The 273,066-nt window shown below is 43.5% G+C and overlaps 3 protein-coding genes, 1 long non-coding RNA gene and 1 other non-coding gene across 6 annotated transcripts; 1 reads left to right on the forward strand and 4 right to left on the reverse strand.

Moving 5' to 3' along the window:
- The first annotated feature begins 7,591 nt into the window (after positions 1 to 7,591).
- Positions 7,592 to 20,362, forward strand: LOC138742683 (transmembrane 4 L6 family member 4-like). Its single transcript, XM_069897417.1, has 5 exons — positions 7,592 to 7,893; positions 11,226 to 11,315; positions 13,065 to 13,204; positions 17,179 to 17,372; positions 19,430 to 20,362. The coding sequence occupies exons 1-5, from the start codon at positions 7,717 to 7,719 to the stop codon at positions 19,432 to 19,434; spliced, it is 606 nt and encodes a 201-aa protein (XP_069753518.1). The 5' UTR covers positions 7,592 to 7,716; the 3' UTR covers positions 19,435 to 20,362.
- Positions 20,363 to 31,716: 11,354 nt separating this feature from the next.
- wwtr1 (WW domain containing transcription regulator 1) lies at positions 31,717 to 209,594 on the reverse strand. 2 transcript variants are annotated; one of them, XM_069897419.1, is made up of 6 exons: positions 208,540 to 209,594; positions 80,558 to 80,682; positions 45,578 to 45,774; positions 40,636 to 40,781; positions 40,377 to 40,474; positions 31,717 to 31,976 (listed from the first exon to the last, which is right to left on the reverse strand). In XM_069897419.1, exons 1-6 carry the CDS (start codon positions 208,947 to 208,949, stop codon positions 31,960 to 31,962), a joined length of 993 nt encoding a protein of 330 aa, XP_069753520.1. In that variant the 5' UTR covers positions 208,950 to 209,594; the 3' UTR covers positions 31,717 to 31,959. The 2 variants fall into 2 exon arrangements, with proteins under 2 accessions (XP_069753520.1, XP_069753519.1); XM_069897418.1 differs by lacking the exon at positions 31,717 to 31,976 and adding an exon at positions 32,894 to 37,003 and having other exon boundaries at positions 208,540 to 209,588.
- trnak-uuu (transfer RNA lysine (anticodon UUU)) lies at positions 123,126 to 123,198 on the reverse strand. Its single transcript has one exon. It is a non-coding gene; the product is annotated as a tRNA-Lys (tRNA).
- Positions 209,595 to 220,608: 11,014 nt separating the features above from the next.
- Positions 220,609 to 238,285, reverse strand: LOC138742686 (uncharacterized). Its single transcript, XR_011344360.1, has 3 exons — positions 238,167 to 238,285; positions 235,463 to 235,522; positions 220,609 to 221,563 (listed from the first exon to the last, which is right to left on the reverse strand). It is a non-coding gene; the product is annotated as an uncharacterized lncRNA (long non-coding RNA).
- An 8,145-nt stretch (positions 238,286 to 246,430) lies between these two features.
- On the reverse strand, positions 246,431 to 260,969 carry commd2 (COMM domain containing 2). The gene is made up of 5 exons (XM_069897420.1): positions 260,834 to 260,969; positions 256,694 to 256,771; positions 255,864 to 255,946; positions 253,995 to 254,168; positions 246,431 to 247,837 (listed from the first exon to the last, which is right to left on the reverse strand). The coding sequence occupies exons 1-5, from the start codon at positions 260,898 to 260,900 to the stop codon at positions 247,640 to 247,642; spliced, it is 600 nt and encodes a 199-aa protein (XP_069753521.1). The 5' UTR covers positions 260,901 to 260,969; the 3' UTR covers positions 246,431 to 247,639.
- Positions 260,970 to 273,066: the final 12,097 nt, after the last annotated feature.

The following is a 273,066-nucleotide window of genomic DNA, read 5'->3' on the forward strand; positions in this document are numbered from 1 at the left end:
TCATTAGTCAGTACCTACAAGAATTGTGGATGTCGGATATATACATTTTCTGATCGACTCTTACAATCTCTCACTGATACACGGTTTTTATTTTAAAAAAAACAGCATAAAATATTCATTCAGTTCCTCTCCTTGTCTCTCATTACAATTTCTCCAGCATCATTTTCTTTGAGTCCTCGGCCTACCTTTATCTCTCTTTTACTTTTTATATATTTAAAAGGCTTATCCTCTTTAATATTATTTGCTAACCTTTCATAATTCATCTTATCCTTCCTAATCACCTTCCCAGTCCTCTACCTTCCCGCTAATTTCTGCTTCCTTGTGTGCCTTCTCTTTTGCTTTCACTTCCCTCCTCAGCCGCAATTGTCTCATTTTTTCCATTCGCAAATTTCTTTTTTATACATACCTTTCCTCATTTCTCACGGAAACTCCAGCCTAGGCTGTTAATCGTGGACTAATCGCAGACCACGAAAGGGCTGTTTGCTCAATTTCAAAGTCACTTTTTTATTGCACTAGGATAATTGTGAAGAGTTATTAGTCCCTTCAGCCCACGGTTAGTGGAACGCTATTACAGTGCCAGTGACCTGGGTCCAAATCTGGCACAGTCTGTAAGGAACTTGTATGCTCTCCTTGTGACTGTGTTGTTTTCCTCTGTGTGCTCAGTTTTCCTTCCTTCCAAAACGTACAGCGTTGGTGTACTGTATTTAGGAGGCTCATGGGCTGGAAGGACCTATTATCAGGCTCTGCCTCTAAGATATTTTTTTAATTAACGTTTTTCAAACATTATCAGTGATTCGCACGTTCAAATTAGAACCTTGCCCTTTTAATTGAACTAGATGATGCTGTTTGACTGACACCAACCCAAAACCAAATTTTATCTTTTACTTCATTGACACCCAGACGTGAAATGTTGATCAAAAGGAAGGACAATTCTCCATTTACACACAATGGTTACATGAAATTACAGTTAATCTCCAATTATCCAAAATGGTGGGGACCAGACCCATTTTGGATAAGCGGTTCTTTTAAGAGGGCCAGTCATTTTTTAATGTACTTTATGTCTTGTTTAAGTTTAGAAAAAAAATAGATATGCCATTAAAGAGTCAAATATTAACTTCCAAAAGACGTGGAGCCCATTTATGGACCATTATCATAACCTAAAGAATTTGGGTTGTTCTGAAGCTTTCATGCTGTGCTGTCCATCTCCAGATTATTGCTTAACGATAGGGGTTCTGAATGACAAGGTTTTTTTTTTCTTTTCCTCTTAAATTTTACAATTCACTATCTATCTTTACTGTTAAACTGTGCATAATATAAACATCAATAAAAATACTTTAAAAAGATACTAAGATAGGTGGAATAGTGGATAATGAAGAAGGTTTTCTAGGATTGCAGAGGGATTTGGGCTGCTTAGAAAAGTGGGCTGAAAAATGGCAGATGGAATTTAATGCTGATAAGTGTGAGGTGCTTCATTTTGGTAAGAAGAATCAGAACAGGACATACGTGGTAAATGGGAGAGCATTGAGGAATACAGAAGAGCAGAAAGATTTAGGAGTAACGGTACATCGTTCCCTGAAGGTAGAAACTCACGTGAATAGGGTGGTGAAGAAGGCTTTTAGTATGCTGGCCTTTATCAATGTTACATGGGTTTAAGCATCTAGAGTATGGGGAGAGATTGGACAGATTAGGTCTTTATTCTTTGGAGTGTAGAAGGTTGAGAGGGGATTTGATAGAAGTATTTAAGATTATGAAAGGGATAGACAGAGTGGATGTGGATAGACTATTTCCGTTAAGAGGAGGAAAGATTAAAACAAGAGGACACGAGTTAAGAATTAAGGGGCAGAGGTTTAGAGGTAACATGAGGGGGAACTTCTTGACTCAGAGAGTGGTAGCCGTGTGGAATGAGCTTCCGGGAGAAATAGTGGCGGCGGAGTCAATTGTATTATTTAAGAAAAGGTTGGACAGGTATATAGATGAGAAGAAGATGGAGGGTTATGGGCATTGTGCAGGGAGGTGGGACTAGAAAGGGGTGTTTGGTTCGGTGCGGACTAGAAGGGCCTAATGGCCTGTTTCCGTGCTGTAATTGTTATGTTATGTTATGTTATAAAAGAAAATTAAAGTTGTGCCAACCAATGGAAACCTACAACATTCTGATCCTTCCCTCCTTCTATTTTCTTCGCATTCATGTGCCTATCTGAGAATCTTTTCAATGTCTCAATTGTACCAGCCTCCACCAACACATTGGGCAATGCATCCCAGGCACCCGCCACTCTCTGCGGAATCTAAATTTTGCAATTCCAATTCTGTTTACTATTGTGGTTTTGGTTTACCCATTCAGAGGATTTTTGGTGCGTAGAAAAATGTACAATGTGTATGACAATGAGTTGGTTGTAAACATCATTATATTAAACTGTTGTCATGGTTTAGCAGTGTTAACACAGAGAGAAGATCTCCCCTACTATTTATAGGTAAACCATAAACACCTTTGATAACAAGTTTATGACAGCAAATATCAAAAATCTTGCCCTAATGTATACAAAACAACTACTTCCATCTATAAAAGGTAAAGATTAGGTAAACATTGATAAGATTAACATGCTCACAGTTTCCACAAAGTCCAAAAGTGGAAGGATGAAAGAGAAGTTTGATGTGACTTTTTTGCATCATGGACAATGAATGACTGAAAGAGACTTTCAGTGAAAGAAGAAGCCGACCATATCAGCCAACGAACCTGCCCGTGGATCATGTCTCCAGCAAGTGCAAGCAATGTGGACACAAGCTCGGGCACACATGAACAAGCAGAGCTCGTTATACAATACGCGTTGAGTTTGCGGCTTCGTTGTATAATCGCTTTGAGAACCACTTTGGGTAGCACGGTCAGTGTGGTGGTTAGAGCAACGTTGTTACAGCACCAGTATCTGAATAAATGCTGGGGAGAGAAAAGGGGAAAATGGGATGGTTGGGGGAGAGTCCAGACCAGCAGACAAAATGTGTTAATTGGATGTGGTAAATGAATTGATTTTGGCTCTGTGAAAGGAGACAGAGAGAAAAGGGAAGAAAGAGAGAGGGAGAGAAGCAGAACTAGAGGAAAGTAGACGAGAAAGAAGGTGCTCCAGAGAAGTCGATGTTGTAGGACCTTTCGGCCTGTGCCGCCAAATTACACCCAATTAACCTGCACCCCAGATACTTTTCAAACAGTGGGAAGAAGCCGGAGCTCCCAGGGAAAACCTATGCAAACACAGGGAAAACATACAAACTCCTTATAGACAGTGTGGGATTCAAACCCCAGTCACTGGCGCTGTACCGACAATGCACCAAACATTAAGCTAACTGTGCCACCTGTAACCTGCCCTTAATTCCATAGGAGTTTCTTCCTGTTATTGATCTATTGTTTTTAAAATAGTACTGAAGCAAGGATATTTTGCTAAATCTTTACAAACTACTGATCAGATCTAGCCCAATTCTGGATGTGACAATTTAGGAAGGGTATTGTTTATTTATCTATTTATTTATTTATTGTTATGTGGAACAAGGTACAGTGAAAAACTTTGTTTTACTTCTATCCAAGCAAAGTCAACTCCGGAGGTGCCACACTTGGGTCCACACCTCCTCCCTCACCACAGTAGTTCACGGCCTTTCAAGTGAATCAGTACTTCATTTGTGTATCTGCAGGAGTGATTTACTGCACCCTTTGTGGCCTTCTCTACATCGGAGAGACTGGGCACAGACCAGGACATCGCTTCACTGAGCACCTTTGCTCCGTCCGCACCAGTGACAGGGATCTCCCAATGGCCAACCATTTCACTTATGTCTCCCACTCCCATCCTCACAGGTCTATCCATGGCTTCATGTACTATTCCTCTAAGACCACCAGTAAATTGGAGGAACAACACCAGATTTTCCATCTAGGCGCTTTCCAGCTGGATGGCCTTAATGTCGATTTCTCCAGTTTCTGCTAACCTGCTGTCCCTTCCCCCCCCATTCCCCTCCCTTCCTCCTGCCTTCATCTCCCTTTCCTCTCTATTCACCTTGCCATCCCTCCTCCCCTGCTTGCTGCTGTGCCCTCCCTCCCTTCTTCACCTATTACCTCCTGCCTTTGCTGCCATGTTCCACTTCTCCCTTTACCTCTTTATTCAGACCCCGGCTGACATTTTTCCATACCTTGATGAAGTGCTCAAGTCCGAAACACTGGCTATGTATTTTTTTATCTTTGCTACATAAAGGACACTGTTTTGACCTGCTGAGTTTCTCCAGCCTTGGGTTTTTACTCATTGATAAGTACAACAGGTAGGGCAAGAATAAACCAGCTCCAGGCCAAAAATCCTATGATTTGGAGACTCAAGTAAAGGTCCTGATCTGAGCCATTGACTGCCCATTTCTCTCCACGGAAGCTGCCTGACACACTGAGCCCCTCCAGCCTCTCGTTGTTTGCTGACTTTTAAGTCATCTGCTTCCTTTATCTTCCCTCTTCTTCCTAATGGGTACAATTTATACATTGGGAGTTCTCATCCAATTATACAAAATAAAGACAAAGCAGAATGGAAAGCAGTTCAAGTCTGTATAACTATATTGTTCGTTCTTCTGTGAAAAGGAAAATCCTGCCCACCACCTGCTTCAGTTTCCTTCCAAACCCCAAGGGCAATTGGCATCTGCTAATCACCCCCCTCCATCCGCCATGTGTAGGAAAATCAGCCTGGGTATTCGTGGACATGTAAGAGAAATACATGAGATTACAGAGGTGGGGAGGGTGGGTGGAATTGATAGGATAGGTCTAAGAGGTACCATGGCCTTAATCGGCTGAATGGCTTTTATATGTCACAAGACAAGACCATTATGCACGAGATGATCAGCAGACCTGCTCCATTGCTAAACCCTGGCTCTGGCCTCACATCTCTCGCTGTTACCGAACCCCGATTCTGCTCATTCCTTTCAAAGGGAGCACAGGAGGAGCTTGGAGGGGACAAGCCATGTCACCTATCCGTTTCCAGAGAATATTTCAACTCTTCAGGATTTGGGGCAAATCCAAAGGATAAGAGATCAGCTGAATGAAGACAACTTCCTGTCAACCCTGGAGCTTTAACTTTTCTTTAAAATTTCATTTAATTGTTTGCATCGTTACAGGGGAAAAAAATGAATAAAACATTAATCAAAGATCCATATCCAATGATACAAAAAAAGGTACCTTTATATTTTTTCTCCCCATCCCCCCTCCCACCCAAAAGTAAGAAAAGGAAAGAAAAGAAAGAAACACCTCCCATTTAATATCCAATAATATTAGCAGAGACAATCATTAATTGTTATTAAAAATGACTAATTAAGAGGAGTGGATGAGATAGAAGAGGTGGATGGAAAATTATCCATAAAATCCATATATGGTTACCAAATACTATAAAAATTTTCAACTCGATTCCTTAAACTATACGTAATTTTTTCCAAAGGTCTACAATTTTGCATCTCATTCTACCATCTACTTAATAACACTTCTCTATTATCTTTCCATGATATCACTGTACATTTCTTTGCTATTGCAATACTTTTAAAACATTTCTTGGTATTTGTCCAATTTCAATTTTACATCCTTTTCATAAATATCTCCAAGTAAAAATATTCTTGGATCCTTTGGGATATTTATCTTCATAATTTGCCCTAATAATAAATTCAATTCGTTCCAAAACCTTCCCACTTTTTCATAAGACCACATTAATGCAAAAAAGTCCCTATTTCTTTCACACATCGAACACACTTATTTGAATAATTAGGATTCAGTCCATTTAACTTATAATGCAAATGATAAATAAAATTATAGAGAACCATTTGATATCCAACATTTACTATATTCATAACACTTTCATAACATAATTTTGACCAAATCTCCTCCTGAATTTGTATTTTTAAATCTTTCTCCCATCAGATTTTTGATTTATACTGTATAAACCTTTTTTCTTTATAGTCTCTTGTAATTTTATAGGCAGGTTAGTGATAAATTTCTTAACAACAAATGTATCTGTTATTATATCTTCAAATTGTCTTTTTTTAGGGAGTTTCAAATCTGCTCCCAGCCTCTTTTTCACGGAGCTTTAACTTAATCCTCATTGAGGGGTCAGCAGTGGAGATGGTTAAGAACTGCAGATTCCTGGGTGTCAACATCTCTGAAGATCTATCCTGGTGCCTCCACGCTGATGCAATCATGAAGAAGGCTCGCCAGCTGTTTTACTTTGTGAGGAGTTTGAGGAGATTCGGTACGTCACCAAAGACACTTGCTAATTTCCATAGCTGGACTGTGGAGAGCATTCTGTCCGGTTGCATGGAGGGGCCAATGCACAGGTCAGGAAAAGACTGGAGAGAGATGTGAACTCAGCCAGAGCCATCACGGGCATCAGTCTTCACTCCATCAAGGACATCGAGAAAAGGCAGGATCTCAAGAAAGCAGCCTCTGTCCTCAAGGAACCTCACCACCCAGGCCAAGCCCTCTTCTGTGACCATCGGGAAGGAAGTCAAGACAAGTCAAATTATTGTCATCTGATAGCACAAGGGCAACACAACAAAATAGCGTTCTTTGGTCCTCTGAGCAAAACACATAGACACATAGCCAGTCCTAACACACACAAGCAAACAATACATACACAGGACGAGTATTCATAAATACAAATAAATAAATAATGCTGTTTTGTGAATATGAGAGTCTCGGATGGTTAGTGTGAGCAGTTCCTTTAATCATTCAGCATTCTCACTGCCTGTGGGGAGAAGCTGTTCCTCAGCCTGGTGGTTCTGGCTCTGATCCTCCTGTATCTCTTTCCTGACCAGAGCAGGTGAAAGATGCCGTGTGCAGGGTGGAAGGGGTCCTCGATGATTTTGTGTGCCCTCTTCAAACAAAAACCCCAATAGATCACATCATTGGAGGTGGGAGGGGGGGTAGTGGTGGGGAGAGATTCCAATGAACCAAGAAGTACAGGAGCCTGAAGACAAGCACCCAATGGTACAAAAACAGCTTCTTGCCCGCCACCATCATATTTTTGAATGGACAGTGAACCATTGACCCAACTCACTTTTCTCCTCTTTGCACTAGTTTTTTTTAAAAATGTAACTTATAGCAACTTTGCCCCTGTAACCCTGCCACAAAACATTGAATTTTGTGACATGTACGTGACAATAAATTCTGATTCTAATGAAGGTATCGATTCGTGGCTCTGAAGGATGGAATTCAAGCATCTCAAACTTAAGTGCCTTCCCCACCTTTTCAGAAAGCAATGTGAGGCAACGAGGTTCAGGGACTCAAAAATAATTAATAATTGTATTTCTTTCAGAAAGTGACTCATTCATTGACATGACTGGACTAGGTGGAGGTGCTGATTGGGTCTCTTCTAGTTCCACTTTACATGTTTAGCACAGACACAGCCATCGTGAACTCTGGATGCACCAGTGGTCATTGGTAAATCATTAACCAATGCAGATAGTTACCATGGTGAGTGAAGACCTTTTGGTTTTCCCCCAGCAACCTGCATCCTCTCTATGTAATGAGGGCAATGTCTGATCTAACGTAATCACATCACTATCTTATCTGGCATGGCCTATATAAACTCAACCGAGCATCAGCGACAGCTTTAATCATTTTGCAAGCAGGAACTAACACATCTTTCCCCAGCTTTGCAACCCAAGTTGGAGCGCATCCCGAGGACAAATCTACCAACAGCCAGCCACCTCTTTGCAGTAGACAACATGTGCGTCGGAAAATGCGCCAAATGCCTTGGCATCACTCTCATTCCCCTAGCTCTCCTTTGCATTATTGCAAACACGCTGCTTTTCTTCCCGAATGGAAAAACAGGGTATAACACCCCAGAGAAACTGGCAGACAGTGTCTGGTGTTTCAGCGGGATTTTGGGCTCTGGAGTGCTGGTAAGTGACATGTTGGAGAACTGATCAGTTTCGCAGAATAGAGTGGTATTTATACGATGTTGCCCCGAATTCAGGAACTGAGTTTTCAGCGAAAGGTTAAACAGATTAGGGCATTTTTCTCTGGAGTGTAGAAGTATGAGGGGAGATTTGATAGAGATCTTTAAAATTATGAGGGGTATAGACAGAGTAAATGTAGGTAGGCTTTTTCCACTGAGGGTAGGTAACACACAAACCAGAGGACATGGGTTAAGAGTGGAAGGGGAAAAGTTTCGGGGCAACTTCTTCACACAGAGAGTGGTGGGAGTATGGAACAAGCTGCCAGCTGAAATGATGAATGCGGGCTCAATTTTAACATGTAAGATGAATTTGGACAGGTACATGGATGGGAGAGCTATGGATTGGGTGCAGGTCAGTGAGACGAGGCAGAAAAATAGTTTGGCATAGACTAGAAGGGCTGAAGGATCTGTTTCTGTGATGTAATGTTCCATGATTCTCTGGAATAATTCAACATTGTTCAAATTAAATTTGAATTACACCCAATAAATAATTATTGCAATTGAAAAATAAAATTTGCTTTGAAATTTGATCCATGTGATATTGCGTATAAAAGCACAAATAATGGCACTTGCTTACTGCTGGCAGGCCTGCAGTAATGTAATGTTTGAGTTATTAAACGAAGAGTCAAAGTTCTTGACCATAGCATCGGCCACTGAGTGAGATAGCAACTTAAAGTAACCAAAAAAAATTTTTGGAAGGCTAATTTGCCAATGGTAAATCCAAAACTACTGGACTGTTTTTAAAAAAAATCACCCCTGGCTTCAGAATGAACGTCTATCGTCCTTATCCAGACTTGAAAGTGTCACTGGATCTAAAAATATGGTCGACTCTTAAACTGTCTCCTCAGTGCAGGGACAAGTAGGAATGTGCTGACATTTCCAGTGAGACAGTCATAGAGCATAGAAACAGGCCCTTCAGCCCAACTGGTCCATGCCGAGTAAACAAGTCCCATTCCCCTACATTCAGGCCATATTCCTCTGAACCTTCCCGAGCCATACACCTTGCCAAATAGCTTTCAACAGCTGTAATTGTACCCGCTTCTATCACTTCCTCTAGCATCATACTGACTACCCTCTGGGGGAGAAAAAAAGTCTCCTTAGGTCCCTTTTAAATCTTCCCCCTCTAACCTGAAATCCATGCCCTCTAGTTTTAATCTTCCCTACCCTGGGAATAAGACTGCAACCATTCACCTTATCTCTGCCCCCTAATGATTTAATATACCTGGAACGTGATCACATTCTGTGAACAAATAATTGCAAAAATCAGCAGTGCCCCGTGAAATTTAGCCACAGAACTTTCAAAGGATTCTGCTGAACTTTGTGTTCCTCAGGCGCTTTTTCCTTTGTTGCTATAATGGATATTTTGAACCTGGTTTACTGTTTAGTATTAAGGGAATTTTATGAAATTAATGGCATTATTTCACCTTGCAAAAACACTTCTAATTGCATCAATTCAATTTCAAACGTTGCTTTTATTGCCCAATCTCCAGAAGTGAAGGAAAAATGCGGAAATGCTGGAGAAACTCAACAGGTCTCTTTACCTCTAATGGACGCTGCAAGGCCTGTTGAGTTCCTCCAGTAATTCTGTTTTTCCAGAAGTTGAGCAAATGATTTCAGCAAATTATTGCCTTTTCAAATAATTTCTATGCTGGCTTTGATCGAGAGAACAAAGAGGTTACCTTCAAAATGGATTTTCCACCTTATGAACTGCCTCTCTCATTTTCCATCTCTGATGTTTGGGCCACCCTGAGTAGAGTGAATGTACAGAAGGTAGCTGGTCTGGATGGTATACCTGGTCGTGTGCTTAGAGTCTGTGCAGAACAGTTGGCTGGGATTTTTATGGACATTTTCAATCTGTCCCAGGCCCACCCAGTTGTTTCCATGAGCTTCAAGATTGCCACCATCGTGCCAGTGCCGAAGCGCCCCACTGCCACGAGTCTGAATGACTTCTGCCGAGTTGCACTCACTCCCATCATTGCAAAGTGCTTTGAGAGACTAGTTCCATCACATTTGAAATCCTGTTTGCCCATCACCTTGGACTCTCATCAATTTGCTTATCGTACCAACAGGTTGACAAGGATGCCATTTCCACATCACTTCTCTCTGCCTTGACCCACTTGGACAGCTCAAACTCTTAGTCAGAATGGTGTTCATTGACTTTAGTTCAGCATTTAATACTGTGATTCCCTCCAAAATGATTGCCAAACTCTGCCAGCTGGGTATCAAGCTCATCCCTCTGCAACTGGACCTTGGACTTTCTGACTAATAGACCCCAATCTGTCATGTTAGACAAGCTCTTCTCTTCCATTCTCACCTTGAGCACCAGCCTGCCCCAGGGCTGTGTGCTCAGCCCTCTCCTGTATTCCTTATTCACCTATGACTGTGTTCCTATAAATGGTTCTAATTCCATAATCAAGTTCGCAGATGACACCAAGGTGGTTGGCCTGATCAGAAGGGATGATGAGACGTCCTATAGGGACGAGGTCCAGCTCCTGGCCACGTGGAGTGCTGACAACAACTTGGCCCTTAACACTTAGAAGACCAAGGAGATCATTGTGGACTCCAAGCATGCTGGAAGCCATGCACTTTCTCCTATTTACATCAATGGAGTTGTGGTGGAACGTGTATCAAGCTTCAAATTACTTGGTGTCCACATTTCTGATGATCTCACCTGGTCCCTGAACTCCTCCATTCTGACCAAAAAGGCACAACAGAGCCTTTGTTTCCTGCAGAGCATGAAGAAAGTTCACCTTTGTCCCAGGATAATGATGGATTTTTAATGCTGTACCACTGAGAGCAGACTTCCCTATGGCATCTCAGTGTGGTAAGGGAAGTGTATCAGACCGTAAAGCACTTCAGCGGGTGGTGAAAACTGCCCAGCGGATTGTTGGCTTCCAATTGCCCACCATTGAGGAGCACTGTCTGGGCAGGGCAAAGAGGATCATCAAGGATGCATCTCACCCAAACTATGGACTTTTTACTCTTCTTCCACCCAGTAGACACTATAGGAGCCTTTACTCTCGAACCAGCAAGCTCAAGAAGAGTTTTTTCCCGAGGCTGTGACCCTGCTGAACCTTAAATCCCAGCGCTGAGTGGTCCTGCACTCACATTGTACTGTCAGTACTTTTAGAATTGTTTGCTTGCTGAATTGCATGTAGTTATTTGTATAAAGCACTTTCTTTTAACTTCTGTTTAGATGCTAATTGTATTCCATTGGCTTTGATTTTTACTTGGCACAAAGACAATAAAGTTGAATCTAACCTAATCTAATCGCAGATGGTGTTCCCAATTCTGGTGTTCATGGGAATGGAAAACAACGATTGCTGCGGGTGCTGTGGAAACGAAAGCTGCGGTAAACGATTTGCGGTGAGAATTGCGAAGATCATTGGGATTTTTCAAGGGAAAACCCTTATCCCCACTCCCCACTGTCTGATTACTGTCCGACTTGCCACCAAACTCTGCAAATATTTGATGCTGTTAATGTAAGGATTCTGGAGAATGCAAAATATGAAGCCTGAAGTGAGGCTGCAGGGGAAATAAATGATTATTTTTAGCTATGTAACATAGAGGAAGTGGGCAGGGCAAAGAGGATCATCAAGGATGCATCTCACCCAAACTATGGACTTTTTACTCTTCTTCCACCCAATAGACACTATAGGAGCCTTTACTCTCGAAATGATACTTGGTCTCCAAAGATGAGGGTATTAGTAGGTTATTTGGTCACATGGGTGTAATTGGGCATTGCTTGGGAGCCCAGGGGAAATCGAAACAGTGACAGGGAGAGCGTGCAAACGCCACACAAGTAGCCCTGAGGACAGAATGGAACCTGCGTCTTAAATCGAACCTGGGTATCTGGAGATGTGAGATAGCGGCTCTGTACCCTGTCACACCCTCCCCTGTTATCAGAATCATTCCAGAGTTAAGGGGTTTTAGCCACATGGTGAGAGTGGAGAAACAGGAGTGAAGAGGGCTGAAAAGAAATCTAATCATGGGGTTCTCATCGACAAGTGCAGAGAAGCTGTCGCTGTATGTAAAGATCAAGGTCACAGATTGAAGCTATGAATTAAACCTATCTAAGGCCTGGAAGAATAGTAGATGCAGATTCAGTGGTGGAATTGAAATGAAAGCAGATAAATATTTGAAGAGGGACTGATCAGGTTTGGTTTTGAGCATGGAAGAAAAAAGGGTAATCTTTTGGAAACGTAAAATTCTAAGTGGGAGTGACAGCGTCTTTGTCAAATGCCTCCAGAGGTGCAGCTTTGACCATCACAAAAACTTCCCTCCCTGCCATCGACTCCACCTCCACTTAATTACAGCAGGTAGTGAAAAAAAAATTAAATCATAGTATAGCGATTACAGATAAACATTTAGTTAAAAACAGTGCAAAAACTGATGAGCTCGGCTTTGTGAGGTCAAAAGATCATTTAAGTTAAATATAACCCAGTAACAGGCCCTTCTGGCCCACAAGCTCTTGCCCCCCAAATGCATCAATGAACCTACAACCCCTGAACATTTCGAAGAGTGGGAGGAAACCGGATTCGAACCCAGGTCGCCGGTGCTGTAATAACGTTGGGCTAGCCGCTATGATATCCTCGCCACCGATTTATATCATCTTAAATCTTTGAGCTATAAATTCTCACATTTTTGCACAGAACGCACATGAGGAATTCAAATGAATCTCTTCTGCTAATACTTAGGGATTGTAAAACATCGGCAAAAACAAACTGCTGAAGGAACTCGGAGAATATTTCCCCAGCACCCACAGAGGGAAATGAACAGTCGATGTTTCAGGTCCACACTCCACCTCAGAATGTGGAGAAAGGAGGGAAGGCAGGCAATATTAAAGAGGAGATGGGAAGGGGGTCAGGAGGTGGCAGTTGGAGCAAGTAGGGCATATGGATGGAGGCAGGTGAGGGAGGGGTGGAGTTAGAAAAGAGACAAAGAGAGTAAATTATGTTAGCAAACAGGCTGTAGTTCCAGAGCTAGAAAGCTTAAAAAGACCTGTTCCAACAGGAACGAGCCTTTTCGAATTTGCTGAAAGACAATGCCAATTTGTTCAACCTTAATATTTATTAATGTCATCTTTTAATTAATTTCCTTTTCATCTTTATCCAGAATTTATCCTCGATGATCTTCGCTGGGATAGGAGTGGCAGGAGCTGCCTATTGCTTCATCGTTTCCGCAGTGGGTCTCAATCATGGTCCAAAATGTATCACAGACTACAATAGCACTTATATCTACCCCTTTAAAAATGGGTAAGAGACATATCCCCTTGGTGCCCTCTTTGTAACAGTCTGGGGAAATAGGAACCTCCCCCAGACATATTCAGCATGGAGTCACACAGCACAGAAAGAACCCCTTTCACCCATCTCATCTGCGTTCCTTCCTAGGCTAGTCCCATTTGCCTGCACTTGGTCCCTATCTCTCAGAACCTTTCCTGTCCAAGAATGCATCCAATTGCCTTTTAAATGGTGTGATTGTACCATCTCTCCAACTGTCTCTAGCTGCTCATTACATATACCCACCCCCTCTGTGTGAAAAACAGGTCCCTTCTCCTCCAGTTTTAGCCTTCCTGAGGTAAAAATAAACAATCCACCTTATCTATGCCCCTCAAGATTTTACAAATCATTATCCAGTCATGCCTCAATATCCTTTGCTTCAGGGAATACAGACTAGCTCAGTGGTTCTCAACCTTTTTCTTTCCACTCACATCCCACTTTAAGTCATCCCTATGCCATTGGTGCTCTGTGATTAGTAGGCGATTTGCTTAAGGTGGGAGAACCTCAATACAGCCCCCTGTTTACCTGAAAGGAATCCACATCCCCAAATCACTTTTCAGTCTATGCCTTACAACAATTTAAAACTTTTATTCTTACTTTACCGTCACCCTTTTCTGTAACAAGACTAAACCTCAATTATGATCACACAGACAAACATGTTCTCCCCTGATGTTCTTTATCTAGGGCTTTCAAAATGGAGTTAGATAGGCATTTGAAAAGATTTCATTCACAGGACCATGAGGAAAATACAGGGGAATGATGCCTTCCAGGAGCTGAAGGGCCAAATGGCCTCCTTCAGTGATGGAAATCTTCAATCTCCCATAATTGATAGAGCATGAAAACAGACCATTCAGCCCATCAAGTCTGATCTGGCTAACAGCTACCTATTAACACTAATCTTGCATCAACTTCATGGGCGGCATGATCAGTGTAGCGTTTAGCACAACGCTATTACAGTGCCAGTGACCTGGGTTTGAATACAGTGCTGTCTGTAAGGAGTTTGTACATTCTTCCCATGTTTCCCTGGGTTTTCCCCAGGTGCTTGGTTTCCTCCCACCCTTTAAAGGGTACGGGGGTTATAGGTTAATTTGGGTGTAATTGGATGGCACGGGTTCAACCAGCTTCTACCACGCTGTAAATAAAAAAAATTCTCCCCACATTTGCATTCATTCTTGCCAGATTCTATCACTCCTGTACAGTGGGCAATCAACCTAGCCAACCTGTGTATCTTTGGGATGAGGGAGGAACCTGGAATACCCAGAGGAAACCCATAAGGTCAGAGAGAGAATGCACAAACGCCACACAGGCAGCACCCACGGTCGAGATTGCACCCAGGACTCTGGTGCAGCAGGGAAACAGATCTGGCTCCACGTCTCCAGCCCTAAGGCCTTGAGGTCTCCCATAACTCCTGCTGCTGCCCACGTCCTAACGCACAGAAAGAAGAAGCCACCAGCTGTTGTGGAGGGAATTGAACTCGCATCCCTGGGCCAATTGTCCAGTTCTCCAGCAACATAGCTACCATATTACCATATCCTCATTGAAGCCTCGCTGCTGTACTGCATTGAATCTCCCATTCAGTTCCCTCACAGTGCTGACTTTGGGGGTTTGTATTTTCCCTTTATTTGATGTGCACCATTCCAATAAAGGAAAGATATGTGACTGGATCAGGATACAAACTTTGACAGAACTCTTTACATAAACACAAGCATACCTGCTGCATTTGAATCTAGGTACAATTAATTACAGAGACTAAAACAAAATAACCAGCAGTGTTGGCTCTACATCAGATAAGAGCTGCAGTAAAGATAACTGACTGCTTTCCATCTGTTCCAATCAATTAGCCATGACATCAGGGAATAATTACTCAGGTACACTTTGCCCTGAGAGACGTCATAAACCAGAAACATGCTCATCCTGTTCAGGCTTGTCGATGCAATCAGCTGAATTTGGTGGGGGGGGGGGGGGGGGCACGGTTAGGTTAGTTGTTATTGGAGCACCAGTGACGCAGGTTCGAATCTGGCACTGTCTTTAATGTTCTCCCCATGTCTGCATGGGGTTCCTCTGGGTCCTCTGGTTTCCTCCCACCCTTAAAAACATACGTGGCCTGTAAGTTAATTGGGGGCATTTGGGTGGCATGGGCTCATGGTATGCTGTATGTCTAATTTTTTTAATTAATCATTTAAATTGTATGAGACTTTGAAGTAAGGAGAGAATTGCACAAAGTCACAGCCTATCCTCTTTAAGCCTTCCCCCTCCAGAGTGGTGATTCTCTAGCTTTCCGTACCCTATAGGGTCATGAAGGCTAAATCCCTGGGGATAGATACATTTTTGAAAGATCTGGGAGTGGAAACGATGGGCACAGAGTAGGAGTTGAGACCTCAGGCACATCACCCATTATTATCTTGGATTGTTCGTTAAGCTTGAAGTCTGAATGGCCTACTCCTTCAGCTATCTCCTTGTGTCGGTACGATACCATATTCTTGGATGGGTGAGAGGGAAACTTCTGCTCACCAGGTATATTTTCTGCAGAAGGTTAAAGAAAATCCCAAGGAGCTGGGGAAAATGCCACGGATTTTCTCGCAACTCCAAACTGCAAAATCAATTTTTTTTAAATTGCATGTTTCAATCCCTTCACACCAAGTGTAGAGAATAAGATGGTCATTGCCAAGAAATAGTAACACACAAAGGGATAAGGAGATTTGTGAGGCAGGATTTCCCATGCTTAATGTCATGCTGAATCTTCCATTCAATCCCTGTCCTCCCAAGTGATCATCATTCATATCCTGAAGAATTTTTTAATGGATCCTCATGCACTGATGCAAGCAAGCCTCACCAGCCTATATTCCTTCTGCCCTTCATGAACATGGGAAGATCATTAGCTTTGTTCCAATCTTCTAGTACCTCACCCAGGGGTAAAGATGATACAAAAATCTCTGTCAGAGCCCCAGCAATCATTGCCCATGCTTCCCTGGAATAGATTCCATCAGGCCCTGGGGATTTGTCCTCCTTAAAATGCTCCAATATGGCTAACATTTCCTCATTCCTGAGACACACATGGTCCATCCAGACTATTGGCGTACTCCTTCTCTACCTCAACCTGATGTGTAACCTTTTGTGGACTGACAATCAGGGTTGACCTCCAGTTATGTGAAAGGTCAGAGTCACTGAGCTGACCCTGAAAGGATGAAGATGTACAAAATTAGAACAGGCATTGTAGGTGGGGGAAGACAGTAACCTTTTCCTTCAAGACAGGAGCTTCCTGGTTTTTCAGCGTTTTTGTTTCAGCCCAACTTTGAGATTTTATCTGCAGAACCGGAGGGGATTGTTTTTAATACAGAGGGTGTAAGGAACGGGCTGCCGGAGGAGGTGGCTAAGAAACATTTGGATGGATCCATGGATAGGGTGGGTCCAGAGGGAAATGAGCCAGGTGGGACAAGTGTGAGAGGGATATTTTAGATGATCTGGGCAAGTTGAGCATGTTTCCGTGCCGCCCGATTCTATGATGTTCCCTTCATGGCCAAAATGAGCAGCAGGCTCTGAGGGGAAGGTTCCCTGATGCAGGCTGTGGCCCTCACTGCCCCATGGTCCAGTGGAAACGTAATCAATCACACATATCAATGGAGAAATGGATGGATGCTGAAGGGAAAGGGATAGGCAGTGCTCGGCAGAAAGAGCAGGGAATGGGATGGGTCGGGACAATGGCTTCCGATGATAGACAATGAGTTTCATGATTTGGAACGTAGGGTTGAAATGAGAAGAGGAAGAAGAATCGGACACGGTTCTTTAAAAAAAACACAATTACACGTCTGTAGGAGAGACAATTATGTGGGAATGTTGGACAGGTGAAGTAATGCTGGATGTAAGATAGGGTAATTTGATGGACTGAATGGCCTCCAGTTGTGGTGTAATAGGGCCTGATGACTATGTTTTGCCTTTTTTTGTCTTGTTAGTGATTACCTGGGAAATCACTCAATATGGGACATATGTGTGGAACCTCCCAAGATCGTCCCCTGGCACGTCACCTTGTTCTCGCTCCTGCTGGTGATGAGTGGAACGCAGCTCGTGCTCTGTGCAATTCAAGTGGTCAATGGGCTGCTTGGATTTATCTGCGGTGACTGCAGCTGTTGTTCCTGCTGCGATTCTGGTAACTGACTTAATCCCTATAAAAGATTACACCAAATGTTTCATTCCAAACCAATTAAGATTCTCGAAATAAGATTTAGGTAGTTCCAGTGCATTCATTTATTATGTTAAGAAAAAGAAATGGCGGCCCTGCTTTGACAGAGGGAGGGCCTGGGAGAGAAGAGAGTGATGACACATCGCTAATCCAAAAGGTTCAACCGGCTAATGCTAATGGCTCATTACAGGTTTTAAAGTGCCTGTTAAAGGATCCGATGGTGTTTTATTTTAAAATCCAGCAGGCGTCAAGGTTTGTGCCCTAGATGGTGCCTGTGCTCAGCAGTGGCCATGAGGTGCAGTGGAGAAATGGGGAGAACGCCCCCTGAATTGAGAAGAAGAAACAGAAGACGTGTTCCTGCAGGATGATGACCATAGCAGCAGATCACCGAGGGGTTCAGCATCTGAGGGACCCACGCAGGCTGTTGGCCACTTGCGGTTGGGGAACCACACGGGCTACAACCTGCTGGAGACTGACTCATGGGAACCAGGTATAGGAACCGGGAATTCAAGAGGGAGCTGAGTGCAAGAAGGGCTCCCCAAGGGCTTTGGGTGCTGAAGGCTTCCTGATCGTGTCGGAGGTTTGGATCTGGAGCTCGGGCTACCGATGGATCAAACAAGGATCTGTGCTGCTTCAGAGAGCTGGAGGTGAATCCACAGACACGCAGTTGCTCTGAAGGGATTCTCTTTTGCTTCTCTTTCTCTCTTACTGTAATGGGTGTTGAGTGACAGTAATGGTGACTCTTTGTCTACCTTACAGCAGGCAGAAGACAATTTCGTGTAATATTACGTTTGATACTATGACGTGACCCTAGAGGAATCTTGAATATTATATGTGTTCCCAGAACAAAATTGCACTGCCCTTCTTAATGTTTGAGGCAAAGACACTTTTTTCCTTTATTTACCCCTATGCTCCACAATTTTAAATTTGTAATCAAACAATTCACATGTAATTAAAGTGCACATTCCAGTTTTATTCAATGTTATTTATATACATTTTGGTTTGACCATGTAGAAATTACAGAACTTTTTATGCATAGTCCCCTCATTTCAGGGCACCATAATGTTTGGGACATTTAGATTCACCAGTTTGTGAGTACTCAGGTATGTTCACTTGCTTCATTGGTGCAGGGATAAGAGAGCTCGACTTGCTTCTAAGCTTTTGATCACCTTTGGAGTCTGTAGTTGCCATTTTTCAACATCAGGACCAGTGTGGAGCGAATGAAAGTCAAGGAAGCCATTGTGAGGCTGAGAAACAAGAATAAAACAGGAAGAGACGTCTCCCAAACCTTAGGATGACCAAAATCCGCAGTTTGGAACATCATTCAGAAAAAAGAGTGTACTGGTGAGCAAAGGGACTGGTCTTCCAAGGAAGACCTTCACAGCTGATGACAGAAGAATTCTCATCATAATGAAGAAAAATACCTAAATGTATGTCCGACAGATCAGATGGGTTAACGTTCATTAACATATTCCAATATTCACTGTTGCAAAACAGGAAAGACCCTATTTTAATAAATAATTCTTTGTTTTAGAAAATCATATATATGCTTGTGTGTGCAGGTAGATAGAGAAATAAATAAATAAATCGATAGATTAATGAATAAATAGATGGTACATTTTAAAAACAGGATTGCTCTTTAAAGGGGCTCGCAAAATATGTAAGAACCCCTACCACTCCACACACAGCTTCCAGCTGCTCGCGTTGGGGAAGAGATACTGGAGGATGAGAGCCAGAACCACCAGGCTGAGGAATAGCTTCTTTCCCCGGGCAATGAGAACGCTGAATGACTGCTAAAACAACTCTCCACAATAAGACTATTTATTAATAATATTTATTTTTAACATATATATACATGAGACATGTAAATAGGTTCTGGGTACATATATAGTTTGTCATGTGTGTTTGCATTGCACTGTTTTTCTCACCACGGACTGGAGTACGTTGTTTCGTCGGCTTGTATGGTGCAATCGGATGATAAATGAACTTAAAGGCCTTTTGTCTTTCTCTCCATATTTTTTTAGCCTAGGAGCTAAGCGTTGAGAAGGATGGGTCAAAATCCAGGCGAGTCGACCAATAATCAAGCCTCCGCAGCTGCAGGAGATTTTACCAAACGGACTTGAAGTACTTCCAAAAGAAACACCTTTAGCTTTCCTGAAGCCTGATGCAGACACCATTGAAACTGGCTCCCATTCCCCACTAGCCTGTTTTCAGTTCTATTTCAATATCCAAAATCAGGAGGAAATCATTTTTTTTTAATATGGTGATCAGTGATACCTCGCTCGAAAGAGATAATGTCAATTTCACTTGGGAAAATTCTGGTTTAAAAATCACATCTTTGTAAAAATATGCAAAATTCATTTTCCATTTAAATTGATTCATTGATAAAGATCCCTGGAATTAGCATTTCTGCTGAATGTTTGAGGCATTCCATTAGCTCTGATTATGTTATAGAAATTGCCTGAATTTCATTTCTATTGATTGCAAAAACAAGAACCAAAGCCAAGGCTCATGACTTGCGACCAACCCACAAATCCCATCTTTCTATCAAGATGCTATTGGAAAGCTTGTGGTCACTATGGGCTAAATTAATTTATTTGTGCTCCGTTGTGATGGTTTACAATTCTGCTTGAATATTTGGGCATTTGAGATATATTAAAAAAAATACTTTCAAGTTGTTTTGTTCAGGAAAATTTCTGTCTCCCCCCTTCAAGGCTGGTGTTTCTTCTTCTCATCAACTTGTCCTACCTGACTTCATCTCAGCCCTTGGAATAAAGTGACCGCGTCTTATTCTGAAACACAAGCAGACCAGTCTCCGGAGAGCTCTCTGTCCCCGAGCTCTGCTTCATTTACTTGATCCAAGACTTTTAGTCCATTTCCCCAGCCTCTTGTTTGGAAGATCCACGTCTTATGAAGAATGAGAGTTGGTTGTAATAAACAAATGGGCATAAATTACATTTTGTATGATATTTATTGTGAGTTTATTAAACACTTGCTGGGAGTCTTTGCTTCTCTATGGCATAATTGTTCTCTTTCTCTGTCTTGAAGTTCTGCGATATCTTCTCAGAAGCCACTCATTCTCAACATGATAAAGCTCTGGAATTTGTTGCCACTGGCAGTTGTGGAGGCCAAGTCAATGGATGCATTTAAAGCAGAGATTGTCAGGTTCTTGATTAGCCAGGGCATGCAAGGTTATGGGGAGAAGGCCAGACAGTGGGGCTGAGTGGGAAAATGGATCAGCTCAAGATTAAATGGCAGGGCAGGCTCAATGGGCTAAATAGTTCATTCCTGCACCCAGACCATAGCCCTCCATAACCCTCCGATTCATGTACCTGTCAAAATCAAGCCCACATTCACTTCTTCAGTTGGCAGCTGGTTCCACTCCCTCACTGCTCACTGTGTGGAGAAATTTCCCCGAATGTTTCCTTTAAACATTTACCCTTAAGCTATGTCCTCTAGTTCTTGCCTCAAAGAAACTGAAACTAAAAACAGAAAATAGTTAAAAAAAAAACACTCAGCTGGTCAGGCAGCATCTGTGGAAAAAGAAACAAGAGATAAAGTTCAAGATCAACTACCTTCCATCCAGAGTTTTTATTTCGCTTTATTCTTTCATTGGCTCTGGGTGTTGCCAACAATGCAAACAATTGTTTTGTTTTGTTTTAAGGGCATTGTTATTCATTAATACTTCACAAGTATGCTTGAATTACATAGTACTGTATGTGGTCCAAGAAATCGGAGTCAGTGTTTACGTACATTGCACATTTCTTCTTTCCTTCAGCATCACCCTCTGGGCAAGTTGTTGCCCCAGTTACCAGCACCCTCAGTCTCTTGTGTCTTCTCTGTCCCCTTCTCGCTGGAATGCCTGTCCAGAATCCCCTCAAAGGTATCCATTCTATTTGTTGCCCCCTGCCCACAGTCTCCCCACTTCAAATTATCCAGAGTGGGTAACAAGATGTACAAGGGAGAAGGGAACAGAGGGCTGGTTAAACTGATGAATAATGGCCTCCGGTTATACTTTTCTCCCCCAATGAAAGGAGACACAGCCTGAAATCTTTTCCTGAACTGTACATCCACAGATTTCTGGGATTATCCTGGCATTTCCTCTCTGCAGCCTCCCCCCTGTGCTTCTACAGTATGGCAGCAGAATTGAAAACCAGATGGGTCAGAAGGAGATGCCTCTGCATTTGCACCAACTGCAATGGTGAATATTTATTGATCTATCCTTGAACATTTATTATCTCTTTTTCTGTCTTGGCATATAATGGCAATTTTGTTTATACTACAGCATGTTTCGGATTATCCAAACGCCACTTTACCAAAATTGTCAGTTATCTGCAAAAAACTTTTGGCGGCGACAAGTTGAAAAAAAGTTGATTTTTTAAAAAACCTTCCTTGCTCCAGTGGGACTCTGACACTTTGTTAGTGCCATTTTGAATCCAACAGAGCTGTTGTGTACTCAAGTGCACCCAGGGTAAGAATTAAACTTTGTCTCATGCTTGAAAAATCTCTCCTTGTTCTCTGTTGTTATTTTACACTGATGCTACTGAGTTGGGATTGGAGAGGGGACCTCGGACTCCCAGGCAGTTTCCGTGACAGCAGTGGGGGAGGTGTCTAGGATCTGAGCGGGGGACCTCGGGTGCCTGGACAATTCCCGTGATGGTGCTGGGGAGGTGTCTGCGATCCGAGTGGGGACCTTGGCCACTTGGAGCGACAGCAGTGGAGGAGTGTTGGGATCAGCGACAGCCGAGTCTTAAAGACATTTCTCAGCTACCCGGAAAATGCAGTTAACCGGTACTCGTCCGATCCCGAGCGTTTTAGATAATTGGAAACATACTGTATTGCAGCTGGTGCACCTTATGTACCTGTGTGGCTGCAGCAAGTAAGAATTTTAGTGAACCGATACTTATGCATATGACAAACACTCTCATACACATAGTCACACAAAGGAAGGACCCGTGGGATTTTCAGCAAATTGGCAAATTAGATCTGAAGTTAATACACAAATGGAGAAACTCAACAGGTCACACAACATACAGAGTAACCAATGTTTCCGAAAGCACACACAGAAATGCTGGAGGAACTCAGCTGGTCTTTCAATGTCCATAGGAGGTAAAGATATATTACCATCGTTTCGGGCCTGAGCCCTTCTTCGAGGGTTAAGCAAAGAAACAGAATAAAGAGGCTGAAGAGTGCAGACCAACAAAAGTTGTTAAGTGGAGAGGTAAGAATTGATTTTGGCTCTGTGAAAGGAGACAAGGGGAAAGGGAGACAGAGCTAGGGAAAAGGCAAGAGAGGGAAGAAAAAGGGTGTGTGGGGGATTAGATTTAACCAGAGAAGTCGATGTTAATACCATCCAATTGGAGGGTGCCCAGGCAGAAAGTGAGGTGTTGTTCCTCCAGTTTGCGGGTGGTCTCAGTCTGGCAGTGCACAAGACCATGGATGGACATGTCAGTAAGGGAATGGGACGGAGAATTGAAATGGGTGGCCACTGGAAGATCCATGCTATTGCGGCGGACAGAGCTGCGGTGCTCAACCAATGTTTCAGGCCTGAGTTCTTCATCAGGTATAAGAAAAAGACAGACAGTGGGGGTGGGTGGAGAAAGAGAGGAGAGGAGGATGGAAGGAGAAGGGGAAAGAGTACAGGTTAATAGATCAGAGGTCATTGGTGGATACACATGGGCGGTAGAAGAGAAAAAAAGCTCCGGTGTGATAGGCGGAGAGGACTATGGGTAGTTCCCTGAGAGGAGAAGGAAGGGAAAGGGGTGGGGTCCTGGAGGAGACAGGCAAAGATGAAGGAGGAGGGTGGCCTTTATGATCAATGGTGTAGCTCAGGGACCCTGACTGCTTGTTATGTGCAATAATCGTTTGGGGATGAGTGCAAGTGGTATGATTGGCAAAGATACAGATGAGATAAAAACTGGTAATGGTGTTGATCTGTGGAGGTTAATCAGAAGCTATAAATTTACATTGACCAGTTGGGAAGCTGGGAAGAGCAATGGCAGGTGAAAATGAATCCTGAAAAATGTGAGGTGATGCACTTTGGGAAGAGTGATAAAGAAAGGGGGTGCATACGCAACGAATGGCAGACACCAGGGAGGAAGCATGAACTTGGCTGTCTTATTCCAGGATCCCTGAAGGTGGCAGCACAGGATGAGAAAGGCAAAATCTGCAGCAGGTGAAAACTCAAGCAAAGAATTTCTGGAGGAACTCAGCAGGTCAGATACATCCACGGGTGAAATGGTCAGTTGGCATTTCATCTCTGAGCCCCTTATCAAAACTAAGCTTTGTCTTGATAAAGGGCTCCAATCCCAAATGCCGACTGGACCATTTCTGCCTGTCTAGCTGAGATCCTCCAGCAATTCCTTGTCTGCTCGAGGCAGATATGAGACTTGCAATCGTTGGAGAATAAAATATAAGTGCCGGTTACAACTATGTAGAACATTGAGGGCTGAATGGTTAGCGTAGCGGTCAATGCAATGCTGTTATAGAATCAACGACCAGGGATCGAACCCAGCGCTTTGTGCAAAGAGATTGTACGTTCTTCCTGTGTCTCCATGGGTTTCCTCTGGGTGCTCCAGTTTCCCTTCACCATTCAAAATATACCAGGGGTTGTAGTCAATTGGGTGCAATTGGGTGGCATGGGCTTGTTGACTGGAAAGGTCTGATACCTTGCTGGATGTCTAAAAAAAAATTCTAATTTAAATTGAATGGGAATACTGTGTACAATCTGGTTCAGTTGGTGAGAATACAGAGGAGGTTCATCAGAGCGTTGCTTGGAATGGAACAGTTCACTTAAGAGGGGAGACTGGAAAGTCTGGGCTTCTTTTTCTTGGAGCTGATGAGGCTGAAGTTAGACCTGATATTAGGTGAAATTAGGAAGGACACAGACAGGGTAGATTGTAGGAAAATTTCCACCAAAGCAGAAGTATCTGAAATGAGAGAACATAGATTAGAATACTGGTAAGAGGTTCCTAGGGGAACGTTTTCACCCAGAGGATAGTTGGTATCTGGTACGCACTGTCTGAGTGAATGGTAGTGAGAGAAATTCTCAGACCATTGAAGAAGTATCTAGACAAAGGCTGTAGACCATGTGGTGGCAAATGGGATTCATGTACGTAAGCACTTGGTCGACAGGATTGATGTGGTGATCTGAAGGGTTTATTCTATTTTGTTCTCTATGACATGCTCCATGAGATTATCACCAAGGAAACACCAATCCATCCATGATGAAAGAACAATGGAGCCTCACCTTTGCCTCGGGACAGTACAGACTTTACCTGTACTTCACCAGTGTAGATACTGCTACAGGCTTCACTGTGAATGTCAGTGGCCAACCCAGTCCCAAATTTCATCCTGTTTGTCAAATTTCTCCTGATCTGCTGGGAAACAATAGATACCAGGTCATCTTTATGGGATTTTATGACCCACTGCATTAACAATAAGGGAGTTTCATACTAAAGTTAGACTCAGGTCAACCAGCAATGGAATCAAGAAGAACTTTCTCCCAAACTTTGGTGGACATTTGCCACTCTTCCAGCCTATTTTCAATCTCAAATCATGAAAATTCCAGAAGACTGGCAAATGTCCAGCAAAGTTGGGGTGAAAGTTCTTCTCGATTCCACTGCTGATGGGCCTGGTTTTAACTTTAGCATTACAATCTGTCCTTGTGAGATTGGTTGAGAACATCAGAGAAAATCTCCCAACACCCCTGCTCATCTTTGAGATCATGTTACAAGATTCTGAGCGGGTGGATGGGAGTTTGGTTTATGATCTCACCCAACAGATGTTGCCTCCCAGCTGTGTGGCAGTCCATCTGGCTGATACTGAGGTGTCAGACATGGTCAGTGGCTGGCCGTGACACAAAATTCTATCGGGGCCTATTTGGCAGGCTTGAAAGCTTGCAAAGAGCAGAAAATTGCAGTAGAATTATCCATTAGCAGATAAATTATCCAAAACCAATCCCCAGCTAAAAGCCCATTGTCGACCCCGAGGACATTTCGTCTTCTCTGAGGGAGAGGCAGGTGGATGTTGGAGCTTTGGGTAAGAAAGAGGCAGTTTTATGTAGACTGACGACGTTGGGATCCAGCAGCTGGACTACATTTGGCCATCAGCAGTTAGTTAAAAATAGTAAAGCACGCATTCCCACACGATAATCCTTGCCATCTCCAAAAGACACATATGGTAGCCGTTAAAAGTATTTTTTAAGTTATTACACTGGTACTAAAAACTTTAAACAACACTTATGACCCTGAGGTGCTGGCCATTGTTAAAAAGAATTTAAGTTTCTCTGGCCCTGACTCAAAACATTATTTTAAACAGAAAGACCATGTCAATTTTTAACAGATGGCTTAAAATATTTAGCAGGAACTTATAGAATCATTTTACCAGATCAGTAACAAAACACCACTATTTACATTTATATTTACTCAATGGGATAAAACATTTTGAAGTAAATTACTTTGACGAAAGCAGATAAAATTTGACACCAGGGCACAATAGGAGATATTTGGGTTTGTGACTTAGCATGCATTATGTGTGGCCTCCAATGGACGTGGTTGACCATGGGAATAGCTGGAGTGGTCTCTCCAGAGCGCAATCAAGGGCAGAGCCGATATGGAGAACCATCTCTTGCCCGTGCAGGGGGACTCCTGTCTCCATACTAATAGCAGGTCCAAAGGAACGACAAAGGTCGATACAGTTTGGTGCCAGCAGCGTCGCAGGAGTGGCCGTGCTGGTACTGGGCACACTGAGTCCGACTCTGGATTTTTCCTCGGTGTTTACTCACAAAGCTTTTCCCGTGAGCGGGTATAGCCACAAGGCAGCGGAGGTTTGAAATCGGAGTTTTCCCTCTCCTGGATGAGTTACCATCCGTGATTAACAAGCCCCATCTGCCCGGAGCCACTGGTTTCAAGGTGCAAGTGGCCCCCTCCTCCAGTCAGTGAGAACCATTCTGCCGGGCAGAAGAATGATGCCACACATGAAGGCCAGGAGTTGGGCTTGGTTGTCAGAGGCTGTTTGAGACGCACGCCGTTAAGAGCATTTGTGTAGCAGTGGGAGCTCGTTCCCACTGCCACCCTTCGGTTATGACAAGCTTTAGACAACCATGCATTTAAAGAGCCAGATAAACAATGCCTTGCACAAAATGAAGATTCATTGATCAACCTATGAATGGAATACCAATCCTCACCTGAAAAAATTATATTAAAATCAGGTTCCCATCATTTTTAATCTTAGCCATTGGGGCTAATCTTAAATCCAATAGATCAATATAAATACATGATATCAATCCACTGTGAACAAATTGTAAATCAAAAAGTAAATGAAGACTATTTGAATCTGCAGGTCGAGGAAAAGTGTCCAACGTAGACCAAACAAGATTCCTAACTTGCAAATATCTAAAAAAAAATCTATTAGAAAGCTTGAATTTAACAGACAATTGTTCAAAAGAAGCAAAGTTATTTTGAATAAATAAATCTTTGAAATTTTAATTCCAAGTCAATACCATTCCTTAAAGCCTTCTGCTAATAATGAAGGTGGGGAAAAAATGGTTATCTAGAATAGAACTAGCCAGATATGGTAAGAGGAAAGTTGTGAATTGACTTTGGCTCTGTGACAGGAGAGAGAAGAAGAAGGGAAGAGAGATAAAGAGAAAGAGAGACAGAACTAGAGGAAAGGAGACAGGAGAAGAAGATGGGGCAGGGGGTTTAAACAGAAACCAGAGAAGTGGATGGCAATGCCATCCAGTTGAAAGGTGCCCAGATGGAAGATGAGGAGACTTTTCTGTTTTACTCAAATCTGGGAAAAGGCATCTTTGACTTGATTCCTTTGCTTCCCATTGCCTCTCTCTTCAACCTGATTGCAAATAATGATCAAATTAATGGGCGTATTTCCATTTTGTTCAGAACTTTCCAATGGTGCTGATGTGCTGTCGATCCACAATCTCCAAATACAAGGTATGTTTCTCTAATCAGAAGCATTAAATCACAACCAACCCCCCTCCCCACCCCACCCCACCAGTGCCTGCTCCCATTACCTGCCACCGATTCCACAATCCTGTTTGACACCTGAACCTGAGAATCAGTGAGGTCCTTGCAAAATCGTGCACTAATCTCATCGTGAGTCTGAAAGATGACAAGAAGGTCTTATCTGTTCATCTTTTAGTGTCAGCTATTTTATGAATGACTGTTCTGCACCATTTATTCATAACAAAAAGATTATAATGGCTGACAACACCAGCAAGCTCTTTCATGGTTAATCAGTGCTATGATCAGAAAGCGTATGGCCTGGTCCACTGTGTGTCTTTTAGAGATGTGGCACTAAATAATCACCAAAAATACTTTTCCAAAATCACACACAAGAAAAGCTTGTTTTCACTAGTATGTTGCATGTCTGCCCAAATACACCCAATTAACTACAACCTCCCACAACCCCCCCCCCCCCCCCCCCACCACTCCCGCCATACATTTTTAAAGTATGGGAGAAAACTGGACTACCTGGAGGAAACCCATGCATACACGGGAGAACGTAAAAACTCCTTACAGTCAGTGCTGGATTCAAACCCAGGTCGGTGGCACTGTAATGGCATTACGCTAACCGCTACCCTAACCGTGCAGCCCCAAATTTCATCTGATTCTCTGGTCCGCTGAACCTTCTCTGCAATTAGAAAGAATACAAAGATACCTATCAAGGCCTCATCCATCGCCTCTTTCAATAACCTGGGATAAATCCCATTAGTTTCACCTTAACATTTTTCAAGAAACTCAACACCTATTCCATCTCAATATATCTTTGGCCAAAATATTAGCATATCCCACAATGATCTAACTGTCCTCTGTGTCCTTCTCCTTGGTGTACAGCAATGTAAAGTATTCATTTGATGCCTTGTCCACTTCTTGTGGCTCCAGGCATAAACCCCCACCTTTATCATTGAGTGGTCCTCCCCTATCCTAAATTGCCCTGCTGTTTGTAATGAATGAAGAGAATGGCTTGGTATTTTTTCTAAACTCTAACCCCGACCCTAATCCTAATCCTACTGCCTTCCTGATTTTAATTTTGCTCATTGGCGCAATGCTGTCACGGTGCCAGCAACCGGGATTCAAATGCAGCACTGTCTGGATGGAGTTTGTACGTTCTCCCTGTGCCTTTCCTCATCTCTGTCTTAAATCTGCTCCCCTGAATCTTGAGGCTGTGTCCCCTATTTCTGAGATTTAAGACGGAGATGAGGAAAAACTGTTTTCTCAGAGAGTAGTGAATCTGTGGAAATCTCTGCCCAGGGAAGCAGTTGAGGCGACTTCATTAAACATATTTAAGGTTCAGTGAGAGAAATTTTTACATTAAAAAGGAATTAAGGGATATGGTGAAAAAGCAGGTAGGCGGAGTTGAGTCGATGATCAGATCAGGCATGATCTTATTGAACTGAGGAGCAGGTTCGATAGGCTGGATGGCCTATTTCTTATGTACTTATAACATTATTTCCAATTTTAAAATGTTCATTGTGTATGGAATTAAATATTAATGTGGACAGGAGATTGACCAACCAATAATAAATAGGAACTTTTTCTGATTGGCTAGATGTGACCAAAGATGATCCATTGGGGATTGGTGCTGGAGCATCGATGACCAAGATGGAGGGAGCCAAGGTCTGGCTGCTAAATTAGCCCATAACACAAAGATCAGATAGTATTTATCTTCTTATAATAAAACAAAAATGTCGTATTGCATGAACTTGCCTTCATTCTTCAATAGGGAGAAAAAGATTCACCATTAGCATTGCTCGGCACCCCTTACAGTCAGAGAAAGAGAAGCAAAAGTGACACCCCCAGTGAGTCCTCCTTGCCATCTCGAATCCCGGTTCCGTTATCTGGTCCTCACTGAGCCAGTCTCCAGCAGCCCGCAGCCTGGTGTGGGTGCCTCACCCGCAAGTAGCCAACACCTCGTCGCCTGTGTGTGCCCTTCAGCCACTGAGGCCCTCGTTGGTCTGCTACCATGGTCACTGTCATCTCCTCTGCTTCTCCTTCTCAACTGTGGCACCCCCTCTTGGCCGCTGCAGAGCAGAGGTGCCACATCTTAGGCACAGACCTCGTGTTCACAGGACTTTAAAATAAACATCATCAGCTCCTTTAACAGGCCGCTTAAAGCCTCTTCGGAGCCATCGGGTAGGACCCTTCGGGGGAGAGCTGTCCCCGAGTACACACCAGCAGCAGTACTGCCGTTACAGCAGCTCTGGCAGGACCACCACTTTTTGGAGAGGAAAGCAAGTGGTGAAGAAGACCTAAAAGGGCCACAAAGGGATACTCTCGAACCAGATAGCATTGACTTTTACGGTATCTGTTAGCCCCCTCTCCTGTCTCCCTCTCTTTCCCTATCCCTCTGTCTCCTTTCCTTCATTCAGAGAGCTACCCCTCCCCCTTTCACTTCCCAGCTTTTTTCCTCTTCTGCCCTCCCACCCGCAGTTAGCGTAGCGGTTAGCACAACACTGTTACAGCGCCGGAGACCGGGGCGCGAATCCCGCGCCGCCTGCAGAGTCTGTACCTTCTCCTTGCGTCTGCGTGGGTCTCTTCTGGGTGCTCCGGTTTCCTCCCACCAATCAAAAATGCACCGGGGAGAGGGGGCTGTAAGTCAATTGGGCGACTCAGGGTCATGGACCCAAAGGCCCTGTTAACGCGCTGCATATCTAAATTAAATTTAAATATCCACCTATGGCCTGTTGCCTGTGCTCTTCCCACTGCCCCACCTATTGATTCAGACACCTGCCTGCTCTTTGAAGAGGGCCGGACCCAAAATGTGTCTTGGCTACATTGTGTGACGTGCAGAGTTGCTCCAGCACTTTTACACGCTGAATTGCAATCACAGCATCTGCAGACTTTCTTGTTCAACTACAAAGGGATACATATGGTGAACAAAGATCTGGCAAATAGAGAGAAAGCAGAAAAATCTTAAATGGTCCTTTTTGGCAGGAAGAACAAAAGAGAAGTAAATCACAAAAATCTACAGACACCGTGGTTGAAGATAAACACAAACTGCTGGAGAAGTCCAGCAGGTCAAATAGAGTCCTTTGGTAAGAAAGAAGGGAAGGGACAGCATTATTGAGGGGTCGGAGGGATGGCTGGGTGGGTAGAGAGGGGAGGGGGAGGGGAAAGAAAAGGTGAGCAAGTTTAGCACAAAGCAGAGTCAGAGTTAATGTCACTTGGCTGGAGAGTGTCCAGACAGAAAATAAGGCATTGTTCCTCCAATCTACAGGTGGTCTTGATGGGAGAGTACTGACAGACGTCTGAGGCTGGGAGTGTGACTCAGAATTAAAATGGTTGGCTACTAGGAGGTCGCTGTTGTTGTGGAGGTGCTGAGCGAAGCGATCTCCCGGTCTGCAACTGGTCTCCCTTATGTAGAGAACGCCACAAAGGGAGCACCGGATGCAGTAGATAAGTCCTGTGGATGTACAAGTGAAGTGTTGCTTCACTTGAAAAGCCTGTTTGGGGCTCCAGGCTGTGGTGAGGGAGGAGGCGTGGGCGCAAGTGTTGCACCTCCTGTGGGCCCAGGGGAAGGTGCCGGGGGTGCGATGAATGGGGAGGGATGGAGTGCATGAGGGAATCATGGAGGGAGTGGACCCCGTGGAAGGCCGAGAGGGGAGGAGAAGGAAAAATGTGGCTGGGGTGGGATCCTGTAGTAAGTGCCAGAAATTCCGATGGATGATGTGTTGGATGCAGAGGCTGGTATGAGGATGAGGGGGATTCCATATTGTTGCATCTGGGGGCGGAGGGGGCCAGGGCAGTGGAGTGGGAAATGGAGGAGATGCAAGTGAGGGCTGAGTTAATAGTGGTGGAGGGGAAGCCTCACTTGTGAAAGAAGACGGACATTTCAGATGATCAGAATTAAAAAAAGCAAATTTGTATCTTAGTTAAATGAGAAGAGCTGCAGGGTAATTTGGGATTTATTGCCACATTTTGTATTGTGTGCTATCCAGATAAGACATCCCATACTTAAGTAGAGCACGAGATGGACAACAATAAAACTGCAAGGAGTGGTGCCACAGTATATCAATACGTCCAGGGTAGAGGGATACTAGGACGGGATGTTAAGTACAGGGGAATCCGTTCCTTTCAAGGATCCAACAGCAGGAAAGAAATTGTCCTCAAGTCTAGACAATCATGTTTTCAAGCTTGTGTACCTTCTGCTTAACAAAGAAGAAAATGTTCATGTGACAACAATTTTTTTCCAAAAGGTTTGCTTCCTGAAAAAAAAATGAATATGATAAACAACTTCAAGCTGAACACAAAGATATTTTAGATTTGCAGTGTCACAGAGGAAGTTGGGGAAGCATTAAATGAACTTTTATTGGATCTAGAATGTTTAATCGCATAATGATTCTGACACACTGCGTTAGTTCAACAGACCTAAAAATGCTTTGCCACACTGATTTTCGTTTGTACTTAGCATCTGATGTCTCTCATAATAGTTGGCCGGCGTTGATGGATTCCAGTTGCCCTGATACCGCTTTTCCATGGTCGCAATGTCCTGGTAAAACCTTTCACCATTTTCGTCACTGACCGCACCGAGATCAGCGGGGAAGAAGCCCTAGTGCAAATGCAGAAAATGAATTTACAACGACATTGGTGGTTTCGTATGACAGGAAATTATAAAATATGTTTTATCTAAAAAAAGTATGTGATAGTGAAATTTTAAGATAATTTTCACGATCAGCAGCCCAAAATTCATAAAATACAGCCAAAAGTGTTCAGGAAGCAAAATCTTCATTGTCCAGTGTAATAGAAAAGCTGACATTTATTGCAAGGGAATTGCTGAAGCCTCTATGATTCTGATGAGTCTCGACAGGGTGACAGTGGTAAGGTTGCTTCCTCGGGAACTAGGTGTCATGGCTGGAAGACAAGCCCTCTCCCATTTAATTTTAGACATACAGCACGGTAACATGCCCTTCGGTACATTTAAAACTGAGAAGAGAAGCAATTTTATCTTGCAGAGAGTCACAAGTCTTCAAAAATTTGTTAATGGCCGATGTTAGCAGAGACTCTGCATCTTTAAGGCAGACGGAAATCTATCATGGATAAGCAGGAGGCTGAAAGAACACTGGAGACAACTGTAAAAGCTGAACGTGGAAGAGAAATGAACAGCGGAGAGAGGGGCTGAAGAACTTCCTCGCCTCTCTTAATACACAGAAGTTTGGAACAAGAGTCGATAGAAGTTATAAGACAGTTATCCAAAGCCCTGGCTGGATCACATCTGAAGGGCTCAGGCCCACATCGTCGATAATATACATTTACCTCCTATGGGCGCTATGAGACCGGATGAGTTCCTCTAGCATTTCTGTGTTTTTTGACTACGTCAGGGGCAATTCCAAGCACCACACCTCTGAAGCAGATTTATTAATGCCTTCTATCGTAGAATATGAAGGTGAAAAGTAAATCCATGATGGGATTATAGAAACGATGGTTTTAATCTTCTGATTGCTCAAATCAAAACAAATACTCAGAAGATAAAATCCAATTTATATTTATTTTTAAAGCTTGTGGTACAGGACTGCAAGGATTTAAAGCAGAACTGAACCGTGTTTACATACAACTTGCATGTCTACCCTGCTACAGGCAATGTTCACACATCTCAGTACAAAAAAAAACCCAAGTTCAAAAAATAAGGACATAAACATGATACATTTCTATAATGTATGAATAGATTGAGCAACAAAAATGTAATTTTCTATTGTAGTGTAATAGAAGTAATATATTTTAAACCAATAATCCCAATTACTGAAGCAGTTCTCAGAAGCTCTCACAGGTGCGCCCGCAAGCAGTCCTTGTTCAACTGGCATTTGAGCCCCAATACTCCTTTTCCAGGTTATCCAAACATATACTTAAAATATTGTTGGTATTCTAACTCTCTCACCTGTTCCTCTCTTGGTTTCTATTTTACATATTCCATGTTGAATCCTCTGAACAGTTCCTCATTGCTGGCCAGAGGAGAAATCTGGCCTTAGATTCCAGTGCTGGATGTTACCATTCATTGCCAGTTGTCCTCAGGTTATCCATTCAACTGGAGGCAACAGGAAGTATGGCAGCAGGTACAACCAGCAGCCCACACCACTACGTCTTTGGCACTCTCTTTCAAAGACCAATTTCTGTGCCCCAGTGATTTTTGCCCCCATCCCAATAAACATCATGCCCTGTTCATTGTAGGAGGGATGACTTAACTGGTCACTACGTGCAGGAGTAAAACATGAAACTCTACAGACGCTGTGCTGTGACTGAAGTAAAAGTGCAATCCTGGAGAAACTCAGCAGGTCACACAGTGGACTTTATACAACAAAGATAAAGATATATAACCCAAGTTTTAAACTTGAGTCCACCATCAAAGTATGAGCCAAATATAAATGGGCCCCTGCCTACATTTAGCTCATACCTTGATGAAGGGTTCAAGCTTGAAACGTTGAAACAGTGCATAAAGTGCACTGTTTGGCCTGCTGAGTTTCTCCAACGTGGCGTTTTTACTTTGGTCACTGTGTGGACTTCTTCTGGATAACTTCTCAATCCTTTGAAGGTGAGAACTGCCTCAGGAGATATCACTGCCTTGGGAGCTTACATTCCGAATGTTTCATTCAAAGATTCTGCTTGCTGCCCACATTCGAGTATACATTAATAATGCACAAGCATGAGTAGAATTTGGTAAAAGATACTAAAAGATCAGTTGATTAACAAAAATTTACAATAATAAGAGAAACTAGTTAACTACAAGATCTAAAAGTGCAATTCACTCAACTCACATTAAGATTCCAAGCTTTTTAAAAACAAAACAAAATCAGACACAGTGCTAATTCTGTAAGGAAAGAGCCTCCCATGTTAAAAAGTTAATGAATTCAGATTATATTAGAGAGGTAAGGGTAGTTCCCTTATATGTTTCTGGACACTCACTATTGTCTCTGTCCTGGGTGGGAGGTAGTCCAAGAATAAGCTAGCGTTTCCCCCTCCCCCCGGCCATTCCCCTATACTCATCAATATAATTCCCATCACTTGGTCAAAGTGAAGATGAAGTGATTTCTTCCCTTGGTTGTACCACAGGTTTCACCCAGTCGTTCACAATCCCACCCACTCAAACGGCCACACACCTTCAAGAACACATGCAATAAAGGCAAGGGGATAGGAGGAACAAGTAATGGTCAGGGTGTTGGGATATTGGCCCAGATGACCAATGTGCCTTCAAATCCTACTTTAGTCTCAATAAAGGGTCCTGACCTATGACGCTGACTGGCCATCCCTACCCATGGACACCGCAGGACCTGCTGAATTCCTCCAGCAGCTCATTGCTCAACTATCAAGATCTGACTTGTGTTTCAATCTCTCGCACGCACTGCCCTGTTCCAGGGATAGTTCACTTACGGAAGGTCTCGCGTACGAACCGCAGGGGTGCCTGAGCAAAACACATTAGACAAGCTCATCGACTTTCTCTGTCCAATTCTGCATTCTTATCTGTTCTGCTATATTCCGGACAGTGACCTTCCAGTCACTGCTCACAATAAACAGGGAGGTGGGGAGAAGGATAGAATGTCTAAAGTAGTTCCTGTAAATCCCAGCCTGATGCTTCATACTGGATCTGGCTGTTGGGTATTTACATGAGCACGGAAACAGAGCCACCATAATATTGGTGATGCAGTTTTTATACAGTCCCATAAATAGGCAACAGCCCCAACCTCAGTTTTTATAGTTAAAATGATTAACACTGACCACAAATTAATTTTAGATCAATCCCTCTCTTTCTCTCTCCCCTCTCCAGTTTCTTGACCCAGTTCCCCGTGGAAGGGAATCAGTCGTTGGTCAAGTAGGATTGGGCAAGTTCCTTCAGACTGTTCAGAACAGCTTATCAAGCTTCATCTTGTAATGACAGGACTTTGGCCCACGGCCCATCATGTCAAAAATGAAAATCCATCGTGAGCTACACAATAGATGCAGATGTTGGAATCTTATGTGAACAAAGAGAAGCTGGAGGGTCTCAGCAGGTGAGGCAGCCATCTGTGGGGAGAGATGGCCAGTAATTTTTCTCCATGCACGGTGCTTGACCATTGGTTTCTTCCAACTCCTCATTGTTTTCTGCTGCAAATCCATCATTCACACTCAACTTGCAATGTACATTCTGGTCCCCCTGTGAACTTTCCCAATCCATAACACCTTTAATCTCTTTATCATTCCAGATTTCTTAAGAGCCCATGAAAATTAATCTCAACTTTTTTTTAAAAAGTATAACAATTCGAGTTCTCAATGTGATAAAAATCCAAAGTCCAAGTTTCCTTACAAATAATAATTAAAAAAAAAATGTTTTCTTAAAAAAATGATTTAACCTGTCACTTGATAAAAATGTGGTAGGTTTATCTTTTGCGACGTCTATCTTTACAGCACATAGCATTATAACAACAAACTAGGAGGGTATATTATTAAATTTGGCTGTATCATTATCTCAAAAGCTTTGAACATTGAGATGCTGAGAAGCGAATGGTGAAATGAAGGGATTCAGCATGCTTACACCATGCTCCCCTGAATACTCTTTCTGGAGGCATTAAAGACTGATTTAAATGGTTTTAAACACCTCCACTAAATATAACAGGCTGCGTAGGATGTGAAATTGTGATCGACCAATCTGCGTCTTGAGAAATAAGCAAAAGCAGATGACAGAATAATATATACAGTAGCTACAACAGGAAGCAAGAGAATTAAAGAGGTGCCTCATGTGCTACTATTGTGTGGTGACCAAATTGACTAAAAACTTGCCCACCTTTTGTACATTATTTTATATAATTGAACAACACAAACAATTTTAAAGCTCTGTTCATGTTAAATAGATGAAAAATGCCTGGTGTCATTTCAAGCAGATAAAAAGGTCGCCAAAACTACTTGTATATGAATGCCCCTTCTCCACCCCCCTTGCCCACCACCCACTCCAACCCTCCCCCACCCCACCTTGCAGTCAATGTTGAACCAAACTGACTTCTACTCCCCAAAACAAATGGTCAATCTCTGAAGATTCAATAGTTGCATTCTCCTTTAGTTGCTTATATAATAATATTAAAATAATGAAAAAGAATCATTCATTTGGCCATGCAAGACAGGACACGCAGTGGAATCTTTGATCTTCTGCTAGAGGTTAATCTCATGATTATGTGGAAGGTCAAAGATATTGAGAGAGTTCTAGAGTATAGTTCATATAAAGTACTGCTAGCCGCCTTTAGTTAAATGACAAGCATATATCACTTTGGGGTGTAAGGACGAACATAAAAGTTGTCAGGCAAACAAAAAGCACTACTTGAGGCATGTCGCCTCCGATCCAAGCAGAAAAGGTAACTCCATCTCAATTCCCATTTTAGTTTTCTCCTTTCCTTCCTCTGGCTTCCCGCCATGATTACAACCACGTGAGGAAAGTCTCCTTCGGATTGAGGCTGGACTCCACGTCAGGCAAGATGTCCGATCCAAAGGGCTCCTGCAGGCTTGGCATGAGGTCCTCCCCCTCCAGGGTGCCGAGGTCCACGTTTGTTCCAGGCAGGGAGTCCAGGAAGTCGGGGAAGCGGTTGGGCTGGCTTGTGGTCATGGCGGACTGCCCCATTTCTCCTGCGGGTAAAGAATATCTAGCTTACTTGGAGCAAGTACCTCCACAAGCCCAAAAGCTCACAAAGCACAACCACTCACTCCAAAAATTTGGCAGCACGGTTAGCGTAGCGACTCCAAAAACAACATGGCAAAAATTTGACAGCACAGTTAGCGTAGCGGTTAGCCCAGCACTGTTTTAGCACCAGCAAACCAGGATCGAATCTGGCACTGCCTGTAAGGAGTTTGTACATTCTCCCTGTGTCTGCGTGGGTTTCCTCCAGGTCCTCTACCACCCTCCAAAAATGTACGGGGTTGGTAGGTTAATTGGTGAATTTAGGTGGCATGGGCTCATGGACCGGAAGGGATTGTTATCACACATCATCTCTAAAAATAAATAATCAAACGTTTAATTATGCTGCAACTTTGGGGGTGCTGCATGTTTAGAATTTTTAAAAAATTCTTCAATATAAAAGCAGTTCATTTAACATATTGCGCTGATGTGGTGACTCACCTAGTTTATATCTGAACGCGATACATTAAAAAGCCTGGCATCTCTAGCCATTTTCTAAAATACTAGCAACCATTTTAACCTACCAGAAATAAGTTAAAACAACAGAAAATGTCCACAGATGTTACAGCACCAGGTTAACCAATCTAATACCCGAATAATTCCACAATGTAGGAGGACCATATGGCAGAGTAAAGGAAAATTTTGTGTCCTATTATATTTCCTGTTTTATTACATGACAATAAAAGAAGCTTGAATCTTGGAATCTCCTCTAACGAACATTGAAAAACTTCAGGTGTAGAAATAAAAACAGAAGTTGCGGGGACATTAAGCAGGTTAAGAGCATATAGAAAGAGAGAGAGAGATTCAAGTCAATGGCCCTTCATTGGAAATTCTGATGACATTAAATCTTTTATCTTTCTCCACAGATGCTGGCTGACCTGTTGAATATCTAAGCATATTTGTTTTAACTTCAGAAATCTGGTCCAATAGTAGAAAAATTTTGGGATGATCTCAATCAGATATTAAATAAAATAACAGAAAACAATATACCAAAGAATCCAGAGATCTTTCTCCTAAGTAACATAAAAAATAAAGAATTTGGAATTGACTTGGAAGATGCACAAAAAAGATTTGTCAAGATAGCCCTAGCCGTAGCAAAAAAATGTATTATGTCAACCTGGAAATTGGAAGAGAATTTGAAAATACAACAATGGTATATAGAAATGAATAAATGTATTCCATTAGAAAAAATAACATATAGTTTAAGAAATAATATTGAAATATTCGAACAAGTATGGGAGCCTTACATTAAATACAATAGCGAAAACCTACCGGGGACAAACATTACCTAAGTTGATGGAAGGAGAAGGAAAGAAAAGAATGGACTCTGTAGAATTTCTGGTGTATTTTTGTTGAATGACAACATTGTCTGACTGAATTAATGCAACCTAGATTGTATACCTAAAATGGATGAGGGGGGGGGGGGGTGGCTTGGGAGGAGGGAGGGGGGGGGGGAGAAAAAGTCACTGTAAATGTGTGAAAAAGAAAAAGTGTATAACATGGCTATTGTGATTTATGGTGTGAAAAATAAAAAATTTAATTAAAAAAAAAGAAATCTGGTCCAATCTATTTAGCATTCGCTTCCACAGGTAAGATTCCATTTTACCAAATCACTTTGCATCTGATACAATAACTGAACGTATTAAAATAATATAACAAATAGGCAAAGAGAGAAAGGTGCATGGTTAGTGTAGCCATTAATGCAATGCTGTTATTGCATCAGCGATCAGGGTTCGAATCTAACACTTTTGGAGTTTGTATGTTCTCCCATGTCTGCGTGGGTTTCCTCAGGGTGCTCCGGTTTCCTCCCACCATTCAAAATGTATGGGGGTTTTAATTGGACGGCACGGGCTCGTGGACTGGAAAGGCCTGTTACCATGCTGTATGTCTAAATTTCAGATTTTGGGAATATCTGAAATGTTAGTGTTTTTCTTTGTAGATATGAGGAAATCCTTCACAAAGAACTCTGTAGCAGTTCAACAATGTGGCTCACCACAGATTCTTGAGGCCAGCTCGGCATTGTCAATGAAAACTAGCCTTGCTCGTGAGGTCTAGACCCTGAATTGAATAGGAAAAGGAAGTCTTGTTTATCTCATCTCGATTGAACCTCTTTTGACAATTGAATCACTTCATCCTTCCCTTCTTGGAAGCTGCCTTATTTGCTCAGTGTAACTTTAATTTCAGATTCCCAATGAAATGGTATGGAAATCCAACACTGACATGGAATTCCAAATCATTTCCCATTTATTTCATGTAACTACAGCTAACCCTTGAATTTTCAGAGTTGGAAGGGATTTGGGGTTGTTTCAGGACAGAAAACTTGGAAAGATGGAGCAATATGTTGATGAACAAAGTCCTCCCATTACTGGGTCAATCTCCAATTCACGAGAGTCAGAGAACTTTACACACACTCAGGACCCAAACACACTGCCTAGACTTCCATTGGGCCTAGACTGGTTGCCATTATTCCAATGGACCAAACCATTTCCCCTTCACTCTCTTCAATAGAATTATTTACATTGAATATAATTAATACATCACATGGGACTGCAACTCATTGTATCAACCATTCTCACTTGCTCACATAATATATCCAATGCGACAGCATCATTTGTTCCCACTGAACTAAATTTATTCAGGAATCTGATCAAATCAATTCACTTCCACGGGCAAGATTTCAATATACTTATCATTGCAGGTATAATGTGTGCCTCTCAAATCGATTTATCCAAGAACTATCGGAAGATTTTCCTCCATACTTTAAACGATCTTTCTTTTAACTTTTTTAGATTTCAAATTTTAATGATATAGCATGGTGGAAGGCCCTTCAGGCACTTGAAACTCCTGCTGCCCAATCACACACAATTAAAGTACCAACCCTGTCTTGTTTTTGGAGGGTGGGAGGAAATCAGAGCACCTATAGAAAACCCACGCAGGTCAGGGGCTGAACGCATATGCTCCTTGTGGACAGCGTCAGATTCGAATCCAGGCACTGATGCTGTAATAGCTTTGCAATATATGTTGAAGTAGATCTTGTTCCTTTCATTTAGAAATTTCTTTTAAAAGTTATTGCTTATACCGAAAAATCATTCATAAAATAGCTACGTTTTGAGTTTGGAGTTTTGAATCCGGCTTTTTGCTCATAACTTGAAGAAGGGTTCAGGGATAACATTGGTTATATATCGTTACCTCCTATGGAAGCTGCAAGACCTGCTGAGATCCTCCAGCATTTTTGTGTTTTTACTACATTTTGAGATCAATATTTTTAACCTAGCACCCATCTTAAATCCAGACAGAAACAAGGCTCTTTTGCTCTCAACTTACCTGTATCCATTTCCTCCACGTGTCCCAGGAAGTCTTCAGGTGTTCTTCCCAATCCTAAGCCACTGTCTGCACTTGCTTGGCGAGAGTGGTACGGTCCACTGTAAATGAACACCAGTGGGGAATAACAATAGTGGAGATGGAGGAGAGAGGAAATTGGATTAATTAATAGTGCCCTCCGAAAATAATGCCTCTACCTAGATAAAACGTTATCTCCAGCTAAATATGGAATTCATCTATTGTCTATTACAATGCAACTTGCCTGCTGAGAAAGGGATCAGAGCCATTGTTTGTGATGACATGCATCTCCTGTGTCATAGCTGGTGTAGAGACAGCGCTCTGGGCTGCCGGGATGTTTTCGGATTCAATGGGCATCTGAGTTGGAATCTGGTTATACAAGGCCTTCTCCTGAAAGAAATAAAGATGCTGTAACCGGGGAGGGGGGGGGGGGGGGGGTCAACTCTGAAGAGTGAAAGTTCCTCTAACCAATTAGCTCTTCAAGCTTGAAAAGTTCTGATTGAAATATAAAATAAACCTCAACAACCAGAAGTAAAAATACACAAACACTGATTAACAAAAAAATCTATAGTAAAATTCCTGTTACCCAGAATTCAAGCAACCTGCAGCCTCAAGTAACTGGCAAAACAAAATGAGGAAAATAAATGGGTAAAAAATTGATTTTTTAAAAGTTTTAAATTGGCACATGTTGCCGACAGTTCTCCATTCATGCAATATGCAGTTTCAAACAACCGGGAAATTCACTTATCCGGCAACTACCAATCCCTGTAGGTGCCGGATACAGGGATTTTACTGTATGTATACGCGGAACTTCACATACAGACACTTAGTGGGGCATCGTCAGTGTATCATTGAACATAAAACAGGGATGTGGAGGGACTTCTTTAGCCAGAGGGTGGAAAATCTGTGGAATTTAGGAGAATGAGGGGATATCTCTTTGAATCATTTCAAATATTGAAAGGGACAGAGAGAATAGATGCAGTAAGTTGCTTTTCATAGTGGGAGAGCCTAGGGTAAGAGGGCACAACTTCAGGATTGAAGGGCGTCCTTTAGAAAAGAGATGCATAGGAATTTCTTCAGCCAGAGGGTGGTGTATCTGTGGAATTGGTTGCTACAGGTGGGTGTGGAGGCGAGAACGATGAGTCAGCTTACAGAGAGGAGGTGCAAACGCTAACGGACTGGTGCGGAGGAAACAGCCTACAACTGAACATCAACAAAACAAAGGAGATGGTGGTTGACTTCAGGAGAGGGGGAGGATCACTCTCCATTGACCATTGACAGCTCCACCGTCGAGGGAGTCAAGAGCACCAAATTCCTTGCATGCAGCTGGCGGAGAATCTATCCTGGTCCCCCAACACCAGATCCATTGTCAAGATGGTCCAATAACGCCTTCACTTCCTGTGGAGATTGAGGGAAGTCCATCTCCCACCCTCCACCCTCTCTACATTCTACAGGAAATGCATTGAGAGCATCCTATGTAACTGCATCACAGCCTTGTTCGGGAAATGCACCATCCCAGAACATAAGTTCCTGCAGTGGATAGTAAAGACTGCAGGAGGGATTATTGGGGTCCCTCTCCCTGCCAAGACGGATATTTATAACGGCCATTGTTTGCAGAAAGCTATAAACATCATGAAGGACTCAACGCACCCCTCCTGCAATCTATTCTCCATCCTGCCGTCCAGGAAGAGGTACTGAAGCATTCAGGCCCTTACGACCAGATTGCGAAACAGTTTCCCCAAGCAGTGAGGCTTCTGAACCCCAGGGACACAGGGCTTTTATATATAACATGATATTTATACGTGATATGTTATTTATACAAAGTTTTTGTTGTAATTTAGCCACGAAAGTAACTTGCTCCATGGTCCGGAGAAACGCTATCTCGTTTTCACTCTACACTGCAATGGTTATGGTATGAACGACAAATAAATGTGACTTGACTTGATTTGAGGTCATTGAGGATAGAATGATAGGTTCTTGATTAGCCAGGGTGTGAAAGGTTAGGGGGAGAATGTTGGGCAGTGGGGCCGAGTGCGAAAATGGATCAGCTCATGATTAAATGGTGGGGCAGACTCGATGGGCTGAATAGCTTATTTCAGCTCCTATGTCTTATGGTCTTCATTTCCAAGAAAAAAATGTTCTCCTGTTTAGAATATTGAACCTATTTTGGTCAAGAATGGATATTTCAAATCCATAAATGGTTATATGGTTATATCAAGGAAAGAACATGTGAACTCCAATGAGAGTAATGGAATTGCTACTCTGTTCAGAGAGATTCCCAGCAGCGGAAGTAGGCAGGAATGGGCAGTCTGGGCAGCTGCTGGTGCAGTGCAGACCCGCAGACAGTTCAACCAAGAAATCTGATTTGAACACAAAGCTTCATACGGGCCTGAATCCATAGACTGTTTCCTGCCATCTCCTGCTTACCCACTGCCTACAACCTGGGTGCAAAAACATGGGTTGGAAATGCAATGCACAGAAGCGCTGGAGAAAATCAACAGGTCACGCGGCATCCACGGAAAGTAAAGGGTAGCCAAGTTCTGGGCCTGGCCCCCTCATCAAGGCATAAGCAAGAAAAAAGCAGGTGCCTGAATAAAAATATGGGTGGGGGGGAGGAGAGGAGGAGGGAGGAAGAGGCAGGGAGAGGAGCACAGGCCAACAGGTAAAAGGTCATAGGTGAATGCAGGTGGGATGGTAGCTGAGAAGTGATGGGAAGGGGAAGGAAAAGGAAGGGAAGGGGGTGGGAAGCCCCCCAGCACCTCAGCTCTTCTCCCCTGGGACCTTAGGTAACCTTTGTTTATTGCCAAGTGCAGTGAAAAGGTTAATTTTGTGTGTTTATCAGCAAGTGTATCTCACACAAGTACAGCAAAGCAAAACATAGTACAGTGCAGAGTTACAGAGAGAGATCAGCCAGCATGGGTAATCGACTAATGTGGTCAGGAGTCTGATCACAGCGGGAAAGAAACTGTCCTTAAACCTGGAGGTACTTGATTTCACACTCATGAACCTTCTTCCTAATGAGAGGAGGGAACAAGGTGGGAATTCATCTCAGCTGCTATTCTAAGGCAGCAGGGAGTGTAGAGTGTACAGTCTAGGTGATGGGTCTGAGCCGTGTTCATCACTCTCTGCAGATTCTTGTGCTTGCTAGTTCCCACACCATGTTCCTGCGATATGGAGGGGGACTTGCAGATGAGAACCATTCCCAGTTTACACTGGTCAATATTTACAGAACGTTCTCCGCACACCTCTCTGAGGCAAGGATCAAAAAGGGAGCCAGTGCAAGAGAGGGAAAGGTTGACAGAGGACTGTGTTGCACGGAACATGAGACGAACAAGGACAGAGAGGGAGAAAGAGAAGGGAGGGGAAAGGGGCAGAACTCTGGGTTTAATCACAGATAATTTATTGCCAAATGATCAGGGAATAACACATGTTCGGCAACTCTGCTCTGTGGCAAGAATTCTCCATTATTCAATACCTGCAGCATGACAGAAGTAAAAACCGCCCCTGAGGAAACATTCGTATTCCTGTCAGGATTTGGTTTGGAGATAATAGGCTGAGATCAATCACAGGAAGTGCGTGATTTGTTGACACTGTGATTGCCTCTGTTGTTCTGCCTCTCTTCCCCTCTGATTCCTGTTGGCAAGGAAGTGACAGTTTGCCTGGATGTTGGCAGAGGAAGGGACATAACTCCATTCATGCCAAAGCCTTAACATTGGATCGGGTTGTAAAGGGAGCTCTATGCATATTGGCCTACATAAATTAAAGTATTGAGTACAGGAGCTGGGATGTTATGTTAAAGTTGTACAAGACATTGGTGAGGCCAAATTTGGAGTATCGTGCTCAGTTTTGGTCACCCAAGTACAGGAAAAATATCAATAAGTTAGAAAGAGTGCAGAGAAGATTTTCTAGGACATTGCTCAAACTTCAGGTAACTATTCCATGGAGCGTACAAGAATAAAGAGTGATTTGATAGAGGTATTTAAAATTATGAGGGAGACGGGCAGAGTAAATGTAGATAGGTTTTTTTCCCCACTGAGGGTAGGTGAGATTCAAACCAGAGGACATGGGTTAAGAGTGAAAGGGGGAACTTCTTCACAGAGCAAGTGGTATGAGTGTGGAACGAGATTCCAGCTGAAGTGGTAAATGCGGGCTCAATTTTAACATTTAAGAGGAATTTGGATGGGTACATGGATGGGGAAGGTACGGAGGGCTATGGACTGGGTGCAGGTCAGTGGGACTAGGCAAAAAAACATGGTTTGGCACAGACTAGAAGGGCTGAATAGGCCTGTTTCTGTGCGGTAAAGTTCTATGGTTCTATGGTTCCAGAAAGCATCGGAAGGTCAGGCAGCTCAGCAAGTGCCGATGGGTCACAACTCCCATGTCCCGGGTTCGATTCTAGCTCAGGAGGAACTTGCACGGTTTTCTGGTGACCATGTCAGTTTCTTCCAGGTGCTCTGTGTTTCCTCCTACATCCTAAAGATGCATTGATTGGACTGCAGACTGCTCCCACTGACGGTGATGCGGAAAGGATTGGGGAGGAGGGTGGCGGAGGGTCACAGATAGTGTGTGCTGGCTGGGAAGGATCCCCAGTGATTCTTTGAGTCCCATTTGAACAATCACTAAGTTGCAACAAAATGGTTCCCCCCAACATGCACTGATTGAGCTGACACGACAAGTGGGAAATTCACTACCCAGTAAACCTTGGAGAAACCTAGTTTTCATCATCGCTCATAGGCACTGAAAATTTTTAAAAATTGGGAAGTAATTCAAAGAAGATTAAATTTTGACATGTATTAAGCACGATAACAGCCCATGCCACCCAATTACACTCTTGGTATGTTTTTAAAGGTGGAAGGAAACCGGAGAACCCAGTGGAAAACTCATACAGACATGGGAGAACGAGCAAATTCCTTACAGAGAGCACTGAATATGAACCCCAGTCAATGGCGCTGTAACATTCAGAAGCAGAATAAACCAGAGAGGTTCACTAATGAATCGATTACCAGTTAATCTCTGCCATTCATCAATTGGAATCCGTGTGCATTCAGATCTCCCACGGTCTACACTCCAGCTGCAAGGATTGAAAGCTGAGGCAGTAGAGAGCAGCAAGACATGAAACCACAGAACCGTTAACGGGACCAGAGGCAGTCCCTGGAGAAGAGGTACCAATGGGAGGAAATTGCTACCTGTCTCATCAGCTCCTGCTGCAGGTGCTTGATCCTCTCCTTCTCCATCTGGATCTGCTGGAGACGCATCTTCTGCTGGTGTTTCTGTTGTACTGTCATGGCGCTCGAGAGGCTCATCATGGCCATCCGGGGATTCTGGGAGGGCATGCCAGCAGGGGTCACAGTGGTGTTTGGGGTCATCTGCTGTTGGTTCATCACTGGGGAGAAAGGAAAGTGGTTTAAGTTCGACAGGAATAATCGGCAGCCGTATAATTATTGATTAACATTCCCAGTGGGTCTGGGAAAACTTCAAGAATAAATCTATTGTCTGAACTGAGATCTCCTGGTAAAAGTGGTAGTTGAATTTTTTTAAAACAGTTACAGGCCCTTCCATCCCACGAATCCATGCTGCCTAATGACACAAATTAACCGACAAACCCCACACATGTTTGAAGGTTGGGAGGAAACCAGTGCACCTGGAGGAAATCCACAGACTCTGGGAGAACCTACAAACTCCTTACAGACAGTGCCAGATTCAAACTTGAATTGCTAGTGTTATAATACCGTTGTGCCAACTGTTACGCTAGCCACGTCGCCCTTTTATGAGCCATCTACTCACGTCACTCAGAAACACCTCAGGGAAACACAAGGCACAGCATTTAACAGGCCTCTCGGCCCATCTTGTCAAGACTGCCTTCTGCCTCCCACCTGCGATGGCCGATTCCAGTTTCCGCACGTTTATCAAGTTCCTTATAGTGCATTAAAAACACAATGCTGGAGAAACGCAGTAGGTCAAGCAGTGACCTTTATATAGCAAAGGTAAAAATAACCGACATTTCGGGCTTGAGCCCTTCATCAAAGTATGTATTTGCTCAAGGACACTGTTTGGCCTGCTAAATTTCTACAGCGTTGTGTTTTTACTTCAATCACAGTGTCTGCAGATTTTCATGTTTTACTCCTTATAATGCATCTATTGTTTGAGTTAATCCAGTTCCTCATCCTCTGGGTAAAGGAGTTTCCTCTGAATTCCCCATGAGTTTATTTGTGGCAACCTTATGAGAATGCTCCTTCATTTGGTCTGACAATAGAGTGACAGAAAGATACAGCACAGAGACGGGGCCTTCAGCACATCACATCTGTGCCAACTATCAATCACCCATTTATCCTAGTCCAACATTCTATTCCCCCCCCCAAAAAAAAATGATTTTATTCCTAAACTACACACTCAGCATAATTTACAGTGACCGATTAAACTTCCAAATTATCAGCCTTTGCAATGTGGGAGGAAACCAGAGCCGCCGGAGGAAAACCACACAGTCACTGGGAGAACATGCAAACATTGCACAAACAGTGGGAGGTCAGGGTTCAACACAGGCCTCTAGCACTGATGTAGAGGCTCCAGCAATGTGTGCCGCCATGACCAGTGACAGCTTCTTCTCTGCGTCCACTTTATGGGTTTTCTTTGTTATCTCGTCATTGTCAGCTTCATGTATCAGTCTTCTGTTGAGGATGGAGCGGAGACAACACTGGTAGAAGCGTTCTAGGAGGCATAGGTGATGCCGCTTTCATCCCTAACGTCGAAGTACTCGAGATGGCAGAGGACGACAGCATCGAGTCCACGCTGCTGAAGATCCAGCTGCGCTGGGTGGGTCACGTCTCCAGAATGGAGGACCATCGCCTTCCCAAGATCGTGTTACATGGCGAGCTCTCCACTGGCCACCGTGACAGAGGTGCACCAAAGAAAAGGTACAAGGACTGCCTAAAGGAATCTCTTGGTGCCTGCCACATTGACCACCGCCAGTGGGCTGATATTGCCTCAAACCGTGCATCTTGGCGCCTCACAGTTCGGCGGGCAGCAACCTCCTTTGAAGAAGACCGCAGAGCCCACCTCACTGACAAAAGGCAAAGGAGGAAAAACCCAACACCCAACCCCAACCAACCAATTTTCCCCTGCAACCGCTGCAACCGTGTCTGCCTGTCCCGCATCGGACTTGTCAGCCACAAACGAGCCTGCAGCTGACGTGGACATTTACCCCCTCCATAAATCTTTGTCCCTTGTAATGCAGGTAAGCAAAGAATTTTTGGCGTCACAGGGTAAGTGACAGAACAGAGCAGTTCATCTGCCACTATATCAATGGTGTGCTAAACACGCACACACAGGCACCCCCTAACTCTGACCCCTGGCTGGAGGAATAGTGGTCGAAGCAACTTAGATAAAGGAAGTGGGCTCAGTAGAAAAATGGGCCTATGGGCCTGTTTCCGTACTATATTTCTCTACGGGAGAAACACTTGCAGTATAAAAGAGGACAGTAATGACTGGGCTGCAGAGAGGATGATTTGCTTTGTACTTGGGACTGTGATTTTACACAGCCTCCACTATTTCCCTATCAGTAGTCTCTTAGAGATGAAAAGTTTTGGCATGAAACATTGACCATTCTTTTTCTCCCACTGATGCTACTCAACCTTTCTAGATCTCCAACAAACTATTTGATACTCCTAAAAGAAATTAATGCTTTTTTTATCCTCTTTTTATTTACAAGTGCACTCTGGCAGGTAAGGGGAAAGTATAAAGAGCAGGAAAGCATTGATGTGTAGAGATGTGCAGCTATATAAAACTTTAGTTAGGCCACGCTTGTGTAATTCTGGTCACCCCCTCATTACAGGAAGGATGTGGAGACTTTGGAAAGGCAACAGACATGATTTACCAGGATGTTGTCTGGATACAAAGTATGCGCTAAAAGGAGAGACTGAACAAACTTGGTTTGTTTTCTCTGGAGCATCAGAGGCTATGGGGAGACTTGATCAAATTTACAAAATCACGAGACACATAGAGAGGGTAGTCTAGTGGTTCTCAACCACTGGTGGGCCACACTGTGGGTCTTTGAAAATGTCAATTAAAATGTGCTCCTTACAGAGCTGCCTTTGGCATTAAAATATTGCTTGGTCATTGCCATGGCGCGTTAGGCCTGAAGCCAGCTGGACCTTAGACAGAACAAGGGTTGAGAACCATTGGGATAGGCAGTCAGATATTTTCTCCTCCAAGCTAAAAAATGTCAAATACTGGAGGATACACATTTAAGATGGGGAGTAGGAGAATGGAGAAGGAGATGTGCAGGATTTTTTTTACATAGAGTGTGGTAGGGGCCTGGAATGAGTTACCAGGGATTGTGGTGGAAGTAGGTAACATAGTTAGATTTAAGAAGCTTCTAGATAAAATGGGAAAAAGATATGTATTTCCCAGGATGATTGGATGAATTTATGTAAGGAAAGTACGACTAAAATTGTAAATGTAAGGTATCAATTGGTTCATTATCATTTTATTCATCAATTATATTTAACTCCGGAGAAATTAAGGAAATATAAGTTTATTTCTTCGGATTTATGTTTTATATGTCATAAGGAAGTAAGTTATTTTTTACATCCTACTTGGTTATGTGAGACAGTGAAACCCTTTTGGAATAGATTTAATGAACTTTTAGAAGTTATTTTCAAAGAGAAACTTTCATTAGATCCTTTAGTATTTTTGTTGGGTAATATTAAGAGGTTGAGATTAGAATTAAAATTAAATAAATTTCAAATTGCTTTTTTTTTGAGATTGGCTTTAGCTGTGGCTAGAAAATGTTTGGCAATTACTTGGAAATATGAGACTAATTTGAGTATCTGAAGATGGCATTTGGAGATGAGATCTTGTATTCCATTGGAAAAGATAACATATCATTTACATAATAATTACAGTAAAACTTGAAGCCCGTATTTGGATTGTATAGGGTTGAATTATTAAATCCCCTTTCCGCACGCTAGTGGTGTTGCTCCGAACCAGGGTAACTGATGAATTTTATGTGATCTCCTCTTTCTTTCTTTCTTCTTTATTTTTGGGGGTAGATTAGAGAGAGGTGGGAAGGGGTGGCTGGGTGAAGGAAGAGGGGTGGAGGATTTTGTTTTCTATATATATAAAAAATATCACCTATGTATTTTGTCTTTTTTAAGTTGTGTCCATTATTGTATGTTTAACATATCTATTATTGATTTAATAAATAACATTTTCCAAAAAAGAGGCTTCTAGATACACACATGAATATGCAGGAAATACGGTAGAGGGAAATATATCATGTGCAAACAGCAGAGTTTTAGTTTAATTTGAGCACCATGGTTAGCACAGACTTTGTGCACTGAAGGGCCTGTTCCTGTGTGGTGCTGTTCTACATTCTAATTTTTCATAAGATGTTCAAGATGGGGATCAAAATTATTGGACTGGGTATGGAGTGGGTAATGGTGTAAGCTTGTGATTCAAAATCCAAGACGACATCCTCATAGATAAGCAACTGAGAGCTGGCAACATGATATCAGGGACACAGAATGTCTGCAGACACTCAGGTCAGAAATGTCAGTAATATATCTTTACCCTCCTATGGATGCTGTGAGTTCCTCCAGCATCCCTGTGTTTTTAATACAAGTACAGGCAATGATCATCTCCAACAAGAGGAAATAAGGAGGAAAATGCCGGGGGTACACAGCAGATCAGAGAGAGAAACAGAGGAAGTTTCCAATGGGAGATGTCAGCTCTGTGCGTCCCTCTCTACAGATGCTGGTCGGACAGCTCAGTGTCCCCAGCACATTCTGTTTTTATTTCAGACTTCCAACATCTGCGGTATTAAGTCCTTATCACATCTTCTGGGGATTCAACTTGGAATTTGGGTTCCCTACTACCAGTGGCTCACCTAAATCCTTAACACTTAAATCTTTAATACTCACAAGGCGCAGTCGGGAGTGTGAGTCACTTTGAATGGGCACTATTCCAAAAACACTCAAGAATTTAACATCATCAAAGAAAAATCAGGTCAAAGAGTCCAAGAGTACAGAAACTAGCCTTTGACATGCTGGCTCTACACCCTCTTTTACTCAACCACATTCCCCTCGCACCCCCAGATTATGCTACATGCCCAGGTAAAGTGGCAATATGCAGTGGCCAATTTACCTGCCAACCCCACATCTTTTGGATGTGGGAGAATGCTGGAACAGACTGGAAATGCTCAGGGAAAACATGCAAACTCCACACAAAGAGCAGCCACACTCAGGAATGAACTGGGTCTCTGGAGCTGTGACTCAATGGTTCTATGTCATCGTTGATTGCACCCCTCGCCACCACCAGCTGCAGTGGGAGCCATCTCTAACATACACTGCAGTTTCTTGCCCTGGACTTCCTTAGCGGCAACTTGGGAACCTGCAGCCTCCACTACCAAGAACAAGGGCTCCAGATGCCGGACCACCATTCCTGACCAGTTCTACATTGTTGCTGGATCGAAATGCAAGAGCTCCCTGGCCCACTGCTCAGTGAGGAGGGCTGTCACCAGTATGGTTTAGGTGACTTAAGGATGAGGTTGCTATCTGCACGCTATGCGATTAGGGATGGGCATTAAACCTTGTTTACTAGCAATGAAAATGTTCCACGGAATGCAAAATAAAAACAGATGTTACTCCACCAGCAAGAGTGATGACCCAATAAAATTATTCTCACCGGCAATTGAAAAGGTCAAGAGTGGCAGATCAGGACAATGGTCTCCTGTTGTGTTGTGAAATGGCGTGTGGGTATGTGCACACGCGTTCGTGTATGTGTGAGTTGGTGTGTGTGTGAGTCTGGGCATGTGTGTGCATTTGCATCGGTGTATCTGTGTGCGTATGTGTTTGTAGATTTGTGAGCATGCTTGTGAATGTGTGCAGTGATTTTATGTGTACATGTGTGTTGGTGGATCTGTGAGTGCATGGCCGTGTGTAAAACTGTGTGCACGAGCATATCAGTGTGTACCTGTAAGGTACATACAGGTACCTGTGCACGTGTATGATGCTTACATGTTGTGGTGATACAACCACTACACTGGCCGCACTCCCACCGGCCGACTGCAGGGGGCGACCACTCTACCTGCAGGTAGGCACCCTAGGAGGCTGGCCCCACCTGCCTGCTGTCAATCACTGGCCCGTACAAAGACTCAAGCTGACCCCTTTTGGGGCAGTCAGACACGCAGTGTACCGAGACCTGATGTGTGCAAGTTTAAGCCTGTTGTACAGTCTGTGGACTTTGCGTCAGAATCATTCGCGCAGCAGCGCTCACGCGTGTCTGTGTGCTAAGATCACACAGTGCAGTCCAGTTGCCTTTGACTTCCTTGACCAGAACCTTGCTACATCAAGACCATGTGGTACCTGGCATGTGGTGACCAAATGTTGTTAGAAGAATTTCTTTCTTTTTAAACATATTTTTACTGAGTTTAACATAATAAATGAGGATTACATAATGAATCAACTGCATACAAGCAAATACATACCAAAGGGAGAGAAAAAATGAGTAAGTTATAAAATGTGTATGTCTACATTAATAGTTACTTGTAATAATTCCATCTGGTAATAAACTTAATGAATGCAGTCATGTCCAACCCATTATTAGACTGTTATATTATAATAATAAAGATAAAGGAAAAAAGAAAAAAATCTGAAGGACTAAAACTAATCTAATCCCCTCCCTCTAATCAAGGTGACCTTTTTTTGAGAAGAAAAAGAGATCAATAATGATGTGGAATCACTGGTGACCCTCGGAGAACAGACAAAGCATTACCGGAACGTGTAATATTATTGACTCTAAGAATAGGCCCCATAACTTCATAAATTGAAACTTCCTACCTTTTAATATTGTATCTGATTTTCTCTAAACTTAAATAGAACATTATATCATATAGCCACTGTGTATGAATGAGTAGGGGATGAATCTCCTTTCCATTTCAATAAAATAGCTCGTCTGGCTATTAGTGTAGGCTTTTTCTTGAGATGCCGATAGAGGTTCAGCTGAGCCATGAGAAAAACCGAACAGAGCAATTAATGGGCAGGGTTCCAAGTTCATCTTGAAAATTATTGATAGAGTTTGAAACATCTCTTTCCAGAATCTCTCTAAATTTGGGCATTCCCAAAACATATGAATCAGAGAGGCTTCAAAAATTTCACATTTCTCACAAAAAGGATCGATGTCTGCACAAAAACGGGCTCATTTAAGTTTAGACACACGAGCTCTGGGCTCCACCTTAAATTGTAATAAGCAACATGTGATAGTCCAGATTCTATCACCAATGTGTCTATGGACAGATGGTAGTGTAGGATGACTGTGATTGGCTGAGAGTGTAGCCACACCCACTGGCAGGTCTTGAAGGTTTGGTCCTAGTCAGACCAGGTCATTCCGGACTGGTCGACCTACTTGTGATACGCACCTGTCTTTTAGTTAATAAAAGCCTTGGTTTGGATCAACAAGTCTTTGGTTCTTTCGACGCGCTCTACACAACGTCTTACATAAAATAAGGTACCATTAATCAATTTGAGAGTAGAGTACCAATCTTCATCTGAAAACATTATATTCAAGCCTCTTTCCCAATCTCTTTTGATCCCAGCCATTGGGTCTGAATTTAAGTCCAGTAAATTATTATAAATACATCCACCATGAAAATAAAATCGTATGTTTAAAAAGCAGATAAAGAGTCTTAGTATTAGAAATTTGCAGAAAATCCGAAAGCTTGGACATGTGTTAAAAGAATTCAAGCATGCACATCTCCAACGGTTCAGAACAAGGTTGGAGGCAAGTCCTCCTTGATCTGAGAGAGCACCTCTAGAAAAAAGTCTGATGAGCACCAAAGCAGCCTTGCAATGTAGGGTTTAGTTCTTGGGTCATTTCTGTTTTAGCACATTAAATAATAAACAGAGATCTGTGCTTATTTCTCAAGCTATTTTTTAATCACCGACAGGCCTCAATTTTAGCTGCATGGAAGGTATGATATAGACATTAGTCTTTTCTTTCTTTGGCTTGGCTTCGCGGACGAAGATTTATGGAGGGGGTAAAAAGTCCACGTCAGCTGCAGGCTCGTTTGTGGCTGACAAGTCCGATGCGGGACAGGCAGACACGATTGCAGCGGTTGCAGGGGAAAATTGGTTGGTTGGGGTTGGGTGTTGGGTTTTTCCTCCTTTGCCTTTTGTCAGTGAGGTAGGCTCTGCGGTCTTCTTCAAAGGAGGTTGCTGCCCGCCAAACTGTGAGGCGCCAAGATGCATGGTTTGAGGCGTTATCAGCCCACTGGCGGTGGTCAATGTGGCAGGCACCAAGAGATTTCTTTAGGCAGTCCTTGTACCTTTTCTTTGGTGCACCTCTGTCACGGTGGCCAGTGGAGAGCTCGCCATATAACACGATCTTGGGAAGGCGATGGTCCTCCATTCTGGAGACGTGACCCATCCAGCGCAGCTGGATCTTCAGCAGCGTGGACTCGATGCTGTCGACCTCTGCCATCTCGAGTACTTCGACGTTAGGGATGTAAGCGCTCCAATGGATGTTGAGGATGGAGCGGAGACAACGCTGGTGGAAGCGTTCTAGGAGCCGTAGGTGGTGCCGGTAGAGGACCCATGATTCGGAGCCGAACAGGAGTGTGGGTATGACAACGGCTCTGTATACACTTATCTTTGTGAGGTTTTTCAGTTGGTTGTTTTTCCAGACTCTTTTGTGTAGTCTTCCAAAGGCGCTATTTGCCTTGGCGAGTCTGTTGTCTATCTCATTGTCGATCCTTGCATCTGATGAAATGGTGCAGCCGAGATAGGTAAACTGGTTGACCGTTTTGAGTTTTGTGTGCCCGATGGAGATGTGGGGGGGCTGGTAATCATGGTGGGGAGCTGGCTGATGGAGGACCTCAGTTTTCTTCAGGCTGACTTCCAGGCCAAACATTTTGGCAGTTTCCGCAAAGCAGGACGTCAAGCGCTGAAGAGCTGGCTCTGAATGGGCAACTAAAGCGGCATCGTCTGCAAAGAGTAGTTCACGGACAAGTTTCTCTTGTGTCTTGGTGTGAGCTTGCAGGCGCCTCAGATTGAAGAGACTGCCATCCGTGCGGTACCGGATGTAAACAGCGTCTTCATTAGTATCGTCAATTAAAACCACACTGAGATGGCTATTGTGTTACACAGAGCAACAAACCACTCCCCTCCCACCCCCCCCCCCCCCCCCCACTGCTGTAACCTGTGAAACTGCACACAGGCCCAGCCCTCTTTCCTGTCAAATTGTCCACACGAGATAAAAGCCAAAAATAAGTGAGAGCAAAAGGATCAAGCGAGAACACACAACAGGCTCTGTCTGCTTCACTCACAAATTCTTGTCATGACAACTGCTCCCATCACTTGCAACGTCCGGTCAAAGTAGAGAATGTGGGCATTTCGCAAATAAATGTTTGTGCGTACTTTCGGAGAGAGAGGAGCGCTGCAGCCTGTATTCTTCACAGAACTTCTAATTTTTTTAAGTGATTTACCAGTAATCTCAATCAGAGTGTTGATCATTTTGAAATGAGATAATCATAGGAATTTGCTATTTGCAGGGGAGAGAGAGAGAGAGAGAGAGAGAGAGAGAGAGAGAGAGAGAGAGACTAGAACACATTTACAAGGATGTCCCTGGGAATGGCAGGCTTGAGTTAGAATGACAGGCTCTCCTTCAGAGCGTTGGACGAGGTTCGTTTTGCCATTTAATCTGAATTGAATTCTGCACTCAATGAGATGAAATGACAAAAGACGTATCTCAGCTTCCTACACTCCAAGGAGAAGAGGGGTAACTTTATGAAGGTTTATAAAATTATAACAGTATGATTAGTACAACGCGACTACAGTACCAGCAAATCCGATGTTGCCTATATTCTCCCTGCGTCTGCGTAGGTTTTATCCAGGTGCTCCAGTTTCCTCCCACCCTTAACAATGTTAATGGGGTATTTGGACGGCACAGGCTCGTGGACCAGAAGGGCCTGTTACTATTCTGTACATCTAATTATTTTTTTAAATTAAATAATGGGCAGAGCTAGAGAGGGTAAATAATCATAGCTGTTTTTTTTCCCCACCAGGGTAAAACTGGAAGGCAGAGATTTAAGGTAAGATGGAAAGATTTGAAAGGGACCTTTCCATTCAGATGGTGGTAGGTATATTGAATGAACTAAAGTGAAACACAAAAGTTTGCAGACGCTGTGGTTGGAGTCAAAATGTTCAAAATGTTGAATGAACTGCCAGAGGAAATGGAGAGATGGAGACAGTTGCAGTGTTTAAAAGGCATTCAGACAGCGACATGGAAAGTGGGAGCAAGAAACCATCTGCAGCAGGAACTCAGCGGTGGTGAAAAAACAATGCTCAATGTTTCGCGCCAGAACCCTCAAGAATGGTGGATGAACAGGAGAGGGTCAGAAACCTTAGAGAGGAGGGGGCAACTCACAGAACTCCCATCGAAGAGAAATAAAAATAAAATGCTGGAGATACCTTGACGAAGGGCTCAAGCCCGAAACGTTGGCCATTCTAGTTCTCCCTGTTTGACCCATTGAGTTCCCCCAGCAGGTTGTGTTTTTACTCCAAATTCCACCATCTGCAGTCTCTCGTGTGTCGCCATGGTTTCAAGGGACGTGGGCCAAACATAGTGAAATAGGTCTCGCCCAGGTGGGACAAATTTGATCTGCAAGGACACATTGGGCCAAAGGACCTGTTTCTCTGCCGTGAAACTCCACAACCAAAACTCTAACAGAACGTTATGTGGGGTCTGGTGCTCTCTCGCCCATCGTCGAGGCTGGTGAGGTCAACTAGTTCTTGTTTTGGCAAGAGCATTGGTATATCTGGATTCAAGGCAGGAGATGGTGGAATGAAATGATCTTGGGGCCAACACAGTGGTGCAGCTGGAACTGCTACTGCCACGCAGCTCCAATGACCTTGGCTCAATCCTGATCTCCACTACTGTCTGGGCGGCATTGGCACGTTCTCCCTGTGACCAGGTTGGGCTTTACTCCAGGTGCTCTGGTTTCCCTCCCGCATCCCAAAGGTGTGTTGGGTGAATAGGTCCACTGAGGATGCTTGAATGTTCAGTGCGTAACAATGTGCATTTGGCCCAGAAACGTGTGTCTTTTTGCCTTCCTTCCAATAGCTGAAGGAGAAATAATATAACATTTAAAAATTTTATTTGCAACGTGGTGGAAGCCGACTCCACACATTTAAGCCCGTGCCACCCCAAGTACATCCAAATTAACCTACATCCCCTTTATGTTTTGGAGGGTGGGAGGAAACTGTAGCCCCTGGGGAAAACCCATGCAGACACTGGCAGAATGTACATTCTCCTTACAGACAGCACCAGTTCAAACCCCAGTTTCTGGCACTATAATGGCATCGTACTAATCGCGAGACTAGCTGCCCAAATGACACCCAATAATTCAGTTGAAATGGAGAAATAAGGCCTTAACTTATTACCTTTCAGCAATTTGGAAAGCAAATGAAACGTTGCTCTTGCTGTAATAGGGATGGAGTATAAAAGTAGGGTACATTTACTCCAATTATACATGGCAATCGTAAGTAAGATCATACCTGGACTATTGTATACAGTCTTGGTCTCCATATTTAAGGAGGGATGCACTTACATTGGAGGGAGGGCAGAGAAGGTTCACAAGCTCTTTCCCCTGAGGGTAGGGGAGATTGGAACAAGGGGTCATCAGTTAAGGGTTAGGGGGCAAAACTTTAGGAGTAATATAAGAGGAAGCTTCTTCACTCAGAGAGTGGTGGCTGACTGGAATGATCTACCGGAAGAGGTAGTTGCGGCAGGGTCAATTCACGTAGATCGGTGCGGACTAGAAGGGCCGATACGGCATGTTTCCATACTGTAAATTGTTATATGGTTATATGGATTGATTCCTAAGTTGGAGGTATTTACTAAAGAGGAAAGATCCACACCATATTCAGAAGTGGTCTGGTGCACATAAAAGATTGGGATGGGGCTGAACGAGGCAATATCTACTGGTGATGAGAAGATTTACTCAGATGTTTCCGGCACTTCAGGAACTGAGTTACAGGGAAAGATTAGACAGGTTAGAACTTTATTCCCTGGAGCATAGAAGAATGAGCGGGGATTTGATGGAGGTATATAAAATTATGAGGGGTATAGATAATGTAAATACAACTTCATCTCTGATCTCTGTCAGCATTACTTGGCTATGCAACCAACTCACCTAAACTAGTAAGTGGGTGGAAACTCATCTGTGACGCATTCAACAGGTCATCTTCCACACTGGCACTTTTACTGATCCATTATATAGAGCCTCTAAATTAAACAGTCAGGAACTTTTATCAGCAGTTGCCTCCTTGTTTGGGATGAAGCCTTGCTACGGGAGTATTGTGCGCAGTTTTGGTCACCCAACTACAGAAAAGATATCAATAAGATTGAAAGAGTGTGGAGAAGATTTACTAGGATGTTGCCGGGAAAAGTTTTGGGGGAACTTTGAGGGGAACTTCTTCACACAGAGAGTGGTGGGAGTGTGGAAAGAGCTGGGAGCTGAAGTGGTGAATGCAGGCACAATTTTTACATTTAAGAAGAATTTGGACAGGTCTTTGAATGGGAGAGGTATGGAGGGGCTATGGACTGGGTGCAGGCCAGCAGGACAAGGCAGAATAACAGTTTGGCACTTAGTAGAAGGGCCATAGGGCCTGTTTTCTGTGCTGTAATGTTCTATAGTTGTATCTAGAAAGAGGAGGCATTGTTTGAGAATCAGGCCTTGCCCATTTAAGGGTTGACAAGGAACTTCTCCTGATGTTTATGACTCTTCAGAAGTCTCTGCCACATCAAGCTGTGACCTAACTGAATGCATTGGAGGCCAAGACAAACTTTTTGTGTTCCTTAAGGAGTCGAAGGTTATGGGAAACAAGCAAAAGGGTTGGGGTGGGAGGAAGTAGCATCATTTTCAGTGAGTTGGGATGGAATCACATGGCAGGAGTAGCAAATCAAGGGGGTCAATGGTGGTGGACTGGAGAATAGGAATTGGGGTAGGGAGATTTGGGATGATCGAAGATTCATTCAATCACCTGTCACACATTACGGTCCACCCTGTAAGTGCCTCCTTGGAAAAAAGCCTGAGCATGTCATCAAAATTCACCTCCAGGGTCCCAAAATGAGCACGGAAGACATAATGGCACCATTGCCTGCTCCCCAAGGCATTAGTTGCATCAGGACAGGCGGTTAACTTGTTCAGGAATTTCCAGAGTGATGCAAATTGATCCAGTTCCCCACCCAAAGTCAGGTACATTAAATGGTCACTCAAAAATTACCCATCTCCTGGGTGGACGGAAGGAAAATCAGGATGATAAATGGAGATGTGAATAATATGAATGCTCGAAGTGATGCCAAATGACTGAATAACCCCTTCAATGTCGTAATGAGCAATACCATCCACTCCAGAGAAAAGTCTAATTTTCAATGTATAGTACTGAAAAATGCATTTGAATTTCTCAGTAACCCACATGATGAAATTGGGTGGCATGGACTCATGGGCCGGAAGAGTCTGTTACCACCTAAAAGAAAATTCCTTCCAAATGCATATTAATTATCGCATAAAAACTGAGGGGTGGTGGGACAAATGTTTGAATTCAGTCTGGAAGATAATAACGTTTTAATGAGGAGTCCTGATCAAGCGGTGAGGTTATAATGAGAGTGGCTTGTCTGTGATCGCACGTGATGATGTTTCTCTCCAGCCAGGCAGCTCTCTGCTGAGTCCCTGCTACGTAAACTGGTGATATCTGCGGGGGTCAGGTGTTCTATCCAAGCTGCCTGATCGAAAGCATGTGCTTGGCACCAACTGCCTGTGTCTTTCTGACTTAGTCATGACATGCAGGAGTTAGTGGTCCAACTCAGCCAGCAGACAAATTCAAACAGTATTTTTGAGAGAGAGAGTGAGAGAAAGGAGAGGAGTAAGAGAGAAAGACAAAAAGAGAGTGAGTAAGGTGGGAGGAGAGATTGAGAGAGAAAAAAAGAGAAATCGAAAGAAATAGAGACCTCAAGAAGTAGAACAGAAAGAGGAAGAGACAGAAAAAGAGAGCAAAATAGGAGAGGAGGGGAAGATGGGGAGAGAGAGAGAGAGAGAGAGAGAGAGAGAGAGAGAGAGAGAGAGAGAGAACACTAACTGTTCAAAACAGCTCACCATATCTGAGAGTTTAACAGCATTAACGCTCTGTGGTGTTTAAAAGAAGCCAATTGATCTCTAAACATAGCTGAACATGAACCAGGTCCCCACCCTCTGAGGGTATTTGCCTGAGAAACCTCATGTGTACACACGCGTACTCTCACTACCACCACAAGTCACAATCTAGTGACTGTAGGCTAAATATTTGGTCTGTTTCTATAAAAAAATATTTAATCCGAAATTAAATTACTCTCAGATTGCAATTGACATCTAACTTTCAGAAATCTGGTTTTAAAGTCAATAATCATTGTCTTGTTCAGTTAAAAAAAATCAGGGTAAATTGTGCCAACATCAGATCTTTGCCAAAGAAATCCAAACCTAACTCTTGCCTGCTGTCTCTCAATGCTATCCTGCACCCTTTCATTCCAATACTTGTACAAGATTCCTTAAAAGGTGCAGAAAACTCCTTCTTAACCTTTCCTGAGGCGAAGTTGACAGTGCGCTTTCAAACCTCCATGTACTGGTGATTTTTTTTTTGTTAAACTCTTTTGTCACTCATTTATTAATAACTTCAAAGTCTGATTCCTTAGTCACAGTCTCCTTGATCAAAGGAAAGGTAGAGCAATGGAGAGGAACAGTGCAGAAACAGGGCCTTCAACCCATCAAGTACACACTGACCATCAACCACTCATTCACAATAATTTTGCATTCTTTTTATTCTCCCATTAACTCTCCCCAGATTCTATCACCAATTTACAGAAGCCACGTAGCCTACCAACGTACAGGAGGTGAGGAAACCCGCACATCCCTAGGGAGAGCATGCAAAGTCCACAAGTACAGCATCAGAGGTCAGGTTTGAACGCAGGTCACTGACGCTGTGTGGCTGCAGCTCTACTCGGTGTTCCACCGAGCCTCCTAAAATACCTATGCCTGGCAAAACCTATGTAGAGTTTTTTGAGAAACAATATTAATTCTCCTCCTGGTCTTTCTAGTTCCCCTTGGACTCGTCCTTCTGGGCTGGTCGAGGTGAGGTGGGAGGAGATAGGATGGGGTGCTACTGCAGGTACATGGAGATCCCTTGTAATGGTCTAACAAAGACGACAACATCTGAAGATGTCAAATCGTTGAACTTCATTCCTCGTGAGAGGGGACATTGTCTGTTGGGTGCTGCCCAGATGCAGAGATTGATACAGAGAAGTAACAAGAGGCAGGCAGAGTGGAAAGCAATGTTTTCTCCTGTCAATCACACATAGTGATTAAACTAACATAAGGAACTGATTTTAAATGTAGTCACATCACTGACCTATAACTGTCCTCGAAGTGAAACATGAAAGTCTGCAGATGCTGTGATTGTCATAAAAACACAGAAATGCTGGAGGAACTCAGTAGGTCTAGCAGTGAACATTGGAGATAAAGATATATTACTGGCGTTCCTGGCCTAAGCCCTTCTTCAGGTACCTGATTCCGTGGGAGCAGGGGACTAGGACAGGACACTAGAAAACGGGAGGCCCACCATTTGAGAAGAAGCAGAGGAGGTGACCCACAGGATGGTGACCATGGTGGCGAACTGTCGGGGTGGGGGCTCTGAGGCTGAAGAACATACAGGCTGTTGGTGACTCAAGAGGAGGAACCCAGACAGGCTGAGGGCTGTTGGGGACTGCACCCAAGGGACTTGCACCAGGCTGCGGACTGCTAGGGATTGGCTCAGGAGGTAACAGATCATTGGAATCGAGATGTGAGAGAGTGCTCTTGGCGCTAAGGGCTTCCTGATCGCCTCAGAGTTTTGGATATGGAGTTCGGATTGCAGATAGTTTGGACTGAAGTCTGTGTGGCTGCAGAGGCTGATGAGTACTGGAGGTGAATTCGGTGGGGGGTGGGGGGAGGGCAGGAGAGGGCTCTTTTTATGCTTCTCTTTCTCTGACTGTAAGGGGCATTGGACAATATGTGGTGATGACGAATCTGTCTGTCTTACAGTACACTAAAGGAAATAGTGTGAAATGTCACTTTTTTTAGCGCATGACAATAAAAGAATCTTGAATCTCTGTGGTAGGTTTCCTCTGGATGCTCCAATTTCCTCCAGTACCCCAAAGGGGTTAATTACCCAGTGTAAATCATCCCCAGTGTGCACTTGTGTGGTAAAATCTGGTCAGAATCGATGGGATGCAAGGAGGATGAAATGGGATTGGTGCAGCAAGAGAAAAACCTGCAAGAGGAACTTAGCAGCTGTGGGAGAAAGGGAATTGTCAAGAATGGAACCCTTCATCAAGACTGCAGAAAGAGTGCAGAGGGGAGATAGCCAGTGTAATGAGATCAGGGTAGGAGGGGGTGGGACAGGGGCGCCGGGGTGGTGGAATTGATGAAGCAGAAAGATGTGAAAGATGATGGATGCAGGCAGTTGATTGGCAGATACTAAATGTTGAAGGGTTCCAGTCCAAACCGTTGACCATTCTTTTTCTCCCACTGTTGCTGTTTGACCCGTTGAGTTCCTCCAGCCTTTTTTTTTTTGGCTCTAGATTCCAGTGTCTCCTGTCCCTCATGTCCCCTGGGATTGGTATCAATGGCTGCTGATAGAACAGCAAGAGTTTGATGGGCCAAAGGGTTCGTTTCTGTGCTCTGCAACCCCATGACATGAGGCATCCAATTTCAATTTTTCATTTATTCACCTCAATTCTTAAACATAAACACCATGAGAATTCCTGTAGGTTAGAAAAACTAATAATGGAAAACTGAATCAGGAATTTTATGGCCGAAAACTCCTGAATTTGCTCCAAGAACTTCCATTTACCTTGTATAAAATCAGCTTCTTAAAACCTACTGCTCTGAACTTTAGCTACCTTTACCGACCGGGTCATGAACCTGAATTTAAACTTCCTAAATAAGAATCTTGCTCTGTCATCTATCAATGTTGGGCTTCACCCTTCCTTGCAGGGCAGGTTAAACAAGAATCTCTTGTTCTATCAACCTGTCAGATCTATTGGCAAATTGTGCATTTTAACTCTTTACACGTAACTGCATGGGAGGAAACATTTATCAACGTGACAGTTCCTGACTGCACCATGAACTCAGAAAGATTTCTGGGAAACTAGTTTGCAACTTTTAAGCCTGGCGACTTTTGTGATCAACAAGGATGATGTATAACCTGCTAAAGTTCTGTTCACAAGCACCCAGTTGAATTATGCTGGAAAAATGCCTGCACTGTAACATTCTTCCACGCCACAGCTCTGCATATCTCCAGTCCTGTGCCTTCCAAGATCTTTCTGCTCCTATAATTCTGGCCTCAAAGAAGAAGAGTCTCGATGTATGTCTGTCCTTAGCTACCCAGACCACCCATAAATTGGAGGAACAATACTTGATTTTACATCTGGGTACTCCCCAGATGGCATTAACATCAATTTCTCTGGTTTCTGCTAACCTACTCTTCATTCTCCCTCCCTTCCCTTTCCTTTTGTCTTCTTTCTCTTAGCTCCCTCCCCTCTATTCTCAGAGCCATCCCTCCTTCCCCGCTTGATGTCGTGCCCTCCCTCCTTCATCCACCTATTACCTCCTGTCGTTGGAACTGTGCCCTTCCTCTACCCCTCCCCACCCCAAATGTTTTTGTCAGGTGCCTGCCTACATTTTGCTCAAACCTTGATGAAAGGCTCAAGCCCAAAACGTTGGTTATGTATCTTTATCTATGTTATATAAAGTGCACTGTTTGACTGGCCTTCTCCAGCATTATTGAGCTTTTCCAGCATTGCGTTTTTACTTCAAACATGGTTTCTGCAGACTTTCATGTTTTTCTTCCCAGTGAAGGGTCCTGACCCGAAACCATGTACTAAACATAATTCTCTCCTTGGGCGCTGCCTGAACCATTGAGTCCCTTCCGCTGCTCAAAGTTCCAACATCTGCAATTCTTGTGGTTCTCCAATTCTAACCTGTCGATCACCTCCAAATATAATTTCTCAGCCACTGAAGGCAGTGCCCTCAGGTAATGCAAGGAATTCCTTCCTCAAATCTCCACCTGAGTTGTGCAGCTTTAAAAGACTCTGCAATGATCTGACCCAAAAGAAACTGAGCGCTGTAACCTGGACCATCACAGCCCATAGCTGCATGTTATCTGTGGGGAGTTCTAGTTCTTAATGTGGTTCATCACTCTCCAATCAAACTAAGGGAGGTTCACAGAAGCTCTTAATCAGATGGAGCATCAAACCAGAAAAACAAAAGTCTTACAAACAATCCATACATTTCACTTGTTCTTCTCTCTCAGAAGCCTTTGCATTCAGTGATCCACAATTACATAGTCCAGTCCCTTTGAAGCTCGTTGGCCTATGTTACAGAGATCTGATGGATCTCTGAGATCATCCGAGCAGTCGAAAAGATCACAGGAGCCTCCCTTTCCACTTTCGATGACATTCACTAGGAGTTGCTTAAATATGGCTCAAAAGTGTTTTTTTTTTTAATTTTTTTATTTTTCACACTATAAACCATACTGACCAAAATACATACAGACATTTTTCTCTTGAATATATAGTGTCATTTTCTCCCCCTTTTTCCCCCCTCCCTTCCCTCCCTCCCTCACCCCCTTCCCATTTATTCAAAGTTCAATCTATAAGATACATTAAACCCATTAAACAATGTCGTCACTTAATAAAAATAAACAAGAAATTTTTATCTTTTACTTTTATATATTGAGTCAGTTCATTTCGTTGTCTTCTCCTTCTGTCATTTTAGATCGTGGAGGTCCACGGTAGGATTTCTCTATTGTATTTCATGTACGGTTCCCATATTTGTTCGAATATTGTGATGTTATTTCTTAAATTATATGTTATTTTTTCTAATGGAATACATTTATTTATTTCTATGTACCAAAGTGTTGTTGAGGACCCTTTCCAACCAGTGCATGGCATTTTTGTCCCACTACCATCAAGAAGATGATACAGGAGAATCAAAATCAGGACTGCCAGGCTGGGAAATAGCTTCTTCCCGCAGGCTGTGAGACTGATATACAGTATCTTGTAACCAAGTAAATCGTTCCAAAATATTTATATATATTTATTTTAAATGAAATCTTTATGTCTATATGTGATTATTATGTCCAGTGCATTGGGTAGGCACTGTGGTCTGGAGACATGCTGTTTCATCTGGTTGTACATGTATAGTCATAGTATAATAAACTTGAACTTGACTTGTATAGACTGGCAGTAATTTGGGATCAAGCTCTGTGATTATTTGGTTAAGGAACACAGGAGTACAAGCCAGGACAGTTTTATTGCCAGCAGCAAGAACGAGGTATCAATTTCTGCTCCTCTCCCACCACGGATAATGGAATCACGATTCTAGGGGGATATCTGGCTGTCCAACTGATCTCCCTCCATTCCCTTCTCTCTCCTTGCCAGCATAGTAAATTATCTCTAATTATAGAACACGCCGTTCTCCCTGCATCCGTATACATGTTCACAGCGTGATCTGATTGGACAGGACAGTCATGCGATATGGCTGTTTCCCAACAATCTACAGACATTTAGATTGCATCAAGGCTCAGCAAGTAAATTGTTTTTGTTCACCACCTTGTTTTAAAAGTACTCATTCTCCACACAAATACCCTACGGCTGAAAGTATTTGTGAAGCTATCTTTGACCTCCTCTTACCTTGAACAACGTTGAGAATGTCTGTAAAGGGTCCTGACCTCTAACATTGACTGATTGTTTATGCCCAGGAATACTGCCTGACCTGCTGGGTCCCTCCTGCTTCTTATTGCTTTATCCACAATAAGTTATTTGCAAAAGGAAAACCACTCAGAGTCTCCTCCAATCCTTAGTTTTGTATCTTTGTACAAATTGAGATCCCTTAATTCTTATCTATTGGAGATCATTGCTTCATTATTGAACCTAAATTCCTAGAAACCCCTCCTTGAATTCTCTCTGCCCTTTAAACCCACCTTTCAGACCAGTGATCTGGTCTCCTGTCCTCAAGATTCATCTTTGGCTCAGGTCCCAAGTTTGAATTAAACATAGCCTTCAAAGTAGCTTATGAAGACCAGGTGTGGTACCTATTGTCCCCTAAATTTCTATGTGGACCAGATATCTATCACTGGTAAAGAAAGCACCTGCAGCCATTCCTCCCTTTACATCTGAACTGAGGAGCATTTGGGTTCAGTCACTCAGAGTCTGGAGCCCCATTTAGGTCAAATGGAAAAAGGACAACAAATTTCCTTCCCGTACGTTTGTTTGGAAACCAGAAAGATTTTTACAACAGCCTGAGACTAATTTTCTGTTTTTCAATTCCAGATTTATTTAAATTCCCTAGCTGCCACGTTGTAATTCCAACCCATGCAATGATTTAAAACTCAAGGTCAAATTTATTGTTACATTCGTATAGTGATAAGGATTTGTTTCTCTGACAGTTGTTCCAGTAACTTAACCATCGCATCATTATACGAGCCTCCAGGTAGGTTTTTGGGAAAGGTCACTCAGCGTTGAGTCAGAACGCTTTATCAAGGCTCGATAGAGGTTTCCAAACACTGACTGAACATTTCCATCCAAGGGATGCAACATGACCTGCTGAGTTCCTCCAGTAATTCTTTGCTTTGCCCAAGATTCTATCACAGCAGCTTTATGTTCCACTAGAGTAACAAAGCAGTTGGTCCATTTCATGGATGACCAACTCCACTGAAATTCATTGCACACAACCTCCGAAACAACTCAGTGGAAGTCCCTATGCCCCCACGCCATGAACTGGGACACAGGTAGAGTTGCTGAGCTTCTCGATTGCCCCAGGGAATCACATAAGGTTTCACACCGGTTTGCGGTCAAAGGACCCCCATGGGTTACGGACTGCTGGAGACTGGCTCATGGGAACCAGGTATCGGAACTGAGATCCAAAGAGGGGGCTATGGGATTGAAGACTTCCGAAGGGTCTCGAGCACTGAAGGCTTCCTGATCATATCGGAGGTTTGGATCTGGATCTCGGGCTGCTGATGGTTTGAACTGGTCTCTGTGTGGCTGTGGAAGTGCTGGAGGTGAATTCACACTCCGTGACTCTAAAGGGACTCTCTTACTCCTTTTGCTAGGGGCATCGGGCAATGCTCATTGTGATTCTTGGTTTGCCTTACAGCAAACAAAAGAAGAAATATATCACGTATATGTGATAAAGGAACCTTTGAATCCCAGAAATGAAGTGCCATCTCGGAGACAGTACTTCAGTCAACCCAGAAGGAAGATCAGATGGGAATTCAAGGCAAGTGTTCACGTTTGAAATTAGTTTCTCTTAATAGTTGGAAGTTGAATCAAAGATTTGGTCAGGTGACTCACCACAGGCAGGAGTCATGATCATGTCACCAGGAAATCCATCCAGTTTTGGCACGAGAGGACCTCTTTATGAAATGCTAATAACATTTTCACCACAGGCACTCAAATTATGGGGTGGCACAGTTAGTGAAGTGGTTAGCCCAACTCTATTATAGTACTAGCAGCCTTGATGTGAATCCAGTGCCGTCTGTGTGTATGTTCTCCCTGTGTCTGCGTGGGTTTCCTCTGGGCGCTCCATTTTCCTCCCACATTCCAAATGCGTTCCAAGCGAGTAGGTTCATTGGTTAGATGGGGGTGTTCTGGAAGAAGCAGGCATGTAGGCCGGAAGGGCCTGTTACTGTGCTGGACTTCTAAATTTTAAAAATACAATTGTATGTCATAGCTACTCTGTGTTCTGCTGGTTCAATCGGTAATCTGCCCAAAAATAATAATTAAGTAAAATTAAAAGGTGCGGCCTCCTTTCTGTCTGTTATTCTGGAAACAAACTCTCAATCTATCCATGTGTTTAATTGGGTTTATTATCTATTCAACCAATTATCTTCCCACACCTACACTACACCTAATGCCAGTAAATGAGATATTGTATTGCAAATCATCTGCAGGTCCCCAAACGAACAAGAATTTTAAAAGGAACAATAAATTGTGCAATATTCCATTAATCTAAGGTGAGGGAAATGAAACAGATTTCAACTCCCTGTGACACTCCAAATTCCAATGGACCAGATCACCTGTTACAATAATGTTAGTTCAAGGACACTGGAGAGATCTCCACTGGGACAGGGTGGCCTATTGGACATGTCCCACAGACCCACTTTTAGCAACACAAAACATACTCTATTTTCTCTCTTTATTGTGCAATTTGTATACATTTCTTTATTTGCTTACATGTATCTTCTCGAGTAGTTTTTTTTTGCACAACCAATAAGTGGTTATTCTGTCTCGCTCACAGGTAAAAGAATCTCAGGGTTGTAGGTGATGTCATGTAAGTACTCTGATAATAAATCTGAACTTTGAAACAAAGAAGCATAATGTACTCCTGACTGAAATATTTAGTCTCGCCTTATCAGATATATTCCCTTCCTTTGAACCTACCCTGCAACTAAAAACTAATTTGTTTTCTCTCTTTTCCATTTCTGGATTTGAAACATTTCCTTCCTCAGATCCTGTCTGACCCACTGAATTTTTCCACAATTTTCTATTTCTATTTTGATATGTTTTATTTCTATTGTTGATCTCTAGGCACAGACAGTGGGAGAGTTCCCAAATGCTGAGGGTGATGTGCTACGGAAAAAAAAGAGTGGAGAGGTAGAGTGAGAATTTGGTGCAGGGAGAAATATGCTTCAAGCAATTGATTCTTTGGAAAATAAGCAGAATTCTTGGCAATTATAAATGAGACAAAAAAATCAAAATGTAGCAAAATAAATTACATTTTTTTAAAGTTAAATTTAAACATACAGCAGGGTAACAGGCTCTTCCAGCCCACGAGCCCGTGCCACCCAAATACACCGAAACGTTTGAAGGGTTGGAGGAAACTGGACCGCCTAGTGGAAACCCCCGCAGACATGGGGAAAACGTACACACTCCTTACAGACTCTATCTGCTACGCTAAGTGTGCCACCCTTAAAGCTGAAAGATATTATGAATTTAAGTGAATTTTGTCTCCTGAAAACATTAGCAGACATTTGATGGCAGTAGGCCTCTGTGCTAGCTCATGGTTCCCGTAGGCAGGCCCTGTTCAGTGGTGGGTATAAAAGTGTACAATGCACACTGACAAAGAGAAGGTACACATGTTGAGAACAAAAAATATTTGCACTTATGCTCCAAACCTCTAAACTCTGCAAACATTTTAAATTGTGTACTGTAAGCTTCCAGGAACAGCAGTGTGATCATGACCCGATAATTAACAGTGTTGAGTGAGAATATATTAGCCTTGACGTGGAAGAAAATGTCTCTGCCTTTCTTTGGAAATCTGCTATGGGGTGCCCAACATCCACTTACGAGGATCAACAGGGTCTTACTTGAAACCTCTCCAAGAATCTCTCTCCGCTGTACTGGAGAGTCAGTCACTCCATGTTTCACTGGCTCCAGAACAGGATACCTTCCCTGTGACTGGCACCAACTGACTGGATGGAGTCAGCCCTGATCTAGTACTTGTTTGGAACCCAAAGTGTAGGTCCCTCCAAGTTGTTCACCCTCAAAGACGGAGAAAAATTGATCAGTATGATTCTTTTTAGCCCTACATCTTAATTACTGATGATAGAAGTTCTTCCTGTGAAATATACAAAGAGAAACTGCAATAGTATCAACTCCATTGAGATTGCACCTTGTAAGACTTGTGTTTTCCAGTGCATCATACATTCATAGAATGATAAACAACAGGAGATTAAGAGGTCCATTGTATCCGCCTCACCTCTTTGATAGAATGGTCCTTTTTTATACACACACACACACACACACACACACACACACACACACACACACACACACACACACACACACACACACACACACATGTGTTTAGCTTGCAGTGTAGCCTCTATATTTGTGTTCATTGTCTTCTTGAGAGAGTGGTCATTGACATATCCATATCTTCCTCCTGAAGAGGGTTTCTGATCTGTCGGACATACGTTTGAGGATTTTTCTTCATTATGATGAGAATTCTTCAGTCATCAGCTGTGGGAGATATTCCTCGGAAGACCAGTCCCTTTGCTATTACTGAGCTCACCAGTACGCTCTTTCTTCTGAATGATATCCCAAGCTATTGATTGTGGTAATCCTAAGGTTTCTTGCTTTTCAGCCTCATATTGGGTTCTGACTTTCATTGGGCACAACTCTGGTCCTCGTATCAAAAAATGGCAACTACAGGCTCCAAAGGTGATCAAAACCTTCGGAGCAAGCCTGGCTCTTTTATACCTGCACCAATGAAGCAATTAAGCATACCTGAATACTCACAAAAACCTGTGAAGTCAAATGTCCCTAACATTATGGTGCCTTGAAATGAAGGGACTTTGTGTAAAATGTGCTATAATCCCGACATGGTCATCCAAACAAATAACCTTGAAGAAAATCTGGAATGTGCACTTGAATTGCATGTGAATTGTTTGCTCACAAATGTAAACCTGTAGAGCACAGAGGCAAGTTAATAAAAATAAGTGTCTTTGTCTCAAACATTATGGGGGGATGGTGGAGTGTGTGTCTGGACTCGAGCCTTGGGTTGCTGCCAGGAGCGGGGACCTCGGGCTGCCACTGGGAGCCACGACTTTTAATACAAAATATATACTCGTACAATAGTTTTAATAAAGATTTTTTTTTAATTCAGTCGCAAATGTGGGTGAATGTAACTTGTGTAGGTTGGAAGTCGAGGACTATCTGTGAGCTATATATATATATATTATAAACACACACACTCATATTCTGGATCACAATTATAGGAACCTGGTTTTCTTTACATACTCTATCAAACAATGTTGGTTTGGAACAGTCATAGAACTTACGAACGTTACACCACAGTACAGGGCCTTCAGCCCTGTTGTACCTATCAACAAATGAACATTTACCACTTCAAACACATAACCATTTTATTTATCTTGCATCCACGTGCCTGTCTAAGAGATTTTTTAAACATACTGGCCTCCACCACCTCTGGCCATGCATTCCAGGCATCCACTCCTCTTATCCCTGAAGTCTCCCCTAAACTTTCCTCCCCTCGCCTTGTACAGAGGTCCACTGATGGTCAGATTAAATTTTTTTATCGCACCCTTTTGTCACACCCTGTAACTAATTAGCAAGCATTGAGCCTGGGGAATGTGTATGGGTCCTACCATCACTAATACTATTGGATCACTGGGGAAGGATGGAAATGCAAACAGGATTTTTATCCTTATTTAGAAATATGGTGCCTTATGAACACAGCATTTCAGTATTTGTCTGCCTACCATTCACCAAAGTCAATTCACCCTGACATTAGATTCTACTTTGAATGAGCAGAGAACTGAGCAACTCAGTAGAAACATGATCTTCTCCTCAGAAGACTGCTATGGTTGGAGTGAATTGGATACACATAGAATCAATGATAAGAGTTGAAAGAACACAATTGCCTTCACTCCAGGAAGAACTTTGTCACTAAACGCAGCCATAAAAACTTCCAAAATGGTGTGAACTTCATAATATAAAATAAAGTGGACAGCACAGTGAGTGTAGCGGTCATTCGAATCTGGTGAAGACTGTAAGGAATTTGTCTGTTCTCTCCGTGACTGTGGGTTTCCTCCGCATACTCCGGTTTCCTCCCACCTTCCAAAATGTGCAGGAATTGAAGGTTGATTGGTCACATGGGTATATTTAGGAGGTGAGGGCTCGTGTGCCAGAATGCTCTAGATCTCCAAATTAAATGTAAAAATTTTTAAAACTGCCAATTTTATTTTTGCAAGGTTAACCTAATTTAAAGACTGGTTTAAACAAAATATGGCAAAAAGTAAAACAAGGTAGTCTGCAGACACCTTGGTTGAAGTAAAAATACAAAGCTGGAGAAACTCAGCAAGTTGAAGAGTGTCCTTTATATAGCAAAGATAAAGATTAAGTTTCAGGCTTGAGCCCTTCATTAATGTATCAAGGTATACCTTGATGACGGCCTCAAGCCTGAAACGTAGGCTCTGTATGTTTATCGTTGGCACTGTTCAACCTGCTGAGTTTATCCAATATTAGAATTTACTAAAAAATCTGGTATAGCAATTAAGGTCTATGCTATTAGCCCGGGTTGGATTAGTCTGGCCTTTCTATGAGAAGGATGCAGGAGAAAAAATGGAAAGATTTAAAGAGGTGCTCAAAGCATCCCGGAGGAGATGAATCATGCCCACTGACTCCTGAGAACCACCACTTACAGAGAAAGAGAGATTGGAATGATTTTACGAGCCTCAAGGACACGAATCAGGAGCTCACAGAAGCCCCGCATGAAGCTGAGATGTTTTTGTGATGGGAAAAGGGGCAATAGTGAATATTTGGAGATAAATGCTGAGAAGGTATGGTATCACTAAAGAGTGAGTCGATTCAGGGAATTTTAAGGTCTGGTCCTGATCCTACATTCCATGCGAGCAGTCTACGCCAGGTCACAAGGACTCCTTGTAATAAAAATAAAACTTTAGAAGGCTTTTAAAAATTTTCTTCTGAACATCTGTGTGGAACATTCATTTGCTTTGGCGTGAGGGGAGGTGGTGGGGGGGTGGTGGGGTAAAGTACTGTGTCTGAAAAACAAGGAGACTAGCAGCGCGTTTTCGATTTCATCACAGCAGGCCCGGAATTGAACCTACATTTGGAACCAATTTATCGCTGGAGGACTTTCTGCAAGAGGCAACTTTGAACACTTGCAGGACAGGCAGACCGAGAGATTGGCAGAGCAAGGGATTGAGCCCCTGGGGAGAGAGCAGTGCTCAAGTTGCAAACCTTTGTTAATATTTACTCTGGTTTCCAGCTCTCTTGGCAGACAATCATAGCACTTACGAGAACACTGGCTGGCAGATCGGACAGAGACAATTTCCCATAAAGAAAGCCTCACGTTCATATCGTGGTCTCAGGTCCAAAAGCACAAAATGTAAAACCCCTCCACCGACGTGTTCTACTGGGATAGTTGTCAGAAGAGGGTAAGCAAAATCGGTGAGGACCCCTTATCAGACTACACACGGAATCCTTTGGCTACAGTCATCAGGAAAGAGATACAGGAGTATCAGAGCTAGCACATTTAGGCTGAGAAAAAAGCTTCTTCTCACATGCAGGGAGACGGCTGAATTTATTTAATATTATTTATTCATTTGTTATAAGAAATGGCCACTGTGCTGTTTGGTGTTCTGTGATGTATCTTTGTCTGTATGTGTGTTATGTCTGCATGTCTGGACCAAGGAATGGAGAATGATGTTTTGTCCGGTTGTACTTGTGCAATCGGATGATAATAAACTTGAACTTGTAATGTAGAAAATGGAGCAACTGGTTTGCACATAGCAAGTTCCCACAAACACCAACATGAGTGTAAAGGAAGAGAATACTTGTGTGATTCACATTTCTTCCATGACATCCCAGAGGGCCACGTGACCAATTATTGTCTATGATCTTGTAAAAATCCTAGTGCCTGTTGTGCACTTGGACCTTTTATCTTCTTGAAAGTGCAGATGACATTAGCGGATTAACTACGACCCGGGCCCTAGGCTGAGCTTTAGTAAGGCCCACCCCCCCCCATCGACCCTGTCCTGCCATGGGTGAAAGGCTGGACACTGGTACTTTGGAGCTTCCTCCTCACGCACGCTGCAAGTCTTTGTGTTGCCACCGCCAGCTCCCAGAAACTACCATACGCATCACCCTAGCAACAGCACGGTGCTGACTCTGACCCACAGTCACCAGCTTCACCTGCGCAGTCGGGGTGTTGGTCCACGCGCCTTAAGTCACTTCCAAGTCGCAACTGTGCCCTCAGCTCCTTCAGCGGAGATACAGTGCACTCTCACCATGGGGGTTACTGGGCATTTCTGGCAGCCATAAAACTGGCCACTGCGCTGTTTGATATTCTGTGATGCTTGGTCAAAAGACTAAGCGCCCCAAGTTTCCTGAGTCTGGTTTGGCATTTTGGAGCCTTGATTGACAGGTGGACCCAGGTCTAATGCGAACCCATATTGACAAGTGGTTACATTGGTGTACCAGTGGTTGTGACGGGCTCCTAGGCTTCAGTCTACTCAGCTCAATGGTTAATCTGCCACTGGCAGAATATACTTCAATTGAATAACTCCTGAGAATGCCATCACCTCCAATAGTACCTCCCACACACTTTCAATATGACACTGAAGTCCCAGATTGGATTATGAGGTTTACCCTGAAAGGGTCCTGAGTCTCAAATGAGAAGGCAGTCAAACTCTGTCTTTGACCCATCCACACAATATTCAATACAACCCAGGCATCATTACAGAAGGTAGTAAAACAGTTGAGAAGCAAAACTGCCTCTAGAATCCCTGCTGAGGTTCTAAAATACGACAGAGAAACTTTTCATGCACAAATTCCTGGAATTATCCCCCTCGTCTGGGAAGAGAAAGACAAGTCTGAGGATGTTGGACATGTACATAATCCCAGCTTTCTTCAAGAAAAGAGACAGTGGATTATTATAGTGACAGAAAAAAATAAACCATTCAAGGGCACGCTCGAAGATCTTGACTAAATGTCAAATCCTCAAAACTTATGGGAATCATTGACTTGGTATCTTCATTAAATGGAGAGGATCAGAGACCACTGTGATTTTCTAAAAGAGAAGAATCCGAGGCCATGTGTAGGATCATGCAACATCCCAACCTACCCATTGGCTCGCTCTCTCACTAAATATCATCTACCCACCTCTGGTAGTGTTTGAAGATCTGACATAGGCCTTATTGACCACCTCAGAACTGGGGTGTATGACAGTGTTCTTGACCCCCTAGGGATTGCCAAGATGAACCGGCCATTTACCATCAAAGAGTTCTGCAGCATGGAAACAAACCCTTTAGGTCAACTTGTCCACATCGACCAAGCAAATCATATTTGCAGGCACTCGGCCCATATTCCTCTAAGCCAGTGATTTTCAAACATTTTCTTTCCACTCACATACCACCTTAAGTAATCCCTATGCCACAAGTGCTCTGTGATTAGTAAGGGATTGCTTAAGGTGGTAAGTAAGAGGAAAGAATATGTATAAAAAGCACTGCTTTAATCATACCTCATTGACTTGTTATGTGCACGGTTTCATAGCTCCAAAGGAAATGTGCTAATGACAATTTTTCTCAAGCAAAATATGTCAATAATAATTGGGTCTAGATCAGTGGTTCTCAGCCTTTTTTCCCCATTTGCATACCACCTTCAGTAATCCCTTACTAATCACACAGCACCTATGGCATAGGGATTACTGAAGGTGGTATGTGAGGGGAAAGAAAAAGTTTGAAACTATTGCTCTAAACCTTCCCTCTCTGTGTCCCTGTTCTCAATGTCCCTTCAACGTTACCGTAATTCCCACTTCAACCATTTCCTCTGGCAGCTTGTTCCTTATACCCACAACCCTCTACATGAAGAATAGGTCCCTTTTCAACCTGTACCCTCTCACCTTAACCTATGCCTTCTACCCCATATGCTGCCACCCTAAATCTACAAATTATTCCTTTTATTAGTTTGTCAAGAATGTGGGAACACTTTGCTCATCCTTCACTGCCTTTGACAAGATGGTGGTGAGGAAGTTTAGAATCATCGCATTGGCCCTGGACTGGAGCTACGTATCAGCCAGAACAGAGAGATATTGTAGTGCCCTGTTGAGTTTATAAATCAAGCATCCGTCACTGGGACCAGCATTCCATAGTGAATTTCTCGGGAATATTCTCTGATTGCCAGTCCATGAGTGATGGTCTTGTGTATAAGGAGAGTGAAGAAACAGGCGTTTGTACAATGCAAGTGTGTGAACTCATTAAGCTAACTGGCATCAGAATAAATACAATGTTGGTGCATGGTGACTGCAGACGTTAAGGCACAAATGCTCAGAGCTTCCTTCTTTTTGTTTGTTTTTTGGAAAGTGGCCCTTACTGGCAAGGCTAGCACTTGCTGTCTGTCCTGAAATGATCCTTGACTGGTTGATGATGGCCCACAGTCTCGAGGCTGGTGATGTCGCCTCCATAGTATTGTTTACACCCAATAACAACGAGGAGTTCTGCATCCTTGACAAAACACAGGAATCCTGTTGCAATGCTCCAATATGCTGAAGAAACTCAGCAGGACCCGCAACATCAACGGGAAGCGTTTCAAGCCTGGGCCCTTTGTCGGGTATACTGTAAGCAAAAACAGGCAGGCAACTGAATAAAGTGGGAGGAGGAGAGGAGGGAGGAAGGGGAAGAGCACAGGCAAACAAAAAAGAGGTAACAGTAACACTGGACAACGAATATCTTGCTTCCTAAACATTTTTAGGTGTATTGAATACCTTAAGTATTTCCTACCATGTACCATATTTTTGGATATAACCTATTTTGTAATTTACTGTCATATTTTGTCTATGAGTATATGGGCCATAAAGAGAGCTGTTTTGGTCAGTCCAAGCATGATTAGGGATATAGTCAGCATAGGTGCTATGCAAATGTTGTCTTAGGCCAAGGCATGCTTAGTCAGGATAGATGTAGACAGGTGAAAAAACAGCTCACATATACAGATGCTGTGCATTACATTGATATTGTTTGAATGCACGTTGATGCACATGTTATTCAGGCGATACCATAGTGACAGTACTTAACAATAGCACTTATTGTCTTCAGGAAAATTCAATACAGCAGAAATGTATCGTCTATGTCACAACAGCTGCAATACATTCTGTTACATTTGTGGCAAGTGTACACTTAATGTTTCGCCAACTTCCTACTTAATGCAGAAAATCTGAAATTACCTTTGTGTTCAGCTTGAAGTTGTCTATCATAATCCCCAATTTGTTGTCTGGAGTAATAGGTGTATAAGGTGGGAGGGTAGGAGAGAAAGAAGCTGAGAAATGGTAAGGGGGAGAGGGCTAAGAAAGGTAGCTCTTGGGTAGAAGAAGGAAGGGAAAGAGCTGGAGGAAGGAAGAGAGAGGGATAGGATAAGAGAGAGACTGGGGGAGGGGGTTAACAGAAATTGGAGGTTGATATTGATGCTATACAGTTGTGGCCATATACTGCTACCATACATTTTGATCAACAAAGAGATTGTGGGTTTAGTAAATAATGGATGTTGCAGATGGTAGGCATAGTAGCCATTGCCCACCAGTGAAGGAGAGAATGAATGGTTTGGTGGTGGATGGGTTGCCAATTAATCAGGTTGCCTTATGCTGGATGGTTTTGAATTTTATGAGAATTGTTGAAGTTGCATCTGTTTAAGCATGTGGAGAGTATTCCACCTTGACTGTTGCTTGTAGATGATGTTTTGACATGAGCCATTAATGTGAGGATATCCCATCTCTGAACTCCTCTGATAGCCGTGCTGTTTATGTGGAAGTAATGTGTCTGGTTCAGATGGGTTTATAGAGAATGGACACCACAGGATGTTGATGGCGGAGCACTCTGCACTGGATCAGGCATAGGCAAATGCGACTGGCCCAGAATGCCATTGGTCAGTATGAATGAGTTGGGCCGATGGGCCTGTTCCATGCTGAATAACTGCATCAAGGATAGATGGTTAAACTCTCTTTTAGGACTGCTGAGCTAGATTGGAATTAAACAATGTGCCATTATCAATAAACTTTCCCACTTCTGATCTTCTGATATACAGAGGGTGGTGAATATATGGAACAGGCTACCAGAGGATGTTGTTGAGGGAGGTTCAGCTGCAATGTTTCAGAAAAAAATTAGACAGATACATAGATAGGATGGGTTTAGAGCAGAGGTTCTCAACTTTTTTCTTTCCATTCGCAGACCACTTTAAGTAATTCCTATGCCATTGGGGCTCTGTAATTAGTAAGGGAGTGCTTAAGGGATTGATTAAGGAATCATTGCTCTAGACCCAATTGTTACTGAAGTATTTTGCTTGAGAAAAATTGTCATTGGCCCATTTCCTTTGGAAATGCACATAATGAGACGATTAAAACAGTGGTTTTCAAACTTTTTCTTTCCACCCACATCCCACCTTAAGCAATCCCTCACTAATCACAGAGCACCGATGGCATAGGGATAACTTAAAGTGGTATGTGAGTGGAAAGAAAAAGGTTGAGAACCACTGCTTTAGAGGGATGGGGGCCAAACACAGGCAGTGGGTGAAACATTTTGTTCGGTGTGGGTAAGTTGGGCTGAAGATCCTGTTTCCACTCTAACATTTTGCCACAGATTCAACTGAACAATGGCTTTGCTTGTTGGCTTGAGTGCCATCTTTGATAGGATGAACTGCTGGGGTTTCGTCACCAGTGCCCACTGACTCACGACCATAACTCCAAGAGGGGTTGTCCATCACACCTTACTTAATGGACAGATTTATTTCTCCCATTGCCAATAATATTTTAAAAATTAGTATTTGAATAAACTGAAATCCAAAAATTTCTCTCCCAGGTTGTTCAAAGATTCAGAAGATTAGCATTCCTTTCCCAGAAACTCCAGGTCAGACCTGGACATGTGCCAGTAGCAGTGGTTTTGTTATTAACTGCTAACCCCGGCAATAGACTTCTCAATAGATCCGTACTGGCACACAGCAAGTATCTCATGTTCCACTGCTCTTAAGTAACACGTCAAGAAATCCCAAGTACTGAAGAACCACCCATGCCTTTGTTATCTGGTACGAAGTTGGAATGGTAAAGAGAGCTCACGACACTCTTCGTTATCAAGCATTTGACAACTCATTTGGAGAAATATTTTGGAACAAACATAAAAGAGCAAACGAAGTTCCAGTGAGCTAAACTTTGCCAGGTTTTGCCTTCATTTATTCGGTCATTTATGTGTTCATTCATGGGATCTGCATTTTGTCACAAGGCCAGCAAGCATTACCCATTTCTAAGTTGCCTTAAGCTGATGGTTTTCTGTCACCTTCCTGAATCATTACAGATCAGGAGACCATATGACAAATAAGTTCCAATGAAGGGCCTGCCTGCAGGTGAGAGGAATCTTCTTGGTGAGGCAAGCACCACTTATCACTCCAATGCAACAAAAATGCTGGTAAAATAGCTAAGAATCAAACTCTCTTTTGAATAAACATAGCTCAGTCTTCATGCATCTCTGTGGTGGAGAATTCAGAATTCCCTGAGTGAATAAGTTTCCCCCGCATCTCACACCAGTCTGTTTCTCTGAGGTGTGTCCCCAGAGCTCCACTGCTTGGTCGGGAGGCACCAAATCCTCATTTAAAATTTTTAATTTGTAGATTTTTTATTTTAAATAATTTAAAATGCAGAGATACAGCATGATAACAGGCCTTTCTAGCCCATGCCACCAAATTACACTCAATTAACCTATAACTCCCATATGTTTTGAAGGAAACTGGAGCACCCTGAGGAAACCTATGTAGACATGGGGAGAACATGCCAACTCCTTACAGACAGTGCTGGATTTGAACCGAATCACTGGTGTTGCACTAACCAACTAACTTTGCTGCTAAGCCCTTCAAGGATTTCCTCATTTCAACTGGACCTTCTTGAGACAGATATGGTTTTTAGAGGTCTAGCATTCCAGTTCTGGACCAGCCTCCATCTCTTAAACATTATAATTTTATCTTACCACCACTACTCTGACAGTAAGTTCCAGAGCTCCACCCTTAAATGTAAAAACTTTAAAGATCACCTTTAAAATTGCATCTTTACACCTTAAATCCATTACTTCTTGCTTTTGATATCCTGACCATTGGCGAGATATCCACGGCCATCTATCTTATCTTTAGACCGAATCCTACCTCTATCTGTTGACCTTCACTATCTGAATATGCTCCCATCTGGTTATCCCTCAGCTACCTACACTACAGGGAAAACAAACTCAGCTGATCCAATCTCTCCCATAACTAAAGTCTCCTATTTGAGCCAATTGCATCCTTCATCTGGTGAATCTGGAACTGCAAATAATACTCCAGGTGCAATCTCACCAGTGTTTTGTAACAACTCAACATTTATATACTTTGCCCCAATCTATGAAGACAAGCCATCTTCCTTCTTTACCAGCTTTTTCTTTTTTTCTTTGGTTTGGCTTCGCGGACGAAGATTTATGGAGGGGTATGTCCACGTCTGCTGCAGGCTCGTTGGTGACTGACAAGTCCGACGCGGGACAGGCAGACACGGTTGCAGCGGTTGCAGGGGAAAATTGGTTGGTTGGGGTTGGGTGTTGGGTTTTTCCTCCTTTGTCTTTTGTCAGTGAGGTGGGCTCTGCGGTCTTCTTCAAAGGAGGTTGCTGCCCGCCAAACTGTGAGAACTGTAAGAACTCGAACTCTGAAGTTCCTCTGATTCTACTGGATTTCTCTCACCACCATTTGATTTCCCAAAATGCATCAGCTTGCACTTATCAGGACTGAATTCCATCTGCCAGGCTTCCACTCAACTTTCCAACCAATCCATATCCTGCTGTGCCTTTCTTGCTAGCCACAGCACCACTATTTTTTTGTGTTATCCATAAACTTATTAATCACACCTTATTTTTTTGCTTGATCAAGATGGTCAAAATACAAGTCCAAAGGGATAATATGTGGAGTAAAAGATTCAGCTTGAAGCTCATTGATTACAGCTAAAATCGATGGTTTGATACATTGCAGATTCAAGGAGTGGGGAGAAGCTAGGTCCGTCCGTAAGTAGGTAGAGAACACCACCTGGTTCAGGAACAGCTGCTCCCCCTCCATCATCAGACTCAACAACAAACTCAATCAAGGACTCATTTAAGGACTCTTATTTTTTGCACTTTATTGATTTTTTAAATCTCTCAGTATTGCTGCTCCCCCTCCATCATCAGACTCAACAACAAACTCAATCAAGGACTCATTTAAGGACTCTTATTTTTTGCACTTTATTGATTTTTTAAATCTCTCAGTATTGCACTATCAGTTTGTTAACATTTCTTTATCTGTTTACATTTCTCTATTTGTTTACATGTGTACGTTGGGTACAGTTTTGTTTTTTGCATTACCAATAAGTGATAATTCTGCCTTGCCCACAGGAAAAAGGATCTCAGGGTTGTATGTGATGTCATCTATGTTCTATGACAATAAATCTGAATCGCAAGTTGCATTTTCACAGTGACATCTGAGAGCTGGCTTTGACACAAATTCTGCATGGAGCTACTGCAATAGGAACTCACCAGGGTTGGGATGAGGCACTGCCATGGATCTCTGTTGCATCTGGTTTGACGTACCAGCCGTGTTCAGGTTCATCTGACTCATGGTCTTCCGAGGATCATGCCATGTTGTTATCCTGTCTACGTGGCTGCAACAGAAAAGTTGGAAGTTAGGTTCAATGTTCCATCCTGCCTCCAAGTAAATACTGGACTGCTCGCCAAACAACCTTGATTCTCGGTAGCTTGAACTAGAGGACATGCATTCATTCTACTCTCCACATTTTATCTGATTGTTTCTGTCACATTCTAATAAATTTTACTGAGCATTCAAACCTCAGACTCTTTGACACTATATGCAAATACAATTCAGATTTTGGGAACTATTTACATCATTGTACTTTCCAAGTGCAAAAGATTTAAAAATTAAAATGACTTGCCATAGGAGAGATGCAGTAAAGATTCATTTACTGGGCTGGTCCACAAACTTGGAAGCTAAACTTGACCATGACCTTCTGTGAAGACTATCTCAGATACTTCCAAGCCCCCCCCCCCACCCCACCTCACTCCCCATTTATTGCCTTCATAACCAGGCTGCCTCATTCAGCTTGGCAACGAACTGTGAAACTGGAACCGACACTTCTCATGGCCTCAGAAAATCTCACACCATTTTACTGCCAATCAGATGAAACCCCTTCAACTGACAGTCTTAAATCTTTCTTTCTTTGCAGAATTAGGCATTTCCAAGATTTAGCCTTCACGTTAAATGGCTCGTGGACATCATGGCCATGATGTACCCAATTGCATGCAGAAAATTCCAGAACCATCAGTGTGATAATGATGGTGTTCAGTCACGTTGGTTGAGGGATAAGTTCTGGTTAGGTCAGTGGAGATATCTACCCTTTCTTTAAAGTAGTGACAAAGTGTTTCACATACATCAGAGAGGAGGAATGGAGTTTGTGTAAATACCTTAGCCCTTCCATTCTCATCGTGGGCTATATGTCCCCCCGGGGGGGGGGGGGGGGGTGCTACAGCACATTTAAGGGGAGGCCATGTATCGAAATCATAATTTTTAAATATATATTTTTATGTCGTTGGTAGGAGAGAAGTATGGTAGAAATCAACTAAATTTGCCGACTTCGCAGGGAAGGGGGCCCGGAAACTTTGGGCAGAATCCTAATGGGGTCGTAGTCAAAAAAAAGGTTGCCTTAGACAGCACTATCAACAATGCACCCCTGCACTGGAATGGCAGCCTTGCTTTTAGGACCCAGCAGTTAGAGTAAAACTTCACCCTATCAGTTTCTCGAACAGACCATGATAACGCCCAGCCCGGACAACTAACATGCTTTGTCAACATGATAATGAGTTTATAAATGCTTACAACTCCACATGTTGAAACACTAGACGACCCAGTCAGCCAAGCCTTCTGTAACTTTAGAAGAAAATTTTCTGTTCCTAAATTATGAAAGCAGAGCTTTTAGGGTGTTCCCTCTCTGGCACACCCGCCCCAGTTCTCTCACTTTGATGAAGAAATCAGTCCATTGTGAGCAGCTGTGATTTCTGTGTCAAACCATCTCCACCCAGCAGAAGAACAATGCTGAGTTACAGCCACGTGCTTCATTGTGCAACCCAATTGAACTTGCCTCGACATGCTCTCTCCTTCTTCTCTGAGCTGAGACCACACACACTCGTGTTGTCAAGACAGGCCCCAACCTCCCTTGGTTACACCCAATTTCCTTCTGAGCATTCAGCCAAAATTCAGGGTGACAATTCCATTAGAAATTCATCACCACTCAAAAGCAAGTCGCTGCCAAGCACCAAGTAAATATACAGAGATATAAGAATGTAAGGAGTAAATAGAGGAGCAGACAGTAAGGGACTTTCAGCCTGGTCCACTCACTAATAAGACCATGCCTGACCTAATCTCATCCTCAGCCCCTTGTCTAGGAACTTATCTCCACCTTGAATGGACCTCATGACATGGCTTCCACTGTTCTCTGGAATAGGGAAATTCTAAAGGTTCGTAAAACTTTGATTTCAGGAAATTTTAATCCTGAGGATCAGAATCAGAATTTATTGTCATGAACGAGTCACAAAATTCATTGTTTTGCAACAGCATCACAGAGCAAACATTTATATAAACCACCTTATGAGAATAAATGAAAATAGTGAATGAAAATTCAAAGTAAGGAAGTGTCTTTGGTTCATTGATTATTCAGGAATCTGATGGCAGCGGGGAAGAAGCTGTCCTTGTGCCGTTGCGTGCTCGTCTTTAGGCTCCTGTACCTTTTCCCCAATGGTAGCAGAGTGAAGAGGGGATGGCCTGGGTGGAGGGGGTCTTTGAGGGTAGAGGCTGCTTTTTTAAGACACCGCCTCGTGTAGATGTCCTCGATGGAGTGAAGTCTGGTGCCCATGAGGTCACAGGCCGAGTTAACAACCCTCTAGAGTTTTTTCCTGTCCTGAGCGTTGGCACCTCCAAACCAAACAGTGATGCAACCAGCCAGAATGCTCTCCACGGTACACCTGTAGAAGTTTTCGATTAGATTTGGATTTTTAAAATTTTTATCCCTTTTTTTAAATTAACCAATTATATGCGGGTTTGATCATATTATCACATTAAACAGATGTTATGACCAAGGCTTGGTATAATGTAACTCAAATGGTTTCTATCCAGAATTATTTTTATGAAATAATGTTAAATCAACAAATATGGATAGATTTGAATTACATTTATATTAATTTGTGATATATATATTATATAACATGCTTTTTTGCTATATTAGTAGACTTTGTATGTGAGATTAATATGTTAAGATCAATAAAAATATTTCAAAGGGAAAGGGAGAAGTTTTCGAGAGTCATCGGTCACATATTGAATCTCCTCAAACACCTCGCAAAGTAAGGTAAAGGTTCCATTATTGCCACGTAATACTACATTTAGAATGTAAAATGCAGAAATTTAATGTTTCTCTACAGTAAGGCAGACAGAGTCGCCACTTTGTCCAGCGCCCCTCACAGAAACTTACAGCACCTGGTGTTTCTAGCCGGTCTCCCTCCAAGTACTGACCAGGCCTGAGCCTGCTTAGCTTCCAAGACCAGACAATCCCAGGCGTATTTAGGCTTCTGCTCATAGTATAACCACCGGCAAGCCCTCTTCGTGATTGCATCGACATCTCTCTCTCTCTCTTTTCCCTTTTCAGAGCCAAAGTCAATTCTCGCGTTGCCTCTTATCACATTCACCTTTTGCCTGTTGGTCTGTACTCTTTGCCCCCCCCCACCCCATTCCACCCCTTTACTTTCCCCAGCCTTTAATCCAGACACCTCTTTTATTACTCATTCTTTGAGGAAGGGCTCAGGCCTGAAGTGTCAGTAATATATCTTAACTTCCTGTGGACACTGCGAGGTCAGGTGAGTTCCTTTGACGAGGGTCACACAGTGATACAGCATGGAAACGGGCCGTTCAGCCCAGCGACTAATGCTGGCTAAATTGCACTTCTTCCCTGGAATCAATCAGGTAAGTTATTGCATGTCACCGCATGTTTAGGCCACTTTCTATTTCATGGTGCCTGCAGAGAGAGTTACACTCTGTCCTTGGCACAGAAGGAGGCCATTCTGTCTACCTGGCCTGTGATTATGACATGCTTCCTTTATAAATTCCTTAATCTGTATATTCTCGTTTCCTCAGCCTCCTCACCACACAGCCATCCCAATCTCCTTAAACAGATCCACATTATTCCCTGAACAACTTTTCCACAGTCTCATCAAATCAGTTTTCTCCAGAACTCCCTCTTGCATTTATGAGTGAAGGTTTCAAATCGGTGACTTCCAGCACTGAATTCCACTACAAGCTCAAACACCTCCTTTACCCTTATCCATTCTCCTGAGAACAGTCCAAACTATTCACATTTTAAAGCCTTCTACACCATTTCTTCAATGAGAAACTATATGTTAAGACGTTAAAGAGGACAAAGGAGAGTCACGCTGAGGTGATGGATTGGTCACTGAATGGCAAAGCAGATGAAGGGGCTCAATAGCCTCTTGCTACTTCCATTTCTTGGTAGCATGGATGAGTTGGGCCAAATGGCCTGTATTGTGTTGAATGGCTCTATCCACCGGAGGTGGAGGATATGGGCTCAACTTAATGCCTCATCCTAAGGCCAATACCTCAGAGATTTAAGCTCTCCTTCAAATCAGCTAAGATCTAGGGTGGCACCATTAGTATAGATTTGTACCGATTACAGTACCAGTAGCCTTGGTCTCTAAGGAGTTTATTCGTTTTCCCCGTGGGTTTCTTCCAGGTGCTCCGGTTTTTTCCAATGTTTCAAAGATATATTGGGTTAATAGGACACGTGTGTATTTGGGCAGTACGGGTTCGTGGGCCAGAAAGGCCTGTTATTGTGCTGTATGTCTACATTTAAAAATGATATACTCCTCTTTCTCCTCCTTGTGTGTTCCTTTGTACATTTTTTGCAACATTCGTTACTTCTGATGTCTGATTCTGATTAATCAATTAGACCTAAGGTGCTGTGAATTACTGAAACACATCTCAAAGGCAAGAAACTTAATATGCAATGTTGACGCCCACTATATACATATGTTAATGAATTTACTAGACTCCACCTGCACCTCTGGTCATCTTGGCAACCGGACCTTACTCAAGTGCAGGAAACCCAGCCATGAACTAGGGTTTGAGATTACCCAGTCCCTTATCCTCCATTGTATAAACCAACACAAGCTCAGCGGATCAAGATTAAGAACTGACATGTGTTTTCCATGACTTCAGAAATAACATTAAACCTACTAAAAGGCAGAGTGATGTCAACTTGGAAACTGCAGGCCACCACTTTCATATTTTCACTTGCATAGTATCTCACCAAGACTATTTAAGGGTTCTCACATTAGCTCAGCCACATGCCATTGCCAGGAGGCAAAATGACAGGAGAGGTGATTCCCACATTCAGGAAAAATAATGAATTCACCATCAGCAATGAACACAGGATCTTTGACCCACTACCATCAGAAAGGAGGTAGAGGAGCATCAAGATCAGAACTGATGGGCTGGGAAATAGCTTCTTCCCGCAGGCTGTGAGATTGATGAACCTTGGGTCTCAATAAATGAAAGGAGTAAATTATTTTGAATTATTCATATATATTTAGTTCATTTTTTGTATCAATATTTACATATATATATAGACAGAGAGAGAGAAAGAGAGTGTGTGTGTGTGTGTGGGTGTAGGTGTGGGGTGTGTGTGTGTGTGTGGGTGTGGTGTGTGGGTATGTTTGTGTGGGGGGTATGTGTGTGTGGGTGTGAGAATGTGTGTGGGTGTGTGTATGTGTTTGTGTGGGGGGTATGTGTGTGTGGGTGGTATGTGTGTGTGGGTGTGTGAGAGTGTGTGTGGGTGTGTGTGTGTGTTTGTGTGGGGGGTATGTGTGTGTGGGTGTGTGTGTGTTTGTGTGGGGGGTATGTGTGTGTGGGTGTATGAGAGTGTGTGTGGGTGTGTGTGTGTGTTTGTGTGGGGGGTATGTGTGTGTGGGTGTGTGAGTGTGTGTGTGTGTGGGTGTGGTGTGGGTGTGTGAGAGTGTGTGTGGGTGTGTGTGTGTTTGTGTGGGGGGTATGTGTGTGTGGGTGTGGTGTGTAGGAGTGGGTGTGTGAGGGTGTGGTGTGTGTTTGTGTGAGGGTATGTGTGTGGGTATGTGTGTGTGTGGGTGTGTGAGAGTGTGTGTGAGAGTGTGTGTGGGTGTGTGTGAATGTTTGTGTGGGGGTGTGTGTGTGGGGGTATGTGTGTGTGGGTGTGGTGTGTGGGAGTGGGTGTGGTGTATGTGTGGGTGTCTGTTTGTGTGGGGGTATGTGTGTGGGTGTGTGAGAGTGTGTGTGGGTGTGTGTGTGTGGGTGTGTGAGTGTGTGTGTGTGTTTGTGTGGGGGGTATGTGTGTGTGGGTGTGTGAGAGTGTGTGTGGGTGTGTGTGTGTGTGGGTGTGGTGTGTGTGGGTGTGTGTGGGTGTGTGTGTGTGTGTGTGGGTGTGGTGTGTGTGGGTGTGTGTGGGTGTGTGTGTGTTTGTGTGGGGGGTATGTGTGTGTGGGTGTGTGAGAGTGTGTGGGGTGTGTGTGTGGGCCTGGGTGTGTGTGTGGGTGTGTGTGTGTTTGTGTGGGGGGTATGTGTGTGTGGGTGTGTGAGAGTGTGTGGGGTGTGTGTGTGGGCCTGGGTGTGTGTGTGGGTGTGTGAGAGTGTGTGGGTGTGTGGGGTGTGTGCGCATTGTTTGTATGTGATGTTAAGTCTGGCTGAAATGCTGCCAAATTATAATGAACTTTTTAATTTGGCAAAACTCAGCAAGAAATCTTACAGGAGATTTTTTCAATGAACCATATAAGGAAATACAAAAGCAGAAGACCAAAGGTTTTGTCAAAATGGTAAATTATGGGTGGCTTCTTAAAGTAAGAAAGATAAGTACTGTACAACCCGAGTTATCCAGAATTCAAGCAGCTGGCAAAAAACCCCACGGAAAATAAATAAATAGATAATCTGGAAATTTTTAATTGGTGATTCTCAGCTGAGCCAGTACAACTGGTCTGTGGTGTGTATGTGTTCTGTTTTCACAAGGTGAAGAAGATCATTGCTGTCTTAAAAGTGTGGATGCAGCATATTCTAAAAATATCACTCAGGCTAGCTCAGCCCTGACGCATGTATGATAAGCTTCAGGGGTTCCAGGGTGGTTTGAAATCAATTTGTCTTGTTGAAAGATAGGAACTCAGAAGATTGAGCCAGAAAACCAGTACTCCAGGTGTTGTTGGCATGGTCTCCAGATGTATAACCATAGTTAGGCAGTTGGCTTCCTTGAAAATTCTTGGCATGGGATGATATATTTTGTCTGAACACTGCCCTTTGGCCTCCCACCTCCACCAACCCCCCCCCCAAGAATGGGAGACTGGATCCAACCTTGCGACTGGTGAGGTTGAAGGCATTTTCTGCCAAGGAAGAAGCCTCACTGTTGCTGTGAAGCAAACGAGGCCCTACAGAAGCTCAGCAACTTGCCATGGTAACTACACAGGTCTGGGCTCTGTTGCCAGACTGTCTCCAGCATCGCTCCCTTCGCAGGCCATAACGATTTCCAACCGCATCTGACCAGCCCCGGCTGACATTACCCTTGGTCTGGGAGGCGGCTTTCGGTCAGGATCGACAGAGGAGAGCTGAGGAGACAGGGGGCAGACGATGGAGAGTGATAGGGAAGCAAGTCCAGACATCATCTAAAATTCAGGATTACATAGAAGGCCTGAGCGTGAGGAGGGAAGAGATTTTAGAGAAGGTTGTTAGCCCAGAGATCTACATGAGATAAGAAAAGTAGCCTCTTAGCTTCAGTTACTCAGACGTTTTCTCAAGGTACAGAGTGAAAGTTCCAATAGTTTTAAAAATCCAACTAATTAACTTGTATTTATGTAATTGCCTGATATATTCTAAGTAAAAATGACAAATCTGCAATTGTGCCTATGGCCAGCTCCAAAACTGCATGAAAACAAAGTGAAATCTTGCCATCTTCTCCCCCTGCATTTGCATTGGATCTCCATCCCAGCACTAAAATCATGAGGCTCTAACAGGGTGCTTATGGAGTTGACCCCGGCAAGATGCTGAACAGGGAAGGTGATGCCTGGTCTGCCTCTTGCTGAGGTCATAGATTTCAGGGGTTATCTAGTCATGGAGATACACAATGCAGAGGGAGTCCTATGACCGTCACCCATCTAATATTCACCCAACTTACCTGTAATTAGTCCATACTTTCAATGTCCTCAATATTCCTTGTATTCCATTCATCTCGAGGGAATACCTGCCTCCAAACCCTTCAGGTGAGGTCCACTAGATTCTGTCCACTTCCCTTCTAAATCTCCTCCTCACCCTAAACCCAGTTTTGACACCTCTGTTTCAGGGAAGCGTTTTAGACGTTCTACCCTGTCTTTGTGCTTGAATCTGATTCCCCCCCCCCCCCACCCCAACCTCCTTAATTCCAAGAAACACAACCCCAGATTGTATATTCACTTCTCACAACCAAAATGCTCTGTCCCAATATCCTGGTGAATCTTCTCTTCAAACTTTTCACTGCTTTCCATCTCCTCCCTACAGTGTGGTGACCAGAACTGAGCATGGCTGTGGCCTAACCAATGCTTCCTGAAGTTGTACCATTATCTGCCTCCTCTTCAAGATGTTGGGCAGCACAGTTAGCGTAGCAGTTAGTGCAACGCTGTTACAGAGCCAGCGACTGGGACGAGGGTACGAATCCTGCACTGTCTGTAAGGAGTTTGTACGTTCTCTCGGTGTCCGCATGTGGTCTCATTTCCACCCACCGTTCAAATTGTACCACGGATTGTAGGTCACTTGGGTGTGATTGAGTGGCACAGGCTCGTGGACCAAAATGACCTGGTACTATGTTGTATGTACATTCTACACTCCTAATAATGAAGGCTACTAAACCATTCATCTTCTTCACCACCTTATCTTGGTTTCTGGACTAGTAACCAAGGTTCCTCTGTTCCCCAGTGCTCCCGAGTGCCCTGTGTGTATCCTCCCCTTATTGCCCTCCCAAAGCATATCACCTTACATTCATTAGGGTTAAATGCTACTGTTTTGTGCTTTTTACCAACTGAACAATATCTTCTTGTAACCTAGTACTATCCTCCATAATAGTGTATCCTATAAAGTAACTAATCCTACCTGCATAACCAATCATGAATGTAAATGAAACAGTGAGTGTCCCGGCACCAGCCCCTGGTTCACACCATCGGCCACATTCTTCCACTATCACTCTTGACCTCCTATTGTTTATGATCACCTGACTATACATACAACCTGATGAAGTGGCACCTCTCCAGAGCAAGGCACATGGAGAAAAACACACAATACACAGGTACATAATTATTACCTCAATAATTAAAATATATTTGGGGTGATTTTCCCAGTTACAGGATACAGCTTGAAGAAGTCATTCCCCAACCTTATTTTGATCCTTGAACCTTCTTGATCATTAGTGGGTTGAAGATACTGTGGAAAAGCTCTGATATAATACCTTGAGCCCGATTTAGTCAACGCTTCCCATAAATGTCACCTAGAGAGACCCCAGTGATCTCTAGACTGTTTTAATGATCCTCTGTATAGATTTCTGGTCTGATACTCTGCCACTACCATATCACACAATGATGCAGCCAGACATGGCACTCTCAAAGGTTGCCAAGATGCCCTTCTCAGCCTCCTCAGGTACTGAAGGTGATGTTGCACCTTCCTGAATAATGAGCAGGTGTGAGTCCAGGATACGTCATTCCAAGGAACTTTGTGTTCTCCACTTTCTCCACAGCAGAATTGTTGATGTATAGTAGAGAATCGTCGGCCTTCATCCTCCTGAACTAACTTTGGATTTAATTTGCCTCCTTGGATTTCATGGGCATTGGTGTCCCATGCAGGACTATGTCCCACATCTTCCTGGGGCTCACCAAGGCAAAAAGCCTCCCTGTTCCAGTGAAATTATTCATGAAGCATCCATAAAACAGATGGTAAACATTGCTTTAAGGCCGACACCCCATTAAGATGTGTCACGTGACCAAATTCTGAGCAGCAGTGCTGTTGCAAGGAAGTCCAAAAAGTCGGTGCGAGTTGTATATAGAGTTTAACATGGCTTCATGAACTGCCAAACCAAGCCTACTCGCAAACTGGAGGAACAACACATTATATTCAATCTGAGTAGTTTCCACCCAGGTGGCATTAATATCAACTTCTCTGGTTTCCGTTAACCCCTCCCCCTTCTTCTACCCCTGTCGCCTTTTCCCCAGCTCACGCTCTCTCCTTTCTCTTTCCTTTTCCCTCTGTCTCCTTTTACAGAGCCAAAATCAATTCTCACCTTTCCTCTCATCATATCCTTTTGTCTGGACTCCTCCCCCTCCCATTCCCCTGCCCCCTTTCTCTCTCAGCCTTTATTCAGACACCTTCCTGCTTTTTTCCTTGAAGGAGGGCTCAGGCCCCAAACATCAGTAAAATATCTTTACCTCCTATGGACGCTGCAAGACCAGCTGAACATTTCTGTGTGGTTTTACTACAATCACAGCATCTTCAGATGTTCATGTTGATAGGTTCTACCAATAACCACAGAGTCATAGCCTGCAGGAACAATAGGTTTTAATGCACACAAGACTTTGGCTGGCCCGGATCCAGGTACAGGACTGCACGCGACCTTTATGGCCAAAGGAAAAGGGGAGGAGACCTAAAAGATGAGTCATTAGTGGGAGGGCCAGCCTCATATATATAGTAACTGGTAGGGGCTATGTAATGGAGGAAAACATATCAGTACACATGTTTCACTCCAGTTTTCATTAACCCCCTTCCCTGAGTCTCCCTCTCTCTTTCCTTATCCCTCTGTCTCCACCCCCAGCTCCCACCTCTTTCTCCCCCTGCGCCTATCAGTCCCATCACTTCGTTCTCTTCTATCTTCCCACTTGCAGGTGTCCTGTGTTCCTCCCCCTTCCAACTCGATGCTTTTCCTGAACAACCTTACTGAACTAAATAAGCTGTTACTAGAGCTGACAATTTTTTCCTTAAATTTCCAGATGTTATTTAATTATTTGAATTTTACTACCCCACCTGCTGTGGTGGGACTTGAACTCAGGTTACTGGATCAAAACCTCAGGCCTCTAGATACACGAACACTGCACAAAATAGAGTCCACTTGCCTAGCTGTTGATTTTCCTCACAAACTAAAATAAAACACCATATGCTGGAAATCTGAGAGAAAAATAGAAAATTCTGGAATGACTCAGCATCTGTGGAGAGTGAAACAGAGTGAATGTTTCAGGTCAAAGAGCCTCATGGACCAAACGTGCTGTCCACAGGAAGAAGCCCTTAGCCAGGAAAAGGCCACCTGCCAAAGAGATAGGGGTCTTTATTCGTCTCTTTCCCTACTGAGGAAAAGTAATGCAAAAGCTGTCTCGAGAATGTCAAATGGAAATTACCTCGTGAGAACCAGGTGTCGGGGCTCCAGAAAGACCTTACACGCTGACAGCTTTCTAATCACATCAGGGGTTGGGAACCAGCAGTCAAGGAGGGTGACTCAATGTTTGGAGCTCAGGTTCACCGCTGGACCAGACAGGAGATCGTGCCCATGAAGCACACTTAGACCCAATTAACCTACCAGCTCCCTACATGTTGGGAGGGTGGGGGAACTGGAGCACCCGGAAGAAATCTACGCAGGTCACGGGGAGAACCTACCAACTCCCTACAGACAGTGGCACATTCGAACCCTGGTCACTGGCGCTGTAATAGCCTTGCGCTAACCGTGCTGCCCTTCAGATGTCACCGAAGAGACTTCCTTTTGCTCCTTTCTCTTGTTGGGAGGGGCACTGGGCAATCAAAAGTAAACAAATTTTGTACATGCCGATAAAGGAACCTTGAACCTTAAAAGCAGGGGGACAGTCAGATTTTATTGATGAATGAGCCTGTTTAAAATCCAGCTCTTGAACAGTTTACATCACTCAGGAGGGAGTTTGCCCATTTCTCCATGTAGAGATGAAGAACATTTACAAATAGACCAAATGAATCACCCTCTAACTGCCAAACCAGACAAACCTGTCCACCCTCTTGTTTCATCAGAGACGACAGATGAGAGGGTCTTCCCTACAATTTGTCAAGCCCCAGTGGCGACACGTGAAATTGGATCCCTCAAAGCCATTAAGTCAACACCTGGGTAGAATTAGGCCATCCAAAATAGAATAATCTTTCACACAGGCATTCTGTTGCCTTTTGGGGTAGATTTTTCTGCCAAGGGAAAGGCTTGGAGACTATTCTGAAACTTTTCCTGCCCCTTCCCCACCCCCCCCCCCCACCACCCTTGCCTCCCCTCACAGTCGTGCCCATAAGGTACACACAAATCAAGGAGACCCAGGGTTGGAGAGCGGGAAGTAAAGGTAAAGGTTCCATTATTGTCACATATTACATTTAGAATGTAACATACATGAAATTCTTTAACTTTGTCGACCGCAAAACAAGCAGAGAGTCACCACTTTATCCAGCGGCCCTCACAGAAACCTACAGCACCTGGTGTTCCTAGGTGGTCTCCCCTCCAAGTATTGAGCAGTCCTGAGCCTGCTTAGCTTCCGAGATCAGACAATCTCAAGCGTATTCAGGCTATTAGGTGCTGTATAATGAGTCACTTGCCGTTAATTACTGCACACATTCGCTGTCAGAAGAATGTAAACCAGTCAGATCCCAAAACAGAAACAAACCAGCTCCCAAATGCACAGTGGCCCCAATGTCAAACTCTGGACAATACATCTGAACTTCCAACTGAGTCTCGGCTGCCTGTCAATCAGACCTGCTCCTACGTTCAATACAAGCAGGGAGAGAGCACACTCCCTACCAAAATCTTCCTTCAAGCATCGAGATCACCAGAACACAGGAGCAGGGCCCCTTGGCAACTCAGACTTCTTCCCCCCTCTCCCCCCCCCCCATTCAATTGTTTACTGACACAGGTACAGTGAAAACCTTTGTCTTGCGTGCTGCCCAGACAGTCATCCCATACAGAGAGCAATAGGTCTTGCAAGATTAAAGGCGCAGAGGAAAGTGATGCAAACAAACAAACATGCAGGGTAATAGTGTTAAAGATAAAAATGCTGTTAAACAGTGCAAGGCATCACATAATGAGACATCTGTTCAAGAGAAAGAAACTGTCCTTAAAATCATCCTGGCTTCAACTCCTTTTCTGTGCTTGTTCCCGTTCACCTCCATTTTCCGCACATGAAGCCCCTTTCACACTTGCCAGTGATCCCAGGAATCGAACGGCAAACGGCCCTTAAAGTGGCAAGTGTGAAAGCAAAATCTGCTCAATGTCGGCATCAGATGACATCATCTCATGCCGGGGATTGACCCCTAGTACAATCCCCAGTGTCTCCAGACGCCGGGATTGAGATCAGGCAGCAAGTGAAATGGGCAGCAAGATTGTAGGCACTTCCGATTAAATGTAGAACAGACCAAACACCAGGGATAAACCCTTGTGAGTATGAAAGCATTCAATGTCCTGGTTAGGAGTGGTCTAGTGTGAAAGGCCAAACCCCCATTCCTATCCCAGGACACTGAACAGCCGATTTAGTGTGAAAGGGGCTCTACCCACAGCAAGCTCCACTGTTATCAGCAAGTAATCTTCAGTAACACCCCTGCCTGTATGATGTAACCCAGATTCATCAAATGGTTCTAGACTACGGTGCACCTCGGTGGGGTAGTTGTGTGAATTTTAGAACAGCACAGAAGCGGTCCCTTCTACCCTTCTAGTCTGTGCTGAACTATTATTTTGCCTAGTCCCACTGACCTGCACCCAGTCCATGGTTCTCCATACCCCTCCCATCCATGTACCTGTCCAATATTTTCTTAAATGTTAAAATTGAGGCTGTATTTACCACTTCAGCTGGCAACTCAGTCCACACTCCCACCACTCTCCGTGTGAAGAATTTCCCCCTCAACTTTTTCCCTTTCACCCTCAACCCCTGACCCCTAACCTCATTGGAAAATGCCTACTCACAATTCCTTTGACTATAACCTTCATAATTTTCTATCAAATCTACCCTCTTTTTTTCTATACTCTGGGGAATAAAGTCCAAGCCTGTTTAACCTTTCCCTGTAACTCAGTTCCTGAAGTCCCAGCAAAATCCGAGTAAATTTGCTCTGCACTCTTTCAATTTTATTGATATTTTTTCTGAATATGGGTGACCAAAACTGCACACAATATTCCTGTAACCAGACTTTATCCCAAACAAGGAGGAAACTGCTGATATAAAAATTTCCAGGCAGTTTAATGGATCAGTGGAAGATGACCATTGACCGGTTGAATATGTCACAGGTGTGCTCTCCATCCACTTTCTAGTGTAGGTGAGTAGGTTGCAAATGCGTAGCCCAGTAACGCTGAGAGAGGAGATCAATTTCAAGTTTGTTGCCACATGTGGCAGGGTAGAGGTTGTTCTGCAAACAGACCAGTTAGTAATCTCGTACATAGTACCTCAAGTAAGGTGCAGTACAGAAGTGCGGAGAGATCAGTTAGTGCATAGCAGCATAGTATATTTTGTGTAGGATCACCAAATCGGAAAGAAAATTGAAGAGAATGCAGGAGGCAGCCTTAGAGTAGAGGGAATAGAAGAGCTTTTGTGGAGTGTGAAAGGAGAAAGGCCTGCTTGGAGCAGTTTGCAAAGACTTGTCATGCTTTCAGTGTTGGTTTGTCCAGAGTGGCAGCAATCGGAAGAGAATAGGAAAAATTAAATTCACCTGTGAAGAGGGAGAGAGGTTTATAACACATTGAGGGGCCTGAATAGAGACGATGAGTAGGGGGAGTGGGTTGTTAAAACTAGGGGACACGGATTTCAAGTAATTAGTCAAAAGATGAGAGAGGAAATGAGGGGAAAAATTGTTTTACACGTAGAGGCCTGGAACTCAATACCTGGAGGGACGTAAGAATCAGGAACAGGAGAGAGCCATCGGGTCCATCGAGCCTGTCCACGTTCAATGAGGTCACGGCTGATCTAGCAGTGAACTCAGCACCACTTACCCACCTGTTCCCATGACCTTGAATTCCACTCTTCTTCAAGAGTCTGTCTGTATCTTACATACACTTAATGAGGCTGTCTCTATTGCTTCCTTGCGTAGTGAATTTCACTGGAAGAAGCAGTTCCTCCTCATCTCTGTCTTAAATCTACTCACCCTGAAATGGTAAGGGCAAGTCCTCTAGTTCTAGCAAGTGGAAACCACCTCCCTGCTTCTATCTTATCCATTTCTTCCATAATTTTATGTCTCCATTACACCCCCCTTCATCCATATAAACTGCAATCAATAGAGTCTGAGATTACTCGTTCACTCCTATAAGAAAGCTTCTTCCAGACAGGAGAGGGAGAATCCTGTTACACACTTGGAATTAAACTACAGTACCCACTGTAACTGGAAGGCAGGATTAGTCTGGTAATCTTTTTTCCTGATTGACCCAATGACCTCTCCTTATGTCAAAAATGTTCAATGGTTATGGGTGAGCCGCGAGGTAATGCAACAGTTCTGTAAACCTCTGGTTAGACCACACTTTGGAGTATTGTATGCAGTTCTGGTCTCCTCATTACAGGAATGATAGATAAGCTTTGGAGAGGGTGCAGAGATTTACCAGGATGTTGTCTGGATCGGACACCATGTCTAATGAATCAAGGTTGACAGTATTCAGCTTTTCTCTTTGGAGCAACAAAGGATGAGAGGAGACTCAATAGACGTACAGTAAAAACCTCAGTATCTGGCACCCATGGGGATTTGTAGATGGCAGAGAACTGAATTTGCCAGTCGTTTGAGATTGCATGTTACATGACTGTGAGGGATAACCAATTTTAAACTTTTCTATATTTTACCCATTTATTTTCCGCAATGTTTTTGCTTGTTCCCTGAGGCTGCAGGTTGCTTGAATTCAGGATAATGGGGATTTTACTGGATGTAAGATTATGAGGTGCACATACAGAGTGGACAACCAGTACTTTTTTTTCCTCGTGAAACAATAGCATATATCAAAAGACATTTGTTTGAGGTGAGTAGTTTAGTGCCAATGTTAGAGGTACTTTTTTTTTTACAGGTTTGTAAGGTCCAAAATGCTTTGCCAGGCAGGGGTGATGGTGGAGGTTGGTACAATAGGGACATGTAAAGGATTATTAGATAGGCCCATGGATGTAAGAAAAATAGAGAGGTTATGGGTGTGAGGTAGAGAAGGATTAGATGGTTGTGGAGTGGGTTTACATAGGCCGGCACAACATCATGGGCTGAAGGGACTGTAATTGTGCTGTAATGTTCCATGTTTCTATGTTCATTCAGGCCTCTAACCTGTTCCGCCATTCCCTTTGATCAGGTGTGACTTCACCACAAGTTCCTTGCTAAAAGAATACATTGAGCTCAGTCATGGGCAAAAGGGTCTGTACTGCGCTGTAATGTTTTGTGTTCTCTATTTATTAGAGGTGGTCCACGATGAGTAAAGGAACAATTAAGGTGACCTGCAGATAATTAAAAAAGAGACTGGGAACCACTGCTCTTGCAGCAATTGGGACTGGACTGGGGTTCGAATCCCACGCTTTCTGTAAGGAGTTGGTACATTCTCCCCGTGTCTGCGTGGGTTTTCCCCGGGGGGGGGGTCCAGTTTCCTCCCACCATTCGAAACATATGGGGGGAGGGGGAGGAAGTTGAAGGTTAATTGGGTGTAAATTGGGTGGCATGGACCCATGGGCCAAAATGTCTACATTTTAACATCAGATTTAAAAATCAGATTGAATGTCAGAATGGGCTAGAAGAGCAGAATGAAACTAAATAAGAACATCTGCTGATAGCCTCTCACCTGTATCCACCAATTGCCTCTTACCTGTTAGCCTGTGCTCCTCCCCCTTCCCGTTCTTCTTACCCACTCCCCCCCCCACATTTTTATTTGACACTACTGACAAAGGGCTCAGGCCCAAAACGTCGACTCCTGTGGCGCTGCGTGATCTGCTGAGTTTCTCCAGCTGCTGTAGGAACGCCGAGAGACTGCTCCTACTCCCATTTCTTTGTGCTTCACTTCTATTCACAGATACTGATAACTGTAACTGTTCCCACAGGTTAAGGAGTCCAGGCAAGTTCACACAAACTGAAACATGAAGCCAATCTGTTTCAAAATTGACTGAATCTTCAGAAATCACTGATTCTGGCCAAAATCAAGGTAAGTGTGATATGCCTGCAGCCATGTGACCTAATCCCAGCAGGATTATGGAGAACAAGCTGTATAGTGGGGTTCAAACATAGATAATGAACACAATTCAGTGCAGCACTCTACACCTATGATTGTGTGGCCAGGCACAATTCCAATGCTATCTACAGACTTGCCAATGACACCATGGGTGTCAGCAGATGATTGTGGACCTCTGGAGGAAGCCAGGAGAACACGAACCAGTCCTCATCAAGGGTTCAGTCATGAAGAGGGTCAAGAATTTCAAATTCCTGGGTGTCAACATCTCTGAGGATCTGTCCTGGAGTCTCCATGTCGACACAATCACAAAGAAGGCTCGCCAGCGGCTATACTTTGTGAGATGTTTGAGGAGATTCAGCATGTCACCAAAGACTCTCAGAAACTTCTACAGGTGTACCAAGGGAAGCATTCTGGCTGGTTGCATCACTGCCTGGTATAACTTAGCCTGTGACATCACAGACACGAGTCATATCTCCATCGAGGACATCTACAAGAGGCAGTATATTAAGAAAGCAGCCTCTATCCTCAAGGACCCCCACCACCCAGGCCATGCCCTCTTCACTCTGCTACTATCAGGAAAAAGGTGCAAAAGCCTGAACACAAGCACTCAGCGGCTTTTTCCCGGCTGCCACCAGATTCCTGAATAATCAATGAACCAAAAACACGGCACTATTTTTATTTATTTTTGTATGGTGGTTTTATAAAATAATTTGCTCTATGACGCTGCCACAAAACAACAAATTTCATGACTTGTTCATGACAATAAATTTGATTCTAATTCTAATAGGATGTTTGTCTCTTTGCACCAAATTAAACTTCTGACGTTTGCACATCCCACACCATCTCTTTATCCCCTGCATATTCATGTCTATCTACTAGCCTGTTATTGTATCTGCTTCCCCCCACTACCAGCAGACCACCTTAGCTGAGGCCATTCAGCTGTGATAGGTATTGGAAGTGGGATTCAAGTGGGCACTGAGATCAAGAAGGGCTCCCAAACTGCCTTGGGCACTGTCGCGTCAGAGGTTTGGATGCGGTGCTCAGATTGCCGATGGTTTGATCTGGAGTCTATGTGGCTGCAGAGGCTGTGGGAGTGCTGGAGGTGAATCCACAGACACTCGGTGTCTCTGAAGGGATTCTCTTTTGCTTCTCTTTCTCCTATTGTTAGGGACGCTGGGCAATGCTCATGGTGACTCTTTGTTTGCCTCAAGGCAAAGGTTGAAGTACATCATGCATATTACGTTTTTATTGTATTATTAGATGACAATAAAATGACCTTTGAACCTTTGTGATCTAACTGAATGGTGAAGCAGGCTCAATGGCCTGGAAGGCCTACCTCCAGTTTCTCACATTCCTATATCCTTTCAGCCAGCACATTTCAGCTCACAAAACATGTTGCAGAACATTTCTCCTCAAATTCTTCCAGTATAAAAGGAAGGAAGTCATGTTGCTGCTGTCTTAAGATTTAGCATCCACCGGAAGTGAAATGCAAACAAGGCCACAATTGAAGTATTGTGTGCAATTCTGGTCAGCCCCAGTACTGGAAGGACGTAGAGGCTTTGGAACATACATGGAAGGGATTTACCAGGATGTTGCCTGGTTTAGAGTATAGGCACCTTGAGGAGAAGCTTGACAAACTTGGGTTGTTTTCTCTGGAGTGTCAGAGGCCAAAGGGACACATGATAGAAGTTTATAAAATTAAGAGATGTATCGATCGGGTAGACACTCAGAATCCTTCCCCCAAGGTAAAAATATCACATACTTAATTTTAAATTTTGATTTTTAAATTATATATTCAGCACAGTAGAAGCCGATTCCATCCTTTTAAACCCAAGCTGTCCAAATACTCCCAAATTAACACAAACCTTGTACGTTTTGGATGGTGGAAGGAACCAGAGCACCCAGAGGAAACCCACACAGACATGGGGAGAACGTACCAACTCCTTACAGACAGCGCCAAATTCAAGTTTGAGTTGATAGCACTGTCATAGCGTTGCGCTAACCATACCGCCTAGAGGACGTGTTTAAGCCGAGGGAAGGAGATGTGTGGGACAAGGTTATTTACACAGAGAGTGGTAGTGCCTGGAACAGGAGTAGCTGTGGAAGCAGAATAGATGATGGCATTTTCAAGGCCTCTAGATAGACACATGAATATGCAAGGAATAGCCAGGCACACATCATGTGCATCCACAAAGTTTTAGTATAAATTGGGCATCATGTTCCGCGCAGTGAACTAAAGGAACTGTTCCTGTTCCGCATGCCAACTCTATAATTACAGGTGCTCCCCTACTTGTGATGGTCCGACTTATGTGTTTTGGGAGTTTTGATGGTACAATAACATGATTGTCTCATTATTTACTTTCATGTAATACATTATTGATTTTTCCAATAAATGTTGATAATTCCTCTCAGGTGAATTCTTTGTAGCCTCCTTGGCCAATCACTTCTTTTACTTCAGTTGTTAAGGTTGCAGGGACTGATTCAGCACTGTTGGGAGAGCGGGGCAGTGGGATCAGTGTTGGGAATGATAAAGGGCTATGGGGAGAGAGTAGTTCAGTGGGATCAGTGTTGGGACTGATACAGTGCTATCGGGGAGATCGGGGCAGTGGGATCAGTGTTGGGAATGATAAAGGGCTATGGGGAGAGAGTAGGTCAGTGGGATCAGTGTGGGGACTGATACAGTGCTATCGGTGTTACACAAGGCATATCTGTATTCTCTTTTGACTTACGATTTTTTGCGGCTTACAATGGGTTAGCCGGATGCAACCCCATCGTAAGATAAGGAGCACCTGGACCTGGCTCACAATCTCCTACCAGCGGCCATTGTTTCTCTTTTATTCTATCTAAAGCTTTCACATCAATGATCAAATAATTGGAGGGGCTGAAATATGTTCAAAATATAACTTCTGTAAAGTGGCATCTGCTCACATTGACCTGAACAGCAGGAAGGAAGGAAAACTATTGGTACAGAAGTAGAACAGGATTGCATTGCACAAAGTATATGGGGCAACTTAAAGGAATATTTTAACATAGACTCTGTGGTATGTAAGCAAAAATCTGACACCTGTTCAGGCGCCTATTTTAATAATGTGACTCAAATGGATGAAACAAATTTTTCCGCAGAGTGCACAATAGCTTCTAGCATTTGTTTGCCATGTTACTGAATCAGTATCTCCAAACCATTGTGCTAAAATCCATGGCCAGATTCATCTCATTTCACATTTCAAACCATTGCTAACAAATGAGTATTATCACCATTAGATGGGCAAAAAAAACCAGACTGGTAATAGCTCGATCACCACGGCAACTATATCCACAGCTCCAATGAGTGCCCCCATCCCCCTTCCCCCACCTCCAGATCGCTGGAGCATCAGCAAGTCTCAGCCCGTTCCCCTTCAACAGGTGTTCCACAGCTGCCTGACTGTAACCCGGGGCATGGCAAGAATGTGGAGGAAATCGAGTCGCCAGCATGTTCCCCCGCCCTGGGGCATTGGTGGGGAGGGGGGGAGGAGGGAGGTTAGACCACTGGCCCCCACCTAACCTGAGGCTTACTCATTAGCAAGGAGCTGGAGATTCTGGGAGCAGAAGGACCTCAGACCTAAGGTTACACAAACCGGAAGGCTGGAGTAACGAAAGACAAATTTAGGTGTTTTTTTTCTGGTGCGTCGGAGGCTGAGGGGAGTCCTGGTGGAAGTTCATAAAATCATGGGAGGTGGAGATAGGCCGGGACAGTCAGAATCTTTGCCCCAGGGTAAAAGAGTCACATGCTGGAGGGGAGGGGAGGAATTTAAGGGAGATGTGCAGAGTGATTTTCTTTTAAACACAGAAAGACTGGGATGAGCTGCCAGGGGTAACAGATTCAATAGCAACATTTGACAGCTTCTAGATAGACATGTGAATATGAGAGGAATGGAGGGATGTCCATCAAGTTTTAACTTGATTTGGATATCAGCACAGACATGCGGGGCGAAGGGCCTGTTCCTGTGCTGTACTGTTTTATATATCCAAGAAGCAATTTCAAGTACACAATAGGATCAAATCCAGGTCAAGTACCCTTTATCCAAAATGCATGGGACCAGAAGTGCCTCAGATTTTGGATTTTTTTGGATTTTGGAACAATGTGTTGGTGTTGATATGTTTCCTCTATAAATCTTCGTCCGCGAAGCCAAGCCAAAGAAGATATAGTTATCATTGACGATTGTATATATGGAGCTGGCCTGCCAAAGATGACTCATACCCTATGACTCCTCCCCCATGGTCCTGGGCCATAAAGGTCGAGCCATCTTTCCCTTGTCGCCATTCCTATCCTGGGATCCGGGCCAGCAAGGTTCTTCTGTGTATTAAAGCCTATAATTTCCTCAGCTCGTCTCTGTGGTTACTGGTAGTGCCCTGCATCAGCAGTTAAACCACAACAATGGCAGCCTTTCAGTCTCCACCTACGATGAAAAGAAGGTTTTGAACTTACCTTGATTCAGAACTATTTTGGTTAATTCACAATCGGTTATTTTCAACAATATCTTTCTACCGCAGAGCAGAGAATAAGCAAAAAAAAAACACACTGAGTAGGTCTGGCGGTGACAAGGTTGGGAACAAACTGGCGCCAACAGAGCATCAGAGCCCCACATGGGTAAGTGAGGTCAGGTGCAGAATCTTCCACTTGTGGCATCATGTCGCCACTCAAAAAGATTTAAATTTTGGTTCATTTCGGATATTAGGACAATCTGTATTTGAATATAAGGCCTCGTCAAAAGGGTGAGGGGGATCAAGGTCCCTTATGGGCAGGGAGCAGGTAGGTAGGACTAGAAGAGATCACTTAAATCGGTGTGGACTAGAGGGGCCAAGATGGCCTGCTTCCATACTGTAATTGTTATATGGAACCACTGACATGGTCTTTGCCCTCAGACAGCTCCAAGAAAAGTGTAGAGAACAAAACAAAGGACTCTACATCACCTTTGTTGACCTCACCAAAGCCTTCGACACCGTGAGCAGGAAAGGGCTTTGGCAAATACTAGAGCGCATCGGATGTCCCCCAAAGTTCCTCAACATGATTATCCAACTGCACGAAAACCAACAAGGTCGGGTCAGATACAGCAATGAGCTCTCTGAACCCTTCTCCATTAACAATGGCGTGAAGCAAGGCTGTGTTCTCGCACCAACCCTCTTTTCAATCTTCTTCAGCATGATGCTGAACCAAGCCATGAAAGACCCCAACAATGAAGACGCTGTTTACATCCGGTACCGCACGGATGGCAGTCTCTTCAATCTGAGGCGCCTGCAAGCTCACACCAAGACACAAGAGAAACTTGTCCGTGAACTACTCTTTGCAGATGATGCCGCTTTAGTTGCCCATTCAGAGCCAGCTCTTCAGCGCTTGACGTCCTGCTTTGCGGAAACTGCCAAAATGTTTGGCCTGGAAGTCAGCCTGAAGAAAACTGAGGTCCTCCATCAGCCAGCTCCCCACCATGACTACCAGCCCCCCCACATCTCCATCGGGCACACAAAACTCAAAACGGTCAACCAGTTTACCTATCTCGGCTGCACCATTTCATCAGATGCAAGGATCGACAATGAGATAGACAACAGACTCGCCAAGGCAAATAGCGCCTTTGGAAGACTACACAAAAGAGTCTGGAAAAACAACCAACTGAAAAACCTCACAAAGATAAGCGTATACAGAGCCGTTGTCATACCCACACTCCTGTTCGGCTCCGAATCATGGGTCCTCTACCGGCACCACCTACGGCTCCTAGAACGCTTCCACCAGCGTTGTCTCCGCTCCATCCTCAACATCCATTGGAGCGCTCACACCCCTAACGTCGAGGTACTCGAGATGGCAGAGGTCGACAGCATCGAGTCCACGCTGCTGAAGATCCAGCTGCGCTGGATGGGTCACGTCTCCAGAATGGAGGACCATCGCCTTCCCAAGATCGTATTATATGGCGAGCTCTCCACTGGCCACCGTGACAGAGGTGCACCAAAGAAAAGGTACAAGGACTGCCTAAAGAAATCTCTTGGTGCCTGCCACATTGACCACCGCCAGTGGGCTGATAACGCCTCAAACCGTGCATCTTGGCGCCTCATAGTTTGGCGGGCAGCAGCCTCCTTTGAAGAAGACCGCAGAGCCCACCTCACTGACAAAAGGCAAAGGAGGAAAAACCCAACACCCAACCCCAACCAACCAATTTTCCCTTGCAACCGCTGCAATCGTGTCTGCCTGTCCCGCATCGGACTGGTCAGCCACAAACGAGCCTGCAGCTGACGTGGACTTTTTACCCCCTCCATAAATCTTCGTCCGCGAAGCCAAGCCAAAGAAGAAGAAAGAAAGAAGATATGGTTCTAATTTGAACGTGAGAATCACCGATAATGTTTGAAAGATATCTTTTCAAAATTTTCCTAACCTAGAGCAAGTCCAGATGATGTTGTTTATAGAGTGCTTGCGAGCTCCATTGTACACAGTACAAGTCACCCAATGGCCTCAGCTTCCTTCAGTGAGTGAATTTATCGGGAGTGAGGAAGGGTTGGGGAATCTGTAATGCATTGCAGCAATCCCTGTTGGAGCTCTCCCAGATGACTCTTTTCCATGGGAATTGCCAAACCAATCCTTTGAGCTTGCATTACCTTTCACTTGGCTTGTGATCAATCTGGACCCTCATTCTCCATTTCCCCATGTTAGCTAAAGATCCATTGATCAACTAAGACCTAAAACCACATTTTAAATTAGCACCAGGATCCGCTTGAAGGGGAGCGTGTTAGACTTCCATGCTGATTTCAGTGAGTGGCTGCTTCCTGAGTCAGTTTTTGTCTGACCTGGCTCCAGACTTGAGGTAGAATTAGAGGGACATCACGGTGCAAACTGCACGACGGACGAGTGAACAACGGCAGGGGTGATGGGGCAGCAATTATGCTGATTTATCACATGGTAGAATCTTTACGTGAGAGACAGAATAGAAGGTGTCAGGAAGGAGAAACAATCAGATCACCACGGTCTCTACATTACACCAAGCAGGGGGTATAATTCAACCAGCATGCATGTAAAGCAAGAGAGCAAGAAGGAATTTTATTTGCTATCTGCTATATGACATATCAATATTTAATTTGATTAAAGTCAATGAAACTGACTGGGTATGGTGAGTATAAGAGGAAACAGATGCTGTACTGACAGTTTGGGGTTCCAGTTCACGTTCATTTTTTGTCAGTAGGTATCCAATAAACGTATTGGATGTAACATTAATATGACTTAGCCTCCTCTGGCACACAACAGGAGGGAACCCACTCACAATGATAAGTCAAAGTAACACCGTCTCCTGAAGCCATACGTGTTCATGGAGGCTGGAAATCAAATCATCTGGCATGGAACAAGCCCTTTGGCCCAGCTCATCTATGCTGACCAAGTTGCCATTGTGTGTTAGTCCCACTTGGTCTGCTTGGTCCACATCTGAGCCAATTGGGGCCAACTTTAGATAACTTTAAAATATTGAGCTCAATGTGTTCATCTGACAAAGAATTCCTAGTTAATATCACACATGATCTAAGGTTCGAGCACTGAATGAACATAGAAACTTGGAACATTGGTGCACAGTACAGCCCCTTCAGTCCCTGATGTTATGTCGACCTATGTAAACCTAATCTAATCCTTCCCTACCTGATATCCATAAACCCTCTACATTTCTAACATCCATGTGCCTCTCTAAGAGTCTTTTGAATGTCCCTACTGTACCAGTCTTCACCACCACCCCCAGCAATGCATTCTTGGCACCTTCCACACTCCGTGTAAAAAAAACTGACCTCTGACATCTTCCCAAAACTTTCCTACACTCACCTTAAACACATGTCCTCTGGTATTTACTATTGTCACCCCAGGGGGAAAAAAAAAAGTGCTGGCTGTTCATCCTATCGAACCCCCTCGTAATCTTATACACCTCTATTAAGTTACCTCTCATCCTTTGTCACTCCAAAGAGAAAAGCCCGATTTCTGTCAACCTTGCTTCATACATGTCCTCCAATCGAGGTAACATCCTCCTCTGCACCTTCTCCATAGCTTCCACATCCTTTTTTTGATGGGGTGACCAGAATGGGTCACAATACTCCAAGTGTAGTCGAAGCAGAATTTTATAGAGCTGCAATATTACCACAAGACTCTTGAATTCAATCCCCTGACCAATGAAGGCCAACACACTATATGTCTCCTTTAACCACCCGATCACCTTGCGGATGGCTCACTTTCTATGCCACGATAATGTGTGGCTGCAGTTGGGAGAATTCTGCCCAAGGTTCATTTCTTTTTAAAATATTTTTATTGATGTTTACATTATGCACAATTGAACATTATATTCATATATTGTACTGTAAAATTCCAAAGAAAAAAACCCTCATAATTCAGAACTCCTACCATTAAACAAGGTTAATAGCTGACACGTAGGAATCAGGTGACAACAACCAGGAGATGGACGGCACAGAACCAAAGCTTCAGAACAACCCGAATTCTTTAGGTTATGATAATAGTCCAGAAGTTAATATTTGAATCTTTAAAAGCATGTCTAACTCTTTCTAAACTTTTTTATCATTTAACCATTGAGTATTTGTAGGTTGAGAGTTATCTTTCCATTTAATAAAAATTGCACGTCTGGGCCATCAAGGAAGTAAAAGATAAAGGTTGGTTTTGAGTTGAAGTCAGTAAAATGTCATCGTCTTGAAATGATCCAAATGAGCAATTAAAGGGCAAGGTAGGGTGCAGAGAAGATTTACTAAAATATTGCCTGGGTTGCAGTATCTAGAATGCAAAAATAGATTGAGTAGACTGGGTCTTTATTCATTGGAGCGTAGAAGGTTGAGAGGGACTCTGAAAGAGGTATATAAAATTATGAGGGGAATAGATAGAGTAGATGTGAATACCCCTTGAGGGTCGGTGAGACTGGAACAAGGGGTCATAAGTTAAGGGTTAGGGGGCATGTTTAGAAGTAATATAAGAGGATGCTTCGTCACTCAGAGAGTGGTGGCTGAGTCGAATGACCCTCCAGAAAAGGTGGTCACAGCAGTCATTTTTGTCATTTGTATCCAGCCTTTGGAAGACGACACAAAAGAGTCTGGAAAAACAACCAACTGAAAAACCTCACAAAGATAAGCGTATACAGAGCCGTTGTCATACCCACACTCCTGTTCGGCTCCGAATCATGGGTCCGCTACCGGCATCACCTACGGCTCCTAGAATGCTTCCACCAGCGTTGTCTCCGCTCCATCCTCAACATCCATTGGAGCGCTTTCATCCCTAACGTCGAAGTACTCGAGATGGCAGAGGTCGACAGCATCGAGTCCACGCTGCTGAAGATCCAGCTGCGCTGGATGGGTCACGTCTCCAGAATGGAGGACCATCGCCTTCCCAAGATCGTGTTATATGCCGAGCTCTCCACTGGCCACCGTGACAGAGGTGCACCAAAGAAAAGGTACAAGGACTGCCTAAAGAAATCTCTTGGTGCCTGCCACATTGACCACCGCCAGTGGGCTGATAACGCCTCAAACCGTGCATCTTGGCGCCTCACAGTTTGACGGGCAGCAACCTCCTTTGAAGAAGACCGCAGAGCCCACCTCACTGACAAAAGGCAAAGGAGGAAAAACCCAACACCCAACCCCAACCAACCAATTTTCCCCTGCAACCGCTGCAACCGTGTCTGCCTGTCCCACATCGGACTTGTCAGCCACAAACGAGCCTGCAGCTGACGTGGACTTTTTACCCCCTCCATAAATCTTCGTCCGCGAAGCCAAGCCAAAGAAAGAAAGAAAATATTGTACTGCAAAATTCAAAAGAAAAAAACCCTCATAATTCAGAACTCCTACCGCTAAACAAGGTTAATAGCTGACACGTAGGAATCGGGTGTCATATATAAGGCTGGATAAGTACATGGATGTGAGGGGTTTGGAGGGTTATGAGCAGGGAACAGGTAGGTGGGACTAGAAGAGATCACTTAAATCGGTGTGGACTAGAGGGGGCCAAGATGGCCTGTTTCCATACTGTAATTTTTATATGGTTATATGGTTCTAATTTGAACGTGAGAATCACCGATAATGTTTGAAAGATATCTTTTCAAAATTTTCCTAACCTAGAGCAAGTCCAGAGCATGTGAACCAAAGAAGCTTCACCGATTTTACATTTGTCACAGAGAGGATTTATATCAGAATAAAAATGAGACAATTTAACTTTAGACTTATGTACCCTAAGGACCACTTTAATTTGCAATTGGAACAGTGTCATGCACAAAATTAATCAGATTACAAATAGAGTCCCAAACCTCATCCAAGAATAAAAGATTCAAATCCTCTTCCCAATTGTTCTTGATTTTAACTAACGAGGCTATTCTTAAATCAAGAAAATTATTATAAATAAATGATTTTAAATCTTAATGAGAAAGTGGTAAATCAAAAAATGTATCAAGGATTTTTACCTCGGAGATTCGCAGAAAGTCAGGGATCTGAGATTGAATAAAATGAGTGTTTATAAGTTAAATTTTACCACCAATTGTTCAAAGGAAGCAAAATTGTTCATTTTACTGTCACGCAATAAATACGTTAAAAATCTAACTTCTGCCTACCGTAAGGTGAACAATTGTAAATCAAGTTTATTGTCATCTGATTGCACAAGTACAACCCGATCAAATGGGGTTCTCCGATCCTTAGTGCAAAACACACAGACACACAACCAGCATAACACATACACAGACAATACATACGAAGGCCAAGTATTCATATATATCAGTAAATAACTATTGTATCATGAATATGAGAGTCGCCGATGGTCAGTGTGAGCAGGTCCTTTGGTCGTTCAGTATTCTCACTGCCCGTGGGAAGAAGCTGTTCCTCAGACTAGTGGTGCTAGCTCTGTTCCTCCTGTATCTCTTCCCTGATGGGATCGGCTGAAAGATGCTGAGTGTGTCCTCCATGATTTTGCACGCTCTCTTCAGACAACGATTCCAGTAGATCATGGTGTGTGGGGGTGGGGAGAATACTGGGGGGGGGGGGGGGTGGGGCTGGGGAAAAGAAGACAAGTGGTCCTCTCTGCCACTCTTGTGGTCCTGTGGATTGACCTCCCATCCATTTCTCTGCAGCAACCATACCAGACTGTGATGCAGCTGGCCAGGAGGCTCTATATAGGGCTCCTGCAGAAGGTTGGCATAAAGGTAGCCGGTAGCCTCACTCTTCTCAAGAAGTGCAGTCACTGTTGTGCCTTCCTGACATTTGAAGAGATTGTGCAGAGCCCCTTAGAGTAAGAGTGTAAGAGAAGCAAAAGAGAGTCCCTTCGGAGGCATTGAGTGCTCATGGCCACACAGTGCCAACACTGCCTCAAAATGAATTGGTGAGCAAAGAAAGCAGACGCTTCACCTGGTAACAAATGCGTCAGTCTTTCTTGGGACAGACATGAACTTTGAGCAGAGCCACATTAACAGACTTCAGAGGGAATGTCCAAAGACCCCTGTAAAATGGATACTGCGCTCATGAGAAGAAATGGAGGCTCAGTGTCGCATGCAGCTGTCAGGAGCTGGTGGGACAACTATTTTTCCCTGCTGTGCTGACTGTCACCCTGCCTACTTTGGAGCAAGACTGAGGCTGTGAGAGGGTGTGGGGGGGGGGGGGTGCAGCACGGTACCACCCAGCACGTGGCCAGTTCTCATCACTCTATAGCTTCAGAAGAGTCACCCTACACCGAGCACCTGTTGGTACACCAGGAGCTGAGAGCTGCCATCGCTTTCCCTCGACCACATTTCACAAAATCCCAAAGAAACCTCATCCCCTGCTGTTGTTCCTGACATACTTCAAAGAATTTGCATTTCGCTTGAGATGTGGCTAAGATATTTCAAGAGTCGGAAACAGAATTTTGTGGATGCGACGCGAACCTTTCTATCCCCCAACATTTCTTTCTCGCTCGTGATTTAAAGAGGAGGAGGGTGCAGAGGGTCAACTTCATTATATTCTCCAGACTGAATGAATGCATTTCTCACAAATCACGCAGTCAGCCCATGGCCTTTATTAAGTGCTGCTGGTCTACTGATTCCAGGCCTGGTACCATTTTTATTTTTCAGATATTTTTAAATCTTTCTGTATTATTTCCAGCTGAGGTATGTTTTCCATGATGCACAACAAGCTGATACATTGTAAAATGTCATTCATTCTACAACTGCAAGTATTGTACACAATGCTATGCTCTTTGGAGACTTGTTTATATGTAGTTATTGATACTTGAGGGGCATGGGCCATTGAGAGTATCAGATATCTGACTCAATTTGTGTTCATTTAATTTATACCAGTGGTTCTCAACCTTTCTTTTACCCCCACTTACATACCAACATAACTAATCCCTTACTAACCACAGACCACCTATGGCCATAGGTGCTCTGTGGTTAGGAAGGGATTACTTAAGGTGGTTATGAGTGGGAAACATAAGATTTATACTTTTGTCCTTTAGTGCATTTTCAGTGCCTGTATAGCTGCCGCACACAAAAACGTGTATATTTAATTTAGTTTTTATTTAATTTAATTTAGACATGAGGCACAGTTAACAGGCCCTTCCAGCCCATGAACCCATGCTGCACAAATATACCAGTTAACCTACAACGTCGATACGTTTTTAAGGGGGGGGGGGGGGGAGGAAACTGGAGCACCCGGAGGAAATCTGTGCAGGCACGGGAAGAATGTACAAGCTCCTTACAGACAGCACCAGATTCAAACCCGGGTCGCTGGCGCTGTAATTGCATTACACTAACCATGCTGCCCCGATAAGGGGAATTACCAGGATGTTGGCTGGATTGGAGAGCATGTCTTATGGAGCAAGGATAACAGGGCTAGGCCTTTTCTCTTTGGAATGACGGAAAAGAGGTGACTTATTAGAGGTGTACAAGATTATGAGGGTAAACGCTCAATACCTTTTTCCCAGGCTGACAATAGCAAGTACCAGAGGATATCTATTTAAGGTGAGTAGAGGAAAGTTTAGGGAAGACGTTAAGAGATAAGGTTTTTCCACACAAAATGGTGGGTGCCTGGAATGCATTGCCGGGGCTAGTGGCACATTCAAATGACTTAAATTGGCACATGGATGCAAGAAAAATAGATGGTTATGGGTGTGAGGAATGGCAAAATTAGACTTTGTGGAGCAGGTTTACATAGGTCAGCATAACATCATGAGTTAAAGGGCCTGAACTGTGCTGTTCTTATGTTCAAGGCTCTATAATAAACTCTCATTATCAACAATTCATTGTATTTATATTTTTTTCTCCGTTTGGACATTTTTGGCAAGGTGGGTGTTTACCGTCCACCCTTGACTGCCTGGAAGGGGATTTTGAGGGGATTTAAAACTAAATCTCTGTAGAGTCTAGAGTCACTCAAGACAATGAGGGAACTGGGGCAGATTTCCATTTTCATGCAGAAATGGCATCCCAGCCATTCACCAACTCACAAACATTCTGCCCCCATTATCGACGTTGAGATACAGCAATGCTTTGCAGGGATTTATGGCACGATGCCCTGAGAACAACAGATCAGTCCCTGCAGAGGATTCCCCACCCTTCCCCTTTCCACCTATCCATGTGCAATTACCACCTTTTGCTCCTCCCCCTTTTTCTTTCCTCTTTCCCAGTCTTTTAATTCAGGCGCCTGCCTTCTCTTTACTCACATCTTAAATAAGGGTTCAGGCCCGAAACTTTGGTCACATTTCTTTACTTCCTATGGATGTCGCAAGACCTGGGGAGATCCTCCAGCATTTTTACTACAATCACAGCGTCTGTAGACTTCCGTGTTTTACTGCGCTATAAATTCTCAGGATCTCTGAGGATCTCTCCTGCGATACGATCATGAAGGTGGCTCGCCTGTGGCTATACTTGGTGAGGTGCTTGAGGAGATCCGGTACGTCACCAAAGACTTCTGAAAATTTCTACAGGCGGACCCTGGAGAGCGTTCACTCTGGTTGCATCGTAGACTGGAGTGAAGGTGCCAATGCACAGGACAGGAAAAAAATCTCACAGAGCTATGAACTCAGCCAGCGCTATCACGGGCACCAGTCTTCACTGCCTCTTGTAAATGTCCTCGATGGAGTGTCTTAAGAAAGCAACCTCTATCCTCAAGGACCCCCATGAACCCGGCCACGCCCACTTCATACTGCCCCCACCGGGAAAGAAGTACTGGAGCCCAAAGATGAACGTCCAATATTACAAGGTCAACTTCTTCCCCTCTGCCAGCAGATTTCTGAACAGACAATGAACCACTTACTCCTATTTTCTTCCACTATTTATCTATTTTTGAAATGTAATTTATAGCAAAATTCACACTGAAATGCTAACACAAAACAACAAATTTTATGTCATGTCCACAGCAATAAATTCTGATTCTCAAGGCATCCCACCAAGAAATTGGATACATTATGGAACAAGGGGTATTGGAATCTGAGGAACACCTTCTTCTGAGGCAGTCGGTCATGATTGAGGATGGCCTGGTCCCATTCTGTTTTGGACATGATTGAGGATGGCCTAGTCCCACTCTGGTTTGGGCATGATTGAGGATGGCCTGGTCCCACTCTGGTTTGGGCATGATTGAGGATGGCCTGGTCCCACTCTGGTTTGGGCATGATTGAGGATGGCCTGGTCCCACTCAGGTTTGGTCATGATTGAGGATGGCCTGGTCCCACTCTGGTTTGGACATGATTGAGGATGGCCTAGTCCCACTCTGGTTTGGGCATGATTGAGGATGGCCTGGTCCCACTCTGGTTTGGACATGATTGAGGATGGCCTAATCCCACTCTGGTTTGGGCATGATTGAGGATGGCCTGGTCCCACTCTGGTTTGGTCATGATTGAGGATGGCCTGGTCCCACTCTGGTTTGGTCATGATTGAGGATGGCCTGGTCCCACTCTGGTTTGGTCATGATTGAGGATGGCCTGGTCCCACTCTGGTTTGGTCATGATTGAGGATGGCCTGGTCCCACTCTGGTTTGGTCATGATTGAGGATGGCCTGGTCCCACTCTGGTTTGGTCATGATTGAGGATGGCCTGGTCCCACTCTGGTTTGGTCATGATTGAGGATGGCCTGGTCCCACTCTGGTTTGATGTACATTGAGGTGGCTGATCGGAGCAGTTTGGGAAGAGTGCGATGTTTGCTCATTGCTACTAATGTGAGCACACTTGGAAAAGTTTGTCCGGTATATAGGGCATTTGTGAATTGGTTCGCTGACCCATCCCTGCTCCTGGTTTGCCAGTTTGTTTTGCTTGCGTGATCTGGCTCCTGTCAAGATGCCGCAGAATAAATTGGCTGCCACCTTCCCTCCATTTCAGCTGGCCATGGCGTGTCATTGGATGGAAGGCACTTCAAAATGTTCTGCAGAAGATCAGCAGGTCACGCAGCGTTCATGGGAAGCAAATGGTAGTCGACGTTCCAAGCCTGAGCCCTCAGACGGGAATGTGGAAAAACAGGGAGACGCCTGAATAAAGTAGGGGTGTCTCTCCTCAGGTAGGGGAGAAAGAAGACATTTTGAACGTTGAATGGAGTGGATAGAGTAGGTGTAGTAAAGATGTTTTCCAAGGTGGGACAAGAGGACACAACTTCAGGATTAAAGGGCATCTACTTATAACAGAGGCACGTAGAAATTTCATGGAATTTGTTGCCACAGGCTGTTGTGGAGACCAGGGCATTGGATGTATTTAAGGCAGGTTCTTGTTTAGTCAAGGCATCAAAGGTTATAGGGAGATTGACAGGCAGTGGGGCTGAGTGGGAAAATGGATCAGCTTACGATTAAATGATGGGTCAGACTCAATGGGCTGAATAGCCTATTTTTGCTCCTATGACATGGTCTTATGGAGTCTGTCTTCTTTCCGCCAGCTCCCCACCCCCTTCCCCTCCTTCTCCTAACAGAGCACTACTCTTCTCAGCCCTATCACTTCTCTAATCTGTTAGCCTATATCCTTCCCCCTCCACCCACCCATCTACCTGCTTTTCCACATTCCTGATGAAGGGCTCAGGCCTGAAATGACAACTGCCATTTACCTCCTATGGATGCTGAATGACCTGATGAGTGTCACCATCAACTTTCTGCATTGCTCCAGGCCCCAGCATCTACAAATTTTATTAAAACCCTGCCAAGTTCTGAACTCCTTCTAATCTCCTCCCTCTGTGAGCAACCCAATTGCTTTGGGTAACTTAAAGTCTTTAATCCCTGGTATTGATGTAGTAAAGGCACAGAACAGATACCATTCACTGAGGAAGAGCTCAGGCCTGAAATCTTGATTATATAATAAAAACACACTGGGTAGGAAAAAAAAATGGGGGCACTGCCAGAGCGGCTGTAACGGAAGTGGTGCCCCTGGTGTGGACCCAAATGGCGCGGAGACAAAGCACTCTCTCTCGGGACCCAACCACCCAGTCCGTCAGTACAGGCTTTAAACGGCCTGTTAAAGGAGCCAATGGCGATTTATTTTAAAATCCTTCAACTGGGTCCAAGATGGCGGCGCCTGTGTTCGGCAGTGGTCTCGAGGGCTTGCACCCTCTGGGGAAGCAGGAGGCTGGCACAAGGCACCAGAAAGTGGGGAGTCTGCTCCCCCACCCCATTTTGATATGGAGAAGCAGATATGGGACAGTGGCCATGCCAGAAGACCTGCTGAAGAACACACAGGCGATGGGCGGGCTGCGAGTAACCCGAGGCGAGGAACTCACTCAGACTGCAGCCGACTGCAGTGAAGGGACTCCCATTAGGCTGCAGACAGCTGGAGACTGGCTGAATGGGGACCAGATATTGGAACCAAGACGCAAGAAGGTGCCGAGGGTGCGGAGGATTTCCTGATCGTGTCAGAGAATTGGATCTGGAGAGCAAGTTGCTGAAGGCTGTGTGACTGCGGAGGCTGCAGCCCCACTGGAGGTGAATCCATGGACACTCAGTGTCTCTGGGGATACCCTTCTGCCTCTCTATCTCTGACTGTAAGAAGTGCTTCAGACTATTTTTGCTCATGATGAGAATCTTTATCTGCCTTTCTGTTGACCAAAAGAAATTTCAGTCAAATTGCATTTTATGTTTTATTACAAGACAATAAAAGAATCTTTAATACATCTTTAACTGCCATGGATGCTGCGAGATCTGCTGAGTTCCTCCAGCATTTCTGTCTTTTTAGCATACAATGAGGCCATTCACCCATCCTAACTATATTGATTCTTTGGGGAAAGAAAACTATCTAGCTGTTCCGAAGAGGGGTAGAGGGCTGAATGCTGGTTGATAGGACCAGCTTGGTCTGTGTAGACAAATTGGTCGGAAGCGCTGCCGAGCCCTATGACTTATTACCTTGTTGCTTTCTTCATAAGCCCATAGGTTTTTCATTTTGCCTTTCCCAATCACTACAGCTGATGTTTGGACTTTTATTTGGATCTGCCAAAGAAATAGGGCAGGTCAAGTGGGTCGAATTTCGGAGATTGACTCAAATCCCCTTGGCTCTGTGACACCCCCACTGGCCACAGATCCAAAACCAACATGGTCCCTGTTACAGAGAACCCCTCTTCCACGATTCCCTCACAAACCCACACTTTCTACTCACTCCACCCTACCCAAAAACTGTCCTCCAAGCCTCCTATTGCACTGAGACAGCCAGATAATGTCTTGCAGAAACCAATATTGGCCAAGTTTGGCTCACTCACCCCATGAACTTTGCCAACTTTGCATGATTATCCCACAGTCTCCAAGAACTCATTATTAATCCCCAGACACCACTGCCAAAAAGCCATCAGGAAATAACAACATTTGAAATAAATAGTGTGCTGTTTTAATTTTCTTTAAACAATTCCCTTGATCAGTTATTAACCATGCAGGACACACGCCAGGCTGCGGGCTGCCGGTGACGAGGTCGCAGGACCCACGCCAGGCTGGGGGCTGCCGGTGCCGAGGTCGCAGGACACACGCCAGGCTGGGGGCTGCTGCCGACTGGTTCATGAGAACCAGGTAGCGGAACTGAGATTCTAGAGGGAGCTGAGAGCAACAAAGGCTTTTGAAAGGCCCGGATGCTGAAGACTTCTTCGTCGTGTCAAAAGTTTGGATCTGGCCTCAGGTTCGAGAACACTGGAGGTGAATCCACGGTCACTCAGTGACTCTGGGAAGACTCTCTTTTGCAGTGAAACACGAAAGTCTGCAGATGTCATGATTGTGGTTAGAAACACAGAAATCACAGCATCCATAGGAAGTAAAGATATATAACCGACATTTCGGGCCTGAGCCCTCCTTCTCCACCATTTCTGGTGGCAGACTAAAGATGACTTTGTGTAATATTACATTTCTGTTTTATTACATGGCAATAAATAGTATCTGATCTGAAGAGAAAATGGGAAAGGAGGGGTTGAATAAGCCAACAGATAACAAATAATCTGTTTGTTATCCAGAGGCCATGAAAGGGTGGTGCATCATAAATAGAGGACATGTCAAGTGACTCATGCAAGGGCGTGGAACGAGTGGAAGGAGATCATGTGCTGGAACTTCAAGCAGCATGTCCAATCAGAATTGGCAGCCATGCCACTCATGTAATCTGTGTGATAGACCACCCAAATCAATAATGTCATAAATGCAAATGTACCCTTCCACACACACCGCCTCACAAGATACACTCGGAGTGTATGTGTTTGAAATCTTGAAAACGTCGAAGGAAATTTCCTGGGAACTCCAGATCAACTCTCTGTAGAAACTAAAATTTGATATGAGCACAAGTCAAACACTAATCCGAGGTGGATACTAAACTTTTAGTGCAGTCTCCGGACTATTTAGCAAATGTGAAAGGGTTTACCACCTTCGCAGCACATTTACAAGTCTATTATTAGTGTGTTCCGAAAATACTTCCTGCCATCATGAACTCAGAGCCAGCTCTTCCCAGCGTCAGCAGCTGTTGTAAAGCACTTTGGGTGGCTCCAATCAACTCTCGCAAGTCTCTTCCTTCTCCCCCTCCCTGTGCTCTCCCCGCCAACCTTGAGCTAACCCAGTGGGGAGTATGTGCACCAGGCACCCAGCACAGCTGGTGTTTGTTAAGAGCTATCTATAGACCCTTACTTATCACCACCCCCCCCCCCCCCGCCCTCCCCAGCATAAATCAGCTGCTGCCAGCAAGAATTACATTGGGCCCTGTTTCCATGGAAGCTGCCAAGACCTTTCCCCTCCACCTTTCCCAAATCAAAACAAACCAAAAACCTGACTGTACACTTTCCATTTTGAGAAGCGTCGTACTTTTTATTCAACATTCCACTGGGTGTTCAGCTGACTTAGCAAAAAAAACTAATGGAATGGTTCAGCACAGACCTGAAGCCGTGCAGCCTTTCAAGCCATCGAGAGAGGGTCTTAAACAAGACGACATAGATTTAAGGTGAGAGGGGCAAAGTTTCAACATGGGTACGTGGAACGAGCTGTCAGATTGAGTATTGTAATTATACTCTTCAACTTAAATGAAGAGTGCCCATACTGGCAATTCCTAAATTCTGAACAGTCCACAGAAGGGAATATACATTGTTAGTGGGCATAATGCCATCTCTTTCCAAAAATCTGGACTGCTCAGGGGGATTGGATTTTCTGGATCTTCGGGCAGTACTTTTAAAATTCAAGGAGGAATAAAGAAGAACTGAACAGGTCAATGTTCATTTATTTATTCGTTAGCAATTTGGCATACTTCATTTATCAAAATGAGCAGTTGTAAACAAAAATAAAAATGCACGCACACATGCACAGAAAAGCCCGGTAAAGGTTCAAAAGTATTCAAAAAGTCTGGATTCTCGGGTGGTCTGGATTTCTGGCATCTGGATTTTTGGACTTCCTACAGGAGGCCATTTTACTCTTTGGTAATCTTGATTGTTCATCACCCGGTTCACTCATTAGTCTGGAATGCAAGACAGGGTTCCAAAGCACAATTGGGATTTGTTTCTTGGGACCAGGGTCTGGACTGCAGGCCAGATATGCAGCTGGAGGTGGGGTTGGACTCTGGAGTACCAGGGATCGGGAAAGTGGCTTGGTTTGTAGCCAGGGCTGAGCTCCAGGGTATCTGTATATTTCCCTCTCCTCGTAAACCTCACTGGGTTCATTGGAAAATTAATTATACCTTCATGTATTCAGTAAAACCGGCTGAATACAAGTGTGCTTCCAATCATCCAGAGTCCCATCAATGCCCATTACTCAAGACCTTACTCTTGTACCCAAACCCACCTTCTTGTAATGGGCAGCACAGTTAGCCTACACTATTACTGAGCCACCAACCCTTCGAATCCAACGGTTTCCTCCAACCTTCCGAAAAGCGTGCAAGTGTTGTAGATATTGGGGCAATTCAGGCTATGGGCCAGAAGGGTATGTTACCATGTTCTAACTCTAAAAAGTAATTTTAAAATCTAACAAAGGCCAACAATACCTCTTGTACTCCTTACTCCGTCAGCTTGTTGATTTTGAGTGAGAATTCACCTGAAGTTATTGTGGACCGCCCGGTTAGCAGAGTGGCTAGCGCAACGCTATTACAGTGCAAATGATCAAGATTGGGGTTCGAATCCCACACTGTCTGTAAGGGGTTCAAATCCCACTCTCCCTGTGTCTGCATGGGGGCTCTGGTTTCCTCCCACGGTTCGAGATGTACTGAGCGTTGTAGGTAATTGGGCTGAAAGGGCTTGTTACCGTGCTGTATGTTTAAATTTAAAATGTAAATGCTAAGTAATATGGAGAACACGTCCAGGAAAGCATAGGTGCAGGTCAGTTTTTTTAAGGTGGGAGATAAATTTAGGGAAAGGGTGAGGGTGTTCTACTTCAGCGAATTGATATTTCCACATTGGGCAAAAGAGGAAAACATTTTCGAAGTCATTTAAGAAATAGTTGAATTGGAGGATGCTGCTGTTTACCTTTGTACATTATTTAAGGTTCCTCTATTGTCATGTAATAGTACAGAACATGTACTATTACATGAAATTGCCCTCTGCCTGTTATACGGCAGACAAAGAGATGTCACCCAGCGCCCTCTAAAGAATGATAGAAAGAGAGGCAAAAGAGAGTCCCTCCAGAGTCACTGAGCATCCGTGGATTCACCTCCAGCTCTCCCACAGTCTCCGCAGCCACACAGACCCCTGTTCACTCCATCGGCAACCCAATCTCCAGATCCAATCAGGAAGCGTTCAGGAGCCCTTCACGACCTCAGCACCCTCTCGAATGCCAGCTCCAATGCCCGGTTCCCATGAGCCAGTCTCCAATCAAATCGCATCCTTGATCACATAACAGTGGTGACCCCTATCGTACAGTAGTGAAAGAGTGCTGCAGTGTTGGAGGAGCTGTCTTTCAAATTAAACATTATCCGAGGTCTGGCCAGGTATAATTATCTCCTGGCGCTATTCTGAAGAGGGTACTTCTTCCTGCTGTGTTGGCCAATATTTAACCTTCAATCAACACCAATAAATGAGATTGCTTGGTCACCATTTCTGCTGCCTGCACATTGGCTGAATCTATGAAAGGCAACCTCTTTATTTCTTGAGGCACCTCACACTGACTACCACTGGTAAATATAGGAGCCGTCAAATCCACCCACCTCGAACCACATTTTAAAAGGACACATTTACAAGCTCTGTTCTGCATGCACTGCTTTTGAACAGGACCAGATTGTAGAACACAAGAAAGTAAGTATGTGGACAATACAAAACAACCATTCACACAATGATACAGTCACATAACCATTTCTGCATATAATTTTCTCAAATAATAAACTCGGACTGAACTGCAGAAGTGCACGTACATTCCACTTAAAGAGACAAGATCCCCTTTGTTGCTTCATAGCGGCTGAGGCCAAAATCCTTTCGATTGCAAATCTATAATGAGGAACCTGTTAGGGGAAAATGGAGGGTAAGTCACTTGTTTAAAGGGGCAGTTGTTTCCTGCACCGTAGCAGTGACTACATTTCATAAGTAGTAGTACATTACTGGTTGTAAGGTGCTTTGGAGTGAAACATGAAAGTCTGCACATGCCATGATTGTAGTAAAAACACAGAAATGCTGGAGGACTCAGCAGGTCTCGCAGCGTCCACAGGAGGTAAAGATAAAATTATCCCCAACAGTATCTGATAGATGTTTTCGATGTAAAAAAGAAAGGGGAACAACAATTCATGCAATCTGGACATGTGAGAGAGTAGAAAAATTTTGGGATGATCTCAATCAGATATTAAATAAAATAACAGAAAACAATATACCAAAGAATCCAGAGATCTTTCTCCTAAGTAACATAAAAAATAAAGAATTTGGAATTGACTTGGAAGATGCACAAAAAAGATTTGTCAAGATAGCCCTAGCCGTAGCAAAAAAATGTATTATGTCAACCTGGAAATTGGAAGATAATTTGAAAATACAACAATGGTATATAGAAATGAATAAATGTATTCCATTAGAAAAAATAACATATAGTTTAAGAAATAATATTGAAATATTCGAACAAGTATGGGAGCCTTACATTAAATACAATAGCGAAAACCTACCGGGAACAAACATTACCTAAGTTGATGGAAGGAGAAGAAAAGAAAAGAATGGACTCAGTAGAATTTCTGGTGTATTTCTGTTGAATGACAACATTGTCTAACTGAATTAATGCAACCTAGATTGTATACCTAAAATGGATGAGGGGGGGGGGTGGGGGGGTGGCTTGGGAGGAGGGAGGGGGGAGGGAGAAAAAGTCACTGTAAATGTGTGGAAAAGAAAAAGTGTATATCATGGCTATTGTGATTTATGGTGTGAAAAAAAAAAATAAAAAAAAAAAAAAAAAAGATAAAATTATCAACTTTTCAGGCCTGAGTCATTCTTCAAAGTATAAGCAGGCCAATGTCTGAATAAAGACAGGGGAGAAAAAGGGGGAGGAATGGGAGGGGGAGATGTCCAGAGTAACAGACAAAAAATGTTAATTGGATATGATAAGAGGAAAGGAGAGAAATAATTCTGGTTCTATGAAAGGAGGCAGAGAAAAAGGGGGAGGGGAGAGAGAAAACTAGAGGAGACGGGGATTAAGATGGGAAGGTAAGGGATTTAACGGAGAAGTCAATGTTAATCCCATCCAGTTGGAGGGTGCCCAGGTGGAAGACAAGGTTTTCTTCCTCCAATTTGTGGGTGGTCTCAGTCTGGCAGTGCAGGAGGCCATGGACAGACACATCAGCATGGGAATGGGGCAGGGAATTGATGTGGCTGGCCACTGCGAAATCCACGCTATTGCGGCGAAATGAGCTGAGATTCTCAATGACGTGATCTTTCAGTCTCTCCAACGTAGAAGAAACCACTATGGGAGCACCAGATGCAGTAGATGACTCCTGAAGATTCACAAGGGAAGAGCCTTGGCACAAACTGCATTTGGGAGATGTGGTGTACAAACAATTTCATTGAGGAGAGTTCTCGAGTAGTCAGGATTAAGAACATCTCCAAGCCACTAATCCAATGCAATAGGTGGAAATAAAGGTGAGTGGAATGAGGAGTATGAGGTACTGATCAACCCTGTTCATTCCAAGGCATTTATAACTAATGATTACGTGCAAACTGGGAGGGAAAGCCCTATTAAATCTTTCTGCCTTATATCTATACTCTAATTTTAGACTCCCCTATCCTACACGAGGGATGGTCACCAATCACCTTCTCTATGTCCATCATGATTTTATATCGCTCGGAGGTCAATCCGCAGGTCATTAAGAGTATCAGAGAGGATCACTGGAGTCTCCCTCCCCCGCGCACCGCCCCCCCCAACCCCCATCTACCATGATTGTTGTCTGAAGAGGGAGCGCAAAATCATTGAGGACCCTTCCATCCTGCACACGGCATCTTTCAGCTGCTCCCGTCGGGGAAGAGATACCAGAGTATCAGAGCCAACACCACCAGGCTGAGGAAAAGCTTCTTCCCAAGGGCAGTGAGAATGCTGAACAACCAAAAGAACTGCTCACACTAACATTCCGAGACTCTCATATTTACAAAGCAATATTTATATTGTGTTTAAGATTTTAAAAGGGACAGACAGAGTAAATGTGGATAGGCTTTTTCAATTAAGAAAGGGGGAGATTCAAACTAGAGGATATGGTTTAAGATTGAAGGGGGAAAATTATAAGGGGAACATGAGGGAAAATTTCTTTACGCAGAGGGTGGTGGGGATGTGGAATGAGCTTCCGGCAGACATGGTCGAGGCGGGATCATTGGTTACATTTATGGAAAGACTGGATCGTTACATGGATAGGAGGGGACTAGAGGGGTATGGACTGGGTGCTGGTCAGTGGGACTAGGAGGGTGGGGATTTGCTACGGCATGGACTAGTAGGGCCGAATTGGCCTGTTCTGTGCTGTAAGTGGTTATATGGTTATATGGTTATATACATGAATACTTGCGCTTGCATGTGTGTTGTGTCTGGTTGTGTGTCTGCGTGTTTTGCACCGAGGACCAGAGAATGCTTTCATCAGGTTGTACTTGTGCAATCAGATGACAAGAAATGTGACCTGAACTTGCTATTGCTGGAAGTCTGTTAAGCAGAAATGTTCAACCTTTTGTCCAGGGTTATAGGGAACAGGCAGGATAGTGAGGTGGTGACCAAGATCTGATCATCCATGGCTTTATAAAATAGTGGAATTGTCTATTGTCTATTGTCTATTGTACTGAGGAACAAGATGTTCTATTACAGCTCCTATTTCATATGTTCTCATTGTATAATTCACTGACCTATAGTAGAAATTGTCTGCCTTTTTACTTACTGTCAAATATTTCACAGTCAAGAAAATGAGGTGGGCTCTACATCGGGGCACGGAGCGATGGAAGTGGCCAAAGAGAAGTCTAAATCTTTTTTTAAAAAGCTGCTGGCAATTTAATCAAGCTCCACTTCTCCCTGAAGTAGTTTATTCTTTTCTAAATCCACATAATTCTGATTATGCTTGCTCAACTCCAAAGCTGCTTGCAACTGAATAACATAACACATGTGCAATCCATCTTCATCAGTAAGCTTCCATCTCTGACAAGAACATGTTAAATTTATTTCTCAAAGAGAGGCTTCCAGAAGTTATAGCTGAGCCCTGTCTCAGAATTTCTTTCCAAGGTGAGCATTTCCCTCCTCCTCGTTATAATTTCCAACTGATAAGAGGGTCTCACAAAGGTCACTTCTCATATAAGTCCCAGTGTTGTATAAAGAGGCCAGGGGTGCACGGGGGAAGGGGTACAGCAGTTAGAATAGGAGAAGAGGAACAAAACAGGGGACTGGCATCTTTCTGGAATATTGCTCCTCTGTACCATGTCGGGCCTGGAGCAGCACCACTCCCTCAGAACAGCCAGTCAGCCAAAGCTTTTTTATATTTTTAAATTTAGAGCTACAGCACAGTAACGGGCCCTTCCAGTCCATGAGCCCGTGCTACCCAAATACACCAATTTAACTGTCCGTGTCCCCCCCCCCCCATACATCTTTGCAACAGTGAGAGGAAACCAGATCACCAGGAAGAAACCCACACAGACACAGGAAAAATGTACAAATTTCTTCCAGACAGCACTGGATTCACTGGTGCGGTGATAGCGTTACATGAACCGTTACACTAACATTGCCACCCATCTACTTAAATGGAAGTGAGCGCAAAAGCTTTAACAGGGCACATCAGCTCAGAAGATGAGACTCCAGCTTCTACAGATGCACAGAGAAAAAACTGCAGGCACTGGAATCTTGAGCAAACAGCATCCATGAGTGGAAATGGCCTGTCAACGTTTCGGTCAGAACCCTTTGACTGTCCATTTCTACCCAATGAAAGTTGCCTATCCCATCCCACCAGCTTCTCTCATCGTCTGCCATTCTCATGGAAATACACAGCACAGAAATTAGCCCTTCAATGTGAAAAATCTTAGGGTTGGGTTGAAAAGCTACACCTGAACAGGGACTTGAACCCTGGACCCTCAGATTAAAAGTCTGATGCTCTACCAGCTGAGCTATCCAGGCTCTATAAAGGATAGGACCAGAGCCCCAGAGAGACTCCTGCAGGGGAGTCTCATGGAATTACATGGAACACTGAGTTTGTACCAACACATCTGACCTTTACAAGGAGAATAAAATCAGCTGGAGAACATGACAACAATATTTCACCCTCAGTATCCCACAGTTAAGCTTCAGTCATCAAGCTGATCCACCTTTAAACCTATATTCAATTTTTTCCCCCTCTGTGAGATATCTATTTTTTGAAAAATCACTTGCTGGTCTTTAAAGAAATCAGACCTCTATTTCACATCTTTTGCAAAAAGAAGTGCTCAATGAAAAATGGCAAATCAGTTGCTGAAATAGACACCTTTTGTATTTATTATCTCTTTTTCTGGCTCTTGCCATATCATGGTCATTTAATTTAAATGATTGTTGTGGGTGTATCTTGCAGATGGTCCTATGTGGCTGCAGCAAGTACATTTTCATTTTAACCATATAGCATGGTAGAAGGTACATCCGGCCCACGAAATCCATGCTGCCCAATTACACCCAATTAACCTCCCAACCTTGTACGTTTTGGAGGGTGTGAGGAAACCTACGCAGGTGAAGGGGACAATAAACTATACACCCCCTCCATCCCCCATCTTTCTCACCAACCCCATTTTTTCCATTATTTCCTGTGGTAGAATGGTCGACTGATTTGGCAAGGCTGCTTTTACTCCCCTCCCCCCTGCTCATTCCCACCTTGTCTGAACCTTTGTCTCAAATTAACATCTCCCTCCCCCCCCCCCCCCACTGCCCCCCCCCCCCTGCACTTCACCAGCAGATCAGTCAGTCGCAATGGAGAGAGAGGAGAGTTCATGTTTTAGACCACTGAGTGAATGCCTCTTGTTGGTCAATAATTACCCATCCAGTCCAGGGTGTCTGACCCAGAGAGGCTGGTCGAGAGATGATAAGGTATGTCAATGGATTAGCCCAAGCTGCTCCCGAAGTCTTTCCAAGGAGATTAAGCAGACATGTGCAACACCATACATGTGAAACCAGCCTCCCCTCCATTGACGTTGTCTATACTTCTCACTGCCTTGGGAAAGCACCCAACATCCCATCACAATCAAACTCTTTTCCATCCCATCACAATCAAACCATTTTGAAAACACTGCTAGATTCAACTTAAACAAGAAAGTCTGCAGATGCTGGGGTCGAATGCAATCAACAAAAATGCTGAAGAACCTCAGCAGGTCACACAGAATCTATAAGAAGTAAAGGAGACTCCTCCATGCCTCTCTCTTTGGTCTCCTTCCCTCTAGCTTCCCACTCCCTTCCATTCCCTCTCCTATCAGAAAGCTAACCCCTACCCCATCACCTCAGCTTTTATCTCTTCTACCCTCCCAACAGTATCTACCTATGACCTCTTACCTGTTAGCCTGTTCTCCTGCCCCTCGTCCCTCTTTTCCCACACACCCCACCTTTCCAGTCGGACACCTGCCTGCCTTTTGGCAGATAGCTTGATAAAGGTCTTGGGTCCAAAATGTTGGTTATCTTTACTTCATGTAGATACTGCATGAGCCTCTCCAGCAGTATTGCACTGCTAGATTCTAAAGCAGTTTCCTCCCAGATGTTATCACGCTCTTGAATGGACCTCCCATTACACAAGAGGATCTCTTGAAAGTGAACTATGTATCTGTACCTCTGGTCTCTCTGGCTTATGGCATCTCCCTGATTACCTTCCTGTCATCACAAGATGTTCCTAAGACCACATTTGGAATACCGTGTGCAATTCTGGTCAATTTGCTCTAGTCGTCATTAAACTGGATCAGGTGCAACAGAGATTCACAAGGATGTTAGTGCCTGAGTTGTAAGGAGAGGTGGTATAGAGTCAGAGAGCCACACAGACCAGCCAAAGCATCCCACCCACTCTAGTCTCATCTCCTTGCATGTGGCCCACATCCCTCAACATATCCATCCAATTGTTTCTTAAACATTGCAAAACTACCTGCTTCGACCACCTCCTCCAGCCATCCGTTCCACCATCCCCCTGTGTAAAAAAAGTTACCCCTCAAGTTCCTATTAAATCCCTCCCCGCTCACCTTAAACCTATGACTTCTGGTTACCGATTCCTGGGCAAAAGACTGCATTTTACCTGTTCTCTTCCTCTCTTAAATTTTCTAATTTAGACATACAGCACAGTAACAGGCCACTTCGGCCCATGAATTTGTGCCGCCCAATTTACACCCAATTTACCTACACCCCTGGTTCATTTTGAATGGTGGGAGGAAACCAGAGCCCCCAGGGAAAACCCATGCAAACATGGGAAGAATGTACCCTGTGTACAAACTCTTTACAGACTGCGTGGGTTTGGAACCCTAGTCCCGATTGGTGGGACTGTAAATACGTGGCGTTAACCACTACACCGACACCCATAAGAAGCTGAAATAGAAAGTAACCACCCCCTGATCCCATGCATGATTCACAAAGATTATTTGTCCTCAGCACGAGCTTTGCTCTCCCGTTGTATTCACATTCCCCTCTGTGGATTCATTGGAAAGCATGCAGATGAAACTCTCCCGTGTTCGATGAGATCAAACTAAAGCAACTTTATTTTTTAAAATTTAGACACAAAGACATACAGCACGATAGCAGGCCCTTCTGGCCCACAAGCCCGTGCCACCCAATGACATCCAATTGACCTATAGCCGTGGTACGTGTTAGAACAACGGGAGGAAATCGGAACCCCCAGCAACAAAGACAATGTACGAACTCCTTACAGACAACGCGGGATTTGAACCCCGGTCGCTGCCGCTGTAACAGTGTTGTGCTAATCATTATGCTAATCGTGTCGCCCACCATCTTCTATATCTTTGAAAATGGGCATCAATTTGGAACTTAAGCCACAACATGCAATGTCTTTGGCAGACAAATCTCTCGAGGACCTGAATTTGTAAATTAGAAGGAACATTACTCTTTCAACACCCTCGCTTGCCTCCACAGGAGTTCAAAGTTTAGATTCATTTGTAATTTTTCTATTAATTAAACACCACTTCCAGCTTTCAACAGGGCCTACAGCTGGCAATTGTCAGTTTCAAACCTTCATTAATGATAGAGTCTGCCAGAAGAACCATATTCCTCAATTGCACTATTGCAACCATCAAAGCAACCTCCCTCATGCCTGGGCTGTTCCCATTAGAGTGGAAAAGGTTCTTCCTGAGCATTGCCACAAATTAACTTTTAGCAGCAGATATCTGGTGGGGGGTGGGGGGGGGGGGGGGGGGGGGGCTGGAAGCCAGAGAGAAGATTTGAATTTTGTGCACCATTTGTCCCGATCTCTGAACTTGGCAGGAATCTACTTTCTCGCAGTGTGGTTTCTGGTGAGAATCAAGGGTAAAAGGGGACTTTCTGCATTAATGGGTCCCATGATGCACCATGTGTCCATCCATGGTCATCACCTTTTGGGCATGAAAGCCACATGAACCAGCGATACGAGTTCAAACCCTACCGTGAATTGTGGGGAATGTAACTTCGAATTACTTTGGGTTCCAAGACTGGTGTCAGTAATACATAGAACATTCCTGCACAGTACACGCCCTTTAGCCCATGATGTTGGGCTGACCCTTGTAAACCTACTCCACAACAATCCAATCCTTCCCTACCTCCTACCCATAACTCCTTACATCCATATGCCTATTTGAGGCTTTTGAATGTCCCTATTATAACAGCCAGCCCCCACCACCCCCAGCAAAGCATTCCAGGAACCCACCACTCTGCGTGAAAAAAAAACTTACCTTTGACACCTCCACTAAACTTAAATTTAGACATAGGATAACTTCCGGCCCACAAGTCCACGCCGCCCAAATGCACCCAATTGACCTACAATGCCCGTACATTTTGAGGGGTGGGAGGAAACCAGAGTGCCCAGACACAGGAAGAACATACAAACTCCCAACAGCCAGCATTGGATTTGAATGGGTGTTGGTGCTGTAATAGCATTGTGTTAACCACTACACAAACCACACCGCCCTTTCCTCTATTTCTCCTTCCACAGATGCAGTCTAACCTGTAGAGTATTTCCAATCTGACCAACTAAATTGAAAAGGCAGTCTGATTGGTTAAGTTACAGAGCAGCTCCATTGATGGGGTTAGATTCACTCTTTTGAAGATTCAATTTATAACCTGAAAAAGCTGAACTCTTTCAGGACGTGGAGGTGAGGGGGGTTGGAGGGTAATTGGCGGTGAGCGGGAGGTTTGAGCTAGAGGAGCTGTTCTAGTGAACCGGTATGGACTCGAAAGGACGACATGGCCTGTTTCCGCACCGTAAATGGTTTATATGGTTATATAACATTTCCTTTTTTCATCTCAGATTTTTTGCTTTTCACCAAAATTCCCACCTCCTGTTAAATGTTGGCAAATGTTCAATCGAAATTTAAATTAATTTTACATTTAAATTTAGACATGCAGCACGGTAGCAAGGCCATTTCGGCCCACGAGTCTGTGCCGGCCAATTTACATCCATTCAGCCTACACCCAGAGCCCACGGAAGAAACCCTGCAGACACGGGGAGAATGCACAAACACCTCACACACAGCACGCGTGGGATTCGAACCCACGTCCTAATCAATGGCGCTGTAAAGGCGTTGCGCTAACCAGTATGCCAATCATGCCCCCCCCCCAATTATTGTGTATTAATTGCATGACAATAAAGGAATCTTGAAGTGGCTGGAGTGGGATTTGAGCTCACTTCCTGCCTCGAAGGCAAGAGAGAAACAACTCGTCATTCCTGTGATTTTGAATTCAAAGTTTGTGAACTTTTACGTACCGACTGCACACTTTTTGTCTGTGGCTAAAAAATGGAATACAGAAATATGTTGGAGAAACTCAGCAGCACCCATAGAAAGTAAAAGGAAATGGGCAGGCATCTGAATAAAAAGGGGGCGAGGAGGAGGAGAGAAGGATAGGTTAACAGGCAAGAGGTAAAGTAGATACAGGTCGGAGGGTAGAAGAAATGGTGTAAGTGGGAGAAGGTAGAAAGTAGCTCTCTGATAGGAGCTTCTACCCTCTGACCTGCATCCACTCCTTCCTCGCTCCTCTCCTCTTCTCCACCACCCCAGAGCTTCTAATTCAAACAACGACCTGTTTTTCCTTATTTATTACAAAGGACTCAGGGCCAAAACATTGGCTATCATTTTTAGTTCCTATGGTTGCTGCATGACCTGTCAAGTTTTTCCAACGCGTTTGTGCATCGCACTCAACTCCAGCATCTGCAGATTTTTTTTGTTTACAGAATCGCAAAAGTCTGTTACTCAATTTGTTACTCCCCAAAGATACTGAGGGATGACAGGAAGGGTGCTGTGAGGAAAGGAAACAAATAAAAAATAGGGAAAGACGCACATTTGAGCAAGAATGAGGAGACTGCAGTGTCGTGCCTTAGATGGTCCAGTGAAGCACAGGGCCCAGTTTAGAGCAAGATCACGGCTACAAGTGAGCATTCTGCTTGGTTCAGGCTGGGAGCAACGCAGGCCTCTGTGGGTCAGAGATCACATTGTACAACGAAGGAACAAGAGTAATATTCATGGAAAGGAGGCAAGAAAGAGCTTGCGGTGGAACTGAAAAGGGCCTGTGTCTCCCTGCTTACAAAGCCTGAGCAGGACGTCACCACGGTTCAACAAATTATTTTATTCAGAATTTAACAAGCTGACTGTGACTGCTAGGGAACGACAGTGGCATGGCGGTTAAATTACAGCGTTAGCAAGCTAGAGACCCAGACTATCAATCTAGAGTCATGGGTTTAAACCCCATTCTGGCAGCTGGGCAATTTAACCTTTCACACATAAGACAGAGGAGAAGCCCATTCAGCCCATTGAATTTGGAGTTTAGTAGCACTACAGGTTGTTGCTGTTAGTCCTTTATAGTCAAAGTTTACCATGACTCAAAATCAATGGGAGATTGGTGGCTGTGGGTCCGGAAGTGACTGGTGAAGCCAGTTGGGGACCTGAAGGCTCACCCTCATGTGGGACACAAGTGGGTGGGTACTGTCGTGGCAGTGGATGCAGCTCGGGCCTTGTGCACAGCACGCTTTCGTCGCGCCTTGGTGATGTGCCCAACTTCAACTACACGGGTTATAGGTAAAACGTACTACAAAAGCGCTTCAATTACAGAATATCTGGCTCACGAGTGTCCATCAGGGATGCCGATCAGCTAACCTGATGCAAAGAGACACACACAGCCTTTGTGTCTCACAACCTTCGGTATGGTCAAACCCCAAATTGAATTCTAAAATGAGGGAGCAGATTCATCAGATAAACAATATATACTCAATAGATCAATAAACAATGGGCAACACATTTAGCATCTCAGTTAGCACAACCCTATTACAGCGCCAACGACCCATATAACCATATAACCACTTACAGCACAGAACAGGCCAGTTCGGCCCTACTAGTCCATGCTGTAACAAATTCCCACCCTCCTAGTCCCACTGACCAGCACCTGGTCCATACCCCTCCAGTCCTCTCCTATCCATGTAACTATCCAGTCTTTCGTTAAATGTAACCAATGATCCCGCCTCAACCACGACTGCCGGAAGCTTATTCCACATCCCCACCACCCTCTGCGTAAAGAAATATCCCCTCATGTTCCCCTTATCATTTTCCCCCTTCAATCTTAAACCATGCCCTCTAGTTTGAATCTCCCCCACTCTTAATTGAAAAAGCCTATCCACATTTACTCTGTCTGTCCCTTTTAAAATCTTAAACACCTCTATCAAGTCCCCTCTCAATCTTCTACGCTCCAGAGAAAAAAGCCCTAGTCTGCACAACCTTTCCCTGTAACTCAAACCTTGAAATCCTGTCAACATTCTCGTGAACCTTCTCTGCACTCTCTCTATTTTGTTTATATCTTTCCTATAATTTGGTGACCAAAACTGTACACAGTACTCCAAATTTGGCCTCACCAATGCCTTGTACAATTTCATCATAACCTCCCTACTCTTGAATTCAGTACTCCGATTTATGAAGGCCAACATTCCAAATGCCTTCTTCACCACACCATCTACCTGAGTATCAGCCTTGAGGGTACTATTTACCATCACTCCTAAATCCCTTTGTTGCTCTGCACATCTCAATAGCCGACCATTTAATGCATATGACCTATTTAGATTTGCCTTTCCAAAATGTAACACCTCACACTTATCTGAATTAAATTCCATCAGCCATTTCTCAGCCCACACCTCCAGCCTTCCTAAATCACCTTTTAATCTACGGTAATCTTCCTCACTGTCCACAACACCACCAATCTTTGTATCATCCGCAAACTTGCTTATCCAATTCTCCACCCCTACTTCCAGACCGTTAATATATATAACAAACAATAGTGGACCCAGGACCGATCCCTGAGGAGCTCCACCAGTCACCGGCCTCCAATTGGACAAACAATTTTTTACCACTACTCTCTGACACCTCCCATCCAACCATTGCTGAATTCAACCATTGCTGGATTCAAACCCGGGTTTGAATCCAATGCTCTCTGTGAGGAGTTTGCACGTTCTCCCCGTGACCTGCATGGGAATCTCCCCCACCCCAGTACATCAGTTTCCTCCCACCCTACCAGGCTGGATGTCAATTTTGGTGGTTTAAATGGCCAGAATCAGCCTCTCCGGTGCCGTAAATAAATTTTTTAAAAATAAATTTAAGAGACCGTTTTAGAGGTGACATCCATATCCATAAATGAAAACTAATCAAATAATAGGAAAAGGAGAAAACAATTATCTGAACAAACCAATGTGAGAAGGAAATCCCGCACAGTCACAGGGACAAAGTATTGCCCAGTTCCAACCTTTGTACTTCTAACTAAAGGAGTGGCTTTCAAATATTTTATACCACCTTAAGTAATCCTTGTGCCATAGGTACTCTGCGATTAGAAAGTGATTTGGTTTAGTATCTCACCCAGACACCTTCCAGAACTGATAAGTTAGCCTCAGTTCTGTGCGCGAGTCACTGGGACAGAACTGGAACCCACAACCCATTGACACAGAAGTCAGAACAGAGTCAAAATTGGCATCCACTCTTCGACTATAAATTCATTGAGAGCTGAGGGGATCTGATCATTTATTGCCATTCGATGTCCAGAGTGGATGTTATTTCAGAGGGGCTTCTAGTTGTAGAAATAAAGTTACTTCCTCATGTTAAAAATTTTCTGGGTGGCATGGTTACCTCAACGCTATTGCAGCGCCAGTGACCTGGGTTCTAATCTGTCAGGAGTTTGTACGTTCTCCCTGTGTCTGTGTGGATTTCCCCAGGATGCTCCAGTTTCCTTCCACTTTTCAAAACATACAGAGGTTGTAGCTTAGTTGGGATAGTTGGATGGTACCGGCACGTGGGCTGGAAGGACCTGCTACCGTATTGTATGTCTACATTTTAAAATGTTAAAATAAATTCTCCATCTGAAATCAACGAAGGCCAACTGTGTATCCATTGGAACATTGGGAAATTTCAAAACGTGCATGAAGTGCAGGAAGGAATAAACTGCCATTTACACTGTTCACCTCACCCATAAATTTCAAGGTGAATTTTACATCGAAAATAGATGTAGGAGCAGATCATTCATCAGTCCTCTTCTCCCATCTATTCTCTGCGTATCTCTGGATCCCTCAGGTTCTAAGAATAATATCTAATTTGGATTAGGGGAGAATGAGAGACATCAGCCTTTTCCCAAGGAGGGAATAGCAAACACCAAGGGGCGTCTGTACAAAGTGAAGGGAGGAAAGTTTAGGGGAGGCATCAGGGATATTTTTTTTAAAAAACACAGAGTAGTGGGTGCCTTGGCAATGGTGTTGGTGGAGGTTGAAACATTAGGGGCATTTAAGAGATTCTTAGACAGGCACATGAATGAAAGGGAAATAGTTACAAGGTCAGAAGTGCTTTGTTTGTTTTTGGTAGGAATATATAGGTTGGCACCACATCGAGGGCGAAAGGGCCTGTACTGTGCTGTCATGTTCGATGAAGCAGAGAGTTTGTATTGGTCACTACAAACCTCCTCCAAAAACCCATAAGATAGAAGGCAGGAGGGTCCAAATTCCTCAGATTTGGAGATCATTTTGTTCTGTTCAAATTCAACTCATTCTATCAGAACTATATATGCTTGTAGGAAAGAAAAATGGCCTGACAGACAAATAATAGGAAAAATACATTTTCTTCGCCATTAAATGAACAGGTGACAGCATTGTCCGGGGTGTATGTCTGTCAAAGTGGGATCTTACAACAGCTGAGGATTTGAGGGGAGTGGGGGGATAAATGGATGGGAGAACTGGGGCTGGAACTGTTTGCCTGTTCTGCAGACCTGCACATTTGAAGCAGGATTATTCAGGCAGTGCTACAAAAATTATCCACAACTTGCTTTTTCCAGTCTAGAATGTCGGAATATTCAGGAAATCCTGTCAGACACTTGCTGTTTGCATACGACTGGAAAAAAGTGGTCTTCTGCCATGAAAAACAGATCCCGACAAGCTTTCTGGCCCAGGTCTGCACTCGCTTTAACTCTTTCACAAAGAGAGTCTTTAGTACGTGCCGCTCGCCTTGACTTTTAGTGAAAATAAGAGACCCAAACACAAGGAATCCATCTATCGCAGAGGATGTACAGCCAGCCCAATCACGGACTGCCTCCTCAGGAAGATCACCTCAATGTCGCTTTTGATTTGGTTTGTGTGTTTGGTTTGGCTGGCAGTTACTGTTTGAGCAAAACTTCTTTTAAAAATGTTTTTAACATAAAGGGATTGATGTCTGGAATTTAACGTTGGTCCTGGTATTTCAGCCAAGAGGAATAAAACGTGAAAACTGAATCTTGCTGGGGTTTTCTTGTAAACTTGTTTTTGATTGATTGAGAAAGAGAATATACTGCATCCCATGCAGATAAATCAACTGACCCCAGATTTGGAACCTTAAAGATGTTATAGCTCTTTGTAAAAGTCTATGAGATTCAAATAGCAGCAGAAAAGTAAAATTCGATACAAAAATTCACCCAATTCACCGAGGGAATAAAGAAGACTTTAATTTTAAACAGCTGTTCCAACCAACCCACAGTCTTGGAGGTCAGGGCTAGACCCACTGTGGAGCTCCCATACCTGTTACACCTTTTCCTGGGGCATGGATTTAACCGGGGAAAGCTGACAGGGGTTTCAATTGCTTCCCCCATGGCTGTATAGGTAAGGACTCCACCTAACTGAATCTAAAGTAACTCCAAAAGCCTTGGAAGGATTCAAGCTCAATTTCCAACTGGTGCCAAATTTGAGCTCAAGCTTGTGGTCAGAGTGAGATTTATAGGGAAGGTGATAGGATGAAGGATGTGGAGGGTGGGAGGATGGGGTAGAATTACTTCTAGTTACACTGGACAACAAAGATTTTGCAGCCTGAACACTTTGCGTATTTTATGGATCTTGGGCTGCTGGTCATGAAAATAGCCTTTTGTGATTTCTTGTCGCATTTCAAGCCGACAAAACCATGAAGCGCAACGTGTCGTTGAAAATTCATTTTCTGCATTCACACTTGGACGTCTTCCCCGCTGATCTTGGTGCAGTCAGTGACAAACATGGTGAAAGGTTTCACCGGGACATTGTGACCATAGAAAAGTGCTATCAGGGCAATTGGAACCCATCAGTGCCGGCCGACTATTGTTGGACACTGAAATAAGAGGGCATCAGATGTTGTCCAGTGTTATCATCTAGTCTAGTAAATCCTTCGTAATGCGTCCTTCGTCAACACATAGCTGAACAGTTAACGTTCTTACAAAAAAAAGACCTCTTGGTCAAAGTAAATGAAAGTAAATATTAAAAATTAGCATGCTCTGAAAAATTGGAAGAAAATTATCATTAAAAAATACTTTTTAAGGGCACCATATAAAAACCATGCTGGTTGAACTATGGATGAAATAGAGAAAGATTTTGTCCTCCAAATGTTAGCTCATGCCTCAATGGCCTCAGAATACATCGACACAGCTCGATTTCACTTTGAAAGGATAGGCCAGTAACTACTCGAACTAGTCTACCTTCGCAGGATGGGCCGATAGCCACTCGGAAACAGACTAACCCATTGTGGAGTGAGATTCATCTCGCTGCCAGAGAGACAAGGCTAACACTCGGCCAGGATAACATCACTGCTCCGTCCCCCTCCAGTGTCACCTCCTGACACCGCCCACACTCACGGTGGACAACCGGGTTCCTGCCGACTGACCCAACGTGGATAATGTCCACACCAATTCAATCACATGAGAACATTCCCCCATAAGGTGCTTTGAACACACACTACATGTGGCGCTAATTCCAAATTAACAAATCATTAAAATTGGAAAATTAGGATTCCCTTGCTTTAAAAAAAAAGTAATGCAAACTCGGCTAAATTGAGTAACAATGCACCACATTCTTCCTGAACAGCCTTAAACTCAATGGTATGAAATGATTTTTCTTATTTTAGGTAACCCCCACCTCTATCTGTTTCCACTGTCCTCCCCCCTTACCCCCCCCCCCCCACAACCCCCACACACCTTTTTTATTCAGGAGACTACCTGCTTTTTCAGATTCCTGAAGAAGGGCCAAGGGCCGAAACATTGGTGGCCCTTTATGTCCCATGGATGCTGTGCGACCTGCTGAGTTTCTCCAGCACTACTGTTTATTCACTATTTTCATCTCTCCTTTACTTGCTCTTATTTCTCTCTAAAACTCTCCGCTCCCTGTAATCTATCCACCACTCCTACCCAATGCCTTATTGCTTCTTAGCCCCTCCCTCAACTTCTCCACCCTCCCCCCCCACCCCACCTTTTCACATCATAGGCTTGATATCACCTCTTGCCTCATTAGTCTCAATAAAGAATCATGGCCCAAAACATTGACTGACCATTTTTCTCCATGGATGCTGCCTGACTGTGGAGCCACATCCATCTTGTCTCTGTTCATTCAAGATTCCAGCATCTGCAGTCTTTGCGTATCACTACTGCAGTCTAGTTCATCACATCTCAATCACCTTAAAACCCAACCTACACATTCCCAGGCATTGCTTCTTGCCAAACCAATAACTAATTTAATGTTACTGTTTAAAAAAATTATAAGTAGAAGGGATTTTTTTTTTAAATTTTAGGCATACAGCACACTACAAGTCCACGCCACCCAATTTACAGCCAATTAACCTATGGTATGTTTTGAATGGTGGGGGGGAATCAGCAGACCCTGTGGAAAACCCACTCAGATGCATGGAAAACAAACTCGTTAAAGACAGTATGGAATTTAAACCCCAGTCCCAATTGGTGGCGCTGTAAAGGCATTGCGCTAACAGCTTCGCCAACTGTGGTGGCATTTATTTGTGTGCAAGATGCCCCAGACTCCTTTCCCTTTCGTTTCACTGACAAGACATGCAGGGTTGTCCATTCGGAGAGAAAGAGCAGACAAGCGCCATGCCCCGCCAACCCCTGAGCTTGGCACAATGTTAAAAGTTTCCCAAAAGGAGGGCATAACTCTTGTAACCCCTTTAGCAAAGCCTTACAGACTTCCAGAGGGTGCAGTGGAACTCAAACTTAAGACCTTGCTTCACGATAAAACATACTGGCAATATGACAGGATAGCACCAAACTACCGAGCCCCCATCCTGACAACATTCTCCAGGTGCACAAATGAGGATGTCCTATCTGGCTACATCATTGTATGGTACGGTAGCTGCAAAGCATCAGACCAAAAATAAATACTGGAGGTCATTAAAAGAGCTGAGAAGATTATTGGAGTCTCCCTTTCCTCTATTGACAACATTCACCGGGAGCATTGCTTAAATGATTGAGGACCTTCTCCATCCAGCACATGGGATCTTTGGCCTACTACCATCAAGAGGAAGTACAGGAGCATTAAAATCACGCCTGCCAGGCTGGGAAACAGCTTCTTTCCGCAGGCTGTGTGACTGATGAATTGTATCCTGTAACCTTGGGACTCCTATAAATGAAATGATTAAATTATTCCAAAATATTTATAGATATTTACACCATATTTTTATGTATCTAAATATGATTATTATGCACTGTGTATTTTATGTGTATGTATGCGCAATGAAGTCCAGAGAAACACTGTTTTGTCTGGTGGTAAAACACAGGATTCTGTTGACACCGTGGTTACTTTAAAAAACACACCAATGCTGGAGAAACTCAGCAGGTCAAACAGTGCCTTTTTATGTAGCAACGGTAAAGATACATCACCAACGTTTCGGGTGTAAGTCCTTCATCAAGGTGTGGGAGAACATGAGACATCTGAACAAAAGGGAGGTGAAGGTAGGAGATGTGTAGAGAGGGGTGGGGAGGAGTCTAGGCTAGGTGGAGAGAGAAAGGAAATAGGAACTGGAATGACTAGTTAAAGGGGGGGGGAGGGGGAAAAGGCAAGCTGATTAGTGGAATGCAGTGAACTCAATGTTCATGCCCTGGGGTTGGAGGGTGCCCAGACGAAAAATGAGGTGTTGTTCCTCCAATCTGCGGGTGGTCAGGGTGGGGTAGTGTGAAAGGCCATGGATAGATACGTGAGCTTGAGACTGGGACTCAGAATTGAAATGGTTGGCCACGGGGAGGTCGCTTTTGTTGCAGATGGAGAGGAGGTGCTAGGCGAAGCGATCTCATAATCTGCGACCAATCTCTCCGATGTTTCACCTAGTTGTGCATGTAACCAGATGATAATGAACTCGAAACAAAGCAAGCTAAACTTTGGGGATCTGACAGAGGCCACTTTACCCATGTGCTAGTACTGGGACTTTGAATGACCTCTCGAAGTTCTTTCATTCCCCTACCTATTCCCTGTGCTGGTCTATAAATATTTTAAGTCTGTGATCAATAACCAAGTTGGTCGGGATAAACAAGCGGTAGAGCTGGATTCAATTCCCTCAGAGCAGCTGTAGAATTTGAAAAAAATAATGTAGAAAAAAAAAGTCTTAGTAATGATGCCCTCGAAACAAAAAGATTGTTGGAAAACCCCATCTAGTTCCCTTATGGGTTTTTAACCTGCGACATAAAATTAAAGTATCTTTTTCCAAAAAGAATCACAAAGATGGCTCACCAGCGGCTACAATTTATAAGGTGTCTGAGGACATTCGGTACGTCTCCAAAGACTCTCGTAAACTTCTACAGGTGTACCGTGGAGAGCATTCTGGCTTGTTACATCACTGCCTGGTACGGAGGCCCCAACTCTCAGGACAAGAATAAACTCCAGAGAGGTTGTTAACACGGCCTGTGACATCACAGCCACCAGACTTCACTCCATCGAGGACGTCTACACGATAGTTTGGTGCTATCCTGTCATATTGCCAGTATGTCTTAAAAAAGCAGCCTCTACCCTCAAAGACCCCACCACCTAGGCCATCCCCTCTTCACTCTGCTACCATCGAGGAGCTTAAAGACGAGCACTCAGTGGCACAGGGACAGCTTCTTCACCGCTGCCATCAGATTCCTGAATAATCAATGAACCAAAGACACTGCTTTACCTTTCATGCACTATTATTTAAATTTTTTAATATAGTAGTTTTGCAAGATTATAATATGAATATTTCCACTATTGATGGTGTCACAAAACTTGTTTTGATAATAAATTCCGATTCTGAAATACTGCGCATTTTTATTTCAGATTTGCAGGATCTACAGTATTTTTAAAAATTTTCATAAGCTCCCTTTCCTTAAAGGAATTTGCCAGCCTTCTCTGGTCTGCACTATGTGTGTGACTCCAGATCCATCCTTGAACCTAGAATGCCACTCAACTGTTGAAGGTGACTTACCTTCACCTTCCTAAGAGAAAATAACTAACATGCAATAAATGGCAATGATGCATGCATCAGGAAGAATAATTTTTTTTTAGATGAACAGAACAGTAACACACCCTTTCGGCCCATGCCGCCCCCCCAATTCACTGATTAACTGACAACCCCTATACATTTTTGAAGGGTGGGAGAAAACCAGAGCATCTAGAGGAAACCCATGCAGAGACGGGGAGAATGTACAAACTCCTTACAGACATCGCTGGATTCAAACCCGGGTCTCTGGCCATGCAAAAGCGTTGAGCTAACTACTAAGCTAACCGTGCCACTGGAAGGGCCTGTTACCATATGTATATATTCCACATTTGTAAAATTAAAAATTAAATTGAAAAAACTTAAATTCAGCAAAGCATTAAAAGTTTCTGAAACCTGTCTCAATAAGTCGCAAAACTGATTCTTAAAGAAAGATATCCCTGTTATTTGTTTTTTTTAATGGCTTATTCCCTTTATGAGGGATTAGAAGGCTATCTTGTGCACTTCTGACAAAGGGTCTTCATCCTGAAACATTGACAGAGAGCATAGAACAGCACTGCAGAGTACAGGCCCCTTGGCCCACAATGTTTCACTGACCCATATAAACCTAGTCTGCAATCCATCTCATCCTTCCTTCACAATCCAAAACACTTTATTTTTCTTACATCCGTATGCTATCTAGTCTTTTAAATATCCTTCTTGTGATTCTATCGTGAAATTGACTAATTCATCTTTGTGTGCTCGACATTCATTTTAAAAAGATTGTTGGAAAACCCCATCTAGTTCCCTTATGGGTTTTTAACCTGCGACATAAAATTAAAGTATCTTTTTCCAAAAAGAATCTAAGAATTTAAAGTAGTTCACCGAGCTTACTTTTCCAAAGATCAATTGGCTAAATTTTATTCTAATTTCTTGCCAAAATATGATAGATGTAAGACTGAAGAAAGCATATTGTTTCTATGTTTTGGTCATGTTCTTCACTTTTCGATTATTGGGAATGTATCTTCTGTACCTTGTCTTTAGTTCTTAATTTTAATTTGGCTTTTAATCCTTTTCTTGCCCTGTTTGGAGTAAGTAAGTCAACAGACTTAAATTTGTCTGGGCTACAATCCCATGGAGTTGCCTTTGCTCTTCTTATTGCCAGAAGAACTATATTAATGAGATGGAAGGTCGGTGTCCCTCCTACACATACTCAACTGTTATCTGATGTGATGGCCTGCTTGACTCTGGGGGGGGAAAAAAAAATTAGATGCTCTACTAATGTAATGAACCTAAATTTTCTAAATTTATGGGGCCTTTCCTTAATTACTTTCAGAATTTATATGATAATTGTATCCCATTTTACAATTTGGTTGTTCTTTCTTTCAATCATTAATGGAACATACATGTTGAATCATAACTTCACCAGGGAAGGGTAGGAGCATTAGAATAGTTTTTTCTTTTATATACACATTTGTTTTTTTTTGTCTCTTTCGTAGGTTGCTTACAGCTATTTGTTGATAATACATTTACTTTGTTAGATACATATTCTTGTTATTACCTATGTATCTGCATATAAATATTGGAAAGAGAAATATTCCTTTTGTGCCAGCCTCTACCATTACCCTTGGCAATGCATTCCAGGCACCCACCATTCTCGATGTGCTTAAAAATAAACTTACTCTGATATCTCCCCTAAACTTTATTTCTCTTTCCACAGATGCAGAGAATATCCAATATATCTTGCTTTATTTTAGATTTCCAGCAGCTGCAGTTTATTTTCCCCCCTTTTGACGGAGATTGCTCTTCGCCAAGCACAGATGATGATAACACTCAAGCGCTGACCCGTCCTGCTGTTGAAGAGATCTTTCTGCAGCCCCCCAATACTTCCACGGAGACGAGGGCATGGATGGGGACCAAGCCTTTGGTTGATGGGATGGGACAGAGAGAAGATAGTTTGCCAGGGATGGCTCCCCATCAGCACGGCGCATGCCAATCACATTCATGTTCAAGTTTATTATTATTATCAATCAATTGTAAAGTAGGATTGGACGAAGCAGTGTTCCTTGGTGTAAAAACATGCACACACATTTATAGACATAACATATTTACAAGCGATTTATGTGCAGGACCTATATAGAATTAAATAAATATTGTTAAACAGCAGCAGAATCTCACAGGGATTGTATGAGCAGTTCATCAGTCATTCGCCAATCTCACTGCCTGCAGAAAGAAGTTGTTTCTCAGCCCGGTGCCTCTGATGCATCTGTATCTCTGTCCTGACAGGTGTAGCTGGAAGATGCTATTTGCGGGGTGGGGTAGGGAGTCCCTCTTCAGACAACGATCCCGGTAGATCGTGTCGATGGGGGGTGCGGGGAGACCACGGTAATCCTCTCTGCTGCTGTTAGGGTCTTGTGCAGCGACCGTACCGCACTGAGATGCAGCCGGCCAGGATACTCTCGATAGAGCTCCTGTAGAAAGCTAACTGGATCAAGGCTGGTAGACTCGCCCGCTTCAGTCTTCTCAGGAAGTGCAGTTCCTGTTTGTGCCTTCCTGACAAGTGAGATGCGTGTCCACAATATCTTGTGATCGGTGGCCTTCAACATCCTCTGGTCAATGGTAGCTACTAGCATCTGTGAAACGCATCAAACAGTTCACAGAGGGTAAGGCCTGCAGAGGACAATCTGCAGTCATTTTTTTTAAATAAAAATGACAGGCTGATTTTTAATGCAAACATTTAAACCTGGCTCAGTTCACTGCTTTCAGCATGAGGTGTACTTTATTAAACTTTGAATTTATGGTGAAGGTCATAAATCATGAACTTTAGTCCAAGTTCTATTGTTAAGTCATTGATCATGTCATCATTTCAGGGAAACATTATCGGAAAATTACACCTGCATTTGGGCAAACTGTGGCAGGAAATACACCGTCCACTTTCCTGATGGGCAGGGCCTCAATGTACACAAATACTTTTGACTTCGGGAAAAACAATGCTGGAGAAACTCAGCAAAGATAAAGACACATATCCAACATTTTGGGCCCTTCATCAAGGTATCAACTTCTTACTTATGAATCAGTTGTACATAAAAAGAGGGTAACTGTGTCACATTTCAAGGAGTAAACTACCTCCCTAGGCTTACAGAATTTCCATGATTGGAAAGAAGTGGGAGAGAAATGTGTCCTCGGTTTACTGAGTGATAAGGAGCATTGTTTATTTTCCTGAAATCCATAGACTTGCAGAAGCAGAGTTTCCTGCAAAATCATTATGTCAATGAATGCAAAAAGGGGGAGGCTTTTCCAAACCAGTTTCTCCCCATTCACTCTTACCGAGTCATTTCATTTTCTGCCACTTTGTTCCTCATTTTGTTATTTGGCACCGTTCAATTCTGAGCTAAATTACCATCGTTTCCCCTTGGTTGGCTACACCTAGCATCAATTCTGGCTGGCTCAGTTCTGGAATGCTTCTCATTGACGACTGCAACCTTACTGTTGGACTCCAGATGCTTGCTAGGGGAATTAATTAACTTTAAAAAGGTTCTCATCAAATGTTTGTGGTCTAGCAATGATGACAGCCCACAAAACTGGCCTGATTCCACCACTGGGGTTCATTATCAGTGTCATGCTGTTCCATACTGGCTCTGTAATGTCCTCCCCCACCAGCCACGGATTAAAAACAAGCATTGGATTACACCTTTCTATAAAATACAAGGGGAGAAGAAAGGCAAAGGGAAGGTCTGCTGTGTGCCTTCAAAAACGGCTTGTGTTTAATGTTGCTTAATTAAATAAAGGCTTCAACAAAAACATTACCATTCTTGGCATTCAAAGCCACTCCTCTACATGGTACAAGGAAGTTCTGGAGAAGCAAAGCAAGAATGGCTTTCATGAGCTCCAGCCGTAACTAACACAGCAATAGTTTGGTGGGAAGGGGGTAACTTGTTTAGGGAATACTCCCTTTCAGATGGGATATAAAGATGGTGCACTTCACCATTTGCAAACCCTCCCTCTGGTGCAGGTGGCCAAGATCACAAGGGCTTTTGATACAGAGAGCCAAACTCTACTGGTGGATGTTTGGGGAGTGGCAGCAAAAAAAAAATCAGGGGAAAGTGCACAAGGGGGAATGCGAGGGGGGGGGGGGAAGGAAGAGAAAAAAATTGGCTTGGATCTCTTCATCGGAAGACTGGATGCAGACTGGGAGATCGATTCGTCAAACATCTTTAACCATATAACCATATAACCATTTACGGAGCGGAAACAAGCCATGTTGGCCTTTCGAGTCCGCACCGGTTCACTGATTTTCCACGCCCTCTTCAGGCATTGGTCCCGGTAGATCTTCATTCAATAACGATGGGCGAATTCAATGCAGGTGGAATTAGTCGTAGAAATGTTTGTTAACAGGTCCAATCTTGACTATATTAGCAATAGAACTGGAGGACATCCCACCAAGAAAACAAAGGTAAGAATACCATAAATTTCTTCAGTAATAATGTTCTGAAAAGAAATAGGGGAACAAAGAGATTCAGAGTACAAATACACACATCAATTGCTCTATTCACTGCAACAGCAAGGACCTCCCAGTGGCCAGCCATATCAATTCCACACACCATTGCCACCCTGACATTTCTGTCCTTGGCCTTGTGTTCTGCTAAACTGAAGACACTTGCAAAAAGGAGCAACAACACCTTGCTTTCCATCTCAGTCTCCAGTCAGACAGCATTAACATCAACTGCTCCTATTTCCATCAACTCCCTCCCTTGTGTCTCATTCTTTCCCAACCCTTTCCTCCACCACCCCACTCCTGTTTCCTCCCCAATAACCTCTCACCTTCTTCTACCCTCCCACCAATGACTTCTTACTTGTTATCATGTGCTCCTCCTCCCCCCCCCACCCCCCACCCCACCTTTTTTGTTTAGGCACCACCCAGTTTTTGGCTTACATCTGACAAAGGGACCAATCCCAAGACACTGGTCACCCTTTACTTCCTATGGACACTGCGTTTCTCCTCAGGATTATGTGTTGCTCTTGACTGCAACTTCTGCAAATTTTTTTTTTGCTTAATTAGCTATGATCAGATTTCACTGTGGTGAAAATGGAATTAGAGACTTCGAAAGAGATTTAGCAGAGAGATATTAGTTTGGACAAAGAATAAGGGGATTGAGGCGGACAAGATTGTTCTACCAGGAGCTTATTCAAGCTCATTGGCCGCCATCTTTGAGATAACAATTCTATGATGCAGTGATAGGACTGGGGACTGGGTAAAAAGCTCAGCCTCAATTCAACAAGCTAGTTGATTCTTACCCCCCCCCCCCCCACCTCAGCTGTACCTCATTCCCTGTGGTCCAGGAGCAAACATGGCAAACGTCTTCCTCTTGCTCTATAACCTAATTTTTTATCAGACAGGCAGGCTCGCTGATGGAACCAAGTCAAACCTCTTACAGTAACACATTGCAGAGAGTTGATGTGTTGAAGCCAGATCTTGCTATGTTATGGAGTCGCTGAGTCAAGTGCCATTCAACTTTCAAGAGAGGGGGAAAAAAAGGTTTTACTGATATGTCAAAATGAAGAGGGAAGGAGAGACGATCCTGAGCCCAGAAAAGACCTTTCGTGCTGAATGATCTCTTCCTGTGTTAGTAATACAACACTTACAATGAGTCTTGAATGGATCTCCCTTTGGGGAAAGATGATGCCTTGCACTGTTTATCTGCACTTTTCCCCTTTAATATTATACCTGCACTTTGGTTATACTGTAGCACCATGTCTTTATTCCTTCACGACTTGCTGTGTTGACTTGCCTGGTAAACACACAAATCAATGTGCATCTCTGCACACGAGCAATAATCAATTCAATTAATTTTCCTTTTTATAGGCAGCGCCAAGTGTTTACTATTTAAAGGGCATGGTTTGCACTTTCCATGAATGTTTCACGAATTGGAATTGTTTATTTTGAACTATAACCACACCTTTAAATTCTGATCCAAGTATACTCACAGCCCACTGTGTGACCCAGATAGTGAGAGTAGAGAATCAGAGAGCCATCTTCTCCTGTAGATTGGGAGGAACCCTTTGGCTGCCCATTAGAGGAATGTCCAAACATATCATCATCTTACAATAACAATGATCTTCATGGTTGTTTGTGCTGGACAGACTCTGGGAGGGAGATACAAGTCCCTACAGATCAGCCTGTTCATCATCACACACAGAGGTATTGTGTTCCTTTATCGTCGGAACTTCCTTGCCATCAATCTTACAGCGGCAAAATCCCATCCTGACAAACAGGTCTTCACCCTGTCTTGCAAGTTCATGCATTTCTTGGCAAACTATAATACACTAAAATTCCTCTGTGGGCCCTCCACTAAACCTCCATTGTAAAGTGGTCTGCAAATTGTTCCATAGCTTCACTCCTTCCTATTTGGGTAACTGCCTTCTCTATGACTCCATTAATTAAAAATGTTTTTAAAATTTTCTGTGCGTTCACAAGATACAGGAGTAGAAGTCGGCCCATTGGCCCATCTAGTCTGCTCCGCCATTCTAATCATGAGCTGATCCCATTTAGCCCCACTCCCCAGCCTTCTCCCCGCAACCCTTGATGCTCTGACTAATCAAATACCTGTCAATTACTGACTTAAATACACCCAACAATCTCGCTTCCACAGCGTCTGTGGCAACAAGTTCCACAGACTCACGACACTCTGACTAAAGATACTTTCCACATCTCTATTTTAAAATCATGCCTTTTATCCTGAAGTTGTGCCCTATTGCCATAGAATCCCTGACCATGGGAAAGAACCTTGCCACATCTACTCTGTCCAGGCCTTTCAACATTCAAAGTATTTCTGAGGTCCACCCCTCATCCTTCTGTACTCCAACGTCCAGTCCAAGAGCCAACAAACGTTCCTCATAGGCTAACTTTTTCATTCATGGTATCATTCTGGTAAATCATCTCTGAAACTTCTCCTGGGTTGCAAGCTGCCCAACAGTTCCTATATTTCAAAACTATTTCTTGGAAGTTTCTAAAACCATGAGAGACATGAATAAAATAAATAATCATAGTCTTTTCCCCCAAGGTAGGGAAATCTAAAATGAGATGGTTTAAGCTGTTAAGCTGAGGGGCCAAAGATTTGAAGGGAACCAGAGGGACATTTTTCTCACAGAGAGTAGTGGGTATATGGAATACCAGACAGAAGAAGTGGGAGAGGACAACAGTAAAGTTTTAAAAGACATTTTGACACATAGATGGATAGGAAAGGTTTAGGGGAATATGGGCTGAAAGCAAGCAAATGGGACTGACTTGCTCGGCATGGTCAAGCTGGGCCGAAAGGCCTGTTTCCGTGCTGTAGAACTCTCTGATTCTATGGAATTTTCAGAGGTTGTGAGATCTTTCCTTTCTGGAGCGGACTTTGATCTCAGGTCAGAGTCAATCACCGAGTCAACAAATTATTGGCCCCAATTTCTTAACACATGAATGACATACAGCATAGAAAATGGGCCTTTGGCTCACAAAGTCCACACAGATCATCTGGCACCTATTTTTGTTTATTCTCACAATTTTCCCATCAACTCTCTATTGCCTCAACTGCTCACCTGCACCTAAGGGGCAATTTACAACGGACCCAACAACCCGCACACCTTTGAACACCCAGAGGAAACCCACATAATCACAAACTCCACACAAACAGCATCGGATGTCAGGACTGAACATGGGGCCTGGGGGAAGCAGTTCTATTGGCTGCACCCCATTGTGCTGGTCAAATAATAACAAACAAAAAATCTTTTAGATACCGCCTTGAACATTCTAGCAGTCCAGGTAGCCAGAGCCCTCCGGAGTCAAATGCTCAGTGGCTTACACCTCCTGAGGGAAAGTATTTCTCCTGATGACAAGACCCTCCTCAAGTCTCCCACCTGCAGCTCTAACCCCTGCATTATCCACTAAATGACCACACCTGCTTCTTACTTCCTGTGTATCACCTGTCACGCACTTCATCGAAGCTCGATGCTTCACCAGATTAGAAGGTATGAGGCCAGTAGAGGCCCTGGGCTCATCGGGATGGTGCCTTCTCAGAGTTGAGTTGCTTGTGAATGCTGCCCAAAGTCGGTGGTAAACTTCATCCATGGCTAAATACTAGCATGAGGCACATATTCAACCAGCACCATGAGGGAAAGTTCAAGACCTTTGACAATAGCAAATACCAGACGATATCTGTTTAAGTTGAGTGGAAGAATGTCAGGGTGTGGCGGGTGCCTGGAACACATTACCAGGGGTGGTATTGGAGGTTGGTACAATAGTGACATCAAAAAGCTCAAGTAAAATAGAGGGTTATGGCCGTGAAGTAAGGCAAAATGAGATTGTATGGAATAGCTTTACAAAGGTCAGCACAATATCATGGGCCTAAGGGCCTCTCCCATGTGTTAAGTTCGATTTTCTACGCTAAATTTAAAAAAAGGACAAGCATTCTGACACTTTAAGCCTTAATAGGGCATCTTGGTAACAAATGAACGTTGAACCTCTTGAAACAATCCTGGAAGTGGGGGGCGCAACGTTCTGATAATTAAAACTCTGCTGCTATTGTCAAGTTCCACCTGCTGAATCATCTAACATGCGTCAACACATGGTCACAATTATCTATTTGCCACTGTGGTTTGATTTTTTTTTAAATCACAAGGCTTTTTTCTTGTTGATCAATGACTCTTGGCCCCTCCTGGCCCAAGAGAAACTCCAAGAGTGGGCAGAATTAAACTGGCGAACACGCTGCTAAGCACTGCTTTGGAAGATGGAGGCCACACCCACATGTAGGTCTGCATGGTGAAGCCTGCGGACATACATGGCGTGGATCACTGACAGAAGTGATCCATGCCATTGGTAAACCAGCCTCATAGCATGCAACACCTCAGCAGTCTCCAAGCCGCCAGTGTTGGATTCATCTTGGATTCATTGACTTCTGGGAGTGTAGGCAGGTGGGAAAAGAATCAGAAAGGTGACAGGTTTAATATCGAGAAGAACCATAGCAGTATGAGTATGACCACACCTGCATAGCATCAATATTGACCTCTCCACTTTCCATCACAACTCTTTCCCTAACCCCGTCTCCTGTCCTCAAGCTCCCCACCCCTTTCCTTCCATCTCCCATCAGACAGCTGGCCTTCTTCGCCCTCTGCCCTCTCTCCCCATCACTTCCCAGCTTCTGCCCTCCACCTGTTGGCTTCCTCCCCCATCCCCATCCTCCTTCCTCTCTTCCCCATCACTTCCCAGCTTCTTCCCTCCACCTGTTGGCTTCCTCCCCCATCCCCATCCTCCCTCCTCTCTTTCCCCCCCACCTTTGTATCCAGGTGCCCACCTGGAAGTGGGAGCGCAACAGTCCGGTCAGTAAAACTCTGCTGCCATTTTCAGGCTTCTCCTGAACCATCCAACCTGTGTCAACACATGATGCAATTATCCAGATATGTTCCAGTCTTCTGACAAAGGGCCTAATCCTGAAACGTCGGTTGCCTTTTAACTGCCTGTGGATGCCGCTGGACCCATAGAGTTTTCTTGTGCACTGAAATTGACCCAACATTTGTAGATGTCCTTGTTTGAGGACGTAAGAAACATGGGTGGGGGTCTGCCCAAGGATCCTCACGTCAACATGATGCAGATAGACACAGATAGCAGCCATCATTCGTTTGAAGATAAACGTTACCTTATAAAGCTATGGAATGTTAGAGAGATACAGGTCATCGAGCCACCTTCTGGCATAACTATTTTATGGCCATTTATATTAATCACAGATTAATTTTGTAGTTTTATAGTCCTCTTGCTCTCATCAGCATGGCCAGAAATCCACCGCTCACTGACACAACTAATCTACCAACCCCCACGCCTGTAAGACACAGCAGCACCCGGAGGAAACCCATACAGTCACATGGAGTCCATGCAAACTCACAAAGACAGCGCCTAAGGCCAGGATTAAACCCAGGTTCTCCTGTGTCATGGCCTGCAGTGAACGAAAACCTCACGTCGAAACTGCAAGGGATTTGTCCTCTGCTCCTGATGTGAAACTGAAATTTTCTTGTGCTTTTCACACAAGCCCACCTCTCCTCTTCCTTCTCCCCAAGTTCAGCTCCAAAATGCTCCTTTCAAATATCTGCAAACATTTAAGACAGTCCTTAAAACTGACCTCTGACCAAATTTTTTGGTCACCAGATGTTCTTGTGCTCTGGAGCTGAGGCATGACGTCTAGGCCTCCAGTGACTCAGCCTTGATCCTAACCTTGGTTGCTGTGAGTGTGGGACTTCCTCCCTGTCAACGCATGGCATCCTTCCTGGGTGTACTGGCTCCCTCTCACATCCAAAAGGGATGCTTGGATTCATTGACTTCTGGGAATGACCCTTAGTGTAGGCAGGTGGGAAAAGAATCAGAAGGGTGACAGGTTTAAGCACTTTCCAAACCCACCACCTCTACAGGTAGAAGAGCGGCAAAAGCATGGGCACCCCACTCTGGGAAGATGCCCAGCTAGCCACGTGCCATTCTGACGTGGTCATGCGTGGTCATCCTTCACCACCGCTGGGTCAAAGCAGAGCAGGAACATCCACAACTCAAGGACTGCAGGAGTTCAAGGCGGCAGTTCCCCATCCATCACCTCCCCAGGGGCAATTGGGGAAGGGCAATGAAATTCAATCTGGTGGAGGAGCTCAGCAGCTCTTGCAGCCATCAGAGGGGATTAAAAAGAACGGTCGATGTTTCGGGCCAGAACCCTTCGTCGAGACAGAGTGCAGAGGAGAGGCAGATCCATGGGAAAATAATATGCTCTTACAGAATTTTTGTGGGGAGGAAATGATGAAATAAATAAGCACAAAATGCAAAAGGAACAACAAATTCTGTAAATATTTTGTCAAAGGCTTTGTGTCAAACACAACCCTTCTATAATGTTGGAGGTGTTCTGTTAGCACAGTATGGGATTGATGGGCCAAATAACTTTTTTTGTACTGCACTGATAAGTTCACTTACTTTTTCGGGCTGAACCTATTGAACCAGAATTGTAACATTCCTCAGCATGGTATGATGGTTCAGAAGTTACCATGCTTGTCCATTTCTGTGGTTAAAGGGATTGTATTCAGTGCATTGAATGTCTTCAGAAAGCCAATGCAAAGCATTGCCCTCTTAGGTCCGCCTAATTCCTCGGTCATGACCCCCGAAGGGGCCTTGGGCGATGAAAGCTTTACTGATCATATCGGAGGTTTGGATGTGGCAGCTCGCATGCGCCAATGGACTAGTCAGGGACCTGTGCGGCTGCAGAGACTGCGGGAGCACAGGAGGCAAATCTGGAGACTCTTTTTTTTTTGCTTCTTGTTAGGTGCCAGTGGCACCTCTTAGTGAGCCTTTATATCAAGCAAAGGTTGAGGAATTTCATCTTATTTATTATGTGACAGTAATGGAATCTTCTTGATCAGGAACCTTGCATGTCTAAAGCAGCCAGGAGTACTTCACCAGCAAGGCCACATCAGCTTCCTTCCCCTCCCCAACCCCCTCACCCCCCAGCCCAACATCCAAGTGATCAGGCAGAGCCACACTGCAGGTTTGTATGCATTCAGCAGCCAACCAGACATAAATCAAGCTCCCCCAGCTGTGTAAATAACAGCCGACATTTTCACAGAAATCAGTATTCAATGTAAATCGGACACTAATAAAAAAACTCTTTGAATTCTGCAGCCAAAGTTTTTTCTAAATATACGAGTTTTTCGACTTTTTGTTTTAAACTGATCTCTGTGAACTGTCTGGGACAGGGTCCAAACAGCAAAGCTCTGCCACACAGATGTTTCTTGTATCACACGACAAAGCAGCAACCTCGTGGGGCTGGATGTATAGAACAGTTGAGGCAAAAGACTGGGACCAACAAGACTATAGGCAGGGTGTTGGGTCTGAAAGGGCTCCTTCCACCGCTGTCAAATGGATTCCAGTTCAGCTCCCGATAAACGCAAGGGAGTCCCCCTGATTCCTAGGTGTGAAGCATCCCAGTCAAAAGCATTTCGTGAAAATAGAATGCGACTACCAGATATAATAATTTAAAACGGAAACCTTCAGAGTCAACAATTTCTTTCCTACTGCTACAGTCACAGTGAGACAAAAGTGCGTGGGATAGTGTTACTTGGGCAAAGCTTTTCACTGTAATCTTGGTGCAGGTGGTGATAAACATCTCAGGAAATGCAAGGATTGGTGAACCTCTGAATTTGCTACCATGAGTGGCTGTGGAGGCCAGGTCATTAGGTGTATTTAAGGCAGAGATTGATAGGTATCTGAATAGTCAGGGTATCAAAGTTTATGGGGAGAAGGCAGAGTAGGGGCGTTGAGTGGGAGAATGGATCAGCTCTTGATGGAATGGCAGATGACTTGATGGGCTGAATAGCCTGCTTGAACATCATAAGACCATAAGATACGAGAGCTCATCCACAAAGTTAAACTTGACAAACTGATCTGTATTTTGAGGAGGTTTGAAGAATGATGAAAAAGAATTATGAAGTTATATCCTGATGGGGCATGACATGTTAAAATGTTTTCACCAGCGGAAGAGTCTCAAACGAGGACACAAGGTCACATGATAAGGAGCCAGCTGTTTACACTAGAGGTGCATCGAAAGACTTAGTGCAGAAGGTGGTGATCTCTATCCCAGAGGGTTGCGGAGATCTTCAGAAGTAATGAAGGTGGAGGCAGATCATTTCGGAGGGCTGGCAGAGGAGATGAGGCCTGCACAGATCAGCTGTCATCATGTTTAATGGTGAGATACGCAGTCTTATCTTCCATTCTTTATTTAAAAAAATAAACAAATTTTTATGTGCAAGAACAAGAAAAATATACTGTACAGGTAGAAAGTCATTACAATGCATCCTAGAATAAAAATGAACATCGAAACTAATGATAAACAGACAGAATTCAATATTATATCTCTTGTTCCTGTGAAAAAAGTCTGTAACTAGCTTATCCTAAATCTATAACCCCTAAATTAAAAAGAAGCTGCCGAAACGCTTTAAACCACCAAAAGGGTAACAGTAATGGTACGATGGTGAGTTGCTTCATATTTTAATAAGCATATTCAGGCAGGGATTATAAATGTTTTGTACGTTACACACAAAAAAAGTAAACCACTGTATTTTTCATTAAAAATTCCATAAAAGAATGACAAATTTTTAATCAAACTTAACTTCAGTTTTCAAAATATTTCATCCAATCTTCGAGATTCAAGCATGATAAGGTTTGGGTAATCCATTGAGCATAACTGGAAGGGAGAGAGTCTTTCCATCTTAGCAAAATAGATCTTCTAGCCATCAAAGTAGCAAAAGCTATCACATCAGTCTTACATTCTTGTGTTCTTATGTTGTATTCAAAGCTAGATGAGGGTAAAAGCTTTTTTTTTTAAAGAACAGCAAAGGTATTCATTCCCCATTTTATAGTTGCGCTCCATCTACCTACCACTCCTCCCTCCCTCCCCTCCACACCTCTACCAAGATCAGAAGGTCTGATAAAAGACATCACAGCTGCACATTACATATTAAGGATGCATGAGAGTGTTAAATGCTGGTGAAGGCAGTCTGCTTAAACATGTCACCATATAAGGCCTGTGCACATCACAAGAGCAAGGCTAATGCCTGCTGGTGTAAAGAAAGTGATAAAGTGAGATCCAGAACCAAATTTTTAAAAAAAATGAATTTAATGTTGAATTTCTTGGCAGGCAGAACAGCATGAAAGTTCACTCCATTCCCAACTCGCACATGTACAGCCGACCAGCCTAAACAGGAAGTGAAGTGATTCAGCTGTAGTCAGCACTTAAAACCATTGTATAACATTGTTCCTAGTCGGGACCAGATGTTAAGGAGCAAAGCTTTAAGGGCTGTGGTCTGCCTTTTGCCAGGTCCAGGGGGACTAAACTGAGCCAAACTAAAGAAAAATAAAGACTTGTCATTTATTTAGCATCTTTCATCCACTTGAGACACCCCAAACCTATGAAGAGTGGAGTCGCTGTTGTAATGAAGACCAATTTGTGCAGAGGCCTGCTCCCAGAAACAGCTGTGCAGTAACTAGGTAATCAGATCATGTGATATTGATGGTGTTGGCCAGGAGACAAGGAAAACGTTCATCCTCATCTTCAAAATGGGACATTTATGTTTGCCTGCAACTGTAGCCTCCGTTTAAAGTTAAACACAAAAGACTGCATAATAATGATGCAAAACCAAATTAAATAGAACGTAGCAATCTACAGCGTGGTACAGGCCCTTCAGACCACAGAGTGGTGCCAACCCAATTACCTTCTCCACCAACAATTCCCCTACTGCATAACCCTCCACTTTTCTCAGTTTCACGTTCCTATCTAACAGTAGGTTACTGCAACCCTACGCGAGCTGCCGGCGACCTGAGTTCAAATCTGGTGCTGTCTACAAAAAGTTTGCATGTTCTCCCCGCTACTCTAGATTCCACCCGCCCCTCAAAACAAAACCATAGAGGTCGAAAGTTGAGTGGGGCATTTGGGTGGCACTGGCCTATGGGCCGGAAAGGCCTGCTACCGTGCTGTATGACTAAATTATAAATGAAGTCCTCTTGTCCCTGCCTCCACCCACCATTGCTGGCATCAGAACATTCCAAGGCCCCACCACCCTCTGTGTGAAGAGCTCACCTCTACATTAGACAAACTGAAGTGTGACAGATAACTACCATTTGCAGGATGCCATCATTCAATCTGCCAGGGTGTTCCTGAGGTTCCCCAGTTGTCTGTCAGTTTAATTCTTCATCTCACTTTCATCCTGAACTCTCTTTGACGTCCAGTGAGGAAAAAAAATCACTTTCTGACTCGTGGCCCTCGGGATTCGACACCTTTAACTCTGTCCTACGTCTCCTTCGAACAGGGGACAAATAGATGTGCCGCAATAGGAATTCCAAAAAAAGGCTGCTTTGATTTCAGAGAAAAGTTGAAAACACTGATGTAAATTAAATATTCTTTCAGCCACTCAAGCAGAATAGGTGCCTTCTGCATTTTTTTTTTGCGAGATCTATTTCACTTGCTGCTTTAGTTTGGAATATATATTCTACCGGCGTGGCACCTTGCTCCTCTTCCAAATCAATTGAAAGAATCTGCAATTTAATGGGTCCAAAATAACCTGTCCAAAAAAACAGGCACCTGCTAATTCTGTGGCAATATATCCATCAAATTTCAGTAAGAGGGTCATGGGAGAAGGGAGCCTGAGAGTGAAAAATCACCCTGTAGAATGAAACTTGGGGAGAGCTGCAAGCATCCCTTTCCAGAATGAGAGCTCAGGGGCTATTGCACTCCCTGATTAACAGTTAAATCTGGAAAACCAGCTGTACTTTCAATCCTTGGTAGAATCTTTTCTTGCGATAATCTGCCATTTCTTTCCCACTGTTACTGGACTCCTGAATGAACCTCACTCCCAGTAAAATAGTGTTGCCTTTGCTCAGTTTCTCTGTGACTTGGTGACTCTGCACTCTGTGTTGTGTTTTTATTACCGCGCTCTGTATGGATTGGCTTCAGGATCAAAATGTGTCGTCATGAACATGTGTCACGAAATTCACTGTTCTGTGGCAGCATTACAGGGGCAAATGTCTATCAGTTACATGTTTTAAGAATAAATAAATTAGTGAAAAAGAAAAGATAGTGTTTGTGGAGGAGGGTCCACTCAGAAATGTGATGGTAGAGGGGAAGAAGCTGATTTGTTGGGTGTGCACCTCCAGGCTCCTGTACCTCCACCCTGATGGTAGCAATGAGGACATTAACTGGGTGTTGAGGGTCCTTGAGGATAGAAGCGGCTTTCTTGAGACACCACCTCTCATAGAGGTCCTTGATGGAGGGTAGATTGATGTCCATGATGACACTAACTGAGTTCACAAGTCCTGGGTATCAACACCTCCGGACCAGAGAGTGATGTAACCAATCTGACTCCTCTCCACAGTACACTGGCAGAAATTTGCTCGAGTCTTTGGTGACATGCCAAATCTCCTCAAACCCCTCATGAAAGCGAGCCTTCTTTGTGGTTGCATCGACAGGAAGGCCCCAGGATAGATCTTCAGAGTTGTTGACACCCAGGAATTTGAAGTTCTTTACCCATTCCACTGCTGACCCCCTCGATGAGGACTGGTTTGCATTCTCCTGGTTTCCCCTTCCTGAAGTCCACAATCAGTTCCACAGTGTGCAAGGTTGTTGTTGTTGTGACACCACTCAGCTACCTGATCTCTCTCACTCCAGTACACTTCCTTATTGCCATCTCTGGTCCTGCCGTGATGTCATCGGCAAATTCGTGCCCAAAGAAAACTTTCTCGCTGTCTCTCTGTGCACTTAACAATAAACTTGAACTTGAATGGCCACTTGCTCAGGCAGCAGGCAGAGTATCCCCCACAGAAACACATCCATTAATGCCACCTCAAGGTTCCTGAATCCTGTGCTGTTGCAGTTAATATTCCGGTCAAAAGCAAAATCAAACAAAGCCAAACAGCCAGAAAAAAAGTTTTTAAAGACAAGGCCTCAAGACTCAGTTGGATAAAGAAATGCTCACTTCCTCTACTTCATCATTTATAGGGCTCTCACTAATCAAAAAATACGTCAAAACAAAAAACAACTGCCTTGAAATGATTTAAGGACTTTTCTACATAGGAGATTGGTGGGAGTTTGGATCAGAATTCTCCACTATCAATCACATCAGTCTACAATGTTTAAAGATCTTTATTACAAAACAGTCATGAGTCCTCTTGGATCTACAAGGAACACTACTGTCAGAGAGCAGCAGCAATCGTCAAGGCTCCATCCACACCACCCAGGATATGCTCTGTTCTCACTGCTGCCCTCAGGATAGGGTCCCAGCTGCCACATGACTCATAGAATCAGGTTTAGAAATTGCTGTTACCCCTCCACCATCAGATTCCAGAACAACAGACTCTTTCAGAGACTCATTTAAGTACATTTATTTTGCTCATAATTTATTACTGAATATTTATTTCGGTACTTGCACAATTTGTTTTCATTTCTTTATTTTGTAGAAATTACTTTCTTCTTGAATTACCGGTTAATAGAAATTCTGCCAGGCCACCAGGAAGAAGGATCTCAGGGTTTGTATGTGATGTCATCATGATAATAAACTTTATATCTACCATTGGGTAAGGTGCTTCTGTTGTCCCTTCGGAACTTATACAGCCTCTGCTTTTATTCTTAGGTGAACAAAGTCTTTTGTGGGAGGCGAAGGGAATTTTGCAGTGCACTGAAGCTTTCTATGTCAATAAGGGGCCTTGGTCAGAAAATATTCAAAGGTGGATCCTTCTGCCCTTGGCTAGAGTGTAAAGGAGACCACAAATCACCATCCACTCTTCAGGCCAGGTCTCCCTGTACTTAGTCTCACACTGACCTCCATGCCCTCCACCAGATCCACCACTTTGGAAAGTCTGAGCCCAAGTCGACCAGAGACATTTGTTCCTGAGCAGAAGAAGCAACTAGCTTAGAAATGTCACTGGTCACAGAAGAAACAATCATAGAGTTGCCTTTCTAAAGGAGATTTAAATTTACATTTTAAATTTAGACACACAGCACGGTTACAGGCCCTTTCAGCCCACGAGCCTGTTTCACCCAAATGACCTGAAACTCCGGTACATTTTGACAGGTGGGAGGAAATTGACATAGGCATGGGGAGAAGGTGCAAACTCCTTACAGAAAACGTTGATTCGAACTCTGGTCGCTGGCGTTGTAGCAGCATTATGCTAATCGTGCCCCCCCAAATTTCACTATATTAGGACATTTTTCTACCTCAGGTTGATCCAAAGTGACGAGTAGACTTTGAAATTTGTTTTAAAGTGGGAAACGTTGCAGCTGTTGCAGCAAACTGGTGCATAAAGAGTTCCCATAAATGGTGAGAGAGAGAGCAACAGGTCAGGAGCCTCCTTCAATGGGGACCTTTTAGACCCATCTGAGATTGAGTCTCTGTTTAACATCCAACCATTTCAGCGGTGCAGCATTCCCTTGGTGCAGATTTGCCTGGAGACAGATGTTAGAAGAGATAGATAGTTGCCAGAACTCTGCCATTCTTCTCCGAAACGGGATCTTTTTACAACATCCACCTGGCTTTTGTACCAGGAATCCGGCTCCGCCAGATGCATTTTTACTGGAATCTTGATTAACTGCGTTTTTCCACTCCCATCTCTCCTGGCATGCACACATTCCCAGGAACAATTCATTTCTATTGACACATGTTCTTGGGAGTCAGTTGTAAATCATCATGGAGAAAAAAAAAACAAGCATTTATCCCATCCTTGTTTTTAAAGTTCAGGAGAAATTCTCTCTTGCCCTCCCACTCTCCTTCCCCCCCCCTCCCCCCCCCCCCCCCACCATCACCCCTTAAGCCTTAAATGCCAACAGTATCAATTGCATAACATCTTGTCACCCATTCAGTGCACTGCAAACAGAAGCAACACCTCTTCTTTAGCATGCAACAATCCCTTCCCAGAGAGGTCATTTTTTTTAATCCTTGAAAGCACCAGCTAAATCTTGGAAAAAAACAAGCTCTCCTGTCCATCAACCCACATCTACACGAATCCAAGTTCAAGGCCAAGTGAACAAGTAGAGTTCTTGGTTGGGGGGGCGGGGGGGAGAAGGTGAGATAGCCAAAAAAAGGTTTAGAATGGCTGCAATAAGCTATTATCTGCAGACTTACTTGTTTCAAACTATTATTAAATTGAAATTTAGAAATATAGCATGGTAACAGGCCCTTCTGGCCCATGAGCCCAGGTCATCCAATTACATCTAATGGACCTGCATATTTTTAAGGATGAGAGATAATCAGAGGGAACCCTTGCTGTTACAGGGAGAATGTACAGATTCTTTACAGACAGCGCCGATTCTCACGCAAGTCGCTGCAACAACGTTGTGCAAACCGTTACACTAACCGTGCCGCCCATTAACATTACCATTTTGTGCAGAAGCCTGAAAGCGAGCACCTCTAAACTCAAGAATAGTTTCTTCCCAACAGCCCTGAAGCTCTTGAACCTCCCCTCATTATACAAATCATGGCCGACACCAACAAGATGACTGTCTGCTCTATTATTGATGCCACACTTTTCATGGGCTATGATAACGGTGAATTTTTATTGTCCATATTTTGTATTTATTATATCTTTTCAATTTAATTTAATATATGATTTTTTTAAAACAAAGTTCCTGTTTGACTGCAGCAAGTGAGAATTTCGGTGCATATGTAATCGTCCAATAAACCAGCCAATCTCGACAGGGGCTCTATAGCCCCCTTGGGGACCACATCACATCTCTGTAAAAAGCCTGAAAGTTTTGTTTTCTTTCACCTCGTGCAACATAAATATTTTTTTATGTAGTCTGCAGGAGAAACCAACCAACTGAGCTGGACTGCTTCACAGGGAAGGGAGCCCATAAACTTTGAGCAGAGCCCTGGGGTGGGGGGGGGTTCAAAGCCAGGGGGTGGGGGGGAAGGTTGAGAATGGCTACTAACCGCAGACTTGCTTGTTTCAAAATAGTATCATTATTTCATGCAGAAGCTTAAAAACCATCATCTCCGGGTTCAAGAACAGTTTCTTTCTTTCCAAGAGCCATCATGCTCTTGAATCTCCCCTCGTGACACTAATCAGGGACTGCACCGAACCACAAAAGGACTTCCTGCACTATTGTTGGGTCACTTTTTTTCCCCCCAAAACAGTAGGATCATTTGTTTACTGTTATAATTTTGTCAGCAAGTATCTGTTTGGCTGCAACGAGTAAGCATTTCTGTACGTGTTCTTTACACAATGTATATGACAATGAACTCATGATCAAATCACTTATTTTGTGAACAGACTAGTTAGGCACCTCATACAGAGTACAAGAAGTAAGACGCAGAGTTACGAAGAGAGGTGATGTAGAGCAGAAACAGCATAGCTTTGGTTCTGACAATCCTATACTAATCCCACCTTATTCTCTCCACATTCCCAGCAACTCCTCCTAGATTCAACCACTCACCTACTCACCATTTACACTGGCCCAATGAGCCTCCAACCCATACATCCTTGGGATGAGAGAGAATACTCCCATTGGAATCCCACACAGTTGCAAAGAAAGTGTGCAAAGTCCACACTAGGTCACCTAGGCAGCGCCGGAGATCAGCATCGAGCCTGTGTCTCTGGATCTGTGAGGCAGCAAGCACTGTTTTCCCTTTAATTATTTGGAGGAGGAGAGGAAGCGCCTTAATTCTCACAACTCACCATATCAGATGGCTATCCCCCCTTCCCCTCTCCCTCACATCCACGTGATCTACTTATTGTTTTATATTATTGTTTATTAATTACATGTATGGAAAAAAATTTAAATAAAATATTCAAAATGACATTGTTGCCTGAAGAGAGCGCGCAAAATCATGGAGGACCCCTTCCACCCCGCACGCAGCATCTTTCAGCTGCCCTCGTCGGGGGAGAGATCCAGGAGGATCAGAGCCAGCACCACCAGGCTGAGGAACAGTTTCTACCCACAGGCAGCGAGAACGCTGCATGACCCAAGGAACTGCTCACACTGACCATCCGAGACACTCGCATTTATGAAACAATATTTATTTATTTATGTGTATAGATGAATTACTCGTCCAGCATATGTATTATTTGTCTGTATGTGTGTTATGTCTGTGTGTTTTGCACCGAGGACCAGAGAATGGCGTTTCATCGGCTTGTATCTCTGCAATTAGAGAATAATAAAGTTGACCTAACTTTAGGAAATTGGATTTTTAATTTATTTTTATTTTATTAAACAAGTTTAATTAAAAAAATGACAAATTCCAATTTGTTGGTTCCAATGTTTGCCTGTTTTCCTGCAAGTGGCCATCTTTAAATTCCTTGGGGTAAACATCTCCAGCAACTATCCACATCAGTGCAATGGTTATGAAGGGGCAGTGGTCCCTCTACATCCTCAGGTCCCTGAGGAAATTTGCCACCTGCATCCCGTAATAACTTCTACAGGGGCGCCATTGAAAAATAGCATCCTGTCAGAATGAATCACTGCGTGAGGCGGGAACTGCTCCGCTCAAGAATCCAAGAAACTGCAGAGAGTTGTGAATGTGGTCCAGACCATCACAGACACCCCCTCCCCTCCATCTATACCTCCTGCTGCCTGAGAAAAACAACCAACCTATTAAAAGACACTTCCCACTCCAGCCACTCTCTCTTTATCCTCCTCAAGTCAGGAGAAGATTCACCAATTTGAGATCGCCTACTCTACCAGATTCAAGGACAGTTTCCGTCCCATCATTACCAGACCCCTGAATGAACCCAAAATAGTAAACTTATGCTGCCTTTGGCCCGTATCAACTGTAACCCCACACTTTTGTGTTGTGTCTAACTTGTACTATGTACGACACGTCTATGTGGTCTGCTCACAAAACAACCCCTATCAGTGCATCTTGCTGCATGTAACAAGACTCGAACTTGATCCCTTCAAAAAAAATCTTCTTTTGAGTGCAGTAATTTACATATTTTCACCATTCATTTAAAAAGCTTTTTCTCACTGTGATAACTAACACACCCCTCTATCTACAGTAAACCAAATATCCCTAATGCATTCTACTAGGCCTTTGAGCCACAAGCATTCCCTTAATAAAATGTTTTCTACTAGAAAGGAAATCAATAAGTACTGTACTAATCCAGTTCCTCCTTCAAAGCCAAGGTCACATCTGCTTTCATTGTTCTTTCCACATCGTAACCATTTGCTGTTTAAAGAAAGTTTTCCTTTAGGTCACTTTCAAAAAAAAACACGCTGGAAGAACTCGGGATCTGTGGAGGCAAAAGGATGATCCAAATTCCAACATCTTCAGTCTGCTGTGTCTCTACCCTTGGCATGACTTTGAAATTATGACCTGTGAATATGAATTCCTCCATTGATGGGAACCACTCCTGATTTAGCTCCTCCTCTCTTATCACGACATCGACTGGTTCGAACAACTCCCCTCTCAAACTGCTCTGCTCCCAAGAAAATATTTCTGCCATTCAAATGAAAGACTGAAGATAGATAACCCTGTCCTGGTAGCAGGGCAGTGAGAGACACAAATCTTACAAGGCTGAGAGCATATGTGTATTCATCATTAGAATTGCTGTTACATAACTGACAACTTCAGCCAAGGACAAATTCTTTGTAATTCTTTGCTCTCAATTCAAGGGAAAAAGCAAACTAATTCTGCAGAAAGTCGGTATGTTTAAATAGAGTCCACATGACATTGCCTTCAGCATACAGTGTTTCCATACAATTTATATGTACAAGTCACGCCAGCCTTCTGAATGCAGAATGTTCTGTTACAAAGGCGCTGTTGTCCTGCAATATCCACTGCAAGGATATCTTTAAGACAAAAGCATTAGGAGAAGGGCCTGCACAAGATGAGTGAAACAAACAGGTTTTCAGTTCTGTCTGTAATTACACTGGGAACAGGAAATGAGTCAGATATTGTCATTGGCTCTTCCAGAAGGAAAAGGATTTGAGGGGAAATTGAGAAGGGGTGGGAGTGAAGAAAATGCGAAGGGTGCAAAAGAATAGGACTCATCAGTCAAAGGTCCAGCCTGACTGACATCACTGGAGACACACTCCTCACTGTTGACCAACGGAGGACCTGTCATCTCTGCCTTGTACTCAAGGTCAACACCAACTTTGTGAAGTACATGTGTTGCAAGTGTATATCAGGGACTCGTATCCAAGCTTTCAGACAGATGCACTGGTTTGGTACTGAGGGAGCGCTATACTGTTGAGGGTGATGCATTTCCAACAGTATATTTAGGCTCCAGACCAACACTTAGAATCCACTTAGAAGAGCTGAGAAATTTACCTCATAGTCCTGGCCCATGGGCACCTCCCAATCAATGGTGATCTGATCAGTGCCACAGAATCAGAGAAAGGTCACAACATGGAAGAAGGCCATTTGACACACTCCTTGGAGAAGCAACCGAGTTGGTCCAACCACCCTTTCCCCACAGCTCTGAGTGCAGAAAGTTCTTGTCACTTTTCACCACATTGAAGTAATGTCTCTGCTTCAAAGGCAGCCCAGTGGAATATTCTAAGGGTTAGAAATGCCTGCTGGAAACTCATCAATCTTTCCTCTCTTGGGCTTGACCTTCTCACGGCAACACTCCGATGTTTTATCTGGAGAGAAATTGCTGGAGGAATTAAAGCTAACAAAACTAAAAGGGGCTGATTACATCCTCATGCCGGCTTGTTGCCCAAGACAGCTGAAGTCACTTTTAAAAATGGGAGAAAACAGCTACTCCCCAACAAACACAAACATAGAGGTTCTGCATATACCTTTCACTAACACACAAACCACACACATACATAGTGCACACAGATGCACACACTTATGCAGACACAGGCATGCAAAGATATAAACCATTTTATTACCTATCAGTGCATACGTCCTTCAAAAAAAAACACACACACACACACACACACACACACACACACACAGAGTCTCTCTGCATTTTAAATCCTGCATCCAATTATTCTGATATTTTCCTATGCAGGTAGCCAGGTATTCACGATAAATAAATCTGCTATCCTACCAACATGACCTCTGGCCCAGAAACCTGGAATTTATGAGTCTGTTCCTTATTATCAGGCCTTTACAGCAGACTGAGGTCATTATGCTGCTAAGATTTTTTTTTATAAATGTTTCCACTGTTCCCCGCACTCCCAGTCCTCCCCTGAGTGCCACAGAGCTCTCAACTGTCACCGCCAGTGCTCCCTTGCAAGACTGTCTGAGATCCCCACTGGATCTTTATTACCCCCGCAACCCTCCCCATCCTCCTTTAAAGGCAAACTCCCCAGAGCCTCTGCAGCAGCCCAGAATCCTGTTCTCTCAGTTGGCAACCTGAGCGAGGCCTTTCGGGGACCCTTTTTGCCCCTCAACACACTCTCAAATCCCCGTTCCAGTGCCTGGTGTCCGTAAGCCAGTCTCCAGCAGCCTGCGTGGATCTTTCAGCTGCTGAGCCCCTCGCCGATCTGCTGCTGTGGTCACCGCCTGTAGGGTAATCTCCTCTGCTTCTCCTTCTTGGGGTGGGGAGGCGGTGTGTTCTCCCCTGCTCTAGTGCCATGTGTCAGAGCTCAGAGTCCACAACCTCTCATGGCCATCGTGGGCACAGACCCTGCACTTATAGGATTCTAAATAAAAACACTGTCAGCTCCCTTCCCCTTTAAAAACACCCACATAGAGGTAACTCACAGGAGCCAATTAACCTATCAGCATATCCTCAGGCTCTTGGAAGAATCTGGTGGTCATGTGGAGAATGAGCAAACTCCAAACTGACAACAGCCAACATCAGGATCAGACATTGCCTTCCTCGCTACTAACACCTGGGAACTTTCCAACCAGATGGCATTAACATAGAATTCTCCAATTTCTGCTAGCCCACTTCCCATTCTCCCTCTCTTCTCCATCCCTCTGTCTCCTTTCCTCCAGCTCTCCTCTCCATTCACAGGCCATCCCTCCTCCCTGTTTGCTAGTGTCCCCTCCCTCCCTTATCCACCTATTACTCTGGCCTGTGGGTCTCTGTCCCCGTCCCCTCACCCCACCAATTTGTTCAGGTGCCTCCCCAAATTTTACTCATACCTTGATGAAGAGCTCAAGCCTGAAACATTGGATAGGTATCTTTATACATTGCTTGACCTGCTGAGTTTCTCCAGCCTTGTTTTTTTACTTTAATCACGGCGGCTGCAGACTCTGTGTTCAGAATCAGAATTTATTGACATGAACAAATCATCAAATTCAGTGTTTTGTGGAAGCAGAGAAATATTTGATTATTCTCAGAGCTGCTTGCAAAGAATCACCACTTTGTCTCTAGGTCTCCAGAAATGTCATTCCTATTCACAAGGATGGTCAAGTTACTATCGTAGAGAGAGTGCAATACAATTCGATAGATTTTTACATAAAAATAATTAAGGGATATGGCAGGTGGGTGGAGTTGAGTCATTGATCAGATCAGCCTGATGGCCAACTCCTGCTCCTATTTCTTGTGTTCCTCTTATCAATCATTGTTCCAATTCAAGTTTATTATCACATTATACACCGTCAGAAGTGTTTGTTTTGCAAGAAGTCCAGCAAGATGCATATGGCAGTCAGATCAAGAGCACAGTGTAAAAGTACATAGCAGAGGCACTGTTGTGAGAGTTTATTCAGGAGCCTGATGCCTGTAAGGAACTGTCTTTAAGCCTTTCGGTTCATGCCTTCAACCTTCTCCCCAATGGGAGGAGGGAGAAAGGAGAGTGTCTGGGGTGGTGTGCCTGAGGCAGCAGGAGGTGTGGATGAAACAGAGGGAGCTTTATGCCTTATTTGGGTTGATAATGGGCGGTGTAACAGGAATGCCTCCAACATCAATGTGCACCCCATGCCAGAAGGGAAGTTCCTTAACTTTGCAAAGTGGATTTTGAAAATGTAGTTAATGATGTGTGGCGCAGTTAGTAGACCTGCTGCCTGACAGCTGCAGGGACTCAGGCTCAATCTAACCTCTCGTGTTGTCTGTGTGGAGTTTTCACGTTGTGGCTTTCCCTCAGCTACTCCTGTTTCTTCCTACATCCCAAAGACATGAGGATCGGTAGGTTAATAATCCCCTATAAATTGTCCCTACCGTAGATGAGTGTCAGAAACTGGGGAGAGTTGATGAGAATTTGGGCAGGACATGTTGCAAGGAACATTCGCGAAGAAATAGGGTTGATCTGAGAGTCAGTATAAATTAGATGGTCTGTATAGCCTTCCTTTTTATAGAGCCACTGAACATTACAGCACAGAAAACAGACCATTCAGCACACATAGTCTGCGCCAAACCTTTTTCTTTTGCCTAGACCCACTGACCCGCACTCAGTCCATAGCCCTCCGTACCTGTCCATGTACCTGTCCAAATTCTTCTTAAATGTTAAAATGAGTCCACATTCACTCATTACCTCAGCTGGCAGCTCGTTCCACACTCCCACCACTCGGTGTGTGAAGAAGTTCTCCCTAAACTTTTTCCCTTTCACTCTTAACCCATGTCCTCTGGTTTGTATCTCACCTACCCTCAGTGGGAAAAGCCGACCTACATTTACTCTGCCCGTCTCCCTCATAATTTTGTAGACCTTTATCAAATCTCCCCTTATTCTTCTACGCTCCAGGGAATAAAGTCTTAACCTGTTTAACCTTTTCCTGCAACTCAGTTCCTGAAGTCCCGGCAACGTCCTCGTAAATCTCAATCCTATTGTTATCTTTCAAATGATATTTCATTTCGGCCCCTCGTGGGTCAAAATGGCCGTGCTGTATGTCTAAACTGAATTTAAGATTTAAAATATTTTAAAAATTTCCTGTAGTTAAGTGGCCAGAATTGCACACAACACTCCAAATTTGGCTTCACCAATGTCTTATACAACTTTACCATAACACGCCAACTTTTTTAGTCATGAGGAACTCCAACTCATAAGGACATTTGAAGTCAGAAATTGCACTGCTTTGATGCAGCATCAGTAAGCCTCCCCTGTGGCCGTGTGCTCTAAAAGCAAGCATTGCCACACCAACCGTGGTTCTCCGTCCAGTAAACTTGATCCACATCCAGGGTTCTCGTCATCCCACAGATTCAGATTTTAGGCTCTGCTCTCAATGACGGGAAGCCTGGAAAAAAAAAATCAACCCTGTCCCTTCTCTCGGTCTCTCAGCCAGACCTAAATTAGCTCTGCAGTCCTGGAAAGAAAGAGTCATCATCCCTGCAGTCGCAGGAGACAGAGGAAGGAAGTGGCCAGCCTTTATCTGCACAGAACCTCAGGTTGGAGGCAGCAGATCCCCTGCATGGATCCACATAAAATTACTGACTTGGGGTAATGCAGCAAGAAGAAGCAAGCAGCACTGTAGCACAGCTGCACAGTTCTTGCTATTGAATGACGGGATTATATCGAGAAAGTAGGAGACAATTTGGCCCATTGATTGCTTGTTGTTGAATCACGTAGATCGGTTCAATCTGTCATTCCCCAGGATTTTGTCCTAACCCTGTAACTATGAATGTCACTTCATCTTTTGATTTTAGAGGTTCTGAACGGTAACGCTGCCCAAATAGACCCAATTAACCAACTAATCCCTTGCAACCTTGGAGAAATACAGCCTGGATAGCTCAGTTGGTAGAGAATCAGGTCCAGGGTTCAAGTCCCTGTTTGGCTTTTAAACCCATGTTTGGGCGGCACGGTTGGCATAGAGGTTAGCACAACGCCATTACGGCGCTGGCGTTCAGGACAGGGGTTCAAATCCCATGCTGGCTGTAAAGAGTTTGTATGTTCTCCCCGCGTCTGTGTGGGCTTTGCCCTGGGGTCTCCAGATTCCTCCCACCCTTCAAAGCGTACTGGAGGCTTGTAGACCAAATTGTGTGTAACTGCACGGTCACTGTGTTGTATGTCTAAATTTAAAACCAGAGCACACAGAAGAAACTCACGCAGACACAGGGAGAACGTACATGCTCCTTACAGACAGCACCAGATTCGATCCCAAGTCACTAGCGCTGTAATAGTGTTGAGCTAACTGCAACTCTAATGGTACCACCTTATCTATTCTTTCATATTTATTATCTCTTTTGCTGTCTCATGGCATGTTGCCGTAAGATCATTGATACATTAGCACATCTTACCTACGTGTATGGCTGCAGCAAGTAAGAATTTCTGCGCATCTGCGTGCATGACAATGAATCCTCACAATTCATCTTATCTTCTCAATTCCTCTATTAAAAGCCACTGCTCCCACCTGAAGCCCACATCACAAATTAAAAGGAACTTTTCTCTTGAATCTCTTACTTCAATTTTTAAATCTGTGCCTTCTGGTTCTTGAACATTATTCAAATATTTATTCATGGCCAGCCATCTGCAACAGCACCCGAGCAAAACGATAATAGGGCCAAAACCCCTCCGTTAAGAGATAGTTTGTGCACCTGCTCTCAGTTCTTGACTTAGAATGTAGAAAACTACAGCATAGTGCAGGCCCTTTGGCCCTCAATTTTGTACCAGCCCATATATTCCTTTAAAAAAGTACTAAATCCTCCCTACCCCATAACCCTCTATTTTTCTTCCATCCATCTGCCTGTCTAAGAGTCTCTTAAATTCCCACTAATGTTTCAGCTTCCACCATCATCCCTGGCAAAATATTCCAGGCACCAACAACTCTGTGTTAAAAATTCACCCCTGATATCTCCCCTAAACTTCCCTCCCTTCACTTTGCGCATATGTCCTGTGGCATTCGCTAGTCCTGTCCTGGGAAACTGGTCCTGGCTGTCCACTCTATCTTTACCTCTCATTAATCTTTTCAACCTCTATCTAGCCTCCTCTTATCCTTCTATGCTCCAAAGAGAAGAGTCCCATTTCTGCTAACCTTGTCTCATAAGACCCATTTTCCAATCCAGGCAACATCATGGTAAATCTCCTCTGCACCCTCTCCATGGCTTCCACATCTTTCCTATAATGAAGTGACCAGAACTGAATGCTAAGTGAGGTCTCACCAGAAATTTGTAGAGTTGCAACATGACCTCTCTACTCCAGAATTATATCCCCCATTAATAAATCCCAGCATCTCATAGGCCTTCTCAACTATCCTATCAATCTGTATGATGACCTTGAGGGATGCATGAATTTGGACCCCAAGGTCCCTCTGTTCATCCACACTCTTAAATAACTGACCATTAGCCCTGTACTCAGCCTTCCGGTTTGACCCTCCAAAATGCATCACCTTCTACTTATCTAGATTGAACTCCATCTGCCTCTTCTCCGCCCAACTCTGCATCCAGTCTATATCCTCTTGTAACTTTCAACAACCTTCAGCTCCACCTACAATTCCTCCAACCTTCATATCATCTGCCAACTTACAGGCCTTTCCTTCCACCTCTTCATCCAGGTCATTTATAAAAATCACAAAGAGCAGATGTCCACTAGTCGCTGACCTTCAGGAAGAATACTTTCCTTCCACTACTACTCTCTACTTTCTACTTGTAAGTCAATTTTTCATCCACACAGCCAAGGTTCCATGGATCCCCTGCCTCATGACTTTCTGAATGAGTTTTGCATGGGGGACCTTGTCAAATGCTTTACTAACATCCATATAGACCACATCTACTGCCCTACCCTCATCAATTTCTTTTGTAACACCTCAAAAAACTCATTTAAGCTCGTGAGGCATGACCTTTCCTTCACAAAGCCATGCTGACTACCCTTGAATAGACTGTACCTTTCTAAATGTTCATAGATCCAATCCTTAAGAATCCTCTCCAATAGTTTTCACATCACTGACGCAAGACTCGCCAGTCTATAATTCCCAGGATTCTCCCTATTACCTTTATTAAGGGGACTATATTTGCCATTCTCTCCAATCCTCTGGCACCTCCCCTGTGGCTAAAGAGGACTCAAAGATCATAGCTACTGCCCCAACTGATTCTTCTCTCACTTCCCTCAACTGCCTGGGTACATTGCGTCCGGCTACGGGGATTTATCAGACTTTATGTTTTTAAGAAGATCTAACACTTTCTCTTCCTTAATCTCCACATTTTCCAAGAAACAAGCCTGTTCTATTCTGACCTCACCCTGATCAAGGCTCTTTTGTGAATACTGAAGCAAAGTATTCATTTAGAACCTCCATAACCTCCTCTCTCTCCAGGTACATGTTGTTTCTTTTATCCTTTAGCGGTGCTAACTTCCTTTTCGTCATCCTTCTGTTTTTTACATATGGATAGAACACTTTAGGATTCTCCTTAATCCTACATGCCAAGGCCTTCTCATGCTCCCTTTCAGCTCTCCTACATCCTTTCTTAAGCTCCTTTCTGGCTACCATATACTTCTCATGACCCTTTCCTGTTTCCTGCTTCCTAAATGCATGCTTGTATGCTTCCTTCTTCCTCTTGCCTAGCTGCCTCACCTGCTTTGTCAACCAACTTCCTGGATTAGCCTTAAACACATTGCTGGAGGAAGTCGGAGGATCAAGCAGCGTCAATGGGAGAAAAAGAGCAGTCAATGTTTTGACGAAGAGTTCCAAGCCAGAACTTCAACCATTCTTTCTTTCCCACTGACTGTGCTTGACCCCGCTCAGTTCCTCCAGCAGGTTGTTTATTTCTCCAGATTCCAGCATCTGCAGTCTCTCGTGTGTCTCCTGGATTAGCTTGTTGCTTCTCAGCATGGATAGTATTCCAGTCTACTGGCTGACAAAGAATAGCTCTGTCTAGAACCTGAAGCTTTAACTGTTTCTCTACCCACAGATGCATTCTCTGTGAGTGGATTCTGTAACCCAGCACATTGTTGAGCAACTTCTATCATTGTTCAATTTCTGTCAAGGAGAAGTTGTACCTCACTCTCGTCAGACCCCATTTGGAATACACAGTAGCTGCATGGGACCCATAAACAAAAACACTACTACCATCGAGGGAGTCCAGAGACACCGATTTGTCAGAGACACACGTGAAAGAGAAGCAAGCGTTTCAAAGCTCTTGGATTCATTAGTGTGGAGCTCTCTCCTGGACAGACGTAAAGCACACCACCTGACCTGTTTTTACAAAATGCTAAACTGCCAGCTCGATGTAGACGACCAATCCTACACGGAACCCAAGCCTGCTAGGAGCAGACGAGGGCGCGCAGCCCAGTTTGTAATGCCATCTTCCAAGACAGACGTGTACAGCAATTCATTCTTCCCCCGTGCAATTAAAGCATGAAAAATCTTCACCCGACCACATTCACACAACCAGACCTAGTTAGATTTAAGACAGCTCATCTTCAAAGCACACCCTCCCACCTCCAGTTCAAATATTTTGGAGGATCAAGAACCAAGAACATGATAAAGTAACCTCCTCGATAATCCATCCCCATGTAAACTAAACCCCCTCATAAATGAAGAATAGGGGTAAGGTATGAAAAGGTCTAGTGCCCTTACTTTCACTGGCTGGCAAGAGTTAACATCTTCTTGGAATAGCAGCTTGAGAAGGCAAAAGCAGGTTTGAATATGGTTAATCCATGGAGCTTTCAAGGCCAGAAACTCATTTGGCTGTCTTGCTCTCAATAAAACTTGGAGGAAATTACTGCATGAAAAAAGACAGATGATTAATTCTTCTCAGTGCCAGCGTTCTGACAGCAAGCACATTAGAGTACAGGCCATTTCGGAAGTCAACAAGCTAATTCAGGAAGTTGTTACAAGTCAAGAGCAGAAGACTGGTCCCCCAATCCAGTGCAAAAGAACTCGGAGAGTAACTTTACATGCAGTTACTGAACCAGAATTGATCAGTGTGTTCTTAACAAAATCTTCTATCCAGCCCCTAAAGTTCAGGCAGTGTGTCGCAGAGTCACACTTAGAAAAAGATCAATGGCAGTTACGTCTTCAGTCAAGTCTTGGAGTTGAGGGATTTATTTTGTTTGGTGTGAAGGATTAGATATCACATTGGAACCAATTCACTCATACCGCTGGAGCATCGGAGAAGGAAGGGAGATTTGATTGAGATATATAAAATTATCAGGGGTATAGATAAAAGCATGCACGCTATTTTCCCCACTGAGGTTGGGTGAGACAAGAATGAGAGGAGATTGGTTGTTGGTGAAAGATAAAATGTTTAAGGGAAACATTAGGAGGAACTTCTCCACACAGAGGGTGGGGAGACTGTGGAATGAGTTGCTAGCAGAGGTGATGGATGCCAGTTCAATTTTGACACTTAGAAGAAGTACATAGATGGGAGGGTTATGGCCAGGTGCAGGTCAATGGGACACAGTGGAATAAATAGTTTGGGACAGACTAGATGGGCTAAAGGGCTTAATTCTGTGCTGTAGTGTTCCAGGCTCCTATATTCTCATGAACTCCACCCAGATTCTACCACTGATCTACTCAACAGGAGCAGTTTGTAGCCTCAAAACAATGTACCATCCCACCCATCTTTGGGATTAAGCAGGAGACCAAAGCACCCAGAGAAAATGCACATAGTCACAGGAAGAATGCAAAAACTTTACTCAGATGTCACCCAAGTTGCGAACTGAACCCAGGCCCCTGGCTTGGTGAGGCAGTGGCTCTGCTCACTGTGTCATTGCTGTGCCATTGGAAGTTCTTCCTGCATTGTAATTTAGGTTTGCACCAAAGGTCACTCATCATCTTTGGCTTGGGAAGCCCTTGGGCCAGAATGTGAAGGTAAAGGTCCCATTATTGTCACATAATACTACATTTAGAATGTAAAAAACATACATGAAATTCTTTGTCTACCGTAAGGCAGACAGAGCGTCACCACTTTGTCCAGTGCCCCTCACACCTGATGTTCCCAAGCGGTCTCCCCTCCAAGTGTTGGCTAGTCCTGTACCTGCTTAGTTTCCAAGATCAGACAATCCCAGGTGTATTCAGGCTATTAGGTGCTGTGGTAAAATATGTCGATACATACAACAAGGCTGCTGACTGCATCATTCAAGATTCTTTCCCAAAATTAAATACCATTAGAACCATCAAGTGTTACAATCAAACCTGCAGACTCCTCAACCCATCTAGTCCATGCCAATCTATTGTTCTGCCTAGTTCCATTGACCTGCATCAGGACCGAATCCTTCCTGTCCATTAAGTGTCAAAATTGAGCCTGTATTTGTCAATTTGGCAGGCAGCTCATTCCACACTCCCACCATTTTCTGTGTGAAGACACTCCCCCCAGTGTTCTCCCTAAACTTTTCCCCTTAACCCATGTCCTCTTCTTTTATCTCACCTGACCTCAGTGGAAAAAGTCTCCTTGCATTTACTCTATCTATACCCAACACAATTTTGTAGAACTCTATCAAATCTCCCCTCATTCTTCTGCACTGCAGAGAATAAAGTCCTAACCTGTTTAACCTTTCCCTATAACTCAGTTCTTCCAATCCCAGCAACATCCTTATAAATCTCCTCTGCACGCTTTCAATCTTATTGATATCTTTCCTGTAGTCAGGTGCCAAAACTGAGCACAGTCCTCCAAATTTGGGCTCACTAATGCCTTATACAACTTCACTCTGACATCCCATCTCCTGTACTCAATACTTTGATTTATTAAGGCCAATATGCTGTCTTTATGACCTGTGATGCCTCTTTCAAGAAATTATGTAGCTGTATTCCCAGATCCCTTTGTTCTCCCGTAGTGAAAGCCTTCTCACAGGCCCTAACAGGCCCTAAGCTTGGCTACTGGGAGCACAATGGAGATCCTTCTTCAAACTCCACCATACAATTGAAAATCAGGTTGTGGGGGAGAAAAAAAATTCTGCAATTCGATGGTGAGTCTGAGAGGTTTGTTTCCCTCTCGTTCACTAAAAGACTTCTCATAAACAGCTGTTGTACTAAACACATCTTTGCATCTCAAAAAGCATGCACCTTTTTTTTTAAAAATCACTTTTGTTTTTGATGGCAGCCCATCTAGTTTGAACAGCTGGGTCATCAGGAACATCAGCCAAACATTACATCAATGGTCTTCTGGAAAAAAAATTCCAATGGATTCCAGATGTGACTCTGAATGGCAATTGTGCGCTTTGCTCCAGTGCACTCCAGGCCCCCTCATCATGCGGGCACAGCAACAGATGAGGTAAACAGAAACCCAAGATTAAAGCTACCAGGAACCCAAGAGGCTACTGAATCAAAAAATAGGCATGGTTCCCTCATCACTCAGAGGACCAGAAATCCAACGGCACTGCTATTTTTGTCTCAGTGTCCTTCCTGCTGACGATCTAAAGCTCAACAGATGTGTCTAACCCAGTACCCCAGGCACCTTCCCTTCCACCTAGCTCCTGCCACACCCTCCCAACACCCAGTTTGACTGAGTGCACGGGTTTAAGCTCAGGGCAGAGGAGGAAATTAAAACCAAGAGATTCCCAGTCATTGGGCAGAGTGACAGCCAAAGGAACACAGATTTGAAGTGACGGAGAAGGGATACAGGAAGACTTTGTGTGCAGGATATGTCCGCTTTCCTACTAAATCCAAATCACAACTCCACATACAACCTCTCACCCTTTCAACGAAACCTTCACCAAGCACCCCAGTTTTAATTTGGTCAGGGCCAGGAGACCCTTGTAATCTATGGCTAGTTACAGTGCAAGTGGTGTGAACAAGGCCTGTCAGTCTTGCTTACAACCATGTCATCCATCCCATCCCCTCATTCTCCTCCACCAAAATTAATTTATACAGAACATTTCACAACCTCAGGACATCATATTGCTTTTGAGCTAACAAGTTGCTTGTATTGTGAGCAAGTCAAGCAATCTGTAATGAGTTTATTGTCATATACATTGTACAATGTACATAGGCACTGAAATTATTACTTGCTGCAGCCAAATGGATACGTTTTTTTTAAAAATGAATTATACAAAATAGTATAATAGTAAGATATAATTCAATTCAAAAAAGATAAATACTGTACATAATATAAACACCAGTGTGATAATAACCCATTTTAGTGCAGTTAATTGAGGGAGGATAGCTCCAATTTCTCATAATAGTATTCTGCAATCTTCCTCATTCACCTGAGTAAGCCCCAATTTAACCTTGAATAGTACAGCACAGGTACAGGCCATTCAGCCCACAATGTCTGTTCCAACCACGATGACACTTTAAACTGAGCATGGCCCCATCTCCTGTCCATGTGCATGCCAAAGTGCATCTTAAACATGGCGATTATATCTGCTTCAACCACTGCCCATGACAGTCCATTCCAGGCACCAACCAATCACAATATTAAAACTTGCCCTGCACATCTCCTTTAACAATCCATCCCTCGCCTTGAATCAATGCCCACTGCTATTTGAGGTTTCCACTCTTGGGAAAAGACCGTCTGCCCTTTATATATGCCCCTCGTCATTTTATATACTTCTGTTGCCCTTAAGCCTCCTGTGTTCCAATTAAAACAACCCAGAGTATCATAGCTGATACTCTGCAATCCAGGCAACATCACTTCTGCACCCTCTCCAACACTTTGACATATTCTTTCCATAGTGTGTACACATCAGACTCCAAATGTGGCGTAAAGAGAGCTTTCTTCAGTTTCACAAAAACTTCCCAATTCTTATATGCCACACGTTACTGATTAAGTCAAGCATGCCGTACACAAACTATGCCACCTTCAATGGCGCCCACTCCTTCAGTGCTGGACTGGTGTGGTGGAATGGTTTTAGCTTCTGGAGTGGAACTGGATCCACAATCTTTCTCACTCAGAAGCAGGAGGACAGCCCAAACCGAGCCGCGGAGGAGACTTGTTCTGTACACATATCATTCCACCTCAGCGACCCATGAGGCAGAAACAAGATGAACCAGATTTCCTTTACTCCTTCAGCACTGCGTCAGAGCCGTATGCCCAAAGCTGGTGCAGTGGCCCCTGTGCAGGACGATTCAAGCGCAACACAAGCCCTGATACAGTGTTAAAAATTAAGGGATCATTAATTTGAGATAGAGGTGATCCAAATGTGCTTTTCTCTCTCTCTCTCTCTCTCTCTCTCAAAGCATCATGGGTCTTTAAAACTGTGCTTCATAAGCTAGAAAAGTTGTAGAGCTCGTCGAAAGAACCAAAGACGTTGATCCAAACCAAGGCTTTTATTAGCAAAAGACAGGAGCTCTTCACAGGTGGCCGACCAGTCCGGAATGATCCCACCTGGCTAGGGACACAACCCTTTAAGGCCCAGACAATAGGCGTGGCTTAGCTCTCAGCCAATCGCTGTAAGCAATTGTATAACTATATACACTATGTACATTGGTGATAGATCTGTACTATCACAGAAGTAGAATCTTTTTAAGGCAAACCTGGATAGATTGCTTTGGAAGGTAAAGGGAGAGATTAATGGGGCTCTGACAGATTTTTTTGGCTGCTATCAGATGCTAGTCAGATGGATGCTAGCGAACGTGGTATCTTTCGACAAGACATTCAACAGGTACAACCTGGGAAATTACAAGCCAGTGTCAATTATCAGCGTTCGGATAATTCTGAGAGAAAGGATCCATCTCCACTTGGAGAACCATGGATTAATGAAGAATGATCCACATGGCTTTGTTCAGGGGAGATCCTGCTCGATGAATGGCTGTAGTGCCACTCAATGTCAACACCATCCACCAACATTTAAGAGGGCCTTTGAAATCTCAAGGGTCTAAGGCCTATCAAAATGCATCTCTGTCTTGATGTCAGATTGATGTCAGGTAAAGCAGAACCCATGAGCAAGGAAGGAGGCAATAGTTTTAATTCCATTGTGCCAGGAGTAATTCAGGGTTACAATGGGCAGCTGTATCAACGGAGTTGTTCTCAATTAATAATCCAGAGATTTGCATTTATACCTCTGATTCCACCTCAATATCCTATTACGGAGAAACAGAAAGCTGAGAATGTGGTCTTCAAATCTGCAAGGACATGTTTCGGCTGCCAGTCAGTAATGAGCATGAGAGGAATCCCAGAAAAGGCATTAACAATTGATGACAGCTTTGGTTAACCCAGTGGTTCGAAACCTTTTTTCTTTCCATTCACAAACCACTTTAAGTAATCCCTATGCCTATTTTTAGTAAGGGATTGCTTAAGGTGGGATGTGGGTGGAAAGAAAAAGTTTGAAAACTACTATTTTAATTGTATCTCATTGACTCGTTATGTGCATGGTTTCATAACTCCAAAGGAAATGGGCCAATGCCAATTTTTCAGTAACAATTGAGTCTAGAGCAGTGATTCTCAACCTTCCCTTCTCACCCACATCCCACCTTAAGCAATCTCTTCCTGAAAATAGGCATAAAAGTGGTTAGTGAGTGGAAAGAAAAAGGTTGAGAACCCAATCACATATCCTCGCATCATCCAGCACACGAAAAAAGGTGCTGGAGAAACTCAGTGAGTCAAACAGCATCAGTGGGGCAGGTGGGAAGGAGGGTGGGGGAGAGTGGACGATGTCACAGTGGGCAATTTACCTGCAGATCTGCACGCCTTCAGGGTGTAGGAAGAAACAAAAGCATGCCGGGGATGGGGTGGGGGATGTGGGGCAGCAATGGAACCCATGTAGTTACAAGGTAGAACATGCAAACTTCTGCACAGGTAGCACCAGAGATCAAGATTGAATACAGGTCACTAGAACTTACCTCTGTGCTGTCCTTTAAAACTCGCTATGTGGTCACTCAGGCTGGGGTGAGCAACATAGCTCCAAGGACACAAATGTAATATTGCGTTGTGGCAAAGAGGTACAATGATCGTGCTAAGATAAGACTCCATCCCTTTAAGGTTCTTGTATTGTTAAGTCAATGCATTCTTAGGTGAGAAGTTCTGTTATTTGATGAGAACATTTTGCAAGTTGAAAAATATTCAAAGTTTGAGCCCAGGGTCAGGAGAAAGGAATGTTACACAACTGACTTTCCCTGTTTCATTGTCCAGTAGTGGATGGTATGACAGTCACATGTTGGGCCTTCAAGGTTACACACTTAGATGCTCCCTGAACTCCTGTGCCATGAGTCCATGATGCAGAGCTCCAGAGATAGATTCTTGAAGGGCCAGCATGGACTGCTCAGCAAGTTCTTGGACTTTTTCCCTCTGGAGTCTCCCTTGATTCCTATTTCCCACCCCCCACCCCGCCCCCGCCGAGTCTGCTTGTTCCCTTTTCCCTCATTCATCAGTTTGAACTACTGTCAATTTGTCTCTGGGACTTGATTCTGACTTTCAGTCTTTCAAGTTGAAAATGCTGCAGCAAATGATTACATGTACCTTGTGCTTTAAAGGTAAACTTAAAATATGATGGCAAGATTATTGTCAAAGGAAATAAGAGCATGTAGAAACAGAACAGCAAATCTAATCTACAATTAAGCATAAATCAATAATTGGAAGAAGAGATACTTCACTAAAAAAAAATCCGTAGGTACGTTGTAATTTTTATGTATGAAACACGTCTACCGATGTGATTGTAGTAAAACCACAGGAATGCTTGAGGAACTCAGCTGGTTTTCCAGCGTCCAAAAGAAGTCAAGATATATTACTGATGTTTCGGATACTATGAGGAAGGGCTCAGGCGTGAAAAGTCTTGACCTTCTATGGACGCTGCAAGACTAGCTGAGGTCCTCCAGCATCTCTGCAAAATTTGCATGTCCACATTCACAATGGAAATTGTCTATGCAAAGAACATGCTGCAATTCCTCCATGCCACCAACTGTAATGTTGGAATCTGTCCCCAATTATTTAACTTGTAATTCTAATAAAAATTCTGCTTCCAAAACAGTTGCTATAAACCAAAGTCTCATCTGAGACTAAGGAAAGAACTCAGGATTTTAAAATGGAGTTGATGTGTGACCTGGTCAAATCGCACCTCACTTTCTTCTCCTCACGGTGTTATTTCTGGAAATTTTGCTTTTCTCGATGTCCAATGTTTCGACTGGTCACAACATTTTCCAAGCCACTGGAGCCAGCTGTCGGCACAGTGTACTCACTATAAATGTTGACCGACTCTCCCATTCCCACTGGAGTCTCGGTAAAAGGTCTTGACCGGAAACATGGCCTGATCATGGATGTTGCTTTTTTTTATATCTTGATGTGTGTGTGTGTGTGTGTGTGTGTGTGTGTGTGTGTGTGTGTGTGTGTGTGTGTGTGTGTGTGTGTGTGTGTGTGTGTGTGAGAGACATTAATATGTGTATTATGCATGTATGTGTGTGCACAAGGTTTGGAGAAACACCATTTCGTCAGGTGATGATAAACTTGGCCTTGAACGTGCTTGATCCACTGAGGGCCTCCAGTATCTCAGTGTATTCTCAAGGATCTAGCATCTAGTTTTTGTGTTTCTCTACTCACTATAAATGTTCTAATTGGTGCATTCAAATCTGAACACATGCGATTACCAACACAAGACTCCAATGAAGATAGGTTCGATTTGTGTCACGCATCCAATGTGTATGGAACGGAGGGGCAGGAACAGAGAACTAAGCAATCCTTCCAGCTTATTCTCACCAATCAGCCACACCTTCTCTGGAGTGAATTGAAACAACAGAGAAACAAGTACAAAACAGAAAGAAAATCATCTTAGAATCTTTCAGACAATCAAATCCAAATTATGTTTCATTTGTGGATCGAGTGGAAATTCCCAAAATATGAACACAAAGAGTCAACACTGCCCAGTGAGGCGTGTCCCGTACCCTTGCTGGCGGTGAGGCGTGTCCCGTACCCTTGCTGGCGGTGAGGCGTGTCCCGTACCCTTGCTGGCGGTGAGGCGTGTCCCGTACCCTTGCTGGCGGTGAGGCGTGTCCCGTACCCTTGCTGGCGGTGAGGCGTGTCCCGTACCCTTGCTGGCGGTGAGGCGTGTCCCGTACCCTTGCTGGCGGTGAGGCGTGTCCCGTACCCTTGCTGGCGGTGAGGCGTGTCCCGTACCCTTGCTGGCGGTGAGGCGTGTCCCGTACCCTTGCTGGCGGTGAGGCGTGTCCCGTACCCTTGCTGGCGGTGAGGCGTGTTCCGTACCCTTGCTGGCGGTGAGGCGTGTCCCGTACCCTTGCTGGCGGTAGGGCGTGTCCCGTACCCTTGCTGGCGGTGAGGCGTGTCCCGTACCCTTGCTGGCGGTGAGGCGTGTCCCGTACCCTTGCTGGCGGTGAGGCGTGTCCCGTACCCTTGCTGGCGGTGAGGCGTGTCCCGTACCCTTGCTGGCGGTGAGGCGTGTCCCGTACCCTTGCTGGCGGTGAGGCGTGTCCCGTGCCCTTGCTGACGCCAGACCAGAGAGTCATTGGCAGGTGTGGGCAATAAAACAGTTCATGACTCACACAAAAAGCTAGAGGTAAATGGAAGTCATCGAGTTCAGAGGAAGGATCGAGTGAGACTGTGGAACAGGGGGTAGTTGGGCCTCTGACAAACAGGTTTCATATATTACTGTCTGCAAAACAGTTAAAATTACTTGGGATTGGTGCCAGCTTGCATTCAGGCCTGTCTCTGCAGGTCCCATTTATATTCTCTCTCTCTCTCACACACACACACACTCACACGTACACACACTCACACACACACACTCACACACACTCACTGATACTCACGCACACACGCACACGCGCACACGCGCACGCTCACATGCACACACGCACACGCACACACGCACACGCGCGCGCGCACACACACGCACACGCGCGCGCGCACACACACGCACACGCACGCACGCGCACGCACGCACGCACACGCACGCACACGCACTCACATACACTCACACGCACACACACACACACACACACACACACACACACACACACACACAAATACACATCTATATACATACAAAGTAAACACACAAAATAATGCATGGACATATACACCCACTTGCACACAATGTGTAGAAGAACTTAGGAACAGGACCAAGAGCAGTATTTAATATTTAAGTTTTAATGTTTCTATTAAGCCCCTGTCCCTCTGCTGCTGACCCTACCACTCCAGTAGATGGTTGCTGATCATCACCTGGCCTCACCTCTCCATACCTGCCTGTCCCCATAAGCCTCAACTTGCCGAGAGTTCAACATTCTACCTATTGTTCTGTTTCACTTTAGATTTCCAGATCGCTCCTGTTCATGTATTGGGTTAAGGTAACCACTCTGACATGTTCATGGTCAGAGAGAATAATGAAATTTGTCCTTAGTTTCCAAAAGGTGTTAAATCACTTTATGTCCACTGAAGCATCCTTGTAGCATACTCATTATTATATTCAACGTAAACAAATTTATACAGCAAGCTTCCAGAATACGATACTGATGGTAACGTGTTCAATTCTAATTCAGAAATATCGACAAAGCTGTTAGGTACAACTCCACCATTTTACTTTGAATTAATGCTGTGGGTAGGACTGGGTAGCTCAGTACGACAATAACACCATCAACAAATGTTCCGATGCGGAACATGCCCACGATGCAGTCGTGGGCTGTATAAAGGAAGGGGATGGGTCAGCGTACAGGATGGGGATTGAAAATTTGGCTGATTGGTGCAGCAACAATAACCTTGCATTCAATGCCACCTAAACGAAGGAGCTGATTGTTGACTTCAGGAAAGGAAAGCCAAAGGTAAACAATCCAGTGATCACTGGGGGGAATCAGAGGTAGAGAGGGTGAGCACATTTAAGTTCTTGGGAGTCACTTTCTCAGACCAACACATGGATGGCATTGTGAAGAAAGCATGTCACCGCCTCTACTTCTTTAGGAGTTTGGGGAGGTTTGGAACGACACCAAAAATCCTGGCAGATTTCTATAGAGGTGTGGTGGAAAGTGTGCTGACCGGCTGCATCATAGTCTTGTATGGAAATGCCAATATCCCCGAGTGTAAACCCTCCAAAAGGTAGTGGACACAGTCCAGGACATCACAGGCAAAATCCTCCCCACTATTGAGTACATCTACGTGAACACTCCCGTCAGAGAGCTGCAGCAATCATCAAAGACCCACATCATCCAACACATGCTCTGCTGCCCTCAGGAAAGAGGTGCCGGTGCCACAAGACTCACACCACCAGGTTCAGGAACAGCTGCTTTCCCTCCACTATCAGACTCCTCAACAACAAACTCAATCAGACTTATTTAAGGACTCTTACTTGTGCACTTTATTGATTTTCTTTTGTTCTCTCTGTATTGCACAGTTTGTATACATTCATTATCGGTTTACAGTTTTTTGTTTACATGTTTAAACTGTGTACAGTTTATTTTTTGCACTACAAATTAGTGGTAATTCTACTGCAGATAAAAGCATCTCAGGGGTTGTATGTACTCTGACAATGAATCTGAAATCTGAAAATCCGGGATCCTTCATTGACCTTGGAAAACCATGTGGGGACTTCAATTTAAACGTACAAATTTAGGCATCAGGCCCTTTCGGCCCGCATGTTCATGCTGCCTAATTACACCAAATTGACTCACAATCCCCAGTGCATTTTGAACAGTGGGAGGAAACCAGAGCTGCTCCCACCCCCCCGCCCCGTCAAAAACCCACACAGACATGGGGAGAATGTACAAACTTCCTACACACGGCACAGAATTCGAACCACTGTCCCAATCGCTGGCTCTCTAACGGCGTTATACTAACCGTGCCGGCCCACTTGTTTATTGTTCAGTCCCAGAAACACCACCTTGATGGTGCTGCACACAATGAGAGGTCACCTGGTGAAGAATGCTCCAATCACATTCATGGGACTTGAATGCAAACCTTCCAGTTCAGAGACCAGTACGCCATAGAAAACCTGGGAGTATTTATAGAACATAGAATAGAACAGACCCTTTGGTCCATGATGCTGTGCCCACTGCACAGAAATCTGACCTGGCCTTCCCCCACATCCACAACCCTCAATTTTTCTTCCATCCATGTATCCTTTGATGTCCCTTTTGCACCAGCCTCCACAACCTTTATCAATGATCATGAGCTTATTGTCATATGCATTGCACAAAACACGCATACACCCAACTCCTTGCAGCGGCCAAACAGGTATTTGTAGCACAAAACTATCATTGCAAACTTAATTTTTTTAAAAAGTACACAAAAATAGTTAGATAACAAATAGTCCTGAGGCAGACAGTGCTTTGTATGTTGATCCCCTTACTTCCCTACTGAATGACTTGGGTAAATGTCCCCAGAATTAGAGATGAACCCTAGCTTTAGGGAAATGTTGAATCATATATATTTGTACACATTTCTCCCGTTAAATACGAAAAATGCCAGAGAAATTTTCATAAAATTCAGGCTGGTATTTTCTTGATGACCTTTCAAGATTCAAGAGACCTCCATGTGTTAGATTGTCTTCAGTACTCACTACAAAGAATATGCCTGGAGAAAGCTTAAAGCTCCAACTCTCTGAAATCTTTTCCAAACGCCTATCCATTACATCCTGGCATGATTCAAAGCAGACCTCAGCCGTAGGCCCCATTTAGCACCAGATTTCCATGATATATGAATCTAGCTGCTCTCATGTCAGAGCTTTCCATTCCAATCGAGGGTTTAAGACAGTGGTTCTGAACCTTTTTCTTTCCACTTACATCCCACGTTAGGTATTCCCTATGCCATAGGAGCTCTGTGATTAGTAAGGGATTGCTTAAGGTGGTATGTGAATGGAAAGAAAAAGTTTGAAAACCACTGTTTTAATCATACCTAATTGACTCGTTATGTGCACGGTTTCATAACTCCAAAGGAAATGGCCAATGACAACTTTTCTCAAGCAAAATATTTCAGTAACAATTGGGTCTAGAGCAGTGATTCTCAACCTTCCCTTCCCACTATGAAAGTAGTACTTGTGCAGGGCACAGTCATATGTCTTATAGGTGCATTGAAATATTACCCCTGCAATATCATTAAACCCTCACAGGTTGGCAGTCGCCTAAAATATATAGTCTCCATATCACCAATCCTATTCCCAGACAGATTGCAGATTCCTGGTTAATCCAGACCAATTATCACATTATTGCTCTAAATTGAGAATGATTTCATCCACATAATTTACATGGTGATCACTCCCATTTGCTACCTTTTTATAAATTTTAAAAAATTTAGACATACAGATCCTTCCAGCCCACGAGCCCATTCCGCCCAAACATTCTAATTAACCCACAACCCTTGTATGTTTTGAAAGGTGGGAGGAAACCGGAGCACCCAGAAGAAACCCATGCAGACAGGGGAAGATCATGCCAGATTCGAAACCAGGTTGCTAGCGCTGGAATAGCGTTGTGCTAACTGCGCTGCCCCTATTGGGAGGATTCGCTGTAGTTTCTGTCTCCTCTCCAGCTTAAACAGAGGTAAACAAGAAGTTGGTAGATGCTGGGGATTAGTGCAGTTCGCAAAAGTACATGCCCAACTCAGCAGGTCACACAGTACCCATAGGAATTAAAAGGAGTCGCCAATTTGGGCATGAGCCCTTTTTCAGGAGTGCTGAAAATCAAGCAGAAGGTGGGGGAGAGGGTGTGGGGGGAGCATAGGCTGGCACTAGTTAGAAACAGGTGGGGGTGGGAGGAGTTGAGAGTTGATAGAGGGCAGAGGGCTGAGAAAGATGCTCTCTTGAGGGAGTCACGTGATGGAGTAGTGGCTGGGTGGGTGGGAACAGCCCTCTCCAGGGAAAAGAAAAAAAATGTGTGGAAAAAGCGGAGCTCAATAAACATAAAATACAGGAAGAGAAAGATAAAGTTACAGAGAAGAGACAGAAGATGGCACCCAAAAGAGAAATGGTAAGAATAGCAGAGAAAAGGGAAGAAGGAAAATCACTGGAGAAGAAAGAAGAAGGCCTTATCTGCACATTGGAGCAGAGAGCCACTGTGAGAGGTGTCCGGTGTTGGTGAGTCCCCAGAGGAGTGGTGTCCTCCCGACCAGCGGACTCCAAAAATGGCTCTCAGAGCCAAGAAGAGTCGCGCATGCACAGTGCGCAAGTAAAAGAAAAGGCTAACGCCGATGGGAGGGGGACTCGGCTGAGGAGCGGCCAGCTGAGATACGCCCAGGATCAGGGCATTCGACTGGGGGAAGTAAACAAGAAAGAAGAATAGAAGAGTGGTGAGAAAGAGAATGAAGGGCTGGAAGAGGGTGAGTGGCAATGGGGTGACCAACAGGGGGACGACCTGCAGCAGGGGGCCCAGCAGCGGGTTGACAGGAGACAGCAGCTGGAGGCCCAGCAAGGATATAGAAGCAGCTCACCAGAGAAGGATGAAGATACAAAGATACAGAAAAGAAAAGAAGATGACACAGACATAGATACAGACACAGAAGAAGAGGAGGAAGAAGACCAAGCATTTCAAAGGAAAGAAGAAGCTAAAATAGAAGGACAAAATTTAGATAAAGCCTTTTTTGAAGAACAAATTAGGTCATTAAAAGAATGGCTATTATTAGAATTTAGTTCAATCAAAAGAAAAATGAAGAGCTGAAGACAGAATGCAAAGCTTAGAGTTGGTGATGACTGAAATAGGGAAAAGAGTAGAAAATGTGGAGGAATGAGAAGCTGCTGTAGAAATTGAGATAAATAATTTAAGAGGGAAGTTGGAAGAGAGTGAAAAAAAATTAAAGAGACACAAGATTTAATGTTACAAAAAATTGACGTATTGTAAAACTACAGTAGGTGAAACAACAAAAATAGTGGGCCTGAAAGAGGGCAAAGAAGGGTCAGATATGAAGGAATTTATAAAAGGATGGATCCCGAAGGTGCTGAGAACGACAGATTTATGTGAAGAAATAGAAATCGAAAGGGCGCATAGAGCGCTAGTACCGAAACTGCCACCACATCAAAAACCAAGATCCATTTTGGTAAACTTTCTAGATATACGACAAGAGAAAACATACTGAAGCAGGCAAGAAACAATAAGCCGTTGGAATATAAGGGACAAAAAATATTTTTTTACCCGGACATAAGCTTCGAACTTTTAAAGAAGAGGAAGGAATTCACACGGCGAAAACAATCTTATGGAAGAAAGGGTATAACTTTATATTAAGACATCCAGCAGTACTCAAAGTATTTATTCCTGGGGAACGGAATAGACTGTGGGGAACGGAATAGACTGTTCTTGGAGCCAAAGAAAGCCCAAGAATTTGCTGAACATTTACAGGACAGGAGAAGAGAGGAGGAGGAGTGACAAGAAGGAAGACCAGCAAGAAAATATACAAAAATATGTAAAAATATAAAGTAAAGATAATATATATATAAAGATTTAAAGATGGATAAGAGAAGGGGAAGAAGAAAAAAAGAGAAAGCTTTGTTATAAGTATAGGAAAATAGTGTTCTCTGGGGAGAGGCTGGGGGGGGGAGAATAATGGTCACTGCAAAATCGGTTGACACTTGCGAGCAAGTTCGCAAACTGAATGGAAAGGGGAGTTATGGTTGCCGTCAAGGGACAAGGGGCAAAAAAGGGTTATTGCTTGTGGGGATTGTTTGGGTATTTCATGTCTTAAATGCGTTGTCATATATTGGGATTAAAAAGGAAAACTTAAAATACAATAATGGAAAAAAAAGGGATAGAGATGGTGAAGAGGTGGAAAAGAAGTGAAAATAAAGTTACAAGATGGCCACGTTGGACTATATGACTATAAACATTGACGGAATATATAATCAAGTTTAAGTGTAGCCCATTGGAAAAAAAATCACATATAATTTAAAAGACAAAGTTACAATGTTTGAAAAAACCTGGGGACCATATATGGAACATAACAGAAAGAGCAGGCCTAGGACCACCACCACCTAAAATGATAAGAAGATAAACACGATCAGATTTAATGTGAATAAGTAAATGATACGTCTTTTTAGTTTATATTCCTTTTGTATAAAGATATTGTTTTATTGTATTTTATATGTCCAATATCTACAGTTTTTGGAGGGGGTGGGAAGGGGGAAGGGAGGGATGGGGGGAATAAAAGATAAAATGTCACTGTGAATATTTAAAGAGATACATCTGTAAATTATTGGTTGATATGGTTCATAGTGAGATAAATAAAGAATTACAAAAAAAAAGAAAGATGCTCTCAAGGAAGAAGGAAGAGAATGGGGTGGGGAGCTAAAGGAAGTCAGGCAGATAGGGAAAGACAGAGACTGGGGGCAGAGGAATAATGGAAATTGGATAAGTTGATGTCGATGCTGTCAGGTAGGAAAGTGCCAAAACAGGATTGAGGTGATGTTCCAATTCACGAGTGGTCTCAGCCTAGCAGTCGATGAGGTCATGTCAGTGTGGCCATGAGGTGTGGAATCGAAGTGGTTGGCCACTGGGAGGTCCTTGCTTTTGCAGGGGATAGAGCAAAGGTGCTCAATGAAGTGATCCACACAGTCTCCGTCCTGCATCCTTGATGCAGAGGAGGTTGCACCAGATGCAGAAAACAACCCCTGCAAATTCACACCTGAAGTGTTGCTTCACTTGGAAAGACTGTTTGGGGCCCAAAATGGTGCCTGTTCAAACAGATTCTCTTTTCTGAGTGAAATTGACATTGTTGGATGATTGACCAGGTTTTGGAGTCAGATAATGCTATTCCTCGTCTCCAGCATATTGGCTGATGCGGTGTTGTCTACAGACACTCCCATTCCATTAAAGCAAATAATCAAGACACATCATTGATAAACAAGGATGATTCCAAAACATGAGAATAAAGATCATGTTGGGAATTTCACAAAGAGCTCCAATCCTATTCCCAAGTAGGGGTGGGGAGAGGGGATGGTGTGCTTTTACAATTGTGGATGTGAAGATCAAGACACTATTAACTATAGATGGTGAATTTAAGTAATCATTAATAAATCCCTTGAACTCAAGGTAAATTTCTATGTCTGGAAAGTGATTGAAATCATACCACTGAAATTTGGACCATTGACCCCACTCCATCATTTGTAAGGCCTGTCTAATTTGTCCCAGTCCTGATCTTTTCCCCGTGGCCCATAAATTTAATTATCTAATTCCTTTTTGAATGGTGTGATTGGATCCATTCCTCTGGTAGTGGATCCCAGGTTGTAGTCATTCATCCTGTGAAATGGTTTCATCTCATGTTGTCTTTGGTTCTTCTACCAATCACCACAAGCCTCTGGTTTTTAACCATTAGGAATACTTTCCCCTCATTCATGACCTTATATTCACATCACATTGCCTTCCATCCTTCTTGGGAGAAGGACCTCTGATTCTCCAAGCTACCCAGGAACCATTCCAGCAAGCCTATCCTACAGCCCAAGGCATTTCACTTGAGGCCTGGCCAGAGTCATAGAACCATGCAGCCTGCTAAAGGCTTTTCTGCCCAGTTCGTCCATGCCAATCAAGTTGGCATTCTGAGTAGTGCAGTTTGGTCCATTAAAACCTTTCCTGTCATTTGGAGCTATCCAAATGACTTTTGAACATCATTATTGTAGCCACTGCTATAGCTTCTTCTGGCAGCTTGTTCTAGTTATAGACCATCCATTGAGTCAATAAGGAACCCCGCAGGTCTCTCTCAAATCTCTCCTATATCATATGATGCCAATGACCTCTGGTTCTAGAATCCTCAATGGGAAGGAGACAGTGAGCATTCACTTTATCCATGCCTCTCATTATTTTGTAAGCTTTTATGTCACCCCTCATCCACCTTTGCTCCAGGAAATAAAGAGCCATCTTATCCAACTTGTCTCTTTAACTTCAGCCATCCAATACTGGCAACATCCTGATGAATCTCCCTTGCATCCCTTTCAACATATTGAAACCAGAACTGCACACAGTACCCCAAATGTGCTCTCACTAACACCTCATACAGCTGAATCATAAGGTTCCAATCTTTGTTCTCAATGTCCTACCCATCAAAGGCAAGCTTTCCCAATACCTCTTCACCACACCCCTCCCCCAGTCACTACATTTAGGGAACTATTCACCTAGGCCTCACTCTCCACCATTTACTGTGCAACTCCTACCCTAGTTTGACTTTCCAAAGTGCAACACCTCACACGATCAAAGTTAAATTCCACTTACCACTCCTTCCCAACTGACCAGATGCTGTTATAAACTTAGGTACCCTTCCTCACTGTCCATGACACCACTAATGTTGATTATCATCTGCAAATTTTCTAATCATTGCCATCCAAATCATGAATGTAGATAACAAACAGTAGACCCAGCAACGATCCCTGTGGCGCATCACCAGTACAGGCCTCCGATGAGAAAAACATCCCCCCAACTGTTACCCTCTGACTCAAATGATGTTCTGCGAATGTTTGGTATTCATTGCTTTTGTACTTTCTTAATATATGATCCTGAATGCCTTTTAAACCACTTCCAATTTGTCAGCCAGCTACAAAGATTTTGCAGAAATTAGCTCCAGGTTTTTCTCTATCTGCACCCAGAATGCAATCCTGTTCATCCCAATATTGCCCATCACCCTTCCCAGAATTCCTCTGCATCGAGTTAAATGCTTCATTAATGGACAACGGAGGATACGTTTGGACTTTCTGGCCTTCATCGCACAGCAGACTCGAGCACATTAAATCATGAATTGGTTGCTCATGGCCTAAACCAAAATAGACGTGCACTGTCAATACTGTCACAATCCAACAACCTGACAATACTGTAATAATTCTAAAGGGCACAATGGACAATCATCCCAGTAATTCTGTCGACCGGAACAAATCCATACTGCCTCTGTAATTTCACTTATTTATAAAAAATTAATTTTACAAAATAATTACAACACAAAAATGAGGCATTTGGTTTGCCTAGTTTATGCCAGTAACAACACGCCACCAAAGCCACCTTCCTGGATGCCAGATTACTCATTGCTCCAATACAATACAGCAATGTAGCCCATTGCAGATAACCTCCCAGAGGACACAAAATCATAATTCTTTGTCTTTTTAAAAATAGATTTATAAAATCATACCTGTAAAGCTTGCAACTAGTGAACACTTGTTAACCAGAATTCAATCAACAGACAGCCTCAAGCAACCAGCAAAAAAATTGGAGAAAATAAATACATAAAAATACCAACGTTTAAAATTGGCACACCAATACACTCAACCTCAAGCAAATGGAAAATTCATTTATCCAGCATCTACCTATCCCTGTAGATACCAGATAACAGAGGTTTTACTGTATATTTCAGTTGGCCTTTCAGGCAATGATGAACTTTAATTAAATATAATCACTCCCACCATGGCAATATACATGTAACAAGATCTCGCAGACAGCATGGTAATAATGATCACATGATCTGAATTTACCTGTTAGTATTGGCCCAAAAGTGCCTATTCTCAGGAAATAAGCAAACTTCGGCCTGGATAGTGACTGGATGGGCCCCTGAGACCACTGGGGTCAACAGACTCTCCCTGGTGAGGAAATCCCTTTGCCCAAGTATCGCCAACAACATAGGCCATTCTAGAAGCCCACTGCTCACAGCTGTCTCAAGGCTGACCGTGAATCTGAACTTGATTTTGGCTCAGTGATAGTGGTGAGGGAAGCAGCTGTGAAAACCAAGATTATTCCCCCTGCTCCTTCTTGGAAAAATATCATTTATATTCATCTGAGAGTGCAGGCAGGATTTAGTTTAATATCTCATCTGAGAAACGATACCTCTAACTCTGAGACACTTCCTCAGCACTCCATGACCTGACGTTGGGGAACAATTATTTGGACTTAAACCCATAACCATAGAACCACAGAACAGAAACAGGCCCTTCAGCCCATCTAGTCCATCCCAAAATATTATTCTGCTTCATCCCGCTGATCTGTACGCAGAACATAGCCCTCTATACCCCTCCCATCTATGCACCTATCCAAAGTTTTCTTGAATGTTAAAATGGAGCCCGCATTTACTCCTTCAGCAGGTCGCTTGTTCCACACTCTCACCACTCTCTACACTAAGAAGTTCCCCCGAAGTTATGCTCCGGAACAATGAGAAATACAATAAATACGAGGTTACGTATGATACAATATAACTGGATACACAGGCTATACATTACACCTCAAAAGTAAATAAGTGGGACCCAACAGTATCTGATAGATGTTTTCGATGTAAAAAAGAAATGGGAACAACAATTCATGCAATCTGGACATGTGAGAAAGTAAAAAAATTTTGGGAAGATCTAAATCAGATATTAAATAAAATAACAGAAAACAATATACCAAAGAATCCAGAGATCTTCCTCCTAAGTAACATAAAAAATAAAGAATTTGGAATTGATTTGGATGGTGCACAAAAAAGATTTGTTAAGATAGCTCTAGCCGTAGCAAAAAAATGTATTATGTCAACCTGGAAATTGGAAGATAATTTGAAAATACAACATGGTATATAGAAATGAATAAATGTATTCCATTAGAAAAAATAACATATAGAATATGTTTCCATTTTCTAAATATCCATTAGAAAAAATAACAAATATGGGAGCCTTACATTAAATACAATAGCGAAAACCTACTGGGGACAATCATTACCTAAGTTAACGGAAGGAAAAGGAAATGAAAAGAATGGACTCAGTAGAATTTCTGGTGTATTTTTATTGAATGACAACATTGTCTGACTGGTTTAATGTATCCTAGATTGTATACCTTAAATGGACGGGAGGGGGGAGGTAGGGAGGGTGGGATGGGAGGAGGGGGGGGGGGAAAGGAAAAAGTGTGTACCATGGTTAATGTGATTTATGGTGTGAAAAATAAAAAAATATATAAAAAAAAAGAAGTTCCCCCTAATGTTCTTTTCAAACATTTCTCCTTTGACCTGTCCTCTAGTTCGTGTCTTAACTAACCTCAGTGGAAAACGCCTGCTTGCATTTACTCTATCTGCACTCCTCATAATTTTGTTCACCTCAATCAAATCTCACCTCATTCTCCGACTCAACAAGAAATAAAATCCTAACCTATTTAACCTCTTGCTATAACCCAACTCCTCAAGACTCAACAACATCCTTGTAAACGTTCTGACTGTGGTGCCTAGTGGGGAAAAGAGCCAATAAGCTGAACCAAATAAAAAAAAAAGCTTCAAAATACTTGATGCTTAACCCAGAAGCTCTTGATTGCATGGACAGATGCAACCTTGGTAACAGACTGGCCTCAAGCGAGACTGCATCAATCACTTCCAAACACTTCTCAATCTTCCTTGCTGTGATGCTTCACCTCTTGAGGAAGTTTGGCTAATATGGAGAGCAAATGGGGAAAAAAAGTTCAACCTAGATGTCCTCCATTCCAAAGTCAAGGTTACTTCAACCTCAGCCAAGGAACAGGAGATTATATTGGAGTATGAAATACTGGGAAACTGAGCTGCAAGTTGTCACCTCACTCAGTGAAGGAAACGAGAACGGGTTTTAGACTGCCATAAAGCAAAGTTCTCCCACTCTTCCCTCACACCACAACATCGGCCTTTGGCAATAAAAGATCTTGGAAAATATGGATGTAAAGGGTTTTTTTTTACAAGACGTGGGCCCCAATCATGGAGTAGTTCCATGATTTAACGAATTAGGGTGTTTGAGCAGTGCTGTCTGTTACCTTTCGTCTTCTATGTATATTAGATATGCAGGTTAACCTTGTTTACATTAATGGGGGGGGGGAGGTTCCTTTTTTGTTTCTATATTTTATGAGATATTTTGACAAAATGGGTTTGATTGAGGATGGTAGACACATTTTATACTCTGTATGATTAAGGTATTATTTGAGAAGTACAAATTAGCTGTCTTTTCTTATATTTCAGCCCATGTATTGGATCAATAGGAGTGGGGTTTTTTTTATTAAACTCAATAAAGGATATTTTAAAAGAAAAATGTGGATCACTTCCCATCTCTTCTCAGCGAGGGTAAACATTCACCTTCGTTGATCCAACACAGCCATTGGACATCTAGGGAAGAGTGATTGCAGTTATAGCTCATGGGCTAGCAGGAAAAATGGAACCCTGCCCTCCAATGGTGCTCTCCAGAGCACTGGAGAGTTGCCACCAGCATCCTCTTTGAGACATAACAACAAAGGAATATGGGTACAATTCTCAGCGTGAAACCAGGGGGTTGGAGTGGGGGGGATTTACCTTTTGCCATCTGATCCTAATCATCAGAGGGGTGGGATTTTAAACTTGTTCACTCAAAAGGCAATCGGTATCTGGAATAAGACGCCGAGGAAGCTGTAGAAGTGGGCACACTTTCAACGTTCATAAGAGTTCTGAACAGGTACGCGGACCAAAAGCAGATAAATGGGACTAGCTCGGAATGCCAATTTGATCAGAAGGGATGAGTTGGGCAAAAGGGCCTTTTCTATGATGTGAGCTAGCTGTGGGATTGGGAGGTGCTGTCAAAGAGAAAGGAAGTATGGTCTCAACCAACTCCAACAGACGCTTGGCACAAACACACCAAAGCATATGAGCTAAAGTTAATGCAAACTCCAAAGTGGTGTAGATCAGAGGAGCTTCCTGCAGGGGAATGGGTTTCACCCGCAGCCCATTGCCAAATCTTTGGCAGCTGGGAGAAACCATGTCAGCAAACAGTTCCGCGCCATGGAAATACTCCATGCAGAGAGTTTCCCTTGTGAGCAGAATATCTCAAAAACAGGTGGTGTTACAAAAGCGACTTCTGGCAGACAGAGAGAGCTGCCCTTTGAATGTTGGTTGAATTAAATTGATTTGAATTGAATCATCACCTATACCGAAACAGTTTTTAAAAAAAGCTTTGTTTTATGTGCTATTCAGGCAAGTCAACTCACACAGTGGAATAATACAAAATAAATAAGGCTACAGTGTAGGGCAGCCTACAGCTTACCAGTGGGGGGGGGAGGGGGAGGGGCACAATCTATTTCAATAAAAGCCTTGTTTTCCTTTCACCTCACGTAACATAAATATTTTCGATGCAGTCAGTAGAAGAACTAAAGAAACCAAAAAGGATCCTTGAGCAAAGTCTTAGAGGGGCCATAACCAAAACAAAAGGTTGATAATGCCTCGTGCAATGAGTAGTGTTACAATAAGTCAAATATCAAAAAACAGAGGTTATGGCAAAAGTATAGTTAAAAACAGTGCAAGGGCATCATCTTTTACCAACAATGGCTCCATTCAGGATTCTGATAACAGCAGGAAAGAAACTGTCCTTGAACCTAGAAGTTGGTGTTTTTAAGCACACTACCTTCAGTCCAATTGACGGAGGGGGAGGGGATAAAGGTAGTATGACTAGGGTGCGAAGTGTCCTTTAATATTTTTAGAAGCTCTCCCAAGACAGCGAGAGAAATGGATGGGGGTCGATGGAGGTGGTGGGGGTCGATGGAGGCGGTGGGGGGGGGGGGTTGATGGAGGCGGTGGGGGGGTCGATAGAGGCGGTGGGGGGGTCGATGGAGGCGGTGGGGGGGGGTCGATGGAGGAGGTGGAGGTCTATGGAGGCAGTGGGGGCATGGTTTTATGTGATGGCCTGAGCTATATTCACCACTTTCTGCAGGCTTTTGAGGTCTTGGATGGAATTGTTCCCATCTCAAGATGTGATAATTCCAGACAGGATTCTTCCCGTGAAAGTTGGTTGCAAGAAAGCCGCTCCATCAGCTCAATGTTCCAACTTTTAGTCTCCATACTAAAGTCTTCCTGAATCGCTTCCACTCAGGTTCTAACTTCTACATTATCGACCTACCCCTCCCCAATTTGCTTATCTCATTATCTGAAACATCCTCTCCAATTCCCATCCATTTGTAAAGTTGACCTCTCCATATTCCTTTCCTTCAACACCAATGTAACCCTCTTTTTACCAAACTTCCATCCTCTTTCAGAAGCTCCCTCAAACCAATATCTTCTACCCCGGAGTCACTCCTCAGCTCCTGCTGAACCTGTGTGTCTCTTTAGGAATCCTTGCAACATCAAGCACCATCTTCAAATGTTTCCAACTGATGTCACCATGACAATAGGTGGTTAGTTTCTGCATCTTTATAAACTTTCCTGGATTTAAGCGTGACATACCCATCTCTAAAGGTTATGGAAACCACTTCTAAAGAGCATTGAGATTCAGAGAGATGTAGAACAGTAACAGGTCCTTCTGGTCCAAGAGCCCATACCGCTCAAATAACCTATGAACCCTATATGTCTTTGGAGGGTGGGACGAAACCAGAATCCCCAGAAGAAACCCACACAGGTCATGGGGAGAATGTACAAACTCCAGATTCAAATCTGGGTCACTGACCTGATGATACCGTTGTGCTAACCACTTCACTATCAACTACTGCTGAGAAAAGCACATCTCTCCCCCCCACCCCCACAACCGCCCCCACTGCACGATTCCAGGAATTTAACTGATGAAAGGCCATCAATGTACTTCCAGTTCAGGATGATCCACAGCTTAGAGCAAAACCTAAGAGTATCTATTGTTGGTGAGAGAGGCCTTGGGCTTGGGAGGTGCTGTCAGAGTAGCCTTGGCAGACATTGCAATGTATTTTGTAGACAGTACACAGCGACCATCAGGAAGGGACAAGCATTTAGTATGCTTGTCTCGGTAAATATTAAGCACAAACCTATTGAACGTTTGAGAAAACACCCATCCAGCCAAGTAGACTTCCAATGTGTACCTTGTAGGTGGTGGAAAGACTTTGGCGCTGTCATTAGGTGAGTCTCCTGCCCCAGTATACCCAGCCTTTGATCTATCCTTGAGGCATTTACATGGCTGCTCCAATTGAATTTCTGGACAATGAGAATCCTCAGGATGTTGGTAGTGGGTGACCCAAGGTTCATGTTCAGTAAAGTCTGGTGATGTTATTACATCAAACTGGCTTCGTAGACTTTGTGTGCATTCTCTCACTGCTTTTCAAAGGAGAAGGCATCAAGCAGAAAATTAACATCAGGCAGATCTCTGCGGTGACGGATAGATCTCAATGTTCAATGTGTACACAAAGACCATGTACAGACATTAATAGTGCTTCAAGGTGCTGTGAGAACGGAGCTTACTTGAAATGGTTCCTTGTCATGGACAGGAAATTACAACAAGGAGCTGCAAACAGTTCTTAATATACACAAAGAACGGCTTCCTGGGAAATACGGCGTTAAATGAAATTGTGTGAATCAAAAATGCTGTGCAAAATTTAATGTAAATTTTCGGACACTGTGGGAACCTTTTTGAATTACTTTTATAATCATTGATTGATTATGAAGGTAGAAATGTTGATTAATGAGGTCATTTACCACTCTGATAAGAATTCTGCCTTTCTTCTTTTTTGGCCAAATAGTTCTTGCTTGGTCGTGGGTTTAGATTTTCCTTTTTTTTTAAATAATTAAATAGTATGATAATACAATCTGGGCCTTGGATGAAATGATACGATTTAAATGTAATGTATCTTTTTAAATTTAACATACGTGCTTTGAATTTTTGGATGTGAAATTTCAATGTTAATAAAGATATTGAAAAGAGAGAAAAATACTGTGCAAAATGAATTGTGGGTATTTAGGCAAAGTGCCTTTCTCTGGTCAGAGATAGACTTACTATTTGTTAGCATAGGAGCTAGATTTGTAAATCAAAGATTTCATTTTCAATTTTTTTTATATCATTTGGAGATACGGCATGGTAACAGGCCTACATAAACCCAATGTGACCAATTAACCTACTAACCCCCTACATCTTTGGAATGTGGGAGTAAACTGGAGGACCTGGAGGAAACCGTGCAGGTCATGGAGAGTACATACAAACTCCTTAAGACACGTTGGATTCGAACCAGGTGCTCTAATCGTCTTGTGCTAACCAGTGCACGAACAGGGCTGCCCTTTATCCAAAGAAGCGCATGGAATCTTTTACATTTTTTTATTTAAACATACAGTGTGGTATCAGACCCTGCCAGCCCACGAGCTCATGCTGTCTAAGTACCCCAGCTAACCTACAACCCCCGCACGTTTTGAAGGGTGGGAGGAAACCGGAGCACCCAGAGGAAACCCATGCAAATGCAAGGAGAACATATAAATTCCTTACCGACTGCACCGTATTTGAACACTGTACGAGCATTGCTCTAACCTCTACACTAACCGTGCCGCCCTAATTCTAATGAAAATTTCCCAAAGGAAAACCATGAAGAGATATAGAATGTGCAAGTGTCATGAACCTTTAAGCCTTTGATTCATTGCTGCACTTGGCTTTGCTTTTGGGTGGGAGTTACTGCTTTCAATAAAGGATGTACTGTTGACAGCTCGATTTCTATTTGCTTATATACAAGCAACAGAGGAACCGACCAACAGTGCAGGCAGGTACCTTGAGAGGGGACAAAGATGGTTGGGCAAAAAAAAACATAACCATATCAGTTTTAAACACAAAACCTGATCAGACTGGTCTAGGTGTGATACAACCTCAAATCATGGGAGAAGTGACAGGATTATCTGTTAAAAGGCATCCTTGGAAAAAGAAAACCAGCACCTACCTCCCTTGGCACAGCTTTGACTCACTATGGTTTATCTCACTTCAAGGGTGGCACATTTAGCACAACAGTTGGTGCAAAGCTATCACAGCAGCATGGCCCACACGCACGCAACCCAGGTTTGAATCCAGCACTGTCTGTAAGGTGTTCTTCCCGTGCCTGCGTGTGTTTCCTCCAAGTTCTCCAGTTTCCTCCCACCCTTCAAACACACTGGAGTTTCAGGTCATTTTGGGCGTAATTAATCAGCATGGGGCTCATGGGCCAGAGGAGCCTGTTGCCATGCTGTACTTAAAAAAAAAAGTTGACCAGTTAGGAGATGGTGAGTTATCCATAAGAAAGTGCTTTTTAACAAGCAGTGCATCAGTATAAAACAGCCATGGTCATCTGCAGGACTCCCACCTTTGTTCACCCTCATTGTCCTAAAGTTTCTCTCAGACAACAGACCCAAAAAAAACCTGTCGCACAAAACTCCATCTTCACTAGCAGCTAATCCAATGGTTACATCTTATCCTTCAACACTTATTTTTAATCTGACATTGCAGCTGAATTATTCTGCTTGTCAATGCTAAAGTCGGAATGAGTCTCCACACTGCGGCAGACGTCAGTCGCCAGTGTCACTAACTTTCACTGGCTGCCTTCCTGAGGGTTTCCAGCAGTCTGCTGAGATTGGTCATGTGACACGTGATTGGTCATGTGACATGTCTATCCTCCAGACTTTTCAGCAATTGCATGACAACAACTCTACACGACTCGGTTGGAGGATACACAAGAATCAGTTCATTTAGGGAAAAACAAGATTATGATGGGCTTAGATAGGGTGGGCAGCCGGGACCTTTCTTTCATGGGGCAACAATAGCGAGCACCAAAGGACACTTGTGCAAGATGAGTGGAAGAAAGTTCAGGGGAAATGACAAAGATAGGGTTTTTAATCGGAGAGCAATTGGTGCCTCGAATGCATTGCATTCGTGGTGGAGGCTGGTACAATAGGCGCATTCAAAAAACTCTTAGACAGGATGGATGCACATGGATGCAAAAAAGCTTATTGGATGTAAGGTAGAGAAAAAAATTAGGGAGTAGGTTTACATAGGTCGGCACAACATCGTAGGCTGAAGGGGCTGCACTGTGTTGTCATGTTCTATCCCCCAACATTTTTTACAACTAATAAAAGTGCTACTTGAAAATGAAAGGAACTACTTGTTCAAGCAGATGGTTTTAATGACCTTCCTCCCTACCACAAAACGTTGTTGAGACCAGTTCATTAGATATATTCAAAAGGAAGTTGAATGTGATTCTATTGGCTGAAGGGACCAATGGCTCTGGAAAGAAAGCAGGAATTGGGTACTGAAGTTGTATGCTCAGCCCCAATCATGTTGAATTGTGCAGTAGGCTTGAGGGGCTGAATGGCCTTCCACCGCACCTATTTTTATGTCCCATGTTTGTGATTGTTCTCTCGACTTTGCTCACACCAGGATCTTAGAATCTTAGACATACAGCTTGGTAAAAAGCCCGTGCTGTTCAATTACACCTGGTTAACCTACAACCCCTGGAACGGTTTGAACAGTAGGAGGAAAGCCCACGTAGACATGGGGAGAGTGTATAAACTCCTTACAGAAAGCGCAGGATTCAAACCCAAGTCACAGTGTTGCATTAACCGCGAAGCTAATTCCTAATCAAACCCAAACAGGGAACCCAATATAGAAATGCACCGACGGTTAGCCTAACAGTTAGCGCAAAGCTGTAACAGCGCTGGGTTCGAATCCAGCGCTGTCTATAAGGTGTTTTTGTATGTTCCCCCTGGGTCTGGGTGGGTTTCCTCCGGGTGCTCTGATTTCCTTCCACCTTTCAAAACGTACTGGAGTTGTAGGTCAATTGGTTGGCACGGGCAAATGGGCCAAAAGGTCCTGTAACTGTGCTGTATGTCTAAATAAAAATTAAATTAAATAGAGCTTCCTTGGTGTGCACTTCACTGGAATTAAGCTTCTCATATTCTTAGGGATGTGCAGAAACAAAAATAATTTCCTCATTGGATGACTACAAGTTAAAAGAGTCTCAACACTCCAGACTGCTCATCCCATCCCTGGCTGTTCAAAGCTGGAGATTAAAGGAAATGTGGCTCCTTGGCAGCTTAACCACTTGCTCCTTCTCATTTGACTAGACCCCCTTCCCCTTTCTCCAATGTGCCCTGTGAACCTGGGAGGTGAATGATCACGGCTTATTGTACCATCGCATCAATTTCAATCAGAATCTATTTTTGTTCCAAGCAGCCAGCAGGATTCATCTGGCCCAGAAGAAACTGAAGCCAAAAGAATTCTGTGTCTGGAACCAGTTAATCAGGACCAATCCTGGAACCTTGGGTCAGCTAGACCAGAGATTGTTGAATGCCAGACGCAAAAGAAAATTGATATTGCCTGCTAATATGTGTAATTGAGAAATGTCCCAACTATGAAAATGTGATACTTTACAAACAGACGCAAACCACGAAGCACAATCTCTCAGGTGCATCTTCAGATCCAATAAAAATAACATGTTCCAACAGGAATGGCGATTCGGTGGGATTTAGTGGCCAGGCAAGTCTCTGAGGAAGATGCATTGATATTAGGATCCAGCTGTAGGTACCTAGCTCCTCCAGAGTTGCATTATTCCTGATGAATGGTCCAGGCCGGAAACATTGGTTACCCTTTACATCTTATGGACGCTGCGGGACCTGCCGAGTTTTTCCTGCATGCTTGCAAATTGCACTCGGCCCAAGCACCTGCAGACTTTGCAATGCACAAAGAGCTGGAGCATCTCAGCAGGTCACACGCACCGGCAGAAACTAAAGAAACTGGAGTTCCATTACCTTGCTTTCCATAAGTACATTCCCTTCACTGGTAAAGTCCACCATCACAGATGAGCAAATAAACAATTGATGCCCTAATGCTGAAATAACGCAAGATAACTAAAGAACCTCTGCCCCACATAAATGAAGAGAGTATGGAACAATCGAGCTCATTGTGTGAAATTTCAAAGGGCATCCATCCAAGATATCGGCATTGAATACTTCCTCACACAGCCCTTTCCGCCCCCTTTCCCCCATCACCTATCTGCTTCTTTCTCTACTTCCCCCTTCCACCTGCAGCCTGTACACCTCCCCCTTCCCCTCTCCCACCATATCAAGGTGCCTGCTCGAACTTTGGAATTCTTGGTGAATGCTTTCCAGTGGATGCTGGCTGCCTTGTTTTAGTTCACCAGCATCTGCAGGCTTCTTGTTTCTCTCAATTCTGGATATCTCTGTCTTCCTTAAATAAACCGAGCAGGGCCTCCCGACCCTCGCAGAATGGCGGATGGAACAGTTGGCCCAAGAAATGCAGAGCAGCGGACCCCCTATCCTTTTCCACTCCCAATGCACCCATTGTGGCCATGTGCCGAGTCTGTGCCAACCATCAAGAACCCATTTTTACACTAGTCCACAACCCATTTTATTTTCTCCATATTCCCACTAATTTCCCCAAACTTCTGCTGCTGTACAGTAAGTACAGGGCCAACGAACCTCCAAGTCAGATGTTTTTGGGCGAGGGAGAAGATGAAGGAAACCCAGATTATTCAGATTACACCTAGCCCAAACATGCCCCCACCCCCGGGTTTTAAAAACATTTTAAAAAGTTGTAAAAAAGCGCAAACAGAAGTAAAAGGAGCCTGAAAATATTCTAAAACAGCCAATCGGCACTTTCTACTGCCAACAGATCCAAGAAAGCACCAAATTTCTGCTGTTTAGGTGCCAAATCTGACAATCCTGCCCCCCCCACCCCCCACCAAGTACAGCATTGAACCTGGGTCACTGGGACAACATTGGCACTTAAAGAACAAAGAACATTACAGCACAGTTACAGACCCTTTGACCCACAATGTTGTGCTGAGCTATGTAAACCTACTCCACAACAATCTAAATTTATCCCTTCCTCACACCCATAGCCTTCTACATTTCTTACAACCATGTGCCTGTCTAAGAGTTTTTTGAACATGTCTTTTGTACCAGCTTCCACCATCCCTGGCAAGGCACTCCAGGCACCCACCAGTCTCTGTGTAAAATCAATCACTTCCGACATCTCCCCTGAGAAAGATGATAAATTTGTACAGTGGAAAATTGGGGTCGTCACAATATTAACGATTCCTGCACTTGCACACAATTTTCAAGTTAGTGACAGAAAATACATTCAAACACCCACATCTTTCACCTCAGTGTTCTTTCCAGGCATCTTCCAACAAGCTCTGGGTCAAACATGATTGGAAAGCTGCATTGAAGCCTTTCTATAAATATATTTGTAATACAGAACCCACAAGGTAACAATACCCCTGATAATCTTGGTCCAAACTCTCCAGATGCTCTTCAAACAAAACTGGCGAGATAAAGATGGGCAGATTAACCGATGACTGGTTAGCCACAGATACGAACACTGGTACATCTATGTGAGGCGCTGCCTCAGGAAGGCAGCCAACACTATAAAGAATCCCCATCACACTAAGTCACAACCACTTCTCACTGTTACCTTCAGGTCTCTTGGAGAAGGTGGAGCTGAGACTCTTGAACCGCTGTGGTCCTTGCTTAGAAGGACCATCAAGTTAACGGTTAGCACAATGCTGTTATAGCACCAGTGACTGGGATTCAAATCCAGCGCCATCTGAAAGGAGTTTGTACGTTCTCCCTGTGTCTATGTTGGTTTCCTCCGGGTGTTCCAGTTTCCCCCCAGGGTTGAAGGTCAATTGGGCTACATGGTCTCATGAGCTGGAAGGGCATATCCAAATTTTTTTTTAATTGAAAATTTTTAAAATTTAAATAAGGGCTTATGGGATTTTGATCCAGCAATAATAATGGATCCGCAATATACTTACAAATTAACATGGTGCATAACTGGAAGAGGCATCTGTTGGAAATCGCACCTGCAAATAACTGCTGCTTTATCCTTCTAAAATGTAGAGGCCCTGTTAAAGAGGCACCTGAAAGTTGTTGCATTCCATTTTATAGGTAGAAGGGAGCAGAGGAGGAACAGAATATGATTAAAGCTTGGAATGACATCATCAAGGAGTAAAATATAAGTGAAGAAGGTGAGGGAGCCATAGGTGGAACCTTGAGGCACTCCATTCAGAACGGAAGAGAGAATGGAAGAGGAAGAGTAGAAGTTTGCAGAGGTTTGGAAACCCTGGCAAATTTCAACAGATGCGTGATGACCCAGCTGAATCATGGTCTGGCATGGGAACACCAATACCTCCGAGCAGAAATCCCTGCTAAAGGTAGTGGCCACAACCCAGACATCACCACCAATGAGAACATCTACAGGGAACGCTGCCGTCAGAGAGCAGCAGCGATCATCAAGGATTCACGCCACCCGGCACACGCTCTGATCTCACTGCTGCCATCAGGAAAGAGGTGTAGGTGCCACAAGACTCGCACCACCGGGTTCAGGAACAGCTGCTACCTCTCCACCATCAGGCTCCGCAATGACAAACTCAATCAGGGACTCATTTAAGGATTCTTACTTTTGCACTTTATTGATTTTGTTTCTCTCTCTGCATTGCAGTCAGTTTGTTTACATTTCTTTATTTGTTTAAATGAGTAGTTCTTCAGCACCTGGCCCGCAGTTAAAAGAATCTTAGAGTTGTATGTACTCTGACAATAAATCTAAATTCTGAAGAATAACCATTTCAAGATGTCTTCGGCAATGATCCGAGGATATGTAAATCCAAGGGTAATGACGGCCGAGCAGTTGCAAGGCTCAAGAGATAGAGACTTCAGGATGATGTATGGACTCCATCTACACCCCCGGCTATCTGGTTCCATCCCACCATCACACTCTCTTCTCCACCCCTCCTCCCTTCCATCAGGCAAATGGAAACACAAACCTCCAGATTAAAGTATAGTTTCTTTCCTGCTGTTATCAGACTCTTGAATGGTGCTCACTCTGATAAAAGATGATGTCCTTGAGCCATTTTAGCTGTAGGTTTCTCCAGACCCTGCACTCATCGACTAGCTGTAGCATTACACCCTGCACTTTTGTTTTAATATTGTATTACCTGCTGTGCTTAAGAATCAGTTGCCTAGATCCACGCAAATTGAAGTCTTTCTCTACATCTCAGTACACATGCCAATTCAATCATGTGGTCCATCTGTACAAAGAGAGGTCAAGGCAGATGTAGTGCAAACATGGTAATAAGTCACTATGACCTTGACTGCCATCCCTGCAGGAAGGAAAATGTTCTGAAACACTCAAAAGGGGTGATACTAAAGTGGTGGTACAGGAACAGTAGGCAGAGTTTGGAAAGAATAGGATGTTCTGATGAGAAAAGCATGTCTGAAAATGGGTCCTACGGACAAGGTGAGAGGAATTTAGGGGATGACCGGAGAAAGATTAATGATCAGGTTACAATGGAGGAGGGCCATGATGGGGTATGGCAGAATGGCGGAACAGCTAATTGTCACCCACCTAAGTCGAGTTCCTTGCACCAGTTGGCTTGAGGCAGTTTAATGAAACTGTCCATATGAAGAAATACATCCTGCCTTGTTAGACCTCATGCAAAAATACCAAGTAAAAGATTGATGCAATATCATGTGGGTGATTACAGTGTTTCAGACCACTGCTGAATCATTCTGTGAGTCCAATGCAGGCAACCGAGTTCCCTGCACACTCAAACAAGTCATCAAATTAAGGGCAATCAGAGTATTAAGGTGGGGTCAAGCATCTTGCAGAAATCCAGCAGATGTTTAAGGATATGGATAATCACTGGAACTAGGAAAGTGAAACAAAAGCCTGAGACACTGTGAACGGAGCAAAAACACAGAACTGCTGGAGGAACTCAGCAGGTTTCACAGTGTCCATAGGAGGTAAATAAAGATATAGAACTGGCATTTCAGGCCTGAGCCCTTCTTCAAGGCGTGAATAAAAAGCAGGTGGGTGCCTGAATTAAAAGGCTGGGGAGAAGCAAAGAACGGGCCGGGGGAGGGAAGAGGGGGAGCACAGACCAACAAACAAAAGGAGTTAATCAGATATGGATAGGAGAAAAGAGGAAAGGTGAGAATTGATTGGGGAAGGGGGTAGCTGGGGAAAGGGAAAATAGAGAAAGACAGAGCTAGAGGTGACTGCAGTTACGTTGTTTGATTACCACAAAGTACCAGGGTCCAGCAAAGTCACATACAAAATCATACATGCATCTACTTTCCCCGAATTTGCATTGAATTGTTTATTTATTGTAACGTGCCGAAACACAGTGGAAATCTTTGTTTTGTGTGCTATCCAGACAAGTTAGAGAGAAGGACAGCTAATAGTGCAAGGGGACTGCAATGATGTGAGATCAAGAAATCATATTTTACCAGTGAAAGGTCTGCTCGAGACACAAGAGACTGCAGACGCTGTAATCTGAAACACAAAATAATCTGCTGCAGGAACTTAGTGGGTCAAGCAGCATCAATGGGAGAAAAAGAATGGTTGGTGTTCTGGGTTGGAGCCTTTCATCAAGACTGAGAGTGCAGAGGGGAGGTAGCCAGAAGAATGAGGTCAGGGTGAGAGGAGCTGGACAGGGATCAATCCCCTAATGGTCCGGTGAAGAGTCCGATATTAGAGTAGCCCACAGGGATCTTGCCAAGAACGTTCGGAACCAGTTAGTTGCTCTTCCTAGTTTGATGTCGTCAACTAGTAAGAACATGTGGAGTTCTGAGCTATTAATAATTAACTCCAATAGCCCAGTAGATGCCAACGGGAAAGACGAAAACATAAGCATGTCTGTTGTGCATGCAGTGATCTGATTTTGGCATCGGTCCTGACATTGGTATTGTAATGAGGGGAGAGGAACTGCTCCAGGCCCAATGAGGAGACACCAGTCACCAGTGTGTGAAAATCAAGCACTGCCATCCGACTTTCCTCCCACTGACACTTAATTTTAAACCCAATTACAGGAAATGGGTATTGATGGCAAGGGCAGGAAGTAATACCCATATTTAAGATCTTCATCGCTGTTCATCTCTCCACAGATACTGCCCGACTCACTGAGTACTTCTAGTTTTCATTTCAGATTTCTGACAACTGCAATATTCTGCTCCCTCACCCAATCACCCACTCCCCCTCCCCATTCAGGATCATTTTGGAGTCTAAGCCACATTGGTCAAACAGCATGGAAATTGGCCCTTCACACCACAGAATGCTTTTCCCCAGGCAGGAGAAACAAACACCAGAGGGATATCTGTACAAAGGGAAGGAAGTTTAGGGGAGCTGTTTAAAAAGAGCTGTGGATGCCTGGAATGTATTGCCAGGGGTGGCAGTGGAGGCTGGAATAATAGGGGTGTGTAAGACACGCAGATGGATGAAAGAAAAATAGAGGGTTATGAGGTAGGGAGGGTTGAGGTTTTTTGTAGGTACATATGGGCCAGCACAACATTGAGGGCCAAAGGGCCTGTACTGTCCTGTCATATTCAATGTTCTAATCTGCACCAAACACCATATAAGAAATAGGAGCAGGAGTAAGGTCATGCGGGCCCGTCAAGCCTGAATCATGCAGGAGCATGGTGTTGAAAGGAGGAATACATCAGCCATGATTCAAATGGCAGATCAGAGTTGATGGGGCGAATGGTCCCTATAGCTTTACTTCCTATCTCTAACATGGAGGAAAAGTTTAACTCACTTCTGGCATGAAAAGATTCATAAAGATGTCACTAAGTGAACCAACAAACTTTCATATTTGGTCTCAAGATTTAAGTTTTATTTTGAGGTGCTCTCTAAGTCGCTCAAGCCACTGAAAGAAAATGACCACTGCCACAGTTTCAGAGCCATTTTTAATAGTATTTTCTTGTTTATCTGCCGTTTGAACCCCGAGCAAAATAGCTCAGCACGGTAATTAAACTTCTGGCATTGCAAAAGAACTGTTTGCTTGTTTCCTGGGTATATTCATGCAGCAGATGGGGAGAGCTTTGAAGAAACTACTGTGCCTTCACTTAGTAGTCTTGTGCTTGAATACTGAAAATCATGACTCAACCACAAACAAACAAAACAAAATCCACAAAATCTGCCAAGAAAATAAGTCTGATGGTTTTAAAAGTCTGATGTCATATAATACTCCTACCATCCTGCTTGGGTTTTCATGTGGCTGGCTTACAGCTGCATGTTCCCATTCTGTTGCCAGCCAAAGTGCACCTTCTCAGGGACCCCGTGGTACAGCAAGGGCCCAGAATTTGCTGGGAAGTTTTTGCACCCGTGGTTATTCGGAAACTTGGGGTGGGGGGCGGGGGGGGGGTGGGGGGAACCCCAAAACTCAGAGTGACGAAACATCAACTAATATTTTGACCATCAAGGGCATCAGAGCGTCCTGTTCTCATCCGATTTGCACGCATCAGTTGTCTCTTGTGAAGTGTGCAGCATTACTTGGCATTGAGAGGGCTGGATAAATAATCCAAGGACCAGGGGTCAAATCTCACTGCAGAATTTAAATAACTCTAATTAAATAAAGCTCATGTCTATAATGGTGACCAAGAAAAAAAGTGTAGCAAAGACCTCTGTTGGCTTTTGCCTCTCCTTAAAGGAAGGAAATTTGCTATCTTTATCAGGTGTGTCTTATATGTTGCTCCAACCACACATTGTGCTTGATTCTTGTCTGCCTCCTCAATTCAGGAACAAATATGGATGGACATTGCCAGCGATGTCCACTGAATTAATAACAAAGGTCTTCCATCTCAGTTTGTCTGGGCTGATAATTATCCTTTGCTAACACCTAAAAATAGATTCTCAGGTCATTATCACAATGCTTCTTGTGGGGTTTTACTCTATGCAAACTGATAGCCATGTCTCCAACGCTGCAACAGTTTCTATAGTTCAAACACACATATTTTGAGGTACAGCATTTTGAAAGCCATGTAAAATCTGACAAAAATACACAAATATTCCTTTCAATTTGGTTTACCTTTGAGATGCCGCTTTAGTTGCCCATTCAGAGCCAGCTCTTCAGCGCTTGACGTCCTGTTTTGTGGAAACTGCCAAAATGTTTGGCCTGGAAGTCAGCCTGAAGAAAACTGAGGTCCTCCATCAGCCAGCTCCCCACCATGACTACCAGCCCCCCCACATCTCCATCGGGCACACAAAACTCAAAACGGTCAACCAGTTTACCTATCTCGGCTGCACCATTTCATCGGATGCAAGGATCGACAACGAGATAGACAACAGACTCGCCAAGGCAAATAGTGCCTTTGGAAGACTACACAAAAGAGTCTGGAAAAACAACCAACTGAAAAAACTCACAAAGATTAGCGTATACAGAGCCGTTGTCATACCCACACTCCTGTTCGGCTCTGAATCATGGGTCCTCTACCGGCATCACCTACGGCTCCTAGAACGCTTCCACCAGCGTTGTCTCCGCTCCATCCTCAACATTCATTGGAACGACTTCATCACCAACATCGAAGTACTCGAGATGGCAGAGGCCGACAGCATCAAATCCACGCTGCTGAAGATCCAAATGCGCTGGGTAGGTCACGTCTCCAGAATGGAGGACCATCACCTTCCCAAGATCGTGTTATATGGCGAGCTCTCCACTGGCCACCGAGACAGAGGTGCACCAAAGAAGAGGTACAAGGACTGCCTAAAGAAATCTCTTGGTGCCTGCCACATTGACCACCGCCAGTGGGCTGATAACGCCTCAAACCATGCATCTTGGCGCCTCTCAGTTCGGCGGCAGCAACCTCCTTTGAAGAAGACCGCAGAGCCCACCTCACTGACAAAAGACAAAGGAGGAAAAACCCAACACCCAACCCCAACCAACCAATTTTCCCTTGCAACCGCGTCTGCCTGTCCCGCATCGGACTTGTCAGCCACAAACGAGCCTGCAACTGACGTGGACATTACCCCTCCATTAATCTTCGTCCATGAAGCCAAGCCAAAGAAGAGAAGAAGAAGACCTTTGAGAGATTGAAGGTTGGGGTCAAAGCACTTTGGTGATTGTATTCCCTCAACAGGAAGAATAGATTGGTTGCCATCAAATAAGATGGCAAAAGTGATACTTCAATCAAAAGACACAGTGTTCCACAAATATCAACATTCACTGCGTGGGAGATGGACTGACTTACCCTTGACGGACTTATTTTGTGGTTCTTGGAATGATTAGTACAAAAGTTATTTGCTTTTCAGATGTGGAATATATTAGTACACCAGCAAAAGATCCAAGAGAAGTGAAAGTTTGTCCAAAAATGCCATGTAATAAATTTAACTACAAGGGTATATTTTATCAGTTGATAATTGCAATGGGAACAAAACCAGTTTGATGGTTAATTGACTCAATGTGCCAGCAATGTGTAGTTAAATGTGATGGTGAGGTCCAAGGGAACTCAAAAGGTTCAACAATGCCTTGATCCTATAAAATCTCATCATTAAGTTCTCAAGCAGGTGCCCAGAATGTTATCAATAAGTGCAAATTATTATTAAATATGTATATATTATTATATAATTATTATACGTCAAGGTCATAAGCACAGAAACAGACCATTCAGTCTGTTAACCTGTAGTGGTCTACCATAAAACCGTGTCCTGTTAACCTTTGGGGTTTACCATGAAACAGTGTCCTGTTAACCTGTGGTGGTCTACATGAAACAGTGTCCAGTTAACCTGTGGTGGTCTACCATGAAACAGTGTCCAGTTAACCTGTGGTAGTCTACCATGAAACAGTGTCCTGTTAACCTGTCTACCATCCACAAGGACCCATTTCAAGTGCCTTGGAGGCAGTCCAGAGGAGGTTCACCAGGTTGATCCTGGAGATCAGGGAGTTGACCTATGAGGAGAGATTAAATTGTCTGGGATTACACTCACTCAAATTCAGAAGAATGAGAGGAGATCTTATAGAAAGATATAAAATTATGAAAGGGATAGATAAGATAGAAGCAAAAAATTTGTTTTCACTCGTATTGGAGACCAGAACTAGGGGACACAGCCTCAAGATTCAGGGGAGTAGATTTAAGACAGAGACCAGGAAAAACTGTGTAGTAATGAATTTCTACCCAGGGAAGCGGTTGAGGCTACTTCATGAAACATATTTACTGTTCAGTTAGATTTTTACATAAAAAAAGGAATTAAAGGATATGCTGGAAAGGCAAATAGGTGGAGTTGAGTCCATGATCAGCCATGATCTTATTAAATGGCAGCAGGCTCGATGGGCAGGATGGCCGACTCCTGCTCCTATTCCTCATGTTCTCTCCATATTTCCAGTAACAAACCCCCCTCCCAGTCCTACCACTATCTACTAGGAGCATTTTACTACCAACGTGTGTTTGGGACGTGGGGAGCAGACCACAGGGAGAACGGGCAAACTAGGGTCATAATGCACGTCGTTGCACCAAATGTAACAAAAGAAGCCCATTGATAGCACAGGCCCTCTCAAAATGTCACCTCCCAGGCAAGCACATAACGTCATTCAGCACAGAAAATACTCCGAAACCAACTGGGACATGGGGCCGGGGGGGGGGGGGGGGGGGGGCGTGCACAAACAGCGTAGAACCAGCTCCGGCATCCCACCCCTTCACTCGACACGACCAATCCGAGCCAACGTCCCCAATGATTAAAGTACGCCTCCGCAACCCTGCATGGACAACCCCGCTGCGTTGGGCTAGTGGACTTCGCAGTGATCTTCGCACGGGCATAACGCCCAAATTTGGCTAAGCAACCGATGTAACGCCATTCACAAAACGTTTCGCAAGAAAGCAATAGCTCAGGCCCAATTCACTTAGTGTACTCCCCACCCCCGTCAATTCACCTCTTCGCCCAGTCTCTTGTCAAAAGCTTGCTGGTCGTTCTAAATAAGACAAACATACATAAAGTGGATGGCGAGACGTGGAAAAAAAGGTCAGGGAGACGTCTTCACCACCACAGGTTGACAGGACACTGTTTCATGTTAAACCCCACAGGTTAACAGGACACCGTTCCATGGTAGACCCCACAAGTTAACAGGACACTGTTCCATGGTAGACCACCACAGAATGACAGGACACTGTTCCATGGTAGACCACCACAAGTTAACAGGACACTGTTTCATGTTAAACCCCACAGGTTAACAGGACACTGTTCCATGGTAGACCACCACAGAATGACAGGACACTGTTCCATGGTAGACCACCACAAGTTAACAGGACACTGTTTCATGTTAAACCCCACAGGTTAACAGGACACTGTTTTATGGTCGACCATTACAGATTGACAGGACACTGTTTCATGTTAAACCCCACAGGTTGACAGGACACTGTTTCATGTTAAACCCCACAGGTTGACAGGACACTGTTTCATGTTAAACCCCACAGGTTGACAGGACACTGTTTCATGTTAAACCCCACAGGTTGACAGGACACTGTTTCATGTTAAACCCCACAGGTTGACAAGACATTGTGTCATGGTAGATCCCACAGGTTGACAGGACACTGTTTCATGTTAAACCCCACAGGTTAACAGGACACTGTTCCATGGTAGACCACCACAAGTTAACAGGACACTGTTTCATGTTAAACCCCACAGGTTGACAAGACATTGTGTCATGGTAGATCCCCCAGGTTGACAGGACACTGTTTCATGTTAAACCCCACAGGTTGACAAGACATTGTGCCATGGTAGATCCCACAGGTTGACAGGACACTGTTTCATGTTAAACCCCACAGGTTAACAGGACACTGTTCCATGGTAGACCACCACAGAATGACAGGACACTGTTCCATGGTAGACCACCACAAGTTAACAGGACACTGTTTCATGTTAAACCCCACAGGTTGACAAGACATTGTGTCATGGTAGATCCCCCAGGTTGACAGGACACTGTTTCATGTTAAACCCCACAGGTTAACAGGACACTGTTTCATGGTAACCCTTACAGGTTCCTGAGTTGAGATTTTTAATAACATAAAATGAGAGAGTTTGGGGTGGTGGAAGTGGCAAAGTTGAAGGGGGCGAAGTTTGCTACTCACTTCAGGAAGTATCTCTGGCCGGATGGGGTCTTTGCCATCTCCCAGCCGGGAGGCAAGGGCACGTCGTCGATGTTATCGAAGGACTGCTGGCGCAGGTGTCCATACTGCTGGGGGTTCGGGTTGGCACTAACGGGCAGCGAGGCCGGGGAGGAGTGCGAGCGGATGTGCTGCACATGTAACTGCGGCAGGTTACTGCTGGAGTCCGTGCTCGACTGCCGCGAGTGTGATCCCGAGTCGGGCTGTTTGAAGAAGGACTCGGGCAGCTTCCTCATCCTCATGGGCAGCTGGTGAGGAACGGTGCCGGGTTTGGGGTTCATCACCGCGTTGAACAGAGCTTCCAGATCGGTCTCCGAGTCCCCCAACACGCGAACGATGGTCTGTCCCGGCGGTGGAATAGGATTCGGATCCATGGCCAAAAAAAAAACTTTTGCGTGCGGATTCCAAACTTGATAAAAAGTTTTGAAAACTTTTTTTTTGTTTGTGGTTTGGAAAACTTTCTCTTTGAAAATGACTCCCCTTGCCCTCCCTTCGGAGGGAATCCAAGTCCTCAAAAGTGAGCTTGTAAAGGAATCAAAGTTTTCATGATCGACCGTCTCCAAACTCCTGGCAAGTAAAAAGTTGGGAAACTCAATTTCCAAGCGGCGCTCAATCAGCGTCGCTTTTGGCTGTTAGAACTCCCTCTCTTTAATTATTCATGAGCTCGGGCTTCTGGACCTGAGCAAATCAGAACTGACGATGGAAAACAAGCCTGTCAATTTCTCCCTCTCGCACACACAATATGTGTGTAAACAAAACAAAAAGAACGTCCCCCTCCCTCCTGCACATTGAGTTCTCTCTCGTGGGAGGAGGGTCTTACTTTTTTCTCTTCCTATCACCCACCCACCCCAGTGAGAGAGAGAAAGTTCTGCTCTTTCTGGTGACGTGAACAAAGAAAGGGGGTCTTTTTTTGCCCAACTTTAATTAGACAACGAGAGGGAGAAACTTTCCTGGGGCTCGGTTGCCGGACACAATGCGGGATCCCAGCAGCCAAACTGGAAGGAGACTTCGGTCTCGCCCACACTTTGTGTTTCTCCCCCTTGTTTTGCAGTTGTGTGACCTTAAGAACGGACTCGAAATCACTTTGCCTTGTGTTGTTACCATATATGGAATCAGAGGAATTTTAATCCCGCCTCCCACCCCCACTCTATCTTTTTTTTCGCTCACCCTATCTTGGTTTTCACTCTCCACCCCGTTTAATTGGTTTTTTTCTCTCTCCCCAACACTTCTCTGCGCGTTTGTCTTCCCCCTCTCAAGTTCTGCCTCCGTGGAGACGCCAGTGGCGCTCCCATTTTCACGGTGGCCGTAGAAGGTGGCAGGAGAACCAGGGAAAGGTTTTTTTTTAAAGCACCATTCCCGTCACCTCAGTATTAATTATTGACAACAGGTCTGCAGTTGCCAACTTTAGGTGGCCCCCAACACCCCATATATTTCTGGATCCTACTGTTTCCATCTCCTTTACCACCCCTAGCGACTGGTCTCTCTCTCTACCTGTCTTTCCACCTCTTGGCTCCTCCCTTTTCTCTAGTGTTCTCCCCCCCCCCCCCCCCCCCCCCCCAACGTTGATTGACCGTTTCTACCCATGGATGCTGCTGAGTTCCTAACAGAAAGTGCAAACGAATAAGGAGCAATGAATATCAAATGCACTGATTTCTTTTGCATACATATGAATAAGACATTACAAGTGTAAGAAGGCATCGCATTGTATACGTTATTTTTATGGTGAAGGAAATCTAATTTGAAAATTAATAAAAGTTCTGCCAGCAATTCTATGCTTGCTACAATTGCCACTACCTGATTCTGCATTGATAACTTCTGTTTCAATTTAATTTAACAGAGATTGTGGAGATATGTTTCCCCATTGTATATAGTTATGATTGACTGTATATATGGAGCTGGCCCGCCCACTGACTCATAACCTATGACTCCTCCCCCGTGGTCCTGGGCCATGAAGGGCAAGCCACCTCTCCCTTCCCACCATTCCTATACCTGGATCCGGGCCAGCAAGGTTCTTCTATACATGAAAGCCTATTGTTCCCTCAGCCTAGTCTTTGTGGTTTCTGGTAGTGCACTACAGAGATTCAGCACAGTAACTGGCCCACAAGCTCACACTGCCCAATTACACCCATGTGACTAGTCAACCTACTGGCCCCGAATATTTTGAAGGGTGGGAGGAAACTGGAGCATCTGGAAAAAACCCACGAAGGTCAGACCGCGCTGGATTCGAAGCTGATGTGGTGATAGCATTGCGCTAACTGCTACACTAACGGATATTTGAGTGAACATTGTCCAAAAATTCAAACCAGTCAAAATATATTTCCTTTTGGAAAAGTGCATTTCTCATTGTGCCACATGGTATATTGATATAAAAGCTATAAGACTGAACCTACGACCTTCCCACACCACTCCTAAATTCCTCTTTAAGTTTTGGGTTTGACAAAAGATGTTATTCTGATCCTGAGCCCCCAAGGCGGATACAAGACAGACACAGATAATCAGAATTATGAAGCCATTTTCACAGTGGGCGATGTCTGTCTGGACAGTCTGTGCTGTTATGTTGATGTGGGATCCTAAGTGTTGAAGGACATGTGAGAAATACAGGAAATGTGGAAACTGGGGAGTGATAATATCATGTAAAATTATTTTTTTAACCCTGCTTTCTGGACAATATTGGACAATCTTAAATCCAACAGCATGGTGATACTTAAATGTTTTAGATGTTACCAGCCCTTCCAGCCCATGAGCCTGTGCTACCCAAAGACCCTAATTAATCTACAACCCCTATATGTTTTGAAGGGTGAAGGGAAACCAGAGCACCCAGAGAAAACCCACACAGATACAGGGAGAACGTACAAACTCCTTCAAGACAGCACTGGTGTTGAACCCGGGTTGCTGACGCTGTATTAGTCCTGCGCTAACCGCTACGCTAACGGTGCTGCCCATCAATGGCAATGAAGTTAGTAAGTTTGCGGATGCCACCAAAATTAGCAGTTTAGTGGTCAATAAATTTGGAAAGTGGGCCAATGGATGACAGATGGAATTTAACTCAGACAAGTGTGAAGTGTTGCATTTTGGGAAGTTAGAGTAGGATTGTAGATCTTCAGAGTGTTGTAGAGCAGAGAGAACTCGGAGTGAAAGTACATTGTTCTTTGAAAGTAGCAACATAGGTGGACCGGGCGATGAATTTTAAATTTAAATTTAGACCTACAGTACGGTAAAGGACATCTCAGCCTATGAGTCTGTGCCGCCCAATTTACACCCCATTAACCTACACCCCTTTCATGCTTGCCTTCATCAGTCACGGCATTAAGTACAAGGGTTGATACATTATGTTACAGCTATACAAGATGCTCGTGGGAGATAGCACCTGAGGTATCAATGTAGGTGCAGGTCACCCACTTGTAGGAAGGATGTCATTAAGGTGGAAAAGGTGTAGTAAAGATTCACGAGGACATGAACCAGGACTGAGGGGCTCAACTTGTAAGGAGAAGGTGGATGGGCTGGGACTTTTTCTCTTGGAGTTCAGGGAGCTGATTGGATGGTCATTCCAAAGGAGAACATGGTCATAGATTACCATATATATATATATTAAACAGAATTGGGAAAAAAAAACAACAAATGCAAACGCAGTTCTGTTTCATTTATATAAAGATATATATCTATATATATAGATATATATTGTAATATATGGTAACCTATGATCATGTCCTCCTTTGGAATGGTCACCTTAGGGTGGAGAGGTGTTTACTCAGACATAAATAAGATCATGAGTGGTACATATAAGGTGAATCAACATAATTGTTGCTTTCCCAGAATATGGGGAGTCTAAAATTATAGGACGTTGGTTTAAGGCAGTGGTTCTCAACCTTTATTGGTCTAAGGCTCACCTGACTTCCAACCTAGTAGGCAGCTCTGTAAGAAACACATCTTTATCTAATTTAAAGTATTTTATTTAACATTTTTTAAAGACCCACCAATGAGCCATGGCCCACTGGTCATGCAAAGATTCAAAACAAACTTGAGTAGCAATTTCTTTTCATACAATGGGTAAATGGAATGAACTGGCAGAGGAAGTGGTGTGGGCAGGTTACCATTCTGGCAGTTGCTAAACACTTAGACAAGTACATGAAGAGTTGCTCACCTAGGCACATTGGACAGAACTTTCCAAACCCACAATTTCCACTTCAATGAAGGATAAGGGCAGTAGGTTGCATGGGGGCACAACCAGCTGAGGCTTCTCCTCCGAGTCACATACCATTCCTATGTGGAAATCTATCATTGCTATTGGGTCCATTTATCAACTTCTCAAGGAGAGAGAAGAATAGAAAATAAACTCCAGGTCCATAGATCCCTCAAAGTTACCAAGCAAGTTGATAGAGTGGTTAAAAAGATGTATGGTGCATTAGGGAACTCGGGGAAATTAGTTCAAGGGCATTGAAGTAATTTTGCAAGCTCTATAAAACTCTGGTGAAACCACACTTGAAGTATTATGTTCAGTTCTGGACTCCTAATTATAGGAAGGCTGCAGAGATTTACCAGGATGATACCTGGATTGGAGAACATGTCATATGAAGGAAGGGTGACAGCTTTTCTCTTTGGACCAACGAAGGATGAGATGTCACATAACAGAGGTACGTAAGATTATGAGGTGCTTAGATAGGATAGACAACCAGCACCATTTTTCATGGCGCAATACTAACAAATTCCAGAAGACATGTGCTTAAGGTGAGTTTTGGACAGATTTCAGGGGTGCATAATTTACAGAGGGAATGGTATGTGCCTGGAATGCATTGCCAGCAGTGGTGGTGGTGGCTGGAGACATTTAGAAGGGTCTTAGGTAGGCACATGGATGTAAGAAAAATAGAGGATTAAGAGTGTGAGGTAGGGAAAAATTAAAATGTAGTCGAGTAGGTTTTCAAAGGTCAGCACAACATAATGGGCTGAAAGGCTTGTACTGTGCTGTAATGTTCTATGCTCTTTGTTTGCTTTTGTTTGCCCATTAAGACACACAAAGAGGTGCTACTAGTCTGGCACTCCAACCAAGAAGAGAAAGAGAAACACCTGAGAGTCACCTCAGAGACATCAAGTTTTCGTGGATCACGCCACCCCCTTCAATGTTCCCATCTCCTGCGCCCCTATAATCTCCATATCCTCATGGCTTCCTTCTTATTCCAGCAGTGAACCCGAGCTCCAGCATCCAAGTCTCCCACCTTGGCCCAAGAGTATTAAAATGAGAGATTGACAGGTTCTTGATTAGTAAAGAGCAAGGCTACCGGCCACCAGGAGCTCTTTCGAGTGTATCACAGTGTGGTATGTTTGCTGTGAGGAATTGGATCAGAGGTCAATCCACATTTCTATAAGAGCGACAGAGAGGATCACTGGAGTCTCCTTCCCCCCATCAACGTGATCTACCGGGATCATTGCCTGAAGAGGGTGAGCAAAATCATGGAGGACCCTTTCCACCCTGCACACGGTATCTTTCAGTTGTTCCTGTCGGGAAAGAGATACAGGAGGATCAGAGCCAGCACCACCGGGCTAAGGAACAGCTTCTTCCCAAGGGCAGTGAGAATGCTGAATGACCAAAGGAACTGCTCACACTAACCATCCAAAACGCTGATATTTACTAAACGATATATACTTATTTGTACGTATGAATACTTGTCCTACACGTGTCTCGTTTGTCGGTATGTGTGTCTGTGTGTTTGCACTGAGGACAGGAGAACAGTGTTTCGTTGGATTGTACTTGTGCAGTCCGCTGAGAATCTGAATGAGGGCACTGAGGCTCTCAAATACTTTATCAAAACAGCTGTGGATGAGAGTGTCCCCACCAAATCATTCAGGGTTTTTCCCAACCAGAAGCCTTGGATGAACAATGAAATCCGGAACCTGCTGAGATCCAGATCAGTACAGCAGGAGCAGGTATGACTTATGGAAAGCTATCTCCTGGGCAAAGCAGAGATTCTGGATGGAAGTGGAAACAACAAGTGACACCCGACAGCTGCAGCAGGGCATAAATGCCATAATCTGTTCCAAAGCCAAATCTGGTAAAGCAGCAGGCAGCAGAGGTTCTCTCTCAGAGGAAATATGACAGTAACAATGAAGAATCACCCTCCACCCCCCTATGTCTCCTGATGATTCCTTCCTGTCTGTATCTCATAATGATATATGTACCTTCAGGAGAGTGAATCCAAAGAAAACATCTGGCCCGGACAGAGAAGGTGGCTGAGAATTAAACATCTGTACTTTCCAATTGCCAAGGTATTCACGGATATCTTCAATATCTCACTGCAGCAGGGTGTGGTACCCATTTGTTTCAAACAGGCATCCCTCTTTCAAGAAGAGTGCAGTAACTTGCCTTAATGACTATCGACCAGTAGCACTTACATCAACAGCGATGAAGTGTTTTGAAAGGCTGGTAATGAAGCATATCAGCTCCCGTCTGAGGAGTGACATGGATACATTCCAGTTCCCCTATCATAGAAACAGGTTTACGGCAGATGCCATCTCACTGGCTCTACACAAAGCCCTAGAACACCTGGACAGCAAAGATGCATTCATAAGGATGTTCTTTATTGACTACAGTTTGGCATTTAACACCACCATCCCCTCAAAACTGATCAGCAAACTCCAAGACCTGGGAGTTTACACCTCACTGAGTAATTGGATCATGGATTTCCTCACCTCCAGACGACAGTCAGTGAAGATTGGTAAGAACTTCTCCTCCACAATCTCCATCAGTACTGGAGCACCACAGAGCTGTTTTCCTAGCCCCCTGTTCTCCTCACTTTACACCTACGACAGTGTGGTTCAGTATGGCAATACCACCATCTACAAATTTGCTGACACTACCACGGTAGTGGGTTGTGTAAAGGAAGGAGATGAGTGAGCATACAGGATGGAGATTGAAAACTTGGCTGAATAGTGCACCAACAACAACCTTGCACTCAATGTCACCAAAACCAAGGAGCAGATTGTTGACTTCAGGAAAGCCAGAGGTGCACAATCCAGTGATCAATGGGGGATCAGAAGTGGAGAGAGTGAGTAAATGTAAGTTCTTGGGAGTCACTATCTCTACTTCCTCAGGAGTTTGCGGAGTTTTGGTATGACACCAGAAACCTTGGCATATTTCTACAGAGGTGTGGTGGAAAATATGCAGACCAGCTGCATCATGGTCTGGTATGGGAACACCATTACCCCTGAGTGTAAAGCCCTCAAAAAGGTAGTGGACACGACCCAGGACATCACAAGCAAAACCCTCCCCACTATTGAGTGTATCTACAGGGAACACTGCTGTTGGAGAGCAGCAGCAATCATCAAAGATCCACACCACCCAGCACACACTCTGTTCTCGCTGCTGCCATCAGGAAGATGGTAGTTGCTAAACACTTGTTTATGTGCCACAAGACTCGCACCACCAGGTTCAGGAACAGCTGCTACCCCTCCACCATCAGACTCCTCGACAACAAATTCAATCAGGGGCTGATTTAAGGACTCTTACTTGTGCTCTCTATTGATTTTCATTTTGTTCTCTCTATATTGCACAGTCAGTTTGTTTACATTCGTTATCTGTTTACACAGTTCCTTGTTTGTTTACATGTTTATGCTGTGTACAGTTTATTTTTTGCACGACCAATTAATGGTAATTCTGCCGTGCCCGCAGAAGAAAGGAATCTCAGGGTTGTATGTGATGTCACATATGTACTCTGACAATAAATCTGAAATTGGATAATAATAAATTTGGACTTGAACTTCATCTCAGCCTTACTATATATATATTTTTACTTTACATTGTTTATGTTCCTCAGGCAGGGCTAGCGTTCATCCCCGTTTACCCATTAACTGGCTCAGTGAAGCATTCAACATCTCAACTTCACCGAACAGGCAGGGTGGAGAATTCCAGCCCTGCAAGACGTTAAAGACTCAGGTAAGTTTTCATAGTGATCTGCTAGTTTTGTGGACAAATGGCTGTTTATTTTTAATAACCCCAGATTATTAAATGAACATACATTCTAAAGTTTCCATGGTGGGATTTGAACTTGTGTCTCCAGATCAGCCATTCTCAACTTTTTTTTGGTCTATGCACCCCACCCCCCACATAGGACTCTGCTCAAAGTTTATGAGCCCCCTTCCCTGTGAAGCAGTCAAGTTTTGGTTTCTCCCCTACAGACTACATGATGTGAAAAGAAAACAAGGCTTTTACTTAAATGTGTTGTGGCCCCCAAGGGGAGGCATAGGCCACCACCCCCCCCTGCTTCCCCCCCCCCCACACCTTGAGAAAGTCCGCTCTAGATTGTTAGCCCACATCTCTCGATTGTTATTCCTCCATCACTACTCTCCTCTAATCACGAGGCTGTGAACTTCCAAACACAGAGTCTCCAGGCCAAAAGAGAGGAAAAAAAAATAAAGGTTTAAATTGGTTAAAAATTATTGCACTTTTCACAACTTTGAGAGATTTCAAGGTACTTTGAAGGCAATTAAGTAGTCCTTTTGAACTGTTGTCACAGTTGATAAACTTCAAAATCAATTTTCATGCACCAAGGGGAGACAGCCCCTTCATTCTGAAAACAGAAAACTCTAGTCCAAGTCTAACAGGTTCCCTGATGATGTGGGGTGTAATTATCTGCAAAACTAAGCGCTATACTTATAAAACACATAACGCTGCTATTATGTTTCAGCCAAGAGAAAGCAATTTGGTTGTAGACAATACTAGCTTTTATTCAATATTGTCTGGCAAAAGTATGAGAGAAAGCATTGCATTTATATAATACCTTTCACAACCTCAGGATGTCTAAAGTGCTTGACAGTTAATGAAGTAATTTTTGAAGTGTACCTTCTACTGCAATGGAGGTAACATTGACTTTACTATTGAGTGAAAGATTAAATTGGATGTGGCACTTAGGACATGCATTTACGTAGCTTGTTGCAAGGCCTCAGAAATTCTGAAGGCCGTGTTGTGCCAATGAGCAGTGGAGAAAATAGGAAAGTTTTATCTCAAGAAATCCCGTGCCATTCTGAGCTTGTCAACAGTAACAGGTTCTCCGAAGTATCAAATGATTCGAAGGCTTATAGTGTGAAGCCTGAAAGTACAGTTAGGAAGGAGGTGGAGGAATTTAGATTTCAGATTTCAGATTTATGGTCAGAGTACATATGTGATATCACATACAACCCTGAGGTTCCTTTTTCCTGCAGGCGCACCAGAATTGCCACTAATTGGTCGTGCAAAAAATATACTGTACGCAGCATAAAATATGTAAGCAAATGTGTGGCTGCAGGGGCTGCGGGATCACTGGAGGTGAATCCACGGACACTCAGGGACTCCGGAGAACTCTCCTTTCTCTGACTGGAAGAGGCACTTCAGGCATTTCTGCCAATGGCGAATCTGTCTGCCTTACAGCAGGAAAAAGTAATTTTGTGTAATGACACTGTTTTTATTACATGACAATAAATTGAATCTATCTATCTATCTATCTATCTATCTATCTATCTATCTATCTATCTATCTATCTATCTATCTATTTTCTCTCCTTTCATTTCAATTGTGTCTGCATATAATTCTGAGCTCTGCCCTGAGCAAAGAATCAAAGGAAGCGTGTCCATTTCTAGGGAAGGATGTGTGGGTCCATAAGAGGTTTTGCTGTGGGATGATCCCTGGAATAAAAGTTTTCTCATATGAAGAGCATTGAATGCTCTGGGATTGAAGGCATTGAAGCTTAGAAAAATGAGGGTTGATCCCATTGAAACCTGTTGAAATACTGAAAGGCCTGGGTAGCGTGGACGAGGAGGGGATGCTTCCTATGGTGGGGGAGTCTGGGACCAGAGGGCAAAGCCTCAGAATATAAAATGTTCATTTAAAACAGATGAGGAGGAATTTCTTCACCCAGAGGGTGGTGAATTTGTGGAATCCTTTGCCAGGCTGTGGAGGTCAAGTCATTGGGGATATTTAAGGTGGATGTAGATACATTCTTGATCATGAAAGAACTCAAGGCTTACAGGGAGAAGGCAAGAGAATGGATTGAAGAGGATAGTAGATCATCCATGATGGAATGGCAGAGCAGATTCAATTGGCAAAATGGCCTAATTCCACTCCTATATCTGATCCATCTGATTACCAGGTGGACATAAGATAAGATGCAATACAACATACCCCACTGACTCCTGGGATTTTTGACACCAAGAAAAAGGAAACCAAAAAATAAAACTACAAAGTTGTTACAGGCAAAATTTCCAACAAGTTGTTATAGGCAAAATGAGGCCATCGGGTCCATTGAGGCTTCTTAACAACAAAGAGGGAAAAAGAGACAGAGTGAAGGGAAAAGGGAAGAAAGATAAAGGGGGATAGGAGAGAGAGAAAGATAGGGAATGAGGGAGAGGGGGAGAAAGAACGAGAAGGAAGAGGGAAATTAAGGAAAAGATAAACACCAAGCAAGGTAGAAATTGTTACTTCAACTGAGTGAAGAGGGTGAAGTTTGTAACAACCATGGGACTGTTTGAAATGGGGTACCTTCGAATTCACCAGACTTTCCTTCCTGATTAACATCTCAGAATTCCTTTGTATACATAACGGGCTTGGCTTCTGTGATCAGATGGTTTACCTTCGTTAATATTATTCAGGGAACAAAAAGTGTGTTATTTCAAAGCACACTTGGCTAATAACACCATATGATAAAATAATCAATGTTTGGGAGAGTCTCCAAGGTTGTGAAACATCCTTGAGTTTTAAGTGATTAAATAATCCATTTGACTATGTGGGTTATATCAATCAAACCCAGTTGAGATTGTAACAGATTTACAACAGAATCATTCTACTATTAGCTACTCCCATGCACAGATTTAAATATCTACATCCTTGCAAATAAAATGCAACATGAGGAGTTTCTTTAAAAAAAAACCCTCCATTTGCAAAGATTAACCGCAACATGGCCGAGTAAATCAGAAGCAAGGGATAATGATCCAGACTACGAGTCAAAGACTATCCAGATCAAAAGCAGAAGCCTGGAATTTTTAAAAATAGCACTCAATATTGGACACCATCTTAAGTTAGTTGGCTGTTGTCAGGAAATGCTGGATACTGTTTAAAAGCTTATCTGGTTCATTGTTCTCCCAGGGGAAGGTGCAGGGCACCAGAAAATGGGAGAACATCCCCTGTTGAAAAGGAGAAGCAGAGGAGACGACCCTACAGTACGGTAGCCACGGAGGCAGACCAGCAAGGGGCTCAGTGGCTGAGGGACCCACACAGGTGCTGGCGATTTGCGGACAGGGGACCTACATGTGCTGCTGGAGACTGGCTCATGTGAACCAGGTATCAGAGCCGGGATTCAAGAGGGTGCTGAGATCAAGAAGGGCTCCTGAAGGGCTTCAGGCGCTGAAGGCTTCCTGATCATGTTGGAGGTTTGGATCTGGAGCTCGGGTTGCTGTCATACCTCTGCAACTGCAGAGGCTGTGGTAATGCTGGAGGCGAATCCACGGAGACTCTGACTTTGAAGGGATTCTCTTTTCCTTCTCTTTCTCTCTTCCTCTCAGGGACACAGGATGGCGACCCTTTATCTGCCTTACAGCAGGCAGAAGGCAATTTTGTGTAATATTCCAAGTTCTGTTACATGGCAATAAAGGAATCTTGAATATTGAATCCTGTTTTTACCTAGATATGACTCTAGTCCACAGCAATGTGGTTGATTCCCAACTGTCCTCCCAAACTGGCCAGCAAGCCACTCAGATAAGGATGGGCAATAAACGCTGGCCTTGCTCGTTTCATTGCAATCCATGAATGATAAAGGAGAACTAATGCAAAAACACTACCTATTCTGGACTAGATTTAAATTTTTTCTAAATGAAAAAAAAAATCTCTTTGGAATTCAGTCTTGTCTAAAGTATAGCACTAAATACAGATAAAACTAAACTAAATTCCAGAAAACTGACTAATGTCACACAGTTTATGTAAATAATTGTCTCAAGTTTTTAAAATTCTGTTTATTCAACCAGTAATGTCAATTTATTTTCATGACCTCATGGTGTCAAAGTAATTGGTAGTTAAGAAATGTTTTTTAATAAGTTATTAGATAACCAATAATGAAGAAATGTAAAGATATGTGCAAAAAATTTCCAGACAGCAACACAGTGAGAATCAGACATGAATTGTATACCCAGTAGCTATTGGACCTCATTTCTTATAAATTACTGCCAGCAGCAAATAGAACACTCAGTGATTCAAGAATAACATTCTGATTCCAAGTGGATTGAATGAGGCTCCAGGGACATTTATAAGTTTGGAATTTATTGTGTATGATGTATTCCATAACTGGAACTTTACATCTTTCTCGATAATCATTCCTCATTATTCTCGTATTCTTAAAAGGTGCATATGAAACTATTGGCTTTGGGACATTGTTCGTTCAGTTCTTCCCCTTCACTTCTTCCATAGATCATAAACAAGGGCTTCAGTTTTAGATATCATAGAAACTTATTGGCAATGGGAGGCCTTTTCGTCCATTGTATCGATGCTGAGGAAAACATAAAGGAACTGTATTCCCAGCTGTGGATCACTGCATTTCAGATGATTATAGTTTAGTTGTGTTCTGCCTGGAGAGATTCAAAACTCTACTTCTAAATTTAATTGTTCTAAAAATTTGACAAATGGCATGGTATCATTCCCTTCTAGCCCACGAGCCCGTGTTGCCCAAATACACCCAATTAACCTACCACTCAAATGTTTTTTTGAAATGTGGGAGGAAACTGGAGCACTTAGAGGAAACCCATGCAGATAGCGCTGGATTCGAACTCAGGTCGCTGGCGCTGTAATGGCGTCGCACTAACTGCTACACTAATGGTGAAAAGGCTTTTCATGAACTTCAACCTACCTACCAATTAATTTAAGTTTATAGGCCTCAGTTACTGTCTTCTGAAATTAGTTCCAGTCTCGGCCGAATCACCTTTGCAACTTCACCATAATAATCCAGAAAATGCTCGTCATCCGCAGAAGGTCGAGCAGCATCTGTGGAGAGAGAAAAGTAGCGTGAGTGACCAGGGTCGAGGATCTTTCAGCAGAACTAGGAACAGTCAGGAGTCATAACATTAGGTGGCAGAGAGTAGGGGAAGAGGGCTGGTGAAAACAAAGGAAATGGCTATGATAGGGGGGGAAGGCAAGAGAGGGGCTGATTGACATCAGTGGTGGCGGTGCAGTCTTTAGATTTAGATTAGATTTCAGGTTTATTTTCAGAGTGCCTACATGATATCACATACAACCCTGAGATTCTTTTACCTGCAAGCAAGTCAGAATTACCACTTATAGGTCGTGCAAAAAAAAAAATGAAACTCATCGTACGCATGTAAACAAAGAAAACAAACTGACTGTGTGATACAAAGAGAAAAAAAATCAATAAAGTGTGAAAGTCCAGCAGTTAAATGAGTCCCTGAATGAGTTTGTCGTTGAGGAGTCTGACGTTGGAGGGGTAGCAGCTGTTCCTGAACCTGGTGGTGCGAGTTTTGTGGCACCTCGACCTCTTATGGTAGCAGCGAGAACAGAGATTGTGCTGGGTGATGTGGATTCGTGATTTTTGCAGCATTCCCTATAGATGTTTTCGATGGTGGGGAGGGTTTTTCCTGTAATGTTCTGGGCTGTGTCCACTACCTTTTGCAAGGCTTTATGCTCAGGGGTATTGGTGCCCTCCACCCCACCACCGAGCAAGTGTGGCGAAGATTTGCAGAAGAAGATGAATCGCATCTGAAAAGGAACTCTAGTATACAAATCACTGCAGGTACATGTGGGTAAAGGTGAGAAGTCCCTTGTATAGAGTCATTGAGTTATACAGCATGGAAACAGGCCCTATGGATTCACCTGAACATGCAGTCAGGTTAACTACCTGTGCCCAGTCCCATTAGCCTGCATTTAGCCCATATCCCTCTAAACCTTCGCTAACTATTTACCCATCCAAATGTCTTTTCAACATTGTAATAAAATCTGCCTCTATCACACCTTCTAAACCAGCCATTCTCAAAGGGGGCCATACAACCCTCCTGGGAGCCACAGCACATTTAAGGAGGTCCACGAACCAAAATCCTAAAATATTTTTAATGTGGTCAGTAGGAGAGAAGTACAGAGGACACCAACTAAACTTGACTGCTTCACAGGGAAGGGGACCCATGAACTTTGAGCCGAGTCCTAAGGGGGCCATAGCCAAAAAAAAAGGTTGAGAATGGCTGAGCTAGAGACTCATTCCACCAGCTGAAAAAGTTACCCCTCGGGCCCCTTTAAATCTTTCCCCTCTCGTTTTATAATTCACCCCAGGAAAAATTACTGTGACCATTCACTTTATCTATGCCCCTCAGATTTTACATACCTCTCTATAGTGACCCATCCATCTCCTACACTCCAGGGTGAAAAGCCCAAGCTTACATACCCTCTTTTTATAACTCAAGCCCTCCAGTCTTGGTAACATTCTATTAAATCTTTCCAGCTTAATGACATCCTTCCTATCACAGGATAACCACAAATTCACACACAATTCACCAGCTGCAGTCTCGCCAACATCTTGTATAGCTGTTACAAGATGTCTGAGTTCTTGTAGCCTGTGCTCTGACCATTGAAGGCTAGCATGTCAGATGCCTTTTTCAACACACGGCCGGCCTATATCACTACTTTCAGGGGATTATATACCTCTATCCCTTGGTCTCTCTGTCCTATTTTGTTCTCCAGGGTAAAAAAAGAAAGTCTGAATTGTAGTAAATACACAAGTTTGCTGACTCATGCCCAAAACATTGGTTATTATCTTTGCTTCCTATAGATTCTGTGGGTCCTGCTGAGTTTCTCCAGCACTTTTGAACATTCCACAGAGCTTTGCTATGGACTGCCTAAATCCTACCCCCCAAAAAACTCCCACTTGGCACTTGTCCCAGTTAAACTCCATCTGCCATTCCTTGGTCCACTTTCCCAATTCACCTTCATCTTGTTGTAATGTTAGATAACCTTCTTCACTGTCCACAATACCTCCAATTTTGGTGTTCTCTCCAAAATTACGAACCAAAAAATCTACATTTTCACCCAAATCACTGGTATTGATAAGCACTGACAGTGAACCCAGCACGGATATCCACAGGTCACAGAAAGTAAGTTGGAAGAAGAGAGAGGTGACCCGTTACCTGAAATTGGAACATTCAATGTTCTTCCCATTTGGCTGTAGGCTGCCAGACAGAATCTCAGGTGTAATTCCTCCATTTTGTATTGGGCCTGACTCGGGCAGTGGTGATGGACAGATTGGTGAGCGAATGGGAAGGGAAGATGAAATGGTATACGTGGGAGTTCCCAATGTTCACAACCCCAAGCATAAAAACAGAGCCGTATCTTCCAGGTCAGACATTCCCCTCAGTTACTGGCACAAAAGGAAATCCATTTGGATTCACATGTTTTGAATCCAAAAACTGCACTAAAGACAAAAATCTTACTTTATCTTTCTGAGACAATATATAGCATATCACTGCAACAGCAAATTAAAAATCTATTTAAATTTCTCTGAATTATAGACATGTTCAGCATGTGCAAGTTTAAGGACATAATGTTGAGTGCATTTTCCATGATTAGAAGGTTAATCGTGAATTTAGTTGGCAGACTGAACTGCCATGTTACTAATTACGTTCAGATGCTAATTCATTATCTTTACTTATTAAGTTCATCAAATGCTTTAATGCAATCCCTCAGTAACTTTAACAATGAAACCAAACACAGGAATAAGGGAAGGTTAGACATCCTCGAGATGTATAATCGGCCCTTTGTCTCGCGTAAAAAACTTTACTGAATTATTACTTATTTAAAACAATAGATTCTGTGACAGAAAAGTGATGTTATTACTCAATGACATTCACACAGATAAAAAAATATACAGTATTAGAAGGCAATGTGTCTTGAAAGGAAGGAGTTATTAAGTATTTCTGCAGTGGTTCAGATAGTGAGCTGTTTCAAGGATTTTCACACTCAGAATTTAATTATTTTATCTTTACTGTAACAACCTAGTGATATACCAAAGCAAGATTTAGTCTGAACAGGTCGGATCTGGCTTGCAGTAATCATCCGAGCCATGTCCATCCCTGTGCGACTAGGAATTAAGAGCTGATTTCAACATCATAGTTTTACCTCTCTTCCGCAGTCCCCTCTCACGCTCCTTATTTGCATTCAATTGGCCTGGTCAGAAGCCAAAGGAGCACTAGCCAGTCCTCATTGAGGGCTCAGCAGTGGAGAGAATCAGGAACTTCAAATTCCTGCATCTCAACATCTCCAAAGACCTATCCTGGAGCCTCTGTATTGATGCAATCACAAAGAAGACTTGCCAGCAGCTATAACTTTACAAGGAGTTTGAACAGATTCAATTTGTTACTGAACACTCTCGCAAACTTCTATAAGTGTACTATGGAGAGCATTCTGGTACAGAGGTGCCAAAGCTCAGGACAAGAAAAAACTTCAGAGGGTTGTTAACTCAGCCTGTGGCATCACCAGTCTTCACTCCATCGAGGACATCTACAAGAGGCGGTGTCTTAACAAAGCAGCCTCTAGCAAAACCAAATTTCGTGATATGTTCAATTCAGATCTGATTCTGGTCTACTGTGGCGAAGTTATTACTGATTACAGCATTAAAGAAGTGCTAATGCTGTCCTTGTGCTGGTCCCTTTTGATGGGGTGGTGGTGAGGGGTTGTAGTTTGTCTTCCTACAATTAGTCTAACCCCTTCCATGCAGGAGAACATAAATAAATCCACTAAAGTTTCAGGAACAGATCTCCCATTCACTGGATCCCAAGCAGAGCTTGATTCGACAGAGCTGATGGCCTATGAGGATCACTGGAGTCTCCCTCCTTCCCATCGATGTGTCAGAAGCGGTCACGCAATGGGAGCCTCTTCCACCCCGTATGCAGCATCTTTCAGCTGCTCCCGTCGGAGAGGAGGTGCAGGAGGATCAGAGCCAGCGCCACCAGGGTGAGGAACAGCTTCTTCCCACGGGCAGTGAGAATGCTGAACGTGCAAAGGAACTGCTCATATCAACCCTCCGAGACTCTCATAACTACAAAACAATATTTATTTATTTGTTTGTACATATGGAATACTTTCCTGCATAGGTATTGTTTAATTGTATGTGTGTTCTGTCTGGTTGTGCGTCTGCCTGTTTTGCACCGAGGATCAGAGAACACTGTTTCATCAGGTTGTACTTGTGCAATCAGATGACAATAAACTTGGCTTGACTTGAATGTAGAATCCCGACACACTTGAATGCTTAATTGGCAAATAACAGTGGGAGAACTGCCAACAGAGTACAATTTATTGAAGGAAGCCGATTCCCAGTTAACGGCAATGGGTGGTACAAAAATTATACCACACAGCAAACACATTATTTATTACTGTCCAGCCACAATGAACCTTTCCTAATAGCTCTTTAGAAGGAAATGGTGAGCTGCCTTTTTGATATGCTGTGTCTGTGCTCCCATGAGGGTACTGATAAGTGGTTTCAGGAAGAGTACCAAGGATAATGATGAGACAGCAATATATTCCCACGTCATGTGTGGGACTGGGAGGGGTATCTGATGTGCTGCCCCTCTACCTTCTGCTAATGGCCATGGTGCATATCTATTGTCAAATAGTAATATTTCAACACCTCATCTGGATCAATCTCTCAAACATCAAAAAAAAAATTGACAATCACAAGCATCCTTGGAGGATACAAATCATGGCTCCAAACCTATTCCCTTAAAATTAGGCAGTACGGTTAGTGTAGCGGTTAGCGCGACGCTGCTGCAGGACCAGCAACCTGGGTTCGAATCCAGCACTGTCAGTAAGGAGTTTGTACTTTTTCCCCATGCCTGCGTGGGTTTCCTCCGGGCTCTCTGGTTTCCTCCCACCCTTCAAAATAACATAGTGGGGGCATCGGTCAATTGGGGTGTGGGCAAGGGCTTGTGGGCCAAAAGGGCCTGTTGCCGTGTTGTAGGTTTAAATTTAAAAAAAAATGGCCAACCTTTGAAGAGCCAAACTAAAATGTATCAGATATTTAAAGTATGAAATAATAAAAAACAGAAAATTCGAGAAACAGTCAGGAGATCGGACAGTGTCTGTGGAGAGAGAAGCAGCGTGAACGTGGTAGATTAATAATCTGTTTTGTAAGAGGGTCCTTCTTTGCCTCCTCAGGTCCTGAGACTGATCCCTGCTGAATCTTTCCGGGGTACTTAGTTTTTGCTTTAGATTTCCAGCATCTACAATATATTCCTGCACTCTTTTGGACACCAGAAATATTAAGAGCAAAAATGGTTCAAAATTAATCAGTAGACAAGGCAGCTTTGATGGAAAGAGTATGAAAACGTGACCTTGTGGTGACGCACATAGTTGTAGCGGCGAACCGGCCCCGGTTGTCACGCGCGGTCAGCGGGGTAGCCGCGACAAAGATGGCGTCATGGGACCTTCTCTACCAGTCCAGACCAGAAGAGTGTGTGCATGTGTGCGTCAACGTGGTGCAAGCTCCAGAGCACGAGAGGCAGGCCAGACACAGCCTTAAAGGCTGCAGTGTGGAATTCAAAGTAAACCAGTTGTGTTACTTGAGCTCTCAGCCTATTGTCTCAGTCTTTCTGCTGCGCTCAAGCACAACTCGCCACAGCCTTTCTAATGACAATTGGTCAAATATGGAAAGCATTACAAAAGTGTCATGGAGCATTATTTTGGGAGTAAGTACGGTGGGGGGGGGGATATAAGTGGTATGTTTTTCTTATGGAGAGTGGTCAGTACATGGAATGCACTGCTGGCAACTGTGGTGTAGGCAGGTACAACGGGATCTTTTAAGGGACTATGAGTAGGTGCATGGATCTGGGAAAAATGGAGAGTTACACAGAAGGGGAATTCTCAGCAGTTGTTTGGTCGGCACAACACCGTGGGCTGATGGGCCTGACCTGAGCTGTAGATTTCTATGTTCCACCATGCTCTTAAGGAAGTGCAAAGAATTTAAGTGCGATTCATTTGATGTTCAAAAGGAGACCGATAATTTGTTTCTGGTGGATCAGTGGTATTCACAACACGAAAGAACTGGTCGAAGTTTCATCCAAAGTAACTTAACTTATTCTTAACCCAGTGTTTCAAATTGCACCAAAGGAACCTCATTGGGATCTCTCCAGAAATCTGAGAAGGGTTTAATTAGTTTAATTGGTCCAGCCTCAGTTCTATAACTCCTTCTGGTCCTTGAAATTCAAGCAACTTAAACTGCAAATATGGATTTTGTATTCCAATCATCATCTCCCATCCAAAATACAAAACAATTTATTAACATTTTTCCAGATGTGAAACCAATAAGACATTCTTTTCTTCATGGGTGCCTTTACAGTGAAAGAATTGATCATCGAAACTCCTGAAAATAAGATCGTCACAGCAGGAATGACCCAGCTCCTTGTTTCGGGTAAAGTTTTTGCTTCCTCACTCTTGGTCTCTGCAGTCTTTTTGTTGTAACTCCCTGAAGTGATTCGGGTGATCTTAGTTTTATTTTAGTTGATATAGAGCAACTGATTTTAAAGGGATCATATGTTAAAACTAAGGTTGGCTTGCACCACACGGAAGAGTAATTAAGTCCAGTTTCTAACTAAATTTATTGTAGTCTGTTGACGGTAGCACGGCAGACATGCTATAATTTTAATTGCTACCCATTTTCTTAATAACTGCATCCCACCTGTGGGTTGGAAAGAGCTCCTGGAGTATTTAGACGAGCAATGATCTGGCACCAAATGCTGACAACTTAACTGGCTGAAGTACAGGGAGGCGGCTATAACAATTATACAGCGTCTAGGAAGAGGAGACATTAGTAAACTAAAGATTTAAATTGCAAATCTGGCTCATAAATTAGGACCACTGTGTTGACTTTTATCACATTTTTTTGTGGGTAAGTCTTCTTTTGTTGGCATCTCACCATCATAATGACATTTTGATGTCAAACAGACAAAAGGTTTTTAAATATGGTTGGCCCCTGACTAATGACCTGTTTAATGGTGTGAGTACTATGCCAGAGAAAAACTTTGTTGGAACTCGCAAGTGTTTGTCTTATATGAGTGAACAATTTTGTGTGTGTGTGTGTGTGTGTGTGTGTGTGTGTGTGTGTGTGTGTGTGTGTGTGTGTGTGTGTATGCGCATGTGCCTGTGTGTTAATGTGCGCATGTTAACACGTGTGTGTGTGTGTGTGTGTATGCGCACGTGCCTGTGTGTTAATGTGCGCATGCTAACACGTGTGTGTGTGTGTGTGTGTGTGTGTATGCGCACGTGCCTGTGTGTTAATGTGCGCATGTTAACACGTGTGTGTGTGTGTGTGTGTGTGTGTGTGTGTGTGTGTGTGTGTGTGTGTGTGTGGGTGTGTGTGTGTGACTGCGTGAGACAAAATCCAACATGATTTATTTTTGTCCCATTAATAATGATGATTATTGTCTTCCTTCTTAGGATATTTACATCTTCACCACATCTTTACAAATTCTAAGCTTTCCAAAGGTTCTATGCCAGAAAAACTTTGTTGGAACTTGCATGTGGCACAATTGGCGTAGCAGTTAGCACAACGCTGTTACAGCTCCAGTAATCGCGACTTGGGTTCGAATCTGGCGCTGTCAGTAAGAAATGTGCACATTCTCCCCGTGTTGCTCCCGGGGCTCTGGTTCTCTTCCACTATTCAAAGTGTATCGGGGGTTAAATGGGCGGCATGGGCTCATGGGCCGAAATGACCTGTATGTCTAAATTTAAACCTAAATTTAAATTTAAAATAAGGGCACCAACTGAAATTCAGATATTCTGAAAAAGGTAACAGCAGTGATTGAGACCCCTTTGTCACCTGAGAGTTATTTTATTCAATACATTCAAAATTGTAATCCCTGTATTCTACTCCATACCAACACCCACTTACTTCATATTCAGATCCGTAGTCCATTGTTTTGCAAACCTCCTTCAGCTTTTGTCTTTTCATGCTTTGAAATTATTTATTTCCATTACAGGAAGGATGTGGATGCTGTAGAGAGGGAGCAGAGGAGATTTACAAGGGTGCTGACTGGATTGGAGAGTATGCTTTGTGAGAATAGGTTGAGTGAACTAGGTCTTTTTCTTCTTGGAGCGACGGAAGATGAGGGGATGACCTGATCGAAGTGTACAAGACAATGAGGCATTGATCATGTGGATGGCCAGAGGCTTTTTTTCCCAGGGCTGAAATGGCGAACTCCAGGGGGCATAGAATTAAGGTGCGTGGGAGTTTGTACAAGGGGGATGTTTTTCACATAGAGAGTGGTGGATGTATGAAATGCGCTGCCAGCAACTGTAGTAGGGGCGGGTAAAATAGAATCTTTTAAGGGACTGTTAGAGATGTGTAAGGAAGTGAGAAAAAAAATGGAAGGTTGTGCAGTAGGAAAATTCGACAGATTTTCAAGTCGATTATTAGGTCAGCACAACACTGTGGGTTGAAGGGCCTGTGCTGTGCTGTAGATTTCAATGTTCTGTGAGACCCTCTTCAGCTTCAGATACAAACTTAGCCCCTTCTCTGGCCCTTCACTGCAACATTTGGTTTCAAAGTAAAAAAAAATACTACACCTAAGGATCGCTAGGTCGATAGAGGCCAAAACTAACAGTGATTGAGGTTCCCGGTGCCAAGTCTATAGCACTGTAGATAACGACTGCATACAAGTATCTTTTAAATGTGCTGAGGCTTTCTGTGTCCATGGTCTTTTCAGGTCATGGATTCTAGACCCACCACACTTTGGTTGAAAATAGTTTTCCATAATTTTCCTCTAACCTCTCCACAAACGAACAAATAATCATCCCTCTCTACTGAGGAAATAGATGCCTCTTGTCCAGTCTTCCATTGTTTTGTCCATCTCAATTAAATCTGCCTCAATCACATTTGTTACAATGAAAAATAGGCCTGAATCTCTCATTATAACAATAATTCTTGATTGCTGGCTAGCTCTTTCTAAATTTCCTCTGTACCCCCTCGAGGGGGTATCACATCCTCCCTCAGTGACCTCGTCAAAAGACCAGTATGCAGGTGTAGCCAGTAATCTGGAAAGCTAACAGGGCACTACTGTTCATTGCAAAGGACATTAATTAAAGAAAGGAGGAAAGTTATATCGGCTATTCATTACACAACATCTGGAGTCTTTTTTATTTAAGGAAGAATGATAAAGCATTGAAAGCAGTTCCGATCTACTGTTACAGCACCAGCGATCGGGACTGGGGCTCGAATCCCACGCTGAGTGTAAGGAGTTTGTACGTTCTCCCCATGTGAGTTTCCTCTGTGGGCTCCAGTTTCCTCCAACCATTTGAAAGATTAAACAGGTTAGGAATGAGGGGAGATTTGATAGAGGCATTTAAAATTGTCATTGTAGATGAGGGTAGGTGAGATACACACCAGAAGATGTGGGTTAAGTGTGAAAGGGGAAAAGTTTAGTGGGAGCGTGAAGGGGAACTTCTTCACACAGGGAGGGGTGGGAGTGTGGAATGGGCTGCCAGCTGAAGTGGCGAATGCCATGGATGGCCATGGATGGGCAAATAAAAGGTCAGTGGGGCTAGGGAAAAAAATGGTTCAGCACAGACAAGCTGAGCGGATTATTTTAAAATACTAACATGACTATGAACAGAACTGGAACGTACAAACAGCAGGACCACCTGTGTGTGTCCCACTCCTATCTGTCCATGGCCTCATGTACTGTCCCTCCAAGACCACCCATAAATTGGAGGAGCAGCCCCTAATATTTTGCCTGGGCACTCTCCAACCAGATGGTATTAACATTGACTTCTCCGGTATCTGTTAACCTACTCTCCGCACTCCCTCCCTTCCCCTTTCCCTTTGACTTCTTTCCTCCAGCTCTCCTCCCACTCCCTCTCCATTCACAGAACCATCCCCTCCCTCTGTTGCTGGAGTGCCCTCTCTCCCTTATCTACCTATTACCTCCTAACTTCGGGACTGTGCTTCCCCCCCCCCCCCCACCCCCCGCCTCCCATCATCCATGTTCAGGCTTCTGCCTACATTTTGGCATGCCTTGAAGAATTCAAGTCCGTGTCCGAAATGTTTGTTATGTATCTTTATCTTTCCTGCTTAAAGGACCCTGTTTGCTCTGCAGAGTTTCTCCAGCATTGTTTTTCACTTCAATCACGGTGTCTGCAGACTGTTGTGTTTTATCTCTGTACATTGGAGCGTAGAAGGTTGAGGGGGGGATTTGATAGAGGTATATAAAATTATGAGGGGGATAGATAGAGTAGATGTGAATAGGCTCTTCCCCTTAAGGGTAGATGAGATTGGAATGAGGGGTCATAAGTTAAGGGTTAGGGGGCAAAAGTTTAGAAGTAACATGAAGGGAAGCTTCTTCACTCAGAGAGTGGTGGCTGAGTGGAATGACCTTCCGGAAGAGGTGGTTGCAGCAGGGTCAATTTTGTCATTGAAGAGGAGGTTGGATGAGTGCATGGATGTGAGGGGATTGGAGGGTTATGGACAGGGAGCGGGTAGGCGGGACTAGTGGAGTTCTCTTAAATTGGAGCGGACAAGAGGGGCCGAGATGGCCTGTTTCTGTTATATAGTTATACCGAATACCACATTTGGCATTTAGAGTCGATGACATGAAAAATGTAAAGAGCCTTTTCCTTTGTATATATAGATATTTTAAAATCACAAATCAAGCTTATTTTTGAAATAAAAAATGTCTCCAAGGTAATGTTGGGTAAGCTGAGCTTCTATAATTAGGGCAGTTTGCACAACACTATTTCAACGCCAGAGAGCTGAGTTCGAATCCGGCACTGTCCCCCATGAGTTTCCTCTGGGTGCTCTGGTTTCCTCCCATCCTCCAAAAATGTACAGGGCTTGTAGGTTAATTGGTGTATTTTGGCAGCATGAGCCGGGAAGGCCTGTCGCTGTGCTGTACCTCTAAATTGAATATTTTAAAATAAATACTGGAGTTTTAAAGATAATTTTGTGTACCTCCATCAAATCTCCCCTCTTTCTTTTATGCTCCAGGAGCTAAGTTCTTAACCTGTGTAACCTTTCCCTGTAACTCAGTTCCTCAAACATCCTAGTAAATCTTCTGTCATTTGGCTGGATTGGTTGTAATGAGGGTGAGTGTAGTCAAGGTCAAATCCAACACCACACAATAAAGAATGAGAGGGAACGAAATAGTTGGTGGGACATTCAAACAGAACACAAAGGAATAAAGTCAAAAGTAGCAATTCATTAAAAATCTGACATTTTTCATCAACTTCCAGTATTAATTTTACTACCTAAAGGAAAGGACATCTGAGAGGTCGACTGACACTTGGAAGCAAAAGTACATATCACATGGCTTCCAGGATTCTCGGGTTTGAGACAACTTGACTCATTTTCTGTGGAAAGTTTAGTCTGAAGTCGTTGTATGACTGGAAGAATTTTACACCATTCACTGCACTTCGGCTGGGTGGGGGTGGGGGGGGTGCATTCACACAACACTGGCGTGGGTGTGCTGATCACAGAGTGATGCCACTACAATAACCTTCCACTCAACATTAGCAAAACGAAGGAGCTGATCATGGACTTCAGGAAGGGGAAACCAGGAGAACACTGGGCAGCATGGTTGGTGTACCAGTTAGCCTCTAGAGCGCCAGCGATTGGGACTAGACCTGGGTTCGAATCCTGCGCAGTCTGTAAGGTGTTTGTACGTTCTCCCCATGTCTGTGTGGGTTTTCTCTGGGGGCTCCGGTTTCCTCCCACCCTTCAAAATTAATGGGGTTAATGGGGGTGTAAATTGAGTGGCACGGACGCTTAGGACAGAATTGGCCTGTTACAGTGCCGTATGTCTAAATTTTTTAAAAAACATGAACCAGTCCTCATTAAGAGGTCAGCAATGGACAGAACCTCAAGTTTTTGGTCTCAGAAGATCTGTCCTGAGGCCTCCACATCGATGCAATCACGAAGAAGGCTTCGTGAGGAGATTTCATAGGCCTGTTCTGTATAATTAAAAGTTTAAACAAATTAAACATAGGGACTTTCAAAATACTCGTAGATAGGCACATGGATGTAAGAAAAATAGAGGTTGTGAGGTAGGGATGATTAGATTGTTATGGACTACGTTTACATAGGTTGGCTGGAGTTTGCTGGAGTTTAGACGATTAAGAGGAGATTTAATAAAAAAGTTCAAAATTCTTAAAGGATTTGACACGCTGGATGCAGGAAGATTGTTCCCAATGTTGAGCAAGTCTAAAAGCAGGGGTCACAGTTTAAGGATAAAGGGGAAGTCCTTTAGGACTGAGATGAGGAAGAATGTTTTCACTCAGAGGGTGGTGAATTTATGGAATTCTCTGCCACAGGAAGTGATTGAGGCCGGTTCCATAGCTATATTTAAGAGAGAGTTAGATTTAGTACTTGCGACTAGGGGGATCAGGGAGTATGGAGAGAGAGCTGGAACAGGGTACTGAGAGGATGATCAGCCATGATCAAAATGAAGGGCTTGAAGGGCCAAATGGCCTCCTCCTACACCTATTTTCTATGTTTCTATGTTTCTATCATCGACTGTAATATTTCTGCCCAAATGGCTCTTGAACATCAAAGATCATACGCCTATAATGGCAGCCCATTCCAGAACGGTTGGCCCTCTGGTCTCTCTTAAACCTCTCCCTCTTTCCTCATACCTACACCCTCTGTTTCTAGAGCTGTCTACTCTGGGAAATAAATGGGTGAACATTCTCTTTATCCCCGACCCCTCATGATTTTATAAACCTTGATAAGGTCACTCCTCAGTCTCCTGTGCTCGAGGGAATAAATGCCCAGTCTGTGCCAGGAGACCATCTGTATAATGTGAAGGGAGACATCAGGGGGTAAGATTTTTTTAAACACAAAGAGTTGTGGGTGCCTGGAAAGCCTTGCCAGGGGTGGTAATAGAGGGTGAAACATTGGGGGGGCATTTAAGAGACTCTTAGACAGGCACATGGAAGAAAAGTAGAACGTTACGATGAAGGAAGGGTTCAGACTTTTAGTTTGGTGGGAATATATAGGTTGGCACAACATCGAGGGCAAAGGCCCTGTTCACTCTCTCTCTATAACTCAAGCCCTCCTTTCCCAGCAGAAGAACATTTAGAAGCAATAGAGACAAACCAGTTTAAGTGATTTTAAAGAAGTAGCCAGAAATGTTTCCTTTAACAATGGGCAAGAAACAAAATGCATGCACTTATCCTAAATATATTTCAAGCAGTTGTTTTCCCTGCCACTTTGTAAAATATTCCAAATTTTCTCCCACAAAAAAAATCTCAATGACCTTATTTGGGCTCTGGTGATTTATGTGGGCCAATAAATAAAGTTTTGGATCAGTTACATTTTACCACTAGATGGTGGGGAATTTGTTTCTCTCTCTCCCTCCCACCCCCCCCCCCCAACTCTTATTTTTTTGGAAAGGTTCCCAGAACAAAATAAGTTCTGCAAAGTGTTTGGGTGGGAAAGGATTTATTGCAAGGAGCAAATGTTTCAAATTTGTTTTGCACGGGATTTGACAGTGCAGCAGGCCTTTGTAAACCAGTACCAGGTCCCAAGGAAGCTGTGCAACGGCCGGGAAGGGCAGCAGGATACGCAAGGGGGTTAATTGAAAACTGGCATGGATGCGGGTCCTTATTCACCTTACCCCTGGTCAATAGTCCTTGTTAATGACCACACAGGTTTCATTGCACAGAGACAGAATCAGAATCAACATAGAACATTACAGCAGAGTACAGGCCTTTCAGCCCATGCTGTTGTGCTGACCTGTGTAAACCTAATCCACAACCTAAACGTTCCCTACCTCACACCCATAACCCTTTATTTTTCTTGCATCCATGTGCCTGTCTCAGAGCCTTTTGAATATACCTATTGTACCAGCCTCCACCATCATGCATTTCAGCCACCCACTAGGCCCTGTGTAAAAATCTTACCCCTTACGTCTCTCCTGGACTTTCTTCCCTTCACCTTGTTCAGATGTGATTGCAGTCTTCCTGAAAAAAGAGGGAAAATGGAAAGAAAAATAGTCAAAAGTAAAGGATATGCATTTGGACGATGATGACAATAAAAGTTTATTGTCATACACATGAGTACAATGTACAAATACACTGAAATTCTTCTCACTGCCATAAGTGACAGATCAAATTTGAAGGGCTGAACGCCCTACTCCTGCTCTTAATTCTAATGTTCTTTTGGCTCCAGTTTGGGCCTCAATGCCTCTTACCCCTTTGCCTTATAAAGACTGGAGGTCAGAGATTAATAGAATTCTTGGAACCGGCACCAGGCAGGGAACATCTGAGTTGGAAACACCAGAGCCCCTGAAATAAAAATGGGAAATGCGAGAAATATTCAGTAAGTCAGGCCTTTCCCAGTGCTAGTGCTACGTTCCGCCCTCATCAACACCAAGTCATGTTAGAAATTGGGCCTCCTTCTTGGGGAAGGGATGGAGAGAACAAAGGGAATGTCTTGGATGAGTTGGAGATCAAGAGAATGACACAAATGGTGGTGCTGTTGGCGGACGAAGAGTGTTAGTGACTTGCGAATTATTACGCATCTGTCTGAAAGAAATGGAAATGGAAAACTCGTGAAGATGGGGGAAGAGAATTAAGATTTTTGGAAGAGTGAGATTTAAAATTTAACTGAAATTTAATTCTGGAAATATCCAGAAGGTCAGGGGGACAGTCAGAACCGATGGTTCATAACCTTCTGTCAGAACAATCCAGTAATGACTCAAATAGAAATGCTGGAAAAACACACAAATGCTGGAGAAACTCAGCAGGTCAAACAGTGCCTTTATGAAGCAAAAGTGAAGATACTTCACCAACGTTTCGGCTTGAGCCTTTCATCAAGGTATTACCACACCAAATAAAAATTTGAAATCAAGTCTATCCAAGATGAAAACAAGCCCTTCAACCCCACTTCTCTATGTTGACTAAGTTGTCTACCTGAGCTGGTTCCACGTGCATGAACTTGGCCCATTATCCTTCTAACCTTTTCCTGTCCACGTACCTTTTGGAATTGTATCTGTGTGAAAAAGGCACCTTTCAAGTCACCTTATAATCCTCCCCCCATCTTAAATCTATTCCATTTTAGAGTCTTCCAACCTGGGGAAAAAATTGTGACTGTTCATCTTATTAATGCCCCTCATGATTTTATATCCCGCTATAAAAGGTCACAGTTCAGCCTTCTAATGTCCAGACAGAAAGGAGCAAGACACGCCTTGTAACTCAAGCCCTCCAGTCCTGGAAACATCCTCATGAATCCATTTTGTATCCTTTTCAGTTTAATGACATCCTTCCAATAGCAAAGATCTCCCAAAATGGTCTTGCCAGTATCTTGTGGAGATGAAACATAACATCCTAACTTATAAAAACACAGAAATAATGGAGGAACTCAGCCAATCTAGAGCATCTATAGGAGGTAAAGATATATTGCAGATGTTTCAAGCTTGAGTACTTCATCCCAACTCTTGGACCAAATGCCCTGACTGATTATGGAATGCATGCCGAACATCTGCTCCACCATCCTGTCCACCTTTCAGGGAACTATGTACCTCTATGCCTAGGTCTCTCTTTTCTGCAGGTGTGAGTCTTGTACCTGCACCTCTTTCCTGATGGTAGCAGCAAGAGCAGAGCATGTGCTGGGTGGGTGAATCCTTGATGATTGTTGCTGCTCTCTGATGGCAACGTTCCCTGAAGTTGTTCTTGCTGGTAGGGAGGGTTTTGCCTGCGATGTCCTGTGCTGCATCCACTACCTTTTGCAGGGCTTTATGTTCAGGGATATTATAATAAAGGCCTCAAATGAAGAAACAAATTACCAGCCGTGTTTTTGCAATTTAGCTTGCATGTATGGATTCATTTTCATCAATGACCTCAAAGTGCCCTCTGGTGGCTCCAAAGAGTAATGTCCGGCACAGAGGCCACAGAACAGCACTGACATAAGTCAATGCTTATGCCAACCAAGTGGTCGACCACCTGATCCTTTTTGTCTGCATTTGGCCCATATTCCTTCCATTCTATGAACTTTACAAATGTATCCATCTCTGGCATCTCGTCTTATATAATCACCACCCACTCTGAGAAATAAATAAGGTGTCTTAAATGGTATTAATACTTATTAATACATTAATGGTGTGAAGCAGATGTTTAAACACCTGGATTGCATGACATTTCAATATTATTTCCATTCCCACACCAACCTTGTCTGTACTGGGCCTTCTCCTGGGCCCAAAGTGAACTATAGGAGAAACACCTCATCTTTTCCCTAGGCAGGCTACAGGCCAATTTCAGGACATGGACCACTCTCTCTTCTTCCAAGCTACTTCCATTCTTTATTTTTTCCTCTCCCCTTCTTACCCTGCCCCTCTCCAAGTTTTGCTCAGTTTCCCACCTGCTCCCATCCATCCTCTTGTCCCTTAAGTCTGGGAGTTATGGCTTTGAGTTCTACAAACCTAAGCTCTGAATCCAGACTGACACTCCGGTGCCCCTGAGTAAATGATGTACTGGCAGTGTCACCATCTTTCCAATGAGAAGTTGAACCAAGGCTCACTCCGTCCATATGCCCAGGTATGAGTAAAAGATTCCATGCCTTACAAAGAAGAACAGGGCTATTCTTTCCAGTATCCTTGTTAATACTTACCCCTTTAACAACACCCCGCGCACAGCATCTTCCAGTTGCTCCCATTGGGAAACCGACACAGGAGTATCAGAACCAGTAACACCAGGCTGAGAAACAGCTTCATCCCGTGGGCAGTGAGAATGATGAACGACCAAAGGAACTACTCACATTAACCACCCGAGACTTGAATAATTACTAAAAAATATTTATCTGCATATGTCAAGTCACTTTTATTTATCGTTCATACCATGCATTGCACAGTAAAGGCGAGATAGCAAGATAACGGAGCAAATTTACATCAATAGAAGTTAAAATATTAAGTCATATACAGTAAAAGTCCACGGTACATTATCCACATATGTTCTGGAGCTTGATGGCTTGGAGGGAAAGAACTGTTGCCCACTCTGGACATTAGGGCCCGAGTGCTATGGTACCTCCTCTAGATGGCAGAAGAGAGAACAGTTTACGAGAGGGGTGTGTGAAATCTTTCACAATGTTTATTGCTTTCCACGTGTATCGTGTGTTGTAGATATCTGTCATGGTGGGAAGGGAGCCCCCAATGATCTTTTCCGCTGGCTTCACTATCCTCTGCAGGGTCTTGTAGTCTGAGGTGGTACAGCTTCCAAACTAGGTGGTGATGCTCTCGATACTTGCTCTGTAGAATGTAGTGAGGATGGAGGATGGGAGATGGACTTTCTTCAGCCTTCACAGGAAGTAGAGGCGCTGCTGGGCTTTCTTGGCTATGGATCTGGTGTTAAAGGACCAGGTGAAATTCTCCACCAAGTGCATTCCAAGAAACTTGATACTCTTGACGACCTCAATGTAGGGCCATCAATGGTCAGCGGAGAGTGATCCCCTGGGCACTCCTGAAGTAGACAACCATCTTTTTTGGTTTTATTAATGATCAGATACTGGATGTTGGCTCTGCACCAGTCCGTTAATTACTGCACCTCATCTCTGTACACTGACTCATCATTCTTACTGTATGTGTTATGTTTGTATGTCTGGTTATGTCTGATTGCACTGAGGACCGGAGAATTCTGTTTTGTCAGATTGTACTTATGCCATTGAATGATAATAAACTTGAACTTTAACCTAGTTATCTTTGCATTTCTGTTTGTGGGGTTTTGTAAGTGTCTACTCACCAATACCAATTACACTTCAAAAATAATTCATTAGTCTAAACTGCTGTGGAACATCTTGATAAGTAGAAATTCTGCCTGGCCTGCAAGGAAAAGAACCTCAGGGTTGTATGTGATGTTGCTTGAATTCCAGATAACAGGGGTTTTATGGCATTTTGTTTAATTTTCCAGTTTTTTATTTCTAAAATATTAACAATTAATTTTATATTAATAAAACAAAATTTGAACTCATATCCACCAGACTGCTACTTGAGGAAAGACTCTTACCATGCATTTGATAACCATGGGTGTTAGTTGGAAATTCAAGTCTTCATTAATGTTATTTTCAGGATTATAAGTGCTCACTGAATCTTAACCAAGCCAAAAACAGTTTTTTAATATTTTATTTTCAAAGACTCATGTAAGTGCAGGTAAACAATACAAAACATTTTCTTGCTACGCAATATTATTTACAGAGTCCAATATCCACACCACCCCCCCCCACCCCCCCCCCAACAGTTTTGATAAAAAATTTTATTGGATATCCTAATTATTTCTCAATTTAATAAGAAAGATCTGCATATATAAGACATATTCCTTTCCAAAATCTCTTAGCCCTCTACATCTTTATGTTCATGTTTTAATTGCAGACACATTTGTAATGTGCCTTTTTAGGTTCATCAAGAACCGAAGATAACTGAGGGGTAAACATTGGTCAGGTCAGCAGGGATAATTTTCTTTTCTTCTTTTAAATGTTACAATTGTACCTACCTCCAACACTTCCTCTTAAAACCATCATCTGATGCAAATTATCAAACAGAAAATCTCTTCCAAAAAAAATAGGCCTTTCCAATATTAGTGTTACAACCCCTCAACACGACTCCAACAGCCTAGATTTGAGGACAGCGAGTTCAATTCGAACTTGATTCTTCTGAAGACAACAGACTGATATGTGGATAGGGAAGGTTTTGAGGAACACAGGCCAGATGCAGGCACGTGTAAGATGCACAGGAGACGGCAGACACTGGAAACTGAAGCCAAGCGCAATCTACTGGAGGAACTCAGTGGGAGAAAAAGAATGGTTGGCACTTCAAGCCAAAACTCTTTATCAAGACTTATCCTGCAAATGGGTCTAGCTTGGGTAGACAATATGATCAACATGGACAAGATGGGCAGAATGGCCCACTTCTGTGCTGATTTATTAATCCTAGGTTGTCTGCACATTAATATTTCCACTATTAACACCAAGATACACTGGAATGATCTGTGGCAAGTCCACCAGGAGTGACAATGTGTGTTGACAAGAGTTAAACAAATATATATTGGAAGATATTTAACAGCGTTCCATGTATCTGCAACTTTTTAAGCTGTCAATAATTTATCCACATCAATCAAAACTCTCTTACAGACATTGTTAATGTTGAAATTTTTGACTAAGTGACACTGTAAATGTTATTTAGAGGGCTCTAAATGTATATGTCAAGCCTGTACATGTTCACTCTACCCTTTAGCCGACGGTATCAGCTGTTGCAAGTTCTTCCTTTCCTGCTCTCAGGAGAAGCAACATTACTGAACATTTATTACTAATTTAAGTAGGCTTGGTTGAATATTCCTCTCTGACCCTCAATATACAGTAAAATCCCTGTTATCCATATAACCATATAACAATTACAGTACAGAAACAGGCCATCTCAGCCCTCTAGTCTGTTCCAGAATTCAAGCAACCGGCAAAAGAAATTGCTGAAAATAAATAGGTAAAAAAACACGGGTTTAAAATTGGAACCCCCTATCGGCCAGTTCACCAATCATACAACATGCAATCTCAAGCAACCAGCAAATTCACATCCGGCATCTACTAATCCCCATAGGTTCCAGTGGTTTTACTGTATTGTTTTTCAAAATTAAGAGATCATGGATTCTATCGGCCAAAGAACCCGCACAGCCCAAATACAACCATGTGACCAATTAAACTACTAACCCCATACATCTTAGAAATGTGGGAGGAATCCCAGTCAGATATAGGGAGATCATACAGACTCCTTACAGACATGCTGGACTTGAACCAGGGTCACTGGCCCTGTAATCGCATCGTGCTAATCACTCCACTAACTGCATCACCCTTACATTTAATGTTCCACCCCCTGACACTAACTATGCTGTCCGGATCAAGCAATGTCCCTGCCAATCCTTTGTACATTAGCCACTAAACAGGGAATCACATGGTTGCCCTCTCCAATGTTAATTCTGTATCTCAAAGGCAAATTTTAGCTGCCAATAAAATGCTGGTGAACGATCGAATGAACAAGAATTTACTATCATGCACACAAGTACAATGTACGAATGCACGGGAATTCTTTCTTGCTGCATCTTCCCAGGTATGTACAATGTAGCAACATCCATTTAGGAATAGTTATCACATAGGATATGATGACTAGAAAACAAGATAATAAATATAAAAGGAAAAGAAATAAAAAAAACATTCTCCCACTTTTCAGTTCATTTTGTTGTGTGCGACTGTCCCTTTGAGAACAGATTTAACAAAAGCCTGTAGATTTTGGAAAGTGACTGTGAACTAACAGCAGCTTCCAAAAAAGTTGATACATTTGCAGAGTGAGGGGGCTAGCCCCCGGAGAAGACAGGGGCAGTGACCATGTGACCAGCTTTTTGAAATGATAAGTGCATATTTTGTCCCACTCCTTTGTGGGAATGAAAAACCCACTTGGCCTCATTGTGTAGTTATAGACGGAATGTCAGATTTCCTCCTCTTGCTTATAGAGGGATGAGAGACCACTTTGACTGACCCACGAAAAGGGTTTTAAAGTTGCAGAAGAAATGCTGCACTCTACCATGACTGACCCACGAAAAGGTTTCGAATTGCAGAAGAAAGCACTCATCTAAAAAGAAGCTCCTCAATAAGGGTATCATGAGTAATCAACATTCTGTCACCCCCAGTCTCTTTCACCCACTTCAGGAATTGCTAACTTAATCTTAAGGCATGCGTGGCTCACCCATCTTCAAGCCTGCATCTCTGACCCATCCAAAGCCAGCATGTCACATCCACTTAAGGCCTGTGTGTGTCTCAAGAGAAATGTTGGAGGAACTCAGCAGAGCTTATAGCGTCCATAGGAGGTAAAGATACATTACCGACGTTTCAGGCAGCGATCCCTTCTTCAAGGTATGTTTTCTTGAACCACAGCAGAACACTGGTGTTTCTTGTACCTCTGTCATTTTGTTTTCCCCAATTGCCAGGATGTACTGTGCCATGTGGCGCCAGGAGGGGTGGTGAGGATGCAACATTTTACAATTAGATTAAATCAACAAACGTCTGGTTGTGAAGCAAGCACAGGAAGGCCACGCCTGAATGCAGTGTCTTGAATGAGGAGTCGATCTCAAAATAGGGATTCAGTCATTCTGAACAAAGGAGACTTCTTCATCTCGTGGATCATGAATCATTTGCCCAAGAAGTGTGTAGTAACTCAGGCCTGAGCAGATGCAAGTGAATGATTTTTGGAAATAAAGGGAATCAAAAGGATACGTAGAGGAAAGTGGGGCTGCAGCGAGTCATGAGCTTAATGAATAACCACAGGGGCTCAAATGTTTAAATAATGACATGAAACATGATTGAACTCAAAGAAAAAAAAATGCATTTAATTATGTATCCTCAGAAATAGAGTTCCAGTCAGATCAAGACTGCCTTTAATATGTTAAACCTACACCTATTTCACGGACATCTCTTTTTTCCTATTGTTAGGGGCGCCAGGCATTGCTCGTGGTGACTCTTTATCTTACAGCAGGTGGAAGTTGAAAAATATTACGCATGTTAAATTTTTTATGTATTATTACATGACAGTACAAGGAACCTTGAACCTTATTAAACCGTCATTTTCAGTCAACCATAAAGGCAAAGATTCAAATTCAGCTCCATCACATTTGTTCCTGCAGACAAGTAATTTTACACATTAGTCTTGATCTTCTTCTGTCAACTGTATCCGTCTCCCACAAAAGAATTTGCAAAATTTGATGATACCCTCTGCAAGTTAAGGAATATTTAAAAAGAGTAACCTTTGTTAACGGTTTACACAGTAGAAATTGGAATGTGGTGAAAACCTGGAAACAAGGTTCATCAGCTTTCAAATGGTGCAAAGGAGCAAAAATTGCATAAAGGGGTTTGTCAGCTGCTATCAATGAAGTTATAAATTCCTTTGCAGAAGCTAGAGTTCCCTCTTCAAATGGGTTCCACAATTCTAGTGAAACTTGATAGGCTGCAGACCCTGTGACTGTAGTAAACACACCAAAATTCTGGATGAACTCAGCTGGTCTTTTCCAGCATCTCTAGGAGACAAAGATATATTGCCGAATTTCAGGACTGAGCTCTTCTTCAAGGAAAAATCAGAAGACAGAAGCAGGATATATCAGAAAATCTCAGAATTCAAACAATAGGGAAGGAATCCAGACTCACAAAAGGTGTTAATTGAATTAGATAAGGGACTAGGTAGAATTGATCATGTCTGTGCGAAAGGAGACAAGGGAATGGAGAGACTACAGGGGGAAGAAGAGGGTGCTTTTTTTTTTAAACGAAAGCCAGAGAAGTCGATATTAATGCCATTTGGTTGCAGGTTCCCGGGCAGAAGATGAGGTGTTGTTCCTCCAATTTACAAGTGGTTTCAGACTGGCAGTACACAAGACTATGGTCAGGCATGTCAGCAAGGGAATGGGATGGAGAACTGAAATGGATGGCCAATGGGAGATCCACGCGACTGCAGCGGACAGAGCCAAGGTGCTGAACAAAGCCATCTCTCAGTCTACGCCCAGTTTCTCCGATGTAGACAGCGGGAGCACTGTATGCAGTAGAAGGACTTGGAAGGACTGTTTGGGATCCCAAATGGTGCCGAGGGAGGAGGTGTGGGTGCAAGTGGAGCATCTTCTTCAGATACAGGGGTAGATCCCAAGGGGATATGTACCCCATCCCCTTGGACTCTATGGTCTCATGCACTGCCAGACTGAGACCATCCGTAAATTGGAGAAACAACACCTCATCTTCCATCTGGGCGCCCGCCAACCAGATGGCATTAATATTGACTTCTCTGGCTTTCGTTAACCCGCCCACCCTTCCCCCATTGTCTCTCCATTGGGTAGCACAGTTGCTGACATGTCTGACCATGGTCTCATGTACTGCCTTTACAGCGCCAGCAATCGGGACCAGACCAGGGTTCAAAACCCGCTCTGTATATAAGGAGTTTGTACGTTCTCCCCCGTGTCTGTGTGGGTTTTCTCCAAGGGCTCTGGTTTCCACCCACCGTTCAAAACATACTTTAATCATGCCTGGCGTAGGTTAATGGGGTGTAAATTGAACAGCATGGACTTGTGGGCCAAAATGGCCTGTTACCGCACTGTATGTCTAATGTTTTTTTAAATTGCCTGTCTCCATTCGCACCGACATGATCAATTCTACCTAGTCCTTTATCACATCCAATTAACACCTTTTGTTGGTCTGGATTCCTCCCCCATTGTTTGGATTCTGAGACTTTCTGAGATATCCTACTTCTACCTTTTCTGAATTTTCCTTGAAGAAGGGATCAGGCCCGAAACATCAGCAATCTATCTTTGTCTCCTATAGATGCTGAAGGACCAGCTAATTTCCTCCAGTATTTTGGTGTGTTTTCCACAATTTTAGAGTCCCTTGCTATTTAAGTTAGCAATCATGGGATTCTGTCAAAGAAAGCCTTTCTCAACCATTGTTCTTGTGAATTGGGATTTTGAGCTCTGTAAAAACCTTGAGAAGCACCCTTCTAAATATGGCCCAGAACATTAAAACAAAATTCTGTACATCATAACTAAATATTTAAACAAAGATTAATTAACAGTTTATACTGCAAGCTTTAAAATCTGTGTATTTTCAGATACACAGTGAAATTTCACCACAGCAATTCATTTAAAAGTACAAAGTGGAGGCATAATATTTATTAAGCAAGTTCAGCTTAGCAACTGAATGGTAGTCATCACAATTTCTGATGTGTTTCTATCAAGCTCACTTTGTTTGTGAGTATATGGGTGAGGGAAATTTAAAACTAAACAATCCAGAAGTATTTTATAACATTTAGGTACCAGAGCAATGAATTAAGAATCAAGTATAAACAGAACCACATGGTTTCTCACTGCCAAACATTTTGGCACAAACTATTGTTTGGCAGTTCTGTGATATCAGGTGCAAATATTGACTTCCTCATGACCAATTCATAAATCTGGTACCAGTTATTCTGGACTAAACCTTAGTGATTATATGATCAGAGTTTATTGGCTTGCATCTTAATCACAGTACGAAACCATTTGAACAGTAGGGAAAATTTGTCAATAACACTCACTATTTTAGACTTTGCTGGTTAGAATCAATTTTAAATACTCAAATAGGTACATAAAGATTACTGAATAGTTCTGTTAATGTAGCCAAGCATAATCATGGGTTTCTTTTATTTTCCCACTTTAATGCTTTGCAGATGCCATCCAGCATCTTGAAAACCACCATTTTAAATGCAGCTTGCCCTTGGCATAATTAATATAATGAAAACACAGACAACATTCCCTATTAATCAAAAAGCCATTCTATCCAGAAGGGCTCCATTTTCAATCTGCTTTTAATTATAAGTGAAAGCAAAGCTAAACATGGGATGCCGTAGAAAAATGGAGGGTAATGGCTCCTCTTTACATTTCCACATGCAGACACTATCCGCTTTTCCCGTTCACTTTCCTCAAAAAATGTCATTGCAAGCAGAATGTTCACTTTAACACTGACGTCTTCAAGAGTAACATGACAGTGACTTGTTGTTTCCTCTTTAATCATGCCTGGCAGGGACGTGGCCAAGGTTCGCCATTTATTCCCAAGTTAGTAAAGCATTCATTGCGGTGAAGGTGAAGGGGCAGAAACGACTTTGCAATAGAAGACAAAACAAAAACACACAATGCAGGCCATTAAACAAGAGCCTGTGGTCACTGTTATTGTAGCTAATATACAAAAATGTTGGAGAAAGTCAACAGGCTTTTTTACGTAGCTAAGGTACATAACCAATGTTTCGGGCCTGTGACCTTCGACAATGTATGCAATGCAATCTTTCAAGATACAAAAGTGAAACCAAATTCCCTAACTATGAACAAATGACAGTTGATAAGTTTTCAGAGAGGCAAAGTATTGATTTTTATTGACATTATATTTCATTGAAAATGAAGACTTTGAAAGTACTAATACTTTGAATTAACTGTTAAATCAGTAAACTTTGCACCTGATTTACAAATCAGATGGGTACAGTGAGACTTGCACCCCATGTTAAACTTCAAATCAACACTGGACCTACAAATCAGATGTGACAGTCATGAGTAAACCTTAACTTACGAGTTTGATCTTGCAGCCACTAGCAATGATTGTCACAAAGGGGATTTTAAAGAAATTCAACATATTAAATGCCTGGATAATAAGCTTCAAAATTCTCAGACAAATATAAAAAGATAAGTCTTTCTAAATGCATCACTACAACATTCACAGGTTTATGCTTGATACTGTTTTCCACCCACCCCATATCCTAGTAACAGTAATCACCCTCAATGATAGAAATCTAATATGCTTCCTGCTATGTGCCAGCCAGAGCACAGCATAATCAACACTAAGCCAGCAAACTATAACTTCTGACTTCACGTCCCTGTCTGTGTTCGGCAAGGTTGCCAAATTCAGCGCCTTTCTGTGGGGGAGCTTTGCGCCTACGTTGCGTCAGGTGGACCGACAAGGCCCAAACTCACAGGATGCAAGAGAACAAGGCAGCCAGCAATTTGTGAAGGGTCGTGTGTCCTGCAATTTTGCCATTGATTTAACCTCAAGAGGAAGAGAGAGAGTACGTATTATCCTGGAAGCAATGGTTTTACTCCCTTCTTTTGTTTCCCCCCTCCCCCCCCACCCCCCCCGATAGACTCCCCCAAAGCTACCTTTTATGATTATTTCAGTCTTTTCTGCATATCATTCTTCTTATTACTGGTCTCTATTGTTATTTCATTCCCTCCACAACCCCCCCCCATCCTTTCTAACCAAGGCAATATTTATCTCACCAAAAAGAAATACCACTGTGAGTAGTTGGAGTTCAGATCTTAACAGTGGCTGACGATCAATATAAAGCACTTCATGTAGAGTACGGTGACAACTTCAGCTAAAAATACTCTCATACACATTTTATTGATGGATCGCCTTCCTGTGCTGAAGCACTTTGATAAACAACTCTTATTTTATAAAGTGGTTCCAATGTTAAAGGTTCAGTGCACATAATCCCAACTTTAAAAGAAAAAATTCACTCTATCATCTCAATTTGGCACAAGGAATTCCAAGCTCTAATCATCTCATTTTATATTGCGCACAATCCTTCGACAATGGTTTGTCTTCATTTCACTCAGGGCCTGCTCCAGCTTGCGAATGAGGTGCAGCAGGGTTGCTGGGTCAGTCTGAAACACACTGGCATTCTGACAACCCTGCTGTTCAAGGTGCAGCTTCAGAGTGAGAAGTGGCTTGATCTGTTGTCTTAAGGCACGGCTGGCTAACTGAAGGAAGAAACAAGAGAACATTTGCAACCATCCCAACAATGCCTGGCATGAAGAAAAAGAACAGATATGGCAGAAATTGTGGGGTTATCCAAAAGAGTGGAAGGGCATGACTCCATTACATTTTTACAAGAATGGCTGCCTGAAAAGCTTGGAAAAGGCTTTCCTCAAAAATTGGAGACAGAGCGTGCCCAATTGGTGTATCCGGGTACAAATAGACGTCCACGCTCCATTCTAATAAACCTGTTACGATAATCGGATAGAGAAATTTTTTTTTAAGTTGGCAGCCTAAGGGGCCAAAGAAAGAAAAGTTCCACTTGAAGTAGATGGACATAAAATCTTCTTCTATCCAGACATTAGTGGAAAAGAGATGGGGGTTCAACCCAATTAAGGCTGCTTTGAAAAAGAAAGGTTAAGGATTTCTACTGTGTCAACCTGCAGTTTTGAAAGTCTTTTTGCAGGAAGGCAATTTTTTTTTTTACTGATCCAGCCAAGGCCATAGACTTTGGAAACAATCTACCAGTACTGACAACTCCTCAATTAAATGAGGAATCTAATGTATAAGTAATCTGTATTTTGTAAATATTTTGAATTATTATTCTGGTCTGTATATAGTTTATTCTTTAGTGTGTTTATCTTTTTCCTTATTATTTACTGACTTTTTTGTGTAAATAATTCATTAAAGCTAATTAAGAATTTAATGTCCTCAAGGCTTGTTTGGTTGTCAGTGATGAATATGCTCTTTTTTCTACATCACGGGTTTTCTAACTCACCCGGTTAATAGGGTTTTATCCCTGTCAATTCTTAGCAGGGTTCTTAATTCTTTCTATGGGATATTTTCTTTTTCTTTAATCTTTTATAATTATCTACTCTTTACTTTCAATTGTTGGCTTCATCTGGTATTCCCACTTTTAAAGGAATAGTTTTGTTGGGCTCAGGCGCAGAGCACTGGGAGGAAATCATGATTATAAACATCTAATCTCTGAATATGAATAGGGGAATTAAATGTATTAGTTTTAATGTAAATGATCTTAATGGATTATGAAGAGGAAGAAAATTTTGGTGCATATTAAAAAGTTAGGTGCTGACCTGGCCTCCCTCCTGGAAACTTATCTGTCAGAATTAGAACATATGAAATTAAAGAGAGGATAGGTTGGCCAAGTCATCATTTCCTCTTTTAATTCTTAAGCGAGGTGAGTGGCAATCTTCCATTTAGGCTGCAAGAGGTAAACATAGACCCCATAGGTAGGTATGTTCTGGTACACTGTCAGACATATTCGGAGTCCTGGACCCTAATGAATTTATATGCGCCCAACACAGGCAATGATAAATTGATAATAGGTCATTTTTAAAACTTGGCTGATGGTCAACATATTGGTGGGCGGAGACTTTAATTTCTGCCTGGATCCAGTTCTGGATAGATCAGGAAGGAAATATACTAGGACAAAGGCAACTAAAGCTACCATGGGATTAATGGAAGAGCTGAACTTAACGGATATCTGGAGAAGGCTTCACCCTAGAGAGAGGGATTATTTCTTCTATTCAAGACAACATGACTCCTACTCGAGGATAGATTTATTTTTGGTTTCAGCCCATTTACAGGATAGGATCATGGAAAATGAATACAAGGCGAGACTCTTATCAGACCACTCACCTCTTGCATTGACTATTGATATGCCAGATAAGAAAGAGACAATCTATAGATAGTGCCTTAATACATTGCTGTTAAAAAGGCTGAATTTTTGTAACTTTATTTGGACCCAAATAACTACGATCTGTGAGACCAACCATAATTCAAATGTGGATAAATTTCTTCTATGGGACATGTTAAAAGCTTATTTGAGAGGTCAAATAATTATCAATGCCTCTAGGATTAAAAAAAGAGTATACAAGGGAGTTGGAAGAATTGGAAAAGGAAATTATAGTTTTGGAAAAGGACCTTCGACAAGTGGGCTCTGAGGATAAACATAGATGGTTAATGAATAAAAAGCACAAGTATAATATAATATATACACATAAAATGGAAAACATTATCACAAGACCTCAAAAGAAATACTATGAGCTAGGGGAAAAAGTGTAGTTGAAACCAGAACAAGCCTCCAGAACAATAAATGCGATTAAGATAGACTCAGAAAGGATCTCTTACAAACAGGAGGATATAAATTAAGCTTTCAAGCAATTTTATGTTAATTTATATAAATCTCAATCTGTGGGGGATTTGAATAAAATTCAAAGCTTCCTGTCACAATTGGATCTCCCAAATTTGAATTTAGAAAAAAGGGAGGGATTAAACACTCCCTATACTCAAAGTGAGATAGGGAATGCGTTGGCCTCCTTGCAAATTAATAAATCCCTGGGAGAGGACAGATTTACACTATAATTTTTTTTTTAAGTTGTATTAATACCTCTGTTTATGGAGGTATTAAATCAGGCAGTGGTGACCCACACTCTGCTAAAGTCCTTTATGACAGCAGTTATTAGTGATTCCCAAAAAAGGCAGAGATCCATTGAAACTGTTGTCTTATAGGCCCATATCACTTCTGAATATGGACGATAAGATTATTGCCAAAGCCTTGGCAAATAGATTGGCAATTTATTTTCCTAAATTAATAAACGCTGATCAAACTGTCTTTGTGCAGGGGAGGAAATTGACAGACAATGTATGCAGATTGATCAGTATTATACATCTGGCGGAAACAAGAGATGACTTGAGCTTCATGTGCAAAGAAAGACTGGAGTGGGACTTTCTATTCAAAGTGCTGGGAAAATTTGGACTAGGACAAACATTTATTAATTAGGTTAGAGTTCTATATTCTGAGCCTAAAACTAAAGTAATAACTAATGGCCATCAGCATATTTAGCAGACAAGGTTGACCATTATCTCTAGGGCTTTTTTCCTCCTGGCTATTAAACTGTTAGCAGAATCCATCCGTCTAGATACAGACATAAAGGATTTCAGGATCAATCAAGAAGAACATAAAATCATTTTATTGCTGAAGATGTTCTGATATATCTGACAGTACCAGTGAACTCATTACAAAAATCACAGTCTAAATTGAAAGATTTTGGTATTATTTCGGGTTATAAAGTCAATTGGGACAAGAGCGAAGTTATGCCACTTACGGGTGGGAATTATGATCAAATTAAGAGAAATTCTCAATTTAAATTAGCTGCTCAATGGGATTAAATATTTAGGTATCAACATAGATAACAACCAGTAGAATTTATATAAGTTGAATTATTTTCTTTTGCTTCAGAAAATTGAGGATGATTTTAATCAACAGGTGATCCTCCCATTAATGGTCAAATTGGGGACAAGGGGAGTCTTTCACTTAAAACACCCCTGGCTCAAAATATGTTAATTCTATTAATGATTGATAATAAAATCCTGGACACTTGGTCCCAGAGAGGGGTCAAGTGAATTGAAGATTGTTAAGAACAGGGATAATTTATGACATTTGAGCAAATTAGGAATAAATATGGAGTTTTAAATACATATTTTTTTCTGCTATCTTAAGTTAAGATCCTATTTAAGGGTCAAATTAGGTCCAGCACTAACCAGTATGATTAACACGATTAATGTAAGGTAACAGCTGGTGCAATATAACTTCTAGCATCAGCTATACCTTACTCCATAAAAGGTACATAAATTCAAATTGGAAATATACATCAATATTTTTGATGTGGTCAAGAAATAGGTACTTTCTTGCATTAAACCAGGTCGTTCCCTAAAGTTAGGCCTTTCTGGAAAGATTTGGGTAATCGTCTGGAAAAGAAATTACGGAATTCGATAACGTCAGGCACCTGAATTATTTTTATTGGGGAATTTAGAAGGCGCAAGACATAAAATGAGGCTATCAATTTAAATTCATTAAGCTCACTTTAGCAGTGGCCAGGAAATGCATAGCAGTTACTTGGAAATCTGATTCCCAACTAGGTTTAGCCCGCTGAAAGATAGAAATGAAAAATAGTGTTCCTCTGGAGAAGGTCACTTAGAACCTCTGAAATAGATATGATGTATTTTTAAGAATATAGAATTCATACCCAAGGTACATCATGGTAAATCTTTAATGATTCCCCCTCCTGCCTCTTCCCACTCCCTGGTGCTCGCAGCGCCAAGGACCCTAGATAAGTGAGGTTATTTGTCCCGTGATGAGAGTGGGGTTTATCCGAGGTGAAGCCAATCTTTTCGTTTTCTTATTCTTTCTCTTTTCTTCTTGTTTCTTGGGGTGGGGGTGGGAGGGGTCCTCTTATCTTTGTTCTTCTTTCTCTCTATTATCTTTTTCTCCCTTTGGACATTGAATTTGCATTTTTGTAGTGTCATTGGAATTTTTCTTTCTTTATAATTGTAACACATGTTAACTTTTCTTTCTTTAATATTGACATGTGGACCAATATTTGTATCATTTTGTTAATATTATGGATATTGATGTTTTACTTTTTGATTATTCTTCATCTTGACTGCATGTTGATTGAAAATTCTCAAAAATATTCAAAAAAATTAAATACATATTTAATTAACACAATTCATTCAAAAAAATTTGAAACAACCTGAGCATAGGCCATTTCCCCTGAATTTTCCTTTCCGTTTAAATGCTAAACTCACACCAGCACAAGTTCAGAAGGCAAATACCAGCTTATCTGCAGGTGGCTGGTGAGCCATTACCAGACTCTACAATGAGTCCATTGTCAAAACGACATAGCACAGACCTCTGGGTATTTGCACGTGACCACAATAGTAATTTGAATTGTCAATCTTCCCATTTAACTGATGTGCACCATTGATTTACGAAGTGCAATTGGGGAATTTAATCATTCCCATCGAAACCTCATCCAACAAACAATGAGGATTCTGGACACTCTACCACAAAGACCAGTTTGTCTGGGTTAGCAGCAGAACTTTGAGTGCCATCGTGCTGAGTCTGGCATACTCATCCCACTCCTGTTCAAGCTTGTGACCAATGACTGCAACACCTGATCCAGCTCCAACAGAGTCACGTTGTTACAGCATCAGTGATCGGGACCAGGGTTTGAATCCCGCACTGTCTATAAGGAGTTTGTACCTTCTCCCTGCATCTATGTGGGTTTCCTCCCTCCTTTCAAAATATACCAGGGGTTGTAGGTCAAATGGGTGTAATTGGGTGGTGTGGGCTTGTGGGCCAAAAGGGCCTGTACTGTGCTTATATGCCTAAAAAATTTAAATTTAAAATGTAAAAAATTTCAAATACATAGAAGAGATGGAAAATTTTGAGATGGAGTGAGAATAACAATCTGAGTCTCAACAAAGACAAGACAAAGGAGATGATTGTGGATTTCAGGAAGATCATGGACGACCACCCTCCATTACACATTAATAGCTTGGTAGTGTAGAGAGTAGAGAGCACCAAGTTTCTCGGAGTCCGCTTAAGAAGTTACCTATCCTGGACACATAACATCCTTTCACTGTCAGGAAGGTGCCACACGGTCTACACTTCCTTAGAAGCCTGAGGCAAGCAAGGCTACCAACCACCATTATGTTAACCTTCTACAGGAGCTTTATCGATAGGGTTCTGGCCAGCTGCATCACAGTGTGGTATGGTTGTTGAAGAGCATCAAATCAGAGCCTAATCCCTCGGACCATAAAAGCGGCAGAGATGATCACTGGGGTGACCCCCCACCCCCCCAATCGATGTGATTTACCGGGATCGCTGTTTAAAAAGGGCTCGCTAAATCAGGGAGGACCCCTACCACCCTCCACACAGCATCTTCCAGCTGCTCCCATCAGGAAAAAGATACAGAAGTATCAGAGCCAGAACCACCAGGCTGAGGGACAGCTTGTTCCCAAGGCCAGTGAGAATGCTGAATAACTGCTAAACAACTCTCAGTGACCCTATTATTGATTTTTTAAAATCTTTTTATATATGTAGTGTGTCTACGTATTGTTTGCCTGTATGTCTAGACATGTTCTTTACACTGTTCTCCACTGTGGACCGGAGAACTCTGTTTCATCGGGCGTACGAGTACAATCGGATGACAAATAAATGTGAACTGAAGGAATACATTTATAACAACTTATTTGATGAAAACATTATTTTTCTTTCCCCCACATGTTTGCAATTCAAAACCTGGTGAAAAAAACAGACGAATTTGCAAAGTTGGATTTTGTCATTTTCTTTACCTGCACGTCGAGTCTCCACTCCAAGTTGTGGTAATGAGGGAGGTCTGGAGCTAGTTGACTCAGAATCTGCCGAATCTCCTTCCTATTGTCCAGGTAAAGCTGAAGCAGTAGTTTATTCAGATCTTCAGAAAACCCCAAGACAAGCACCGAGTCCTGGAAATCCATTTCGGATATCTAACCACAAATTTAATTGCATTTAAATTTAACAGCATTTAAAAGTGAAACAATTTTGCTTTCCTAGATTAAGGCAGCAAATCATGGAACATGTCAACTGGCTACTGCTTCCTATGGATGGTGTATCATGTGCTAGATTCCTCCACAACTTCTGAGTATCAAACATGGGAAATACAGTAAAAGTCCAAAAATCCAGATGCCAGAAATCCTGATCACCCAAGAATCCGGACTTCTCAAAAACTCTCGCCAGAATTCTAGACCACCCACGAATCCAGACTCTTGAAAACTCTTGGCTTTTGCGTGCTTTTGTGCATACATAAGCACCACAGAAGCACAGAGGCAACAAGTGACCACACGGAAGTCGTGGAAATGTAATAAAAACATATTTGATTTTTTTTCTACTTTGCATTTTATATGAAAAATTGTTTCATTAATAAACTATCAAACAAACCTGTTTATTCTCCTTAAACTTGAATTTTAAAAGTACTACCCAAGAATCTGAATTGACCCAATCCCCGAGCAATCCAGATTTTAGTTTTACTGTACCAGGTTTAGTGCTTAACTATTTAAGTTGCAAGGTATCAGGGCAAAAACAGGACCAGGAAACGTCCACCCAGACCTTTCTGCCTCTCACCCCTTCTTTCTGGAAGTTCTTTGAAACATGACACTTTGAATGAGCCTTTAATTATCTGCCTAACTACTAACACCTTAAGTGATATGAAATCAATGATTTTTTTCAAAATTTGGTAATATTCTGGTGAAGTAACTTGGGAAATTTATGCTTCCTTAAAAGTGGAGATAAATAGAAGCTGTAGTTATTGTTGTTGAAAAACAGTAGCACAATGTTATAATCAAACATTATTTTAAATTATATTAAAGATTAGATCTTGGAAACGTCTCTATAAATAGTGATCTTTTACTGTTTCTGGGGGGACTACCAGTTTCCAACGTTAACATCTCTTTACCTTTAGAAAGAGTGCAGAGGGAATTTACCAGGATGTCGCCTGGAATGGAGAAACGTGTCTTATGAAGCAAGGTTGACTGAGTGAGGTCTTTTTGCTTTGGCATGACGAATAATGGCAGGAGACTTATTAGAGGTATATAAGATTATAAGAGGCATGGATAGGGTGAACGGCCAGCACGTTTATCCCCCAGAGTGATAGCATCTGTTTAAAGTGAGTGAAGGGAAGTTTAGGGACGATCTCAGAGGTAAATTTATTTTCAAATACAGAGAGTGGTGGGTGCCTGGAATAAATTCCCAGAGATGGTGGTAGAGGCTGGTACAATAGAAACATTAGTTAGGCACATGCATGCGAGAAAGATTGAGGGATATGGGTGTGTGGTAAGGAAGATTAGATTGTTGTGGAGTAGGTTTATATAGGTCGGCTCAACATCGTGGGTCAAAGAGCCTGTTCTGTGCTGTTCTATGTTCTATCTCATCAAAATTCTACATCCCTGATGGTGCAGAATACTCACACGACTACAGAGGAAAAGCAGCATGCATTTTGAGACATAGTTCTCTGAAGCTGGATTTGAAAATGAAATCTTCTGACTCAGGAGATGAGTGATAGGAACTTAATTAGAAATGAAATTGGAAAAGGTGGAAAAGAATTATACAGAGGTCCCTCAAGAGATTCAAATGAGTGCAGGATATCAAAGTGAAGGCAAAAGGTTACACAAGCTTAATTTCTTTACCATCATTTTGGAGCTTTCTGTCAACAGGTACATCAGTCCTTCAACTCCATGTTGCACTGTTTCAGTACTCACATTCAGCTTCCCTGCAGAAAAATGGCAGACAAAGAGCTAGAAAGGTAGCTCCCATTACGTTTCACAGAGGTAACTGCTGTGGTAATGCATGATCACAATGTGGACAAAATAGGGAAGAGAATCCATCTCCCATTCAATGGCATCCAGTCACTATGATTCAGCAACTTCTATTGGAACAGTTAGGATTCAGTGCGAAATATCTGCCATAATACACGACACAACCAAAGGAAGCTAGATAATGATACCTTGAATTTATTTCTAGATCTGCATGAGTTGATAAAAACTGGATGATCTCCATTGTTTCTGTTTAACTGGGTATACAGGCCCCTTTCCTGCTTTTTGCTCACACCTTGAGGAAGGGCCTGAAACATCAGTAATATATCTTTACCTCCTACGGGCACTGCAAGACCAGCTGAGTTCCTTCAGTATCTCTGTGTTTTTACCGTAATCACAGCATCTGCAGACTTTCATATTTTACTGCACTCTCACAACGACCAGAATACCGTGTTGCATTTTGTATTAGAATGGTTTCAACCTAGGTGCCTTCTCCACTTCGGCTTTTAGTGGAACATCTGTGTGCTATGGTTCCACCTACTGTTGGAAATCACTGTGAAACTGGAAGTCAGACTCCTGAAAGCTTCTAATTGTGGGCATGCAGGGCAATAAGAGGATGTGCTCACTTCCCTGACTATAGAGGGAAAAACAGCCACAATAACAAATTCACCGCGAGTCGAAGCGCATTGTTTCCTCAAACATACTTGCCGCTCCTTCAAATATTTTGGGATTTGAGCCTTTTTTCAAAAATTCCACAGCAATTCGGCAGAATTCTCCTACAACTGAACAAAAGAAGGCTCCATGAACAAATGAATGATTTATTACAATACAGAAAACAAACCAAAATGACCCTTTTCTCCTTCGTTTAATTTCCTCTTTCCCATTTTACTTTCATTGCATCAGGCTGGTAAAAGGTTGAAATACAACAGTGTTTCAATGTTCTGCACTATTGAGATGCAATTTTGTGTCACATGGATCTTAAATGTTAAGCATCCTTTGTGGAAAATACTCTCAAAACCTCAAACTCAGTCGAATGTCAAACACAATATATAATGCTTTGGGTACAGAAATTTTAAGTGCTGCATTTAAATTCCATGGTCCAAATCCATACATCTCTCAAGGTTGCCATGCAGATTGATAGCATAGTTAAGAAGCCCAATGAGGTGCTGGGCTCCATTATTCGGGGGATTGAGTTCAAGAGTCAAGAGGTATAAGATTATAAGAGGCATGGATAGGGTGAACGGCCAGCACGTTTATTGCAACTCTACAATCCTCTAGTGAGACCACACAGAATATTGTGTCCAGTTCTAGTTTCCTCATTATAGGAAGGATGTGGAAGCTGTGGAGAGGGTGCAGAGGAAATTTACCAGGACGTTGCCTAGATTAGAAAATAAGTTATATGAGGCAAGCAGAACTTGGTGGGGTTAGGGTTCGCTCTTTGGAGCGAAAAAGGATGAGAGGTGAATTAACAGAGGGCTACAAGATTCTAAGAGGCATATAAGGTAGACAGCCAGCAACTTTTCCCCAGGGTGGGAGAAACAGACAGCAGAAGACATCTGTACAAAGCAAAGGGAGGAAAGTGTAGGGGAGACTTCAGAGTTAAGTTTTTTTGTTAAACACAGAAAGTTGTTGGTGCCTGGAATGCCTTGCCAGGTAGAGGCTGAAACATTAGGGGTATTTAAGAGACCCTTAGTCAGGCACATGGATGAAAGAAAAATAGAGGGTTACAAGGTAGGAAGGGTTTCGTTTTTTTATGGTTTAAATATATAGGTTGGCACAAACTCAAAGGTCGAAAGGCCTTTACTGAGCTGTAGTTTTCTATGTCTAGTTTTCTATGCCTAGTTTTCTATAAGTACATTAAAAGTAAAAGATTAGTGAGAGATAAAATTGGACCCCTTGTAGATAGCGAGGGTAGGCTGAGTGAGAAGTCTGAGGAAATGGGGGAAATTTTGAATGATTTCTTTGCCTCGGTATTCACTAGGGAAAAAATGTTGAACCAGTTGAAGTAAAGAAAAATAGTGGGGAGGTCATGAAGCATATAAGGATAACCGAGGAGGTAGTGATGGCTGTGTTAAAAAAGATAAAGATGGATTAAATCTCCCGGACCGGACAAAATATTCCCTAGGACACTCAGGGAGGCTAGTGGACAGTTAGTGGGGCCATTAACAGAGATATTTAGGATGTCACTGGCCATGGGGGTGGTGCCAAAGGATTGGAGGGTGGCGCATGTGGTTCCTCTGTTTAAGAAAGTGTCCAAATTTAAACCTGGGAATTATAGGCCTGTAAGTCTGACGCCTGTGGTGGGCAAGTTGATGAAAAGTGTTCTGAGGGATGCTATTTACAAATTTTTGGAGGTACAGGGATTGATAGGGAGTAATCAGCATGGTTTTGTCAGGGGTAGATCATGCTTGACAAACCTGATTGAGTTCTTCGAGGGGGTTACAAAAAAGGTTGATGAAGGGAAAGCTGTGAATGTTGTCTATTTGGACTTTAGTAAAACTTTTGACAAAGTTCCCCACAGGAGGTTAGGAAAAAAGATGGAGGCATTAGGTATAAATGAGGAGGTAGTGAAATGGATTCAGCAATGGTTGGATGGGAGATGTCAGAGAGTAGTGGTAGAAAATTGTTTGTCCAATTGGAGGCCGGTGACTAGTGGAGTTCCTCAGGGATCGGTCCTGGGTCCACTATTATTTGTTAGATATATTAACGATCTGGATGTAGGGGTGGAGAATTGGATAAGCAAGTTTGCGGATAACACAAAGATTGGTGGTGTTGTGGACAGTGAGGTAGATTACCGTAGATTAAAAGGTGATTTAGGAAGGCTGGAGGTGTGGGCTGAGAAATGGCTGATGGAATTTAATACAGATAAATGTGAGGTGCTACATTTTGGAAAGGCAAATTTAAATAGGTCATATACATTGAATGGTAGACAATTGAGGAGTGCAGAGCAACAAAGGGATTTAGGAGTTATGGTAAATAGTACCCTCAAGGCTGATACTCAGGTAGATGGTGTGGTGAAGAAGGCATTTGGAATGTTGGCCTTCATAAAGCGGAGTATTGAATTCAACAGTAGGGAGGTTATGATGAAATTGTACAAGGCATTGGTGAGGCCAAATTTGGAGTAGTGTGTACAGTTTTGGTCACCAAATTATAGGAAAGATATAAACAAAATAGAGAGAGTGCAGAGAAAGTTCACGAGAATGTTGACAGGATTTCAGGGTCTGAGTTACAGGGAAAGGTTGTGCAGACTAGGGCTTTTTTCTCTGGAGCGTAGAAGATTGAGAGGAGACTCGATAGAGGTGTTTAAGATTTTAAAAGGACAGAGTAAATGTGGATAGGCTTTTTCAATTAAGAAAGGGGGAGATTCAAACTAGAGGACATGGTTTAAGATTGAAGGGGGAAAATTATAAGGGGAACATGAGGGGAAATTTCTTTACGCAGAGGGTGGTGGTGATGTGGAATGAGCTTCCGGCAGACGTGGTCGAGGCGGGATCATTGGTTACATTTAAGGAAAGACTGGATCGTTACATGGATAGGAGGGGACTAGAGGGGTTATGGACTGGGTGCTGGTCAGTGGGACTAGGAGGGTGGGGATTTGCTACGGCATGGACTAGTAGGGCCGAACTGGCCTGTTCTGTGCTGTAAGTGGTTATATATGGTTATACGTCCTAGAGTTCTTTATTTGGCTTGGCTTCGCGGACGAAGATTTATGGAGGGGGTAAAAAGTCCACGTCAGCTGCAGGCTCGTTTGTGGCTGACAAGTCCGATGCGGGACAGGCAGACACGGTTGCAGCGGCTGCAGGGGAAAATTGGTGGGTTGGGGTTGGGTGTTGGGTTTTTCCTCCTTTGCCTTTTGTCAGTGAGGTGGGCTCTGCGGTCTTCTTCAAAGGAGGTTGCTGCCCGCCAAACTGTGAGGCGCCAAGATGCATGGTTTGAGGCGATATCAGCCCACTGGCGGTGGTCAATGTGGTGGGCACCAAGAGATTTCTTTAGGCAGTCCTTGTACCTTTTCTTTGGTGCACCTCTGTCACGGTGGCCAGTGGAGAGCTGTCCTAGAGTAAATTGTAAAGAAGTACAGTGTTTGTAGAGCACATATCCCTGAATGTATTGATGGTGCTGAGATGGAGAAGGCAGTGGGCTTCAACTTCTCAGGAGTCACCAACTACTATCTCAGCACTATGACCGAGATAGTGCACCAATGACGCTACTTCCTCAGAATCCCAAGGGAATTCAGCAGATCCCTTTTCAACTTTTACAGATGTGGGGAGGGGCGGGAGGGGTTGTGGGGAGGGGCGGGGGGTGTGGGGAGGGGCAGGGGGGGATGTGGGGAGGGGCGGGGAGGGGTGGGAGGGGTGGAGGGGTGGGGGGAGGTGGGAAGGGGTGGGGGGAGGTGGGGAGGGGTGGGGAGGTGGGGAGGGGTGGGGTGGGGGGGTGGGGAGGGGAGGGGGTGGGGTGGGGGGTGGGGGGAGGTGGGGAGGGGTGGGGAGGGGTGGGAAGGGGTGGGGAGGTGGGGTGGGGAGGTGGGGAGGGGTGGGGAGGTGGGGAGGGGTGGGGTGGGGGGTGGGGGGAGGTGGGGAGGGGTGGGGTGGGGGGTGGGGGGAGGTGGGGAGGGGTGGGGAGGGGTGGGGGAGGGGTGGGGGGGTGGGGAGGGGTGGGGGGTGGGGGGGTGGGGGGTGGGGGGTGGGGGGGTGGGGAGGGGTGGGGTGGGGGGTGGGGGGAGGTGGGGAGGGGTGGGGTGGGGGGAGGTGGGGAGGGGTGGGGTGGGGGGGTGGGGAGGGGTGGGGGAGGGGTGGGGGGGTGGGGGAGGGGTGGGGGGGTGGGGGTTTGTCAGCAGCCGCACTAACCCGCCGAGTCCACCCGGGTTAAGAATCCAAGGTGCTCCTTGTGCTCCTCCGACAACACCAACAACATCTTCACTCGGACCCGAGCCTCGGGAGAGGACGCGCCACCGTTCGCAGCGGCCACTTCCGCCCCGCTGGACGGACCGTCCCGCGAACTTCCGGGTGCAACACACCGCCTGAACTAAGGTTCCGCCTCTCTATTCCCCCGCCAGCCAGTGCAGACGCTGCCTGAGGAACTCAGCGGGACCAGCAGCAGGAGTGGGAGACAAATCTGAGAAATTGAGGTGGATTAAGGAGAGAGTAGAACTGAGATTGGTGAAACATGACGGCCATTAGAAAACAAAGGTGGTCAGGGCTAGCATCTGATCAGTAGAGAAGGATGGTATAAAATGAGACCAGGTGAAATGGGGAGGGGGAAGAGGAAGTGAGTAGAAGAATTCAGTGAGAAGATGGGGCCAAAGAAGAGAGGGGATGAGAGTGGGTCAGGGCTGGGTGGGAGGGGAAGAACAGAAGTGGTACAAAAGAGAGAGAGAGAGAGAGAGCGAGAGAGAGTTGGGGTGGGGGGGGCACTCATTGCCTGAAATCAGAATATTCTGATGTCTACTGACTGGGGGCTTTAGCATCCATTGCATTGAAGGGCTTTGAGAGGCTGGTCATGGCTCAAATCAGTTCTGGCCTCTGGGCCAGCCATGACCCACCAGCTGGAGGCTGCCCGGGCTGAATATGAGATGTTGTTTACATTGGCCTCATTCTGGCAGAGGAGACGTCCCAGTCCAAACCATTAGCAGTCAGAGGTGTGGATCTGGAGCTCGGGCCGCGGATGGTTTGGACTAGTCTCTTTGTGGCTGCCACTATCCCTGTTCTGTTGGAAGAGAGTGAGCATAAGAGTGGAACTCCAAGAGATGGAGGAAATACGAGAGATGGTTCTCATGTCGGGAAGTTGCGTTGCGTGAAAAAGGAGGGCATTTCCGATATCCTGGAATGGAAGGGCTCATCTTGAGAAACCAGATGGGAGGAGGTGAACTCAAGGTAGCTGTGGGAGTCAGTGGGTTTGTACTGAGTGCCTGTAATTGGTTGACTCTTGAGATGGATAAAAAGAGATCTCAAAGAAGATTCCAGCACTGGTAGCGTTTGTCTTCTAATCACCGAATCCACCCTATATGACTACCTATCTCCTTTGTTTTATGTTCTCTCTCTCTTTTTGATATCTGTCCATCAGATCTCACATCTACCTGTCAAAACATAGTGATGCGGGAGGAACTCAGCTGGTCTCGCATCATATTTAGAAGGTAAAGATACAGTATATTACTGATGTTTCACACCTGAGGCAGGCGTCTGAATTAAAATATGGGGAAAGAAAGGGGGAAGAATGGAAGGTGTGGAGTACAGACCAGCAGACAAAAGGTGTTAATTGGATATGATAAGAGGAGAGGTGTCTTGGAAAGGGTTCTGGCTGTCATGTGACAGCACTGCCCCCTATCTAGTTGGAGGACACACCAGCTGCCAATCAAGGTTTGGTTCCACCCCATCCATTAATGCACACCTTGGTTTTGTAACCATGTAAATTACCTGGACTGGATTCTCCAGCCTGCCTGTACTTGGTCTTGGGCTGTTGTAATTGGATTAACCCTCCTGACACCAAGCCATTTTTATTTCCTGCTAATGAGCTGGGCTGGACCTTCCAGCACGATAAAGGTGCTTTGTGTTCTTTATTCCCTCTCTTTGCCATCTAGGGACCACCCTGCTTCACTACAGGCCTAGAAATGTGGAAGGGTACTGGAGAAACGGTTAGTAAGATGTGCACTGTTAAAAGGGTTGGGAGCATTTAATTAGTGTCCCTTGTAGCATAGAGCTGTGCCTACACTGAGTCGAGGGGTGGTGGGGCATCTTAGTAATTCTTCCTTGATAATTATATGTACCAGTTCAGTGTGTGTGTGTGTCTGAGTGTTTTGTTCCCACGCTATTTTCCCCACGTTCATTATTAATTTTCTGCTACTACTGTCCCACGGCTGCTGTACACTGTAGCACTGTAGCGTGTGTGTGCTGCATCAGTTACTATTTCCTACACTTGCCTTCTGTAAATAAAATCCATCCCTATCAAAACCAAGTCCTTGCTTTTTAGACCTGTACCAAACCTGGTGTCCTCACTTAAAATAAGAGGTGAGAATTGTTTGTGGTTTTGTGAAAGGAGATAAAGGGAAAAGGAAAGAGAAAGCGAGTGAACTAGAGAAAAGAAGATGGGGTGGGGCTTAACAAAAACCGGGTCGATGTTAATGCCACCTGGATGGAGGGTGCCCAGATAGAAGATGAGGTGTTGTTCTTCCAAATTGCAGGTGGTCTTAGCCTGGCAGACCATGGCCAGACATGTCAGCAAGGGAATGGGGTGAGAAAATGAAATGGGTGGCCACTGGGAAATCCATGCTATTGCTGGGGTCAGAGCTGAGACGCTCAACGAAGCGATCTCCCAGTCTCTCTGATGTAGAGGAAACCACTACCTACTTCACCCATCCCACCCTCTCCCCTTTGTCATCTGCATGGCATTTCCTCAGTCTTAATAAAGGCTTTCAGCCCAAAATGTCAACCATTCTTTTTCTCCCACTGATACTGCTCGACCTACACCTAATAGCCTGAATACACCTGAGATTGTCTGATCTCAGAAGCTAAGCAGGCTCAGGACTGGTCAGTACTTGGAGGGGAGATAGCCTAGGAACACCAGGTGCTACAGGTTTCTATGAGGGGCATTGGATAAAGTGACGACTCTCTATCTGCCTTATGGTAGACAAACGTTAAAGAATTTCATGTACATTACTGTAGTGATACTGTAGTGATATGTGCTGGCTGGCCCTCCCTCTGGGTGTCCTTCTATCTTGGCTCCTCCCTTAGTCCTACCTATGTGACCCCAGTCCATAAAGGTTGAGTCCCCTCTCCTTCCCGGTCATTCTAGCCTTGGACCTGGGCCACCAGTCTCTAGTGCATTAAAGCCTATCGTTCCCCTCAGTCTTTGTCCGAGTCATTACTGGGGCTACTGAGAGCACCCAAGTTACATTCTAAATGTAGTATTATGTGACAATAATGGAACCTTTACCTGCTAAGTTTCTGCAGCAAAGCCAGGTGCCATCCAGTGGTGACATCTGATCCCAATTAGAGTCTTGCAAAGGGAAAAGCTTACTTTGGAGCTCTTTCTCCTCCAAAGGCCCAGCTTCATCTACGTCTCCTGCTGCCTAGGAAAGGCAGCCAACATCCTGAAGATCCACTAACACCCCAGACACACTCTCTTCTCCCTCCTCTCATCCAGGAGAAGGTTAAAGAGTGGGAAAGAATGCATCAACAGCTGCCATGATGTTACCGAACGAACCTTAACCAGTACTCTGATGCTGCTCTTCCTAGGTACGAATCAATCTTTCTCATTGTAACCCCATGCTCTATAACTGTGCTGTTGCCCTGCTACTTGTACAGCTGTATGGATGTTAGAAATGATTGGCTAAACCACTCACACAAGAACCCTTTTCACTGCAGCAGGTATAATGTGACAATTAACCAGCCTGAAGAGCAAACCTATTATAATCTAGTGTAAATTTTGTTGATTGGACCACTGTAATGCGTCCGTAAATAATGCCATCATTCATCCCACACCTCCACATGTCAGATCTACCGGCGGTGATCATGCTTCCTGACAATAAGCAGAAACATTGGAGGGAGGGCCTGGTGGTGAAAATCATTCAGTGATAGTCCTAAAACATAGATGGCATCCTACATCCTCCCCTTCATGGACCCCTTCTGCCAAGAAAAGAAATCCAACATATTTAAAGACCCAACACATCCCTAACATATGCTCTTCTCACTCATCCCATGGGGGAGAAGGCTTAAGAATGTGAAAGTCCGCACCCCCAGGCTTAAAGACAGTTTCTTCCCTGCAGCCGTCAGGCTCCTGAATGAATCCTAAAACAACACTATCATGTTGGTCTTGTTTGGTGCTAAGTGATCTTCCTTTTCACTGGAACTCTTTACATAGTGAGATCTTTACATAACTATATAATCCCAGAGATAACTGATTTGTCTGTTCACAGAAGAACCCTTTTCACCGAACCAGATATTTAATGACAAATAAACACATGATATGACAGAGGTTTGTAATTCACGAACGATGCTTATGGTTGCTGTGAGATTGTTGTTACTGTGACTGAATTCACTGGAGACTGAAGCTGATTAAAATGTTTTTATTCAAAAGCTGATTCTCTGGAGAGTCTTTCTCCTCTCCCACACAACAGTGCAATGATGTTTTAAGCAAAAAGACAACAATACATTTAAGTACAGTTTCAATGCACTTTAAGATTTTGAGTGTGGACAGGTAAAATTACATCATTACAATGGGAGCACATTCCAACGAACAACCCTTTGAATATCCAAATACCCCTGATGGATCCTATAGTTCTGAGCGCAAAACACTAGTCATCCAAAAAATAGTAATTTTGCTTATATTTTAAATTAAATGTTATTTTATTTTATTGACAGCAAGGAAGAAGCCGATTCTGTCCATTTAAACCCGTGCCATCCAACGTCACCTAAATTAATCTTTGAAAGCTTTGAATAGTTGGAAGAAACCTGAGCACCCAAAGGATATCCACACAGACACTGGGAGAAGGTACCAGCTCCTTATAGACAATGCTGTTTTAACAGCGTTGAGGGATAGATCCCTGGATATATATTCCAACAGCCAGAATATTGTATTCAGAAAGTGAATTAAATTTAATTTTAATTTTTCATTTATTAAAATTTATACATACAACTCGGTAATAGGTCCTTCCAGCCCATGAGCCCGTGTTGCCTGAATATCACAATTAACCTACAAACCCCATATGTTTTTGAAAGGTGGGAGGAAACCGGAGTATCTGGAGACACAGGGAGAATGGACAAACTCCTTACATTCCAACCCAGGTCGCTGGCGCTGTAACACCATTTCCCTAACCTCTACACAAACTATGCCACCCCATATAGTGTAATTATGATATCAGAAGTCCAAAACTGAGGCCCTGGGTTTTAGTCTCAATTGTTGGTGGGAGGGGCACTCTCCACCCGTCTTTATCTTGGCCACTCTTTGTTTTTGGATGTTGTCCCTTTCCTTTGGCCCTCCAAGACTCGGATCTCTTGTGCTGCTGTTTGGTGTCCAAAGGGAGGAATCTTCAGTCTTTTAACTGGCACCTGTGTGCTCGCCACCGATAAGGTGGATTCATTACCTTGGTCATCTTTTCCGGCACCTCACCTGAGGCTTGGAACTCATTTTAACCTTTGTAAAACCATCCACTACAATGGTGTCCCCATCTCAAGTTTTGTAAGTCATCCTCTTCTTTGAGACCACCCTACTTTGTACCTTATAAAGGCATTGCTTGATCTTAATAAAAATAGGGGGTTATGGGTGTGAAGTAGGGAAAAATTTGATTGTTGTTGAGTTGGTAACATAATTTGGCACTACATCGTACAGTGCTGTAATGTTAATGTCGAAATGGACAGAGAACGAGAGACTTGGAATGAAACCACAGACCATATGTTTGCAATAAAGTACGTGGCATACTCCTCATGTCTATGCTGTATACAGATTCTTAGGGAGTTATGTCCTAGAGGATACCTACATTCCAGGCTAGGACTAATGCTTTCAACAGCAGGTGTTGTCCCGCCTCAGCACCTACGTGAACCGCACACTTGTTAATTTAGAATGTTTGATTTCTTGGCACCATTCCCGGTAAGGATAAATGCCGATGGGCTTGTCTGCTCAATCACCTTGCTACAGCAGCCAGCCTGCAAGGTCCAGGTGACAAATCGTTGAGGACCCCTTCTACCTTGTACACAGCATCTTTCAGCTGCTCCCACGGGGGAGGAGATACAGGAGGATCAGAGCCAGTACCACCAGGCTGAGAAAAGGTAGGGTGGGGCCCCGGTTCAAAGGCATGAGCACCAATTGCAGAGCTGTACTCCACTGTAAGAACAAGGGAGAGCTGGTATGGAAGATGTACCCACTTCTGGATGATGCGTTAAACTGAAGCCTCGTGGGTTTCCTCTGCTGAACGTTAAAAGTACACTACCCTGCCCGGTGTTGAAGAGCAAGAGGTAGGCAAGGGATAATGAGGCCAAATTGTTGTGCATCACAGCGAGATCACCAGCTCCCAGGACATACTACAGAGAAGAACTAGCATCAATATGCAGGCACTGATTGCAGTGAAAACACACAAATGCTGGAGGAACTTGACCAGGTGTTGTTTAAATGGGTCTACCAAGATACTTGGTTTTATGGTAGAACCAGGCAGTGTGTGGTTGGGAAACAATGAGGTTGGAGATTGTGGAAGGGAGATGATGGGAAGTGATAAGTTCAGAGATAATGGGTGAGATGGTGGTTTGATGAGTTGTGGTGGGGTCCTGTTGGAGGGGTAAGCAAGATGAGGTGTCTGAAAGTTGACATCTGGGTTTGGCCAGATAGAGGTCAGTGCACAAGACCTTTGACTCTGGGTTGATGGAGAGGCTGGGATTAGTGCGGAGAGAGTGGAGGGGAAGGCTTTCCGAGGTGGTGAGATTGGAATGAGGGAGGGGAGTTGTGAAGTTGATACGGTTGATGTCTCAGCGGCAAGTGAAAACATAAAGGACCAGAGCAGGCAAGAGGTCAGAATGAGGTAACCACCAGGAGGAAGAAGGTTTAAGGCAGGAGAAGGGTTGTAGAAGTAGGCATGGAGATGGAGCCGACAGAAGAAGATTTCCCCATCATGGTGTATGCAGAACTCCTTGAGGTGTGACTGAAGGGGGATGAAGGTGAGCCCTCTTTTTTTGTAAAATATCTTTATTGAGTTTAATTAAAAAAAAACATACACACATATTAATCCAATACATAGGCTGAAATATAAGAAAAGATGGATATTTTGTACTTCTCAAATAATATTTTAAACATACGTAGTATAACTTCTGTGTACCCTTCTCAATCAAACCCATTTTATCAAAATATCTCAAAAGAAAACAAAGACCCCCAATTAATCAACCCCCTCCCTCTAAGCAAGGTTAACTTGCATATCTAATATACCTAGGAAACAAAGGATGACATTGGGAAACCAGACCACGCTGTTCAGAAGCATCCAAACACCCTAATTCTTTAAATTATGGTAATATTCCATGAATAGGCCCCATCTTTAACATTGTATCTGATTTTTTTTAAGGTGAGGCCTCTACTGAGGACAAGGTGCTCCCTCTCCAAGAGGGGAAGGTCGAACCTGCTGAGTTCCTCCAACATTTCGGTGTTTTTGCGATTGATATTACTGTCCTGTGTGGCTCAGTTTCATGGCAGGCAGGATACAGAGAATGAAAAACAAAAGGAAATTTCATGCAGCCCTTTTATATAAGGACCACACTCATTCATGGTACTTATAAACCATTAGTTTTCTCATTCCCTCCCCCCATCACTTCTCAGCTTCTTTTACTCGTGCCCTCCCTCTTGCCTGTCGGCTTGTGCTCCTCCCCCGTCCCCACCATTTTATTCAGACCTCTGGCTACTTTTTGCTCATACCTTGATGAAGGGCTCAAGCCTGAAAGTTGGTTATGTATCTTTATCTTTGCTACATAAAGATCACTACGTGACCTGATGAGTTTCTCCAGTATTTTTGTAAATTATAACCACAGGATCTGCAGACTTTCTTGTTTAACAACATTCCCATTATATTTTTATGTCAGTTTAGCAGCAAAGCAGTTGTTGCTAATGGTAGCGTTGCACTGTACCCATTCTGCTCTCATTTGGATGTGCACAAATTGGCTGCCATGGTTTCGCCATTTTTACTCAGACTGCAAATCAGAAATACTTCAGTGGTTATAAAGCAGTTTATCCCATTGTGTGCAATAAATATGCACAAGTTCCCTACCTTCAATTATGTTTTATACAAAGATTCAAAAATCTGTTCCTCTAGTTTCATTTACAGCAAATAATAACAGTTTGCTGCAGATTCCGCTTCAGACAGTGAATGTTTGTGCTTCCACAGGCATCCTGTCAGAAACACTTGCCATCCATCCCAAAGAATACTTCCTATCATGGTTATAAATGTCATTCATCGAGATTCATTGATTAATCGCTAAATTGAACTGTTTTAAAATTCCCGAACAGCTGTTCACAATGTGAATCGGATCTCTGCACCCTTTGCAAAGGAAATGGGGCACCTATCCTCCAGCAGTGATGTTCTGCATACCCCTGCCCATTTACACTGGGCTTACCGGTACACCATTTCAAAATGTATCAGCACTGATACAGTCCTCCTTGGTGGTTCATCACTTGCGTGCTGGTTTGCGGGCATTCACAATGGCATGTTAATTTCTGGGTTAAAGTCCCATTGTGAAAAGGGCTGTAGACCACAGAAACAGGTCCTTCTGCTCAACTCTTCCATGAGTTGTCTTCATGAGCTGGTCCCATTTGCCTGCATATGGCTGAATTCCTTTAAACCAATCCAAATATCTATTAATCTGTAATTTTGCCCTCCATAATGCACGATACAAACAAGGTGGTACACTTTGGACCTTGGGCAGTTCCTTTACACCTCCACATTTTGCTCTTGCCTTCACTCTGATACAGGTTCATCTTGATCTCATCTGTCCACAAGACCTTTTTCCAGAATTCTGCAGGCTCTTTTAAATACTTCTCGGGAAACTGTAATCTGGCTTTCCTGTTTCCGTGATGAACTAAGGGTTGGCATCTTGCAATATAGCCTCTGTATTTCTGTTCATGAAGTGCTCTGTGGACAGTAGTCATTGACATGTCCATACCTGCCTCCTGAAGAGGGTTTTAATTAGCCTTACAGGCATTTGGGGATTTTACTTCAATATGATGAGAATTCTTCTGAAATCAGCTGTGGGAGATCTTCCTTGGAATCCCGGTACCTTTGAGACTTCGGAGCTCATCAGAACGCTGTTTCTTTTTAAAAATGTTCCATACTGCTGATTTTGGCAATCCTAAGGCTTGAGTGATTCCTCTTACTGTTTTATTCTTGTTTTTCAGCCTCATAGTGGCTTCTTTGAATTTAATTGGCATAACTTTGGTCCTCATGTTAAAAAAATGGCAACAACAGACTCCAAAGATGATCAAAAGCTTAAACCAAGCCAAGTTTTATTATAAGCAATGAAACATAATGTACTCACAATGCTGATGCAGCACCAGGAATCGGGACTGGGGATCAAATCCAATGCTCTCTGTAGGGAATTTGTATATTCTCTTCACATCTGTGTAGGTTTCCTCTGGGTGCTCCAGTTTCCTCCCACCCTTCGAAATGTAGGTCATTTGGATGTAATTGGGCAGCATGGCTCGTGGGCTGAAAGAGCTGGTTACCATTCTGTATATCTAAATATAAAATTTTAAAATGTATAGAATATATCTTAAACACAGCAGCTCCATAACAATGGAATTCCAGATTCTACGCATGTGAGAGTGCCTCATGGAACTTAATTTAACACTGGTTAATTTTACTATCTTAAACATTAGCGTTTATGATGATATGTTTATAAATTATTCAATCAGATTAGGAACCATCAGTACAGCAGTTTGGCCTGGGGACATTATTTCTCACTGAGTACAGTTTCATGAGCACACTGGTGCCAGGTGTAAGTGGCTCTTCCTCATGGCCAAGCGTTAGTGTTGACAGTCACTTGATTCTAAAGTTGGCATATATATAGCAATGAGATCAGCTCGGTTGTACAAATCTTCTCTACTAATCATGCATTTAAGACCCACTCCAGCACTAAGCACAGAAGGATGTCTTGTACTTTTTGGATAGATTTCAAACAAGCTGTGCAAACAAATGCAATTTGAAGTAGAGCAAAGGAATTGTCCTGAATGACCTTTATTCCCAAAACTGATTATTAATCTGGGACCTCACTGTGTGCAGATAGATTGCTGCTTTGTTTCAACCGTCTGTAAACATGGAAACTACATAAATACTTCATTCTATATTCTTCCCTTTTTGTGGGGACACAGCAATACAAATAACATGCTTCAAATTAATGTATTATTTTCCTGATTTAAAATACTACTTTAGCATTATCACTCCAGCAGGGAAGAGTTAAGATTTTGTTCATTTTCTTTCCTAAAAGTATATAGAATATAAGAGCAGGGATGTTATGGTGGGGCTCTATAAGGCACTGGTGAGACCTCACTTGGAGTATTGTGAGCAGTTTTGGAATCCACATTTAAGAAAGGATGTGCCAGCCTTGGAGAGGGTTCAGAGGAGATGATTCCAGGAATGAAAGGGTGATCATACGACGACTGTTTGACGGCTCTTGGCCTGTACTCATGGAAATTTAGGAGAATGAGGGGGGATCTCATTGAAACATTTCAAATGTTGAAAGGTGGAGAGAGAGCAGATGTAGAAAGGTTGTTTCCCATGGTGGGAGAGTCGAGGGCAAAAGGGAACCACTTCAGGATTGAAGGGTTACTGTGTGAAGTGATTTCTTTAGCCAGAGGGTAGTAAACCAATGGAATTTGTTGGCACAAGGGTTGTGGAGGCCGGGTCATTGTGTGTATGTAAGGCAGAGATTGATAGGTTCTTGTACAGTCAGGGATTCAAAGGTTATAGGGATAAGGCTGGGCAATGGGGCTGAGTGAGGAAATGGATGAATGGAGGGATAGACTTGATGGAATGAATAGCCTGTTTTGGCTCCTATGCCTTATGGTGTTAAGTACTTCATTAATTGATTTCAACAAAAGTTTAATGAACTTTTCATTGGATATCATTCCACAGGTACTGCAACATTCTTGCACCCTGGCCTGGTTGGTAACTTTGCATCTAAGACCTTACATCTGAAATAAAATTATTTTCTAGGCCTAATGTTTTTTTCAGGTAGAATTGACAGGATCGTAGTTGGTTTGAGGGATGGGCAATTGCCGGTTAATTTTTTTCCTCTGGTGATAAAATCTCAGAAAATGCAACAATTACATTATTACAAACAAAAATAATAAAACATACAATAGAGGTTCCTATGGGAAACAAAATGACAAAGACATTTGAAAGATTTTTATATATGTCTTTGTGTTAGAAAATACAAAAATCTTTCTGATAATAGTTTAAAATCCAGGGTTAAATGGTAACTGTGAGGTTTAAATGAAATTGTTTTCAAAGGTACTGGATCCAGTGGTTTTGATCTTGCAAATACCCCTGGATTCTGGAAAGGATAGAAAAATTACAAATGTACTATCCTCTTTAAGAAAGGCAAGGGGGTGGAGATAAAATGCAGGGACCTTGCTAGTTAAACACACTCTGCCAGAGGAACTTAACAGGCCAGGCAGCATTTGTGGGAGAAAAAGAGCAGTTGACATTTCATGGAACATAGAAATGTACACACAGTACGAGCCCTTTGGCCCAGTGTTGTGTCGACCTAATAACCTACTCTTAACAACTGCCCAGAATTGAATTAGATTCGCGGATTGTGGGTGTGTTTCGTGGCCTCCTCCGTTTTTTCTCAATTCCATGTACTCACCTAATAGTCTCTTAAAAGATCCTATTGTACCTGCCTCCAGCACCATTGCCGGAAGCGCATTCCATTCACCCACCCTGTGTGAAAAATGTACCTCTTGCGTCTCCCCTTGTACTTAATCCCAAGCATTGCTGAAGGTGAGAGTGGTCGTGGAGGTGGTGGGGGGGAATTCTTTGGATAGATTGAGAGGTTCTTGAATAGCCAGGACATCAAAAGTTATGCGGAGAAGGCCAGGCACGAAGGACGAGTGGGAAAATAGATCAGCTCATGGTTAAATGATGGGCGTCGACTCGATGGCTGAATAGCCTATTTCTACTTCTCTCTCGTATGGTCTTGGGTGCAGTGCACAATATTAGACTTTTCAGCAACAGATTTCAGATTTATTTTCAGAAACATCACCTACAACCCTGAGATCATTTTTCCTGTGGGCAAAGCAGAATTACAACCTGTTGGCAAGGCAAAAAACCAACTGCACGAGGGTGAACAAGTAATTGTGAACAACTGACTGTGCAATACAGAGAGGGGAAATAAAGGTGCAAGAGTCCTGAGTCTAATGGTGGAAGGGTAGGTAGCAGCTTGCGGCAATGTGAATGCCATTGGTCAATGGTTATTTAGGCGGGTTACCTGATGAAGAGCTCAAGCCTGAAATGTTGGTTCCCTTTAACTTTGCAACCTTCTGAGTTTCTCCAACTGAATTGGCAATGCTATTGGCTTTATTTCTTTTCCCAATGACTTCCATGGCTGCACCCTACCCA

This window comes from Narcine bancroftii, chromosome 9 (genome assembly GCF_036971445.1).
Source record: "Narcine bancroftii isolate sNarBan1 chromosome 9, sNarBan1.hap1, whole genome shotgun sequence".
NCBI lineage: Eukaryota > Metazoa > Chordata > Chondrichthyes > Torpediniformes > Narcinidae > Narcine > Narcine bancroftii.

Bases quoted from the DNA above. Each gene is read 5' to 3' on its own strand.
- LOC138742683 (XM_069897417.1), top strand. From the start codon at position 7,717: ATGTGCGTCGGAAAATGCGCCAAATGCCTTGGCATCACTCTCATTCCC. The intron at 11,316-13,064 runs GTGAGAATTGCG...ATCTTTATCCAG, and splicing joins GCTGCGGTAAACGATTTGCG to AATTTATCCTCGATGATCTT. The intron at 13,205-17,178 runs GTAAGAGACATA...TTGTCTTGTTAG, and splicing joins ATCTACCCCTTTAAAAATGG to TGATTACCTGGGAAATCACT.
- commd2 (XM_069897420.1), bottom strand. From the start codon at position 260,900: ATGTTGTTGGTGTTGTCGGAGGAGCACAAGGAGCACCTTGGATTCTTA. The intron at 254,169-255,863 runs GTAAAGAAATTA...ATTTGTGGTTAG, and splicing joins CAGAAAGCTCCAAAATGATG to ATATCCGAAATGGATTTCCA. The intron at 247,838-253,994 runs GTAAAGAAAATG...TTCTTCCTTCAG, and splicing joins AGTGGAGACTCGACGTGCAG to TTAGCCAGCCGTGCCTTAAG.
- wwtr1 (XM_069897418.1), bottom strand. From the start codon at position 208,949: ATGGATCCGAATCCTATTCCACCGCCGGGACAGACCATCGTTCGCGTG. The intron at 40,475-40,635 runs GCAAGTTGCATT...GTTCATTTACAG, and splicing joins TCTGATCCCTTTCTCAGCAG to TGGACCGTACCACTCTCGCC. The intron at 37,004-40,376 runs GTAAGTTGAGAG...CTTTACCCGCAG, and splicing joins CGTGGAGGAAATGGATACAG to GAGAAATGGGGCAGTCCGCC.